The 275,884-nt window shown below is 43.5% G+C and overlaps 7 protein-coding genes, 1 long non-coding RNA gene and 2 other non-coding genes across 10 annotated transcripts; 4 read left to right on the forward strand and 6 right to left on the reverse strand.

Annotated features, from left to right (window-relative positions):
- Positions 1 to 1,748: 1,748 nt before the first annotated feature.
- On the forward strand, positions 1,749 to 3,877 carry LOC115140522 (claudin-20-like). The gene has a single exon (XM_029678854.2). It carries the CDS (start codon positions 1,895 to 1,897, stop codon positions 2,834 to 2,836), a length of 942 nt encoding a protein of 313 aa, XP_029534714.1. The 5' UTR covers positions 1,749 to 1,894; the 3' UTR covers positions 2,837 to 3,877.
- Positions 3,878 to 27,666: 23,789 nt separating this feature from the next.
- LOC115139633 (AT-rich interactive domain-containing protein 1B-like) lies at positions 27,667 to 144,513 on the forward strand. Its single transcript, XM_065026458.1, is given in 24 exon segments — positions 27,667 to 29,299; positions 50,840 to 51,043; positions 61,181 to 61,295; positions 61,298 to 61,338; positions 82,406 to 82,516; positions 111,483 to 111,726; positions 112,656 to 112,745; positions 116,331 to 116,507; positions 121,524 to 121,893; positions 125,746 to 125,912; positions 126,155 to 126,276; positions 127,749 to 127,785; positions 127,788 to 127,906; positions 128,485 to 128,694; positions 128,912 to 129,125; positions 134,058 to 134,196; positions 134,360 to 134,535; positions 134,986 to 135,142; positions 135,406 to 135,522; positions 135,628 to 135,721; positions 138,891 to 139,016; positions 139,018 to 139,699; positions 140,200 to 140,330; positions 140,816 to 144,513. Coding segments are annotated over 24 exon segments (6,885 nt in total). The 5' UTR covers positions 27,667 to 28,021; the 3' UTR covers positions 142,580 to 144,513.
- A 197-nt stretch (positions 144,514 to 144,710) lies between these two features.
- tmem242 (transmembrane protein 242) lies at positions 144,711 to 156,869 on the reverse strand. The gene is made up of 4 exons (XM_029677244.2): positions 156,736 to 156,869; positions 156,436 to 156,536; positions 145,828 to 145,965; positions 144,711 to 145,683 (listed from the first exon to the last, which is right to left on the reverse strand). Exons 1-4 carry the CDS (start codon positions 156,845 to 156,847, stop codon positions 145,558 to 145,560), a joined length of 477 nt encoding a protein of 158 aa, XP_029533104.1. The 5' UTR covers positions 156,848 to 156,869; the 3' UTR covers positions 144,711 to 145,557.
- A 10,428-nt stretch (positions 156,870 to 167,297) lies between these two features.
- Positions 167,298 to 216,422, forward strand: LOC115139635 (palmitoyltransferase ZDHHC14-like). Its single transcript, XM_029677245.2, has 9 exons — positions 167,298 to 168,360; positions 192,586 to 192,746; positions 201,447 to 201,605; positions 201,872 to 202,009; positions 206,288 to 206,336; positions 207,783 to 207,885; positions 209,800 to 209,909; positions 213,272 to 213,374; positions 214,942 to 216,422. Exons 1-9 carry the CDS (start codon positions 168,116 to 168,118, stop codon positions 215,362 to 215,364), a joined length of 1,491 nt encoding a protein of 496 aa, XP_029533105.1. The 5' UTR covers positions 167,298 to 168,115; the 3' UTR covers positions 215,365 to 216,422.
- Positions 216,423 to 223,080: 6,658 nt separating this feature from the next.
- Positions 223,081 to 234,002, reverse strand: lgals8a (galectin 8a). Its single transcript, XM_029677247.2, has 9 exons — positions 233,867 to 234,002; positions 233,184 to 233,272; positions 232,819 to 233,029; positions 228,063 to 228,182; positions 227,774 to 227,827; positions 227,526 to 227,552; positions 226,931 to 227,019; positions 225,265 to 225,430; positions 223,081 to 224,752 (listed from the first exon to the last, which is right to left on the reverse strand). The coding sequence occupies exons 1-9, from the start codon at positions 233,903 to 233,905 to the stop codon at positions 224,603 to 224,605; spliced, it is 945 nt and encodes a 314-aa protein (XP_029533107.1). The 5' UTR covers positions 233,906 to 234,002; the 3' UTR covers positions 223,081 to 224,602.
- Positions 234,003 to 235,619: 1,617 nt separating this feature from the next.
- On the reverse strand, positions 235,620 to 241,673 carry LOC115139636 (ribonucleoside-diphosphate reductase subunit M2). The gene is made up of 10 exons (XM_029677246.2): positions 241,400 to 241,673; positions 241,078 to 241,146; positions 240,263 to 240,406; positions 240,054 to 240,170; positions 239,821 to 239,954; positions 239,143 to 239,237; positions 238,934 to 239,067; positions 238,638 to 238,742; positions 237,965 to 238,078; positions 235,620 to 236,118 (listed from the first exon to the last, which is right to left on the reverse strand). The coding sequence occupies exons 1-10, from the start codon at positions 241,490 to 241,492 to the stop codon at positions 235,966 to 235,968; spliced, it is 1,158 nt and encodes a 385-aa protein (XP_029533106.1). The 5' UTR covers positions 241,493 to 241,673; the 3' UTR covers positions 235,620 to 235,965.
- LOC115140727 (small nucleolar RNA SNORD94) lies at positions 236,277 to 236,411 on the reverse strand. Its single transcript, XR_003865275.1, has one exon. It is a non-coding gene; the product is annotated as a small nucleolar RNA SNORD94 (small nucleolar RNA).
- Positions 239,627 to 239,767, reverse strand: LOC115140728 (small nucleolar RNA SNORD94). The gene has a single exon (XR_003865276.1). It is a non-coding gene; the product is annotated as a small nucleolar RNA SNORD94 (small nucleolar RNA).
- A 6,999-nt stretch (positions 241,674 to 248,672) lies between the features above and the next one.
- klf11a (Kruppel like factor 11a) lies at positions 248,673 to 259,714 on the reverse strand. The gene is made up of 4 exons (XM_029677248.2): positions 259,539 to 259,714; positions 257,360 to 257,611; positions 249,770 to 250,739; positions 248,673 to 249,629 (listed from the first exon to the last, which is right to left on the reverse strand). Exons 2-4 carry the CDS (start codon positions 257,600 to 257,602, stop codon positions 249,343 to 249,345), a joined length of 1,500 nt encoding a protein of 499 aa, XP_029533108.2. The 5' UTR covers positions 257,603 to 257,611; positions 259,539 to 259,714; the 3' UTR covers positions 248,673 to 249,342.
- Positions 254,523 to 255,852, forward strand: LOC115139639 (uncharacterized). The gene is made up of 2 exons (XR_003865135.2): positions 254,523 to 254,614; positions 255,164 to 255,852. It is a non-coding gene; the product is annotated as an uncharacterized LOC115139639 (long non-coding RNA).
- Positions 259,715 to 275,884: the final 16,170 nt, after the last annotated feature.

The following is a 275,884-nucleotide window of genomic DNA, read 5'->3' on the forward strand; positions in this document are numbered from 1 at the left end:
ATAAATAGAGCTAGGGTCTCCCAATGAGGACTACAGCTGTGGTAATGATCACAGTGGCATTTACTCTCCACACTCCCTCCCTGCTACGGTACCTGCCATCACCTGTCTGGAACAGATAATGTAATGGGCTAATGGGAATACATGGACTGGCTAAGGTCAAATGATCTCTTCTCGTCCAGTGATATTTTCCTATTTTTCAAATTAATGTAGTCTTTCTCTCCACACAGGACAGATAAGTGAAGTGTGTGTGGGGGGGTGGGGGTCTGATAGGGGCCTGGGGAGAAGGTAGGAACATTTATATTTCTCTGCTTCCCAAATGGCATCCTATTCCCTATGTAGTGCACTTCATTTGGTCAGCTGCTGCTACGATAGGGTACTTTCTTTTTGGTGTCACAGTGTGTGAATATATAGACATAGGATTACTATGAGGAAAGGTTGTGTAACTGTTGTTGGGATACTGCTGTGTGTGTTCGATCGCCACAAAAGGGGGGGGCTGTTCACAGTCTTATCTGTGCATTGCAGTCGGCCATAGTTCATGCGGTCACTTGAAGGGCGACACCTTCGTATCGGCTGCAGGGCAAAAGGATGGGGATGCAGGTCTTTGTCACCAGTCGGTTTCTATTGTGCTCTGAGTGACGATTGACGAAACACACAAAGCCACCGCCAAGCGAGCACCAATGTCAAATCAAACCTCAAAACTCTCGGCTGTCTAAATGATATATTGAACCAATTAAAAGGAACACCAACCAATCTTGAACTGCTCATTTCAGTCAGACATTCAAATATGCCGTGATGAAAAATATTAGCTTATTACGGTCTTTAATCACATTCCCAGGCTGCCCATTTGCTGAGAGGACATTAGCTTGATCTGAATCAATGACCTTCAGGTTAGTCTAGTCTAGTCTAGTTCTTTAACCACTCTCACACCACATTTCTCTCAGTCCACCACTCAGTTCTCCTTAGTGGTGCTGTAGCTCAAAGGCAACAAGGATGTGTGGCTGGCACGTCTTTTATTGGGACACTGAAAAGGATGGAATTGTATGTTCTGTTGCTAAGGAGATGGAAGGAGGAAGTGCGAATCGCTAAGCTGCTCACCCTATTTTATTGTTATGTTTTTTTCTCTCTTTTGTGCCCAGACAACATTGAGAAGAGACTGACGCACCATGGCACGCTGTCCAAGACACACAAAAGGTAAGGATGTTTTTTTTGTTTTTTTCCTCAAACACTGCATTACAGACAAACTATGCACTTATTCACTTTAACAACGCATTTACATTAGCATCAATGTCAGAACGTCACTAACATAAAGAAGACAGAGTAAAGAATTTAAGAAATTACACATTATTTTACAAGAAATAGCTTATGCATGTTTCAATTAGAAATATTGTATATTCCATTTTTGTATAGAACCAGCATTTACCTGACAGCTGAAGTGACGTAAACTAGCTACTTGCTGTAAAAAAGAAAGTAACCTACTTTCAGAGGAAGGACACTGCAGCTTTAAATGCACATAATTGAGCCTTTAAATGAACACTACAAAACTTAATCACACAAAGCCAGGGATGCAGAGTCAAAATGCAGGCAAACAGAAAGCACCCTCACACAGGCTTCTCCCCTCAAAAGAAGGAGAAAAAAAGAGCAAAGCGCAGTCTCCTCTCCCCACATTACCAGCCCTTGTGCCTCATCCGTCTGATCGTCACGCTTGCTCGCTCAGTTCAATTCTCATTTAGCTTTTTATCACAGCCCACTGGAGCCTGCACTGAGGAATTATCTGCTGTCAGGACCCGTGCCTGCACCAGGGCGATAGGGAGAGACGGAGCCAAGGAGCCAGGCTCAGGCCACCGCAAGGTGAGGGTGCCGCTGTGCCGGAGAGGAGGAGACTCGCAACTCGCCGATGGCGTCCTCCGCCATGCAGATCCTCGCCTTTGCCCTGGCGCTGCTGGGCGTCCTGGGCGCCACTGTGGCCACGCTGCTACCCAACTGGAAGGTGAGTGCCGACGTGGGCTCCAACATCATGACTGCCATCTCCCAGATGCAGGGGCTGTGGATGGACTGCACCTGGTACAGCACCGGCGTGTTCAGCTGCACCTTGAAGTACTCCGTGCTGTCGCTGCCCGCCTACCTGCAGACCGCCCGGACGACAATGGTTCTGTCGTGCATGATGGCTTGCCTTGGCCTCTGTCTCGCTGCCCTGGGGCTCAAATGTACCCGCTGGGGGGGCAGTCACCGGGCAAAGGGACACGCGGCCATCGGGGCGGGGGGTTGCTTCATATTGGCTGGCATCCTTTGCTTGGTGCCCGCTTCCTGGTTCACCAATGAGGTAATCACTACCTTCCTGGACTCCAACGTACCCGAGAGCAGTAAATACGAACCTGGGGGGGCCGTGTACGTGACCTTTGTCTCTGCCGGCCTACTGCTGGCCGGTGGGGTCATCTTTTGTTTGTCGTGTCCCGGGAAAAGAGAGGGGCAGTTGGATTATACGTCGACATCCACCTCTACCACATTTCCTGACAAACTACTGCAGCAGCAGATAAACCAGGAGCAAATACAGCGCGACCAGCTCCAGCGTGACCTGATACTGCGGGAGCAACTGCAACGGGGGCAGAAGGACTTTGAACAGCAGACGTCTCCTAATGAGCAGTCAAGCCGCGAGCAGCTTCAATGGGGTGACAAAGGGCCCCAGGATGAGGCCCACGAAGCTGACAAAATCCAGCAGGAGGAGCCTCTACAGGAGAAGCCTCTACATGAAGACAAGGGAACGCAACAGTTCTACTCTCCATCCAGAGTCCCTCCAAAAGACGCCCGGGCTGGCTACAGCCTGCAGGACTATGTTTAATATGTTTTATCCCTAAACCCTGCTATTGTTAGTGGGGTGGAGGGAGAATCCTGTGGCCAATCTACTGGCTGCCTTTGTGAGAGGGAGAGAGTGGAAGAGAGAAAAAAAGGGTGAGGAAGGAGGAAGGTAATGACTTTGACAGCCTTATCGCCTCCTCTCATCTCCTCTCTCTTGCTACTGCAAGCGCAAGCAGTAAAGGTATTCCCAAAGTCTTGGAGAAAGGCAGCTTGTGGATCCAGAATCCTGGGGTAAATGCCTCCTTGACTGCTGCTGTGGTGGGCGGAAAGACACAAGGGTAGGGTAAGGGTAGGGTAGAGGAGAGGTGTCATAAAAATGCACAAGCGCAGCACAAGTATTGTATATCCTGTGACAAGTTCCTTTAGAAACGGACGCGGAGGCTTTTCCATACCAAAGGGTTTCAATGGGAAAACATTGCTGATGATAATTAGCTGCTAATAATATGACATCATTACTTTTGCATAGTAAGTTACCCACTGGGCACACACTGGTTGAATAAACATTGTTTCCATGTCATTTCAATGAAATTACGTTGAACCAACTTGGAATAGACGTTTAATTGAGTAGCGTCGATGTGTCTGAAAAGCGAAGGTGTTCTTTGCAAGCTTGCATCTCTTAGACCCCATTTGCCTTGTGAGATTAAAATAATCATACTCAATCCTATTTTCAAAAGACAAACAGACTGATTGATATTCAGCCTTCTTAGCATGCTTGTTAAATAATGCAGCTCGTTAAATGATCTGTAGCTTGTTAAATAATGCAGTGGAATGGAGAGTAGTTACCAAAACGAAGCTACCAAAGCATGTGCCTAAAATGTGTTTGTAGAACTTCAACTGTTTGTAAAGGAGAATTACAGAAGACTAAATAAATGAAAAGGGAGTTCAGATTCCCACCAATACCACACACACACATCCAGTCCATCTTGGAGGAGCATAAGGTACATGGCACCAGGGCAGACTTAGTGATTTGGAGGCCCCAGGCAGAGGCCAGTCTGAGCCCCTCTCCAGTAATTTTAACTGTAAAAATGTATGACCTTTTAATGTGCGATGAACACAACCAGTCATGATGTTTCCATCTGATTGTCAAACAAATCGCTTAGTAGTGTCCATTCGCACGATCATCCAAAATAATTCCAGCATCCGAAAAGTGCACAGTGCGCACACCAACTTTCCTTTAAATTAGCAAGTGGCTAAAACGATCTCACCAGAGAAAGCGTCCGAGCGAGCAAAACAGCGCCCCTCTGTCTTACTATATGTAACCCATGTATCTGATGCTGTCTGGACAAAAAGAGTATGACATGACAATCTTTTTATCCAGGCAAAATCAGATAGTGTCTATAGAAAGATGACAACCCCTAGGATTTCTGCACATTTGATTGTGTTACAAAGTCGGATTATAATGGATGTAATTGTTGACAAAAAAATCAACACAAAATGCTCTGTAATGTTTTATTTTTTATTACATAAGATGTGAACACTAATATTCCTTGATTTTTCCTGTGCTTAGCTCCATCCCGTTTCTTTTCCTCCTGAAAAACTCCCCAGATGTCAAGCATACCCATACCATGATGCAGTCACCACCATGCTTGAAAATAAGGAGACAGTTACTCAGTGATGTGTTGTGTTGGATTTGCCCCAAACATAAGGTTTTGCATTTAGGCCAAAACTTTCCTTCCTTTGCCTCGTTTTTTGGCAGTATTACTGTAGTACTTTGTTGCATACATATGCATGTTTTGCAATATTTTTATTCTGTTTATTTGTATTCTTTTCACTGTCATTTAGGTCATTATTGTGGAGTCACTACAATGTTGTTGATCCATCCTAAGTTTTCTCCCATCACAGCCATCTACCACTCACTGCCTTTTTTAAATGAGGCTTTCGAATAGCTCCCTGGTCTTTGTAGTTTAATCTGTGCTTGAAATTCAATACTTGACTGAGGGACCTTAGAGATGTTGTATGTATGGGGGACATAGGACAGGGTAGTCATTCAAAAATCATGCCAACCCCTATTATTTCACACAGAGTGAGTGAAATAAGTTATGTGATTTATGTGATTTGTTAAGCCAAATTCTACTAATTAAGGTTTTTCCTAAACAAAGGGGGTGAATACTAATGCAACGACTATATTTGAGTTATTTAAGTTAGATTATTTTGTACAAAATGTGTAGAATTGTCTTTTCACTTTGACATTATGGAGTATTTTGTGTAGATCAATTGATATATATATTTTTTTTACAATTCCATGTATTTCAATCTCACTTTGTGATGCAACAAAATGTGAAAAAACTTCAGGGAGGTGTAGACTTTCTATAGGCACTGTACATGGGCTACACATACATGTCCTCTGCCTTGACGACGAGAGCAGTATTATCAGCAGCATCTGTCTTTTTTACTAAAGAAATGTGTATTTGTATCCCCCCAGAGGGGGCCCAGGCTTGGTTTCTACTAAGCTAACATACGGAATTGTTTTAAGATGGTTGACAGGATAATTTATCTATTTGATTGGGAATTTTAAAGACCTCTTGTAGGGTCTTTATATATATATTTTTTTTTTTAAATAGCCTTACTGCTACTAGCCAACAGAAACACATTGAATAACAGATTCATACAGTGGGTTAACTGCCTGTTCAGGGGCAGAACAACAAATTTGTACCTTGTCAGCTCGGGGGTTTGAACTTGCAACCTTCCGATTACTAGTCCACCGCTCTAACCACTAGGCTACCCTGCCCCCCCATAGAAAAACAGATCGTAAAAAAAGTATCAAAACGATTCCCAGCTCCTAATATTGAGTTGCACAATCCAGGTCTCAATTGTCTCAAGGCTTAAAAATCCTTCTTTAACCTGTTTCCTCCCCTTCATCTACACGGATTGAAGTGGATTTAACTTTCATAGCTTTCACCTGGATTCACCTGGTCAAAATATGTAATGGAAAGAGCAGGTGTCCTTAAAAAAAATGTTTTTCTCTCACTCAGTGTATGTTTTGAAGTGTCTGTCCTATGTCTGTGAGATATAAGAAACATCAGAGAGAAAAAAAGATTTACTGTGGAATTACCCGTAAACTTTTTCCATTACTTTTTTGGCCAGGTACCGGGTTACCTTCAGACGAGTCCCGTGACACTTACGGGGTAGAGCAAAATGGAAAACACCATAGTGTTCGTGAGTTTCATCATTCCATAGAGGCCATATTAGTGTGTAGCCCAAACTGCTCGGACACTACAGATGTTTTTGTGCGAAGATGATTTTCATGATGTCTCCTGGTTTGACAAACACCGCTGTAGGTCGGCCACCTTCCACCACAGTTGCGGAAGGCTGTCGGATCATAGACATTAAAACCAGTGGCGGATGTGGTGGATTGAGACGCAGCCCATGCAAAAAAAAACATCTCTTGCTTAAACAGATGGATTTTGATTGGTATGGTTTTTGGGGGGGTTATGCCTCGAGCGGAGCATGGGGGGGGAGTATGTTTAAAATATATATATATATATATATATTTTTTTTAATGCCCAGCGATGATGTGAGGCCTGAGGCAATTTCCTCTTCTGCCTAATGGTAAGTCCGCCAGTGCATGGCAGCGCAGGCTGTCGGAGATAATGATCCTCTTTGCTTTCCCATTATCGCCTCGCTACGGCTAGATGCACACTACTCATTTACTGCACACCCCCCTGAACACACACACACACACAGAGTTACACACACATGCACTCTCGTCCTTCCTCTATCTGCCTCGCCCCCTAGGTCCCTCCCTCCCTCTCTAGCTGCGAGGCTAAAAGGGTCTTGTACCCAATAATCTTTACAGCATGTGTCCTTCACAGAGGGTTCTAATCTACCTGGAACCAAAAAAGGTTATCCTTTGGGGACAGACAAAAAAAACTTTTGGAACTCTTTTTTTCTAAGATTGTAGGTCTAGATTGCAGTGTTGCTCTTGTTTTGAAAAAGAGACATCATGGCAATAAAAATCCAGAATTTTCGTTGTACGTTTTTTGTGTCATTGTGTGTTTACCTCACTTGACAGGACATATGCTCTGTTTTTTCCCTACCTGTATGTGAGAGAACAAAAATAAGTACAATGGCTCCACTGGGAAAAGGTTTCCTGATTTGAGAGGGTTTGTTTCACAAAGCTGACTCCCCCCCCCAAAAAAAAAAATCATAAATGTAATTCTGCCTCTGATCAGAGAGGAAAGTCTAAGTACATTTGATGCCTCGGAGAACCAATACAATCGATACTCATGTTAGCAACATGGAATACAAATATCTAGGCTAGATTCTAGAATAATGCTTAAAAACAATGCTTGATAATGCATGTGCTTTCACTTTTTAAACAGGGAATATGAACTATTTGATGATTAAATATGGTTTACATGTATTTTTCCTCTTTGAGAATGGTCTGCTTTATTATGATTAAGGGCATAACTTTGATGAGTGTGAATTTACTGTGTATATCAGGTTCTTATTAAAATAATGATTCCATGTGATTGTCAATCCACAAGTCATTTCAACTAGGAACAGTGGGTTAAGAATGTTTTGGATTGTTAATTGCTAAAAAATTGCACAAAAAAAAAAAAAGTTAAGCTGTCAACTTGTTCCGTAAAGGATGTCAGAGATACCAATGCTTCCTACAATGAAGATGAATGGGATGTACATAACTCTAACAAAACATAATGACTGCAACATCCTAGTCTGCCTCCCTCGCTCAACACAATGGATGTGCATGGGCATAAGGATCAGTGCAACTAAGCAAAAGGCCGTGTGTTTCATTAAAGCAAAAAGCCTGTTACTGGGCAAAACAAATCAAGTTGCTGCTTTTTCTCTGTACAAGAACGGAAATAAATCTATACGTGAAGGGAGCAAATACTTAATTTTTTGACAACCAGATAAAAGGATGTGATTTCAATTGAAAATCTTATGTTCCTCTGATTTCCAAGCAGTTTCAGTAGCTTGAAGCCCCCAGTTTCCCCCATAAGAAAACATGCACATCATCAGATTCTGTCAAACTTCTTCCCTTCCTTTAATATTGCTCTTTGTTGTCTGTCCGTGCTCTGACTTCCAACACCTACAGATAATAGGAGCATGTGATGTGAGGCCAGTCAGGCGGTGGGCTCTGCTGGGAGTCAAGGCTTTTGTCCAAACGAAAATATACATACTCTTACAGTGGGTTCCCTCAGGCATCAAATCAGCTCAATGCACAAACAGCTGAGCACCATGAGCCACACACACACACACACACACACACACACACACACACACACACACACACACACACACACACACACACAGTTTATGGTTCTTCATCTCGCTTAGTGCTATGCCCATCTAATTAACCAATTAGATTGACTTTGTGCCATAAGGTTTATTTAAATTTTTCCCCTAGATATGTTTCTTCTGTGTTGTTTTCTAATTATCTACCAGCCCTAACACCTACAAACAATACTTAGGTGAAACCAAAGAGGTATTATTGTCATTTTCTTTGATAATAATTAAAGCAGTTATTTAGGCATTTTAACCCCCCCCCCTTCATTTTTTTTTATTATAATAATAATAATAATATATCTCAATCCATATGACTCACACCGAGCACATCCAAAAAGTAGACAAACGTATGATTACACCTATGAGAAGACATCACCAGTTCATTCATCAATAACATCCCTTGGGATTTCACCATACATCTTAGTGTTCACAAGTCTACTAAACTAATACAATCACACAGATTTTAACACCAGCAGTACATTTTGTGGAAGCTCTGCATAACAGCAAAGGCGTGAAACCAAATAACAGTTAGCCATTATCAACTGTTTTAGTGCATTGAAGTGAAAGCCCCAATGGAAAAGATCCTCACAGTGAACAGGATTGAGGTAATGGACTGCAAGTTGCAACCACCACAACTCTACAGTGTCAAGATAATTCTCTGTTGAGGTCTGATGTTCCCACAGAAATAGAATTCTAGTTCTGTGGACGTTCCACTATGACAGACAACAGCAATAACTGTGCAGTGCCCATGCATGCAATGTATCAAAGAAGCCGTTAATAAACACATCTTAAATTTAAAAAACGTAGATGTTCTTGCTGCCTACACTATGTCTGTATTTCATTCTCAAGGCAGTGCATATAACATATATTTTTTAAACTTACTGTAGCACTGTGGTATATTGAGATTCTGCTCACCCTTGGGGCATTTCATGACGATGCCAACGTAGTGAATCCTTGCTCCTAAGCATTTGGTATCTTGAATGACCCCAACTAAAACTGGAGGAATTAAGAGAAGCAAAAACATGTGAGTCAGCAAATTCTATATGATTCAAATCAAAATGCATCTATTCAGTATAAGAGAACTTGATACCCTATATACTTTATACCACCACTACACAAATATGTTTGTATGTGTCTTTTGTTTCTGTTCTTTATGAAGACATTTAATTGAGCAACTTCCATTTAATGGGGATACTGGAGGACATATTGGATTCTTGCTCACCAAGAACTCTTACAATTCACCGATAACATTTCCCAATGCATTCTTGAACATATGGCTTTAATCCCCAAATTAAACCCTAGGAAACAACAAGCATGTATAGCCTAATAAATACTACTCCAGTTAATCCAACCTGGCTACACGAAAACACAGAGGCTCAAAACCTTCAGATGGAATTACCGGTGTTCTGCAGATTCCCGTTGCATCACTCGTGGGTTGAAGCCATGTTTACTGCCGATTTCTCATTGCTCTCTGTCATTCTCTGAGCAGTCCTCTAAAACAAAATTGAGGCATGACTTACTTGATTGCATGCACTTTTTTGCACACCCAATAACACACCCAAGGTGTGGGGCGGCAGCGTAGCCTAGTGGTTAGAGTGTTGGACTAGTAACCGGAAGGTTCAAATCCCTGAGCTGACAAGGTACAAATCTGTTGTTCTGCCCCTGAACAGGCAGTTAACCCACTGTTCCTAGGCCATCATTGAAAATAAGAATTTGTTCTTAACTGACTTGCCTAGTTAAATAAAGGTAAAAAAAAAAAAAAGGATCTATTATACTGGCTTCGCCTCATCCTCTCTGGCATCAATCAGACAAATCTCCTGATTACATGACTTGGTCAGAAAATCCTGAAAATAATGACACGGTGGCCACTGTGTTTGATATTAGATCAGTTTGGTCAAATTTTGAAAGCCAAAGTAAAGTAAGTGACCATTGAACTATAGGAACAAGGTTATATACAAGGTAAGCAAGGTTAGCAACCTTGTCATACTTAACCAGCACACCATGGTGGCGGAAGATACCTACTTAAATGACATTTCGGGCAGTGATCCGTTCTTATTATACCTCAGTGCAGTGACCACAAGTGTAATGGATTTTGGCTAGAAAAGCTATATCTTATGTCAGAATTGACTTTTCGTAGCAGGTTAGGAGAACTTACACAGTAGGTTTGGAGAATTAATGTAGCAGGCTAGCAGAACTATGTTAAGGTTAGGAAAAGGGTTGGGGTTAGCTAAAAATGTAAAACAAATATCAACATTTGAAGTCAATTTGACATAAACTGTATCCCGTATAGCCACGGCCCATGAGATTTGCGAAAAAGAGAAATCATTCAGAAAATGCATGCAATAAGGGTGCCATGAAAGGAGTGATTACTGGGGAAGCGGTACATGTGAAAGTAGACCAACTGAAGGGGAAGATTCCAGGTGTTTGTGATGCTCGTCGTTTGGTGCGACGCAGACAGGGTAGCGTGAGTGGTGAAATAGTATAGTCATTGTCTGATCTTTTGAGTTTTGATGTTGAGTCTTTGCCTGACAAAGTGATGTTAGGTTATTTAAGGTGTCCCTTATAAGCTTTTGTACCAAATCCATTATGTTGTTACAGGTGTCAAGCTTATGGGCATGTGGCAGCAGTGTGAAGGAGGGAGGTTCCTAGGTGTGAGAAGTCTGCAGAAGTGCATGAAACAAAGGTATGTGTAGCATTGGGGAAAGAAGTGGTATGTGTTAATTGTAGGGGTGCCCAGGGGGCTGATTTGTGTGAGCAGTAGATCTGTGCCAGTATAGAGGGAAAGGCCAACGACTGATATATGCTTCAGTAAGACGGGCTTGTTAGCCTTCATAGCAATGGTTACCTCCTCACATAAAACGTTTTGTTGAATTGTTTAACTTTTAAAGAGGATTTTGGTCATATTTAACTAGGCTAATCAGGTAGCAAGTTATCGGTTTTGAATAGAAGAAACGTTTTGAGTCTTAGCAGTGGATACACATTGTCAGCGCGTTTCAAAGACTAGCAGAATGAACACTAACAACCCTGGTCCATGTGGTATCTTGAAACATAGAGCAACGTCAGATGTTTAGAGCTCAACCACAGCTGATCAACCACCAGCCTGGGCAGCTGCAGTGGGCGCTATGGATCTCCACTATCGTCTGGGCTTAATGTGCCCAGCCGGTAGTACACTTGTGTCCTCTCGGCGACCGGTTCATATTTAAAACATTATCCATTCAGGCTGTTAAGGCTTCGATTGCCTCCTTAACTCGATTTAATGGCGAGAAGACGGAAAACAAATGGAAAAGACAAACCATCAAACAGGCATAGCGTCAATACAGGATTAAGATTGAATCCTACTACACCGGCTCCGACGCTCGTCGGATGTGGCAGGGCTTGAAAACTATTACGGACTACAAAGGGAAAACCAGCCGCGAGCTGCCCAGTGACACGAGCCTACCAGATGAGCTAAATGCCTTTTAAGCTCCCTTCGAGTCAAGCAACACTGAATGCATGAGAGCACCAGCTGTTCCGGGCGACTGTGTGATAACACTCTCGGTAGCCAATGTGAGCAAGACCTTTAAACAGGTCAACATTGAAAGCCACGGGGCCAGACTAATTATAACCAGGATGTGTACTCAAACCATCCGAGGACCAACTGGCAAGTGTCTTCACGGACATTTTCAACCTCTCCCTGACCGAGTTTGTAATACTTACATGCTTCAAGCAGACCACCATAGTCCCTGTGCCCAAGGAAGTGAAGGTAACCTGCCTAAATGATTACTGCCCAGTAGCACTCACGTCGGTAGCCATGAAGTGCTTTGAAATGCTGGCCATGGCTCATATCTACAGCGTCATCCTGGATACCCTAGACCCACTCCAATTCACATACCGCCCCAACAGATCCACAAATGACACAATCGCACTCCACACTGCCCTTTCTCACCTGTACAAAAGGAACACCAATGTGAGAATGCTGTTCATTGACTACAGCTCAGTGTTCACCATAGTGCCCACAAAGCTCGTCAGTAAGCTAAGAATCCTGGGACTAAACACCTCCCTCCGCAACTGGATCCTGGACTTCCTGACAGGCCACCCCCAGGTGGTAAGGGTAGGCAACAACACATCTGCCATGCTGATCTGCAACACTGGGGCCCCTCAGGGGTGAGTGCTTAGTCCCCTCCTGTACGACTGCGTGGCCCACGACTGCGTGGCCAAACACGACTCAAACACCATCATTAAGTTTGCTGATGACACAACAGTGGTAGGTCTGATTACCGACAACAATGAGACAGCCTATAGGGAGGAGGTCAGAGACCTGGAAGTGTGGTGCCAGGACAACAACCTCTCCCTCAGTGTGAGCAAGACAACGAAGCTGATCGTGGACTACAGGAAAAGGTGGGCCAAACAGGCCACAATTACCATTGACAAGGCTATTGTGGAGCAGGTCGAGAGTTTAAGTTCTTTGGTGTCCACATCCCCAACGAACTATCATGTTCCAAACACACCAAGACAGTCGTGAAGAGGGCACGACAACACCTTTTCCTCCCCAAGAGACTGAAAATATTTGTCATGGTTCCCAAGATCCCTACCTACACGTACAAATTACCTTGACTAATCTGTACTCCCGCACATTAACTCGGTACCGGTAGCCCCTGTATATAGCCTCGTTACTCTTATTTATTGTGTTACTTATAATTTTTTACTTTAGTTTATTTGGTAAATATTTTCTTAACTCTTTCTTGAACTGCATTGTTGGTTAAGGGCTTGTAAGTATGAATTTCGTGGTAAGGTCTACATCTGTTGTATTTGGCACATGTGACAAATAAAGTTAGATTTGATTTGAAATATGCCTGCTTTCTTTATGAAGCGACATTTCCACCAACTTGCTAAATGCTATTCCCGCATGTTGCATATAGCCTTCAGCAAGTCAGGTTACAGCAGTCTGTTTTTTTCACCCCTACATAACAGGCGTAATATAAATGCAACCCCTGGTCTGATAGTTTCAAAATAAAAGTTGTGTTTACTGAACATCGTTTTAAACATATGTATTGGATTTGTTGGCATGAACTCGTTTACAGAACATGATTAACAGTTTTAATAAGAAAGATTCAACATTCATGAAGTGAAATTATAACGTTAAAACGAGATTTGGAGTAGAATACATGTATTTTTCATCATTGACCTCGCCCTGAATATCCATGCTTTTCTGTTGTTGTCTTCTTCTTTCTGTTGTTGTAGACACATTTTGTTGCGGTACATTATGAGAGATAGACATTTGACCTGAGAAAAGTCAGGAACCACGCTTGGTTAATTCCAGACCTTCTGGCTGTGGGTGATCAGTGCAGTATGTACCGGATTTCCCACTCCTTCTTTCAGGTTTGGATTTTGTAATGTTTGTCAAATTAAACTCTCTATGGGTGCCCTCTCCATTATGCTAATAATCAACTATTATTTTGGAAAATATTTTTGTTGTTGTTTTTGGATCGGCTCTGAAATGCTGCGTACTTTTCGAAATACAATGTATCTGCTTCTGTTGAGATAGGTTAAACATAGTGCCAGTGCCTCCCACTGGCTGAAGGGTGTGTGCACAGCCAGGGCTTGTTGAGAGTGTCCTTTTCAGGCTGCAGGTGTCATTGATGTGCCCTCCACAGAACTGAAGTTCGATCAAAATTGTGTCTGATCAGAATTACCGGGGTGTTCAGCCTGTTGCGCCTGCTCAGATTCTCTCGGCTACTACGATATGTTCGCAACTGTATGGAGGTGAGAGCAATTTGTTTCCTTAAAATCAAGGTTTGGTCATTATTCTGTGGTTAGTGTAATAGAGGCACCACAGTTTCAAGCTCTGTGTCACATGATGACACCTAACTATGGGAGTGTAGTAATACATCTTCAGACACTGAGGTAGCTTTATCTCATGGTCAGCTACTCTAATTTGATTTGTAACACTAAGGGCCAGTTTCCCAGACATGGATTAAGCCTAGTCCTGGTTCTACAATGTAGAAAATAGTGAAAATAAAGAAACATCCTTGAATGAGTAAGTGTCCAGACTTTTGAATGGTATTATATATATATATATATATATATATATATATATGTATGTGTATATGTATAGTAGTGTCACTTATACTTCTTCAGGTCTCTGTGCTAGATGGAACAGTAAATGTTTGAAAGTGTAAGATTTAATATCCAAAATTAATTTGACTGAATCTTGAATCTATACTGCCCTCTGCTGGGGATTGTATGTATACAACTTCCATAATTATTTTACACTGACTGGACCGATACAATAAATGCAAATAATCCTGGATGTATATATAGAAAAAAATATATATATATATGCAGGATTATTTGCATTTGTTGGATTATTTGCATTTGTTGTATAATATACAGTGGGGAGAAAAAGTATTTGATACACTGCCGATTTTGCAAGTTTCCTACTTACAAAGCATGTAGAGGTCTGTAATTTTTTGGGACAAAAATCCAGAAAATCACATTGTATGATTTTTAAGTAATTCATTTGCATTTTATTTCATGACATAAGTATTTGATCACCTACCAACCAGTAAGAATTCCGGCTCTCACAGACCTTAGTTTTTCTTTAAGAATCCCTTCTGTTCTCCACTCATTACCTGTATTAACTGCACCTGTTTGAACTTGTTACCTGTATAAAACACTCCTGTCCACACACTCAATCAAACAGACTCCAACCTCTCCACAATGGCCAAGACCAGAGAGCTGTGTAAGGACATCGTGGTTAAAATTGTAGACCTACACAAGGCTGGGATGGGCTACAGGACAATAGGCAAGCAGCGTGGTGAGAAGGCAACAACTGTTGGCGCAATTATTAGAAAATGGAAGAAGTTCAAGATGACGGTCAATCACCCTCGGCCTGGGGCTCCATGCAAGATCTCACCTCGTGGGGCATCAATGATCATGAGGAAGGTGAGGGATCAACCCAGAACTACACGGCAGGACCTGGTCAATGATCTGAAGAGAGCTGGGACCACAGTCTCAAAGAAAACCATTAGTAACACACTACGCCATCATGGATTAAAATCCTGCAGCGTACGCAAGGTCCCCCTGCTCAAGCCAGCCCAAGTCCAGGCCCGTCTGAAGTTTGCCAATGACCATCTGGATGATCCAGAGGAGGAATGGGAGAAGGTCATGTGGTCTGATGAGACAAAAATAGAGCTTTTTAGTCTAAACTCGCCGTGTTTGGAGGAAGAAGAAGGATGAGTACAACCCCAAGATCACCATGCCAACCGTGAAGCATGGAGGTGGAAACATCATTCTTTGGGGATGCTTTTCTGCAAAGGGGACATGACGACTGCACTGTATTGAGGGGAGGATTGATGGGGCCATGTATCGCAAGATCTTGGCCAACAACCTCCTTCCCTCAGTAAGAGCTTTGAAGATGGGTCGTGGCTGGGTCTTCCAGCATGACAACTACCCGAAACAGACAGCCATGGCAACTAAGGAGTGGCTCCGTAAGAAGCATCTCAAGGTCCTGGAGTGGCCTAGCCAGTCTCCAGACCTGAACCCAATAGAAAATCTTTGGAGGGAGCTGAAAGTCCGTATTGCCCAGCGACAGCCCTGAAACCTGAAGGATCTGGAGAAGGTCTGTATGGAGGAGTGGGCCAAAATCCCTGCTGCAGTGTGTGCAAACCTGGTCAAGAACTACAGGAAACGTATGATCTCTGTAATTGCAAACAAAGGTTTCTGTACCAAATATTAAGTTCTGCTTTTCTGATGTATCAAATACTTATGTCATGCAATAAAATGCTAATTAATTACTTAAAAATTATACAATGTGATTTTCTGGCTTTTTGTTTTGGATTCCGTCTCTCACAATTGAGTGTACCTATGATAAAAAATTACAGACCTCTACGTGCTTTGTAAGTAGGAAAACCTGCAAAATCGGCAGTGTATCAAATACTTGTTCTCCCCACTGTGTATATATATGGATGTCATAAGGTGAATGCACCAATTTGTAAGTCGCTCTGGATAAGAGCGTCTGCTAAATGACTTAAATGTAAATGTAAATGTATATATATGCAGGATTATTTGCATTTGTTGCATTGGTCCAGTCAGTGTAAAATAATTATGGAAGTTGTATACATACAATCCCCACCAGAGGGCAGTATAGATGCACGATTCAGTTTAATACAATTTGGATCTTAAATCTTACACTTTCAAACATTTACTGTTCCATCTAGCACAGTGACCTGAAGAAGTATAAGTGACACTACCGTCTCCCTGGCAGCTTCTGCCAGCACATCTTTGACCACCTGGAGAATTGTTACCATGGAAAGAAGTTTGATGAAAAGGCCATTCTCATTGAGCTCTCAGAACCCCCCAGACAGGTAGGATGTCATAGCTCATTCCCTGGAAGCAACTGCTCCAAAACCGCCATAAAATAGCCAGACTACGGTTTGCAACTGCACATGGGGACAAAGATCATACTTTTTGGAGGAATATTCTCTGGTCTGATGAAACAAAAATATAACTGTAATGACCATCCTTATGTTTGGAGGAAAAAGGGGGAGGCTTGCAAGCCGAAGAACACCATCCCAACCGTGAAGCACGGGGGTGGCAGCATCATGTTGTGGGGGTGCTTTGCTGCAGGAGGGACTGCTGCACTTCACAAAATAGATGGCATCATGAGGTAGGAAAATTATGTGGATATATTGAAGCAATATCTAAAGACATAAGTCAGGAAGTTAAAGCTTGGTCGCAAATGGGTCTTCCAATTGGACAATGACCCCAAGCATACTTCCAAAGCTGTGGCAAAATGGCTTAAGGACAACAAAGTCAAGGTATTGGAGTTGCCATCACCAAGCCCTGACCACAATCCTATAGAAAATTTGTGGGCAGAACTGAAAAAGCGTGTGAGCAAGGAGACCTACAAACCTGATTCAGTTACACCAGCTCTGTCACGAGGAATGGGACAAAATTCATCCAACTCATTGTGGGAAGCTTGTGGAAGGCTACCCGAAACGTTTGACCCAAGTTAAACAATTTAAAGGCAATGCTACCAAATACTAATTGAGTATATGTAAACTTCTGACCCACTGGGAATGTGATGAAAGAAATAAAAGCTGAAATAAATAATTCTCTCTACTATTATTCTGACATTTCACATTCTTAAAATAAAGTGGTGATCCTATCTGACCTAAGACAGGGAATGTTTACCAGGATTAAATGTCAGGAATAGTGAAAAACTGAGTTTAAATGTAATTGGCTAAGGTGTATGTAAACTTCCGACTTCAACTGTAGGTCATAATGGCACTGGCTTTAGGACGGTCTTCCTTCCTGTCCTTCCTACTACTGCAGAGTCCCCCTGACAGTGACTGATCACTGCTCAAAGTGTTGAGCTTATAAATGAAAGGCACTGAGGGATGCCTCAGCAGGGGTGAACATGATGATCATAACTGATGAGATGTGCCAGATATTCAATCAGGAAGTTGGCTATAATATGTGTTTATACTCATGCTATAATAGGTGTCTAATTTGTTGTTTGTTCTAATTAGATAAATGGGATCATTGCTGATGGCATAAGTAGTTGCATGGTCAAAAGCCATTTGTTTCCGTCTTTATTCTACAACATTTGTTTTGGGTTGGTAATCAAGGAATCTGAGGTGAATGTAGCATAAACAGATGCTACATTCAGGATTGTCATGCAAATTGTTAAAGGGATTTGGAGAATGACATCATAGTAATATGATTGTTCTTTGATGTTTATGTGAACAACACAATGTACATGCATGGTATGGTAATTACATTTAATTATAAAAAAACATGAAAATGGCCTCCCAAGTAGCCGTGACTGGGAAACCCATGAGGCGGCGCACAATTGGTCCAGCATCGTCTGGATTAGGGGAGGGTTTGCCCGGATGGGATTTCCTTGTGCCATCGAGCTCTAGCGACTCCTTGTGGCGGGCCCGGATGCCTGCAAGCTGACTTCGGTCTGCAGTTTTACTGTGTTTCCTCCGACAAATTAGTGCGGCTGACTTCTGGGTTAAGCGACCAGTGTGTCAAGAAGCAGTGTGGCTTGGCAGGGTCGTGTTTCGGAGGGTGCGTGGCTCTCGACCTTCGCCTCTCCCGAGTCCGTACGGGAGTTGCAGCGATGGCACAAGACTGTAACTACCAATTGGATACCATGAAATTGGGGAGAAAAAATCAACAACAAAAAACATGACAGCCAATCTAACGAAGTCTTGTCTTTAACAACCATATTTATGTAATTTCAGCCATTTAGCAGATGCTTTTATCCAAAGCGACTTATAGTCATGCGTGTATACATTTTACGTATGGGGAATCGAACCCATAACCCTGGTGGTGCATGCACCATGCTCTCCCAACTGAGCCACATTTAGTGTATGAAAATATTGAAGATCAAAGTAGCTCACACCACCCTTAATGAACGCTTCCATTTAGGTTGTTCCATAGAAATTTTATTACGTTGCTGTGTAATTAAGACTGACTTAGTTTCAGCCCTTGTTAGTGGCTGCTGCTCAAGGTTGATATTTCTGCTAAATTCTTACTTGTTTTGTATTTGACTGATGGAAACCCATTAGGTACCATTGTCTTTTCTTTTGTGGAATACATGACCTTACCCAGATGAGGACCCCATTCCATTCTTAGCAACGCTAGCACATCTCAACTACTGACCTGTTTTTTTGTTTGTCTCTGGTTTGGTCCGACTGCGCTCTGAGCTGTGCCTGGTGACGGATGCTAAGCACTCGGCCAACATGACGGCGCTGACTCTCTGCCGCCTCTACAGCCTGTCCATCCAGGCCTACTGGACCGCGCTGCAGAGGTTCCCTAAGCTGGAGGCCCTCATCAGCCACGTGGCCCTCCAGCACCCCACATCCTGCTCCAACCTTCTCTGTGACAGTCACTAAGTCCTCCGTCTGTCCACACTGCAGCATCTGGTCTTAGTATACACAGCTGACGCAATGGAAAACTCTTCTGTTTCGTACATTTCAAGGTGTATTTTGTTCTGCACATTTCCTCATAAATTGGTGTCTTGATCTGTTCACACTGCAGCACACAGCACACACACACTTTTTTTCATAGCAGGTGATGATTTTGGTTCAATACTGAACAACTGTCACTGTCCAGGCTTCCTTTTAATCAGTCCAAAATCGAAGTTGGTGTAAGGTTGGCAAAAAAACATGGTCTTTTGCTCCTGTGTATCTTTTTGGTGTATATACGCATAGGTTGCACTTGGATTACTGATACAGTGTTATGTGGGTTGCTAACTGGATTCGTCCTGTGATTTTTTTTTTTTTTTGCTTTTGATTATTACTTGTGTACTTGTTTGATATTTTTGCTGCATTGTTAGGAGCTAGTAAGACGAGCATTTCGCTGTACCCACGATAACAACCGTGTACGCAACCAATACACTTTGATTTGTTCTGTTCTTGTTGCGTTGTATCTCTCTTAGTTGGTGACACAGAGCCTGCTGTTTCTACCTCCACTGACACTGAACCATCTGCGGAATTCAAAGGTCCATCCTCAGGCCCTTTAAGGATGCATCACCCATCACTATCCTGTAACTATACTGCACTAACTGCCTACTACACTACTGCACTAGAGGCATCACAGACATCCTGTGGCCAGGCCACAAACACCCAGAGAGACTATCCTCTAAGCCTTTTTCTCTTTGAAAATGTGGTTTGATCATTTAGTTCCGTTAACATGGCCTGCATTCCAGGGCAATTGTGCTAATAAAGGACAAAGTGGCACAGCAAATAGGAGTCCAGGGAAAACAGAGTGGAACAATTCTAATTAAAAATGTCTAAATGACTGGCAGGGCGGGGAAATGCAAGCATAAATGTCAGATGTTAAATGTGAGTTGTACATAGCTAACAACATTCAAAGTTTGTTTAATGGAAATGTTCCTTTGAGTTGTTGAGTAGTTTTATACAGCTTTCAGACGAGAAACACTAATACGCTTGCGTCCAAGAGTAGACTGACTCAAGTGATACAGGCAATTTCCATTGTTTATTATGAAAATATGTATTTTTTTGTTACACATAATAAATAGTTTTTTTTATAAATACATTCTTGCTTATAAACTAATAGTCCACCGATCTGTTAGTGGAAGTGCACCATTATATACAATGTTTTACCTTATTGTATTTATACTAATTTAATACCACAAATTATAAATGTGTTTTTTTTTTTTTTTACACATTTACCTACTGAGATGGCTCATTGATTTTGAACCTCCTTCCCCCTCTGTAAACACATGCTGCTATTTTACAGCCGTACAGTCGATATCCGTGACCCTGCGGAAATCGAATTAGCATAATAAAAAAATACATCGAAAAATGTGTCTGTTAAAAACTAGTGTACAGACAGAATCTATAGATCATATCCCAGACTTCGTGAGAAAAGTGTATATAAGTCTGCGTCAATACATCCCCAAATGGCACCCTATATCCTTTATAGTGCACTATGTTTCACAAGGGCCCAAAGGGCAATGGTCGAAAGTAGTGCACTACAGGTGTTGGATCTTCATTTGGCCAGTTTCTCAAGAAGGAAAATAATCTTACAGCAACCGGAAATGTGAATTATTGTGTGGATTATAATTAATGGACATATTTGTAGGGGTTGATACATTGTTTGTTAGGGCAAATCAAGTCTGACATTTTTAAGTGGAAATTACAAACTTTAGAAGCCTTTTTAAAACTTTGAATACACTACACATTTGCATTTCCCGCAGCAACAGTGTGGTCAAATTAAGATCCTACATCTGTATATGGTGAACAGAGTGCCATTTGAGACTCAGCCTAAGGAGCGATGAGCAGAGGGGGGGATGTCTCATCGAGGGGTTGTTTTCCTTGCCAAGCATCCACAATCAACCACGACACGTGTATACATCTGTGGAACAGCTACATAGTACGCTACTTTTGACCAGAGTTTTATAGGCCCTGGTCAAAAGTAGTGCACTATAAAGAGAATAGGGTGCCATTTGTAATGCACAGCCCCATTTCACTGTGTGCCAGGACAAATTAACCCAGGTCTTGACTCGCCAATCTGCTGGCTAAATGATTAGTGGTGATCCCTAATGGATTGAAAGACCTGAATTGTCAGGACATAGACTCTGTGTCTAGTGGCTCTGTGTCTAGTGTGAGAATGCTGTCCCTGACACCAAGGGTTTAGTCCCAAATGGTACCCTATTCCCTATAATGCACTGCTTCTGAAGAAAGCCCTATGGGACGTATCTTAAATGACTCTAGAATAGGGATTCCCAACCTAGGGGTTTACAAATTCGCAATTGTATAAACCGATCTATAACTCTGCGTTGCGTTAAGCTAGAAACAAGCTATAAAATGACAGAGGAAGACACAACTCCGAAGCACATGGAGATATCTGAGGCTGACCTAATGTAGAGGAGTAAAAAAAACAAGACTTTGTTTGGGAAGTAATCTTATACAATGAGTGACTCTGTCGCTATCATTTGATCTATTCACTTTCTGTAAAAGAGAATATGTAGAATTAAATTAAGGGTTCATATGGATTATAATAAAACAATTTGGGAGCTAAATAGCATTTGGGGAAATCAGGTCTAGAGTTTACTTTCCTTCTCCATTATTATTATTGTTATGATCATTATTAAATAGCCTACCTAAAAGATGTCATGAGAATTGTAGGAAATGATCTTAAAAACAAACAAAAAATCCTAGGTCCCTCAAATTAAACAAAATCAAGCTTTTGGTGGTGTATTTAACATAGGGTATCTCAATTAACAATTCTAAAAAGGGAGGGGGTGACGTTTTTCAAATGTGAAAAAGGAGGCCCTGTGAAAAACAAGGTTGGGAGCCCCTGCTGTAGATTACTAATACTATTACACACAATTGTTCTATTTCCAACCTACAAAGGGAGATTATTATTATATTAAACCTGCTGGCGTCAGTATTGTAGCCATGATGTGCTCTACTTCAGGCTGCTTTGTTCTTTGTTCTTCACTGTCTACTACAGCATGGTTGGCGTGTTTCAGAGGAAATTAAGTCACGCCTATTGTGCCCACCCTGTGGTAAAATTGAATCTCAGCAATGATTTTGCAGACCACAGCATTTTACATTTTCACCCTACTAATCTGACTTGGATACATTTCACCCACCCCCCTCCCCCTTATTTTGAAGGTCACATTTATGAAAATAATGCTACATGGTCAGCTTGGTCATTTGAATTAAAGAGATTGGATTGATTCAGCCATGAATGATGTCACCCAGTGTGTAATGGTGATTGCTAGGCAACCCCTTAGTTCAGTAAGACAGCTGCCAGTAAGAAAGAACACCTTATTACTAAAGTAATTAATTACTAACGATGCAAGTAATTCCCTGATTATCTTTTTTTCTTGGTTATGGGCTGCATTTCAAGTAATGTCAACTCAAATGGTTCTCTCTCGCTATGGTTGAATATTCTTAAATTAGAGTGTTGTTGTAAGGTATACTTGTTTAGAAGAGTTGCCCACAAAATATGTGCTCTGTGGTTGCTTATCTGTACTGTATGTATAACTATGCCCCAATCATGCAATCCCTTTGGCTTGCAAACCACTGTCCCTGAGTTTCTCTGACATTGTCAGCGTGTATTTTCTTTTTGGCGTGGCCTGAGCTACGTCTAAATGCAAATGGAGGTCCAATGGAGTATAATTGCGGCCGTGTGATGATTACAACGGGGAACTAATGATTTACCTCTGCCAAGGTCAGGTGAGGTTTAATGTGGGGAAACGCAATCAGTGTCACTCGTCTCATTGTGACTGCATCCCAAATGGCACCCAATTCCATTTCTAGTGCACTACTGTATGTAGAGAATTGGGTGCCATTTCAGACCCAGACCCAGAGACCAATTCCTGCTTGGGTCCCTGCCAGCTCCAACCTAAGGCACATCAGGGAAATTGTTCATTAAAAGCCAGCTGTCACATGGATGCTTTAAGTGGGGTGATAAAAGGGGTCTGGGTGGGCGAGAAGTAGCTGTGGGGTAGAGGGTCAATGTGAAAGAGTCAAGTGATGATGCTCACAGACAGTAGACCATAGAATTAGGAATTAGAATACTAGAACCTTCTTATGATGGTCCAAAGGTCAGCCATGTTGGTCAAGGAGTTGGTAAACCATGATTTGACAGTGCTGTGATAATATATTGTGTTAAACAATGAATGTGAAGAGTTTATCTGCAGTGTATGTGTGTTAGCTAGCTGGCCAAACAGTTTTAGAGGAATGATTCCAATTATTTTTTATTTTTTATTAACTGCCAATATGCCAACATTCCATTCAATCAATCCAAAGCCATACACTGGCTGAAATCAGTTGATGATAGGACTTCGGCAACTTGTAAATGCAACTAGTACTGATCTTGTATCATATAATAGCACTCATAGCATACACAATTTCTGATACATCATGTCATACTTTTATTTTCTTGCAAAAGTAAAAGCTGGAAACGCCTCTACTGCCATTAATTCCAATTAGACTGGTTTTGGATTCTCCCTGACCAAAATGGGAGCCATTTTGGCCCCCTTATGGAACTTAGAGGGTTTATGACATAGTCCCCCTTTAACACTATAATAGGCTCTCTATGCAGTAGACTGGACTGTAATGGACAATGGGTGAAAATTATAATTTGTCATGGGTTGAGTCTATTCTCTATGTAGGGCACTACTTTTGACCAGGGCTCATAAAGTATGGCACTATATAGGGAATAGGGCGCTGTTTGGGATGCAGATGGTGTAATTCCTTTGTTACATGGTTAGTGCTGAGTAGGCTACATCCCTGTTTCTGTTCTATGTACTTCAACCTTACATCATAATATATTTATGGACTAATTGCATGCATAGACCCTGCCTTATTATGCATTAATGGAAATGATTATGCTTTCCACTATGAAAAGTCACTGTTCAGCTGTTGCTCATTAGATTTGTTCCATAGGTTTCACTGATTTGTTGATGTTTGAAGCAATCATATTATAAGCTGTTTTTGCTAATGTGCAAAGCATTGAACACAAGGTTGACAGAACATTTTGTTGAATCATAGTGTTATAGTGTTGGTGGAATTATGCAGTGAGAGACCTATAATGTAACATTCTATATTATGTAATTATATTCTGTACTCGCATAATTTCAGCAATGCATTGCGATTTGAGATCAATAAGTGTGATTTACTCTTATCTCTACCTTCATCCACAAAGTATTTGCTGTCAGAGGTTTGAGAAGATGCCCTTGGTTGCTTACATTTATCCAGTGAAATAGGCATGAACTTGGATGGAAAATACACAGCCTGGTCTCATAGACTAGACGTAACATAGTACATGTAAATCCAGGACACTGAAATTAGTATATGTTACATTTGGTATGGTTACATAAGACAGATGGTTACTTAAGGCAGGCGTATAACGCAAACGTCTAACAACCCAAAGACTGCGTATTCAAATCTCATCACGTACAACTTTATAATTTTAGTTAATAAGCAACTGCATACTAATTGTTAGCTAATTTGAAATATCTTAGTGTGTTAGCTAACCATAACCCTTTTAGCTAACCCTTGCCCTAACCCTAAACTTAACTCCTAGCATAAATAACGTTTGCAAAAACGATTAGAATTTTGTAACATGTTATTCGTTTTACAAATTCGTAACATATTGTAGCGACCCGCACAGACAGCTGTGTGTTATGTGCTAGGCTAGGAGGTGGTTGTGTTGTACTGACCAGTACCCGGTGTTCGCGGGGTCCGACATGTCAATCAACCTGCTATCTGCCAATCACGGGAATGCCTGGAATGTTCTGATGCCGGGCATCCTGGTGGTTGGCGGAGTGGCGTGGAGGGGGGTTGGGCAGGGGGGTGGAGCATTGGAAGTTAAGACCAGGTTCAGCTTTTGTTCTCTCTCTTACGTCTGGGCTTCACAAGAGAAGGTCACAATTGGCTTGTGGGTTATCTGTCATCTTTTTGGCGTGTGCTACGGCCCAAACAGTAGCCTGTGTAAAGTTGGTTTAATAAACCGTCAATTCGCAAACTCAAGCCTCTGTCTGGACAATTGTTCATTTATGATCTAGTCAGGTCATTACAATATTGTACACTTTGCAAATTCGTAACGTATTGTACGAATTTCAATTCGTAACATATCAAACTGATCCATTTTGTATAACTTGAGGGGGTCAGTCTTCAAGACACATTTGAGAACACAGTCACTATTTTATACACTGCATGTTGAGAAACCTGAAGCCATCCTAGTAAACAAATCAATTGTAAACTGTTATTTACTCCACCCTGAAATTTAACACATTGACCAGGCCAGTGTCTGTATAGCAAGGTGTGTTTAAATTTGGCTCTTTTCATTGTGTGCGTCCCCAATGGCACCCTATTATGTATATAGGGCACTACTTTTCAAGGGAATATTCTTGTATTTGACTCACAATTACTGTGTTAGAGCAGAATTTTTCCTTTCTTGTACAAAAAAATACAAGGCGCGTGGTGTCAGTGTGTTACTGAGAGCTGTGCTGTACTGCTTTCTGGGGGTTTTCTGTCTGACCCACTTTCCCTGCTTGACTTGACTGGGCTGCTGCTGCCGTTGCTGGGGGAGGGCCCAGTCGATTCCCCTTGAACAGGCCACTGAGTCCCTCAAGTGAGTCAATCCCTCATCTGCACACAGACTAACAATTCGCTCATGTATATTCGCTCTCATTTAGTCCTACGTAGAAACACACAGACGTTCTCATATGGCCTGTTTCCTTTCCTGTTGATCCTTTTCTTTCCATTCTTGTACTTTATTAATAACATAATAGCATATAGAAGAATGAGTACCGTTACAGTCAACAATTGTCCCACATATGAAATGAATTCAATCAGACAAACTGTAAAGAAAGCAGGAAAAACAATGGCTCAATTCATCACAAAAATAGGTCTGTGCCTCTCATACTCGAACACAGGCATATTTCTAATTAATTGAATACATTTACTGATGATTAAAGGGGTAATATGGGATTCAACGCGTTTACCCCGCCACTTTTTTGGTAAACATATAAATTCCACCTGGTATGATAGTGTGAAATACATTAGGATCCATTCCTTGTTTTCCAATTCAGGCATTCAAATTGTGCATTTCAGTTTCACAAAAACGACACTTAAGAACGGGAAGCAAGGAAGTACCTTACATAGAACAGATCTACCGCTTCTTAGACTTGCTTTCAATAAATGGCAGAGCTATAACATATGTTTCTATGTGAATTTGGTTGGGTCACCAAAAAGTTACATATTGTAGCTTTAACTTGTATGTATTACCTTTGGTTGTGTTTATGCCACAATAAGTCATGATGTTCAGATCATTAGATTCTCAAACAATCACTTGCCTTTTGGTAGGCTGTCATTGTAAATAAGAATTTGTTCTTAACTGACTCGCCTAGTTAAATAATAGTTTAATAAAATAAATAAAATGGGCTCCTTTACTAGACTACACGCGCACATTCATCCACTCACAAAATATCTCCAGCCTCTAAACAGTGGTGAATGGAAAGAGACATCTTGTACACCAAACACCAAAAAGTGTAATGACATTTGGCGATTGGCACATTGCATTTTGGCTCGTAGGTTGGTATACCACCCGTTTAAGTCCATTTTTCATGTCTCTGACATGTGGTAATTCTAAATAATGGTGTAATAGCTTACAGTTTTCTTGACATTTTGTTTTAATTATTGTGAAAGGCTCATGTCGAGAGCATCCTGACTGGTTGCATCACCACCTGGTATGGCAACTGCTTGGCATCTGACCGTAAGGCGCTACAGAGGGTAGTGTGTACAGCCCAGTACATCACTGGGGCCAAGCTTCCTGCCATCCAGGACCTATATAATAGGCGGTGTTAGAGGAAAGACCATAAAATTGTCAAAGACTCCAGTCACCCAAGTCATAGACTGTTTTCTCTGCTACCGCACAGCAAGCGGTACCGGAGTGCCAGGTCTATGACCAAAAGGCTCCTTAACAGCTTCTACCCCAAAGCCAGAAGACTGCTGAGCAATTAATCAAATGGCCACCGGAGGATTTACATTGACCCCCCTTCCGTTTGTTTTGTACACTGCTGCTACTCGCTAATTAATATCATTGCATAGTCACTTCACCCCTACCTACATGGACAAATGAACTCAACTAACCTGTACCCCCGCACACTGACTCAGTACCGGTACCCCCTGTACATAGCCCCCTTATTTTATTGTGTTACTTTTTACTTTCATTTATTTGGTAAATATTTTCTTAACTCTTCTTGAACTGCACTGTTGATTAAGGGCTTGTAAGTAAGCATTTCACAGTAAGGTCTACACTTGTTGTATTCAGAGCATGTGACAAAGTTGGATTTGATTTGATGTTTTACCAGTATGGCTTACCCTGATATGTATTTTGCCTTACTTTCACCCCTGTCATTACAAGACATCTCCACCCACCCGTGACACCTGGCCATGCAAACCGAACTCCACCATTGGTCTCACGTGGGAAAGCATGCTCTCGCGAGAGAAGGAACACCCACTTACACAGACAGGAACCTTGACCATTTTTTCAAACGGTAAACTGCTTGAGTAGACATCTTCATTTTATCCACCATCGTTGGCTAGAGCCCTTGATTCTCAACGCTCGCTGTTTTCGCTGATGCCATGCTGGGCTAGGGGCTTCGGATAGAAAAGGCATTTGCCTGTATCCGGGTTAGACATTGAAGGAAAAAAGTTTCATGTCTGTCTGAAAACGTATAACATGAGCTTGCTCTAACAGACGGTATTTATGCGGATATTCGATACTCTTGCGCTTTTTCATTTTACGCTAACGTCGTTTTCTTGTTAGCTAACGTTAGCTGTCTGGCTTCTTTTGTGTTCTGCTTTTCTTCCTCTTTTTTTCATTAGCCAGTTAGCTTGCTAGCTCGACTGGACTTTATGCCTGAGATGTGGACTTGATCATGGCCGCACAAGTGGCAACAGCCCCAACATCAAATGGTAAGAAAAGGTCGAATTTAGCTAGTAGCTTGAGTCAAGATTTGAAATCTGGCAAGTCTGGAGTAGTTGGTGGAGCTGTGCTTGGGGTAGGAAATGGGACTATCGTTCATGCTATGAATAATGTAGAACGCCATGAACTGAACCCGACCAGTAGAGCTCGAGCTTCTCCTGCAAACAACGATTCGAATCCACGTGAGAAGGAAAGTAGAGATTCTAGATCGGCGTCTTTTTCGACTTCAAATTCTAGCATGGAGGCGGGAATGTTTGTTAGTCATAAAGTGAAAAATGTTGGTGGTGAAGATACTCCATCTCTCCACCACACACCTCCTCAGCAACAGCCATTCAACCAATTCCTTCAGCACCAACAACGCCAAATTCAGAACAACAACCAGCAGTCGCTACATGGAGAAAGTGGAAACCGCCAACATGGGGAAAGTGGAAACCGCCAACATGGAGGAAAAGGGAATGTTGTTTTAGGGAATACAGTCGAACGCCATCAGCAACAGGAAATGCTGAATAAAAATGAGGACGACCAACCGAGCAAAACGGAAGACCGGTTGGACAGCAGGTACGAGCATGCCAGTTCGGGACCAACAAATAACAACATCAACCCGTCCCAAAGTGGTACCAGCTCGGTTTCGGAGTTTAATAGTTATTATGGAAATGGTAAAGGAGGGCCTTGCTTTGATCAACATGGCGGACAACAAAGCCCTGGGTCTGGGATAATGCATTCGGTACAACAGAATATGGATCAAGTTCAACAAAACTCCCACGAAGGGTACCACAACAACCCGTACAACCACTACCCGACTTACCGACCTGGCTACGGTAATAGTGGATATGGGATGATGAGTCCCTCTCGGCAGGGGAACAACATGATGGGCCTAGGCAGCAACACGTCTGCTGCTAATCATAGCAAAGCTGCCATGGCCGCTGCCTCTTCTGGTGGTGCTAATGTTGGAGGGTTTCAGAGATTTCCAGGGCAAACTCAACAACATCCTTCGGGGGCTACCCCAACTCTAAACCAGCTACTGACATCCCCGAGCCCTATGATGCGGGGCTATGGCGGTGGCTATCAAGATTACACTAATCCCTCTGCTCAACAACAACAATCAAGCATGGGGCTGACCAAAGACATAAACCCCCAATACGGTTCAGTTACACATGTTTGGGGAGGACAACAAAGAAATCACCCTGCCATGAGCCCTGGAAACAACGGACAAGGAAGTGGCAGATCACAGGTAAATTATACATTCGTATGTCACTTTTTTTTGACTAATTTGCCAAACTAACTAAGCTTTCCAGGCGGTTTTGTAGTTCACTAACGTTACCCTAGCTAAATTAATGTAGCTATGGTCAGAGAGACAAGTTAGCGAACGTTATGCCAATATGTCAGCCTATAGGACTTCTAGACTTCTCTGAGTCTGGCTGTATATTTGTGTAGCTACATTGCAGTACCTAACATTCTACTGTATAATATATACACATGCAGGCGGAGATAACATCCACGTTGTCATTTTATGAATTCAGCAGCCATATGGGCAGTTAGCAAACTTATGTTTATGGCTACTTGAAGTTGGCATTAAATGTGGCTTCCGGTTGGGGACAACAAAGTGATCCGTTTAAGTTAGTTTGCGTCCTAGTTTCTATAGTCTATGCTCCAACATTTTAAAACCACTTTAGCTATACATAGTTCCAAGTAAACTTATACATTCGCGTGCTGATTTAATTAAAAAACATTATTTGCAATTTAACTTGTGGTCTTACAAAAAATATCGTCGACCCTTCCATCTAATGTTCCGCTTGCTTAAAAACCAAGGACCATTCTAACTAGCATTGACTTGCTAGCTAGCAAGGCTGGCTCTATCTATCTAGCTAGTAGTCAGGTCAGAATGTGTGCAACTGCTGAGCTATTGAAGTATCCATTTCAAATCTCAAAAAGCACATCAACGTATGTTGAACAAGCACAATTCTTACTAGCTAACGCTAGCATTCGTTTGTTGATATCCAGCGAACTATTTATTATACACTAAATTGTTATATGCTAGCTATAGCATAGCCTGATAACATTTAGCTTTGTAACACTAGTTTGAGGGCCTCGCGTTGGCTAGCTAGATATGCTCCTTGGCCCATATTGTGCATAAAGAGTTGCCAACGCCTTTAAAGAATATGTTATGCTAGTAGCTAGCTATGTTGCAATCAATTGGTTAGAGAGATTTCAATAGCTGGTGTCCAGCTAGCTCTTGATCATGACTTTCAGTTCCATTACGTAAGTCATTGGAGGAAGGCGTCTTCTGTATTAAGAGCTGTGACGCGTGGTCTGGACATTGACACGCATCGCCTGTGGGTACGGTTTTGGTAGCATAAGGACCTTTCATATATTGACAAAGAATAATACATTAAATTGATACACACATTTTTAGGGTTAAGGTTCACACATGGCCATATTTCCATGTTATAGCGATTGTTTACAGGAAACGTAATGTGCTAATTGGCTGTCTCTGAGTCCCCGAACACCTGTGTGTAAATGGCATACATACACCAGTGGACAATACTGTGTTGAAAGTGGAAAATACTGTCGGCTGCAACTCTGTTAAAACGGTGTATAGTATGTGTATTTTGCATTTATGAAATTATTGTGAAAGTAGAGGGATTTATGTTTCTAGAACAATACCGCAATTAAGACTCGATTCACATTTGAACTTAAGAGTATTTCGCTGTTTTGGCTTCCAGCGCCAATTCTCACTTTAAACAGAACATGTAAGGTCCTTGGACTAAGGAGTAACGTTAGGCTCCTGTAGTCCAATATTTGGCTAGTATACAGCTTGCACTTCTGAGGGCACTTTGGAAGTTTTGAGAAGTGGAGTGACATTTGACAGCTACTGCCTAGTTTACATAATATTGCATCTGGTTCTCATCTATCAAATGTGTGTATTTCCACTGCAGATGTAAATAGAGATGTCTACTGTGTTCTTGCCTAATTTCTTAATCCCTTCAGTAATGGTGTGGGGTAGGATTCAGGATTGTGTTCTGTTTACATTGTGTAATGAAATCTCTAACACTGGCTGCTTGCTTCATTTATCTAGTGATGTGATCCTGCTTTTTGGCAGGGAGCCCATTATGTGGTCTCACCTCTCATAGTGGTTGAGCCCTGACCTTCACACATGCAGATTAGCCATGTGCCTGATCCCACCATCAGCCAGCTATTTACCTCAGCAGGAGCATGTGCGCACCCGTGCGTGCACTGGTCAGGCCTGCCCTGTGACAACCTGCTCTAAAATCTGTTTCAAAGCATCGTTGTCTTATTGTAATGTGGGCATGCTTTCTTTCTGGAAAAAATTCGAATACAATTTCTACCTCACACCAGTGTGAAAAAAATAGGTTTCAGATAGACGCTTCTTTGTGTATTTACCAGCTCATACCCGCTGTCTCCATCAGATTGAGTTTCTGTCACTACAGTAAATGTCTAATTTGGAAGTTAATGATCTTCAGAGGTATTGTAATTGAATCTTAAATTAGGCTTATTAAAGAGGACGTGCCCTGTTTTTCTAGCAGCTCGCTCTCATTCAGGCTTTGAGCACACACACTTTGGAGCTTCAGAAGAAATATGGAGGAGAGACACCAAAATAGCTTTGATGCTCACTTTGGTCTTTGACCATGCTATCAAACGATCTAGTTATGGTATATTTTGACAAATCAATTGGGTATATTTACAACAAAGATGCCGTTTGTGGATATAGGCCTATAGCAAGATGCTCTGCTAAATGCAGATATTTAATGCCTATAATGTGCAGGATGGTTCTATTCATGACAAGCCTGGACGTCAGTGTGTTGGCCACTTCATTGTGGGTTAGAGAGGGTTCGTCCCATGCCTTTTGGAGTCAGACAAACCTGACATTGGGTGTTCAAAACACTTTTTACACTGCTGGCATATTTATCATAGTTTTGTCAGAATTGCACTGGTTATCGGAGTTTTGTTTTGAAAAGGCTTTGTCTAAAATTTAAGGCTGTCCCGGACCAAAGAATGATCTTATTCAACCGAAAGTCATCTGTTCTTTCGACCAATCGGTTGGTCAAAATTCTCAAATGTGTATTTCTCCATGAAGACACACCCTATGTATTTTAATAAAATTAACTATACATGCATTGAGCTTGTCTGATGCTTTACGCGCATTGCTTAAAATAAGACATACATTACTTGAGGGAGCCAGAGATCAAGATAAACCTGACCATCCTCCTACTGGCATTTGCAGATTCTGCGGTTACTCTCCTGAAGTTATCGGTAATAGGCTACACGAGGAGTCAGCGACCTTTATCACGTGGCATGTCAATTTATCTTACCATTTCTACCGATCTGCGTGCCAGTTATGGTTTTCATATGCACATTTTCGTGGAAAGGTTTAATTTATGATAACATCTTTTGTATCTCAATCATTGTCATGTGGCTATTAACTTGGATCTGGCCTGAAGCTCATGCTAGCGAACTTGCAACGCTATAAAATATTCTGTGCCCTCAGTTTCCCACACCAGTAAGCTCAGGACAGACACAGCTGTAGACTATTTGCGCAACGGATACGAAGTAATTGGGTAGGTCTATTTTATGACGTTTCCACTGGATCAGAGCATGACATTTGTCCTTTTTCACACAGTTGTTTTTCAAATACACTGTGGAGCTATTGTCATTCTCAATGGATGTAAAAACAGACTTTGCTTGCTTGCGGTTTGAGGTGAAGAAAACATTACTCTGGAGGTGTGTTTGTCCTGTTGAAAAACAAATGATTAAGCGCAAACCAGATGGGATGGCCTATCACTGCAGAATGTTGTGGTAGCCATGCTGGTTAAGTGTGCCTTGAATTCTAAATAAGTCACTGACAGTGTCATCGGTAAAGCACCATCACACCACCTCCATGCCTCACGGTGGGAACCACACATACGGGGGTCATCTGTTCATCTACTCCGTGTCTCACAAAGACACGACAGTTGCAACCAAAAATCTGGACCCATCAGACCAAAGGACAGATTTCCACTGGTCTAATGTCCATTGCTTGTGTTTCTTGGCTCAAGCAAGTCTCTTCTTATTGGTGTCCTTTAGTCGTGGTTTCTTTGCAGCAATTTGACCATGAAGGCCTGGCACACAGTACTACATGGAACTCGATTCCACATCAAGTAACTGACACAAGCGGTAAAATTTGATTTTAAAAAAAGAAACTGATTTAAAAACACCTTATGGAACAGCGGGGACTGTGCAGCAACCCAAACATAGGCACAGACATATGCATGTACACACACACACACATACGATAACATATGCACTATACATACACATGGATTTAGTAATGTAGATATGTGGTGGAGTAGAGGCCCGAGGGCACACAGTGTGTTGTGAAATCTGTCAATGTATTGTAATGTTTTAAAATTGTATAAACTACCTTAATTTTGCTGGACCCCAGGAAGAGTAGCTGCTGCTTTGGCAGCAGCTAATGGGGATCCATAGTAAATACAAATTCACGTCGTCTCCTCTGAACAGTTGATGTTCATGTGACTTTTGAACTCTGAAGCATCTGCACCATCGAGGGCATTCTGACTGGTTGCATCACCGCCTGGTATGGCAACTGCTCGGCCTCCGACCGCAAGACACTGCAGAGGGTAGTGCGTACGGCCCAGTACATCGCTGGGGCCAAGCTTTCTGCCATCCAGGAACTCTATACCAGGTGGTGTCAGCGGAAGGTCCAAAAAATTGCCAAGGACTCCAGCCACCCTAGTCATAGACTGTTCTCTCTGCTACCACATGGCAGGCGGTAAAAAATAAACTGCTTAACTGCCTCGTTCAGGGGCAGAACGACATATTTTCACCTTGTCAGCTCGGAGGAACCAATCTTGAAGCCTTACAGTTAACTATTACAACGTAATAACGACCTGCCTCTCTCTCGTTGCACTCCACAAGGAGGCTGCCTGTTACGTGAATGCAGTAAGCCAAGGTAAGTTACTAGCTAGCATTAAACTTCTTATAAAAAACAATCATAATCACTAGTTAACTACACATGGTTGATGATATTACTAGATATTATCTAGCGTGTCCTGCGTTGCATATAATCTGATTAAGCATACAAGTATCTAAGTATCTGACTGAGCGGTGGTAGGCAGAAGCAGGCGCGTAAACATTCATTCAAACAGCACCTTCGTGTGTTTTGCCAGCAGCTCTTCGTTGTGCGTCAAGCATTGCGCTGTTTATGACTTCAAGCCTATCAACTCCCGAGATTAGGCTGGTGTAACCGAAGTGAAATGGCCAGCTAGTTAGCGCGCGCTAATAGCGTTTCAATCGTCACTCGCTCTGAGCCTTGCAGTGGTTGTTTCCCTTGCTCTGCATGGGTAACGCTGCTTCACGGGTGGCTGTTGTCGTTGTGTTCCTGGTTCAAGCCCAGGGAGGAGCGAGGAGAGGGACGGAAGCTATACTTTTACACTGGCAATACTAAAGTGCCTATAAGAACATTCAATAGTCAAAGGTTAATGAAATACAAATGGTATAGAGGGAAATAGTCCTATAATAACTACAACCTAAAACTTCTTACCTGGGAATATTGAAGACTCATGTTAAAAGGAACCACCAGCTTTCATATGCTCTCATGTTCTGAGCAAGGAATTGAAACGTTAGCTTTCTTACATAGCACATATTGCACTTTTACTTTAATCTCCAACACTTTGTTTTTGCATTATTTAAACCAAATTGAACATGTTTCATTATTTACTTGTCATTATTACATTTTTTCTTTCTGATTAATCGGTATCACCTTTTTTGATCCTCCAATAATCGGTATCGGCTTTGAAAAATCATATTCGGTCGACCTCTAGTTCCCACCCCAGCCCCCATTTTTATGCTGCTGCTACTGTTTATTATCCATGCATAGTCACTTTACCTCTACATACGATTGCATATTACCTTGACTAACCGGTGACCCCGCACATTGACACTGTACCGGAACCTCCTGTACATAGCCTCGCTATTGTTTATTTTATTGTTGCGCCTTAATTATTTGTTCAATTTTTTTTCCTTAAAACTGCATTGATTGTTAAGGGCTTGTATTTGGCCATGTGACAAATAAAAAATGATTTGATTTATTTGGGCTGCAATCAAAGGCTGTTAACTCTAATGAACTTATCCTCTGCAGCAGAGGTAACTCTGGGTCTTTCTTTCCTGTGACGGTCCTCATGAGAGCCAGTTTCATCATAGCGCTTGATGGTTTTTGCGACTGCACTTGAAGAAACTTTCAAAGAAACGTTTCTTACAGTAATGGACTGTTTCTCTTTGCTTGTTTGAGCTATTCCTGCCATAATAGGGACTTGGTCTTTTACCAAATAGGGCTATCTTTTGTATACCACCCATACCTTGTCACAAAACAACTGATTGGCTCAAACGAATTAAGAAGTAAAGAAATTCCACAAATGTACTTTTATCAAGGCACCCCTGTTAATTGAAGTGCATTCCATGTGACTACCTCACGAAGCTGGTTGAGAGAAAGCCAAGAGTGTGCAAAGCTCTCAAGGCAAAGGGTGGCTACTTTGAAGAATCTCATTAAAATATATTTTGATTTATTTAACACTTTTTTTGGTTACTACATGGTTCCATATGTTATTTCAGAGTTGATGTCTTCACTATTATTCTACAATGTAAAATAAAGGAAAAACATTGAATGAGTTGGTGTGTCAATTTGAATGGTACTGTGCTTACGTACATAACAACCATACATAACATATACAGATGTCAGGGTATATCTGGTGTGCTTTCTGGATTATGAGCAAGCATATGCCATGGTAGATAAAATTAGCTTCTTTCTCTATTTCTTCGAGGTCACAATACGAGGTCTTTTCCATTTCGCCACAATACCGACCTGTTTCAATATGCAGAGGCAATATCCCTGATCTTACCTGTGCACATAGCTATGTCTTGCTTTTAGGTAGGTTATACATAATATATCTCACACACACATTAATTCACCCTTAATCAAACAAAACGTTCTCAATTTGGGTATATTGCATCAAGTTGTTTTCTGATACTATCAATGTCTTCCTTAATTTGTTTTTCGTACAGATGTTCAGTCACGGTTGAAAAAGGTCAGACATTTCAGTTACCCAGGCTCCCCCTATGGATAGATCCCATTGATAACTGACCTGCCTAGTTAAATAAAGTTTAAGACATTCTTATTTACAATGACAGCCTGGGAACAGTGGGTTAACTGCCTTGTTCAGGGGCAGAACAGATTTTTTTTTTACCATGTCAGCTCGGGGATTCGATCTTGCAACCTTGCAGTTACTGGCCCAACACTAATCAATGAATCTGAAATGATAACTTAACACAAAATATAAATATCCATTAATAAACTTCTTATAGCTTATTAGATACATTTCCACTTCCTGAACACATACTAAAATTAAAACATACAGCCATTTCTTAGTAAAAAAATAGTCTTTCCACCATATAGTCAGACACATTCTACCTACCTACTAGCTATTCTGGCAGTTGGCATATCCAACAGTCTATTCCAAAGTCTCACCTCACGGGGTTATTTTGACAAATAATTTATAAACATAGCGAACAAAGTCAGTGATAAGGCGTCTCCTTGTTTTACACATGAGGGTGTGGGAAATCAATCTGTACGATATTCATTAACACGCACACAAGCAATTGGTACTTCGTAAAGAGACCGGATTGCATGATACAATTTCCCATCAACCCCTGTCTTTAACAAACTATAGGCTAAAAGATTACTGAAACTTGCAAAAGTAGGCTTTGTGTAATCTGTCTGATTATTGTACAGACGGAGAAGATATGATCTATAGAGGCTCTGGATTTACCAAAACCATTTTGTTCTTCCACTAGAATGTTTTGATTCTCAAAAGGTAATTAGCCTATTGTTGAGGATGGATGAATATCATTTTATAGACTATACTTCATACATTTAACATTTAAGTCATTTAGCAGACGCTCTTATCCAGAGCGACTTACAAATTGGTGCATTCACCTTATGACATCCAGTGGAACAGTAGTGCATCTAAATCTTTTAAGGGGGGGGGTGAGAGGGATTACTTTATCCTATCCTAGGTATTCCTTAAAGAGGTGGGGTTTCAGGTGTCTCCGGAAGGTGGTGATTGACTCCGCTGTCCTGGCGTCGTGAGGGAGTTTGTTCCACCATTGGGGGGCCAGAGCAGCGAACAGTTTTGACTGGGCTGAGCGGGAACTGTACTTCCTCAGTGGTAGGGAGGCGAGCAGGCCAGAGGTGGATGAACGCAGTGCCCTTGTTTGGGTGTAGGGCCTGATCAGAGCCTGGAGGTACTGAGGTGCCGTTCCCCTCACAGCTCCGTAGGCAAGCACCATGGTCTTGTAGCGGATGCGAGCTTCAACTGGAAGCCAGTGGAGAGAGCGGAGGAGCGGGGTGACGTGAGAGAACTTGGGAAGGTTGAACACCAGACGGGCTGCGGCGTTCTGGATGAGTTGTAGGGGTTTAATGGCACAGGCAGGGAGCCCAGCCAACAGCGAGTTGCAGTAATCCAGACGGGAGATGACAAGTGCCTGGATTAGGACCTGCGCTGCTTCCTGTGTGAGGCAGGGTCGTACTCTGCGGATGTTGTAGAGCATGAACCTACAGGAACGGGCCACCGCCTTGATGTTATTTGAGAACGACAGGGTGTTGTCCAGGATCACGCCAAGGTTCTTAGCGCTCTGGGAGGAGGACACAATGGAGTTGTCAACCGTGATGGCGAGATCATGGAACGGGCAGTCCTTCCCCGGGAGGAAGAGCAGCTCCGTCTTGCCGAGGTTCAGCTTGAGGTGGTGATCCGTCATCCACACTGATATGTCTGCCAGACATGCAGAGATGCGATTCGCCACCTGGTCATCAGAAGGGGGAAAGGAGAAGATTGTGTGTCGTCTGCATAGCAATGATAGGAGAGACCATGTGAGGTTATGACCGAGCCAAGTGACTTGGTGTATAGCGAGAATAGGAGAGGGCCTAGAACAGAGCCCTGGGGGACACCAGTGGTGAGAGCACGTGGTGTGGAGACGGATTCTCGCCACGCCACCTGGTAGGAGCGACCTGTCAGGTAGGATGCAATCCAAGCGTGGGCCGCGCCGGAGATGCCCAACTCGGAGAGGGTGGAGAGGAGGATCTGATGGTTCACAGTATCGAAGGCAGCCGATAGGTCTAGAAGGATGAGAGCAGAGGAGAGAGAGTTAGCTTTAGCAGTGCGGAGCGCCTCCGTGATACAGAGAAGAGCAGTCTCAGTTGAATGACTAGTCTTGAAACCTGACTGATTTGGATCAAGAAGGTCATTCTGAGAGAGATAGCGGGAGAGCTGGCCAAGGACGGCACGTTCAAGAGTTTTGGAGAGAAAAGAAAGAAGGGATACTGGTCTGTAGTTGTTGACATCGGAGGGATCGAGTGTAGGTTTTTTCAGAAGGGGTGCAACTCTCGCTCTCTTGAAGACGGAAGGGACGTAGCCAGCGGTCAGGGATGAGTTGATGAGCGAGGTGAGGTAAGGGAGAAGGTCTCCGGAAATGGTCTGGAGAAGAGAGGAGGGGATAGGGCGGCCGGCCGTCACAAGACGCGAGATTTCATCTGGAGACAGAGGGGTGAAAGAGGTCAGAGCACAGGGTAGGGCAGTGTGAGCAGAACCAGCGGTGTCGTTTGACTTAGCAAACGAGGATCGGATGTCGTCGACCTTCTTTTCAAAATGGTTGACGAAGTCATCTGCAGAGAGGGGGGAGGGGGAGGAGGATTCAGGAGGGAGGAGAAGGTGGCAAAGAGCTTCCTAGGGTTAGAGGCAGATGCTTGGAATTTAGAGTGGTAGAAAGTGGCTTTAGCAGCAGAGAGAGAAGAGGAAAATGTAGAGAGGAGGGAGTGAAAGGGTGCCAGGTCCGCAGGGAGGCGAGTTTTCCTCCATTTCCGCTCGGCTGCCCGGAGCCCTGTTCTGTGAGCTCGCAATGAGTCGTCGAGCCACGGAGCGGGAGGGGAGGACCGAGCCGGCCTGGAGGATAGGGGACATAGAGTCAAAGGATGCAGAAAGGGAGGAGAGGAGGGTTGAGGAGGCAGAATCAGGAGATGGGTTGGAGAAGGTTTGAGCAGAGGGAAGAGATGATAGGATGGAAGAGGAGAGAGTAGCGGGGGAGAGAGAGCGAAGGTTGGGACGACGCGATACCATCCGAGTAGGGGCAGTGTGGGAAGTGTTGGATGAGAGCGAGAGGGAAAAGGATACAAGGTAGTGGTCGGAGACTTGGAGGGGAGTTGCAATGAGGTTAGTGGAAGAACAGCATCTAGTAAAGATGAGGTCGAGCGTATTTCCTGCCTTGTGAGTAGGGGGGAAGGTGAGAGGGTGAGGTCAAAAGAGGAGAGGAGTGGAAAGGAGGAGGCAGAGAGGAATGAGTCAAAGGTAGACGTGGGGAGGTTAAAGTCGCCCAGAACTGTGAGAGGTGAGCCGTCCACAGGAAAGGAGCTTATCAAGGCATCAAGCTCATTGATGAACTCTCCGAGGGAACCTGGAGGGCGATAAATGATAAGGATGTTAAGCTTGAAAGGGCTGGTAACTGTGACAGCATGGAATTCAAAGGAGGCGATAGACAGATGGGTAAGGGGAGAAAGAGAGAATGACCACTTGGGAGAGATGAGGATCCCGGTGCCACCACCCCACTGACCAGAAGCTCTCGGGGTGTGCGAGAACACGTGGGCGGACGAAGAGAGAGCAGTAGGAGTAGCAGTGTTGTCTGTGGTGATCCATGTTTCCGTCAGTGCCAAGAAGTCGAGGGACTGGAGGGAGGCATAGGCTGAGATGAACTCTGCCTTGTTGGCCGCAGATCGGCAGTTCCAGAGGCTACCGGAGACCTGGAACTCCACGTGGGTCGTGCGCGCTGGGACCACCAGATTAGGGTGGCCGCGGCCACGCGGTGTGGAGCGTTTGTATGGTCTGTGCAGAGAGGAGAGTACAGGGATAGACAGACACATAGTTGACAGGCTACACAAGAGGCTACGCTAATGCAAAGGAGATTGGAATGACAAGTGGACTACACGTCTCGAGTGTTCAGAAAGTTAAGCTTACGTAAGCAAGAATCTTATTGACTAAAATGATTAAAATGATACAGTACTGCTGAAGTAGGCTAGCTGGCAGAGGCTGCGTTGTTGACTATGTAGGCTAGCTGGCAGTGGCTGCGTTGTTGACACTACACTAATCAAGTCGTTCCGTTGAGTGTAATAGTTTCTACTGTGCTGCTATTCGGGGCTAGCTGGCTAGCTAGCAGTGTTGATTACGTTACGTTGCGTTAAAAGAACGACAATAGCTGGCTAGCTAACCTAGGAAATCGCTCTAGACTACACAATTATCTTTGATACAAAGACGGCTATGTAGCTAGCTATGTAGCTAGCTACGATCAAACAAATCAAGCCGTTGTACTGTAATGAAATGAAATGAAAAATGTGATACTACCTGTGGAGCGAAGCGAAATGCGACCGGATTGTTGAGTGCGGAAGTTCTGTACGGTAGACGTTGGCTAGCTGTTGGCTAGCTAGCAGTGTCTCCTACGTTAAGGACGACAAATAGCTGGCTAGCTAACCTCGGTAAATTAAGATAATCACTCTAAAACTACACACTCTAAACTACACAATTATCTTGGATACGAAGACAGCAAAGACAACTATGTAGCTAGCTAACACTACACTAATCAAGTCGTTCAGTTGAGTGTAATAGTTGTGCTGCTAATCGGTAGATGGTGGACGTTAGCTAGCTGGCTAGCTGCAGGGCAGATAGCAGTGTAGACTGCGTTAGGACGACGAAACATTTACATTACATTTAAGTCATTTAGCAGACGCTCTTATCCAGAGCGACTTACAAATTGGTGCTTTCACCTTATGACATCCAGTGGAACAGCCACTTTACAATAGTGCATCTAGGTCTTTTAAGGGGGGAGGGGAGAAGGATTACTTTATCCTATCCTAGGTATTCCTTAAAGAGGTGGGGTTTCAGGTGTCTCCGGAAGGTGGTGATTGACTCCGCTGTCCTGGCGTCGTGAGGGAGTTTGTTCCACCATTGAGGGGCCAGAGCAGCGAACAGTTTTGACTGGGCTGAGCGGGAACTGTACTTCCTCAGTGGTAGGGAGGCGAGCAGGCCAGAGGTGGATGAACGCAGTGCCCTTGTTTGGGTGTAGGGCCTGATCAGAGCCTGGAGGTAGTGAGGTGCTGTTCCCCTCACAGCTCCGTAGGCAAGCACCATGGTCTTGTAGCGGATGCGAGCTTCAACTGGAAGCCAGTGGAGAGAGCGGAGGAGCGGGGTGACGTGAGAGAACTTGGGAAGGTTGAACACCAGACGGGACGAAATACGATAATTACGCAATTATCTATGATACAAAGACGGCTATGTAGCTAGCTAAGAAGAAATTGCTAAGATTAGACAAATCAAACCGTTGTACTATAATGTAATGAAATGTAATACTACCTGCGGACCGAGTGCAGATGCGACTGCTCGCTCCAACCCGGAAGTTATGCCTCTCAGTCACATTGTTTTGAATTTAATTTAAGATTTAAGAATGGAATTAACTATTGACTTATGGATGGCAGTGTACTGTACTCAAAACAAATTTGGATTTTAAAACTTAATTAGGCAGTTCATCAATGTCAAACACCTTAACTTCTGCCACAGAAAGCTCCTTTAAGTATGGGTTACACCCAGTGCCGTCAAAGTTTTCAGACAACATTACAACAAAACATTCAAATATATATATTTTTTTGAAACTTTACAAATATATAAAAAAACGGAAATATCACATTTACCTAAGTACTCAGTACTTCACAGCATTGAGACTTCATGGGTATGATGCTACAAGCTTGGCACACCTGTATTTGGGGAGTTTCTTCCATTCTTCTCTGCAGATCCTCTCAAGCGCTGTCGGGTTGGATGGAGAGCTTTGCTGCACAGCTACTTTCAGGTCTCTCCAGAGATGTTCGATCAGGTTCAAGTCCGGGCTCTGGCTGGGCCACCCGAGGACATTCAGAGAGTTGTCCCGAAGCCACTCCTGCATTGTCTTGGCTCTGTGCTTAGGGTCGTTGTCCCGGTGGAAGGTAAACCTGAGAGCTCTGGAGCAGGTTTTCATCAAGGATATCTCTGTTCTTTGCTCCGTTCATCTTTTGCCTCGATCTTGACTAGCCTCCCAGTCTCTGCTGCTGAAAAACTTCCCCACAGCATGATGCTGCCACCACCACGCTTCCCTGTAGGGATGGTGCCAGGTTTCCTCCAGATGTGATGCTTGGCGTTCAGGCAATAGAGTTCAATCTTGGCTTCATCAGACCAGAGAATCTTGTTTCTTATGGTATGAGATTCTTTAGATGATTTTTGGCAAGCTTCAAACGGGCTGTCATGGGCCTTTTCTGGGGAGTGGCTTCCATCTGGCCAGGAGTGCTGCAGAGATGGTTGTCCTTCTGGAAGTTTCTCCACAGAGGAACTCTAGAGCTCTGTCACAGTGACCATCATGTTCTTGGTCACCTCCATGACTCAGTTTGGCTGGGCGTTCAGCTCTAGGAAGAGTCTTAGTGGTTCCAAACTTCTTCCATTGATTGATCGAGGCCACTGTGGTCTTGGGGACCTTCAATGCTGCAGAATGTTTTTTGCACCCTTTCCCAGATCTGTGCCTCGGCACAATCCTGTCTCCGAACGCTTAACGGACATTTCCTTTGAGCTCATGGCTTGGGTTGTCATGCACTGTCAACTGTGGCACCTTACATAGACAGGTGTGTGCCTTTCCAAATCATGTCCAATCAATGCTAATTTACCACAGATGGACTCCAAGATGTAGAAACTTCTCAAGGATGATCAATGAAAACAGGATACACCTGTGCTCAGTTTTGAGTGTCACGGCAAAGGGTCTGAACTTTTGTAAAGGCATTTCTATTAATACATTTGCGAAAGTTTTTGCTTTGTCATTATAGTGTGTTGTGTGTAGATTGCTGAGGATTATGATTTTATTTTAAAATCCATTTTAGAATAAGGCTGTAACGTAACAATGTGGAAAAAGTCAAGGGGTCTGAATACTTTCCGAATCCACTGTGTGTTCAGTGGTGTGAAGTACTACTTAAGTCATTTTTGTGGGTTTTTGTACTTTTACTTTACTAGTACTTCACTACGTTCCTAAAGAAAATGTACTTTTTACTCCATACATGACAATCAAAAGTTCTGATTACAATTTGAATGCTTAGCAGTACATGGAAAAAGGTCCAGTTCACACACTTATCAAGAGAACGTCCCTGGTCATCTCTACTGCCTCTGATCTGGTGGACTCACTCAACATAAACGCTTCCTTTGTAAATTGTGTTGGAGTGTGCCCTTGGCTGTCAAAAGTAATAAAAAAAGGACATTGTGCTGTCTGGTTTGTTAAATGTAATTAATTTAAGGAATTCTACTTTACTTTTACTTAAGTATGAAAATGTAGTATTTTTTTCCCCTCCACCACTTAAGTGCATTTCAAATCTGATACCTTTTAGACTTTTACTTGAGTTATTTTATATTAAGAAATCTTTATTTTTACTCAAGTATGACAATTGTGTATTTTTTTCCACCTCTGTGTTGATCAGAGGGTTTTAACATTGCATTTTAGTTCTCAGGGAACATATGTCTTAATACAATTCTTCCTCAAAATATGCCACATTTTTGTTACCTAAGAACAAACTATCAAACCACTTCTCCCAGTCCTTAAGTACCTGTGTAATATCAGCTCTTCCCTGACTTTCATTGGAATTTTCTCATGTCGTTTTGGTCCTAACTTATTTGTCTCAAACTGTTGAGGATTCCTGTAACTGTGGCGGCAGGTAAGAGCGTTGGACTAGTAACTGAAAGGTTGCAAGATCGAATCCCCAAGCCGACAAGGTAAAACAAAATCTGTCTTTCTGCCCCTGAACAAGGCAGTTAACCCACTGTTCCTAGGCCGTCATTGAAAATAAGAATTTGTTCTTAACTGAATAAAGGTAGAAAATAAATCTCTTCAAGGTGTAATAACTGCCCTCTCTGATATCTCAGTTTGAATAGGCACAGTCTTTAATCAAACATGCTGGTTTTTCTTAAATTCCTTCCTAAAATGTTCTCTTGTATTTCTATCTTTACACTGTAAAAATACGTATTCAGCTTTGTGTATGACATGCTGACCAGACCGCTCGCGCGCCTATGCCCGCATGTTGATTTTTGTCCACCCACCCCAGACGCAATCAGGACACGCAGGTTGAAATATCAAAACAAACTCTGAACCAACTATATTAATTTGGTGACAGGTTGAAAAGCATTAAACATTGATGGCAATTTAGCTAGCTAGCATGCTGTTGCTAGCTAATTTGTCCTGGGATTTAAACATTTGGTTATTATTTTACCTGAAATGCACAAGGTCATCTACTTTGACAATTTAATCCACAGTTAAAAGGGTTAGTTAGTTTCTAGTAATCTCTCCTCCTTCAGGCTTCTTCTTTGGCCTTCATATGGCGGTTGGCAACCAACTTTAAGGTGCATTACCACCTCCGACTGGAGTGTGGACCTCAGTTTATCTTTCAATCACCCACATGGGTATATGCTCCTCAAAAACCAATGAGGAGATGGGAGAGACTGGACTTGCAGGCCGTCAAACGTCACAAATAGAACCAAGTTCTATTTTAGCGCCAGGCTATGCAAGAGGCGAGCGGTGTGAGTGCAATGATTGAATAGCATGTATGTGTACTTTTATTTTGCAACGCTCACGCGTGTGATGCAAGCGGTGTGGTCAGCATTTTACTGACCATAGATCCCTTAACTAGTCATTCCAATAAGGCTTGTAATCTTTCCTGGACTTGGGTCTGTTCTTTATTTTCATTTTTTTCCTGCATTTCAGAGTATATTAATATCACAAATTTTCATACCACACATCAAAATCAAATGTTGTTTCTTGGAATCTTTGCAGGGTTTCGATGAGTTTCACCAGAGCTCTACATGCCATTTCAGAACATAGAAAGTAGAGGTCGACCGATTTAAAAATAAAAATAAAATAAAAATAAAAAAATAAAAAAAACCTGATACCGAATAATCGGCCGATTTTAAATAAAAAATGTATTTGTAATAATGACAATTACAACAATACTGAATGAACACTTTTAACTTAATAATACATCAATAAAATCTATTTAGTCTCAAATAAATAATGAAACGTGTTCAATTTGGTTTAAATAATGCAAAAACAAAGTGTTGGAGAAGAAAGTAAAAGTGCAATATGTGCCATGTAAGAAAGCTAACGTTTAAGTTCCTTGCTCAGAACATGAGAACATATGAACGCTGGTGGTTACTTTTAACATGAGTCTTCAATATTCCCAGTAAAGAAGTTTTAGGTTGTTATTATAGGAATTATAGGACTATTTCTCTCTATACCATTTGTATTTCATATAACTTTGACTATTGGATGTTCTTATAGGCACTTTAGTATTGCCAGTGTAACAGTATAGATTCTGTACCTCTCCTCGCTCCTACCTGGGCTCGAACCAGGAACACAACGACAACAGCCACCCTCGAAGCAGCGTTACCCATGCAGAGCATGGGGAACAACTACTCCAAGTCTCAGAGCGAGTGATGTTTGAAACGCTATTAGCGCACACCCCGCTAACTCGCTAGCCATTTCACATCACATCATTACACGAGCCTAATCTCGGGATGGACTAGTTAACCGTAAGGTTGCAAGATTGAATCCCTGCGCTGACTAGGTAAAAATCTGTCGTTCTACCCCTGAACGAGGCAGTTAACCCACCGTTCCTAGGCCGTCATTGAAAATAAGAATGTGTTCTTAACTGACTTGCCTAGTTAAATAAAGATTAAATAAAGGTGTTAAAAATAGGCAAAACCGATTTCCGATTGTTATGAAAACTTGAAATCGGCCCTAATTAATCGGCCACTCGGATTAATCGGTCGACCTCTAATAGAAAGTCATTTGGCACTTTTCTTCAATTACATTTAAGCCTGTCTCGTTTGCTCCGAATGATGCACAGTAATACCTGGCTGAGAAAGTTTGTGGCCAACCAGAAAGAGTAATCAGGAAGTCTACTTTTTCTCTCAGTTTAAGTCAAAACATCTGCATCCTTTAACCATCTGTGTAGGAGAACACCTTAAATGCCAAACAAGTTTCTAGACAGTCGTGGACGGCAACTATGAAGTCCATCACAGCTTTTCCTTTGACATACTGTATGGATGTAAAGTTATCGCTTACATGTTAGTCCCGATGGAATTCTAATAGGGTTTCCCCATGATGATTAACAAAGTAATCCAAAGCAACAGGCCATGTAACATCATCAATATAATTTATATAGTCATCTAACCTCCCAATTTGTTAAGATCCCCACAAACAGTGGGGAGAACAAGTATTTGATACACTGCCGGTTTTGCAGGTTTTCCTACTTACAAAGCATGTAGAGGTCTGTCATTTTTATCATAGGTACACTTCAACTGTGAGAGACGGAATCTAAAAAAAAATTCCAGAAAATCACATTGTATGATTTTTAAGTAATTCATTTGCATTTTATTGCATGACATAAGTATTTGATCACCTACCAACCAGTAAGAATTACGGCTCACAGACCTGTTATTATTCCTTTAAGAAGCCCTCCTGTTCTCCACTCATTACCTGTATCTGTTTTAACTCGTTACCTGTATAAAAGACACCTGTCCACACACTCAAACAGACTCCAACCTCTCCACAATGGCCAAGACCAGAGAGCTGTGTAAGGACATCAGGGATAAAATTGTAGACCTGCACAAGGCTGGGATGGGCTACAGGACAATAGGCAAGCAGCTTGGTGAGAGGGCAACAACTGTTGGCGCAATTATTAGAAAATGAAAGAAGTTCAAGATGACGGTCCATCACCCTTGGTCTGGTGCTCCATGCAAGATCTCATCTCGTGGGGCATCAATGATCATAAGGAAGGTGAGGGATCAGCCCAGAACTACACGGCAGGACCTGGTCAATGACCTGAAGAGAGCTGGGACCACAGTCTCAAAGAAAACCATTAGTAAAACACTATGCCGTTATGGATTAAAATCCTGCAGCGCACGCAAGGTCCCCCTGCTCAAGCCAGCGCATGTCCAGGCCCGTCTGAAGTTTGTCAATGACCATCTGGATGATCCAGAGGAGGAATGGGAGAAGGTCATGTGGTCTGATGAGACAAAAATAGAGCTTTTTTGTCTAAACTCCACTCACTGTGTTTGGAGGAAGAAGAAGGATAAGTACAACCCAAAGAACGCCATCCCAACCGTGAAGCATGGAAGTGGAAACATCATTCTTTGGGGATGCTTTTCTGCAAAGGGGACAGGACGACTGCACCGTATTGAGGGGAGGATGGATGGGGCCATGTATCGCGGATCTTGGCCAACAACGTCCTTCCCTCAGTAAGAGCATTGAAGATGGGTCGTGGCTGGATCTTCCAGCATGACAACGACCCGAAACACACTGCCAGGGCAACTAAGCAGTGGCTCCGTAAGAAGCATCTCAAGGTCCTAGAGTGGCCTAGCCAGTCTTCAGACCTGAACCCAATAGAAAATCTTTGGTGGGAGCTGAAAGTCTGTATTGCCCAGCGACAGCCCTGAAAACTGAAGGATCTGGAGAAGGTCTGTATGGAGGAGTGGGCCAAAATCCCTGCTGCAGTCTGTGCAAACCTGGTCAAGAACTACAGGAAACATATGATCTCTGTAATTTCAAACAAAGGGTTCCTCTACCAAATATTAAGTTCTGCTTTTCTGATGTATCAAATACTTATGTCATGCATTAAAATGCTAATTAATTACTTAAAAATCATACAATGTGATTTTCTGGATTTTATGTTTTAGATTCCGTCTCTCACAGTTGAAGTGTACCTATGATAAAAAATTACAGACCTCCTATATGCTTTGTAAGTAGGAAAACCTGCAAAATCGGCAGTGTATCGAATACTTGTTCTCCCCACTGTATGTAAATAGCATCTGCTTCTGAATATAGGTATACTTGACTTAACAAATGACTATAGGATGATGTGGACTGTTCAGGTGGAAAATAGCATGAAAACACACAACTTTACACACATTCCCACTCCCACAGAGCCCCAAGGGGCTCTCACATTAGTTTTTCTGTTGTGTCCATACCATACATGTCTCTCTGGTTGATCTCGTTTCACGACCTGTCCGCTTCCCGTGACGAAATAGTCCTTTCCTCCTGTTATTTCCCCCAGGAGCATCTTGAAGAGCAGTTCTATAAGGCGATCGGTGTGGGACTTGGCCGATCGAAGGAAGACTTTGTCATGATCAGAATGGCCTCGCAAGCTTCTGTTTTTCCCACAAGAGCTACTTTCTCCTCCACGGACAGACACTCCACCTTCGCAACCCCGGAAACCTTTACCCCTCTCCCTCATCCTCTCAACTGCAATCACCTGTTTTGCAGCCTAGGTCAACCGATATCAACTGGTTCACTTTGGAGGTTAGGTCCTTTTTTTCATCAGCTGGCAGTCCTGCCACTATGATAGACACGGGACTCCAGACGTCCAACTTCAAGAGCTATGCGGTCTTGTAGCTGCTTGTTATTATTCTCCAGTTGAGTCAGCAGCATAGCTGTATGATTATGCTGAATGGCTTTCTCCAAAGATGCACGTAAGCTGTCTACTTTACTATTCAGTCTTTTTTCAATACTCACCTTAATTTTGTCAATCTTTTTTCCATCTTTGTAGCTAGGCTCCTTATCTCCATGAGATTAGCCATGCTATTGGCACGTTCTTTCTTTGATAAATTTGGCTCCATGCTTTTCTCACCACTGCGTAGATTTCTACCGGAGTCTGTATGTTAAGTGTTTCTGTTATTGCCATTCAAGGTACATAACCAGCTAATTTTATAGCTAGGCTAGCCAAACATTCCCCAACAAGTCTGTCAATTGACTCTTTCACCCTCACAGGATTCAGCCTTCAGCTGCCTCCATTTACAGGCTAATCTTTGTTCTACACTTTGAAAACGTTTAAATAAATAAATAAATAAAAAAACGTTTCGGAAGAGTTTGGTCCCGAAAAGAAGCAGCAGTGTTTTTCACCGTATACACCGGAAGCACCCTTGGAAGTGGGTTACATGTTTCTTTTGCTTTCAACCTAATTAGAAGTGTTGCGTACGTATTTGGTCTAAAAAGTGTAGGGTTTTGGGTCTTTGGGATTATGTTTAGATCATGTTTAGTAGATGTTTTTCTTTTTCAACTGTTAGCCATTTGTGTTTACCATGCTGGATTCTGGGAAATGGAAATTTGATTGGTGGTTGCTTTGGTCTTTTTGTTTCTTAGTCCCAACAATAATTGATTTAATTTGGATGCTGCCAGATGTACAGTAATTTTACAAAAGACAATGTTAGTGCAACATCCTCCACATGCTTTTATTGACGAGAATCCCTTCTGAGTTTTTTTAGTGTTTTTTTTTTTCAGAAAAGGCTGTCTACCTTACCCGTGTGTGTTAACTCAGGGTGCCCAGGCATGACTGCTGACACTTAGACTGCTCGTTTAAAGTGGCCTCTCAGGCTTTCTCGATTTGCTCACAGTTTCTGTAAGTGGTGCTTCAATTGGCCTGAACTTGGCAGTGACATAAAAAGATTTGCTTGAATTGCGCTCTTTTTTTTTCTCCTTTTTTTTTTGGCACAGCCTGCCGAGTCTCTCGAGAATAACCTGACTCTCAAAGCACTTGACGGCACATTAGCCTGGATATCTTTACCAACCACTAGACCCATGTCTGCCATCCTCATGCCAGTTGATAGGGCTCTGCTGAAGTGATGGAGAGCGCTGATTTCATTGAGATATATAAAAAAATATATATACTTTTGTAGTTTGCAGGACATGGGGAATAGGTCTACTTCAATACTGGGCAGCTTTCATACTGGAATTTGAGTATTGATAGCCAGGATTGGACCATGTTGCTATCATTTTTCTTTGGCAAGTCCTAACAGACTTCCCCCCCCCAAAAAAATAGTGTTTTTGTGTATTTTTGTGTCTTTGTATGTGTGTGTTTGTACGTGGTAAAGAGAAACAACAACACGCACCTTGTGGACCAAGGTGATGGAAGACCGATTGGTAGCACTGTGGAGAGAACATGGCTGCCTTTTCAATGGGCGAGTTTATTTTACATTGCCCGGTGCCCCGGATGGGTGGCGTTTGCTCATTTTAGACCATTCCATAAACAAAATCTCCACCCACACGGGGCACATTCCTTATTCTGCACCTCGGGGCAGCAGGTAGTCTAGTGGTTAGAGGGTTGGACTAGTAACCGAAAGGTTGCAAGATCAAATCCACAAGGTAAAAATCTGTTGTTCTGCCCCTGAACAAGGCAGTTAACCCACTGTTCCTAGGCCGTCATTGAAAATAAGAATTTGTTCTTAACTGACTTGCCTAGTTAAATAACGGTAAAATCAATAAACCCCCCCGTCTCCTTTTGTGATATTTTAGTACATAATAATCTGCACAATAATAAAGCAGATCACTGTTTGTGTCTGCATTTATTTCCTACGAAAACTGAGAAACCAGGGCAGGATTAACTAGGGAATGTGAGCACCCCCGTCCTGGAGTTGAGGATGGATGGAATGAAAGATTTGGGACAAGGAAATCGGGAAATGTGAGCACATCGAAGTTAAGATTTTAGAAGTTGTGTAGTGTATGCCCAGTTTAAGAGAGACATTATACATTTGCAAGCTATATCTTCAACTGTTAATTGTTTATAACACAAGCCCTACCATGTTCCAACTCATCCTCTCTCTCTCTCTGTTAGGTGCCACCCATGGACGCCATGGCCATGAAGCGCTCTCAGCTCTACGGCATAGGCAACAACCCTTACTCCCAGCAACAACAGGGCGGGGGCGGTTCTTACCCTGGCCAGCCATACGGATCGCCTTCTCCTCACCGCTATCCAATGGGAATGCACGGGAGGGGTCAGGTGGGCATGAGTGGAATGCAGTATCCTCAACAGCAGCAGGTATGTTTCATTTAGTCATTTTACCCCTACCTAAATATCTGCCCAAAGTAGGCTACTCTTCTACAGACTGGGCTACTGCCAGCATGCAGTAGTTATCACATTACGCGTTAACTAGAAACATCGGTCACTGAAAGGCAGAGGGCTCGTCAATCCCCAGCCTGCTGTCCCATCACAACCGGCACAAGGCATGGGTCTGTAAAATAAGACAGTTGGAAAAACATTCCAGGTGAAGCCGGTTGAGAGAATGTCAAGCGTGTGCAAGGCTGTCTAGCAAAAGGTGGCTACTTTGAAGAATCTCCAATATAAAATATTTTGATACAGTTTTTGCTTACTACATGATTCCAAATGTGTTATTTCATAATTTTGACGTCTTCACTATTATTACAATGTAGAAAATGGTAAAACATTTAAAAACCCTTGAATAGTTGTGTCAAGTTTTGACTGGTATTGTATATCTTTCATAATATTTCCCCTAATGTTATTAGCCTGCCTACCTCTTTCTCTCGCTCTTCTTACTTTATTCCTTCCTCGCTTTCAACTGTTACCCTAAATGAAATAAGTTTCAATGTCCTTATTCTAATGACATGCATGGGACTCTTAAGAGCTAAGAAGGCTTTTTTTTAAGGAGCAATGCAAGTGGAGCACAGGTGTGTGTGAATATTGCGCAAGAGACGGAGGCTATGAGTTCGAAGCTTATTATGCATAATATGCATCCATCATGAATTAGCTAAATATAAGGCTAATACTGGATAGCATTTGTTACCTTAGAGGTAGGCTAGGACATAGATGTATATATCTCTCTATTTATATATGAATATATCTGTGTGTGTATAGGGCTATATATTAATCTAGAACAGGATGATCTATTTTGCATGGAATTGATGGAGAGAGAAAGACTGAGTGCTCACACGCACACTGATTTTAAAGCTGCTATATTCGAGTGATGGGCTGTTTTAAAACTCTACAGCTGCAATAAAAAAATAAATGCATCTTTACAACAAAATAATTAAGTTGGCCCCCGAAAAGCTAGATGGAGATGGGTCAATTAGATGCGCATTCGGTTTTTAGATTACCGTAGCATAGACTATGCTGCCGCAAATGTAGGCCTACCTGTCACAAGAAATAAAGTTACCATGACGAGAGAGGTCTACATGCATTGTGAACTGTGCTCAGTACTGAGATGGGCTGTCTGTCCCCACCCTGAGCGTTGATGAGTCATCATGCAGAGGCCGTAGAGGAGCCAGGTTTAGACGTCGCATATTTTCAGTTACATTTTCACGCTATTCTCTTCATATTAATAATTTCTTATTATCATCCTGGGAAAAGGGAGTGGTTTTAGGCAGTAAATCTCGGTAAACGGGTTCCCGCCATTCAACCCTAATCTGTAAGTGTGTCCCAAATGGGACCATATTTCCTATGGCCCTAGTCAATAGTCGTGCACTATATAGGGAATAGGGTGCTATTTGGGACACAGCCCCTGTGCAGATGGACAGGGCTGTGAGTGAATGTGAGGGAGCTGTTGACATGCAGCATGGCTGTCAGAGCGTGGGCCAGGACAGGCTGGGTTGGGTCAGTCTATTCTGGGTGCGGAGTCAGACGACCCTGCTGCTATATTTAGCCCCAGACTGCTGGGTTTGGCTCTAATGCTCCTCCAGAGATGGCCTGGCAGTGGCACTCCCATGGGACTAGGCTGCCGACGTAGCATGTGTAATGGCCGTTAATAAGGACTTGGTCTCAGCAGTAATATTTATGTGTAGTACACACAATGCGCACACACTCCCATGCGAGCTCTCACACTCTACTCTCTCTTACACACACACACACACACACACACACTGTTTATGCTATATCATCCTTTATTTGTTAGTGTTTTGCCGATTGAAGTAAAATGCCTGGACTTAGCTGCTGTTCTGTTTCACAATGGCCCCCATTTCATTCCTTCCGTTATCGATCCAACGCCAAGTGATGGGAAAAAATTGTAATGAAAACCCATTTTGATTTGAATGGATAATAGCTTACTATGCCCTCCACTTTGGCTGAAGGCAAGGATTTTGCGTGACGAGGGCATGCACACAGACATGCCCTCCCCGAGTCCGTGTGATGGTGGTGATACAGCATGACATCACGAACGGTCTTACGGTGTCCATTACTGTCATCAGTCCTCACCACCATGCTAGCATCTCTGTCACTGAAGTTGTCAGAAACCACGATGACAGCAAATACAATAATTTTCCCTCTCTTACAGGGAAATAAACCTTCTGACTTGTTGTTGGACTGTCTGTCAAAATGTTCACCTCTCTCACTCAGCAAGACTAACCTTGCTCTCCCGAACACCAGCCTCTCTACGTCCCTGACTTGAAAGTCTGGAAAGGTTGCTTTGATGTGTCACCACGAAGCGATGATAATGAAGGGGTTGTGCCCTCAGACTTCGGCAACACCCTACAATGGTTGGATATCCCCATTTCTAATTGTATGAATCATGATCTATTGTTTTACATAGGATCGCCCTTCCGCTTCCAGCCAGCCCTGCCGGCATAAGCAAGCACACACAGTAGCTAGCTAGCTAGCTAGAACAAACTTTTGGAGTTCGGATTTTTAATATCATGGATAGGGCGCAAAAATCTTCACACACATTTTCTAAACGTTATAACAACTCTTTTACACTAGGCAACTGCAACCTGTTAAACATTATGCTCTTGTGGCTATCAAGTAGCAACAAACATTAGCTAGTACAGCTAACATTAGCTAGCTTTGTTCAGCCCAAAGACAGCCAGCCAGTTAATAAACTTTAGCTTGCTTGCTATCAACTTGAAATTGGATAGCTAGTCAAATGTATGTTTTTTTGTTAGCTAATTATAGGCTGGATATTTCTTACCCCACTGAAGTTATTCCTTTTCTTTATTGGCTGTCTTCTGTATACATAGTAGGGCAACGATATGAATCACCCATGCATTCCAGCTAGCTACTACTGTACTACCCATGTTCACTTCTGTCAAGTTTCCTTCCTGTCCCCTAATTTTGCAATGCATGAGCATGAAGTACCCTAAAAAAATAATACTTCATAGTCTGGCCCAAAAAGATCAGAGTACAGCGAGTATGACCAACCAAACCAAAAGAGAATGTCTATCTAATGCAACATGTACAAATGTAAAGATAAAGCAAAGTGTGCAAAATTAACTATTTTGCAGGATAATATAATGCATGAAGCGAACATGGAATGACTTTATGAAGTGTGAAAATGTAGAGTGAAGGTGTCTTTCATGCATCTCGTCATGATGTCTGTGCTGAAGGGCAGGTGATCAAGCATCTCCACAGACACTAGCATGGGCTTCTGTTTAGTTAAACCACCTCTACCACTACTTCTTGCAGTCCTCGAGGAACACATTGTTCCCATAAAACATTGCATAGACATTCCCTTCCTAAACTAGACTATATAGTCACGCTCGCTCGCTCTTTCTTTCTCACTTTGTGTATGTACAGTGCATTCGGAAACTATTCAGACCCCTTCCCCTTTTCCACATTTTATGCTTCAGCCTTATTCTAAAATCGATTTAAATAAAAAAATCCTCATCAATCTAGACACACTACCCCATAATGACAAAGTGAAAATCTTAGCAAATTTATTTTAAAAGACAAATACCTTACTGACATAAGTATTCAGACCCTTTGCTAGGAGACAATACATTTAGCTCCGGTGCATCTGGTTTCCATTGCTCATCCTTGATGTTTCTACAACTTGATTGGAGTTCACCTGTGGTAAATTCAATTGATTGGACATGATTTGGAAAGGCGCACACCTGTATATGTAAGGTCCCACAGTTGACAGTGCATATCAGAGACGAAACCAAGCCATGAGGTCGAATGAATTGTCCGTAGAGCTCCGAGACAGGATTGTGTCGAGGCACAGATCTGAGGAAAGATGCAAAAAAATGTCTGCAGCATTGAAGGTCCCCAGGAACGCAGTGGCCTCCATTCTTAAATGGAAGAAGTTTGTAAGCACCAAGATTCTTCCTAGAGCTGGCCGCCCAGCCAAACTGAGCACTCCACCAATCAGGCCTTTATTGTAGTGGCCAGACGGAAGCCACTCCTCAGTAAAAGGCACATGGCAGATTGCTTTGAGTTGGTCAAAAGGCACCTAAAGGACTCTGACCCTGAGAAACAAGATTCTCTGTTCTGCTGATCCTTGATGAAAACCTGCTCCAGAGCATTCGGGACCTCAGACTGGGGCAAAGGGTCACCTTCCAACAGGACAATGGCCCTAAGTAAACAGCCAAGACAACGCAGGGATGGCCTACTTATGGCTTACATTTACTTATGTAAATGTGGTATTTCAGTTTTTTTATAATACATTTGCAAAAATGTCAAGACATGTTTTTGTTTTGTCATTATGGGGTATTGTGTGTAGATTGTGGAGGGGGGGGGGGGATTTAAACTATTTTAGAATACAGCTGTAACGTAACAAAACAGTTTCATCAGCTGTCCGGGTGACTGGTCTCAGACAATCCTGCAAGTGAAGAGGCCGTATGTAGAGGTCCTGGGCTGGCGCAGGTACACGTGGTCTGTGATTTTTGAGACCGTTTGGACTTTGGGGGCAGCTTATGGTAGCGCAATGAAATCCTCTGGCAACCGTTCTGGTGGACATTCTTGCATGCCAATTGCACATTTGCTCAACTTGAGATCTGTTTCATTGTGTTGTTACAAAACTGCACATTTTAGCGGCCTTTTATTTCCCCCAGCACTAAGTGCACCTGTGTAATGATCATGCTGTTTAGTCAGCTTCTTTATGCCACACCTGTCAAGCGGCTGGATTATCTTGGCAACGGAGAAATGCTCACTAACAGGGATGTAAACCGTTTTGTTTTTCACAAAATATGAGTTTTGTTGTGCTTATGGAACATTTCTGGTATCTTTTACTTCAGCTCGTGAAACATGGGACCAACACTTTAGATGTTGCGTTGATGTTATTGTTCAGTGTACTTTCTGTAGTGCCTCATTCAGCCCTTATGCTGCCTGTCGTTGATGATACAGTTTTATCACTTTATGTGTTTTTAGACCTGTCATGCAAACAACCATTGATTTACCCATTATGTTTGTGCAAATACAAAACATGTCAATCATTCATGTGTGACATCTATAATTTCCATTTGGACGTGACATGTATCCCCCGCAGTGCCGTTCTATACCGTCGAAGTACAGTTCTAGGTCATTGTACGTACCATTTTTTTCGGTCGTATGGACATTTTCGGTCGTATGGACTTCATCCATTTTTTTTGCGCTGTATAGGACTGAGGCCAACACAGCTCTTGCGGTCTTCCCCAACCAGTGGCCTCATATACCCTCCCATATAGCATTCTTGTCTTCTTCCACAATCGCCACTCTGAGACCCAGGACTGTTGCCTCTCGGATTTGGTCATCTGTCCGCCACAGCTTTTAGCGCAGACATGATTGTCAGAAGTGGAGGCTGTTTTCCTATCTCCTTGAAGATTAGAACTAGGTAGCAAGCTGGTAAATGAGGCTTTCCCTCAAAGACCGCCAATACATCCTGCCTTCGCACAAATTGATTGTTACTATCTCCTTTTTTAGAAAACTCTGTCAGTTCTTCTCTCCACTGTTTTAGCTAGCTAGCCTTTGGCTTGGCTTGTTTACCTCCAGAGAGGGCGTAGCAAATTGACGAGGGAGTGTGGGGGGCGTTGCGCATGCAATTGGCGTGCATATGAGAACCGATCAAAAAGTCACTCAATTTGAGCTAACCTCCCCTTTTACAAGCCGGAGTTAACAGACCAGTGAATCATTTTACAAGGATAAGTTCGCTGTCAGCTGGCTACTGTAAGGAAGATGAGAGAATACAACCATTTTCTCTATCATATACCATATTCATACGCTTATCCAGTGCGACTAAGTCTGTATCTTCTAAATTACCCAAAAGTAAATATTCAAAACACCAGCTTTGAAAATTACAACAATTACGTTGCCCATAGAACCGCCATCACAACGATAGTAGAAAATGACCCATTACATCGTTAGAAATCGGCAGAATTTTCCTGTTTGCACTGAAGACTCTGTCAGTGTTGTCAGCTCTGCTTGCTTTTCCATCTCCAAGAGGGATGGAGCATGTAATGACTTTTATCTGCACCGGGCCCCAGATGGCCCTGAGACACCTTCTTTATTACCTCACGGATCCCGCCTGAAATTGGATGTTTCAACTGGTCAGATACCACCGGTATCCTGCTGTGCTGTTTCATAACGATTATGTTCCCCCGCTCCCGTAGAACAAGTGGCCAAACGGGGGGGGGGGATGGCCGCCACTGAGAGAAGAGATGCAACAGAGCAGACAAGACCATATTAGAGATGCCATTCGGAGATCAACCTTAATATTTCAAGATAATTAGGAATTGATTTTCCTCTGTCGATTATGCAGGCTGGCTTTCCTATTCAATGTGTGTCTTCCCTCACATCCTGCAGTCTTTGGTCTGTCCTAAATGGTACCCTATTTCCTTATAGTGAACTACTGTTTTGACCAGTACCCTATAGGGCCTGGGGAAAAAAATAGGTGCCATATGGGACTGAGACCTGGTGTCGTCAGACCTTGCTCTTTGTGGGGGGTCTGAAGGCGTTTCAGACCGTTAAAAACCTGAGGATTAAGCATGCTGCATCTGCCAAAACTCTTGATGGCCATGCTGATTTGATTATAGATCATACACACTTTAGCTAAGATGTCTTTGAGACTTACATTACCCTGTGTATGGTTTGGTATTGTAATGTCTTAGTGACCAACACTTAATTTAAGCAAAGGTCTTCCTAGTGCCTATCCTGTTTTTTTTGTTGGTAGCTGTCAGTCTGTTCTTAGTAAATGAGCCGCATTGAGAGACTGCGGCACTGGCAGCAGCACCTGATTTCTTTTTAGGTCTAAGCCTACTGAAGTGATAGCAGGATTAAGCCATGCCTCCTCCATGTTTATACATATTGGCTAATCAGCTGCAGTCTTTTAGTATTTAAACCATGAGTCGATGTCCGCGCCCTAGCGGAAATCACATGGGCTTATTAAAAAAAAATCCCAGTTAAAAAATCTGTTTAGGCTAGATCAGTTTTTAATTAAAAAAATAATAATTAAAACCTTGGATGCATCTAAATCGTCCGCCGATGTCGCACTTCCACGTCTACGGTGACAAGAGCTAGAGCGGTGTTTGTCAGACCATGAGACATCCCTAAAATCTGTCTTTTCACAACATTGTCTCTAGCCTCTGAACGGTTGGGCCTACAAACTATTATGACCCCTCTCTGGAAAGAGAAGACTCTCACAAACACGATGGTGTTCTCCGTTTTGCTTTAGGACACCCACAAGGTCTCAGGACTCGTCTGATCTGCCAACCTCTGTCTGTAGCGTCCGAACAGTTTGGGCTACACACTATTATGACCCCTCTATGGAAAGAGAAGACTCTCACAAACACGATGGTGTTCTCCGTTTTGCTTTAGGACACCCACAAGCGTCTCAGGACTCGTCTGATCTGCCAACCTCTGTCTGTAGCGTCCGAACAGTTTGGGCTACACACTAATATGACATCTCTATATTAAGGTGAGACTCTCACGAACACGTACTGTACATGTCGGTTGTTTTGCTCTAGGACGCCCACAGGCCGTGACTCGTCTGAATGTCCCCCGGTCCCGGTTAAAAAAAAATGTATGGAAGTTCAGAACATATGGAGATGGTTTAATACCAAAAATAAGGGGTTAAAAAATAAATGTTTCCTGATCTTTCTCTTCGATATAGGACAGAATAACCTCCTTAGGTTTTTTGGGGGGGACTATCTGTTATTCAATGTGTTTGTATGGGCTAATAGCAGTAAGGCCAAATACCATTTTTCATCTATTTTTTTTGGGGGGGGGGGTCTTAAAAATCAAATAGTAAAATGATCCTTGGTATGACCTTTAAACAATTCCATATAGCTTAGTAGAAATCCCCCCCGGGCTTTTATGGTGCTAGATGCTAGAACAGTCCATATGAACTTTTCATCTGCAAACAAAATGAGTAATGAATAAAAAAAAATCTGACAACCCCATAATAGAATAGATAATCTATTTACCTTGTGTGTTCTATGCAAGATAAATATTACTCTCGAGGCACATTTACATCACGAGTGGCACAGGGAGGGAAATACGCATTCTAACATGCAGTCAATGCACAACCATTTTTGCAATCGTGGGGAAAACAGATTGTGATGCCCTCTGTTAAAAAGAAAGGGTTCCCAGCTCGGAGAGGAGAGCGAGGCATGGAGAGCGGCAGCGAGCTAGGGGAGGTTGAGTTAGGCTCCCAGATATCAGTGTCTCGGTTCCAGAGTGATGAGCTCATGTGTGGAAAAACAGCCTCGCCGCCCTCAGAGCTTAAGGAGCTCCTGGCTGGTTGGGCAATGAGCATTGCATACAGCTATTGGATTGTAAGACCGCTCATTGCTGCACTACAATACATTTATTTTATATGGGCCTCCTCGTCGGTGTCCTCCCTGTCGATGCAGTCGAATAACCATGTTTCTGGGGCTGTGTCCCAAATGGCACCCTATTCCTTATATAGGGTACTTATTTTTACCATGGGCCCTGCTGAATAGTGAAACATCTCACTGTCAATGTCCACACCTCTGCGAGTCGTTTTCGAGCTATATATCTGGGAGTATGAGGCCTCTTATCGATCTGATCTAGTGAAATGCTGTTTTTTTTAACAGAAGAAAATTATATCTACATGGTGTGGAACTTAAAGTGCAATTCCATCACTTTATAACCTCATTCATTATCTCCAGCACAATACCAGTGTCTACATATGTGACGGTGACACATTTCTATATTTTGTAGTAAACAAAGTCATACCCGATGACATTTAAAAACAATGATTTTCAAATACTGAGATTGATGGTGACGTAGGGAGCAAGAAAATTCCCTCCCTCTGGCTAAAAACTTGTCACAGAGTAGGATTTAAGACCCTTTTCAACCACTGTTGTGCGCCGTTGTCACATATGTAGACACTGCTATGATGCTGGAGATGATGAATGAGGAATTGCCTTTTAAGGTCAGGAAATGGAAATAACCCAGCTATATTTCATTGATTGCTCTTATGTGTGCCCCAAATGGCACCTTATCCCTTTTATAGGGTGCTACTTTTGACCAGAACCCATACGACTCTGGTCAAAAGTAGTGCACAATAAGGTGTAGGGTGCAATTTAGGACATAGACACACATTCCTCTCAGGTTTCCTAGATCTGTGATATTTCATATATTGACAAGGCTAGTGTTGTGCTCGGCTTTTGCATTGAATCATTTTATCACCTACACAGAAATTAAAATAAACGTCTTTCAAGCTGAATTCCGCCTCTAGCAGAAATGTTATGATTTATTTTTTAAAACTTATTTTCGAGATGGTATACTCTAGAATAGATATCTCTCTTGCTGTTCTGTACATTAATCAAAAACCGTGTTCTCATTTTCACCGCTGATGGTTTAGGCTTATTTTTTTTAAATAATAAAGACTTTGACACATTGCTGCCTAATGTAAGTGACTCCAGATGAGGCAGAGAGAGGGATGAGCCAATAACAGCTGTTCCCCAAAACGTCTTACATAAGACGCAGTGAAAGGAAGGAGGGAGAGCCTGTGGGTGCGTCCCAAATGACACCCTATTCCCTTTTATAATGCACTACTTTTGGGCCCTGGTTTAAAAGTAGTGCACTATAGGGAATACAGTGCCATTTGGGATGCAGCTGCTCTGTGTATTATCGACATCAACACAACAGTAATGTCCCAAGGCTGGAAAAAAAGAAAAACCTGAGTTCCTGCTCGTCACTTCTCACAGTGCTATTAGTCAACCCCAGACTCAAGGTGAAGAACATAGTTAGCGTACTTGGGACTGAGTGCAGATCTTTTAGGCTATAGGCCTACTTCACCAAGGTGATTGTGAGTGTAGTTAATCAAATTCAGTTCTGATATGAATTGGGATTGGTGTTCTTTATTGACCGCTGATAAGATGGCTTAGTGATAGTGAACTAAAGGCCATTGGTCGAGAACGACTCGCAGAGTTGTGGACATTGACAGTGAGATGTTTTAAGGAGTATTTCTATGATACCTGACTTGAGGTCTCCCTTTACTGTGTCTCTCAGCAGATGGTAGCCCAGTATGGACAGCAGCATCAGGGGCAGCAGGGTGGGTACTGCCAGCCGCAGGGCCAATCCCCGTACTTCAGCCCTCCCCAGCAACAGCCCACCGCCCCCACACAGCCCCCTACATGCAGCCACGCCCACCACCACCACCACAACAGGTAAGATTACAACAACCACAATACCCTGCTCGTGAGGAAGTTGAGCAGCAGTTTGTGAGGACTTGGGTTTGACAGACTTTTCGGCAGTGCTTATTGGTTAGTTCATGTCCGTGTCCTTGATACCGGTGTGGGAGAGTGTAACCAAAGTAGTGTTAACTCTATAAGCATGCATAATACACAAGTGGAGAGACTTTTTGGAACGTTGGGGCTCATTGTTTAGGGTTTCAAGTTCATTAGGATTGTCTGTTTTCATTTGTTAGCTAATGGACCTGGGTGGCCCCTGTTTATTCTAGCTAAATTAAAAAATGAAAAGAGCAATACATTATACTAATTCTGCGCTGTAGTGTTCTCCAGAGATTAGAGTGGGCCGGTATCTGTTCCATCTGCACTTCCTCTGTTCCATCCTCTCTGTACCTGCGTCCCAAATGGCATCCTATTTCCAATTGTAGTGCACGACTAGAAACCGGAGTGCGCTATATATTGAACAGGGTTCCATTTGAGAGGCAGACCTTGGATCTCATACGGGGGCCAGTGGCTTTAATGAAGTCCACCCTCTCTGGTTGTTATATTGAGTCAGCGATTTGGCTGCTCATGTTTTTGAGGTGGAGGCAGCAGGTCAGCCGCAGTGCTTTGCATTCAGCGGAGCAGAGAGTTACCGTTCAGGGAGTCCTTGGATGAAGGGAAAACCCTGACCCGTTTACCTGATTCACATAGGATTTTCGGTATGTTGCCTGAAAAAAGTATTGGGCAATGTTTGTATGGTCCTCTTTCAAACAGCCAAATTTGTAACACATTCTTCTTGGAATTCGCTTTTTATAGCCATTGCTTAGCCACAACTGAGCAAGACATTCAACTTTGACCCTGTTGCAATTGTTGTCATGGTAACCTGCCCTGACAGCAAGCTCTAAATTCCTCAGACAGAAATGCACTCGTTTCAATTCTTCACATTCACAACAGTAAGTTTGCAGATAGCCATAATTGTTAATAAGTATCTTGTAATGTGTTAAATTGTCCTGTTATGGTGAAAACAACATTAGCCTACAGTTTAACTCAATGTTGTCAGATATGTTCTGTTAACTATATGAGCTGGCTAGATGGCTAACAAGCTAGCAACAAACCGAGACATTGTCTAGAAAGTTGTTTTTAGTTGCCTGGCTTGCTAGATTGACATATCCTAAATAAATGTTTAAAATGCTGTGGGTTTTTTGGTGCAAAAAAAATAGAGCAGGTAATGTTGCTATTTGGACCAGGCTGCTGCGATGTCATGCACACTACCGTTATTGTGTTTGTACTTTTTCATAATGACAAGGACAAGTTTGATGTCGTACAACAACAATGGAACGTTCATGATTTAATGCCGAAGACGGTAAGATGAAAGGCGACGTTTCAGGAGCCCCTTTTAGGTGTTGGTGGAAATAAAAGTACAGGCTTTGTCACTGGCAATACCTTTCAGATATGAAGAAAAGTTGTCGGAATGCCAACGTCGATGGGGTTTTGTCTCATGTTTGAAAGGGATATTGATGTAATACCTGGGGCTCATTTGATGAGAGAGCGCCTCTGAGAAGAAATACAAAGCGAGCAAGGGAAGAGGGAGGGGAGGGAGTGTATAGTGGTGCTGGCTGGATGGAGTAATGAGAGATTGACCTTGAGTAAAATTCTCTGGGGTTTCCAGTGTGATATCTGAGGAGAGCGGTACACGCACTGCAGCGAGCTGCTCCGTCATATTGCTAAGCTTCTTTTTATTCCCACACCCCTAACTGTATCATTTTCATTTTCTCTTAGATGACGGCAAGATTGATAGAGAGAAACATTTTCCATTTCTGTCCACTCCCACTGTTTTTGACAGGGAGGATGGGGGAAATATGCAGGTGAAATGAGACTGTTGCCCTCGATTGCCACGGTTCCTGCTAAAACCACAGTCCCAAGATGGCCGCCAGCGTGCTTGTTAGACCAGTGTTTATGGTGAAACTTGGGGTTGTAATGATGAAGCTCGGCTGCTAACAACAGTGTGTGTGAACTCTGTCAGGGGCCACCAAACAAGACGAGGGGGCGCTTCTAAGTTATCTCCTTATAGGATCCCTACACATTGTTCCAGCAGCCACAAATCCCAATCAGATTCTAGACCCTGTGCGAGTGATGAAGAGCTTATCAGTGGCAGTCTGTACTGAGCTCTGCGTGTTTCCCCCGTGACTCAGTCTCTCTCCTCCGACAGCCTTAATTAGCTTTGTGTGTGTGTGTTGCCTTCGTGAGACAATGAGTCAGCGGACACCCCGGGAAACGGGTGTGTGTTTGATACAATGAAGCCGGGAGAAAGGAAAAGAAAGAGGGGGGGGGGGGCTCCCCTCTCGGACATGGGTTTTCATTGATGAGGAGTGAGTGTGAACGCGTCCCTAATGTTACCCTATTCCCTATAAAGTGTAGGGCTCTGGTCAGAAGTAGTGCACTCTATAGGGAATATGTTGTCATTTGGAACGCACCCTTTGTTTGGTAACTGGAGCCTGGCTGTTGTGTCTTATCTCTGTGAAAAACGGTCTCGAGTGAGGGGAGTAGGAAAAATCCTCCAAGCTAGCTGCCAGGGTCCAATCCTTCCCCGGTATTTCACTGAGAATATTAATGCTTCTCTCAGACAAGCCAAGGAGCCTTTTATCAGCTGTGATGGAGCTGGACTGGAGGTTACATTACACTCTGCAGGAAAGATGATTTTGGCCTTAGTCGGCTTGAAAGTAGAGGAGCTTTTCTCCCTGAGCTCCATTTGACTAGATATACAGTGCATTTGGAAAGTATTCAGACCCCTTGACCTTTTCTACATTTTGTTACGTTACAGCCTTACTCTCAAATGGATTAAATAAAAACAAGTCCCTCATCCATACAATACCCCATAATGACAAAGCGAAAACAGATTTAGATTTGAATCAAATATATAAAAAAATTAAAAAACGACCTTGTATACTGAAGTATTCAGACCCTTAGCTATGATTCTCGGAATTGAGCTCAGGTGCATCCTGTTTCATTGATCATCCTTGAGATGTTTCTACAACTTGATTGGAGTGCACCTGTGGTAAATTCAATTGATTGGACATGATTTAAGGCACACACCTGTCTATATACCCACAGTTGACAGTGCATGTCATAGCAAAAACCAAGCCATGAGGTCGAAGGAATTGTCCTTAGAGCTCCGGACAGAATTGTCTCGAGGCACAGATCTGAGGTATTGTGTGTAGAATGAGGGGGAGATGTAATTCATTTTAGAATAAGGCTGTAACAAAAGGTAGAAAAAGTCAAGGGGTCTGAATACTTTCTGAATGTGCTGTAGGCCTGTAGTTCACCAGAAGTCTTGAACCTGTTCAGGCAGCCCTTCTACTCTCATTGTCTGGGTCTCTATGGTAACAGCACAGCCTTGCAGACCGCTGCAACTTGACAAGTGTTTTCTTCTCAAACGATTCACTAGAATTAATTGGTGATTAAGTGTCGGCTCCTATTTTTTAACAAATAAAAGAAAACGCTCAAGCCTGCTAGTATATCAATTACCGGGGATGTAAAATGACCAGCATTCACCAGGCAGGGCAGGCACACACTGGTCAGATGCAAATCCCTTTTAAAATAGGCAAACTTTTTTTTAGAGCAATTTATTTTTATTTTTTGGGGGGCTACTGCTTAAGAGACCGACTGCCTGGGTTTGGTAGTGCTCCAATCCTCCCTGTCATAATAGGCAACATAGGACATGGGAATTTTCAATAACCTAATCTATATTCTGTGAGGTCTGAGGGTATTGTCAGCAATAATCATATGCCCATAGAGTTTAATTCCACTGTTTGCACTGATACTGTGTGCCCTAGGAAGAAGCCCACTGTGGGTAGCCCACTCAGTACCATTGGGCTCAAATGCAAATATCACTGACATGTATGTCTTGGATCAGCCAATCAGAAAAGCACTAATAAATAAACAAGCAACCCAGAAAAAGGACAACAAAAATTCCATATTAGCATATACAGTTGAAGTCGGAAGTTTACATACACCTTAGCCAAATACATTTAAACTCAGTTGTTCACAATTCCTGACATTTAATCCTAGTAAAGATTCCTTGTCCTAGGTCATTTAGGATCACTACTTTTATTTTAAGAATGTGAAATGTCAGAATAATAGTAGGGAGAATTATTTCAGCTTTTATTTCTTTCATCACATTCCCAGTGGGTCAGAAGTTTACATACACTCAATTAGTATTTGGTAGCATTGCCTTTAAATGGTTTAATTTGGGTCAAACGTTTTGGGTAGCCTTCCACACGCTTCCCACAATAAGTTGGATGAATTTTGTCCCATTCCTTGTGACAGAGCTGGTGTAACTGAGTCAGGTTTGTTGGCCTCCTTGCTCACACACGCTTTTTCAGTTCTGCCCACAAATGTTCTATATGATTGTTGTCAGGGCTTTGTGATGGCCACTCTAATATCTTGACTTTGTTGTCCTTAAGCCATTTTGCCACAACTTTGGAAGTATGCTTGGGGTCATTGCCCATTTGGAAGACCCATTGCGACCAAGCTTTAACTTCCTGACTGATGTCTTGAGATGTTGCTTCAATATATCCACATACTTTTCCTACCTCATGATGCCATCTTTTTTGTGAAGTGCAGCAGTCCTTCCTGCAGCAAAGCACCCCCACAACATGATGCTGCCACCCCCGTGCTTCACGGATGGGATGGTGTTCTTCGGCTTGCAAGCCTCCCTCTCTTTCTCCAAACATAACTATGGTCATTATGGCCAAACAGTTCTGTTGTTGTTTCATCAGACCAGAGGACATTTCTCCAAAAAGTATGATCTTTGTCCCAATGTGCAGTTGCAAACCGTGATCTGGCTTTTTTAAGGCAGTTTTGGAGTAGTGGCTTCTTCCTTGCTGAGTGGCCTTTCAGGTTATGTCGATATAGGACTCGTTTTACTGTGTATAAATATACTTGTGTACCTGTTTACTTTTTACCTAGAGCCTATTCTTGTAGGGTGTTGCTATAGACCACAGAGTGCTAAAAGTCAGTATTTTTTATCATATTTGTGAAATGCTTGATAATGTATGTGATATCAACAGAGGTATATTTTCTGTGAGACCTAAATATTGACTGTTTATCATCAAGCTGTCCACTCAAAAATAATCTTCAAGCTGTGACCGATGCCTGCAATCTGGTTCAGGTTCAAGTCAACCTACTAGGATATTTACAAACGGAACAGGAACTAAATTATCTTGACCACATATAATAGCAGTATCCACACCCATCAGATGTAGTGATCCTAATATAGTAATCACATCTAGAAAAACAAAGTTCCAAAGACTGGACCTAAAATTGTGTATAAGCGATCATGCAAGAGGTTTTGCAATGATTCCTATGTCGAAGATATGAGAGAGAAACAACCTGATGTTGCACTTGAAGCATTCATTAAATAGCTTCTTCCGATTACTGAAAGGCATATGCCCATCAACAAATCCCCATGGGTAGATGATGACTTGAAAAATTGTATGGCTGAGAGGGATGAGGCAAAGGGAATAGCAAATAAGTCACAACACAGCAGATTGGCAAACATACAGTAAATTGAGAAGTCGCGGAACTAAACAAAAAGAAGGAACTTTACTTTGGAACAAAGATAAATAATATAAAGAATGATAGTAAAAGGCTCTGGAGTACTTTAAATGAAATTCTAGGCAAAAAAGCATTGAGGCAGATGGGTTGTTCATAACAAAACACTCTTTTTTTTTCGTTGACAAGATGATTAGCAAATTTAGGCATGACCTACAAACACAAGTACGGAGCCTTCGTATTCATGTATAACGGACCAAATAATGAAAGACGAGCGCTGTAGTTTTGAATCCTGCAAAGCTAGCATGGAAGAGGTTAAAGCATCTACAAATAAGGACAAACCACCTGGTACCGACAACCTGGATGTTAAATTACTGAGGTTGGTAGTGAAATACATTGCGACTCCTGTAAGCATTTCATTGTAAGGTGCCACCTGTTGTAGCGGCGCGTGTGACAAATAAAATTTGAATTGATTCCTATTTGCCACATCTTCAATTTAAGCCTTGAAGACGGTGTGTGCTCCCTCAGGCCTGGAGGGAGGCAAAGGTCGTACCGCTGCCAAAGAATAGCAAAGCACTCTTTAATTGTTTAAACAGCCAACCAATCAGCATCATACCGGTGCTTATCAAGCTTTTGGGAAAAAATGTTTAACCAAATAGTGTTATTTTACTGAAACCAAATGAAGACTTTCCGCATTCTGCGGGTGTACGCGGGTCCTTACATTCATTTATCTAAATTAAAGGCCTTAAATGTCTTATTGTCCTAAACAATGCGACCGGAGATGACTACGGTGTTTCAGCAATGTTGTGCAGCTGTTAAATTGTTGCCACCGCGGCTCAAATTATAGCCTACTCCTTTTCAAGATGCTACAGCGCTTCTCATGTAGCCTACAACTCTGTGTACAAAATGGATAGCCAAGTCTAAACATTGCTTGTAGCTCGGCTAGTTAGCTCACACGTTAGCTAGGTAGTTAACCATTTAGCTATTGAATGATTTGGTCAAATAGCAAAGTGCATTATCTTCATAATTCCTCAAATGAAAGTGACTGCCCTGCCCATGTACCTGTTTCACTGGGGCCTGCTGCAGTGATAATGAGCGAGCCACTTTTTACTGCCTTTCCCGCTGCGCGCCTGTAGAAAGTAGGCACCTCGGGGGGTTTGTGATATATGGCTAATATTCCACGGATACGGGCTGTGTCTAGGCAGTCCGCACTGCGTTGTGCGTAAGAACAGCCCTAAGCCGTGTTATATTGACAATATACCACATATGCCACCTGCCAAGCGCGGGTAGATTTGGGCATTTGTGCGTAAGAAGGACTAATGTACCATCCTCGATAGCGCGTGGTAACACTCTGGCTCTACAATGTGAGCAATTAGGAAAAATAGTCAAGTATGGCCAAAAGTGAGAGTTGTGATTTATAGCAAAATAAATGCTGCAGTAGCTGTTTTCAAATTATTTCTGTCGTTTTTGTTTCATATTTGGTCATGCACAAAGAAATCTGAATCCTAAAGATTTGTTTTTAGAAGCAATGGGCACAGGCATAAAAGTTGGTCTAATTTTACTCAAGTCTACTAAAGAGACTTGTCCTCGTGTTTCTTGGCTATTTACAGTGGGGCAAAAATGTATTTAGTCAGCTACCAATTGTGCAAGTTCTCCCACTTAAAAAGATGAGAGGCCTGTAATTTTCATCATAGGTACACTTCAACTATGACAGACAAAATGATTTTAGGAGGATAGGATTTTAATGAATTTATTTGCAAATTATGGTGGAAAATAAGTATTTGGTCACCTACAAACAAGCAAGATTTCTGGCTCTCACAGACCTGTAACTTCTTTAAGAGGCTCCTCTGTCCTCCACTCATTACCTGTATTAATGGCACCTGTTTGAACTTGTTGAACTTGTTATCAGTATAAAAGACATACAAACTTGTATGTATACCAGCCACTGTGGCAGGTTGACAAAAAAAAAAAAAAAATATATATATATATATATATATACATTCGTGTCTTGCAGGAAATCACGCACAGAACAAACAGTATGGCTGGTGGCATTGTCATGCTGGAGGGTCATATATATATCTATATATATATATATATATATTTTTAAATCTACCTGCCACAGTGGCTGGTATATACATACAAGTTTGTTTTAGGCCCTGGTAATAAACTCAGCAAAAAACGAAATGTCCTCTCACTGTCAACTAAGTTTATTTTTTGCAAACTTAATGTGTAAATATTTGTATGAACACAACAAGATTCAACAACTGAGACATAAACTGAACAAGTTCCACAGACTAACAGAAATTTAATAATGTGTCCCTGAACAAAGGGGGGGTCAAAATCAAAAGTAACAGTCAGTATCTGGTGTGGCCACCAGCTGCATTAAGTACTGCAGTGCATCTCCTCCTCATGGACTGAACCAGATTTTCCAGTTCTTGCTGTGAGATGTTACCCCACTCTTCCACCAATGCACCTGCAAGTTTCCGGACATTTCTGGGGGGAATGGCCCTAGACCTCACCCTCCAATCCAACAGGTCCCAGACGTGCTCATTGGCATTGAGATCCGGGCTCTTCGCTTGCCATGGCAGAACACTGACATTCGTGTCTTGCAGGAAATCACGCACAGAGCGAGCAGTATGGCTGGTGGCATTGTCATGCTGGAGGGTCATGTCAGGATGAGCCTGCAGGAAGGGTACCACATGAGGGAGGAGGATGTCTTCCCTGTAACGCACAGCTTTGAGATTGCCTGCAAATGACAACAAGCTCAGTCCGATGATGCTGTGACATACCACCCCAGACCATGACGGACCCCCTCACCTCTAAATCGATCCTGCTCCAGAGTACAGGCCTCGGTGTAATGCTCATAACTTCGACGATTAACGCGAATCCGACCATCACCCCTGGTGAGACAAAACCGTGACTCGTCAGTGAAGAAGAGCACATTTTTTTGACAGTCCTGTCTTGTCCAGCGACGGTGGGTTTGTGCCCATAGGCGACGTTGTTGCCGGTGATGTCTGGTGAGAACCTGCCTTACAACAGGCCTGCAATCCCTTAGTCCAGCCACTCAGCCTTTTGCGGACAGTCTGAACACTAATAGAGGGCTTGTGCGTTCCTGATGTAACTCGGGCAGTTGTTGCCGTGCTGTACCTGTCCTGCAGGTGTGATGTTCGGATGTACCGATCCTGTGCAGGTGTTGTTACACGTGGTCTGCCACTGTAAGAACGATCATCAGTCTGTCCTGTCTCCCTGTAGCACTGTCTTAGGCGTCTCACGTACGGACATTGTAATTTATTGGCCTGGCCACATCTGCAGTCCTTATGCCTCCTTGCAGCATGCCAAAGGCACGTTTCGCGATGATGAGCAGGTGTTTGGTGTTTTTCAGAGTAAGTAGAAAGGCCTCTTTAGTGTCTTATGTTTTCATAACTGTGACCTTAATTGCCTACCGTCTGTAAGCTGTTAGTATCATAACGACCGTTCCACAGGTGCATGTTCATTCATTGTTTATGGTTATTTGAACGAGCATGGGAAACGGTGTTTATACCCTTTACAATGAAGATCTGTGATGTTATTTGGATTTTGATGAATTGTCTTTGAAAGACACGGTCCTGAAAAGGGGAAAAACATTTTTTTTACTGAGTTTACTTGTCACAGGTGAAGAGAGGATGTTCTCAGCTTTGTGCAGGTATATTTTACAACCAAGAAATTGATGGATTTGAGATATGGAGTGCGCGAAATGAGCATTTGCCATTGTGAGCGCATTGGTCTCTACGAGCACATCGGTCTCATTGACTCTCAGACTATCCCGCAGGTGAAGAAGCAGGATGTGGAGGTCTTGGTCTGCGGTTGTGAGGCCAGCTGGATGTACTGCCAAATTTTCTAAAATGCTGTTGGGAGGCAGACATTCCTGCAGTCAGCATGCCAACTGCACGCTCCCTCAACTTGAGACTGTGTATTGTGTGACAAAACTGCACATTTTAGTGGCCTTTTATTGTCCTCAGCACCTGTGTAATGATCATGCTTGTTTAGTCAGCTTCTTGATATGCCACACCTGTCAGGTGGATGGATTATCTTGGCAAAGAAGAAATGCTCACTAACAGGGATGTAAACAAATTTGTGCACACAATTTGAGAGAAATAGGCTTTTAGTGTGTATGGAACATTTCTGGTATTTATTTTTTGGGGGAACACTTTACATGTTGCGTTTTTATATTTTTGTTCAGTGTATATTTAGAGGTAGTGATCTAGCTAATGCTATCTATAAATATGGGAATATTAGCAGGTTTGTGGCGCACACAGACCTCAATTGGTATTGAATTGCATTTCAAATGGTATTAAAGGTCTTACATCTTAAATTCTAAACCAAAATGATTTCATTTCAGTTGACTAAGACGAGACAATTATCTCTGTAAATAAATCTGACAAAGTGGACTGGACAAGAGTTTTTGGAGAGATTGAGAGCTTTTCAGTGATAAGCACAATTATTATTTGCAGCACAGATGCACAGTTCTGTTCAGCAGTGGGAAGGAAACTCCACACCTGGCACACACACCGACATCAGCTAGTGAACTGCGGGGGAGCAAGCGATGAGTGTGGGCAGACAGTTTCCCCTTCCGATTAGACCCATTGCGCAGGCGACCCTTTCTTCTCCGTAGCGAACCAGTCACCACCAGCCTTCTAATTAGCTGCCCTTTACATGGTTAAGAAACACACGCTGCTATACTAAATTCAAAATAATAGCTGCATTGAGTTTAATAGTAAAACAACTGTCTCGCTATGTTTCTCTCCCCTGAGTATAGAAAAGTAGGCGGTCTTTGAATTTGTAGTCTCGCTCAACCCTCCCACTTTCTGCACTGCATTTCATAGCCAGGTTCTGAAGCCAACGTAGCAAGGTCTCCCTTGTTTCCTCTGTGAAGATGGCTTGATTCTAGCCCTTACCATTCAAAAATTCTCTTCATGGGTGTTCGAAAACGTTTTGCAACGGAACGTGGCCCTGATAACATTACCAGTATTCTATATGCAAACATTTGGTGGCACAGAAAGAAAGGAAAAGGGATGGCAAGCAATTTATTGACTAAATCCTTCTTGCCACTACACTATCTGACTGGGTAAATCACTTTATGTTGAGTTAATGTGGACCCAGTGACTCAGATTTGAGCACTTCGACCAGGACTTGAGCACCGGGGCATGGACTTCAGCCATAGGTAGTTACTCGTGTCTCTGACTCGGACTTGAGCACAGGGGGCTCGAGGTTGTGACTCAACTACATCACTGGGTGAAACAGTCATTACCCAGTGGGCACACACTGGTTGAATAAATTTCATTTCAATGAAATGACGTTGAACCAACGTGGAATAGGCATTGAATTGACGTCTGCCCAGTGGGTAGCTCTCGTTCAGTCATTAGACACCAATGTGGCTGCGGTGCCTGTGGAACGTTGATAACAATGGCAATGACCGAGTGACGGAGGGGCAACCCACACTACTTTGCTAATACTTTGCTGCACCGTCTGGTGATTGTGCTACCTCTCTCTTTCGTTCACTCGTTCTGTGTGTGTATCTGTGTCTGTGCAAGATCTACAGTATTTAGGCTGGTTTAGGTATTTACATGACCAGATAATTAATATATTCTTGTATGTGTCATATTTCTGCTGTTGGAAGAGAATAGGATGTTATACAGAAAAATATGTTGCTAGGACAAGGCTATGTATATTTGTGCACATGGAAGTCGGTGAACATTCAGATAGAAATATGCTATGTAGAACAAACATGTGTCTCTCTATGTTAATTAAGGAATTACGTCCCTATTCAAAGATGGCGCCGAGGAACATGGCTGACGTTTTTCATTCTCCCAACCAATTGTGCTATTTTGTTTTTTTTGTAACTTGTTCTTTTAACGTATTGTGTAGATAATGTTGCTGCTCTTATGTTGAAAATTACTTCTGGACATCAGAACAGTGATTACTTGACGTGGACTGGAAGAAACTTTTTCCTTTAACGGGTCCAACGAGAAGGATATCCTGCTTTCACTGGAACAGGCCCAGATCCACACCTTTTGTGTGAAGAAAAAACGCACGAAAAGGGGCCGCAGATCGGGCAGCCTTCTGAGAATCCGTAGGCGAGCGAGTGAACTCCCACTGCCATCTGTTCTTCTTGCTAACGTGCAATCATTGGAAAATAAAATTGATGGATGACCTACGATTTAAGAATATCCTACCAATGGGACATCAAAAACTGTTACATCTTATGTTTCACCGAGGCATGGCTGAAAGACGATACGGACAATATAGAGCTAGCGGAATTGTCCATGCATCGGCAGAACAGACGCTACCTCTGGTAGATGAGGGGTGGGGGTGTGTGTCTATTTGTCAACTGCTGGTGCGCAATGTCTAATATTAAAGAAGTCTCGAGGTATTACTTGCCTGAGCTAGAATGCCGTATGATAAGCTGTAGACCACACTATCTACCAAGAGAGTTGTCATCTATATTATTCGTAGCCGTCTATTTACCACCACAGAACGAAACTGGCACTAAGACCGCTCTCAACCAACTCTATAAGGCCATAAGCAAAGAAGAAAATGCTCACCCAGAAGTGGCGCTCCTAGTGGCTGGGGACCTTAATGCAGGCAAACTTAAATCAGTTTTACCAAATTTTTATCAGCATGTCACATGCAAACCAGAGGGGGAAAAAATCATAGACCATCTTTACTCTACACACAGAGATGCATACAAAGCTCTCCCCCGCCCTCCATTTGGCAAATCTGACCATAATTATATCCTCCTGATTCCTGCTTAGAAGCAAAAACTAAAGCAGGAAGTACCCATGACTCGCTCAATATGGAAGTGGTCAGATGATGCAGGTGCTACACTACAAGACTGTTTTGCTAGCACAGACTGGAATATGTTCTGGGATTCATCCAATGGCATTGAGGAATACACCACCCCAGTCATCGGCTTCATCAATAAGTGCATCGGTGACTGTACATATATCTCAACCAGAAGCCATGGATTACAGGCAACATCCGCATCGAGCTAAAGGCTAGAGCTGCCACTTTCAAGGAGTGGGAGATTAATCCGGACGCTTATTAGAAATCCCGCTATGCCCTCAGACGAACCATCAAACAAGCAAAGCGTCAATACAGGATTAATATTGAATCCTACTACACCAGCTTAATGTGGCAGGGCTTGAAAACTTTTACCGATTACAAAGGGAAACCCAGACGCGAGCTGCCCAGTGACGAAAGTCTACCAGACGAGCTAAATGCCTTTTTATGTTAGCTTCGAGGCAAGCAACACTGAAGCATGCACAAGAGCACCTGCTGTTCTGGATGACTGTGTGATAATGCTCTCTGTAGCCGATGTGAACAAAACCTTTAAACAGGTCAACAGGTCAACATTCACAAAGCCGCTGGGCCAGACGGATTACCAGGGCGTGTACTCCGAGCATGCACGGACCAACTGGCAAGTGTCTTCACTGACATTTTCAACCTCTCCCTGATGAGTCTGTAATACCTTTGTTTCAAGCAGACCACCATAGTCCCTGTGCCCAAGGAAGCGACGGTAACCTGCCTAAATGATTACCGCCCCGTGGCACTCATGTCGGTAGCCATGAAGTGCTTTGAAAGGCTGGTCATGGCTCACATCAACAGCATCGTCCCGGACACCCTAAACCCACACCAATTCGCACACCGCCCCAACAGATCCACATATGACGCAATCTCAATCGCACTCCACACTGCCCATTTCTCACCTTGACAAAAGGAACACCTATGTGAGAATGCTGTTCATTGACTACAGCTCAGCGTTCAACACCATAGTGCCCACAAAGCTCATCACTAAGCTAATGACTCTGGGACTAAACGCCTTCCTCTTCAATTGGATCCTGGACTTCCTGACGGGCCGCCCCCGGGATGGTAAGAGTAGGCAACATTTACATTACATTTAAGTCATTTAGCAGACGCTCTTATCCAGAGCGACTTACAAATTGGTGCGTTCACCTTAAGACATCCAGTGGAACAGCCACTTTACAATAGTGCATCTAAATCTTTTAAGGGGGGGGGGTGAGAAGGATTACTTTATCCTATCCTAGGTATTCCTGAAAGAGGTGGGGTTTCAGGTGTCTCCGGAAGGTGGTGATTGACTCCGCTGTCCTGGCGTCGTGAGGGAGTTTGTTCCACCATTGGGGGGCCAGAGCAGCGAACAGTTTTGACTGGGCTGCGCGGGAACTGTACTTCCTCAGTGGTAGGGAGGCGAGCAGGCCAGAGGTGGATGAACGCAGTGCCCTTGTTTGGGTGTAGGGCCTGATCAGAGCCTGGAGGTACTGAGGTGCAACAACACGCTGATACTTAACACTGGGGCCCCTCAGGGGTGTGTACTTACTCCCCTCCTGTATTCCATATTCACCCACGACTGCGTGGACAAACATGACTCCAGCACCATCCTTAAGTATGCTGATGACAACAATGGTAGGCCTGATCACCGAAAACGATGAGACGGCCTATAGGGAGAACTGGCCAGGTGCCAGGACAACAACCTCTCCCTCAGTGTGAGCAAGACAAAGGAGCTGATCGTGGACTACAAGAAATGGTGGGCCAAACAGGCCCCCATTAACATTGACAGGGCTATAGCGGAGCGGGTCGAGAGTTTCAAGTTCCTTGGTGTCCACATCACTAACAAACTAACATGGTCCAAACATACCAAGACAGTTGTGAAGAAGGCACGACATAACCTCTTCCCCCTCAGGAGAAAAGATTTGGTATGGGTCATCAGATCCAAATGACAAAAATGTAACTAAGACGTAACGATATTTTAGTCAAAATGACTAAGACTAGGCTAAATCTAAAAAAGTGTGGTGTACTGGCTTGAGCCATTGTTTTCTGTTTTTACTACTGACTTCCCACTGACCTTGGATAAAGCTTGTGTCTATGTACACTGTCGGCTCAATAGTATACACGTCAGCTAGGACAGTAAAATAAATAACTGACACCTTTAACATAGAGCTCCAGTCAGTTTTAGAATGGGTAACTGGCAATAAGCTGGTGCTAAATATCGCAGAAACGAAAAGCATTGTTTTTGGGACAAATCACTCGCTCAACTCTAAACCTCATCTAGGTTTATATTATTCAATAATGTTGACGATTGAGAAAGTTGAGGCTAAACTGCTGGGTGTAATCGTAGATAGCAAGCGGTCATGGTCAAAACATATAGACTCCATGTCTGCTAAAATGGGTCTGCCCATGATACGGTGTTGCTTAAGGCGACCAGTCCTACGGGCCCTAATTTTGTCGTACCTGGACTACTGCCCAGTTGTGTGGTCAGATGCTGCAAAGAAGGACATGGGAAAATGTGCAGTTGGTCTAGAACAGAGCAGCGCGTATTACATTTCGATGTACACGAGGAACGAATGTCAGTAATATGCATGTCAATCTCTCCTGGCTCTAAAGTTAAGGAGAGATTGACTGCGTCACTATTGGTCTTTTGTGTGAGCTGTTAAAGGTACCGAACTGTCTGTTCAAGCTTTTGGCACTCATTGGTACCACACAGGACATGCAACCAGAGGTCTCTTCACAGTCCCCAGGTCCAGAACAGAGGCTGGGAAACACACATTATTAAATAAAGCCATGACTAAATAGATCCCTTTGCCACCCCAAGTAACTCAAGCTAGCAATAAAACCAGATAAACGAACACAATACGGCACGACGACGACGGGGACTGTGAAGACACACAAACGTTTATGTATTTTGCATTGCATTGTGTGGTTGTCTCGCCCGGCTATCTTGAGATGAATGCAGTAGCTGTGCGTAGCCCTGCTGAATGGCTGAATTGTAATGTAAATGTACTGCTACGTATTTTATTTGTCGTGTTTCCTATTTGGACCCCAGGAAGAGTAGCTGCTGCCTCTGCAGTAGCTAATTGGAGAGCCTAATAACCACTAAATACTTCCGAAATGATCACGATTAAATGATGAACAGGGCGCTTGCTTATGACGTATTCTTGAGCACCCAGAGGACAGCTGCTTTGGGGAATAATAGCATGTGTATTTTACACTTCTTATTGCCCATACATTTCTAATGTATGTCCCCCTTACCTCAAACGCATAAAGTGCCCGTCAGCCAGAGTTACTGCCACGTTTGGCCATGGCTCGGCATTGCCGCTTTGATGAGCTTGCATCCCAACTGGCACCCTATTCCCTACATGGTAGACTACTTTTGGCCAGAGCGTTATGGGTCCTGGTCATAAGTAGTGCCTGCCCTATGTCGGGAATAGGGTGCCATTTGGGATGCCGCCATAGTCTGTGATGCTGTTGCCACAGGATGAATTCTGTTTAATTCCCTTACATCATGCATCCCTCGCCGTACTTCAAACAAATTCCCTCTGAACATATTTCATTACTGTTGCAGCCAAGCCTTTCAAAAGCAAAGGAATTATCTTTCATGTGTAAGCTATGAGTAATATCGCTCTCTGCCAGTCTGCCTGGTAAAGCTAAGAGCTTGTAGAGTACTTCTATGCATTTACACAGTACGAACATCTCAAATGACCGGGAAACATTAAAATAATGGAAACAACTGACACGGCTAAATTTCATCTCTAATTTTTTCTATTACGCGTGTAAACCCCAAATCCAGCTTATGATGCATCTACAGCTGAAACCCATATTCATCCCCATATATGCAGAACTCCAGTAGACATTGGGGGTAGAGTTGGCCTCTTGCTGGCTGCATACTTTCACTATGATGCGTTTCCCACGCGTGCCCGTCCCAGACACTCACCGACTCACCCACTCACTCAGACACAATACACTGCCTGCTCCTCTCCTCTGGTCCTTCCTGCCTGTTAGTGTTCTTTATCATGCCAGAGCAGCTGTTCCATACGATCGGCGTGTCAGCGAGCACACCAGAGCACTGATATCGTCAGTGTTAACACTGACCTGGCCGTGACCCAGCGATCACGGCACTCCACTTGAGTAAACCTCGCCAGCCAGCCCTCGTCTGTCTGCAAACATTTCACCAGGCTAACAGCCGCATGGCACTAGTTTGTACTGCACTTTTTCTCCACACCCCATTTCAAACAGACTCGGATTCTCGATGAACTGGCTGTGGGTTATTGGTTAGGTGCAGTTTGTATACACACGCACATTTTCAGATGTATGCTAAGCATAGAAAGCCCTCAGTCATACTTTTTAGTACTTTTTTCCCCCTCCTGAGTATTTGCTTACCTCAGGAAATGGTGGGCTCTCGTTTGAGGAAATCCTACAAAGTAAATTAACCGCAGAAGATTTAATATCCTCTAAGTCACTGGGTGGCAGGCCAGCTCATATTAATCTGTATGATTTACATAAACAAAAAAGTACAAATCATCCCTTCTCTGTTCCACTTTGGGATTGAAGGCAGTTTGTTTTGGTGGGTTGTAGTCACCTTCCTGGCTGAGACTACAGTGCTTAACATTTTAACACAGCATTTACCATTTGAATCCAGTATTTACTATTGATGGGGGGGATCTCTACTTCCATATCGTGATCCTGTGTGGCTTAGTTGGTAGAGCATGGCGCTTGCAACGCCACGGTTGTAGGTTCGATTTCCACAGGGGCCCGCTATGAAACAAGTAAGAATGTATACACTCACTACAGTAATTCGCTCTGGATAAAATACTAAAAAGTGTCTGCTAAAAGACTAAAATGTAATTTTTAGTATTTTTTTTAAATACCGTAATTTCCGGACTATAAACCGCTACTTTTTTCCCACGCTTTGAACCTCGCGGTTTATACAATGACGCGGCTAATTTATGGATTTTTCCCGCTTTCACAAGATTCATGCCGCCAAAAAACTGAGCACAGTCACATAATGTGACGTAAATCGAGCGCGCTCAAACTTCCCATCATTCTGAATACGGTAGTCATTTTGTCACCCTCGTCATGGCAAAGACACGGAGAAATGCATATGATGCAGCTTTCAAGTTGAAGGCGATCGATCTGGCTGTTGGAAAAGGAAATAGAGCTGCTGACAGCGTGGAGCATTGTCAAAAAATCCACTATCATCAACGGGTTTCGAAAGGCTGGACTGCTGCGTGTTGAAGAGAGCAGCGATCCAACATCGGATGAAGCAATTCTGAGGCTATTCAACTCCGACACCAAAGGAGATGACTTCAGTGGTTTCAGTGCATAGGAGGAGGAAGAATAGTGATCAATGACTTTCTTGGTACACTACTGTTTACTGCTATTTTTTAATATTTTTGTTACAAGCCGTGTTTTGTTAAAGCCTATTTATTTTTGTTACAAGCCGTGTTTCGTTTAAAGGCTCTGTAAAGTTCATTTGTTTCAATGTACCGGTAGGCACCTGCGGCTTATAGACATGTGCGGCTTATTTATGTACAAAATACATACTTTTTTAAAATTCAGTGGGTGCGGTTTATATTCAGGTGCGCTTAATAGTCCAGAAATGAAGGTATGTTGCCATGGCTGATCCAAACTGGTTTTCTCATGGCTGTTTCCTGTCCCTCTGCAGCAGACATATGGGTGAGCTATATGTTTCCCAAATAAAATCCCAGTATCAAATGGCAATACAGTGCCTACAGAAAGTATTCACACCCCTTAACTTTTCCCACATTTTGTTGTGTTCCAGCCTGAATTTAAAATGGATTGCATTTAAGATGTATCACTGACCTACACACAATACCCCATAATGTCAAAGTGTAATGTTTTATAGATTATTTTCTCAAAATAATACAAAATTTGTAAGTCGCTCTGGATAAGAGCGTCTGCTAAATGACTTAAATGTAAATGTAAAATGAAATGCTGAAATCTCTTGAGTCATTAAGTATTCAACCCCTTTGTTATGGTAAGCCTAAATACTGTTCAGGAGCAAACATTTGCTGAACAAGTCACATAAGTTGCATGGACTCTGTGTACAATAATGGTGTTTTAAACATTTATTTTTTAATGACTACCTCATCTGTTCCCTACACATACAATTACACTATCTGTAAGGTCCCTCAGTTGAGCAGTGAATTTCAAACACAGGTTTTCCAAAGCCTCGCAAACAAGGGCACTTATTGGTGGCTGGGTAAAAAAAAGGAAACATTGACTATCCCATGGTGAAGTTATTAATCACACTTTGGATGGTGTATCAATGCACCCAGTCACTACAAAGATACAGGCATCCTTCCTTCCTACCTCCGTTGCCAGAGAGGGAAAGCTGACAGCTGACATGTCTTCCACATTTAACCCCAACCCTTCTGAATCAGAGGAAGGAAACCCCCTCAGGGATTTCATCATGAGGCCAATGGTGACTTTAAAACCGAGTTTCATGCCTGTGATAGAACTGAGGATGGATCAACAACATTGTAGTTTCTCCACAATATTAACCTAGTTGACAGTGAAAAGGACGACGCCTGTAAAGATATTCCGAAAACATGCATCCAGTTTGCAACAAGGCACTATAGTAATAATGCAAAAAAGTGGCAAAACAATTAACTTTGTGCTGAATACAATGTTATGTTTGGGGCAAATCCAATACAACAGAGTACCACTCCATTGTTTTTCAAACATAGTGGCTGCTGCATCATGTTATGGGTATGCTTTGTAATTGTTAAGGACTGAGGAGTTTTTCAGGATAAAAAAATTAACTGCATGGTGCTAAGCACAGGCAAAATCTTAGAGGAAAACCTGGTTGTCTGCTTTCCACCAGACACTGGGAGATGAATTCACCTTCCAGCAGGACAATAACCTAAAACACAAGGCCAAATCTACACTGGAGTGGTTACCAATAAGACAGTGACTGTTCCTGAGTGGCCGAGTTAGTTTTGATTTAAATCTAAGACTAGAAAATGGTTGTCTGGCAATGATCAACAACCTGTTTGACACACTTTTTTGAAAAGAATGAGTAAATATTTCTCAATCCAGGTGTGCTTAGACTTACCCAGTAAAGTCTCACAGCTGTAATCACTGCCGAAGGTGCATCTACAAAGTATTTACTCGGTGTGAAAAATTGGACATTTTTGTTTTTCATTTTCAGTAAATTTGCAAACATTTCTAAAAACATGTTTCACTTTGTCATTATGGAGTATATTGTGTGTAGATGGTTGAGAGGGGAAAATATATATTTAATCCATTTTGAATTCAGGCTGTAAAACAACTAAATGTGGAATAAGTTAATGGGAATGAATACTTTCTGAAGGCACTGTACATATACACCGAACAAAAATATAAATGCAACATGAAAAGTGTTGGTCCCATGTTTCATGAGCTGAAATTAAAGATCCCAGAAATGTTCCATACACCGTATTTCTCTCTAGTTTGGTGCACACATTTGTTTACATCCTTGTATGTGAGCATTTATCCTTTGCCAAGATAATCCATCCACCTGACAGGTGTGGCATGTCAAGAAGCTGATTAAGCCACATGATTGTTACACAGGAGCACCTTGTGCTGGGGACAATTAAAGGCCACTCTAAAATGTGCAGTTTTGTCACAACACAATGCCACAGATGTCTCAAGTTTTGAGGGAGCGTGCAATTTGAATGTTGACTGCAGAAATGTCCACTAGAGCTGTTGCCAGAGAATTGAATGTTAATTTCTTTACCATAAGCTGCCTCCAACGTCTTTTTTGAGAATTTGGCAGTACGTCCAACCGGCTTCACAACCGCAGACCACATGTAACCATGTTAGCCCAGGACCCCCAAATCCGGCTCGTATGAGACCAGCCACCCTGACAGCTGATGAAACTGAGGAATATTTTTGTCTGTAATAAAGCCCTTTATGTGGAGAAAAACTCATTGTTACAGGCCCAGCCAGTCTCCCCAGTGGGTGGACCTGGCTCACAAGTGGGTGGGCCTATGCACTCCCAGGCCCACCAATAACTGCACCTCTGCCCAGTCATGTGAAATCCATACATTAGGGGCTAATTAATTTATTTCATTTGACTGATTTCCTTATATGAACTGTAACTCTTTAAAATGGTTGCATTTAGCATTTAGTTTTGTTCAGTATTGAATCGTGAGAAACTCAATACATGTCGTATCGGCACCTAAGTATCGTGATAATATATCGTAAGGTCCCTGGCAATTCCCAGCCCTAGTATTTACCATGTTAAAACAGTATCATGATACTTGCGGCGTTAAATCCAGTGATTTTTCCTTAGACATGTCCAGACCCAGTTACAGGCTTTGCACTGATTGTGCTGGAGACTATGGGATAGTGTTACCACCACTCTCTGCCTGTTCTTTGAGAGTGGCATGCATAACCCAGTGTGTGTCCTGCTTACCGAACCAGAGGAAGAATCGTGATACATGCCTTCATAGGGAAGAGTGGGGTGGGGCATTTCAAATGTCAGCAGAAATGGATTAGGCCAAAGTTTAATTTCTGTTTCACTTCTCCCTCTCCCTGCAAACCCTCAACTCTCGTTCTCTCTTTACCTTTTCTATCTTACCCCCCTCCTCTTCTCTTTCTCACGCTCCGTCTCACTCGCTCTCTCGCCGCCTCCCTATCTCCGATCTCGCCCCCCCCTTCTCTGTCTGTATAGGATGTGTCACAGGAGGGCTATGGCAACAGGGGCCAGTCTGCTATGACCCCTGGGAAGCCCAACCATGAGGAGATGGGCCTCAGCCAGCAGGACAGACCTTCCAGTCTACCTGTAAGTCCACTTCACAGTATCTGGAAAAACACCAGAAAAACTCAGTCATACACACTGCAAAATCTGCTGTAATTCTGCTTCACAGCCACTGGAAAGGCATCTTGCGAAGCACAGTACCACAAAAGGTGCTCAATACTGAGGGAAAAGCTACGCGCACACACACACATACACGCACAATCTGTGTGTCAGCCCACCCATTGCATATTTATTGCAGGGCAGGAGCCATGTCCTTGACACTTGTCTGGGCTGACATGACCTTTTGGGTCCTTGCCACTGCTTTAACAAGACCACAAGGCTTCAACTGGGCCCAACATCAGGCTCAGTCTGTAAAACAACACTCTTCACGCTGTCACTTATTACTGAGGCACGAGCCAGATTCCCCCACAGTGACTGGAAACCTGGACTAGGTCTTAAATGACACCCTATTTCCATATAAAGTGCACTACTTTTGAAAAGGGTCCCTCTGGTCAAAAGTGGTGCATGATGTAGGGAATTAGGGTGTCATTTGGGAAACAACCCTAGTTGTTCAATGCCAGTCTCCCACTGAGGGCTGGTTCTCCATGGCTTTTAAGCTGACTTTGCTAACACAGGCCTCATTTCAGGCCTTATTTGCTTTCTCATGGATGAGCTCAGCTCTCAGCCTTTTTCCTCTAACGTTACTCCTCTTTCTCTGCTGCAGTCTCTCCTCTGTGGCTCTTCAGTGCTCCACTGAGCTGTCGGCACGCCATTGGAGCACAGGAATGTCTGTTAGGGTGGGCCCACGGCTCTCTGAGCCAATCGGCGCTCTTCCTCGTTGCTCCCATGAAACCCCCCCCCTTCTGTGTCATAGAACAGGACTAGTAGATTTTACTGTTCATTTCATTGCTAATGATCATGCTTAGCTGTTAATGTTTGGACTTGTACCAGTAAGCATAGCTAGAATAGAACCCCCCCCACCACTTTTCCTCTTTTGCTCCTGAGAGGGAAAAATCATTATGGAGGTCAACTTAAGAGTAATTTTAGCAAAAACAATGTATGGCCAATCCGGGCAGCCGAGGTGTACACTGGGAATCTCATCGCTGGATACGATTTCAAAGAGTAATTTGGATTGATTACAGTGTGCTATCCTGTTTTGGTCTCATGATTCTCTTGGGCAACATTCAGGCAGGGTTTAAAGATGCCCTTCTTTCTCTGTGCTCTAAATAGAAAGCATGGGAGTCCAACTGTGTTGATGGCATATCGCCAGCCAGCTCTTTAAAGATCTCCAGCTGAGACACAGACTGGAGACACATTTTAGTATTTATTTATCATCTCACATTGGAGTCATGCACTTAGCGCCTGATAAACCTGTGTGTGTCTCAGTCAGTGTGTCTGTCTCTGTATGGATAGCTGATGGGTTAGCTGAGGACCGTAAGAGGCCTACCACTGAGTGTTGTAGACATGCTGCGTGACCTGCGGCTTTGGGCAGACTGATGACATGCAGAGTGTGTGCAGGCAGGATCCTTTTATTTATAAAGCACTCACTGTGTCATCACGGAACAATGGCATAGGGAACCCCGCCAAAGAATACTTTTTTTTTTTTTTTTTACATCGACTGTCCACTGTTGCTTGCACGCTTGTCCTTGACTCTCACAGGTATTATTTAGTAATGTTATATTACAGTAATATTCTTCAGAACAAAAAAAAATATTGTTCGTAACCCTGTCCACACTTTAATATTTGTCTATGTCAGGGGTTCCCAAACTGCAGGCGCACCCCCATATGGGGCGGCAACGTTTCCTGGGGGGAGCGGAATTTTCCTTGATTTGACGAGCAAAACATTTGTTTTTGTTTTTTACAACTCGCGATTATTTATACCTACAGTACCTGTCAAAAGTTTGGACACACCTACTCATTCCAGGGTTTTTCTTTATTTTTACTATTTTCTACATTGTAGAATAATAGTGAAAACATCAAAACTAGGAAATAACACATGGAATTGTGTAGTAACCCCCAAAAAAGTTATTTTAGCTTCTTCAAAGTAGCCACCCTTTGTCTTGATGACAGCTTTGAACACTCTTGGCGTTATCCCAACCAGCTTCATGAGATAGTCACCTGGAATGCATTTCAATTAACAGGTGTGCCTTGTTAAAAGTTCATTTGTGGAATTTCTTTCCTTAATGCGTTTGAGCCAATCGCTTGTGTTGTGACAAGGTAGGGGTGGTATACAGAAGATAGCCCTATTTGGTAAAATACCAAGTCCATATTATGGCAAGAACAGCTCAAATAAGCGTAGCGAAACAACAGTCCATTACTTTAAGACATGAAAGTCAGTCAATACGGAACATTTCAAGAACTTAAAAAGTTTATTCAAGTGCAGTCGCAAAAACCATCAAGCGCTATGATGAAACTGGCTCTCACTCTTGGCAAGACGTGACTCTCCACATGGGAATATCTTTGGTTTGTCTCTAAGACATTCAGAAGCTGAGCTACGACCTAAAGTCGAAGAGTCAAAGAAATTGGACTTTGCTTGGGAAGCGATCTTTTACAATCTGTGACTCTGTCGCCATCATTTGATCGAATCACTTTTTGTAAAAGAGAACATGTATAATCAAATTGAGGGTTTATAATAATTATAAAACATATTCGGTAGCTCAACATTGAGGGAAATCAGGTCGAGACCTTATCCATTATTATCATTTAAATAATTTATCTAAAAGATGTCATGAGTCTTGTTAAACTACGTATAATCGCAGGAAATGAGCTTCAAAACAACATTTTTGTGTGTCCCTCAAATAAAACAAAATTAACAAGGCGGTGTTGTCTTTAATCAGTGGTGGAAAAAGTACCCAATTGTCATACTTGAGTAAAAGTATAGATGCCTTAATAGAAAGTTACTCAAGTAAAAGTCAGCCAGTAAAATACTAGCGTAAAAGTATTGGGTTTTAAATATACTTAAGTATCAAAAATAAATATAATTGCTAAAATATACTTAAGGATCAATAATTTAAAATTCCTTATTACCATTTTCTTTTTACATTTTTTTATGTATGGATAGCCAGGGTCACACTCCAACTCTCAGACATTATTTAGAAAAGATGCATTTGTGTTTAGTGAGTCCACCAGGCCAGAGGCAGTAGGGATGACCACATGTTCTCTTGATAAGTTCTTGAATTTGACAATTTTCCTGTCCTGCTAAGCATTTAAATATTACGAGTACTTTTGGTTGTCAGGGAAAATGTATGGAGTGAAAAGTAATTTTTTTTTAGGAATGTAGTGAAGTTAAAGTAGTCAAAAATATAAAAAGTAAAGTACAGATGCCCCCCAAAAAATACTTAAGTAAAAATTATTTGAAGTACTAAAGTTCTTTATACCACTGTCTTTGATATACAAAAACATTTGTCATTTTTTAAATGTGATAAAGGATGCCTTGGGGAACCCCTGGTCTATGACTACCAAAGGTAATTTTGTTGAAACTTGTTTGGACCAGACCTGCATGCTGATACTTCCAATGCTTCTGCTGATTTCTCATTGGGTTGTCTATGTGAAGGCAAAGCACACTGTCCTCCTCAGATATAGCAGTGATCCCACCCCCAGGGTAAGTGTAGTGTCCATAGCTGTATCGTGGTAGCTCATCCTGTCATTGCCACAGCCAGCCTTATTCCTTATATAGTGAACTATATAAGGAATAGGGTGCCGTTTGGGAAGCACACCCTGTTACAGCTACCAGCAACCCAGCTGGGTCTTTAGTTAATCACCAGCTGCCAATCCAGGAACCACCGGCCTAGTGATGGGGGAAGAATCGATCAACCGCAGTATTCATTTCATACCGCAATATTATTTCTGACGATATTATATAGATACTTTGACTAAAAGTATTGATTTGTAAAAAATGATATGTATATTTTATTTATTTATGCTAGGTAGCGTTAGCTACAGTAGCACTAGTCGACTGTACCTGCACCAAAACTCATATTTTTCACCCTATAGCTTGTTCTCCGTATTATTTTTAAATAATGAGTCAACTTGTTTTCAGCACTTTTATTTCCATGACTGATAAACATGTTTTCTCACGCTCTCTCGTCTCTCTCTTGTCCTCCACATTTTGTTACATTAAAATAGATCGAATAGTTTTTCTTCCCTCATCAATCTACACACAAATACCCCATAATGATAAAGCAAAAACAGGTTTGTAGACATTTTTGCGAAATTGATTGAATTTATATTACATTTAAGTATTGATACCCTACACCCAGTACTTTGTTGAGGAACATTTGTCAGCGATTCCAGCCTTGATTCTTCTTCGGTATGACGCTACAAGCTTGGCACACCTGTATTCGGGGAGTTTCTCCCATTCTTCTCTGTAGATCCTCTCAAGCTCTGTTAGTTTGGATGAGGAGCATCGCTGCACAGCTATTTTCAGGTCTCTTCAGAGATGTTTGATCAGTTTCAAGTCCGGGCTCTGGCTGGGCCACTCAAGGACATTGAGACATGTCCCAAAGCCACTCCTGCGTTGTCTTGGCTATTTGCTTAGTATCGTTGTCCTGTTGGAAGGTGACCCTTTGCCCCAGTCTGAGGTCCTGAGCGCTCTGGAGCAGGTTTTTGCAATCAAGAATCTCTGTTCTTTGCGTCATTCATCTTTCCACCGATCCTAACTAGTCTCCCAGTCCCTGCCACTGAAAAACATCCCCACAGCATGATGCTGCCACCACCATGCTTCACCGTAGGGACGATGCCAGGTTTCCTTCAGACGTGACGCTTGGCATTCAGGCTGAAGAGTTCAATCTTGGTTTCATCAGACCAGGCTGGGTGGCCAGCTCTAGAAAGAGTCTTGGTGGTTCCAAACTTCTTCCATTTAAGAATGATGGTTACCACTGTGTTCTTGGGGACATTCAATGCTGCTGAATGTTTTTGGAACCCTTCCCCAGACCTGTGCCTCGACACAATCCAGTCTCGGAGCTCTACGGACAATTCCTTCAACCTCATTACTTGGTTTTTGCTCTGATAAGCACTGCCAACTGTGGGACCTTATATAGACAGGTGTGTGCCTTTCCAAATCATGTCCAATCAATTGAATTTACCACATTTGGACTCCAAGTTGGAAACAGGATGCATCTGAGCTCAATTTTGAGTCTCATTGCAAAGGGTCTGAAATACGTATGTAAATAACGTATTTCTGTTTTATTTTTAATAAATGTGCAAACATTTCTAAAAAAACAGTTTTTGCTTTGTCATTGTGAGGTGTGTGTGTGTGTGTGTGTGTATATATTGATGAGGAAATGTTTTTATGTAATGGATTTTAGAGTAACAAATTGTGGAAAAAGTCCAGGGGTCTGAATACCTTCCAAATGAACTGTAACATCAAATTGCAATGAAATCTAAGTTTAAAATATAAAATAGTGAGAATCTAAATGCATATCGTATCGGGATAATATCGTATTGTGATGTCCCTGTCAATTCCCAGCGCTTCGCATCCTATTCCATATAATGTGCACTACTTTTGAGCAGGGCCCTGCCGGCCCTGGTCGAAAGTAATGCACTGCATTTAGAATAGTGTGCCATTTGGGATTCAATACTGAAGCAACACTCCGCTGCCTGCCTGTACCTCAGCTCTCCCTCTTCCTCTCTACTCTGCCCGCTGTTACCACTCCTCCTCAGGCTGCCTTTGAAGTTAACCGCCACTGGTGTTGCCATGGCGACAGGGCTGAGAAAACAGCCCCCTCAAAAATATGCATATTAAAGCAACTGATTGATGTACTAATCACATTATTCTTCATATGGTATTTGTTATTATTGATGTTGTCCCCCCCACCCCGATTTGCTTGTTTATATTTTTGTGTATTGCGGCATTTGAGCCCAAATGTGGTATATTATATAGTTTGAAGAACATTTTGTACTGCCAGTGAATTATCTGGGCCAGTGTATTTTATCAGTAAAGCATTTCACCACCACCTAGTTTTCTTACTGTTGATCAGATTTTTATGTCGTCAATATTCCCAATGGAAGTCTCTGATTGGATGTTGCTGACTTTGGACACTATGCAGAATATGATTGGTATTGGAGTTCCACAATGTTGATTTAAATTACTATTTGAAACCATCATTAAATTTAAAATCAACAATTTCTCTGGAAAGGGTTGAGGCGTGTGTTCCACTTAGATATTTATTTACAATCTGGTTTTAACCAGTGTTGCCACGCTGCCCCTTGTTTTTCAAGTGTCACACATTTTAATTGAAGACAGTGATGTTAAACTCTCTCGGCAACTGGGGTTTCATCTACATTTTCTTTTCAAGGCCTAATGAAATCCACCTCGTCCTTTCTGGCGCCGGTGTAAACAGGCCATGCTGGATGCTCCTTCGGGAACTGGGAGGCTTTGAACGGCACCCTTAAATCTTTTCCATCCCCCCCAAGGCACAGGCACAGCATATCTGGCCTCTGCTCTGGGTGCATCCCAAAATGGCACCCCCTAATCTCTATATTGCACGTTACTTTTGACCAGGACCCATAGTGCTTTGGTCAAAAGTAGTGCACTACGGAGGGAATATGGGGCCATTTGGAGGGGGGCACTCTCTCAGCCTGGGTGATCATGGCTCCCCTTAAAACAGCACTAATAGAGAGAAAAAGACGACACACACACACAGCTCAGAAACATGGCTTTCTGTAAACAAACAATAAAAGACAGCTTTGAGGATTTGGCGTGGTTGCTTCAAGTCTTAGGATGGTTGAAAAAATAGGTTTTATGTTGTTTTTACTCAATTCGGCCTCCGCGTCACCTTTTTCAATACATCTCGAGGTGAGTTGTGAGCAAACAGTTGGTATGTGCAGTGCATTCGGAAAGTATTCAGACCCCTTCACTTTTTCCATATTTGTTTTACCTTCTAAAATGGATTAAAGACACATTTTCCCTCATCAATCTACACACTACCCCATTATGACAAAGCAAAAACAATTCTACAAAATGTATTATAAAAAAATACCTTATTTACATAATTATTTAGAACCTTTGCTATGAGACTCGAAATTGAGCTCAGGTGCATCGTGTTTCCTTTTTATCCTTGATGTTTCTAAAACTTGGAGTCCACCTGTGGTAAATTCAATTGATTGGACATGATTTGGAAAGGCACACACCGGTCAGAGCAGAAACCAAGCCATGAGGTTGAAGGAATTATTGAGGCACAGATCTGGGGAAGGGTACCCAAACATTTCTGCAGCATTGAAAGTCCCCAAGAAGACAGTGGCCTCCATCATTCTTACATGGAAGAAGATGGGAACCACCAAGGGTCTTCCTAGAGCTGGCCGTCCGGCCAAACTAAGCAATCGGGGGAGAAGGGCCTTGGTCAGGGACATGACCAAGAATCTGATGGTAACTGTTGACAGAGCTCCTCTGTGGAGATGGGAGAACCTTCCAGAAGGACAACCATCTTTGCAGCGCTCCACCAATTAGGCCTTCATGGTTGTTTGGCCAGACGGAAGTCACTCCTCAGTAAAAGGCACATGACAGCCCGCTTGGAGTTTTCCAAAAGGCAACTAAATGACTCTGACTATAAGATACAATATTGCCTTGGTCTGATAAAACCAAGATTGAACTCTTTAGCCTGAATACCAAGCGTCACATCTGGAGGAAACCTGGCACCATCCCTACGGTGAAGCATGGTGGTGGCAGCATCATGCTGTGGGGATGTTCTTCAGCATCAGAGACTGGTAGACTAGTTGGGATCGAGGGAAAGATGAACGGAGCAAAGTACACAGAGAAAATCTGCTCCAGAGTGCTCAGGACCTCAGGCTGGGGCAAAGGTTCGCCTTCCCACAGGACAACGATCCTAAGCACACAGCCAAGACAATGCCGGAGTGGCTTCGGGGCAAGTCTCTGAATGTCCTTGAGTGGCCCAGACTTGAACCTGATCTAACATCACTGGAGAGACCTGAGAATAGCTGTGCAGCGACGCTCCCCATCCAACTTGACAGAGCTTGAGAGGATCTGCAGAGGAATGGGAGAAACGCCCCAAGTACATGTGTGCCAAGCGTGTAGCGTCATACCCAAGAAGACTTGAGGCTGTAATTGCTGCCAAAGGCGCTTCAACAAGTACTGAGGAAAGGGTCTGAATAATTCTGTAAATGTAATTTTCTACACTAGCTTGTTTTATCACAAACTGAAATTAGGCAAACTTTTTGAATTTTAGCAACCAGAAAATGGCAGAGTGATTTTCTGCATAGTGCATCTTTAATGATAAGAATTGCCTAAAAGTTAATGAATGTTTTTAGGAGTGATCCCTGCTCAATCAAGCACAATCCTTAGATGCGACAAAAATGTTCAGCTACCCCTTTAAGGGATGGGCCGTTAGTGGTAACTTGGGCATTAGCTTGTCTATAATGGAAAAAATCTGACTGATTCCTTCCAAGTAGCAGGGAGTTGCAACAAACTCAAATTAACATTGAAAAACAAGTGTGTGAATAAAATGGGATAACTGGACAAGAAACACTAAGACAAATTCACACTTTATTAGTAGCCTTTCTTGTCAATTGGGCCTACAGATAAATGTTATAAAACTGTTCCCAAATGCTCTGTGTGAACACCTGCCAACGTGGCTGGTGAAATAGGCATTCTTACCTGCCAATACCTGCCCACTTTTGGCAGGTGTTAATTTCCACCCCTGGTTCCTATGTCATACTTCCTCGGTCGTGTCCCATAATCTCTTGACTAGGATTATATAATCAAGATTATATAATCAAATTTAAGAAAACAAGGCAATGTAAGATATATAAGATTGTATTTGTGTATAAATTTGCTCATACTCAATGCCTTTTATTAAACTATTTGAAGCTGAAGAAGTAAGACACTTCGCCGACAGTTAGTCTAATTTGAACTACATCTCCTGCATCCGTGTTAGTATGCTGGATCGTGCCTCTGCTCGAGTTGAGGACTCACACGAGGGTAAGAACCTGTTAATTACAGGCCGTTGGTTTTATATTATTTTATATATATATTATTTTTTACTAAACGTTGCCAACCAGTAAAAATAAATTAAAGACTGGCAGGCGGTCTCAAGTGAGACTTTATACAGCTAGTAGGAATTAGTAGTTGTAGTTCATGTGTGTTCCAACTTTTTGGCTTTGTGCTTCTTCTTGGCCATCAAATAATTATAAAACTGGCATATGGGAGGTAAATTCACTCGGAAACACATATACATTTTAATATCTTACATTTCTTTGATGCAAATGTGATATTTGTTTTTGGCTTACAAAACCAGGATCCAGGAAGTGTCACTTTGATACCGTATTAGAACAGCTCCTACGCAGCACTGCTCTGGGCTATCAGACACACGCGGTAGGCTTTCAGACTCCGAGCTCGGGAACCAAACTCGAGCGCTGGACCACCGTGTGTGTGTGTGTTGCGTGTGTTGCGTGTCATAGTAGTGTCTGAGTTTGCAAGTAGTACTGTGAGTTTGTTTCACAGCCTGAATGGTTTTCCTACCTCTCAGTGCTCTCTTTTGCATGTGATAACAATAGACAGGTCATGAAGCGTTTACATACAGAGCTGTAACAATTGATGTCGCTGTTCACCTTACAAGAGAGTTACCATCAATGACCATGATGGAATAGATATGCCACACCTTTTGGAGAGATAGTAGATTGGAACTAACAGAGCTGGATAGTGAATCTAGCCCACAACAGGAGTTACAACCAGTGACACAAGACATGATGGAAGAGTCACGTGGGTGAGCTGCCAGTATAAAATATGCAGCAGGCAGCAACTGTCATTTTGGCTAGATTGCGGTGTCTACATAGCCACTTTAAACATGGCTGCTTTAGTGATAAGCTGGCATTTTGCCCCCCACCAATAACCAGCCTTTTTTGTTCAAGAAAAAGCCCTGTCCCATTCCTAGTATGCCACAAAACACATGATGAAGGATTATGGATCGTTTTATTTACTAGTGGTGTCTAAGTATAAACCAATGGTAAAAAGAAATGTCTGGCAACAGCACCTGGTTCTCTATGGGAGGGAGCAGAGTGAGGCCAGATGGATCTAAGTGAATTACTCCTCTGTTTCCCTCTGGTTGTGTCCCAAATGGCACTACTTTTGATTAGGGAATATGGTGCCATTTGGGACGCCGACACGGTGTTTCTCTGTTTTATGAAGGCAGGCAGCAGTTGCCACTAATCTAGTGGGGAGAGGGTACAGAGTGGCTTGTCTCACTGAGTGACTGATAGTCTCTCAGCACTAAGTGCATTTGCATCCTGCTAGTCCCTTCAGCCAACCTGAATGTCATCAGGCCTGCTTTATGCCTACTCTGGCCTCTTCATAAAGACAGACTGGTGGAAGCATGGGATGTAGCCCAGTATGTTGTCCCAAATGGCACCCTATTCCCTATATAGGGCACTGCTTTTGACCAGAGCACTATTGCCCCTGATCAAAAGTAGTGGACTATATAAGGAACTGTGTGCCATTTTGGTACACTGTTTACCCACTGTGTGGTCTCATAAAATATTTGGGCCTCTATGCCATTTCATTTGAAGTGAGCTCGCATAGACGTAAGTCTGTTTTGTCAATATGGTGTGAAAGTTGGACACTGGTGGCTTCTATGTGTGTGGCTAGCAAGTCTCACTCATTCAAAATGCAGATCCTCGCAGATGAACCTCCGCTTCAGATAAACCTCTGGCTAGTTACACTCTGATCAATCAAATCTGTAGTTATTCAAGTGTCCTGAATAAAAAACTGCATAGGATACACATGGTTGTGTCCCAAACGGTGTCCTATTTCCTGTATAGTGTGGGAATTAGGTGCCATTTGGGACGAGCTTCAACAGAACCCATAGCGTTAGGTGCCCAGAATAAGAACAGCTTAGGCTACACTTTCTCCCATGTTTGGTGCATTGTTCACTGGGTGAGAGAAGTATTCTGAGTTCTTCAGCTGATCTCTCATCACGGGCCTTCAAAGGCCTCTTCTATCCCTTTCATCTCTTTCTCCGAAGTCAGCTTAAGATGGGAGATTGATTAGTCATCCTTAACTGTAAGCTCGCCTGGAGTGATCATCAGATCCATTAGGAGAAAGAAACATTATTTCTCATCTGCTTTATGAGAGGCATTGGGAGTTCGCGCTGTACTCCATCATTGTTCCAAATGGCCTCCTGTTCCCTATATAGTCCCTATGGGCCCTGGTCAAAAGTAGTGCAATATATAGGGAATAGGGTGCCATTTGGGATACATCTGGCCCAGATGGAGATCAGTGGCGATGAGGGGAAACTACTGACGAGGCCGAGTACGGAAGAGAACAGTGGTGGGGTGCTGGGATGGAAATGGTGACGCATTCAGCCCTCTAATGCTGTAATGCATTAGTGGATACTCAGACTGGTCTCAGGGGAGGCCTGTCGGTTTTGACTAGCAGAAGTGACTTTTCATAGCAGGTTAGGGGAACTTGCGCAGCAGGTTAGGAGAATCCACGTGGCAGGTTAGGAAAAGGGTTCAGGTTAGCTAAAATTGTCCCCAACACGACTCAAACATATCTAGCTACAACCAGGTCTGCCCTGAGAACATTCTTGGTTTCCACTAATGTGTTTCTGCTCCTCTTGTCTCATCAACCCTTGCTCTCTCTCGTTCTGTCTCTTGTTCTCTCTTTCATAAGCACACACTCATACATCCATACTAGGAGTTTCTGTTGATGTGTTGCCCTTATAACCTATATCCTCCAGGTTTCCATCTGTTTGTTTTTCTCCTCTCCCTCATGTGTTCTGTTCTACGGCTCCTACAGTAAACACTCTTAGCCTTGGCTTTTGTGAACCCTGTACACTAGTGATGCGCAGGTTGACTCATAAGCGTTAACATATGGTTAAAAAATGCAGTGTTCAGGGGAGATCTTGACAGCAAAGGAGTTACTTGTCAATCCAAGAATATTTTGTAACTTTGCCAGGATTACAGTGGCTTGTGAAAATATTCACACCCCCCCTGACATTTCCTATTTTGTTGGAATTAAAATAGATTTTGGAGGGGGTTGTATCATTTGATTTACACAACATGCCTACCACTTTGAAGATGCAAAATATTTTTTGTGAAACTAACAAGAAATAAGACAAAAAAACTGAACTTGAGCGTGCATAACTATTCACCCCCCAAAGGCAATACTTTGTAGAGCCACCTTTTGCAGCAATTACAGCTGCAAGTCTCTTGGGGTATGTCTTTTTAAGCTTGGCACATCTAGCCATTGGGATTATTGCCCATTCTTCAAGGCAAAACTGCTCCAGCTCCTTCAAGTTGGATGGGTTCCGCTGGTCTACAGCAATCTTTAAGTCATACCACAGATTCTCAATTGGACTGAGGTCTGGGCTTTGTCTAGGCCATTCCAAGACATTTAAATGTTTCCCCTTAAACCATTCAAGTGTTGCTTTAGCAGTATGCTTAGGGTCATTGTCCTGCTGGAAGGTGAACCTCTGTCCCAGTCTCAAATCTCTGGAAGACTGAAACCGGTTTCCCCTCAAGAATTTCCCTGTATTTAGTGCCATCCATCATTCCTTCAATTCTGACCAGTTTCCCAGACCCTGCCGATGAAAACTGTTTTCATGCTATTCTCGGGGTGATGAGAGGTGTTGGGTTTGCACCAGAAATAGTGTTTTTTTGATGGTCAAAAAGCTCATTTTTAGTCTCATCTAACCTGTACCTTCTTCCATATGTTTGGGGAGTCTCCCACATGCCTTTTGGCGAACACCAAACGTGTTTGCTTATTTTTTATTCTTTAAACAAATGGCTTTTTTATGGACGCTCTTCCGTAAAGCCCAGCTCTGTGTGGAGTGTATGGCTTAAAGTGGTTCTATGGACAGATATGGAGCTTTGCAGCTCCTTCAGTCTCTTTGTTGCCTCTCTGATTAATGCTCTCCTTTGCTGGTCTGTGAGTTTTGGCGGGTGGCCCTCTCTTGGCAGGTTTGTTGTGGTGCCATATTCTTTCCATTTTTTTATAATGGATTTAATGGTGCTCCGTGGGATGTTCAAAGTTTTGGATATTTTTTTATAACCCAACACTGATCTGTGCTTCTCCTCAATTTTGTCCCTGACCTGTTTGGAGAGCTCCTTAGTCTTCATGGTGTCGTTTGCTTAGTGGTGCCCCTTGCTTAGTGGTGTTGCAGACTCTGGGGCTTTTCAGAACAGGTGTGTGTGTATAGATCATTTGACACTTAGATTGCACAGGTGGACTTATTAATTATGTGACTTCTGAAGGTAATTGGTTGCACCAGATTTTGTTTAGGGGCTTCATAGCAAAGGGGGTGAATACATATGCACGCACCACTTTTTGAATTAAAATTTTAAAAATGTTTTTTGAAATGCTATTTTTCCCATTTCACTTCACCAATTTAAACAATTTTGTGTATGTCCATTACATTACATCCAAATAAAACATATATTTAAATTACAGGTTGTAATGCAACAAAATAGGAAAAACGCCAAGGGGGATGAATAATTTTGCAAGGCACGGTACATTGCCAGTATTGAATAGAGGGGAATCCTTGCCAATTATGAGAGTTTGAGAGACTGTTTAGTTCAATCAACTATGCACCCGTATCAACTGTGTGATGGGCATTTGCTGTTATACACGAGTGCCGGTGGAAAGTTATTTTAGGACATCAGACATGACAATGACATGAGTACATGCTAGTAGTTAACCAGCCAAACTACACTATGTTTTGAATTGGCTATCTAGTTACTTTATATCCTTATTTTACCTGCTGTGTTAATGTGTCTCTCTCTCGTTCTCTCTCCTTTGGCAACGGTCCACTGGTAACACACGCAGGTGATGCACACACCGTGACTTTTCCAGGATGAACTAACTGGGCAAATAACATGCTAACTGGTCATTAATACCAACAAATGTTTGCTGTAGCCTCGTTTTGATCTCAAAATGCTTCTTGCGGCTGCATGATTGAAAGATGCACTCTGCAGAGATTAGGATGACATTGTGACACATTGTATCCGGAGAACACTTTTGATCCAATTCTGGTCGGAGTAGTCTAGTTTGTTATTGTGATTTTTTTTTTTTTTTTTTTTTTTGCGTAATATTTTCTACTCGTCCATTCGGACAACTTAACCTGCTGGTCTGACATGTATTTTTACTTGGCCCAGGCGAGAAGAACAAGCGTTAATGCTGAGCCCTGTCCAGCTCGCATCGGCCCCGATTTCTCCTATACTGCTTCATTTCTCAAGAATCACCAACGCCGCCCGGTGGAACAGCTGATTTTTGTGTGCACTGCGTTGTTTATCTCCTCAGTCTCCTCCCATAGACTTTTACAGCCCTGCCCCTCCCAGAGCAGCGAGGGCTGTGAATGAGCCTTTATCACTGATACTGCTCACAACCACTCCAGTTCCATTCTAAAGCTGAGGTATATGAGTAGCCATGGGCGCCTATCCTAACACTGTCCTCTCTTCTCAGTCAGCTAGGTGTTCCCTATGGAGCCCAGACAAAATGGCCTCTTCGGTCCCCTTTATAGTGCACTACTGGGCCCTGGTAAAAAAAAAAAAAAAGTGATGCACTATAAAGGGAATTGGGAGCCATTTAGGACACGGGCTCTGTTTGACACGTGTCTGTTCAGCGGGGGGAAATCTGCCAGTTCTGTCTGAATTACCCCCCCCCCCCCCCCCGTAGGTGATCTCGCTGTCGTCTTGACACATCGCACCGCACACACACACAGGATGACAAGCGCCCCACTGGACACCCACAAGGGGGGATTACTGTCATACACTGTGTGTGTTAGAGGTACATGTGGGGTCCTGTCCACACTGCCCTTATTTGTCAGAAAGCAGCATGAGAGAGGCAGAGGAGAGGCAGCCCACCGACATGACAGGGCATGCATAGCTTTGCCCGCGTATCACATCCCCTAATGACTATTGCTCTCTCATTCTGCAGGAGAAGACATTCAAACTGTGTGGTGTGTCTGTCTGTGAGAGAGAAACGGAGCAAAAGCTCTCACTGTCACACCCTTGAGCCAAGTGGCCCACGCGTTATTCACTACATCACCCCACATCCGACCGTACCACATTTTAAACGGCTTAAGGAATTAAGGAACTATTACTGAACAAAAAATGTAAATGCAACAATTTCAATGATTTTACGGAGTTACAGTTGATATAAGGAAATTTGTCAATTGAAATAAATTCATTAGGCACCAATCTATGGATTTCACATGACTGGGCAGGGTCACAGCCATGGGTGGACTTGGGAGAGCATAGGCCCACCCACTGGGGAGCCAGGCCCAGCCAAACAATTCTCTGGCAACAGCTCTGGTGGACATTCCTGCGGTCAGAATGCCAAATGCACACTCCCTCAACTTGAGACATCTATTTCATTGTGTAGTGACAAAACTGCACATTTTAGAGTGGCCTTTTATTGTCCCCAGCACCTGTGTAATGATCATGCTGTTTAATCAGCTTCTTGATATGCCACACCTGTCAGGTGGATGGATTATCTTGGCAAAGGTGAAATACTTACTAATGGGGGATGTAAACAGAAATATTATTTTTGAGCGTTTTAAGACATTTCTGGGATCTTTTATTTCAGCTCATGAAACATGGGACCAACACTTTACATGTTGCGTTTATATTTTTGTTCAGTTATTATTATTGGTGATGATTTTCTCCTGTCAGAGATGCACCACTTGTCTGGTTAAATAGTGGCGACAAGAGGGACTTTGGCCAGTAAATGTAGATTTGTTTGTGCTGGTGGAGAAAGTATGTTTCTGTATTAAAGGGGTAGCTTTGTTCTTGCGACTCTGTGTTGTCCAGTTGGCCTTTGTCCTAGCTATTTTAAACATAGTGGGACAAAGTCTATACTGTCTAAGGGGAATCGTGTGTGTGTGTGTGTGTGTGTGTGCCCTGAAAGCGTAAGAGGGTCTAGGAAAATAAGAACATACATCATTAGCCATCTTTCTCTGACACATACACACACACACACACACGTTTGTTTTACTATCCTCGTGGGGACCAAACAATTGATTCCCATTCAAAATCCTTTTTTCCTAACCCCTGAACCTTAACCCCAACCCCCCTAACTCCTAAGCCTAAAATAGGAATTTTCCTTATGGTGACCAGCTACACACGCATCAATCAGTGTAAATAATGAGCAAAAACCTATGTGGCAGGTAGTTGGGAGTCTGCATGAGGTATTAGTGTGGATCTCAGCAGGAGAGAGGCTTAGTGAGCCAGGCTTTGGTTTCTAGCGCTAGCTCCATTAGCATGTGTCTGTAACCACGCAGAACAGACATCACAACCACACAGCAACAACAGGGTTCCTTTTGCTGTCTCCCCGCCCATAAACCTCTGAGGCCTGGACTGCAGCCCAAATGGCACCCTATTCCTTTTTAAAGTGCACTATATTTTAACTAGGCCCATAGGGCTCTCATCCGAAGTAATGCACTATATAGAGAATGGGGTGCCATTTGGGACTCATCCTTCGTTAAGGCATAAGAAAAGACCACAAAAAAAAGAGAAGCCCATTTACCTCCAGGAGGCTAACCATGTTTATTTTATTTGTATTATTTTATTTTAAAAGACTGGCTGATTTTAAATAAATACGAATGGGGGGGGGTATATTTCAAATTCCCTTTATTACGGGGATGATCAAACACGGCCGGCTATTAATTACACTACTTGCAAGTGTACACATTCCAATCAAACACACTCAAGGCACACATAAGGAATAATAAATAAGGAAATAATAAATAAGGAAATAAGGAATGACACCCTGAACACCAGCTTTGTCAGAATACCCATACTTTGCGTCCTAAAATAGGCCGTTTGAGCATGCGCACATTTGTTATTTTTTTATAGTATGCGACGTTTAGAAAATCCAGTGTTGTTCCAAATCCCCGATGTCATACTCTTTTCAGGCTTTGACAACAGCTGATCAATTTAGATATGGGGATGTGCTACCGAAATCAACGAATAACGGGAAACGACGCAATCACACATGATGTGTTCTCAGTGTGCGAAAATGGAGTGTGCATTTTCTAAACTTGAGTATGGTTAAAATGCCAGGGTGTTCTGCTCATTTCGGCTCTTCCTCTAGTAGAAATCGATGCACACTTTTCCACAATACAGATGAAGAGGTGGGCTGCGCGTTATAGGCCCTAGTTCTCTTCAAGTAGCCAAACAACGAAACCAGGCTACTTACTTGGTAATATGGTGAATAGCGAAGATTTTGCTGTGGTGTTTAATTGTAGGCCAAGTAGTTTGAAAAGTGTTGGTGTTTAATTGATATACACTACCGGTCAAAAGTTTGGACACCTACTCATTCAAGGGTTTTTCTTTATTTTTACAATTTTTTTTTTTTTTTTTACATTGTAGAATAATAATGAAGACATCAAAACTATATAATACCACATATGGAATCATGTAGTAACCAAAAAAGTGTTAAACAAACATATTTTATATTTGAGATTCTTCAAAGTAGCTACCCTTTGCCTTGATGACAGCTTTGCATATTTGCAACCAGCTTCACCTAGAATGCTTTTCCAACAATATTGAAGGAGTTCCCATATATGCTGAACACTTGTTGGCTGCTTTTCCTTCACTCTGCAGTCCAACTCATCCCTAACCATATCAATTGTGTTGAGGTTGGGTGATTGTGGAGGCCAGGTCATCTGATGCAGCACTCCATCACTCTCCTTCTTGGTCAAATAGCCTATACACAGCCTGGAGGTGTGTTGGGTCATTGTCCTGTTGATTAAGAAATGATAGTACCATTAAGCGCAAACCGTATCGTTGCAGAATGCTGTGGTATCCATGCTGGTTAAGTGTGCCTTGAATTCTAAATAAATCACTGACAGTGACACCAGCAAAGCACCATCTCTCCACCTCCATGCTTCACGGTGGGAACCACACATGCGGAAATCATCCATTCACCTACTCTGTCTAACAAAGACACAGCGGATGGAACCCACGGTCTCAAATTTGGACTCATCAGACCAAAGGACAGATTTCCACCGGTCTAATGTTCATTGCTTGTGTTTCTTGGCCCACACAAGTCTCTTCTTCTCATTGGTGTCCTATTAGTAGTGTTTTCTTTGCAGCAATTTTACCATGGCCTGATTCATGCAGCCTCCTCTGAACAGTTGATGTTGGGATGTCTGTTACTCGAACACAACTGATTAGCTCAAATACATTAACATGGAAAGAAATTCCACAAATGAACCTTTAACAAGGCACACCTGTTAATTGAAATGCATTCCAGGTGACTACCTCATGAAGTTGGTTGAGAGAATGCCAATCGTGTGCAAAGCTGTCATCAAGGGCTGGCTACTTTAAAGATTCTCAAATCTAAAATACATTTTGATTTAACCCTTTTTTGGTTACCACATGATTCCATATGTTATTTTATAGTTTTGATGTCTTCACTATTCTTCTACAATGTATAAAATAGTAAAAACCCTTGAATGAGTAGGTGTGTCCAAATGTTTGACAGGTACTGTATGTTTTAGCACTTTGGTTTCACAAAATAAACACTGTATATGGAACGAAATGATCTGTTTCTGTCTGCAGTCCTTCATCAATAGGATAGATGGGCTACGGTTTAGGTTGAATGTGATAGTCTGCCGATAACCAGCCTGAGTAAGCCTATAACTCCATTCCTCCCCTGTTCAGAGTTTGAGACATTCATTGAATTGGAAATGAGCTGTTATCAGGCTGGTTAATGCAACGCATGTCTGTTGAATTTGGAAAAATCCACCCTCACTCGCCCCCCCCTCACTTACTCAGCCAATCAGGAGCCGCTACTGTGTTGCGGCCCTGACATACTTTACACTAAACGGTACATGTTAAATAGTATGCTGTTTTAGGCATGTGGTACGCTAGTATGGGTAGTCGGACACGGCCACTGGGTTAACTGTGAAGTTCAAAGGAATCCCTTATCGGGAAGAGCATCTACAATAACACCAGATCAGTTGTGTTACTAGTACACTGAGAGACAAATTATGAAATCCACTGTGTGACATAGTGGTTGACACAATATTCACTAGCACCATCACCAGATTCTAGCAGCAGAGCCAATCAGGAGCTACAGAAGGCTTTAGGAGCACCTGTTTTGTGTAGGTTGGTGCTTTTTGTGGGGGGGGGGGGACTTAGCCCCACACTAGGGTGTTGTCAGTGTTTTATGTTCATGTAAGCTCTAGTGTAATCGTGTTTCCATCAGGAGTGTGACACTAAAGACTTTGGGTGAGCGGAATCAACGACCTCTGCATCATTAAAGACTGTTGCTTTGTGAAGTCATTATTTAAGTGCCAGCTGAAAAGTATCCAGGACTTTGCCTTGGCTCCATGTTCGAGCAGGACCTCTGGAGCCATGGCCCAGTGAGACACGGGTACCAGCCCACGTAGATGGAAATGCGACACACACACACACAGAGACAGGCAGTGCCTCTTGGTGTGTATTTATTTGCCCACGCTGTTCTCTTTCTCTATCCAGAGCCCATTTTGTGAAAATGATATGTTAAGGAAAGAGAAATATTTGTATTACAAAACAATAGAACTGACTAATGTTTACTTGTGGGAGAATAGGAGCAAGTGCAGCTCAAAGAGTGAGTTGGTGAGGAGCGAGAGAGAGAACCAACAGAGAATATGAGGCATAAGATGATTAAAAGGTCTAGTGGGGGCTTTGAGCCCAGAACTCGTTTCAGAGGCAGAAAAATGCACCGCAATAAATAAACCAGCGAGGCAAGGGGGAGGCTGCTGAGTTTGAAAGATTATAGCAGAGTAGAGCGGGAAGAGAACGCAAAAAGCCTGCATTCTGTGATTTCCTTCTTCTCTCTGCTCTGTCTTCGTCTGCTGTTCATTAGCTACATCCTGCTCTCTGAAACAACCAGCCTCCCCCTCCCTCTTTCCCGTTCCTCAATGATTTTTTGTTCTTTCTGCTGTTTCCATTCCCCTTACACATACATTCATTTTCTCCCTTTTTTTCCCTCTCTCTTTTCCATCTTCTGAATTTTTTTCCTCTCCTCTTTCAATGTCTGGGCTCCCGTCCTCTCCCCTGTGCCCGTGCTTTGATAGTGGGGCTATGGTATTTGAGGGAGTGAAGGGGAGTGTGGGAATGCAGGGTGTAAATTAGAATGCAGTGTGTGTGTTTCCCTACACGCACACATACACTGCATTCTAATTTACTTGCAGGCTGAAAGGAGAGTGTTTCTCTTGAGCCCTAGAATGTATCCTCTCGCTCTCATTTCTCCTCTCCTTTTTCTCCGTAGCTCCTTTGATTCTTCTCTCTGCGCTGCGGCTCACTCCCCATAATTAGAATGCGCACAAGGGGGACGGAAAAACGAGAGAGAGAGAGAGGGAGGAGGAAGGGAGACTAAAGCAGGCAGAGAGAGAGGTGGGGGTGTGTGCTGCCGAGGCAGGCAAAGCTGGGAGCTGGTTGGCTGAGCAGTTGGCAGGGGGTGGGGGATGGGCTGCCGTGCTGCCATTGGTTGGCCTGGGTCCCAGGGGCAGATGGGGGAGAGAGGATGGGAGCTCCAGTGCAGTGTTCCTCTCCTATATTCTGCTTTCCTCAGCTCTCCTTCTTTCCTCTCCTCTCTTTGCTCTGCTCTCCTCTCTTCTGTGAGCTTCTACAGGGAGCCAAGCTCTGTTCAGCAACAGCTCATCAAGCCCGCCACTGCGCTGAGGTGGAAAAGCATCACAGGGCCTGTCTGTTTTTACCCGCTGTGTGCGTACAAAAAGAATTAGAGGGAAAGACTCCCTCCCCACCATTTCTTGATCTTTATATCATTAGCACTCAATGTGCTGTTAGATCGTAGACTGCATTGCAAGATGAAATATAAGCTGAAACATTAGTTGTTGGAGGTAAGGTTGTGCACAGACTACTACAGGATGGAAGCAGTATTTATATCCATTATTAAGCCGTAGAGGCATGGCTTGGTTTAAGCTGTATAGACATATACTGAAATGATCAATGACACACCTTTTTAAATTTGGTATCAAATCAAAGTTTGTCGTGTGTGCCGAATACAACAGGTGTAGTAGACCTTACAGTGAAATACTTACTTACAGGCTCTAACCAATAGTGCAAAAACGGTATTAGGTGAACAATAGTTAAGTAAAGAAATAAAAACAGTAAAAAGACAGTGTAAAATAACAGTAAGTAGCGAGGCTACATACACCGGTTAGTCGGGCTGATTGAGGTAGTATGTACATGTAGATATGGTTAAAGTGTCTATGCATATATGATGAACAGAGAGTATCAGTAACGTAAAGAGGGGTTGGCAGGTGGTGGGTGGCGGGACACAATGCAGATCGCCCGGTTAGCCAACTTATATTTCTCAGTAAAAGTAACCCTCCTACACCAAGTCTCCTATATGGTTATTTATATCGGGGAGATGCGGGATAACTTAGTACCCTCGCTTATGTGAATTAGAGTTTAGAGCAGTCTGACGAGGGTGAACGTTGATCGCATTCGCGCCAGAATAAATTGCATGTGGGGGAAAATCTCCCTCCGGTTACACACCGCATCCCCAGAATTTTTAAGACAGTCCTCTTCCAGACTCTTGACAGACAGGTGAGTCTGCCAATGAGATGTTGCCATGGGGTGAGACTAGGGCCCATGCCATTCCACTGGAAAGTGAAGATTAACATGCGTTTTTTAATTATTATTTTTTTTAAACCAGAGATCAGATTAGCGGGTCACAGAAACACCCTATTTCCTGTATAGTGCATAGGTTTAATTTTTTTTATTTATTTATTTAACTAGGCAAGTCAGTTAAGAACAAATTCTTATTTACAATGACGGCCTACACAATGACGGTACTAGTGCACTATGTTGGGAATAGGGTGCCGTTTGGGATGCAGTCTGTGTTCCGCCGTCAGCTTTATCTGTCGTCTAGCACAGGTTCTCATTCTCACACGCTCTCTCTAAAACCTAGGACGAGAAGTGTGTTCTCAAACCAGCTACTCTGTCTGTTCTACCTGCAGTCTATCCAACCCCCCACCCTCTCTTTCTTTTCTCATCTTTCTGCCTGCCTCTCTCTCTCTGTCTCTCTCTGTCTCATCTTTCTACCAATCTCATCTCTCAAAGCATCTGCTGAGCCAGTAGTTTCCATTTCAAAGCAAAGCTTCTTTCATTCGGAGCAGAAGTGATGCTCTTGAGGTGGAGTGTGTCCTCAACCCCCTCCTCTCTCTCTCTCTAGCCCTCAACCCCCTCCTCTCTCTCTCTCTAGCCCTCAACCCCCCCCTCTCTCTCTCTCTCTCTCTCTCTCTCTCTCTCTCTCTCTCTCTCTCTCTCTCTAGCCCTCAACCCCCTCCTCTCTCTCTCTCTCTCTCTAGCCCTCAACCCCTCTCTCTCCTCTCCCTCTCTCTCTCTCTCTCTCTCTCTCTCTCTAGCCCTCAACCCCTCCCTCTCTCTCTCTCTCTCTCTCTAGCCCTCAACCCCTCCTCTCTCTCTCTCTCTCTCTCTCTAGCCCTCAACCCCCCCTCCTCTCTCTCTCTCTCTCTCTCTCTCTCTCTCTCTCTCTCTCTCTCTCTCTCTCTCTCTCTCTGACAGACAGACAGACTGTCTGTCTCTAGCCCTCAACCCCCTCTTTCTCTCTAGCCCTCAACCCCCTCCTCTCTCTCTCTCTCTCTGTCTCTGTGTCTTTCTGTCTCTGTGTCTTTCTCTCTCTCTCTCTCTCTCTCTCTCTCTCTCATTCTCTCTGTCTCTCTCATTCTCTGTCTCTCTCTGTCTCTCTCATTCTCTCTCTCATTCTCTCTCTCTCTCTCTCACTCTTTCTCCAGCCCTTTTTCCTCACCGTACTGCATCACCATGAGGATAAACCAAGAACAAAGGTGTCCAGGGAGATTACAGCTCTGGGTCAAATTTAAACATCCAGTCCATTTCACAGTGGAACACATGGGTTGTATTCAATAGTGTACACCATAGCAAAAATGTTTTGCAACAAGTTTCAAGTTCAGGTAGTCCCACGCAGTTTGTTGGTTTTCTTCCTTTCGGTGTCTAATGAATACAGCCATGGGCTGCAAACAGAAATGTGTTCATGGGCAAAATGATCAAACATGAAATAAACATATGTGCTTGGTTTGAAGGCTTGGGATGTCCTGGATGATCACTAGAATACAGTCAGACGGGCTTGTCTTCTCATCCTCCCAGAGTGGCTGTGTGTGGGGTGGCAGATTATAGGTTCTGTGTGTGGCATATTCCGTCTCCTCCGTTTATCAAAAGGTCTAATGGGCCATGATGGGGGCTAGGGATGCGTCCCAAATGGCGTCCTTTTCCCTATATAGTGCCCTAAATAGCCTAATCCCGATGTAGTGCCTTGGTCAAAAGTGGTGCACTAAATCGGGAATCGGGTGTGATTTGGGACTCAGACTAGAATATGGGCAGTCGTTGCGCCTGCCTGTCCTGCCTGTCACCAGATGGGCACTAACCGCTGCCACTGCCGGTTACCACGGTGGCAGACAAAGGCGCCAGCTGGCGCCGTGCCAACTGCAGTGGCAGAGCAGGAGGGGTGGTGGGATCAGGATCAGGCAGCCAGTGGTGACGTCTGCTGCTCCCTCAATCTCTCTCGCTCTCATCCTCTCTTGCTCTCGGTCTTGTCCCTCACTCCCTCATTGATTAGCAGGAGGAAGAGAGAGCGAAGGGAGAAGGCAATTATGCTGACTAAATTGCGCTTTTTTTTCCATCTACAACATCAAAGATAATGAAAGTCTTGGACAGGTTTCAAATTCGCCAGCGGGTTTTATTTTCGTGTTCCTCGCTTTCTTCCTTTGTTCCAGATCGTATTGGTAAATCTATTCTACACAAACTCCCATCTCCCTCAAACATGTCCCGCACCTCTATTCAAGCCAAATGAGGAATATATTGTTTTAATTGTACTGCTCAGCTATATTTGTTTTTTACACACGCGCCCAGCCTCAATCACACACAGGCACCCTTAGAGAAATCAGTCAGATTGCTGCTGTCCCCGTTCCCCACTATTTCTTAAACGCTATCATTAAGTCTCAATTATTTCCCAGCACAGCCCTGCATGTTTGTCGTCTGACTGCTACTCATGATTGCAAATGCTGATGCCTCTCTCCTCAACTCCTCCGAGAGAACTCCTTGGAGTGGGTTCGTTTCATTCTATTGCTAGTGACTATTCCTTCCCCCAAGCCTCTCTTCTCCTTATGACGCCATTCCTCATTGGTGGTTGGCTGATTCAGGCCCGGAGCCGATTGGCTCTAGCCTGCCCGCAATATCTCCACAGAGACCGGGGCATCCAGAGCCACGGTGATGGGCGCCGTCTGAAATGGTGACACCACAAAAAGCCTCTGTTGGCTGTCAATATTTAATTGGGTGTGAATGTGAGAGTTTTCCCCCGGGGGGCGTACGTGCGTTTGTTGTGTTGTGATGGCGGGAAGGAGAGTGACTCACTCATCACACTAACCCTTGGGCTAAATAGCAGACAGGATGAGAGGGGAGAAAGATAAGGAGTACCACAAGGTTATATTTCAGGCCCCTCTCAATTGATAATTTCTTTATTATGGTATTGCTAAGGCAGTGCTTATGGAGTGTGCTTTGGAAGGTGCAGTCACAGTGGGCATATGAACTGTTTTTTCAGCGTGCTGAAGACTGAGGAAGAACCTCATCCTCTCTCTTTCTCTCTGGCATCTGTGCACATCACATACATTAAAACACACAAAAGCTCACTCTTGTTCACATTACCATTCTGCACCAGTGCTTGAGTTTGCTGTTTCTTCTGAACTCCTCCTCAGAAGAATAGCCAGTCAGTCCTCTTTTGAACATGGCATGACTGTGCCTCTTCCTCATCCAGAGAGAGTGTGTGTGTGTCTGTGTGTGTGTGCCCTCCCCTCTAGAGGCTGTCTGTCTAATCCCCCATCCATCACTCCGCACAGAGGCACGTTCCCACCGTCTCCAGACACGCACACACACACAGCCTCCAGAGAGCGCTTATCAAACCTAATACGCCAGCGCTCCTTTCAGATTGTCAGATTTCACAGTAGGGGAGAGTCTGATTCCCCTCATCAGTCTTGTGAATGTCTCTGTGTGCGTACACACCACAGTTTTCTGCTCAGGGCTACCTCCACCACCGCTGCTGCCTCCTACTGCTTCTCAGGAGGCCCAATCAGGGACAATTTTGATAGGGGAGAGATCTAGGCGAGGCCCAGGCAGTCCCCCTGGCCTTCCTTGGCTTTCAGTATTTTCTCAATTGCATATTTTTCAAAGGCAAACTCTTTTCTTTCATCAAGCTATATGGACAGAATCAAAAGGCTGGGGGATGAAAAAGAAGAAAATGGTGGCTGCTCTGGTGAATGTGTTCATGGTCATAGCTAGTTTACATCCCTGGTTTCATCTAGTCTGTCCCAAATGGCACCCTAATGCCTTTTTTTTTATATAGTGCACTACTTTTGACCAGGGTCCATAGGGCTCTGGTCAAAAGTAGGGCACTATATAGGGAATAGGGTGCCATTTGGGAAGGCTTGTCTTTGATTATAAGTCCTTGGTCCTGGTGCGGCGTGTCCACATAGCCAGGGTATGAGTAGCGAGGACAGTAATGTTCTGGATGTACTTACTCCCCCACACTGCTGCCTGTGGTGAATCACAAGTACACGTACACACACACACACACACACACACACTCACTCAGGCTGAGCCATTCTGAGTGCTGGGAAATCAGCAAGATACTATAAGAAACAGATTTTCACCAGCTAAACAAAATGGCAACTTCCTCTGTACTGTGGTACAAGTGTACTTGGCTCCTTTAAAGTTGCGTTGTAAGCGTTTCTGTAGCAAATGTTATGGTTCTCTGTTGTTGGTGTTTTCTTTTACATGACTGCTGCCCAAACTCGAGGGTAACGCTGGAAAGAGTGAACTGAGAGGAGCTGACTGCATGTGGGCGCTACTGCTGTGCCCGTCTCTCTCACTCTCTCTGCCCCAATGAGAACCCACATTCATTTATTTATCCTTCCCCTATTTCACTGCAGAGTCTAGAATGGAAAGGGGGAAGGGAAGGAGGTAAAAGCCCGAAAGACCAATGAGGCTGAATAATTATATTCATCAATTTAGTAAGCCGAGGCCCATAACGAATGTGAATAATTATAACCATAAATCATGCAAGCGGCACAAGTCTTGAGGAATATGTAAACAGGTTTAAGTGGCCCTCCAATGCCTTTCAAACTTTGAAATAAAGGTTTTTTTTTTGCAAATGTGTTACACATACTGAAGAGAAAGGCCTTGGCTGAGTTCTTTTGACCAGGGCTCTGGGCTAATCCCCAACCCCCCCCCCCCCCCATGCCTCTAATGACGCAATCCGCTTCTGTGATGGTGAAGTAGAAAGACTTTTGGAACACATTTGGAGCTTTAGAGGAGTGCAAATGAGAGGAGAAGAATCCCACTGCACAGTAAGGTGCATTCAAGTATAATCGGCTGACGTAGGCTAAGATTGATAGCAGAAGATATGTTTTTTTTATGCAGAGATGGTCTTCACTGCTGTGTGTGTGTTAAGTTACTGATCATACATTCTAAGTGGTTATTATGGCCTCAGATTGTGTCATAATGAAAGGTCGTAGGTGAGAGCTGCCTGTCCGCCAACTCCAGCTCTGAGTGGGGGCTGTATTACCACCACACCGGCAGTCACACGTCATGACCGCAGTCAAATTCCACGTGACGGTTTAGTCACAGTAATTAGGCTTCTCCAAGCTGCTGATGCTTATTTGTAGCCTACCAAACTTGCTAACTGCCTGGTACTCAGTACTGTTGTTCCTATAATCACGCTTGACATCAATGCAAATGTGTCGAAAATTAAATCAAACACTTCATGAGAGCCCATGAGCTCATGTTTGCCCAACATTTCTAGGCCTACTATATTTATTTCTCAACTTTTCTAATATTAAGCACATTGCTTTGCTTTCCAACAGTATAGCCTACCTGGCATGAAAATGAACCAAGGGAAAAGCATCCTCCATTCGCTATTTAAGTGTATAGATGTGTATTTTTATTCCCATGCTCCTGTTCCGAGACAGGTGCATGATAATGGTCCGAAACAAATGTCATTTTAGGACTAAGGAGGGGGGAGATACTAATAATCTATTATTGAGAAGATAATTGTATTGGATTCAGCATTTGTGTACCATGTCTCCTAGAGGTGTGAATCAGGAGTTTGATATCAGACCATTTCTTACAAATCACTTTGATTTGTCTTGCCTTCCAGGTCACCTACTTGGTCATTTTGTAAATATACACTATCGTTCAAAAGTTTGGGGTCACTTAGAAATGTCCTTGTTTTTGAAAGAAAATCACTTTTTTGTCCATTAAAATAACATCACATTTATCAGAAATACAGTGTCGACATTGTTAATGTTGTAAATGACTATTGTAGCTGGAAACGGCTGATTTTTAATGGAATATCTACATAGGCGTACAGAGACCCATTATCAGCAACCATCACTCCTGTGTTCCAATGGCACATTGTTAGCTAATCCAAGTTTATAATTTTAAAAGTCTAATTGATCATTAGAAAAGCCTTTTGCAATTATGTTAGCACAGCTGAAAACTGCTGATTAAAGAAGCAATAATACTGGCCGCCTTTAGACTAGTTGAGTATCTGGAACATCAGCATTTGTGGGATCGATTACAGGCTCAAAATGGCCAGAAACAAATAACTTTCTTCTGAAACTCTTCAGTCTATTCTTGTTCTGAGAAAATGAAGGCTATTCTATGCGAGAAATTGCCAAGAAACTGAAGATCTCGTACAATGCTGTGTACTGCTCTGCAACTGTCTCTAACCAGAATAGTGGGAGGCCCCAGTGCACAACTGAGCAAGAGGACAAGTACATTAGTGTCTAGTTTGAGAAACAGATGCCTCACAAGTCCTCAACTGGCAGCTTCATTAAATAGTACCCGCAAAACACCAGTCTCAAAGTCAACAGCAATGAGGCGACTCCGGGATGCTGGACACATTAATCTGCTTTACAAGGGGTGTAGAGCCTAACTGGCATACAAAGGTGGCGTGTGAGTGTCGAGTTTGGGGAAGAATTTTCACCATAAAAAAGCACCTTTTTATAGTGAAGTATTTCATGCATGATCACATTTCTGGTCACTTTGGAGAATGGTGTTTTCCAGCTAATTTATTGCATTTTGGAACAGTCCCACTTATAGCCTACTGCCGTGTGTGCATTTCCTGCGTTTATAATGTGAAGAAATAGCATAATAGTTTATCAACATTTTAAGCTTATGTTCTGAGCTGTTGCATCAGCCTCATTGCTTTTAACAGTTTTTTTGTTTTTTTTTGATGCGAGTGGTTGTATTAATTTGGGATCTTAACGCATCCCACAGCCCTAGCATCGACTGCACAGTTTCCACAGGAATCGGTAGCGGAGTGGGAGGGGAGGCAAATGACTTGGTCCCATGCCACTTTGGAGGGCAACTCGTTGGCACTATTAGACATTGGCTCCACTCCTGATAAGACATTGACGCCATTGGCATGGCTCTCTCATGGGTGTAATTTGGCCAAATTTGTCTAAATACCTGAGTTGTTTCTGCCCAGTTAGTTTTTCATCAAGTAGGGAATAGGGCGCCATTTGGAACAGACTGACAGTCTAGCCTGACTGCAGTGCTGGGAGAATATTTTCCACCATGCGCCTGCCTGCCTGGTTTTACGGTAACTCAATTGGGTAAAGCCTTCCTGGACTTCAAGAGAAATTTCCAACACTCCAATGTCTCCGTCTATGTTTGACGTTATGTCAAGTCATCAAGTAACTGGTAAAGATTCGACTACCTACCGGTGGAGGTTCTTAATTTGTATTTCAAGGTGTTCTTGACCTTAGCAGACTGGCTCGAAGTCAGAATTTCTCCTGGGTCATGTTAATGTAGAGCACACAACGGAGCACGTTTTTAAAATGTTTTGCAACCGGAAACTAATTTGCGTTTGTTATTGGTCTCGTCCAGGTAGATGCTCACTCAGTTTTTTTTTCTTATTCCTTTTGGTGTGTGTGAACACCACCCTGGCTTTCCCCTTGGTTTGCCTCACACTAACCTTCCTCTCTTGTCTCCTCTGCTGTTCCAGGACCTGTCTGGCACCATAGATGACCTTCCTACGGGCACAGAGGTGGCCGTCAGCTCAGCGGTCAGTGCTTCGGGGTCCACCAGCAGCCAGGGCGAGCAGAGTAACCCGGCCCAGTCGCCATTCTCACCCCATGTATCCCCGCGCCTCCCCGGCCTGCGCAGCGGCCCCTCGCCCTCCCCCGTGGGATCACCTGTTGGCTCAAGCCAATCACGCTCTGGCCCAATCTCCCCCGCCAGCGTCCCAGGTATAGAACGAAACCCTGCACCTAGTTCTAGGAGTAACCTTCAAACACTATACGCCATCTCACACACACACATATCATACTCCAGACAGGGAACAAGGGCCATTTTGCCAGGCTTGATACACTAACTGAATTTGTAGTATTTCAGCCATTTCTAGTTCAGAGAGCAGTTCTGAGACCTCCACAGTGGAACAGCACAGCTCTGGTTGTCATGACTGGCACAACTGTGGATGAAAAAGAGCTCCTTTGTCTCATTACAGGCAGTTCTTTCAGAACTTCTTTTGCATTAGCGACTCTATAGTAGTTAGTCACAGTGGAAGAGAGAAGTCTGGTTCCGTACAGGCAGCTGGGGATTGGTTCCGTACCGGCAGCTGGGGAGGAGCTCTAGCCTCAGCTCCAAAACAAAGGCCTCAGTCATTAAAATAGTTTCTAAACTATGTTAGCAGTTCGGAGTCACTGTAATACAATTACTCTCCCACAGTGCAGCGCCTTGTTGCCCGTTTGACGCCAGGCTGGACTAGTTTAGGGAGATTTGTCCTTATTTGTGGCCAGAGTTACAGTTTATACCCCGACCCTTTCTCTCTCGCTACTCTGGGTGGTGATAACGAGGTCGACGGGAGACTATTTAGTCATCTACACACACACTCTCACCCCTACTGGGAGAGCCGTCAGCCATTAGCCCCCACACTGAGGTACCAACGGACTTGTGATCTCCTCTGCATCCCATCGCCACAGAAACTGCTGCACACGCACACATACACTGTAGGGCTCATTAAAGGGCACCAGGCACACAGCTCCCAGGGAGAGGGGTTCGTTTTGCTAGACACACTGCTGCTCTTCAGGCCAACACACTAACACGACGGATATGGATGTGTGTGTGTGTGTGTGTGTGTGTGTGTGTCCCACTGACGTTTGCTTCCCTCTTCTCCCAGGCACCCAGATGGCCCCCCAGACCCCTGGGAACATGTCTGATGTGGGCTCCCATTCCACCCTGAGCCAGTCCCCCATGTCTCAGGAGAGAGGTGAGATTTTCCTGAACATCACACCACCTTGGGAACCACGATCCTCCTCTCTCCTCCAGGATATTTACCATGCGTGTGAACGATGAAGTCCGCGGGAATCGGTATACGCTCGGATAAGTCAAGTACGGGGGGGGGGGGGGGGGGGGCTTTTTGCGCACGTCCCCTTCATTTCATCGATGGTTTGATAAATGAGGTTCCCCTCTTGTACACAATCTTGACCCTATGAGGGAAATATTTGAACGGATTATGGGCAACTCAAGCTTTTAGTCCCTCCCTAATGATGTATACTAGTGAACCTATGTCCCTCTAGGAGTCCATTTCCCCTGCTCGGTCGCAGGTGTTTTCCATAGGATCATTAGTACAACAGATTAGCCATAGATCATCTTCCCTTCAATGCCTCTAAACCACTGGGCTGCTGTCAGCACTGGGCCAGACCTCTGGCTGTGTCCCAAATGGCTCCCATTCCCTATATAGTGCTATGATTTTGGGCTCTGGTCAAAAGTAATGCACTATGTAGGGAATAGTGTACCATTTAAGATGCAGATGCTGCCTTCATAGAGGAACCGTAACTCTGTCTCTCAGCAGCGGCTGCCAATATGGTTGTCAGTGATGTCAGGCCATGTCAATGAGGCTGTCCAGCGCTGGGGGGGGGGGGGTGTAAAGGACCAAATCAAATCATATTTGTGAGTAGTAGTCCAAATAACACCTCGCCAGCCAGACAGAAGCTTTTTCTCACTGTCTGAAGGGGATCATTGTAACAGTGGTGGCATTAATACAAATTATCACTCACTCCAAGGCCCAAGTTTGGGGAGGGGAGTCAATTAAAATAGGTTTTGTGAGTGCTGTGAAAGCCCAGGGAAGGGGAAAGTCATGTTTTTTTTGTGTTTTTTTTTACCTCATAGAGACTATGACTAAATTGTTAAAGGGATAGTTCACCCAAATGAATTGCTGTCTTACCGTGTCCATAGACTGATTACAGGGCAGGGTTTTTGTTAGGAAAGGTCGGCACCGGACATTTGGCCAGGATCATTTTAATTCACAAACATTTAAGACATTTACCGGGTACATATGCATTGGTTGCGCAACCCGATTAGGGTGTCAACCCACAGAGCTCTGAATGCCAGGAATCACATTTACTCTGAAAAAAAATATAAACGCAACATGTAAAGTGTAAAAGATCCCAGAAATATTAAATACACACAAAAACCTTACTTCTCTCAAATTTGTTTACATCCCTGTTAGTGAGCATTTCTCCTTTACTAAACTAATCCATCCACCTGACAGGTGTGGCATATCAAGAAGCTGATTAAACAGCATGATTGTTACACAGGTGCAACTTGTACTGGGGACAATAAAATGGCCACTTTAAAATGTGCAGTTTTGTCACAACACAATGCCACAGATGTCTCAGGTTTTTGGGGGAGCGTGCAACTGGCATGCTGATTGCGGTAAATGCGCTGTTGCAAGGGAATTGAATTTATTTTACCATAAGCCACCTCCAATGTAATTTTAGAGAATTTGGCAGTACGTCCAACCGGCCTCACAACCGCAGACCACGTGTAGGGTGGCATGTGGGCGAGCGGTTTGCTGATGTCAACGTTGTGAACAGAGTGCCCCCATTATGTGTATATATTCACTGTCTTTATCATTGGGTCAGTGCCACTTTTGTTAGTCCCAGAGTAGTCTACCCTGTAAATTGTGTGAAAAAACATTCTGCTAATGTGTCCAGTCATTTAAAATGTAGTAGAATTGCATGCAATTTGTTTAAGAAAGGCCAACATTTTCCTGTGATATAGCCTGCTTACTGGACGCCACTACGTACTACATTGAACAGTCTTTTTTTGATTGAGTTATATTATTAGCCTAAATTATGACTATCTTACATAGGTCTACAAATGTGAGGTTGCATGGAATGCTTTTTTTATAAAGGTGCATTTTTTTAATGCTGAAAATTTGCTTCCCCAAACGTAAAACTCATAAGCACAGCAATGCGCACAAGGCAGTAGCTTACGCTAATTGCGTTATGTTTGTTCCATAATGCAATTAGTGGGAAAACACCATTTGTGAGGGGTTTCATGTGACAGAGATGAAAATATCAGTTGAAATTTAGAAAGGATATGTAAATATGCAACATGGAGCACGGGTTGCTAATATGACTAGGAGTGTGCCTTTGGTTACTGGACAATGGGAAAGAAAAAGTTGATTTGGAAACCAAAAGTCTATGAGCGAAAAAGGCTACTTGTTTCCATGGCATATGGAAGTGTTTCTAAAAGAATTGCCTGCACGTGTGGTTAGATTTGGGCTAGGCTACTATGAAGGCAAGGCAAGGCATGCCTCAAAATAGTTAGGAAAACGTTCAGGTTTTAAACAATTAAGTATGTGTTTTCAAAATGCATACTGCCTCCAGCTCATTGCAATGTGACAATCTGAAGCCTGCCTAGTTGCCAATGCACTTGAATGGCGAATGGGAAGCGTGCTTCAATTCACCAGTTGAGAAGAAAGAAAATTGTAGGCCTCTTTTTAATTGTGACAATGTTTTTTTTTTTTTTTTTTTTTTTTTTTTAACATGCAATTGCCTTTAGATTTTTTGCGCAATGTTTGGGCTTATAAAAGCACATGTTTCACTTCTGTTTGATGAGCTGTCGCAGCATCTCTCGTGCTACATCAACTGGTATTTCAATCAATTAATTGGCTAAAATACATTTGAACATCTTGGCCATGTTCTGTTATAATCTCCACCCGGCACAGGCAAGAGAGGGCTGGCCAACACCTCAGAGCCTGGTTCCTCTCTAGGTTTCTTCCTAGGTTCTGGCCTTTCTAGGGAGTTTTTCCTAGCCACCGTGCTTCTACACCTGCATTGCTTGCTGTTTGGGGTTTTAGGTCGGTTTCTGTATAGCACTTTATGCTTCTACACCTGCACTTTATGCTTCTACACCTGCACTTTGTGCTTCTACACCTGATGTAAGAAGGGCTTTATAAATACATTTGATTGATTATCTCGCAATGGGCATTTAAAAAAAAATCTTGGACAATTGACCGGCGGCAATTTTATTTATCGTCTTTTCATTTTTTTGAACGGAAAAGCCAGCTATTACCGGCTAAAGGAAACATTGATACAGGGTAAGGAAACAGTATCTAATTTGGGTAAACTATCCCTTGAAGTGGTAGTGAGGTACGGTATTCAAATGATTTTCTCACTACTATGCCCTTAGATGTGGTTTTGATCAAGCAAGATGAAAAGTTAAAATTGATAACAGATGAGACCTTTTCTGCAGTGGCCGGGCGGATGTATTAGCTCTTGTGGTATTTGTCGCCCTATTCAGATCAATTTAAATGTTTATTTGGTCGTTCGCTGTAGCATTTAGTAGTGCTTTTCAACAGACAAGGCTAAGTGTTACCATTCAATTGAAGTGAGTTCACTAAAATTGAACAGACTTGCAACATTGACAATTGGGTTCTCATATCATTGAGTACGTGAGAGATTATTAGAAATGTCTATTTTTTAAGTACCCCCATTCTAACCTTCCTTTAGTTCGGGTCTCAGTTTGAATGCATTTAAGATTATCTCCCTCTCCCTCCCTGCAGGGTTCCCACCTGCCATGCAACGGAACACCCCAGGCCCCCAGCAGTCGGGCCAGGGGCCCCCCGTGTCCCCTCACCCCTCCCTGGGGGGCTCCATGCACCCGGGCTCCTATCATCAGCAGCAGCAGGGGGGCCCTGGCCCCTCGTACGGATCCCAGACCAGCCAGTACGGCCCCCAAGGTAATATTCTGCTCCAGGGTGAAGTTTCCCCGAAGTACAAAACTAGGATCAGCTTCCCCACCCCCAATCCTAACCTTAACCATTTAGTAGGGGAAATGCAAAGCTGACTTAAGATCAGCATCTAGGGACACTTCCCCACGAGGTAATACATCCTCCGTGCTAGGGACTGATGAGTATGTCGGTGCCCAGTAAGACAGTCCAGCCCGTTTCTTCACCCTAGTCTGGCCTATAGAAAGACTGTCTTTACTTAACTCACTTTATTGTCCACTTGGGAAAAATGTGTTGCAGTGTGATGTACACATTTAAATGGTGTTTAAGAAAAAGGACAATGCATACAGTAGACAACGAATTCACAATAACAGTTATATACAGTATGAGAGAAGAGCAGCCTGCTGGGGTTAGTGGGTGGATAGGGGGGACACTCTCGCCCCTGAAGCAGAAGGCTATATTTGACATTTACATTTAGCTCTTATCTAGAGCGACTTACAGAAGCAATTAGGGTTAAGTGCCTTGCTCAGTGGCACATCGACAGATTTTTTTCATGTTGTTGTGTTGGGGATTTGAACCAGTGACCTTACGTTAACTGGCCCAATGATCTAACCACTAAGCTACCTGCCACCTAGTGGAATGGTGCCAGTGCTATGACTATCCTATGGCCCAACTCCAACACGTTTCTACAGGGTTGGAGAGAGCTGGGCTTTTTCCGCAGCTAAGTAAATCTCCAATCAACCTCCAAGTTTTCCATTCTCTACATATACTGTACTCTCCCTCCCCTCTGTGTGTGTGTGTGTGTGTGTGTGTGTGTGTGTGTGTGTGTGTGTGTGTGTGTGTCAGGGCTGGGGTAATGGAGGAGAGCTGTGTGGCTGGCTGTGCTATCCAGCAGACCTGGGTTCAAATACTATTTGAAATCATTTCAAATACTTTATCTGGGCTTGATTGAGCTTGCCTGGCTCAATGGAACCAAAATAATAGTCCCAAAACTCTAAACCCCTCCAACCTTGCACTCTACAGGGACTAAGGCAAATGCTCAAAGTATCTGAAAGATTTCAAATAGTATTTGAACCCAGGTCTAGTGTGTGGTGTTCAGAGCCTACTCCAGGCCTCGCAGGGCAACAGAGCAGAGCAGTGGCACACACACACAAGCAAGGACTATTAATCAGGCTTCTGGAGCGGGTGGGGGCGAGGACCAGAGCTATGAAAACACACACACATCGGCCACGCATTCATCATAAAGGCACAACGCATGAGATGGATTACCATAATGACCCAATGTGTGTGTGAGCCCCCGCTCCAGATGAGTACACACAACTCAGCGCACACACACACACATTGGTTCATGGGTTGGTTTTCTTCCTCAGCTGAAACAACAGAGTAGCTTGATGAATGCTGCACAGCAGGCTTTCATCCAGTCAACCAAAGGGTTCTCGACGCGCCGCATGTCTCCAGTAATTCAAATAACTACATTCCAACGTCTCAACCCTAAAGAAAGCCTAAAACAGAGGCCCCTTCACAACTATCTATAAGCATCTATGCAACAGCCCTGAGCAGTACAGATCCCTGTGGGCGCTGGTCAAAAGTAGTGTATCATATAGGGAATAGGGTTCTATTTGTGACTCCATAGACTGTTTCCTTGGACACTCAGGGAGGTGGAGGGGGGTTTACCTAGTCTCTGATCCGTGTCACACCCAAAGATGTATACAGTGAACAAAAATATAAACGCAATATAAACATGTAAAGTGTTGAAGTTAAAGATCCCAGAACTGTGCAAATACACACGAAAAAAAGCTTATTTCTCTCAAATTTGTTTACATCCCTGTTATAGTGAGCATTTCTCATTTGCCAAGATAATCCATCCACCTGACAGGTGTGGCATATCAAGAAGCTGATTAAACAGCTTGATAATTATACAGGCACAACTCGTGCTGGGGACAACAAAAGGCCACTCTAAAATGTGCAGTTTTGTCACACAACGCAATGCCACAGATGTCTCAAGTTTAGAGGGAGCGGGCAACTGGCATGCTGACGGCAGGAATGTCCACCAGAGGTGTTGCCAAAGAATGTCATGTTAATTTCTCTACCATAAGCCGCCTCTAATGTTGTTTTTGAGAATTTGTCAGTACTTCCAACCGGCCTCACAACCGCAGACCACTATGGCGTCGTATGGGCGAGCGGTTTGCTGACGTCATCATTATGAACAGAGTGCTCCAAGGTGGCGGTGGGGTTATGGTATGGGCAGGCATAAGCTACGGACAATGAACACAACATTTTATCGATGCCGATTTGAATGCACAGAGACACCTTGACGAGATCCTGAGGCCCATTGTGGTGCCATTCATCCGCCGCCATCATCTCATGTTTCCGCATGATAACGCACAGCCCCATGTCACAAAGATCTGTACACAATTCCTGGAAGCTGAAAATGTCCCAGTTCTTCCATGGCCTGCATACTCACTAGACATGTCACCCATTGAACATGTTTGGGATGCTCTGGATCGACGTGTACGACAGTGTGTTCCAGTTTCCTCCAATATCTAGCAACTTCGCACAGCCATTGAAGAGGAGTGGGACAACATTCCACAAGGCCACAATCAACAGCCTGATCAACTCTATGCAAAGGAGATGTGTCACGCTGCATGAGGCGAATGGGGGTCACACCAGATACTGACTGGTTTTCTGATCCATGCCCCTACTTTTTTTTTTTAAGGGTATCTGTGACCAACAGATGAATATCTGTTTTCCCAGTGGTGAAAAAACTGTAACTCAGTAAAATCTTTAAAACTATTGAATGTTGCATTTACGTTTTTGTTCAGTGTATAAATCAAATTAAATCGGTCACATACACATATTTAGCAGACGCTATTGCGGGTGTAGCGAAATGCTTGTGTTCCTAACTCCAACAGTGCGGTAGTATCTAATATACTATTGTCTAATATATATATATATATATATGTCTAATATTATAGATAGAATATACACACACACTAGAATACTGAAAAAAAGATTTGGGAAGATATAGAAATGCATTTATTACTGTCTACATTTAGTTTTTACAACATGTATTATATTACAGACACCTTAATGCATACTTCTAAATTATGTCTGAGCAATAAAAACATTTTTTAAGTCATGTTATTTTCCCCACTACAACAAAAACGACTTAAATACATGTAATTTTGTCCTTGAAATACTGTAGAATTCCTATGGCGGACTGCACCTTCTGGGGAGTGCCAATATGGCCGACCAGTGGTTTCACAGCCTCTCATTGACCAATACATACATACAAAATAGCCTCCAATACCCTACTCAACAAATTGGATGCAGTCTATCACAGTGCAATCCGTTTTATCACCAAAGCCCCATATACTACCCACCATTGCGACCTGTACGCTCTCGTTGGCTGGCCCTCGCTTCATACTCGTCCCCAAACCCACTGGCTCCATGTCATCTACAAGACCCTGCTAGGTAAAGCCCCCCCTTATCTCAGCTCGCTGGTCACCATAGCATCTCCCACCTGTAGCACGCTCCAGCAGGTATATCTCTCTAGTCACCCCCAAAACCAATTCTTTCTTTGGCCGCCTATCCTTCCAGTTCTCTTCTGCCAATGACTGGAACGAACTACAAAAATCTCTGAAACTGGAAACACTTATCTCCCTCACTAGCTTTAAGCACCAACTGTCAGAGCAGCTCACAGATTACTGCACCTGTACATAGCCCACCTATAATTTAGCCCAAACAACTACCTCTTTCCCTACTGTATTTAATGTATTTATTTATTTTGCTCCTTTGCACCCCATTATTTTTATTTCTACTTTGCACATTCTTCCATTGCAAATCTACCATTCCAGTGTTTTACTTGCTACATTGTATTTACTTTGCCACCATGGCCTTTTTTTGCCTTTACCTCCCTTATCTCACCTCATTTGCTCACATCGTATATAGACTTGTTTATACTGTATTATTGACTGTATGTTTGTTTTACTCCATGTGTAACTCTGTGTCGTTGTATGTGTCGAACTGCTTTGCTTTATCTTGGCCAGGTCGCAATTGTAAATGAGAACTTGTTCTCAACTTGCCTACCTGGTTAAATAAAATAAATACATAGCATCAGCAATCCAGGGTTAAAAACATCACTGGTCACACCCTCTGTTCCCCAGGGGGATTCTGGGTATAACATGACTCTACAGAGGAGATGTCGCTGCCAGATCATTTCCATATACACTGAGTGTACAAATCATAGACTGACCAGGTGAAAGCTATGATCCCTTATTGATGTCACGTGTTAAATCCACTTCAATCAGTGTAGATGAAGGGCAGGAGACAGGTTAAAGAAGGATTTTTAAGCCTTGAGACAATTGAGACATGGATTGTGTGTGTGCTCCATTCAGAGGGTGAAGACAAAGATTTAGGTACCAGGCGGTTTGAGTGTGTCAAGAACTGCGACACTGCAGGCCTCTTCATGCTCAACAGTTTGTCTGGCTGCCAGGACTTAGGCCTACACTTCCCCACTCCTATCCTCTCACCCCCCTCTTCTGTTCTTCTCTCTTCTATCCCTCTTTCCTCCTCACATCCCCTCCCTCTCTACGTCTCTTTCTCTCATCCTCCTCTGCCTTTGAACAGAGCTCGTTATAGGGGCATACCTAGAATAACTCCAGGAAGAGACAAAATGGCAGCTCTCCCTCCAACGCCACGGCCGAGAGTCTTTTTGGAAGTCTCACATGACAAAAGCATCTCTGTGTGTGTCCCCCCCACTCTTGTGAAATACACTATAACAGATTGTGCAAGTAACCGGTCTGGCTGGAGTGGAGAACATCCAGTGGCACAGAGGAACATGAGGCAATGATCTGTTCACATCACATTGCTTGCATCCCAAATAGCATCCTATTCCCTATGTAGTGCACTACTTTTGACCAGGGCCCCTGCTTTTGAAAGTCTTAACATAGATAGAAGAATGAAGTGTCTGTGAATCAAGCTGATGATTCTCAGTCCTGATGAGTTACTGTATTTCTCTGTCTCTAGGTAACTACCCCAGGCCCCCGAACTACGGCGGGGCTCCCAGTGCCAACTACAGCGGCCCCGGCCCTGGCATGAGCAACAGTTTGGGCATGAACGCCAGCAGCCCCATGCATGGCCAGGGCCCCGGACAGCCCTGTGGCTCCATGCCCGCCGGGCGAGGCTTGGGTCCAGGGGCCAGCGGGCGCCCCTACCCCTGTGCCACCACCAACACCATGGCCCCCACCTCTCCCAGCATGCCGCAGCCTGCCGGACAGGGTCAGGGCATGAGACCGCCCCTGCCCAACGTTAACCGCAAGCCGGGCCACGAGGCAGGCCCCGGCCCCAACGCCATGCAGGGTCCAAACGCTGGTTCCAACCCCTCTGCCCAGGGCCGGTGAGTCAGGACAGGGGCCAGGGAGGGCCACAGAAGGGTTATACATGCTAATAGGGCGCGTCCCAAATTACATACTATCCCCCCCTTTTTTTTCTTCTTCTTCTTTTTTACCAGGGCCCATATGGCTCTGGTAAAATGTAGTGCATTTTACCAGAGCCATAGGGGATATTGGGGATATTGTGCCATTTGGGATGCAACCAAGGGCTATACTGACACTTAAGTTCCTCATGTTCACATTCACTCCTCCACACCCCGCATCCACCCATCTTTCACACACTAAGGTTATGAGGTGTGTACTAAAGAACGCTACAGACTTTTTCCTCATGTCTCTGTGTGAGTTTGGAAACCAAAGACTTCTCCTTCCGTCCCTCACTCCAGGCCTCCCTACGCGCGCTCCCCTGCCTACCCCAGCCAGTCTTGGCCTGGGGTCCGTCCTCCCCTCTCTCCCTCCCCCCATCCCCACCCACAAACCTCCCCACACCCTCAACCTCATCCCCAATACAGCCCCCATCCTCACCCTCAACCCCATCCCCATTATCACCCCCAAACCTCCCCCATCCCCAACACAGCCCCCAACCTCATCCCCAACACAGCCACCATCCTCACCCTCAACCCCATCCCCATTATCAGCCCCAAACCTCCCCACACCCCTATCCTCACCCCCAAGACAGCCCTCATCCTCGACCCCACCCACATCCTCGACCCCACCCTCAACCCCATCACTCTCCCTCCACCCACCCCCATCATCAGCCCCAAACCTCCCCACACCCCCAAACCTCCCCACACCCCCATCCCCGACCCCATCACCCTCCCCACTCTCCTTCCTACCACCCCCAGGTCAGCAGTGCAAAGAGCCATATCCATCCCATGATGCAGCAGCAGCAGGCTGAGCAGTACGGGTAGGTGTCAGTGTCACGGCTGCAGTCTGTAATACAGACTCTGCATGCTGCTGTCCACTGGTCACATCACTAACCTAACCCTGGGCTGCACTGGAGACACTCCCCCCGCTCACTCAGACAGACTAACCCTGGGCTCCACTGAGGCTCTGCTGCACAGGAGTCCCACTCCTCAACTGTGGGTTGTGAGACTAACCTGGCCACTGTGGCCAGTAAACACGGGCATGTTTTCTCTCCTGCTACTGCATGGCTTCGTCAGAGACCAGCGGATGTGTACAGTACTTTATTTGCACCGTCGAAGAAATCCCTTGACAAATCAGAGAAAAAGGCCAAGCAATATTATGACCCTGCAAAGTCAAAAGGGAACAATGCTGATTAGAAATTCAGAACTTGATTGAAATAGAACATGGGCAACGCAAAAGGATTGGATATATTATTAGCGAGACTGCCAGTGCTCCCTCTAAGCTGCGCGCGTGTGTGGGGCGCGCAGCTCCCCCGGGACTGCCGCACAGAAGAAATACCAGCCCATGCAGAGAAGCATGAGATTGTTAACCCCTTAGTTAACTATCAACGTTTCCCTTTACTGTGGGAATTGCGATAGAATCAACGCAATATTAGCCACTTTCAATACAACCTTCTGAAACAAAAGGAACTATGCAAGACTTAATATGTAAAACTAAACTATGTAAGAGATTTTCTTGTAGGCAGAACGCATCGGAGTAGGATTCTATTGCATTGACAGGCACCACTCAGCCCGTACTCTACACACTAACCGGTGCGGCATAACCAATCAGAGCTACGGTAGGCTTGTATGTAAATAGACCATTGCCATATATGGATCTGTATAGAACAAGAAGGCCCCGCACACTGTTAAAGCTCCCAATTCACCAATTCAACGTTTCTATCCGAAACGGATCTTCATCAGGTCAAACACACTGAGGGTTCACATCCCAAAATATACACATTTCACCTCACATGACCATTGCGTACATGACGCATGTGAGTGCAAAAAACATATGTATATCTCTAATAATTAAATAACAACGAGATGGGTGCATGTAATGGTTCCAGAACATAATATATATTTGCAAAATTACAAAGTAGGTGACCTGGAAGGCAAGACAAATCAAAGTGGCATATTCATGAAAGAAATGGTCTGATATCAAACTCTTGGTTCAGACCTCTAGGAGACATGGTACACAAACGCTGAATCCAATCCAATTCTCTTCTCAATAATAGATGTTAGTTAGTGAGTTATTAGCCCAGTTATAGATCATTTGTAGTCAGAAATGGGGGAGTCATAGCTTTCTACGAGAACACAAAACGTGTACATTTCTAGACATCTTTGAAAAGCTTTATTTGTTTTTAAAGGGCAGTGTTGTATTTGAGACAGGCTTGAATAAGCTAAGTAGCCAATAGGCAGAGGGCAGGATCATTTTCTGATTCTCTGTAATAATTAATGGTCATGTGGTTTCTTGCACCAAACAACACAACAACATGTTCAGTCAACTCCTTGTCTGAAGGACAAGTGGATAAATGAGTTAATGTCAAGCTCTGCATGTTTTCTTTTCTGAGAGTCTCATGGAATGTTGGCCTACATTGAACACCACTCATTGGCTGGTACTGTAGGCTGAACAATAGAACAGCTATTTCCATGTTAACATATTATGGGATGCATTTTCTACATGGTAGGCCTACATTATTATGAAATAGCCACAATAGCCTACTTGACCACTGTCTGAAACTGTAACTTAAAGTGGGTACAGCCTCAGTGTTCACAGTAAACACGTGATGGAAGTTGCACAGACATGACATTTGCTCAGTGGCCCCCAAAATTTGAGGGAACATTTCTGTCAGACAGAGTGAGAGAGGGAAGGTAAATCCAATCCCCTGTAGCATTGGTTGGATTGTTAGCTCCATTAGTTTAGCATTGATTTAATTGGTAATGTAGATGGTCTCATTATTAGCATCAGTGGATTGGGAGAGGAATGAATGTTGGTACGGGGGTGGGAGAAGACAATGGTTGTATCCCAAATGGCACCCTTTGGGCCCTGGTCAAAAGTAGTGCTCCATGCAGGGGATATGGCGCCATTTGGTACTGGTTGGGTATGGACGTGTTACTCCAATAGAGGTCGGGGACGTTACTCATTTAATTTCCCCTCTAAGGGAAATGAAGAGGGAGGAATCGAGGCGTGTGCTGTGTTTGAGTACTTCCCATTAATCTTTCTTTTCTCCTGAAGTGTGCACTCATTCACTACTTCCCACAAATCTAAAAGCATTGGATTTGTGTAGGCATGAGCTAGAAGGAGTTTCCACTATATATTTCTTATACCGGTCATTTCCCTTTGAATCGGTGAAGGGAAGTGAACGAGTGCACACTTTGGGGGGAAGGAGACATTATTAGGATGCACCCTCTGTGTGGCGCACAGGGAGCCTGCCGGTGGGTGGGAGCAGTGAACACAGGGGGTTTCTTCTCACTGCTCCCCAGCCTTTAGATGTGCATATTATCCCCCCCCCCAGGATTTAGTGTTGTAAATGTTCGCTCTCCTTCTTCTGTTTTAACAGCGCGTTTTCTTTGTGGCGTTGAGAAAAGCTGCTGCCAGACTGCTTTTCATTACCGACATGCACTATTCATATTGTCTCTTGCTCACAACTAAAATCCCTCAATCTACCAATACTCCATCTGTCCGTCAGTTCAACTTGAATGTACTGTATAACAGCGGAGACTGGTGGCACTTTAAACCGGAGGACCGACTCCTAGTAATGGCTGAACCCGAATTAATATGGTTTCGAACGGTTCCGTTCATTCCATTCCAGCCAAAACTGTGAGCTGTCCTCCGCTCACTAGCCTCCACTGATAGTTGAGTGTACTGTATGAATATAATGCCTTTGGTAATGATGTTATGTATTAAGGTGATGGTAAATGACTAATCCAAACTCTTGCTCTGGTTTTCAGGCAGGGAATGACCCCCATGCCGCACCACCCTGGCATGAACCCCATGGGCCCCGGAGGTGTGGGCCCCAGCCCTGGAGGCCTCTACAGCCAGCAGCCAGGAGCTAACACCTCTGGAAGGATGACCCCACAGGGGCCCCACCCGCTCTACAACGCACCCCCACCCTCAGGTATGCCATGCATTCTGACAAGGCAGCTAACTAATAGCCTGTTCCCAGATCTGTTTGTGTTGTATAGCCAACTCATATGATCATTCATGGCCATAGGAGTTGGCTGTAAAACACAAACAAACAGATCTGGGTCGAAACTCGCTAACTAGCCCAATGTCCAACGTCTTTTTACATGTATACCAGACAGACGAGCCCCAGTATAACAGTGAACAAGAGCCTAACCCCCTTTCCCGTCGCCACAGGGCCCATGCAGATGGGAGGAGAGGGGATGGTGGGTCCCCCTGACCCCAAACGGAGGCCTCCAGAGCAGCACAGGGAGGGCAACACTCCTGCCCCTGCCGTCGAACCACCACCTAAACCCAAGGTACCAGCTATCGCTCTAACAGAAGCATCCGCTTTTCCTCTCCGTTCCTTTTACATGTAGTTGTTTCCTGCCAGTACCTCTGAAAGCATGTCCTAATAATGCATGTGTTTGGATGAGGAAACTGAATGTGGCAAAGCGCAGCAAACACCGCATCTAACGAGGCAGCAGACAAAAAGGAACACAGAGAATTGAGAAAAACATTCTTGAGTCGTTGTGAGGATTTTCTAAAGGAAGAAGCACTGACATCGGTTCGCTTTCTCCATCTCTATCATAGTCTTCTTCTGTGCCTACTGGGAGAGTGGATGCCAAAATAAATACTGCTTTATAGCGGTGCCATTTTGTATTAAAAAAGGCTTTTCATGCTCTCTTTTCAGCATATTGTTCATCATTATTACCCCACTCATGACTGTGTGAGTGAGTGTCTTTTTTGACTGATTTTGGATGTCTGACAGACAGGCATACCAAAATAACCTGTCTCCAGTCAACTGCAAAGAACTTGTTACTGTTCACAATGTTCTCTCTCACGGGCTCCCATTTCTCTTGTCAGAGCTTCTTTTGGGGTTTTCCTGTTTTTTTTCTCTCTCTCTCTCTCTCTCGTTTCACCCCCCTCCCTTGTTTCAAATTCCCCTCTTGCTGGTTTAGTTTGGTATTTGTACTCCTCCTCTTAGTTCCAGACATAGTTGTGTGAATGTGAACAACTTTTTTTTCTTCTCCTTCCCGCGTTCATTTGAGTCTGTTCACCTCATTACCGGCTGGTGAGAAAGGCCTCTTGATCACAAACAACTGAAAGAGGTCTGTCAGCCCAACTCGTCTGTGAGGAACTTCTGTTATTTCTGTTCTGTCTCAGGTCTAGTTAATGATCACTCCTCCTATATTTGCCTGGCTTTGTGCGTTTCTGCTGTCAGGGCAAAGACCGCAGCAGTAGCTAGCATGGCTTCATGTTTCAACTCGTGAGAACATAAGAGTACTAGTAATAACGGCTGTGGCCTTTGGTGCTAAAGCTCCTCGCCTGCTCCTGTTTGGCTGCCTGCCCTAGAATGCTGTTGCTCAAGCCAGTCTGTATGGCTCCTCTCACCGCGTAGTTTCCACCGTGTCATTTTCCAATTGTGTTGGGATATATTGAAGCCAGTTAAACCTGCCTGAAAGACTCCAGGTGTGACTGAGAGAAGGGCCATCGGGGAGAGAAAAGGGGGGGGGGGGGGGGCGCAGAGAAAGAGCGAGCGAGGCAGGCGAAAGGTTGCATACTGGCTCGGGTTTCTCTGTGGGGTTTCTCCGTAGGGTAGTTACACACGCGTTGGCTGCAGACCGCTGAGTGCTCACTCACAGGATGCCTTTGAGGAAAGGTTTTGCATGATTGTTTGACTATGTTTTTGTGAGAAAGTGTATGAAAGTCCGACTGAAATCTCTCTCATCACGTGTGCGTGCGGCGTGCGTGTGTTTATATTTTTGTTTCCGTCTATTCCCCGTCGCAGGACCGCTACAGCTCCTCTCAGTGTATGTCCCAGCCCCCACCCCATGTCCCCTGTCCCCCAGCCCTGCTAGTCTGTCCTCTTGTCATGGGGCGCAGGACAGCAGAGATATCATTAGCAGCCACCCTGCTGGGGCCTGGCCAAAGACCCCCACCAGCCCTGTAAGTGCCTCAAGCACTTTTACTCAGCTTTTACTCTAAATTTAATTTTGTGTGTCTTTGTTTTTTGACGCCTGAAATGTGATTGTGTTGTCGTTATTTGTGACCGAGACTTTCTTATTAAGACATGCGTGCAATTGGAGCTGGACAAAGGATTCCCTTCTAACACTCTCTTTCCTCCTACCTCTTTCCCATACGGTGCTGGTTACCTGGCAGTCCTGCTGCCCCACAATATCTCAAATGCTTCTCTTGTCACATGAAACTCTCTAGTTTGTATTGCGTATTATTGTTCGGATGATTGATTGTGTTAATGAGAAAGTTCTCCAATCCTGTGAGTGGACCTGTGTCACATGGGGTAGATGTGACACATGCTCCGTTACTGTTTGACAGCCGTGGGACTTACCTGGCTGTATAGCTGCCATTCAACTGGGTTTGAATGGAATATACAACAACAACAAAGTCTTAATCATGTAAACCTGGATGTTGATCACATCAGTCTGTATGAAAGCGTCCATAACCAATGACAACAGTGGTAGCCCTGACTGACCTCCCCACCTCTACTATATGCCCCGCCCCTTTAGAAGCCCAGCCCGGCCACCATGACCAATGAGAAGATCCGCATCCTGTATGAGATGGGCGGGGAGCCCGAGAGGAGGATGTGGGTGGACCGCTACCTGGCCTTCATGGAGGAGAGGGGCACGCCCGTACCCATGCTGCCTGCCGTGGGCAAGAAGCCCCTGGACCTATGCCGCCTCTATCTGTCTGTCCGAGAGATAGGAGGCCTGGCTATGGTGAGTCTAAGTGGCTTCCCCTAGGTACAGATCTAGGATCAGCTTCCCCTCCCCCAATCTGAACCGTTAGTGGGGATGGTTGATCACAGGAACGATAGGCTGGAGACTTTAAGCAGTAGGTGTCGCCCATCCATCCTAGTGCTACCAGATCATATACGCTTTCATACCCAACTCTGGTTGCTCAGTCTCCTGTTGACCATGCCCCTTCCCTCTATAGGTGAACAAGAGTAAGAAGTGGAGGGAGCTGTCTACCCACCTCAACGTGGGCACGTCCAGCAGCTCTGCCAGCTCTCTGAAGAAGCAGTACATCCATTACCTGTTTGCCTTCGAGTGTAAAGTGGAGCGGGGAGAGGAGCCGCCGCTGGAGATCCCGGGAGAAACCAAGAAACAGGCCCAGGCGCACCAGGCTAGGATCCAGCCGCCCTCACCAGGTGAGTAGAGCGATGGAGATATGTATATCGTGTGTTGTAATTCTGTTTGAATCAGTAAAGCGGTGGGCGTTGTCCAGGAGGTAGGCTCATGCCCTCTGGGTCGTGCCGGGCTCGGACAAGGCTTACTTTATGAGGAACTGTAGCCACGTCACTGAGCTGTGACCTGTTGCTTGTGACACAGACGGGTTGGCTGACAACGTCACAAACACGATGGGCGCGGAAGGCCGTGCTGGTGTTATGCTTCTGAACGGCCAGATGGCTAGCAGCAGTGACAAGAAGCTGCCATTTGGCGAATCGTAGGTGGCTCGTTTCAGCCAGTCGTATCTTGTTCTTGACACCACGTCTTGTTTTGAGGTGTTTTGACTGATGTTAATGCTAATAAGTGTTTAGCTAGCTAACCGACAACTGTAACGATGTATTTGAGAGCCAACAAATGCTCATGGTGCAAATGTATTTATATTTTCAATTAACATTTGGAGACGAAATATAGTTTAAAACAGCCAACCCCATCTGTTTGCCCCATAGTTGCGCGCGTATCCCGTTTTTGTTGTTGCTAAACAACCAACCCGTCCACGCAGTACAATACAGACCTGTAATAACGCATTTAAAAAAAAATGTTTTACCTTTATTTAACCAGGCAAGTCAGTTAAGAACAAATTCTTATTTTCAATGACGGCCTAGGAACAGTGGGTTAACTGCCTGTTCAGGGGCAGAACGACAGATTTGTACCTTGTCATCTCGGGGATTCAAACTTGCAACCTTTCGGTTACTAGTCAAACGCTCTAACCACTAGGCTACCCTGCCGCATTCATCTATGCTATGTCCCACATGCGGTGAGTTACATTACAACAAGTCATTGTGTGTAACACCTGCTGTACGTCCAAGGTGTGAATGCTGTGTGTGTAGGTGAGAGTGATAAGCTACCTGCTGCTGTGGTTGACAAATATGTACACCCGTCCATAGTCATCATACACAGGCATGAACAGGGGAATATGCATACATCCACAGGCAGCCCCGTACGGTGTGTCTAAACTAAGCACATCCTCTGCTCAGTCATCCGGCCCTCCATTTAATCCATCTCCATTCTCCCTGGGCTGGCTACTCCCTCCCTCCCTGCGCCCTCCCAGCACGTGGGTCTATTTCTGTCTGACAGGTGATTGTGTCAAACTGCGAGAGGGAGGGAGGGGGGAGAGCTGTCAGATAGCCAGCTGTAGGATTTCCCCCCAGGCGAGATGGTTGATGTCAGAGGGAGAGCGAATGGGGGGGGGACACAGCTAAGACCGTGTGAGGAAGTGGGGGGTAGAGCTGTCAGACAGCCAGCTGTAGGATTCCCCCCTCAGGCGAGATGGTTGATGTCAGAGGGAGAGCGAAGGGGGGGGAACACAGCTAAGACCGTGTGAGGGGGGGTAGAGCTGTCAAGCAGCGGGGGAATATCCCTTCCCCCTAGAGAAGATGAATAGGGGAGGGAGGAGTGTGGTGTGGCTGTCTGGGATATAAACAACAGTGACCTCCGTCTGACCTAGTTTCCCACAGACAGATGGACCAGTGAGGCAGCATTTTTTTTTCTCTCTCTCTTTGTCTCGCTCTCCCTTGTTCTCGCTCTCTCCCCGCCTGATTATGGTGGGGTCATGTGGGTTCACACGCTCAGAGAGAGAGGGGGAGAGCGATGGCGTATGGCTGAACCACTTCATTGTTTACTTTTGAAACACCTCTCATTTACAAACACATTGACCTGACCAGCCAATTCTCTCTGCCTCTCTCTCTCTGCCTCTCTTTCTCTGCCTCATATTATTACAGACAGGGTTTTTAATAATTTATTGAATTGTTAAAAAAAAAAAAATGTGTCAGGTTTCTTTTATTCTGGTCTTGTATCGTTAATGAGAACAGTCATTTTGATATAAGGAGATGCCAGAATGTAAAATTCTGAATTAATTGTATGCATCCCAAATGGCACCCTATTCCCTATATGGTGCACTACTTTTTGGGAAGCCGACGTTATTGCTAGACTAAGCAGTCGTCATACATAGCAGAGCCGGCTTGAGGATCCATCTAGCCTGAATCAGAGAGGTAACATTGTTGTACCAGTGCTGTATTGTACATGTATCATATATATTTTAACATTTTAAGTACTCATATTTATCTCGTACAATGTTGTTCTTCTCAGATATTGAGTTCGAAGCATCTTTCTTTCCCAAATTCCATATATACAACACAGATTTAGATGCATATCTCTACCTCTAGACTTGTGTTTTGTCCAGGGGGTGTCCTTGTACAAGCTGCCTCATGCTACACAAACAGAAGATGGGCTCCTTCCCTCTGGGGCGTTCTGGTTCTGACGAGCCTTACTTATACTGTACATACAGTGGGTATAGAAAGTCACCCCCTTTGAAAATGTTCACCATTTGTTGAAAACACATCAAATCCGACCACTTAATTGTATTTACACACAGTAACCCACAATGTTCAAGATACCTTTTTTATTTTATTTTATTTTACTCTGAAAATATATTAAAAATAAAAACAGTAAAATAGGCTATTTGGATAAGTGAACACCCCCCTGAGTTAATACTTGGTAGAACCACCTTTTGCTTCAATTACAGCCATGAGTCTCTGAATACGTCTCTACTAACTTTGCACACCTAGACTGTGCTTTATTTGCCCATTCTTCCTTGCAAAATTGTTCAAGCTCAGTCAAATTGCATGGTGACCGCTCATGGACTGCACTCTTCAAGTCATTCCACAGATCATCGATGGGATTTAGGTCAGGGCTCTGACTACGCCACTCAAGGACATTCACCTTCTTGTCCTTCAGCCACCGTACGGTTGCTTTGGCGGTGTACTTTGCGTCATTGTCATGTGGAAACGTGAGCCATCGCCCCATTTTCAACTTCCTGGCAGAGGGCTGCAGGTTCTCCTCAAGAATCTGTCTGTATTTTGCACTGTCCATTTACCCTTCTATCCTGACAAGCGCTCCAGTCCCTACTGAAAAGAAACACCCCCACAACAGGATGCTGCCACTGCCGTGCTTTACTGTAGGCGTGGTGTTCTTTACTGTAGGCGTGGTGTTCTTTACTGTAGGCGTGGTGTTCTTTACTGTAGGCGTGGTGTTCTTTACTGTAGGCGTGGTGTTCTTTACTGTAGGCGTGGTGTTCTTTACTGTAGGCGTGGTGTTCTTTACTGTAGGCGTGGTGTTCTTTACTGTAGGCGTGGTGTTCTTTACTGTAGGCGTGGTGGTGTTTACTGTAGGCGTGGTGGTGTTTACTGTAGGCGTGGTGTTCTTTACTGTAGGCGTGGTGTTCTTTACTGTAGGCGTGGTGTTCTTTACTGAAGGCGTGGTGTTCTTTACTGTAGGCGTGGTGTTCTTTACTGTAGGCGTGGTGTTCTTTACTGTAGGCGTGGTGTTCTTTACTGTAGGCGTGGTGTTCTTTACTGTAGGCGTGGTGTTCTTTACTGTAGGCGTGGTGTTCTTTACTGTAGGCGTGGTGTTCTTTACTGAAGGCGTGGTGTTCTTTGGGTGGAAAGATGGGTTTTCGCCAAACATATAGTTTTGCGTTCAGGCCAAGAAGTAAAATTGGTCTCATCTGGCCACAGAAACTTTTGTCACTTGGTCTCGGAATCTACAATGTGCTTTTCGGCAAAGTTCAAACGAGACGTGGCTTTTTTTGGGGAAGTGGTTAGAGGCCATATTTGTGGAGCACTTGTGATATCGTGGTCACAAGCTCCTTCAAAGTTGCCATTGGTTTCTTAGCCACTCTGATCAGTCTCCTCCTCCTCCCGGTCATCCAGTTTGGAGGGAGGGCCTGATCTATGCAGGTTCTGGGTGGTGCCATACCCCTTCCACTTCTTAATAATGGTCTTACCTGTGCTCAGAGGGATAGGCTAAATATTTTTATATCCATCCCCTGACTTGTGCCTTTCCGCAACTTTATCTCGTAGATAATTTGAAAGTACCTTTTATATGTATATTTTTCCACTTGGATATTGTGGGTTACTGTGTGTAAAATAAAGGAGAAAAGGCAACAAAAAGTGAACATTTTGAAAGGGGGTGGTGACTTTCTATACCCACTGTACATGTCTCTATATGGGGCAGCAGGTAGCCTAGTGGTTAGAGCGTTGAGCCAGTAACCGAAAGGTTGTTAGATCGAATCCCCTGAGCTGACAAGGTAAAAAAAAAAAGATCTGTCGTTCTGCCCCTAAACAAGGCAGTTAACCCACTGTTCCTAGGCCGTCATTGTAAATAAGTATTTGTTCTTAAAATCAAATCAAATCAAATTTTATTTGTCACATACACATGGTTAGCAGATGTTAACAGTGTAGCGAAATGCTTGTGCTTCTAGTTCCGACAATGCAGTGATAACCAACAAGTAATCTAACTAACAATTCCAAAACTACTGTCTTATACACAGTGTAAGGGGATAAAGAATATGTACATAAGGATATATGAATGAGTGATGGTACAGAGCAGCATACAGTAGATGGTATCGAGTACAGTATATACATATGAGATGAGTATGTAGACAAAGTAAACAAGTGGCATAGTTAAAGTGGCTAGTGATACATGTATTACATAAGGATGCAGTCGATGATGTAGAGTACAGTATATACGTATGCATATGAGATGAATAATGTAGGGTAAGTAACATTATATAAGGTAGCATTGTTTAAAGTGGCTAGTGATATATTTACATCATTTCATTAAAAGACTTGCCTGGTTAAATAAAAATAAAATGCAAATAAATATCCTGTATGGCTGTGTCTATTCCCTCGGGCTCCCTGTAGGGCCCCCATGTTTGTTGTATAATTCTGTCAATATTTCTTAAATACAAAAAGTGTTCAGTATCTTACTCCATTAGCCGGCTGTTACATTTACCAGAACTCTATTTATTTATTTATTTTTTCAATTTTGACTGCCGTTGCTCATTTTCCCCCCAGCCAACTCCGGCTCCCTACAGGGCCCCCATACCCCCCAGTCTACAGGCAGCAGCTCCATGAGTGAGATGCCAGAGGGTATGAAGCGCCCCACCCCAGCCACCACACCCCATGGACACATGACCCCACAGCCAGGAAACAGGTAGAGGCCAGGGCCCGGGGGGCCACTCAGTGTGTTGTAGGGATGTCCGTGTTTCTGTGTATGTTTGTGTGTGTGTGACTTAGTCTTACTGTATACACACATGGATACCCTTTGTATCATCCTTTCTTGTCCTCCTCACCCCTCCTGTATGTGTCTGCCTCAGGAACAGTGGTGGTATCCGTGTCCAGGATCCCTTCTCAGAGATCAGTGACCCTGCCTTCCACAAGCGAGGGCCTATGCCCTCTGGCGCCCCCTATCAGCAGAGTGGCGGTAGTTCAGACCCCTCCATGAGGATGCAGTACGACGCCAACAAGGACCTCTATGGAGGGCCCCAGAAAGGTGAGTGGACCAGGCGATCTTAAAACACGTAGCATAACACAGTGCAGTCATACACTGGTATTATCCCCATTGCTTGTGTGCACTGTGAATTAGATGAAAATCTACATAATACACATATTGTCTGAATAGGATATGGTCTGGTACTTTTTAAATGTCTTTTTCGTCCTTGTTTTTGGTTAGGCCATCAGATCAGATGTAAAAAAAAAAAAACGCTCTGTAGGGATGACTGTTTCCTTAGACTATGTTGCCACCCAGTGGTCAACTGATGTACTACACACCCTTGCCTTGGATAACGCTTGACATGATTGCTGATGGCATCTGAATCGCCTGTATTTGCAAAGTGCATTTACACGTACCAAAGAATTTGACCTGGTGAAAGGGTGCTGACTTAGTGTTGACACGTACTCTACATACAGTATATACAATACCATGTCTATTCTCCCTCCACAGGGCCAGGGGGCAGTGAGTCCTATGGACCAGGTCAGATGCCCAGCGGTGCCGTGCAGGATATGTACCCCCGTGGTCCTCCCTCAGGAGCCATGCCAGGGATGGGCATGGGCCCCGGCCCGCGGCCACAGTACCCCTACGGGCCTGGCTACGACAGAAGGTGTGTATTCTGCTAACCATAGTAGATGCATCGCTGGGTGTTATACCTGTAGGAAAAGGGGTGTTTCGTGCTCAAACAACTGGAGTAGAGGTGCCACCTTCAAATCGAATGCTGGATCAAAAGTTGAGGCACGGCACTCTATTATAAAAATATATTATTAATTGTAAATCACAAGTCGTAAACATTGCACAACGTTTCAGTCAGAGACATTGATCAGAGAGTTCTATAAATGCCCAAAATAATTGTTTCCTCCTACCTTCCAGACCAGACCATGTGATGGGTCCAGAGGGGGGTATGGCTCCCCCTGGGGGTCAGAACAATATGGGACCTTCCAGCGGTGACCCCAGCATGTACTCTGCCAACAGATACCCTCAGCAGAGGTAAGACGTCCGTCTAGGCTAATGATGATCATCAGTTTAGCAGAAACACGCCCCTTTGTCCCCATCTATCTGTGTTCTAACTGGTGTCATCCTCCTCCACCACAGACCACATGGACATGAGAGTTACGGGCAGCAGCAATACCCTCACGGCCCCATGCCCTACGGCTCTCACCAGCCTGGAATGTATCCACAGCAACAGGTCAGTCCCAGCCTCCCGTTCCTAGAGGGCATTGTGCTTAAGCTACTGAATCTATTGGAAGTGACCTGGGAAAATAGACTAACTTAGCCATTTCAATGCAAAGTGAAGTTTAAACTCAACTCGATTAGCAGTCTGCTAAGAAATGGTCAGCACATCATGCAGGGGGAAAAGTAAGGTCCGTACCAGTAAAACATGAGCCCTATCAGAATAATTACAACTAAATGTCAAGAAAAGTGTCTGGTACAGCATGATTTAAAAACAAACAAAAGACGGGACTCTGATGCTTGCGGAGATACAGTATATTGATGAGTCTCTGACATTCTGAAGCCTTCAATTATTGTAGGAGACCAAAGAAATTGCGCTTTTCACTTTCTGAAAACAGATGTTTAAACCCAGGCAGGTTTCAAGAAAGCACTTCAGTTGTTGGGTCCAGCAACAGATGAATAGCCAGGAAGCTTACTTAAAAAAAAAAAATTGAATAGAGACATTGCTGATTTTATCAGTGTAATCAGATTGAATATATTAGGATATGTTATTGACATTGAACTGATTTCTATAACCTACTAACCAGATGCATTTGCCTATGAATAGGGAATAGAGTTATGTTCTGCCAACTATTAGCTGAGAAAAAAATTGCCACAAGGCCAAACCTATTGCCAACCCCTGCTGCACACCATTCTAGTTTAACGGGGATAGGAGTTTTTTTTGTCTCGCCGAGGGCGGCAGAACGTCCAGGGCCAGGCCTGTTAAATATGCCCATAAATGTTTTTGGGGAACGCACGTGCACACAAAGATGTCCCATACCGGGAAGAAATTAAATCTTTCACCCCTGACATGTCTTGTTGCTAGTGATCTTAGGCTTGTGTGTGCATGCAGCTGCTCGGCCATCAAAATCCATTTCATGAAGCTCTCGAGGTAAAAGTTATTGCGTTGACATTGCTTCCAGAGGCAGTTTGGAACTCTGTAGTGAGTGTTACAACCGAAGACAGATGTGCTTCAGCACTCTCCGGTCCCGTTATGTGAGCTTGTGTGGCCCACAACTTCCCGACTGAGCCGTGGTTACTCTAAATGTTTCGACTTCACAATAGCAGCCCTATCAGGGCAGAAATTTGACGAACTGACTTGTTGGAAAGATGGCATCCTATGACAGTGCCACATTGAAAGTCACTGAGCTCTTTAGTAAGTCTATTCTACTGCCAATGTTTGTCTATGGAGATTGCATGGCTGTGTACTCAATTTTATACACCTGTCAGCAATGGCTGAGGCTGAAATAGCCAAATCCACTAAATTGAAGGGGTGTATCTGTGTGTGTGAATACAGTGTATTCGGAAAGTATTCAGACCCCTTCCCCTTTTCCACATTTTGTTATGTTACAGCCTCTGTTTGTTTACATGCGATATCCCCTCCTATGAGTGAAAAGTGTAAGTGTTCTATAGCTATAAAGTGTAGGGAGGAAGATGAGCCATGGTTGGCTTCCATGTAGTGTTGCGCAATGGCATAGTCCATGTTTTTATTACAAATAGCAGCCTTATGTTCTACGACGCAAAGTTGCTATGCTTGTTTAGTTTGACCAATATAAGCAGCCCCGCTGACGCATTTCAGCATGTATATGATATTTGTGGTGCTACAATTAAAAAAAAGATAGTATTGCTCGTGCTGTCACATTGTACACAGTGGCCACACTTGTAATTGCCATTGGGCGAGCCCGGGAGCCAAGTGTCACGCTTCTTGGGTAGCTGCATGCTGTGCGTAACGGAGTCTGCTAGATTGCGCGCACGGCAGGGGAAAACATGTGAGCGGGTAATGTTGTGACTTCTCCTCGATATTGATCACTTTTGAGGATGTTGCATTGTTTCAATATAATGGATTTGGGCTGTACTCTGTGGAGGAAAAACACAAGCGTTTTGTCCTGGTTTCTGTTAGTGCCAGTGAGTAGGCCGTTGACGTTCAGTCTCTCTAGCACGGGTTATAGGCCTGTTCAATGACACTCTTAACATACCCGCTTGTCAGGAACCTGGTGGGCATAATCGTTAGCTTTGCCGGTATGTTCCGCGTATACCGGGTGGTTACTGTCTGGGGGTAAAAGTGTATTTCTACTCTGTGGCTTGTGGAAGATGGTATACTCCAACCTGTTGTCTTTATTTTTGTGAATTGTAAGATCCAAGAAGTCTATTTTCTCCCGATTTCTCTCTGCTGTGAATTTATATATACACTACCGTTCAAAAGTTTGGGGTCACTTAGAAATGTCCTTGTTTTTGAAAGAAAAGCTATTTTTCTGTCCATTAAAATAACCTCAAATTGATCAGAAATACAGTGTAGACATTGTTAATGTTGTAAATGACTATTGGAGCTGGAAATGGAATATCTACATAGACGTACAGAGGCCCATTACCAGCAACAATCACTCCTGTGTTCCAATGGCACGTTGCGTTAGCTAATCCAAGTTTATCATTTTAAAAGTCGAATTGATCATTAGAAAACCTTTTGTAATTATGTTAGCACAGCTGAAAACTGCTGATTAAAGAAGCAATAAAACTGAACTTTTTTAGACTAGTTGAGCATCAGCATTTATGGGTTCGATTACAGGCTCAAAATGGCCAGAAACAAATAACTTTCTTCTGAAACTATTCTTGTTTTGAGAAATGAATGCTATTCCATGTGAGAAATTGCCAAGAAACTGAAGATCTCGTACACCGCTGTGTACTACTCCCTTCACAGAACAGTGCAAACTGGCCCTAACCAGAATAGAAAAAGGAGTGGGAGGCCCCGGGGCACAACTGAGGGTACATTAGAGTATCTAACTGGCAGCTTAATTAAATAGTACCCGCAAAACACCAGTCTCAATGTCAACAGCGAAGAGGCGACTCTGGAATGCTGGCCAGTTTCCATGCTACAATATTAATTTACAACATTAACAATGTCTACACTGTATTTCTGATCAATTTGATGTTATTTTAATGGATAGCATATATATATATATATATATATATATATATATATTTTTTTTTTGTTTGTTTTTTCAAAAACAAGGACATTTCTAAGTGACCCCAAATTTTTGAACGGTAATGTCTGTGTGTGTGAGTGAGGTACGCCTACAAATGAGAAGCTATCATTTTTGCAATGCACTGACTACAGTATCTAACGTGTAATGTTCTGTGTTCCCTCTCAGGGCTATAAGAGGCCAGTAGGACCAGAGGTTATGTACGGTCCCCCTGCTAAGCGCCATGAGGGTGAGGCCTACGGCATGCAGCAGTACGGAGGACAGCAGCCAGGCATGTACAGCCAGTACGGGAGGGAATTACATGGGGCCAGAGCGCAGGCCCATGCAGGGCCAGTACCCTTACCCCTACAGCCGAGACCGCATGGGGGCCACGCAGGGGCCACAGCAACACGCCATGATGAGTGGTGGGCCCCCTGCTTCTTCCGGAGCCTCTGCAGAGGGCCCACAGCTTAACATGTGGCACCCCAGGACAGACATGGGCTACCCCGGGCCTTACCGTGGCCAACTGGGCCAGGGGCCCCCTTACCCTGGTTTGGGACGGGGCCCGGGGGATGACCCAGAGGGAAGGAACTCCCCAGATGGGCTGTGGCCCCCCGGACCTCCAGGCCAGCACCAGCCCCCGTATCCACCCCACTCCTCCTCTGCCTCCTCCATGCCCCCAATGGCATCCAGACAGCCCACCTCCTCCTACCAATCCAACCCCGCCATGGCCAACCACATCTCTAGAGCCCCCAGCCCCTCGCCCTTCCCCCGGCCCATGGGGGGATCCGGACCCCTGTCCCCCAACAATGGGGGCCCCTACATGGCATCTCTGAAGAAGGCAGGGATGCCCGGATCCATGCCAGGCTCACTCGGCGGAGGGATGTCAGGGCAGGGCATTCTACCTCTCCACAGAGATATCAGCTTCCCCGTGGGGTCAGTGGAGGCCACCCTGCCCAAACTCAAGGCCCGACGCAGACTTACCTCCAAGGAGACCGGTAGGAGAATGAAGCATACTAACTAAATTCATAATGGCTGCTTACCAAATAGCACCTTATTCCCTTTATGATGCTCTACTTTTCACCACAGCTTTATGGGCCCTGGTCAAAAGTATTGCACTATGTAGGGCAAAGCTGGGCGATATGGACAAAAATCCATATTGTGATAAATTGCCTAAATTGATTCAATAACGATTAATAAAACTATATATTTATAACAATCTGCACCATGTTTTTTTTTCATCCTTTAAACTACTATGACTGGTTTGACTGTTGTAAGCCGTCAATTGTCTCATTAACTATCACCCATATTAGCAAACTTAATTCATTTATACTTGACATTTCTCTAGTATAGGCTACTTATCATAATGAACGATATTAGCAAAATGCCTGTGATAAGTGATCGGTATGGTCGGTGTTGATTTATGTTTCCTTTATAGTCCCAGCTCTAATATAGGTCGCTCCCCTCCAACCTCTGTACTTTGACCTCTTACCCACAGGAACTCCGGAGGCGTGGCGCGTGATGATGTCCCTTAAGTCAGGTCTGCTGGCGGAGAGCACGTGGGCCCTGGACACCATCAACATCCTGCTGTATGACGACAACACTGTGTCCTCCTTCACCCTCGCACAGGTGAGACACAAACCATATCCAATGATATCCATTATCCACGAGACGGGACTAAACCAATGATATTCCCTCCGATATCTATACTATACCATGTCGAATACAGGCCCACACCATGGCTTCATTCTAAGTGGTGTGGATATTTGACAACCTGCACCCCCGCACATTGACTCGGTACCAGGTACCCCCTCCCCTGTATAACGCCTCGTTATTGCTATTTTGTGTTAATTTTTATTTGATTTTTTACTTCAGTTTATTTTGCAAATATTTTCTTAACTCCATTTCTTGAACTGCACTGTTGGTTAAGGGCTTGGAAGTAAGCATTTCACGGTAAGGTCTACACTTATAGTTATATTCGGCATATGTGACAAATATAATTTGATTTGACCATGACTGGATGAAGGACAAATGATTAAGCTATTGTCTATGGTCTTTCACACAATAATTTCAGAATGCACCCAACTAATATGTTGTTCCCTGTGTTATCCCAGTTGCCTGGCTTCCTGGAGCTGATCGTGGAGTACTTCCGCCGGTGCCTGATCTCCATCTTTGGGATCCTGGATGAGTATGAGGTGGGCACAGAGGGACAGAGAACGCTGCTAGGACCAATCGCAGACCAGGAGGAAGAGCCTACCGTTCCAGAGCTCGGCAGCCAATTACGCGAAGAGCAGAGGGATAACAGGCTAGAAGAGGCGGAGATAGAGAAGCCCACAGCCAATGGCAGCACAGAGGAGGCGGTCCCAGACGAAAAGACGGAGGAGCCTGTCGAGGTGACTGTGAAAGAGGAGAAGGTAGAAGGGGAAGAATCTGAGGTGGGGGCAACCACAGAGCAGTCTGAGCCTCCCCAGCCCGAGGGGCCCCCAGAGCCGAGGCCCAAACAGGCCAGTAAGTACGACAAGCTGCCTATCAAGGTGGAGGAGAAGAGTGCGGAGGAGGACCAGGTGGAGGAGCGCCAGGGACTCAGCCTGCCCAGGGGCTTCAACTCCGGCCTGCTGCACTGGAAGGCTGGAGGGGGGGACTCCACGGCTCACATCCAAACACACTTCGAGAAACGCAGAGAAGAGACGGACAGCAAGCATACAGAGGAGAGGAAGGTGGAAGAAGGGGCCGTTGTAGAGAAGACCATGACTGAGACAGCCACCGTGGACGATATGCTGAGTGCCCGACCAGGCTCTCAGTCTCTGTCAGAGAGGAACGATCTTACTGGGACGTTCTCCTTTGTAGGAGGGGCGCAGACCCAAAGCCCTATCTTAACCCTGCTGGAGGACGAGCCTCGCTGCTGGGACGAGGCGCCCCTCTCCACGGCCGAACCCTGGCAGGACGCCCTGGCCCGCCGCTGTGTCTGCGTCTCCAACATCGTCCGCGGCCTCTCCTTCATCCCAGGGAACGACAACGACATGTCCCGCCACCCAGGCCTGGTGCTGATCCTGGGGCGGCTGGTCCTTCTGCATCACCTGCACCCCCAGAGGAGGAGGACGCCCCCCAGCTACCAGAGAGAGGAGGAGCAGGGCCGGGCCTGCAGCAAGGACGAGTGGTGGTGGGACTGTTTGTCAGCCCTCAGGGAGAACACTCTGGTCACCCTGGCTAACATCTCAGGTCAACTAGACCTGTCCCTCTACCCAGAGAGCATCTGTCTGCCCGTCCTGGACGGGCTGCTCCACTGGATGGTGTGTCCCTCTGCCGAGGCCCAGGACCCCTTCACCACGGCGGGCTGCTCCTCCTCCCTCACCCCCCAGAGATTGGTGCTGGAGTGCCTGTGCAAGCTGAGCATCCAGGACAACAACGTGGACCTCTTGCTGGCCACGCCGCCGTTCAGCCGCCAGGAGAAGCTCTACGCCACCCTGGTGCGCCACGTGGGTGAGCGGAAGTCCCAGGTATGCCGGGAGATGGCGGTGGCTGTGCTCTCTAACCTGGCACAGGGGGACCCGACGGCGGCGCGTGCCATCGCTCTGCAGAAGGGCAGCGTGGGAACACTCATCGGCTTCCTGGAGGACTGCGTGGCCATGGCCCAGCACCAGCAGGGACCCCACAGCCTGTTACACCCAGCACCAGTCCCTCACCCCGAACCCCCCAGCGTTAACATGATGTGCAGGGCCGCCAAGGCTCTGCTGGCCATGGCCAAGGTGAAGGAGAACCGGCCAGAGTTTGTTCTCTACGAGAGCAGGCTACTGGATAGCTCTCTGTCCTCTGTGCTGAGCTCTGCCGTGGCGGCCATCATGTGTGAAGTACTGTTTAAGATTGGACGCTCCTCGTGACAGCCACAGGCAAAGACACAGAGGGAGGGGGGGTGCTTGGTCTGACAGCCAAGCTACAGTGAACACGAACATGGGTGTGCGTGGTATAATATTTTTATTTAAATAAAACAAAAATGTTTTTACATACAAATAAATATATAGAATATATATAGCTCCTATGCCCCATTCGCAACCTTCATTTGGGATTTTTAAATCATTTTAATACAAATATTTAATACTTTGTATTTTACATTTTTATCTATTATTTTTATTTGTCGGTTCTTTTTGTTTTAACCAAAGTTGGCACCCGATGATAGAGAACGTACTTTAGTTTTGGGGTCTCTTGCTCTTTAAAAAAATGTTTGGTAATTATCCGTGGCTGTTTGTCTGTGTGGGATCTTTCTGATTGTGGTTTTCTGCAGGAAGAAGCAGACTTATTTAAATTGTGAATCATGTTGTAGATAGACATCTTATGTATTAATGTAAAGGAAAAAAACACTGACTTAACTCTGAATATACAGATCATCATGTATCCTGTTCTGGGGGGTAGAAAGTATATTGTGCAAAAGGATTAAGGGCCTGACTCAATCAGAACCACTTTAGCTGATATTTTGATGGTGGAACTGCGTTAGAGCTGTCAAATCAGCAGGATTCCACCCTGCATCCCACTGCTGGCTTCCCAGTAGGAGGCACCCTTTCCTCTGGTCTAAAAAACAATTTCCCAATGCCAGTGATTGGAAAGGGATAGGGATACCTAGTCAGTTGTACAACTGAAATGTGTCTTCCGCATTTAACCCAACCTCTGAATCAGAGAGGTGCGTGGGGCTGGCCCTGTGTAGGGTGTGATGTTAAAGGGGTTCTGTGGTCACTAAAGATCCCATGGCACTTATCGTAAGAGTAGGGGTGTTAACGCTAAATTCCCAATCTGGCCCTCAAATCATCCCCAGCTTCCAATTGGCTCATCCCCCCTCTCACCTGTAACTTTTCCCCAGCTCGTTGCTGTAAATGAGAATTTGTTCTCAGTCTACTTACCTGGTAAAATAAAAATCTACAAGCGGCTCCTGGCATTATACCTAAAGTGAACATTGCCATTGGATGCAATGGAGTCGCATTAAGAAAATCCCACGCAGCCTTGTTTACAAGTTTGAACACTGGAATGTGAGAGAATTCCTCATTATTTCATTTGAATGATTTTCAATTCGATGGGTGTGGCTTCGTGACAATAACCACAAGAGCAGCTGCTCACCAATTTGACAGCACCGACACAGTTCCACCTCCGTCACCGCTAAAACATGAGCTATACGGGTGTCGGCTATCGCTTGATCAGATTGTAATTAGGCCTTAGTTGGCTTGTTTGGGGGAGATTATTAAATAAGCATTGCATAATAATATTACAATAACAGTATATGAGGGAGACATGAGTCACCCTGTTCAACTGACTTACTTCCTGGTAACCATAGCAACAGACAGGTAAACTCTCAAACCCACGTGCAGTACTTCCCTCAGTCTTATTTTTTCTTTTTATATATATAAAAGCCCATTTGTATATAGAAGTTGTATATTCAGACAGCCCTATTTGGTATAGAGAAGTGATGGTAGTTGATCATTATAATGGATGTTATGATTACTTTGTATTTGAATAATGGATATTTGGTGACTCTTCAACTGGAGGTCAGTCATTTTATGTATTTAAAAGAATTATGTTGACTGACTGACACAGGTCTATATAGGGATGATTTCAGTCTGACTAGCTTTGACACACTTATTTAGATTGTACAGTCAGCTAACAAATAGATCACAATGGGCAGAACTGTATTCCGGAATTGAATTGTTTTAAAAAATCATGTCCGATTGACAGTTAACATTTGATGAACATTGTTTTCAGTAAAATGTTTATACTATATGTTCCACATGTTAAGAATAAATGTACATGAAATCTGGTTGAGCACTGTGAATGGTGTTTGACTCTTTTGTCCAGAGATTGTAAACTGGAGAATCGTGGCAGAATGAATATGGCCAAACGTTTTTATTCACTTCCATTGTCCAAGAATCTCCTCTACAAAGTATCACAACCAACCATGTAAAAAAAAAATGCGCCCATTCATGACTAAGTCGCTTTGGATAAAAACGTCTGCTAAATAACTGCAACCAATCAGACTGTAGATAACTACAGAGGTTTATTTAGCACAGCGGGCAAGGAATGATCACATACACAGAGAAGTGTCGGTTCAGCTGTAACCAACACCGTGCTCCACGTCACAGCTGTGGCATGACGCGCTCTTTCAACTTTGTGTGTGAAAACATCAGGGGCGGCAGTCACAAGCACATTTAGGACACGTATTTCTACGGCTGGCCAGGACAGTTTCAAATAGTTCAGGTCTGTTCTCGCTTTGATACTTGTCTTTCATGGGAATAGCTGACGGCAAACACTTAAATAGGTGTTACATTGGATGATGGTCTGTTTTAAGTGAAACCAGACAGGTGCCTCACATTCAGCTGGCCAGTCTTCAGAACTGCAAACACATTTAGCTTTTTTGGTTTCATAGAACAAAAATAGAAGTGTCAATTATATCATGATGGCCTATGAATAAATCCAAATATTAGAAAGCAGTTGCTGCCTAGGAATACTGTGCTAGTCTGTTTGTGTTATCATGTTAAGTTGTCACTCATTGGCATGACAAAAATATTTTGCTTGACAACGAGCAATGGAGTTGGCAAGAGCACACAGACTGGCACTAAGCCTAACTCCTATACTAGTACAAGACAGTCCTGTGATCAGAAATTAAGATTAACCATGATGCCTCAATCCAAAAGTTTAGTTTAGTTCATGATTTCTCTTCCACACAAGGAGTACTCTGCATGGACTTCAGATGAGCATCAGTGAATGAGCCCAGTAACCTGCCAGTGGATGCCAAGTTCCTTTCCTTCTCAGCCCATGCCACAGTAATTGTTTAAATCAGTGGTTTATTAAGGCTGCCCTGAACCAGACAGGGAGAATGTCAGCTAGATCCGTTGTTCTCTTTAGACTTGAAGATGGAGTCCCATTCCTCCGAGTTGGCCGGTCCTTCCTCATTTTTGGGAATAGCTGGGAAAACAGACTGCATCTTCTGCCTGAACTCTGTTAGCTGTGAAGATGAAGTGGAGATTTCTTGAGCAGTACATGCTTTATTTGTTTACATTTACTGAGTGTTAGTTAAAAAGTGTTGTTAGTCTTTCATGCTTTTCCGATGGAATGATAAGGGCAAGACCATGAGATGGTTAATACGTACACTATGGACCCCCATGGCTTTCCAGACTGCGACACTGAGCAGGCCCACTCCACACCAGGCGTAGAGAGAGCCCCACCCCAGGGCACGGAGAGCCAGGGACGCCCCAGTCTCCGGTACTGCAGCAGTGGCCATTGTTCCCTTGAGAGAACACATACATACACACAAGAGTTGCTCTACACATGGTTCCAAACTTAAGGTTACTTTCGTAACCCCGGTTCTCTGATGAGTGAGCTTTATCACCAACTCGAAGGACCTATCAAAAGCGTCTGTTGGAGACAGATGGGTAGAATGGCACTTCCTTATAAGGAGCCTCTCTCCCACTTTTCTTTCTCACGCTTTTGCAACCAGGGGAAGGCGGTGCTACATCTCACTCATCAGAGAATCGGAGTTACTTGTTTCAATGTATCACTATGGGGATATGGCTGCAAAACATGCTCTTCGAAGCCTGGGTAGTCCCAACCCTCAGAGACGCCGAAACAGGGAGAATGCACCAAGAAGGGGGGGGGGGGGGGGGGGGGGTGATTACAAAGTGAAGGGAAGCCCAATTCAGCTCACATAATCTCAGTTTAATGAGATGTACCTAATAGGTTAACTCCTATAGGAGAGGGCTCTTTCAGTCCCACTACAAGGGCGGTCACTCGTCATTATAAAACAAAGAGAAAAGGACCAACCCTCTTGAGTGTAGTTGCCCAATGAACGAAGAGCACAACGCCCTTGCCTGAGATCTCGTTCAATCCAAGTACTGGACAACAGTGGGGCCGTCCTTCTGGGGAAGGCGACAGGCGAAAGCCACAGACTATGGTGCGACAATGAGAATGTCGACGGGGCAGGTACATTAACCTGGGCAGACTGCGGACGCAAACAGTTGCTGGTAGAGTACATTCTGCTTAGGGTTACGCCACTGGCAGTAAAGCGAAAGACTGAGGAATATTGCTTTTCAGCGGCTAGAGCCAGCACAATAGACAGGTCCCAGGACTAGCTAAAGACTTATAGACTGGGCGTAAGCGACAGTGGATAAACTGTACAACTGTCAGGGCCTTGGCAGGCCGAGAAAGCGGCTAGAGGACATTAACAATGACGACACCTTCACTCCATCCCAAAAAAAGTCCTGCAAGGCGCATTGGACCATGGAAAACAGAGTGTAAGGAGGAACAATCTGTTTAGTCATACCACTTCTCCAAGAAAAACTGTAAAAACAGAGCATGCATAAGGGTGCTGGCACTCTATTCCCAGAGGCGCCGCCCTATCATCCTTTTTCCTGTCTATGCCCCAAGGGCGAAAGCATTCCGGTGAGGGTAGAGAATTGCTTGGTTGCTTGTAGTTACTCCACATAATTAACCTAAATACCAGAGTGAAAAGAATACGGAATACAAATATTCCAAAACATGTATCCTGTATGGAACAAGGCACTAAAGTAAAAAAAAATGTAAAGCAAAGGAATAAACTTTTTGGCTTAAATGCAAAGCTTTGTGCTTGGGGCAAACATCCCATCCCTGAGTAACTGCCTCCTTATTTTCAAGCATGGTGGTGGCTGCGTCATGGTATGCTTGACATCGTCAAAGACTGGGGAGTTTTTCCAGGATAAAAATAAACAGGATGGAGCTTAAGAAGAGGCTAAATCCAAGAGGGAAACCATCTTCAGACTGCTTTACAGCAGACACAGGGAGAGGACTTCACCTTTCAGTAGGACAATAACCTACACTGGTTGCTTACCAAGAAGACAGTGAATGTTCCTGAGATTTTAAATCCACTTTAAAAATCTATGGGAAGACTTAAATTGCGGTCTAGCCATGATACCCAACACTATGACAGAGCTTGAAGATTTTTTTTTTTTAATTGTTCAAAGCTCTTATAAGACTCACAGCCCTAATCGCTGCCAAAAGGTGTTTCTAACATGGGGTGAATTCTTAGCTTATCAAGGTATATTAGTATTTTATTTTCATTAATTTAAAAAACGATATCCACGTTTTTATTCTACTTCAACAGAGTATTTTGTGTAGACCCAAAAATATAACAAAAAAAATGTTTTATCCAACTTTGTAACATAACAAAATGTGGAAAAAAAATCAAGGGGGTGAATACTTATGATACCCACTGTACATGAGTTGATCTACACATGGGCCCAAAGTGAGCAGAAAACAACATTTTAAAGGAGGTGAAAACTGTTAGCCACCCTGCAAACGGAATTTATCTAACTGAAAGAGAAACTCTAAACCTACCCTGGAAGAGGAGCTGTATTTCAAGGTTACGTCGCAAATGTCACCCTATTCCTTATATAGTGCACTACTTTTAACCAGGCCTCTGGTCAAAAGCAATGCACTCTGCAGGGAAAAGTGTACCATTTGGGATGCATCCAAGACTGAAGAAGCAGTTTAGAAACCAGATGCAGGTCACTAATATTATTACCTCTCAATGTAATTATTGTCCATGTGGCCTGCTCATTAGATTAGCTATTATTAGAGTTTGGCCAGACTCAGTGTAGCTCTTCCTAGATGGTTAAAAGGCTGCCTGAAGAGATTTGATTTGGTGTAGGCTAGTCAGTGTCCATCAACATCAGCTGCCTATCCCTAGTGTTGCATATAATGTTACCAACTGTCTTATTTTACGTCTGATTCTTTACGAGTTGTTTTGCTCTGATGGGTATGAGCGGTCCTGTGAGTGTGCTACAAACATGTCTTATGGAGTTTGGTCACTAATTTGCAGAGTTTACTAACTCTCTCCTCAAAACCAGCCATAAGTCATAACAGCATGAAATCTACACATGCGAGTTGCCAGATTCATGTATGAGATGCCATCACAGCAGCAAGATTTGTGACCTGTTGCCACGAGAAAAGGGCAACCAGTGAAGAACAAACACCATTGTAAATACAACCCATATTTATGCTTATTTATTTTATCTTGTGTCCTTTAACTATTTGTACATTGTATATATATATATAATATGACATTTGTAATGTCTTTACTGTTTTGAAACTTCTGTATGTGTAATGTTTACTGTTCATTTTTGTTGTTTTTCACCTTATATATTCACTTTGTATGTTGTCTACCTCACTTGCTTTGGCAATGTTAACACGTTTCCCATGCCAATAAAGCCCTTGAATTGAATTGAATTGATACCAGAGACAACCCTGGTTCCATGACAAACAAGCCTTGGTATCTGCTCTTTACAGTGCCCCCATTAACATAACAGTGACATGTTAACTGTAGAAATCTCGTCAGGTTCTGGACAATCTCTACAGTCCATCTCTGTTCTCTGTGAAAGAAGCACTCCAGCCAGCCAGTGTGACCTCACAACCGCATACCTCTCACAAAGCACTAAATCTAATTTGACCACTTTACAAGGCATATTCGGCTGAGATTGATGTTTACAAAGATGGCCCTATGGGCTTAAAAATAGACTTAAAAATCCAACAAAGGCACCACTATGCTGCTGGGCCAAGTATATCTTATCAGCTCAGAACTTGTGACCCTCCCAAATGGCACCCTATTCCCTAAATAGTGCACTACTTTGTCCAGAGCCCTGGGCCTGTATTCACAAAGCATCTCAGAAAAGTTCCTAGTAATCCTGTTAAAGCCCGTTTAAAGACAAAAAGAAATCTCTCAGCTCAAAGTAACATTTCTCAGCTGGTAATCAGACCGTTTGAGGTACCACAAAGGAAAGATGGCAATGCCTCGTCGTGATTGTTGCAAATTATGGGGAATAACCAATCACGATGAGGCATCGCCAGCTGTGAACTCTATCGACCCCTTTCCAGTACACAACACACTGACGCGCTCGACTCTTGCTGGCAGTAAGAAAGCCATCTCCATCTGCACCCATTCAACATAGATTTACAACTCTTTACTTCAACAAAATATATTTTTGGAGTTCTCATACACTTACAATGATGTTTAGATTTCTGTTTAAATAGTCGCTAAGATTATATTTGTTTGATCTTTGCAAAATAACTATTTTGGGTGTAGCAATTGTTAGCTCGAATGCTAATGCTCATTGATATAGGCTGTATCAAAAGCTAGCCAAAGAGATTTTACTGGTTGAAGTGTTTAAGTATAATGCAGTTGATTTGCGGTGATGACACAAACATTATATTAAGCAGGACTAGGGCGGTCACAAAACTTTGTCAGCCAATGATTGTCAGACAAATAACGGTTGGTCTGACGGTAATTGACCGTTAATTAACAAACACATTTAGCATCTCCTGGCTTCGACACAAGCCACTGATGCAGACCTTTGGAACATCTACATTTTTAAAAGTCTAACAAATCCATGTAATATAACCTTCACAATAAATCCATGATTTATTTTAGACACGTTTAAAGAGGCATGATAGGAAGAAAATGTAGTCTATTTCAGAAGAATAGCATACTCTTGAGTTGTTCTTATGTTAGGTCCTGGTGTGGCTATGCCAAATGGCTGTGGGCTACACAAGTTAATTTAGCAGACAAAATTGTCTTAGAATTCTGTGGCATTATTTTAAAGTATAAAGAATAAAATTTAACAAAGCTGAATAAAATAGATAAATAGGTACTTCTTTATGCTTAATTTAGAGTTATTAATGTAACTTTAGTTGTTCTTCAAACGTTGGGCTATATGTTTGGATTTTTAATACATTGTAAGGCTGCATGATGAGACTAATGATGATTTGAAAAAAACTTGCTTGAAAGGCAATGAGCTCTGCTTTGTTTTTTTGGAGAAGGCTGTACATATTTCAATAGTCTCTCATTCACAACTTGACAAGCATGTGATAATGCCTGGAATTTTACGGTGGCATCCCCTTTGTGGCTGTAATGACCATCATCATGCACCAGTCTCGAAACAGGGGCAGTGGGAAATAAAATACATGTCATGTATGCTTTTAAATAGCGAATGGAGGACGCTTTTCCTGTGGGTTATTTTCATGCCAGCCAGGTTGGCTATACTCCTGCTGTAAAGATAAACAATGTGCTTAATATTAGGAATTTGATAAATAAATATAGTAGGCCTAGTCTATAGAAAGCTAATGGGACAACCCTCTTTTTAGTAGAGGCCATCACTGTTTTCTCGCCCAATTGCATAGCCTATAGAAATGTTGCAACGTGAGCTCATGAAGTTTGATTAGATTTTCGATTACATTTGCATTGATGTCAGGTGATTAGGGGAACAATAGAGTGCTGAGTACCAGGCAGTTAGCAAGTTTGGTAGGCTACTAATGATCAGCAGCAGCATCAGCTTGGAGAAGCCTAATTACCGTGACTAAACGGCCACGTGGAATTTGACTGCGTTCATGACTCGTGACCGCCGGTGTGGCGATAATTTGGTCACAGCAACAGCCCTAAGCAGGACATTCATACGAGCCTTGAAATCCAATTGCATTCGCACTTCGGCCCGCAGGTAGTATAACTTTTCATTACATTTCATTACATTTCACTATAGCACAACGGTTTGATTTGTCTAATCTTAGCAATTTCTTCTTAGCTAGCTACATAGCCGTCTTTGTATCAAAGATAATTGCGTAATTATCGTATTTCGTCGTCCTAACGTAGTCTACACTGCTATCTGCCCAGCAGCTAGCCAGCTAGCTAACGTCCACCGTCTACCGAATAGCAGCACTGTAAAAACTATTACACTCAACTGAACGACTTGATTAGTGTAGTGTTAGCTAGCTACATAGTTGTCTTTGCTGTCTTCGTATCCAAGATAATTGTGTAGTTTAGAGTGTGTAGTCTTAGAGTGATTATCTTAATTTACCGAGGTTAGCTAGCCAGCTATTGGTCGTCCTTAACGTAGGAGACACTGCTAGCTAGCCAACAGCTAGCCAACGTCTACCGAATAGAACTTCCTCACTCAACAACCCGGTCGCATTCCGCTTCGCTCCACAGGTAGTATGACATTTTCATTTCATTTCATTACAGTACAACGGTTTGATTTGTTTGATCGTAGCTAGCTACATAGCTAGCTACATAGCCGTCTTTGTATCAAAGATAATTGTGTAGTCTAGAGCGATTTCCTAGGTTAGCTAGCCAGCTATTGTCGTTCTTTTAACGCAACGTAACGTAATCAACACTGCTAGCTAGCCAGCTAGCCCCCGAATAGCAGCACTGTAGAAACTATCACACTCAACGGAACGACTTGATTAGTGTAGTGTCAACAACGCAGCCACTGCCAGCTAGCCTACTTCAGCAGTACTGTATCATTTTAATCATTTTAGTCAATAAGATTCTTGCTACGTAAGCTTAACTTTCTGAACATTCGAGACGTGTAGTCCACTTGTCATTCCAATCTCCTTTGCATTAGCGTAGCCTCTTCTGTAGCCTGTCAACTATGTGTCTGTCTATCCCTGTTCTCTCCTCTCTGCACAGACCATACAAACGCTCCACACCGCGTGGCCGCGGCCACCCTAATCTGGTGGTCCCAGCGCGCACGACCCACGTGGAGTTCCAGGTCTCCGGTAGCCTCTGGAACTGCCGATCTGCGGCCAACAAGGCAGAGTTCATCTCAGCCTATGCCACCCTCCAGTCCCTCGACTTCTTGGCACTGACGGAAACATGGATCACCACAGATAACACTGCTACTCCTACTGCTCTCTCTTCGTCCGCCCACGTGTTCTCGCACACCCCGAGAGCTTCTGGTCAGCGGGGTGGTGGCACCGGGATCCTCATCCCTCCCAAGTGGTCATTCTCTCTTTCTCCCCTTACCCATCTGTCTATCGCCTCCTTTGAATTCCATGCTGTCACAGTTACCAGCCCTTTCAAGCTTAACATCCTTATCATTTATCGCCCTCCAGGTTCCCTCGGAGAGTTCATCAATGAGCTTGATGCCTTGATAAGCTCCTTTCCTGAGGACGGCTCACCTCTCACAGTTCTGGGCGACTTTAACCTCCCCACGTCTACCTTTGACTCATTCCTCTCTGCCTCCTTTCCACTCCTCTCCTTTTGACCTCACCCTCTCACCTTCCCCCCCTACTCACAAGGCAGGCAATACGCTCAACCTCATCTTTACTAGATGCTGTTCTTCCACTAACCTCATTGCAACTCCCCTCCAAGTCTCCGACCACTACCTTGTATCCTTTTCCCTCTCGCTCTCATCCAACACTTCCCACACTGCCCCTACTCGGATGGTATCGCGCGTCCCAACCTTCGCTCTCTCTCCCCCGCTACTCTCTCCTCTTCCATCCTATCATCTCTTCCCTCTGCTCAAACCTTCTCCAACCTATCTCCTGATTCTGCCTCCTCAACCCTCCTCTCCTCCCTTTCTGCATCCTTTGACTCTCTATGTCCCCTATCCTCCAGGCCGGCTCGGTCCTCCCCTCCCGCTCCGTGGCTCGACGACTCATTGCGAGCTCACAGAACAAGGCTCCGGGCAGCCGAGCGGAAATGGAGGAAAACTCGCCTCCCTGCGGACCTGGCATCCTTTCACTCCCTCCTCTCTACATTTTCCTCTTCTGTCTCTGCTGCTAAAGCCACTTTCTTCCACTCTAAATACCAAGCATCTGCCTCTAACCCTAGGAAGCTCTTTGCCACCTTCTCCTCCCTCCTGAATCCTCCTCCCCCTCCCCCCTCCTCCCTCTCTGCAGATGACTTCGTCAACCATTTTGAAAAGAAGGTCGACGACATCCGATCCTCGTTTGCTAAGTCAAACGACACCGCTGGTTCTGCTCACACTGCCCTACCCTGTGCTCTGACCTCTTTCTCCCCTCTCTCTCCAGATGAAATCTCGCGTCTTGTGACGGCCGGCCGCCCAACAACCTGCCCGCTTGACCCTATCCCCTCCTCTCTTCTCCAGACCATTTCCGGAGACCTTCTCCCTTACCTCACCTCGCTCATCAACTCATCCCTGACCGCTGGCTACGTCCCTTCCGTCTTCAAGAGAGCGAGAGTTGCACCCCTTCTGAAAAAACCTACACTCGATCCCTCCGATGTCAACAACTACAGACCAGTATCCCTTCTTTCTTTTCTCTCCAAAACTCTTGAACGTGCCGTCCTTGGCCAGCTCTCCCGCTATCTCTCTCAGAATGACCTTCTTGATCCAAATCAGTCAGGTTTCAAGACTAGTCATTCAACTGAGACTGCTCTTCTCTGTATCACGGAGGCGCTCAGCACTGCTAAAGCTAACTCTCTCTCTCTGCTCTCATCCTTCTAGACCTATCGGCTGCCTTCGATACTGTGAACCATCAGATCCTCCTCTCCACCCTCTCCGAGTTGGGCATCTCCGGCGCGGCCCGCGCTTGGATTGCGTCCTACCTGACAGGTCGCTCCTACCAGGTGGCGTGGCGAGAATCTGTCTCCTCACCACGCGCTCTCACCACTGGCGTCCCCAGGGCTCTGTTCTAGGCCCTCTCCTATTCTCGCTATACACCAAGTCACTTGGCTCTGTCATAACCTCACATGGTCTCTCCTATCATTGCTATGCAGACGACACATAATTAATCTTCTCCTTTCCCCCTTCTGATGACCAGGTGGCGAATCGCATCTCTGCATGTCTGGCAGACATATCAGTGTGGATGACGGATCACCACCTCAAGCTGAACCTCGGCAAGACGGAGCTGCTCTTCCTCCCGGGAAGGACTGCCCGTTCCATGATCTCGCCATCACGGTTGACAACTCCATTGTGTCCTCCTCCCAGAGCGCTAAGAACATTGGCGTGATCCTGGACAACACCCTGTCGTTCTCAACTAACATCAAGGCGGTGGCCCGTTCCTGTAGGTTCATGCTCTACAACATCCGCAGAGTACGACCCTGCCTCACACAGGAAGCGGCGCAGGTCCTAATCCAGGCACTTGTCATCTCCCGTCTGGATTACTGCAACTCGCTGTTGGCTGGGCTCCCTGCCTGTGCCATTAAACCCCTACAACTCATCCAGAACGCCGCAGCCCGTCTGGTGTTCAACCTTCCCAAGTTCTCTCACGTCACCCCGCTCCTCCGCTCCCTCCACTGGCTTCCAGTTGAAGCTTGCATCCGCTACAAGACCATGGTGCTTGCCTACGGAGCTGTGAGGGGAACGGCACCTCAGTACCTCCAGGCTCTGATCAGGCCCTACACCCAAACAAGGGCACTGCGTTCATCCACCTCTGGCCTGCTCGCCTCCCTACCACTGAGGAAGTACAGTTCCGCTCAGCCCAGTCAAAACTGTTCGCTGCTCTGGCCCCCAATGGTGGAACAAACTCCCTCACGACGCCAGGACAGCGGAGTCAATCACCACCTTCCGGAGACACCTGAAACCCCACCTCTTTAAGGAATACCTAGGATAGGATAAAGTAATCCTTCTCCCCCCTTAAAAGATTTAGATGCACTATTGTAAAGTGGCTGTTCCACTGGATGTCATAAGGTGAACGCACCAATTTGTAAGTCGCTCTGGATAAGAGCGTCTGCTAAATGACTTAAATGTAATGTAAATGTATGTAATCCAAAAGTAGTGTGAAATGCACTCATTAGCAACATGTAAATAGAGCCTTTTTTTTTGCTGCTGTTCTGTAGGAACTCCCTCCCCCTTGTTCTGCCACCAACTTGCGTGCATCGTCCTAGTGTGGAAATCTTTGCAAACACAGAAAGGGGTCTATACAGCATGCTTCAGACCACGACAGTGAATGTGAGCATATATCAAATGTTGTAATGGTAAAACTTTTTATAAAACATTTGCCTGACAGGATCTTAATTATTGCCATGCATAGCCTTTTTTTAATCACATGTTTATGGTTAAAAGTGTAATTTGCACAATATTACCGTTATCAACACACTCATCGTCACTCCCGTTTAACAACTAAATTGCTTTGGCACGGTAGGCATCAAGTCACTTGCCGATAATGTTGCATACAACGTTGACAGGCCATCATTTTCATCAAACACTATCAAAGTTAACATAAGCACTATAGATGCCTTCAATTGCATAATTTATAGGCATGCCCAATTGAGGGATATTTTTAACAACGTGATGTGGCGTTCCAAATGGATAACTTGAAATAACATGAACTAAGTAATTAAATAATCCAAAGAAAATCATGTATTTATTAGCCTAGTGGTATTTAGGCATGTCAGGTAAAATATGTCTTGTGAAATTGTCAAGAGATACTACTGTTACATGTAAATCTAGATTATCTATGGATTGATATAATATCAAAACATTATTAACTCAAAAGCAATTGCATGTGACAGAAACCACTGGCTCACTGCAATTTTCTATTATCAAGACATCTGCTGGTAACTTAACTGGTTAGGACAGCTTATTGGGTGTCCTAAATACTGTAACTGTTTGAATCCCCAAGCAGACTAGGTGAAAAATCTGTTGGTGTGCCCTTGAGCAAGGCATTTAACGCTGATTGCTCCTGTAAGTCACTCTGGATAAGAGTGTCTACTAAATTACCAAAATGTAAACATTATCCCACCAATGTAGCAATTTTGTAGAACAGCAGTTACAGGGTGAGCACACTTGCTACCAATTGTGCTGTGCCATAAAGATACAGTTGTGCTTGCCTTGCATACATGGAGGTCATGGAATGCAATTAATGACTTACATTTCAGACATTGTCATTATGTAGCCCAGCCCTACATAATATCACTTCGTCATGGGTCAAGACTAACATGAATGTAACTTAACCTGTATGTAATGCTGTAGCTATATCAAATCATAGCTACCTTGCTAAACCAGCCTGGACTCTTTTTCTTGGCCAAGGCTAACGTGGAGCCGAATCCTGCTATCATCCCAGCAGATGCGACAGTCGTCAGGAAAGCTGCACCTGAAAAAGGTCGATGGGACGTTGGTTATGGGTCTCAAAAAAATGATAATTTGAGTAATCAACTATACTAGCTAGCCAATAATTCAATTATTTGCAGTGAGTATGTCAGGGTCAAGCTAATGTGGCTAACAGCAGCAATACAAAAACCGAATTAACTGTGCAAACAGTGAAACAATTGTTAAATAAGCAGTCTGCTTGCCTTTCATTAGCTGTAGTTTGTCGTCGTTATCTGTCACAATTGCAGTAGTGACATTCAAACTCGTGTTTTCTTTCTCAGCTGTCATTTTGTAAAAAAGCAAGCCTCTGTCCATCACTTAAAGAATTCCGGTGGAAACATGCTAGGAACATTTAATTCGTTTTTAACGTTCTGTCACGAAAATCTAAGCCATTTTAGGGCTACCGAATCAATACATCGTAGTATAATGATTCAGTACTGTGCATTTGAACATGGGAATGTATATTTTCATCTGAGAGTTAAATACATATACGGGTACAACGATTCCCATGACACTACGTCAGTGGTGTAAAGTACTTAAGTAGTACTTTAAGTATTTTTGGGGGGTATGTACACTTTGCTTTACTATTTATATTACAAAAGTACTCATTACATTTCGAATGCTTAGCAGAACAGGAAAATTGTCAAATTCACGGACTTAATCACGAGAACATCCCTGGTCATCCCTAACAGTTACTGCCTAACTTGTGCTCGCTCACATGTGTTTGTGGGAGCTGCATTACATTATAGGCAGCGGCATCGTGAGACTGGGCGGGCTGTCCTTTTAGTCATACAAATTTCCCAGCTTTCAAACAATGAACACAAAAATGCGCTCCACAACGAGACTATGATATTGTACTATAATAATTGGGATGATGTGAGATGTATCAAAGCATCCTGCTGGACACCACTAGCCCACTACCTGTAGCGTCTATTCATGAAAATACAGTATCTTCTGGTCGGGGGAGTTTTCTGAAGAGCCAGTGACGACCCTTCATTCAAGCAGGTGGGGCAGAGCCTGTTTTGCATGTTATTTTGGCATTAATACGTGCCACATATCAGTTTGCAAACAATGTAAAATAATATATATCATTGAGTTAATACAGCTGCATACAAACATGGTCTCTTTTGTGTTTTCTTGAGTAAGGCAACTCCAAAATGCAGGTGTTTCAGCCTAGCTTGGTGCTTTCTGTGGTGTTGGGGCAAGTGAGCAGAAAATACAAAGCGTTGTGCCGTAATTAGCTCAGTGTTCTGTCACTCATGGGGACTTTATGTCACTGCCAAGTGTAAGAGGAGACATTGAACATTCTAGCCCTTAGGCAGCTGTCATAGAAGTGCCAATCCAAGAAGGCTCAAAGTCATTGGTCACAGATAAAATGATAGCTTTGATTGTGAAAGTATGATGGTGACATGATCAGTCCAATCTTAGCTAGCAGTCATCATCATGAATCAAGTCGACAATCTACTGGAAAATGCCATAGTTTGCACATCTCAATTGGCATTAGAAACCACATTGGTTTATTAAGCAAGTCAGCCATGTTTTTTTAAAGGCAGTAAATGAGGCTGAATGAACTGTTTCGCTGCCAGACAAGGCTGAGCTGATAGCCAGGTGTAGCAGTGGTAAGATGTTGGGACTGCTGTTGGGATGGCTTTATGTTGGCCCTAACAGTTTGTGGGCCGTTTGTCGCCATTATAGTGCAATTAATGTATGGTTTAGTGTTGTGTAGTGACTTTGCTGGCATGCATCCCACTGGTTTTGGAAACATAAGGAATGTATATTTCATATCAGCAATAAGTATTTTTCAAAAACAAAAGGTTAACTTAAAGATGCAGTCTGGGATATTAAGCAATTAGCGAAAGTATAGTTCGTAGGCTGGAGGCACACATAGCCTTATGGATCTGTGCAAACCTGCTACAGTAAGTGTATCTTTTTAGTTTGAAAGATTGTTTCTGATAAGTTCCATGTTTTGTAAACCCTATTCCAAGTGATTTTCTGCCAGGTCTCATAGATTACACGTAACATAGTAAATGTAAATCCGGGGAATGTAAATCCGTTTGGTATGGTAACATAAGACAGGTTACTTAAGGCAAAAATGAAAGGAGGGTGGTTGGTCGGGGTGGATGAGTAGGAATATAACTCAAACGTCTATCAATGCGATGGTTGCATGTTTAAGTCTCATCAAGGACAACTTTAGCATTTTAGCTAATTAGCAACTACTTGCTACTTTTTTTAGCTACTTTGCAACTACTTAGCATGTTAGCTGACCCTTCCCCTAACCTTAACCCCTTGCCTTCTAGCGACCTTAACACAAGACCTCATCTTGGTGTAACGGTTAAGGTGTTGGATTGACAGTCGCTGGACCTGGGTTTCAAATAAAAATGTATAATCAAATCAAATGTTATTTGTCACATGCGCCGAATACAACAGTGAAATGCTTACTTACAAGCCCTTAACCAACCAGTTTAAGAAAATACCTATAAAAAAAAAGTAAGTGATAAGAAAACAAATAATTAAAGAGCAGCAGTAAATAACAATAGCGGGGCTATATTTTTATTAATTTTTTATTTTAACTTTATTCAACTAGGCAAGTCAGTTAAGAACAATTTCTTATTTTCAATGACGGCCTAGGAACAGTGAGTTTACTGCCTTGTTCAGGGGCAGAACGACAGATTTGTACCTTGTCGGCTCAGGGATTCAATCTTGCAACCTTTCGGTTACTAGTCCAACGCTCTAACCACTAGGCTACCTGCAGGGGGCACCGGTTCAGAGTCAATGTGCTGGGCACCAGTGTTGAGGGAATTATGTACATGCAGGTAGGGTTATTAAAGTGGCTATTCATAGATAATAACAGAGAGTAGCAACAGTGTGGGGGTGCAAATAGCCTGGGTAGCCATTTGATTAGCTGTTCAGGAGTCTTATGACTTGTGGGTAGAAGCTGTTTTAGAAGCCTCTTGGACCGGCGCTCTGGTACCGTTTGCCGTGCGATAGCAGAGAGGACAGTCTATGACTAGGGTGGCTGGAGTCATTGACAGTTTTTAGGGCCTTCCTCTGACACCGGCTGGTATAGAGGTCCTGGATGGCAGGAAGCTTGGCCCCGGTGATGTACTGGACCGTACGCACAACCCTCAGTAGTGTCTTGTGGTCAGGGGCCGAGTAGTTGCAATACCAGGCAGAGATGAAACCCGTCAGGATGCTCTCGATGGTGCAGCTGTAAAACCTTTTGAGGATCTGAACCAAATCTTTTCAGTCTCCTGAGGGGGAATAGGTTTTGTCGTGCACTCTTCACAACTGTCTTGATGTGCTTGATTCCATGTTAGTCTGTTGCTGATGTGTCAATCAATTTTTCCACCTCCCAAAAATCTAAATATTAATCCACTATAATCAGAAAAGGAACGTTCTTTACTGTGAACAAATCCATTCCCACTTTAGACCAAGCACGTGCTGGTACGTCATGTGGGTGCAGCGTTTCCTTTTGATGCTTAGGTAGATTAGCATTACATATGCTGCACACAGCCACAACATTTTTAATTTCTTGGGTCATGTTGGGCCGGAATACTGAGTCTCTGGCTTTGCTGATACTTGCTTCGACCCCTGAGTGCTCTGCATGGGTATGAGAGAGAATCCTTGGGTGTAGAGTGTCTGGCACTACCACCCTGTCACCTTTGTAGACAACCTCTTCCTGCATTGTGAATTAGTCTCTGTATGTCCAGTAGTCCTTCGCCAGGATGGGTGTACTCTTTCTTGTATCTGGCCAGCCCATTAGGATAAAAGACTGAAGCATTTGAGAAGTCTTGTCCTCTGCTGAATGAGCTTTGATAGCATCCTTTGTCTGTGGGGAGATGTTTTGATCAGTAGCATAGTTCACATCTTCAACCTCAGCCTGTAGAGCATATACTGTCTCATTTGTCCGATATTGCGGGTAACTAGCTGTTGGTAGTGCTGCTCTAGACAAGAAATCTGCAATGTGAAGCTCTACTCCTTTCTCGTATACTACCTGTAGTTTGTAGTTGTATTTATTATGGATCCCAATTAGCACTCTTCGAGGGTTCCAGAAAAATTAAGGCAGTTTATACCATTTTTAAAAACATTACAATACATTCACAGATTTTACAACACACCCTCAGGCCCACTTTGAGCCGGGAGAGCCAGGAGAGATTGACATGCATATTATTAATATTAGCGCTCTGTGTACATCCAAGGGCCAGCCATGCTGCCATGTTCTGAGCCAATTGCAAAGTCCTTTTTTTATGTCACCTGACCACACGACTGAACAGTTGTCAAGGTGCGACAAAACTAGGGCCTGTAGGACCTTCCTTGTTGATAGTGTTGTTAAGAAGGCAGAGTAGCACTTTATTATGGACAGATTTCTCCCAATCTTAGCTACTGTTGTATCAATATGCTTTGACCATGAAAGTTTACAATCCAGGGTTACTCCAAGCAGTTTAGTCATCTCAAATTGCTCAATGTCCACGTTATTTATTACAAGATTTAGTTGAGGTTTAGTGAATGATTTGTTCCAAATACAATGCTTTTAGTTTGGGAAATATTTTGGGCTAACGTATTACTTGAAACTAATTGCAACTCTTTGTTAAGTGTTGCAGTCATTTCAGTCACTGTGTTAGCTGTATAGTGTTGAGTCATCCGCATACATAGACACTCTGGCTTTACTCATAGTCAGTGGCATGTCGTTAGTAAAGATTGAAAAAAGAAAGGGGCCTAAACAACTACCCTGGGGAATTCCTGATTCTACCTGGATTATGTTTCAGAGGCTTCCATTGAAGAACACCCTCTGTGTTCTGTTAGACAAGTAACTCTTTATCCACATTATAGCAAGGGGTGTAAAGCCATAACACATATGTTTTTCCAGCAGCAGACTATGATCGATAATGTCAAAAGCTGCACTGAAGAAAGCTGCACTGAAGTCTAACAAGACAGCCCCCACAATAATTGTATCAATTTCTCTCAGCCAGCCATCAGTCATTTGTGTAGTACTGTGCTTGTTGAGTGTCCTTCCCTATAAGCGTGCTGAAAGTCTGTTGTCAATTTGTTTACTGTGAAATAGTATTGTATCTGGTCAAACACATTTTTTTCCAGAAGTTTATTAAGGGTTGGTAAGAGGCTGATTGGTTGACTATTTGAGCCAGTAAAGGGGGCTTTACTATTCTTGTGTAGCGGAATTACTTTAGCTTTCGTCCAGGCCTGAGGGCACACACTTTCTAGTAGGCTTAAATTGAAGATGTGGCAAAAAGGAGTGGTAATATCATCTGCTATTATCCTCAGTAATTGTCCATCCAGATTGTCAGACCCCGGTGGCTTGTCATTGTTGATAGACAACAATACTTTTTTCACCTCGTCCACACTGACTTTAATTCAAAATAATTCAAAAGTACAATTACCGTCTTTCATAATTTGGTCCGATATACTTGGATGTGTAGTGTCAGCGTTTGTTGCTGGCATGTCATCCCTAAGTTTGCTTATCTTGCCAATGAAAAAGTCATTAAAGTAGTTGGCAATATCAGTTGGCTTTGATGAATGAGCCATCTGATTCAATGAATGTAATTTAAGGTGCCCCAAAACCTTTTACTATAATTCTTTATATAATTTATCTTTATTTCATATTATAGTTTATTTAGTTTAGTAACATGATTTCTTAATTTGCAGAACGTTTGCCAATCAGTAGGGCTGCCAGACTTATTTGCCATACCTTTTGCCTCATCCCTCTCAACCACACAATTTTTCAATTCCTCATCAATCCAGGGGGATTTAACAGTTTTTACAGTAATTTTCTTAATGGGTGCGTGCTTATTAGTAACTGGAATAAGCAATTTCATAAATGTGTCAAGTGCAGCGTCTGGTTTCTCCTCATTATACACCACAGTCCAGCAAATATTCTTTACATCAACAACATATGATTCACTACAAAACTTATTGTATGACCTCTTATACACTATATTAGGCCCAGCCTTTGGAACCTTGGTTTTTCTAGATATTGTATTGTATTATATTATGATCACTACATCCTATGGATTTGGATAAAGCTTTAAAGGACATTTCTGCAGCATTAGTAAAGATGTGATCAATACATGTTAAGGATTTAATTCATGTGCTCTTTGTAACTATCCTGGTAGGTTGACTGACAACCTGAACCAGGTTGCCATCACTGGTTACAGTTTGAAGTTTTTTTCCTGAGTGGGCAGCTAGATGAAAGCCAATCAATATTTAAAATCACCTAGAAAATATACTTATCTGTTTATATCACATACATTATCAAGCATTTCACACATTATCCAGATACTCTATAGCAGCTTCCCACAAGAACGGGCTTTAGGTGAGGCAGATGAACCTGTAGCCATATTACTTCAACAGTATTTAATATTAGATCTTCTCAAAGCTTTACAGGAATGTGGTTCTGAATATAGACCGCAACACCGCCCCCGTTGGCATTTCTGTCTTTTCGATAGTCGTTATAACCATGTATTGCTACCACTGTATCAAAGGTATTATCTAAGTGAGTTTCAGAGATAGTCAGAATATGAATGTCATCTGTTACAAGCAAGTTATTGACTTCGTGGACCTTGTTTCTCAGGGTGCATATGTTAATATGAGCTATTTTAAGCACTTTTATGGTTTGCTTGATTGTTTTTAATGCTTTACTCGGAAGCTCATCAGAAGTAGACTTGCTCATATTATTTATATTGGAGCTGATTGTGCAGCTCACCCTGCACTAAGTGGTCTTCCTACTAGGGCACACCACCTCAGTGCTAACAGTGTAACTGGTTCATAGGTTCATGATTACTGCATACAATAGCTGTAGGATAAACAGAGGTATTCGGTGCAATTAGGGTCACATAAATTAAGTTACCTACATTGTGTTTGCCAATGCCTCTAGGATCATGTACATTAGATGCAGCATTATGACAACTCATTGTCACAATTGTAGGGATTAACTGAGTTGGTCTAGGATCATTGAAAAGTCATTGTTTCAAAGCAGCCTTGAAATTCGTGGACAGAGTCCAGGAGCCATGATGATTTGGATGGACTCCGTCATTCCTGCAGAGTATCTTCTGTTTCCAGAAGGTGTCAAAGTTATCAATAAAAGTGACTCCAGCAGAGCTACAGTAATATTTTAGCCAGATGTGTAATGCCAGCAGTCTGCTGAATCTTTCACACATGCGGCCCAACGGTGGTAATGGACCTGAACTGATTGCCCATTTTTTGGAGTCTTAATGCTAACATCAGTTCTTTAAAATCAATGTTCAAATGTTCCGAACTAGCCCTCCTGATGTCGTTTGACCCCACATGGACTACGACAGTGTCCATGTGGACGCCTGGCATCTGTCGTAGAACAGTAGGAAGCAGCCTTGTGATGTCCTGATAACGCTGAAGCTTTAGCATCAACCTTTGAAGTCGCTTCGGGACAGACGGAAGAGGATTTTTTTTCATGTTTTTTTTACCCCGTTTTTTTCTCCCCAATTTCGTGGTGTCCAATTGTTTAGTAGCTACTATCTTGTCTCATCGCTACAACTCCCGTAGGGGCTTGGGAGAGATGAAGGTTGAAAGTCATGCGTCCTCCGATACACAACCCAACCAAGCCGCACTGCTTCCAACCCGGAAGCCAGCCGCACCAATGTGATGGAGGAAACACTGTGTACCTGGCAACCTTGGTTAGCACGCACTGCGCCCGGCCCGCCACAGGAGTCGCTGGTGCGCGATGAGACAAGGATATCCCTACCGGCTAACCCCTCCCTAACCCGGACGACGCTAGGCCAATTGCGCGTCGCCCCACAGACCTCCCGGTCGCGTCCGGTTACGACAGAGCCTGGGCGCGAACCCAGAGTCTCTGGTAGCACAGCTGGCGCGGCAGTACAGCGCCCTTAACCACTGCGCCACCCGGGAGGCCAGAAGAGGATTTTTGAAGATAATGTCAAGCGGCTTGTGATCAGTGTGCACCGTGATAAAGTCCCCGCCATGAAGGTATTGATCAAAACAGTCACAGGCAAACACTATGGCTAGGTACTCCTTTTCAATTTGGGAATATCCTTGCTCTGTGGATCTCAATGTCCTTGAAGCAAATGCAATGGGCTGCCCCTTCTGCAGGAGCGCTGCCCCTAGGCCTTTGTCGCTTGCATCACATTGTAGGGTCACTTCTTCAGAGAGGTCATAGTACCTCAGTCTTGGTTGGTTGCTTACCAATTTCTTGATTTGCTCCAATGCATCACGTTGAGGAAGCCATGCCCACAGCACATACTTTATTGGTCAGCCAACCCAATGGCTCACATACGTCAGACATAGGAGGTAAGAATTTGGCTAAGTAATTTACAAAACCAAGCAGTCGCTGCAATGCTTTTGCGTCTGTAGGTGGCGGCATTTGCTGTACTGCCTCCACCTTCTTGGGGTCTGGCTTCAGGCCTTAATCTGTCAAAATATGTCCCATATATGTAATACTCACCATACCTTCTCTGCTATGCAATCTGGTTTCAGACCTGGTCATGGGTGCACTTCAGCCACGCTCAAGGTCCTAAACGATATCTTAACCGCCATCGATAAGAAACATTACTGTGCAGCCGTATTCATTGATCTGGCCAAGGCTTTTGACTCTGTCAATCACCACATCCTCATCGGCAGACTCGACAGCCTTGGTTTCTCAAATGATTGCCTCGCCCGGTTCACCAACTACTTCTCTGATAGAGTTCAGTGTGTCAAATCGGAGGGTCTGCTGTCCGGACCTCTGGCAGTCTCTATGGGGGTGCCACAGGGTTCAATTCTTGGACCGACTCTCTTCTCTGTATACATCAATGAGGTCGCTCTTGCTGCTGGTGAGTCTCTGATCCACCTCTACGCAGACGACACCATTCTGTATACTTCCGGCCCTTCTTTGGACACTGTGTTAACAACCCTCCAGGCAAGCTTCAATGCCATACAACTCTCCTTCCGTGGCCTCCAATTGCTCTTAAATACAAGTAAAACTAAATGCATGCTCTTCAACCGATCGCTACCTGCACCTACCCGCCTGTCCAACATCACTACTCTGGACGGCTCTGACTTAGAATACGTGGACAACTACAAATACTTAGGTGTCTGGTTAGACTGTAAACTCTCCTTCCAGACCCATATCAAACATCTCCAATCCAAAGTTAAATCTAGAATTGGCTTCCTATTTCGCAACAAAGCATCCTTCACTCATGCTGCCAAACATACCCTTGTAAAACTGACCATCCTACCAATCCTCGACTTTGGCGATGTCATTTACAAAATAGCCACCAATACCCTACTCAACAAATTGGATGCAGTCTATCACAGTGCAATCCGTTTTGTCACCAAAGCCCCATATACTACCCACCATTGCGACCTGTACGCTCTCGTTGGCTGGCCCTCGCTTCATACTCGTCGCCAAACCCACTGGCTCCATGTCATCTACAAGACCCTGCTAGGTAAAGTCCCCCCTTATCTCAGCTCGCTGGTCACCATAGCATCTCCCACCTGTAGCACACGCTCCAGCAGGTATATCTCTCTAGTCACCCCCAAAACCAATTCTTTCTTTGGCCGCCTCTCCTTCCAGTTCTCTGCTGCCAATGACTGGAACGAACTACAAAAATCTCTGAAACAGAGATTGAGAACTTGTTCTCAACTTGCCTACCTGGTTAAATAAGGGTAAAATAAAATAAATAAATAAAATAAATACTTGTAAACCTGAGTTTAACTTTGCCTTTATCTGCACACTTTAGGATTTTTAAAAAATGTTCCACAGAATTTGCATACAACCCCATGTGCTGGGCATTTGGCTCTTGCGTGTGTTGATCCACAGTACATGCACCATCTTTAGTATTTTTCCATCTTGCATCACTGTCCGATGAATGTTTCCATTTATCAACATGGTCTCTGTATTTGTTCTGAGTGGCATAATTTACAGATTCTGCCTGTTCAGGGACAGTGTTGATCTTTTTTAATTGGATCTGCATCTGTTCGCTTGCTTTGCATATATCTATGGCTTTAGACAGCGTAAGTTGTGGTTCGCACAGCATACTTGCTCTTACTCTGTTATCTTTACACCCAATCACAAGTCTGTCTCTGATCATTGTGTCTCATTGATTCTAAATAACATGAATCAGACAATTGACGCAGCCTCACAACATATTTTACCAGACGTCTCTGCTTGAGTTTGTTCACGTGTTAAAAATAAATCTTTCATAAATCACATTACGACTGGGTTCAAAATGTCTTTGTAAAACGTCAAGGATATTCTTTGAAGCATATGGCACTCTCTTAAGCAGTGTTGCCACTCGCACATGCAGGTCTTTTTTAATCAGGTCTTTTTAAAATGTTATCTAAGCCCGTAGTGATTTCATAATTTTCCCACTGATCACAGAAAAACAATTTGACTGAGAGACATTGCAGGCTCTTTGTCCTCGCTCAGCTGTGCCACTTGCGTTTATTCGACAGTGATTACATTGTCCACATACCGTATCCTATTTTCCATATTCATACCACTTCTAACACCATGTTATTATGTATATGGGAATAACTCATGTCAGAGTGTGGTAAAAATGCTAGCATAATCCTTTAATCAGGTATTATAAATTACAGGTCACACATCCTAATCAGATACTCATAATGCACCTGTTTATATATCCTAGATAGGTGCCCCACTAGCGCCATCTCTGGGTTGGCATTATGCCCATTATTTTAACAACTATGTTACCTCTACCAGCGACAACTATTAACGTGTACTATGTTACCTCTACCAGCTGAGTCCAGGTTGGATTATTGATGTTTCTAAATGTTGAAACAGAGCTTCGGGATTGTAGTTTACATGGTCCCATCAGTAAAGGGTGTTTATAGCTGAGAACCTTTGTGATTTGCATAATGCCTTGTTTAATGCCTTGGGTTCTCGAGAGCAAGGGCACGACGTTATTGCGCTGGCGGCTTGCAAGAAAAGCCGTGCCACCACTTCTAGGAAATCTAATCGGCGCTATTCTGCAGTAAAATCCTCGTATTTTATTTGTCGAATATTCTCGTTGGAGAATTGCATTTTCTACACTTTGAGTGGCTAAAAGCATGTGAAAAGCATTCTTCTATTTTTAAGGACACTCAAAGGACGTATTTATGACTGGGTTTCTTCTCGCTTCCTCTCCAGATTTTTGATTTTCATTGTGTTTACATAAATCTGGCCACTTGACAGTAACATCGGTCGCCTAGGTTGGCTACTGGCAGTTAGTTTTTTTTTTAACGCAATGGAAGTATTATTCAAACAATTGAGGCAATGATGTTTCTTTTCTCAGACAAAGTGGCATATCTGATCAAATTCAGGAGGATGCAAGGCCGAAGAGGAAACGTAATTTAAAAAGTAGGCTATGTTTTTATTATTTGAATAAACGATCATCAGGATGTTTATTCTTCTTATCCCACTAACCTGAGTAGTGGAAATGTATTGTTCAGTAACGGAACTTTTCTTGCTCTGACAGCATTGCATCACCTCTGTGGCAAAGGAGTATCTCTGGAACAAGCACGGAGCACATCTTTACCCCCCATTTATCAGCTGCCCCTTGATTCTTTGTATTGTTGTAAAAGGTGCACTGTTTACAGATGTATCTCGGACTTGATGAGCCCGTGCGGGAATGCCAGTATAATCAGATTTGCACGCGCAACTCGTTACCTATGGAGACTTTAGGGCACAAAAAGAAGAAGATTCCCCGAAGGAAGTGGCAGGTCTTTCCCGGTCGAAATAGATTCTACTGTAATGGAAGGGTCATGATGGCGAGGCAGACCGGGGTCTTCTACCTAACCCTAGTCCTGATCATGGTCACCAGCGGGCTTTTCTTCGCGTTCGAGTAAGTTTAAATTACACACTACAGTTGCTCATGCAAGACCTTAACGTAATTCACTGGTGATGCACTGAGCACATTTGTGAGCAAGGGGTGGGCTATGTAACCGCAGTCAATTTGTTTTTAAGATATTATATTATATTCGGAGTTCATTCGTCAATAGCTCTCAGACGCAAGGTCCTAGGATGATGATAATTATATAACTAGAATCGGATGATGGTAGAGAGCAAGGTACACCATTTATTTTTACGGATGGTCGAACTCTTACATTAACAGAGCCGAAAATGAGGCGATATGCAATTTCTGGCGCTCAGGTGCTTTAGGGGCCATCGTAAAAGTGCAATATCGGTTGCATTCCCATTCAAGAGGGTTAGCCCTATATCAACATCAACACATTGCGTAGTACCTCGAGTCGGCCCAAAATGTTTATTAGTTACCTCTAACTACCAAGGGTGCTATATTCTATCTATCTATCTAGATACCAGGTGAAATGCAGATGTAAAGTCACATAATGTGAGGTCACTGACCCCCCCCCATCCATGCTACATTCATTATAATTCCAGTTCACCACCCTGATTTTCAACTGAACGATTCCTGATATTTTCAATAGCTCACTGTAGTAATATGAGTTACAGATATACAGACAAGTATGTTGGGTTCCTTGATGTCTTATCAAAGGTACACCTCACAATTTATTTTCCAAAAATGTTTGCCTAGTACAACTGTGGTTATTAATTATTTATTATTATTATTTATTTTAACCTTTAACTAGGCAAGTCGTTTAAGAACAAATTCTTATTTTCAATGACGGCCTAGTGGGTTAACTGCCTGTTCAGGGGCAGAACGACAGATTTGTACCTTGTCAGCTCGGGGATTTGAACTTGCAACCTTCCGGTTACTAGTCCAACGCTCTAACCACTAGGCTACCCTGCCGCCCCATACAGATCTAATTTTCAATAGCTTCCAGTCCAAATGACATACAGTGCCTTCGGAAAGTATTCAGACCCATTGACCTTTTCCACATTTTCTTATGTTACAGCCTTATTCTAAAATGGATCAAATAAAATAAAAATCTGCAGCAATCTACAAACTATACTCCATAATGACAAAACAAAAACAGGTTTTTAGATTTTTTTCAAATGTATTAAAGGTAAAAACAGAAATACCTTATTTACATACAGTACCAGTGAAAAGTTTGGACCCACCTACTAATTTTCTTTATTTTTACTATTTTCTACATTGTAGAATAATAGTGAAAACATCAAAACTATGAAATAACACATGGAATCATGTAGTAACCAAAAAAGTGTTAAACAAATCAAAATATATTTAAGATTTTAGATTCTTCAAAGTAGCCGCCCTTTGCCTTGATGACAGCTTTGCACACTTGGCATTCTCTCAACCAGATTCACCTGGAATGCTTTTCCAACAGTCTTGAGGGAGTTCCCACATATGTTGAGCACTTGTTGGCTGCTTTTCCTTCACCCTGCAGTCCAACTCATCCCAAACCATCTCAATTGGATTGAGGTCGGGTGATTGTGGAGGTCATGTCATCTGATGCAGCACTCCATCACTCTCCTTCTTGGTAAAATAGCCCTTACACAGCCTGGAGGTGTGTTGGGTCATTGTCCTGTTGAAAAACAAATGATAGTACCACTAAGCGCAAACCAGATTGGATGGCGTATTGCTGCAGAATGCTGTGGTAGACATGCTGGTTCAGTGTGCCTTGAGTTATAAATTAATCACAGACAGTGTCACCAGCAAAGCACCCCCACACCATCACACCTCCTCCATGCTTCACGGTGGGAACCACACATGCGGAGAACATCCGTTTACCTACTCTGTGTCTCACAAAGACACGGAGGTTGGAACGAACAATCTCAAATTTGGATTCATCAGACCAAAGGACAAATTTCCACCGGTCATAATGTATATTGCTCGTGTTTCTTGGCCCAAGCAAGTCTCTTCTTCTCATTGGTGTCCTTTAGTAGTGTTGTTTTTTTGCAGCAGCAATTCGACCATGGAGACCTTTTTCACGCTGTCTCCTCTGAACAGTTGATGTTGAGATGTGTCTGTTACTTGAACTCTGAAGCATTTTTTGGGCTGCAGTTTCTGAAGCTGGTAACTCTAGTGAACTTATCCTCTAAAGCAGAGGTAACTCTTGGTCTTCCTTTCCTGTGGCGGTCTTCATGAGAGCCAGTTTCATCATAGCGCTTGATGTTTTTTTGCGACTGAACTTGAAGAAACTTTCAAAGTTCTTGAAATTTTCCTGGATTGACTGACCTTCATGTCTTAAAGTAATGATGGTCTGTAATTTATTTTTGCTTACTTGAGCTGTTCTTCCCATAATATGGACTTGGTATTTTACCAAATAGGGCTATGTTCTGTATACCACCCCTACATTGTCACAACACAACTGATTGGCTCAAATGCATTAAGAAAGAAAGAAATTACACAAATTAACTTTTAACAAGGCACAACTGTTAATTGAAATGTATTCCTGGTGACCACCACATGAAACTGGTTGAGAGAAGAAAATAAGAAGAAAGCTGTCATCAAGGCAAAGGGTGGTTACTTTGAAGAATCTGATATATAAAATATGTTTTGATTTGTTTAACACCTTTTTGGTTACTACATGATTCCGTATGTGTTATTCCATCATTTTGATGTATTCCCTATTATTCTACAATTTATAAAATTGTAAAAATAATGAAAAGCCCTGGAATGAGTTGGTGTGTCCAAACTTTTGACTGGTACTGTACATATTCAGACCCGTTGCTATGAGACTCAAAATTGAGCACAGGTGCATCCTGTTTCCATTGATCATCCTTGAGATGTTTCTACAACTTGATTGGAGTCCACCAGTGGTAAATTCAATTGATTGGACAAAATTAGGAAAGGCACACACCTGTCTATATAAGTTCCCACAGTTGGCAGTGTATGTCAGAGCAAAAACCAAGCCAGGATTGTGTCGAGGCACAGATCTGGGGAGGGTACCAAAACATTACTGCAGCATTGAAGGTCCCCAAGAACACAGGGGCCTCCATCATTCTTAAATGGAAAAAGTTTGTAACCACCAAGACTCTCTCTAGAGCCGGCCGGCCGGCCAACCAAACTGAGCAATCGGGGGAGGAGGGCCTGGGTCACAGAGGTGACCAAGAACCCGGTGGTCACTCTGACAGAGCTCCAGAGTTCCTCTTTGGAGATGGGAGAACCTTCCAGAAGGACAACCATCTCTGCAGCACTCCACCAATCAGGCCTTTATTGTAGAGTGGCCAGATGGAAGCCACTCCTCAGTAAAAGGCACATGATAGCCCGCTTGGAGTTTGCCAAAAGGCACCTAAAGACTCTCAGATCATAAGAAACAAGATTTTCTTGTGTGATGAAACTAAGATTGAACTCTTTGGACTGAATGCCAAGCGTCACGTCTGGAGGAAATCTGGCACCATCCCTACGGTGAAGCATGGTAGAGGCAGTATCATGCTGTGGGTATGTTTTTCAGCGACAGGGACTGGGAGACTAGTCAGGATCGAGGCAAAGATGAACGGAGCAAAGTACAGAGAGATCCTTGATGAACACCTGCTCCAGAGTGCTCAGAGTGGGACATTGGAAATGGAACTGGGAATATGGCTCATTGGAAATATGACTGGGAATATGGCTGAATACAGACAGTGTAGTTATTCCCTCCGCAAGGCAATCAAACAAGAATGTCGGTATAGGGACAAAGTGGAATGGCAATTCAACAGCTCAGATACGAGACATATGTGGTGACCGACGTCTTTCTTCCAGACAAACTAAACACCTTCTTTGCCCGCTTTGGGGATAATACAGTGCCACCGCACAGCCTGCTACCAAGGACTGCGGACCCCCCCTCTCCTTCTCTGTGGCCGACGTGAGAAAAACATTTAAACGTGTTAACCCTCGCAAGGCTGGGCCGGCATCCCATGCCACGTCCTCAGAGCGTGCGCAGACCAGCTGGCTGGTGTGTTTACGGACATATTCAATCTTTCCCTATCCCAGTCTTCTGTCCCCACATGCTTCATGATGGCCACCATTGTTCCCGTACCCAAGAAGGCAAAAGTAACGAAACTAAATTACTATTGCCTCATAGCACTCACTTCTGTCATCAGGAAGTGCTTTGAGAGACTAGTCAATGATCATATCACCTCCACCTTACCTGCCACCCTAGACCCACTTCAATTTGCATACCACCCCAATAGGTCCACAGACGATGCAATCGCCATCACACTGCACACTGCCCTATCCCATCTGGACAAGAGGAATACCTATGTAAGAATGCTGTTTATTGACTACAGCTGAGCATTCAACACCATAGTACCCTCCAAGCTCATCATCAAGCTGGAGGCCCTGGGTCTCAACCCCAGCCTGTGTATTGGGTCCTGGACTTCCTGACAGGCTGCCCCCAGGTGGTGAAGGTAGGAAACAACATCTCCACTTTGCTGATCCTCAACACTGGGGCCCCACAAGGGTGTGTGCTCACCCCCCTCCTGTACTCCCTATTCACCCATGACTGCGTGGCCATGCATGCCTCCAATTCAGTCATCAAGTTTGCAGACGACACAACAGTAGTGGGCTTGAATACCAACAACAAATAGACAGCCTACAGGGAGGAGGTTTGAGCACTCGGAGTGTGGTGTCAGGAAAACAACCTCTCACTCAACGTCAACAAAACAAAGGAGATGATCGTGGACTTCAGGAAACAGCTGAGGGAGCACCCCCCTATCCACATCAACAGCAGTGGAAAAGGAGGAATATTTTAAGTTCCTCGACGTACACATCACGGACAAACTGAAATGGTCCACCCACACAGACAGCGTGGTGAAGAAGGCACAACAGAGCCTCTTCAACCACAGAAGGCTGAAGAAAAACCCTCACAAACTTTTAGAGCTGCACAATTGAGAGCATCCTGTCGGTCTGTATCACCACCTGGTACGGAAACTGCATGACCCACAACCGCAAGGCTCTCCAGAGGGTGGTGTAGTCTGCACAACGCATCTCCGGGGGGAAACTACCTGCCCTCCAGGACACCTACACCACCCGATGTCACAGGAAGGCCAAAAAGATCATCAAGGACAACAACCACCCGAGCCACTGCCTGTTCACCCCGCTACCATCCAGAAGGCGAGGTCAGTACAGGCGCATCAAAGCTGGGACTGAGAGACTGAAAAACAGCTTCTATCTCAAGGCCATCAGACTGTTAAACAGCCATCACTAACACAGAGAGGCTGCTTGCCTACATACAGACTTGAAATCATTAGTCACTTTAATAAATGGATCACTAGTCACTTTAATAATGCCGCTTTAATAATGTTTACATATCTTGCATTTCTCATCTCATATGTAAACTGTATTTTATACCATCTATTGCATCATTCCTATGCCGCTCGCTCATCGTTCATCCATATATTAATATGTACAGTTGAAATCGGAAGTTTACATACACTTAGGTTGGAATCATTAAAACTAGTTTTTCAACCACTCCACACATTTTTTGTTAACAAACTATAGTTTTGGCAAGTCGATTAGGACATCTACTTCGTGCATGACACAAGTAATCTTTCTAACAATTGTTTACAGACTAATAATTTCACTTATAATTCACTGTATCACAATTCCAGTGGGTCAGAAGTTTACATACAATAAGTTGACTGTACCTTTAAACAGCTTGGAACACTCCAGAAAATGATGTCATGGCTTTAAAAGATTTAGAAGATGTGTACCTGTGGATGTATTTCAAGGCCTACCTTCAAACTCAGTGCCTCTTTGCTTGACATCATGGGAAAATCAAAAGAAATCAGCCAAGGCCTCAGAAACCAATTGTAGACATCCAGATGTCTGGTTCATCCTTGGGAGCAATTTCCAAACACCTGAAGGTACCACGTTCATCTGTACAAACAATAGTATGCAAGTATAAACACCATGGGACCATGCAGCCGTCATAACACTCAGGAAGGAGACGCGTTCTGTCTCCTGGAGATGAATGTACTTTGGTGCCGAAAAGTGCAAATCAATCCCAGAACAAGAGCAAAGGACCTTGTGAAGATGCTGGAGGAAACGGGTACAAAAGTATCTATATCCACAGTAAAACGAGTCCTATATCGACATAACCTGAAACGCCGCTCAGCAAGGAAGAAGGCACTGCTCCAAAACCACCACTAAAAAGCCAGACTACGGTTTGCAACTGTATGTGGGGACAAAGATCGTACTTTCCTGAGAAATGTCCTCTGGTCTGATGAAACACAAATAGGACTGTTTGGCCATAATGACCATCGTTATGTTTGGAGGAAAAAGGGGGGGGCTTGCAAGCTGAAGAACACCATCCCAACCGCGTAGCACGGGAGTGGCAGCATCATGCTGTGGGGGTGCTTTGCTGCAGGAAGGACTGGTGCACTTCACAAAATATATGGCATATTGAGGGAGGAAAATTATGTGAATATATTGAGGCAACATCTCAAGGCATCCGTCAGGAAGTTGAAGCTTGGTTGCAAATGGGTCTTCCAAATGGACAATGACCCCAAGCATACTTCCAAAGGTGTGGCAAAATGGCTTAAGGACCACAAAGTCAAGGTATTGGAGTGTCCATCACAAAGCCCTGACCTCAATGCTATAGATAATTTGTGGGCAGAACTGAAAAAGCATGTGCGAACAAGGAGGCCTACAAACCTGACTCAGTTACACCAGCTCTATCAGGAGGAATGGGCCAAAATTCAGTGCCCGCTTGGAGTACATGTCCTGGTAATCCGTCTGGCCCTGCAGCCTTGTGAATGTTGACCTGTTTAAAGGTCTTACTCACATCGGCTACAGAGAGCGTGATCACACAGTCGTCCGGAACAGTTGATGCCCTCATGCATGCTTCAGTGTAACTTGCCTCGAAGCAAGCATAGAAGTTATTTAGCTCGTTTGGTAGGCTCGTGTCACTGGGCAGCTCTCGCTTGTGCTTCCTTTTGTAGTCTGTAATAGTTTGCGAGCCCTGCCACATCCGACGAGCGTCGGAGCCGGTGTATTACGATTCAATCTTAATGCTGTATTGACGCTTTGCCTGTTTGATTGTTCGGAGGGCATAGTGGGATTTCTTATACGTGTTTGGGGTTAGAGTCCCGCTCCGTGAAAGCGGCAGCTCTACCCTTTAGCTCAGTGCGGATGTTGCCTATAATCCATTGCTTCTGTTTGTGGTATGTGCGTACGGTCACTGTGAGGACAATGTCATCGATGCACTTATTGATGAAGCCAGTGACTGACGTGGTGTACTCCTCAATGCCATCGGAAGAATCCCGGGAACATATTCCAGTCTGTGCTAACAAAACAGTCCTGTAGCTTAGCATCTTTGTCATCTGACTACATCTTTTATTGACCGGGTCACAGGTGCTTCCTGCTTTGGTTTTTGCTTTTAAAGCAGGAATCAGGAGGATAGTATTATGGTCAGATTTGCCAAATGGAGGGCAAGGGAGAGCTTTGTACGTGTCTCTGTGTGTGGAGTAAAGGTGAGTTTTTGTTTTTTTCTCTGGTTGCACATTTAACATGGTGGTAGAAAATAGGTAAAACGGATTTACGTTTCCCTGCATTAAAGTTCCCAGCCTTGAAAGTTCCCAGATTGATTCCATACATCGTTTGACATGTTTCTAAAGGACTGTAACATAACTTTTCAAGTTTTTGTCTGGAGGAAGTGCCTGCGCCTCATGAAGATGGATTACTGGGCTGAACATGCTAACAACAAGTGGCTATTTGGACATAAATGATGGAACTTTATGGAACAAATCAGTCATTTATTGTCGAACTGGGATTCCTGGGAGTGCATTCTGATGAAGGTAATCAAAGGTAAGTGAATATTTATGGTGTTGTTTCTAACTTTGTTGATTCCAAAATGGCAGATATTCCTCTGGCTGTTTTGGGTTCTGAGCGCCGTTCTCAGATTATGCTTTTTCCTCAAAGTTGTTTTGAAATCTGACACAGCGGTGCATTAAGGAGAAGTCTATCTTTAATTCTGTGAATAACACTAGTATCTTTTATCAATGTTTATTATGAGCATTTCTGCAAAATCACTGGATGTTTTGGAATCAAAACATTACTGCATGTAAGTCGCCAATGTAAACTGAGATTTTTGGATATAAATATGCACATTATCAAACAAAACATACATGTATTGTGTAACATGATGTCCTATGAGTGTCATCTGATGAAGATCATCAAAGCTTAGTCATTCATTTTATCTATATTTCTGCTTTTTGTGACTCCTATCTTTGGCTGGAAAAATGGCTGTGTTTTTTCGACTTGGCGGTGATCTAACATAATCATATGTTGTGCTTTAGCTGTAAAGCATTTTTTAAATCGGACACGATGGGTAGATTAACCTCTCTAGGGTATGTGGGACGCTAGCGTCCCATCTGGCCAACGTCCAGTGAGGTTGCAGAGCTCCAAATGACAGAAATGCTCATTATAAAAATTCAGAAAACAAAACATATTTTACATAGGTTTAAAGATGAACTTCTTGTTAAACCAACCACAGTGTCATATTTATAAAATGCTTTTCGGCGAAAGCATACCTAGCCCAGAACATACCTAGCCCAGAACATAGCCCAGTTGACAAATTATTACAAACAGTAACCAGCCAAGCAGAAGCGTTACAAAATTCAGAAATAGAGATAAAAATGAATCCCTTACCTTTGATTATCTTCATATGGTGGCAATCAGAAGACATTCATTTACTCAATAAATGTTCCTTTTGTTCGATGAAGTCTCTTTATATCCAAAAACCTCAGTTTTGTTAGCCTGTTTTCTTCAGTAATCCACAGGCTCAAACTCAGTCAAAACAATCAGACAAAAAATCCAAATTGTATCCGTAAAGTTCATAGAAACATGTCAAACGATGTTTATATTCAATCCTCAGGTTGTTTTTTAGCCTAAATTATCTATAATATTTCAACCGGACAATAACGTTGTCAATAAAAATGTAAACAAGAAATGCACATGCGCCTGAAAAAACTCTGCGACACGTTAGGGTCCACTCGTTCAGACTGGTCTTACTCCCTCATTTATAAGAATACAAGCCTGAAACGATTTCTAAGGACTGTTGACATCTAGTGGAAAGCATAGGAACTGCAAATGGAGGCCTAAGTCAATGGATACTGTAATGGCATTGAATAGAAAACTACAAAACCAACAAACAGAAAATACTTCCTGAATGGATTTTTCTCAGGTTTTCGCCTGCTAAATCAGTTCTGTTATACTTACAGACACTATTTTAACAGTTTTGGCAACTTTGGAGTGTTTTCTATCCAAATCCACCAGGTATATGCATATCATATCTTCTGGGCCCGAGTAGCAGGCCGTAATTTGGGCATGCTTTTCATCCAAAATTCTGAATGCTGCCCCCTACCCTAAAGAGCTTTATCTTTCATTTGCTGTATTGGACTTGTTAATGTGTGAAAGTTACATATTTCTAAAAAATATTTTTGAATTTCGCGTGCTGCCTTTTCAGCGGAATGTTGTCGAGGGGTTCCGCTAGCGGTTAATGTCCCGTTGGTAGGATATTTGTGATCGTAGCTCATCTATAGTTAATTTACGTCCCCTATATCTCTTTCTCATGCGAATGATTGGGATTTGTGACTTGTCAGGTGTCTGAAGTAAATCCTTCGCGTCCGACTCGTTAAAGAAAAAAAACTTTGTCCACTACGAGGTGAGTAATCGCTGTCCTGATATCCAGAAACATTATGTACAAAATAAGTTACAAACAGCCATCTAATCCGGCGCCAACCTTGTAGCGTCATACCCAAGAAAACTCGAGGCTGTAATCGTTGCTAAAGGTGCTTCAAGAAAGTACTGAGTAAAGCGTCTGAATACTAATGTTAATGTGATATTTCAGTTGTTTGTTTTTTTATTAGCAAAAATGTCTAAAAAAATGTTTTTACTTTGCCATTATGGGGTATTTTGTGTAGATTGATGAGGGGGGAAACAATTTAGTTTTAGAATAAGGCTGTAACGTAACAAAATGTGGAAAAGGTGTGGGGTCTGAATACTTTCCGAATGCACCGTATGCAGTACATTTAAAACCACCTGATGTTAGGTCAATGACATCCCTTCTTCATAGTACACTCATTAGAATTGCCATTTTTCATTTAACTGAAAATACATGAATATTTCATGTCCATATGAGCTACAGATCTACAGACAAGTGTGGTGGGTTCCTTGACCTCTTATCAAAGGTACACCTTTATTTTCTTAAAATTCAAAGTTTGATGTTCTGAAAAAGACAATATACTCTACACTAAGCATTTTTATACAATTATTTGAGACTGGAGAACACAATGGGAGGGATCTTAGACCTTTCCTCCATACAGAATCTTTCTAGATCCTTGATATCCTTTGTATGTGAATATGGACTGCCCTCTTCAATTCAAACCACTGGTTTTTAATGGGTTTCAAGTCAGGAGACTGAGATGGCCATTTCAAAATGTTGATTTTTTTCTGTGATATGTTTGTAGATTTTTATGTGTGCTTGGGGTTATTGTCTTGCTGGAAGATCTACTTGGTAAAGTTCATGCCGTTGACCAGTGTAAGTGAAATAGCCCCATAACATCAAAGATCCGCCACCATATTTTACAGTTTCTCGACGCCAAAGAGCTCTATTTTTATATCATCGGACCATAGCACCCATTCCAAGCGCCAATGTTGTTTATCAAACTCCAGGCGGTGCTATGGTCAGATTTTTTGACATTGTTTTACTTTTAATTATTTCAATCAATAGTGAGCTCACCCGTGATGTGATGAATTGTAAATAGTAATTGCTATTAGGTAATTCATGTTATGGTTTCTGTCAGCCGAGAGTTATCTAAATAGGACCGCTTGTGTTACGTCAATCTGTCCTCAGTTGGCGCTAAGACTAATGTTGCCTATATTTTCCGGTTTGGATGATTGTGTTATGCAGTCGCTACTTCTGCGAATGTCTAAACAGGGATCACTGTAGATTGTTCACATCTGTGTGTTGGTACTTGTCAAAGGGTTAAACCAACTTTGTTTTCCCCACAACAATTTACTTTTAAAATATGAACTTGTTTATTTTTTATGGATTTTATGTGAAAAAATACATGCTCAAAAAACATAAGTAGGCCTATGATCTTTCACACTTTACTATAGCCTACTTGTATGACCCAGAGAGCTAAAATCATTGGGAGCAAAGTCACTCATGTCCCTAATTCATGATACACCAAAAATAATTCCCAATTTAAAGTGTCTAAATAAATACTTAATGTCATAATTATAAATGTTAATGTAACACATACGCAGGGAGTCAGGGAGCAGGTTCAAAAGGTGATTTTAATAATAAGAAACATCAAAATTGTAGCGTGCTGAACGTAAACAAAACCACTACTGTCTGAAGACTGAGGCTAATGAGGGCTAAATAAAGGGATAACAATCAGGTTGATGATGAAGTCCAGGTGTGTGCAACAATGGGGAGCAGGTGTGCACAATGATGGTTGCCAGGTGTGCGTAATGTGGGTTGCCAGGACCGGTGGTTAGTAGACCGGCGATGTCGAGCGCCGGAGCAGGAGAGCATGAGTAGACATGACAGTACCCCTCCTGACGTACGGCTACAGCCGCAGGATAACGCTGGCCAGGGGGACGGCCCCGATGGCGAGGAGTGGGCTGGTCCGGACCGCGGAGGTGGAAATCACAGGCAATGTTGGGATCCAGGATGTCTTCCACCGGGACCCAACAGCGCTCCTCTGGACCGTACCCCTCCCAGTCCACCAGGTACTGGATCCGACCCCCACGACGTCAGGAGTCCAGGAGGGACCTGACAGCATAGGTGGGGCTCCCATCAATATCCAGGGGAGGTGGAAGGACGTCACTGAGGACAGCACCAGCCAGTGGACCAAACCTCCTCGGCGCACCTGAACCACTAGTCCACCGCAGGAGTTTCGGTCTGGCTCGAGGTCCATGGAGCCAGGGCTGGCTGATATCCCAGGACACACTGGAAGGGGGTCAGCCCGGTGGAGGAGTGACGCTGTCAATTCTGGCCGTACTCTGCCCAGGGAAGGAACCTGGCCCATTCCCCCTGGCAGTGACTCCTAAGGAACCTCCCCAGCTCCTGGTTCATCCTCTCTACTTGCCCGTTGGACTGAGGCCGGTACCCGGGTGTGAGGCTTATCGTGACCCCCAGCTTCTCCATGAAGGCTTTCCATACCCGTGACGTGAATCGCCTGGGGACTCAGTCAAGACAGACCGGTCTGCATTACAACGGATAGGGGTGCGAACATGGTGAAGGCCGCTCAAATCAACAAATGGACGCGACTGCAATGTTTTGGACATCGTCTGCACTTGGCCATTGGTAAGTAACCTTGTCAATTGTGTATATTGAAGTGATTGGTTAGATGAAAATAAATGTGCATTTTTTTAATCGACTGATTAAGTTAAATATTACATTTGTATATAACTAAAGGGATTATTGTGATTTTAAAATTGTATTAAAATCTCTGACAACTTACCCCAGCACAAGTTGGTGACAGAGTCGCCTACCAGGTGGGGATCATGTCAAAAGATGGTGCAAAGAGTCCTGGAGCAGGAGAAAGACGTTTCACAGGTCTTGTCCAGTGACCAGAAGACCCGGCACTTAGCTCCCCCCTATACTGATATAGATGTTCTTGATTCCATCAACCAGATATTGACCCCACTCCTAGAATTCACAGATGCTCTGTCTGGTGAGTCCTATGTCAGTGTGGCTTATCTGAAGCCAGTACTACACCTGTTCAATACAGAGGTCATGAAACCTGATGGTGAAACAGAGCTCACCCAAACCATCAAAACGATAGTCATGAACTATCTGAATGAGAAATATGATGACCTAGCCACAGATGACCTCCTGGACATAGCCTCGTTGGTTGACCTTCGGTTTAAAACGCATTACATCAAAGAGGAGAAGGTGGGCCACAGAAAAGCAAGAGCTGTCTCATAGATGGCCATGAGGGACATGAAAGCCCAGCACAGGGAGACGTTGCTGCTGCTTCACCACAACTACCAGCTAAAAAGAGAAATTAATTGGTCCGTTTTTTCAAAAATCCATGCTCCATCACCACAGGTCTTACTGAAATCCAGCTGGTAGAGAAGGAACTCAGCTGCTACCTTCAATCTCCTGATGCTGACAGTGAAACCAATCCACTGAACTGGTGGAAGATCCACCAAAAAAACTTTCCCAAAGTCAGCCACCTAGCAAAGCACTACCTGTGCATTCCTGTGACCAGCTCCCCCTCAGAGTGCGTTTTTAGCACAGGTGGCAACATAGTGACCTGCCGTAGGGCAAAAAGCCAGAGATCTTAGACAGACTTGTCTTTCTTGCTTGTAACTTGTAAGACAGCAACTACCCCAACGTCAATTGTGATGTGCCATTAGGCTAACAGTTATAATGCATATTGCCTTGCACTATTTGTTTAAAAAATATATATATTTGCTGTTCACAACTTGTAAGGGTTTATAGCTTTTTTAAAGTGGAGTTAATGCACCTTTTAAACATTATTTGATCAATATTGTGATAATTATCGTTATCGAATGAAAAATATATATATATCGTGATAATTTATTTGCCATATCGCTCAGCCCTACACCCAGGGCAACATCCGATCCCTTATCCCTGTGGGAACACGGGTTCCCTCTCCAGACCCTGGCGAATGTCCACATCTACGTCCCAAAGCACAAGGGCAACGACTTGGAAGGGCAGAATGATGGGTGCACTCAGGACAGAAAAACATCTCCCAAATCGTAGAGATGGGACAGGGCATCGGCTTTGATGTTCTTTGAACCTGGGCAATATGACAAGGTGAAGTCAAATCTAGTGAAGAAAAGGGCCCACCTTGCTTGGCGCTGGTTCAGCCGCCTCGCTGTCCGTATGTACTCCAGGTTCCGATGGTAGGTGAGGATGAGAAATGGGTCCTTGGCGCCCTCCAGCCAGTGTCTCCACACCTCTAATGCCAACTTCACCGTCAAGAGATCCCGGTCGCCGAAGTCATAGTTTCTCTCTGCAGGAGAGAATTTCTGTGGGTTACCTTGACGTTGGGACAGAACAGCCCCCACGCCCACTTCTGAAGTGTCTACCTCCACCTCGAAGGGCAGTGTAGGATCTGGGTGTTTCAGCAAAGGGGCAGAGGTGAAGTATACGGAAGGCCTCATTGACTGCAGGACTTCACACCAACTTACGGGTACCACCCTTGAGGTGGGAGGATAGGAGGAGAGGCGATGGAGCTGAAGTTCCTAATGAAGCGGCTGTAGAAGTTGGCAAACCCCAAAAACCGTTGGAGCCCCTTTATGGTGGTTGAGACTGGCCATGACCTGACTGCATCGACCTTCCTCTCCATCATAACTCCCTATGGACTGATCCTAAGAAGGAGACAGCGACCTGATGCAACTGGCACTTCTCCGCTTTGACATACAGGTGATTCTCCAGGAGTTGTTCCAGGACTACTCTGAGGTTGGCGATGTAATCCTCCAAGGTGACCGAGTAGACCAGGATGTTGTTGATATACACGACCACCACTTGTGTCCAACATGTCCCGGAACACCTCGTTAACGAATGCCTGGAACACTGATGGAGCATTGGCTAATCCATAAGGCATCACCTAGTACTCATAGTGACCAGACATCGTGCTGAATGCCGTTTTCCATTCATTCCCCTCCCGGATGCGGATCAGATTGTAGGCACTCCGGAGGTCCAATTTGGTATTAAAAGAAACGGGCCCCACTGAGCTGTTCGATCGTGGCCAGCAGAAACGGGAGAGGGTAGCGGTACTTGGTGGTGATGGAATTGAGTCCTCTGTAAATGATGCACGGGTGTAGATCTCCGTCCTTCTTGGCAACGAAGAAGAAGCCCGCCAACTCAGGGGAGGTGGACGTTCGGATGAAACCCCGTTGGAGAGCCTCCTGGATGTACTCCTCCATGGCCTTGGTTTCAGCCACTGACAGAGGGTAGATGCGGCTGCGCGGAGGCGTAGAGCCTGCAAGCAGGTCGATGCCAAAGTCCCAGGGGCGATGAGGACAGTAACAGACAGGTGGCGCAGGTCTTGGAGAAAAATCTCCTGGAGATCCTGGTTATATTGAGTAAAGGGTCTGATAACTTGTGTAAATATTATATTTCCGTTTTTATTTTTAATACATTTGCAAACATTTCTACAAACCTGTTTTTGCTTTGTCGTTATGGGGTATTGTGTGTAGAATGATGAGGGGAAAACGATTTCATGAATTTTATAATAAGGATGTGATGTAACAATATGGAAAAAGGGAAGGCGTCTGAATATTTTCTGAATTTTTATTTTGAAATGTTTTTTTATTTCACGTTTATTTAACCAGGTAGGCTAGTTGAGAACAAGTTCTCATTTCCAACTGTGACCTGGCCAAGATAAAGCAAAGCAGTGCAACACAAACAACAACACAATACAATAGAAAAGTCTATATACACAGTGTGTGCAAATGAGGTAGGATAAGGAAGGTAAGGCAATAAATAGGCCATAGTGGCGAAATAATGACAGTATAGCAATTAAACACTGGAGTGATAGATGTGCAGAAGATGAATGTGCAAGTAGAGATACGGGGGTGCAAAGGAGCAAAATAAATCAAATAACAGTATGGGGATGAGGTAGATGGATGGGCTATTTACAGATGGGCTGTGTACATGTGCAGTGATCTGTGAGCTGCTCTGACAGCTGGTGCTTAAAGTTAGTGAGGGAGATATGAGTCTCCAGCTTCAGTGATTTTTGCAGTTCGTTCCAGTCATTGGCAGCAGAGAGCTGGAAGGAAAGGCTGAATGCAGTGTACATAAATGTTAACTAAGTCAGCAAGACTCATAGTCATCCTCTGTGATCCTTTCTCACACGTTGAAGGTCTGTGAAACGTTTTCATAGATCGCTAAGCTTCCTTTTTATTCAAATTGTTTTAATATAAATATTTAAAACATACACATACAAATGACAACAGACGCATACAAACATCCACAACATCACCCCTGCCCAGACCCACCTGCTTACACCTCCATCCATCTCCAGCACCCGTGTCACTCTCCACCACATGGCCTCAAACTGCAGCATTTTGCTTCTCTCAGTCGCCCATGCACTTTCAACATTTAGATAATAAAGTATTTGACTTTTCAATTTTTTTAACGATGGAGCATTGGTTGAACTTCCAGTTTTGAAGTATACTTTTTTTCAAGATGATTGAGGAGAAAAGGATCCAACCCATCGATCTCTAAGCTTCTGCAGGTTTCCAAAGGGTCATTTTTAAAGATTTATATCATTGCAATCAAAACGGGTTCCAATTAAGAACCTTTTTGGATTTGCTTAGTGTATCAGCCTGAAAAGCCTGCAATTCAATGGCCTACTCATTGAGTGCTAAAATGTCACCAATATAAGGCAATTAAGTCACATACACAGATGTCTTCAATTAGAATTGTTCATGACAGCTTGTAAAGGCCCAATGTTATCACATACAAATTCATTCATTTGACATCAATGGTAATATGCAGAGAGTCGAGGGATGACTGACAGAGATTTTCCTGTCTCTTTCCCCATCCCCCACCTTTCCCTCTGTGGTCTTTCATTCCTCCCACATTCCATACCAAAACATGGCACCGTAGTGTTCTCGTTTCCGTAGTAACAGTTTCCTCTTGAGCTCTTTGTGTCCTGTCGAACCAACAGCTTGCAAGGCAACTGGAGGAGAGTCACCGATTAGTCCCAGTTTGATTTAGGTTGTATCCTGTTCCCTATATAGTGCACTACTTTTGACCAACGCCCTTGGTGTTTTCCCTATTTTGTTGAATTACAACCTGTAATTTTAATGGATTTTTATTTGGATTTCATGTAATGGACATACACAAAATAGTGCAAATTGGTGAAGTGAAATGAAAATAATTACTTGTTTAAAACAATTGTGTGTGCATTTGTATTCACCCCCTTTGCTATGAAGCCCCTAAATAAGATCTGGTGCAACCAATTACCTTCAGAAGTCACATAATTAGTTAGATTGCACACAGGTGGACTTTATTTAAGTGTCAAATGATCTGTCACATGATCTCAGTATATATACACCAGTTATGAAAGGCCCCAGAGTTTGCAACACCACTTAGCAAGGGGCACCAGCAAGCACACGGCACCATGAAGACCAAGGAGCTCTCCAAACAGATCAGGGACAAAGTTGTGGAGAAGTAAAGATCAGGATTTGGTTATAAAAAAAATATCAGAAACTTTGAACATCCCACAGAGCACCATTAAATCCATTATAAAACAATGCAAAGAATATGGCACCACAACAAACCTGCCAAGAGATGGCCGCCCACCAAAACTCACGGACCAGGCAAGGAGGGCATTAATCAATCAGAGAGGCAACAAAGAGACCAAAGATAACCCGGAAGAAGCTGCAAAGCTCCACAGCGGAGATTGGAGTATCTGTCCATGGGACCACTTTAAGTCGTCCACAGAGCTGGGCTTTACAGAACAGTGGCCAGAAAAACCATTGCTTAAAGAAAAAAATAAGCAAACACATTGTGTTTGCCAAAAGGCACGTGGGAGACTCCCCAAATGTATGGAAGAAGGGAGTCTGGTCAGAGGAGACAAAAATGTAGCTTTTTGGCCGTCAAGGAAAACTCTATCACCGCGAAAACACCATCCATGCACCATCCATCCACCATCCATGTGGGGATGTTTTTCATCGGCAGGGACTGGGAAACTGGTCAGAGTTGAAGGAATGATGGATGGTGCTAAATACAGGGAAATTCTTGAGGGAAACCTGTCTGCCTTCCAGAGATTTGAGACTGGGCCAGAGGTTCACCTTCCAGCAGGACAATGGCCCTAAGCATACTGCTAAAGCAACACTCGAGTGGTTTAAGGGAAAACATTTAAATGTCTTGGAATGGCCTAGTCAAAGCCCAGACCTCAATCCAATTGAGAATATGTGGTATGACTTAAAGATTGCTGTAGACCAGCTGTAGACCAACTTGAAGGAGCTGGAGCAGTTTTGCCTTGAAGAATGGGCAAAAATCCCAGTGGCTAGATGTGCCAAGCTTATAGAGACATACCCCAAGAGACTTGCAGCTGTAATTGTTGCAAAAGGTGGCTCTACAAAGTATTGACTTTGGGGGGGGTGAATAGTTATGCAAGTTTTCTATTTTTTTGTCTTATTTCTTCTTTGTTTCACAATAAAAAAATATGTTGCATCTTCAAAGTGGGAGGCATGTTGTGTAAATCAAATGATACAAACCCCCCCCAAAAAATATATTTTAATTCCAGGTTGTAAGGCAACAAAACAGGAAAAATGCCAAGGGGGGTGAATACTTTCACAAGCCACTGTACATAGGGAATAGGGTGACATTTGGGATGCAGTCAGCCTTGGTTTCTGTTGGTTGTGTTTGACTCAAGGATAAGACTAAAGTAATTACAATCCTCTAGCCTGAGTGAAGAGCCAAAACATTAATCCGTTTATAGTCCAACATGCTCTGGGATTTGCCTGGGAAACATAGCACAAATGGTCAAATTAATGTGTCGTGATTCAACCATGGAATGGATCAACTGCTGGTTAACGTTTGCATGTTGTTTAGTGATTTTTGCATAGAGCATCAGAAAATGAAATGACGGAAAGATGATGTCTGAATGTTTTCACTTCTCCTCTTCTCAAGGCTGAGAAACATTCATTTGATTCATGGGGATACATTTATAATAATAGGGCCCAGAACACCATTGCCTGAAATTTGGGGTCCAGAGGATACTGTCCTTGTGTATTTTTAAGCTTTCATTCAGACTATTTTTCCAGTACAGTATCTAAGACTGTCCATATTCCATAGTCTGTATACCAAGGGCACAGTCCTTTTACAAAGGCAGTGGGATAGAGAAATGCAGCTATATACTGTAGATTGAAAGACTCGCTACAATGTCCCTACCCAACCTTTCCCTCCACTGTGTGCCAGATTCACCAGATTCAATCCCTCTGACAATTATCCCTGTTTTGGTTAAAATGCCAACAACAACATTGGGAAAGGGGTATACCTAGTCAGTTGTATAACACTGAATGCCTTCAACTGAAATGTGTCTTCCGCATTTAACCCAACCCCTCTGAATCAGAGAGGTGCGGGGGGCTGCCATAATCGACATCCACGTCTTCTTGGTTGATAACCTCCTCCTTAGAAGGAAAAAAAAAGGAAGGACTAAGCTACTACTTGGAAACTTTCTGCAGCTATTTCCAATCCCAATTATGACAGACTGATAAGGTCTCTGGGTTTCAGTCTAATTCAATTCCAGTGTAGCCGCCTCACAGTGCTAAAGTGGCAGCTATACTGCTCTCATATCAGTCAACACTGACTATGCAGCAGTAAGTGGATAAAAGCATGGTATTTCACTTCATGACTACTACCATTTAAGATTTAATATAGTTTTAGAGGTGCTCCTCTACCCTCACTGCCTAGGCTATAACCTGAAACCAATGAATCAAACCTGAAATGATGGAGATCTCAATGTCTGATATTGGAACAACACATAGAGCACTTTAGGGAACCTACATGGGGTTATTTCATGAAAGATTTGGATATTGTACCCACTAAAATATGAATGGACATCCAATCCTTGTTCTAATCAAATTGTTGTAAAATAGATAATACTCAATCTAATTTAGGAAGGAACATTCCAAATCTTTCCCAAACGGTTATATTATGGTCTGCGTCCCAAATGGCACCCTACTTACTACACAGTGCAGTAGTTTTGACCAAGATGCCATTTGGGACATAGCCATGATCTGAGAATGACTGAAGTCTTGTGAGAGGAGCCATAGTGGAGTATTTGATGAATCTCCCCACCAAGCCCAGAGTAACAGGATCTGGGGCTGTTCTTACTAACCCCTAGGACCAGTCGCTCTGTCCTCTCACTCAGTCTTGCAGACAGAGGTTAAGTTCTTAATGGTAAGGTTGCCTAAGAATATGGATCATCAGTACTAATGGATGTTTTAAAGATATCGACCAGAGTGCTGAAGGTAAGATATTAGTGATATGGGAAAAATTGATACAGCAGTATCATTTTTTTACGATATCAATTTATATGACAAAGTGTTGATTCAAAAAAATAAAATGAAAAAAAAAACGTTTCTTTATTTCGCTAAGATCTTACCGTTAAAGGGGCAATCTGCAGTTGCTACGTCCATTTTTTAGACCTTTAAATGGATGATATATACCAGTTGATTCTTGAAGAATATAACTTAGATGCCTATGAGCTTAGTTCAACTGTCCTACCCCATCAGAACCCAAAATATAAGCTTGTTTTTGTCTTTGTTTGTAAACTAGGTAAATATAAACAAACACTGTATAATTTTGATATCGTGGATGGTCGGTCCTTGTTTCCATAACTCTGTCCATGAGTTTGAGAATGGTTACATTTCTCTAGCCCCATCCCTCAGTGTTCTACCAAAATAGTGGCTTGGAAACTGCTTTGTTATTGTTTGAACTGCAGATTTCCACTTTAAATGGTGAGCTAATATGTTTTGAGTACTTATGTCCATGACTGATCAAACTCATTTTCTCATGACTACAGGAGAAATATAGTGACCAATGTTTGGAACAGTGAATTGCATTGAAATTGCCATATCGAATTGTAATACATATAGAATTGTCATACATATAGAATCTAGGGCTGTCCCAGACCAAAATGTTGTCTGTTCTTTCGACCAATCAATTGGTCGAAATTGCACCATTTAAAAAAAATATATATATAGACACACCCTATGTGTTTTAATAAAATCAACTATATGCACTGAGCTTGATGCTTTAAGTGCATTGTTTGAATAAATAATTAAGACACACAAATGACTCGAGGGAGCCAGAGATCAAGATAACCCCAAGGGAAAAAAACTGTTCCTGACCCTCCTGCTCCTGCTGGCCTTCACAGATTTTGCCATTATGCTCCTGAAGTTGCTGGTAATAGGCTACACCAGGGGTCGGAAAGCTTTATCATGGGGAGTGCTAACTTGACAATTTATCGGGGGTTTTTTCCACATACACAATTTATCTTACAATTTCTAACCGATCTGCATGCCAGTTATGATTTTCATATACACATTTCCGTGGAACACTTCAATTATAATAATGTATTTTTGTACTATTATGGGTATTCAAAAAAAGCCTCCATAAAGCCAACAAATAAAAACATTGTAGGTAGAAAATATCATGATTTAAAAATAAATATCCTATAGCCCTAAATCACATTGGCTACACGTGGTTTGTTCATGTTCTTTCAATCACATTCATCTCTCTACTCTGCCTGTCTGCATCGAACTTGAAACATATCATCTATTAAACTGCAAGTTCATATCAACTATCAACTGGGTCCGGCCCTCAGGTCGCTCTAGCAAACTTGAAACATTGTATCAACTATTCTGGGCCCTCAGTTTACCCCTGCAGTGAGCTCCAGACAGACACCGTTGTATTTGCAGAACTTCGCAAGGGATAAGAAAGTAGCGTAATCAGGTATTTTATGACGTTTTCACTGTATGATATTTTCCCCTTTCACACCGAGGCTTGGTGGTTATAAGGGAGAGAGCTGGTAAGAATTGTCAAATACATTGAGGAGCTATTGTATATCATTCTCAATGGATGTAAAAAAACAGACTTGGTTTACTTGCTGTTTGAGGCGAAGAAGAAAAATACTTTGAGAAGCTCCACAGCTCATTAGCAGTGGTGAGTTAAGACAATCAGGAAAACTATCAGACATCCCCAAATGTGTACATTTGCGCGCAGGCCAGGTAGTCTAAGCTTGCGTAATCAGGTGCGCGTCTTTACTCAACATTGACAGGAGCGCAAAAAAAAGACAATTCATAAATTGACAACTCGTAAATGGAATGAAATAAACCAAAACTTGTTTGTCACAAGTGTAGCATGGGTTGTGAGCTCTGCAAACAACATGTCCACTCCGACTATGAGAACGGTAAACGACTGTATGCATTAACAGAAATGACTGTAACCAAACAAACATTGTAGATGAGAAAATATGGGAATTAACGGTAAATGTATTACTGGTGATATATGTAATGAGAAATTGATAGTCACTAACAATAAAAGGGCTAATAATTCACACAATTAAGTTATGAAACAATGGATGTGCACAAACCGGCCGGAGAGAGACGCGCCTTGTGCAGAGAGATGGACGGAGCCATCCCCGCGGCCTCCGCAATGAATTAGTCCACTCTTAATGTCCACCAGATGCACCATAGTCTTGCTTTCCGGCGGATGTCATTCATTTTCAATGGAGCAGTCCGCAACATTACGTTCGAGGTGCCTCACTAGGCTGCGTTCTGTGTACTACATTCATTCAATATTTTCAACTTGTGTGTTGCTTTACCGTGCGGTGGTACAAACGGGAGTACACACAGATTCCAACTACCTAGCTTTTAGAGAGTTGAAAAGCGAAGTACATGTACCTCAGGTACATAAAAGGCGGGTTAGACATTCGATAAAACAAAACACATGCATCTGGTGGACATCGGGCATGACATATTTTTGATAAATTTGCGACCGCAAACGAAATGAAATCTCGGGTCAGCCCTAATAGAATCGCAATACAAATCGTACCTGCATCGTGATAATATCGTATCCGGGGCTTCCTGGAGTGTACTATTTGCATTAGAGCTGAATCCACAGCAGACAGCCAGTGACTGTTGTTGTGGGAGGCCATTCCATTTGAATGGGAAAATGCATATAAGGCCATAACATAGTTATGGAAAGCGCCCAGTCCAGGGGGTGTACTTGTAGCGTACACAATGCTACCTCACGCTATAAACAGGAGATTGGCCTACAGGGCAGGAGCTTTTCTGGCTCAGACAATACTTACTTTTACTTTATATATATTTTTTAAATTGCACAGAAGGGCATGCCCTTTGTATGGTAAAATTCACGTAGCGCCATACCATTGCCATATGTATAGAATGTGCTACTAGATACCCAGACAACAGCAGGCTTTGAGAAGAGAAGAAGGGAGCCTCTGTTCATATCTATAAATAATGTGAAAATAAACACAAGGGCATACCTTTCATTTCATGGCTTTGTCACGGATGCCAGTCGAGTAAGATGCTTGGAAATGGTTTTTCTTCTCAGCCCTAGGCCAGTAGATTTCAGTCAGTGGGTGCATTCCAAATGCCCCCATATTCCCTAGACCCGAAAGAAAAAATACGTTTGGGATACACTTATTTATTTTTTTACATAAGAAGTGTTTGGGAAAACAACATTTTACGAATAAAAAAAGTTAGAAAATATTGTTATTTATCTTTTATTGTATGTGCAAAAATGTCCTCTATCGTGGTCATTAGGATGTAAACATGAAAACATTTACATTAAAGCACAGAGTTTCTAAACCCAGAGGCGCAACATAGCTAGACTTCCGGGAACGCTTGCAAAACAGGCGAAACAGACCAGGCCGGGGTTTGAGAAGTCAATGAGAGAAGTGAACAATTCTTCTTAAGTTGTTCATTTTCTTAAACTAAAGAAAGGCACAACCTAGATTTGAACCAATGTATTAAGTAGTTGAACATGTTATTACTCCAACCTCATGAAAGTGACACTCTGACACGTTTTAATTTTCATCAAAAACAACTTTATATCGAAGGAGTGTGTGTAATTAATTAATCAAACTTATTTTCAAATTTCTATAATATATGCTAATTTTGATGGCAGACATTTTTTTAAGAACCAAGAAGATAAAGTTGTCAAGGCCACACACATCTCACTGAATACTGTGGCTTATATGGCCTCAGAGATACAGACCAAGAACTGACGTTCACTAGAGAAGACAAAAATGAAATGCTGGGTCTCAGGAGGATAAAATTGTGCACTACTTTTCACCAGAGCCCTATGGGGTGTGTTGAATTGTGCCACTGAAAAGCAGGCTATTCATTTTCACTTTCCAGGAAGGCCATTACTCATTGGCCCTGGCCCTCTTGTCTTGTCACCTAATGAAGTCAGATACAAAGGACATGACAGTAGTGCTTTAATGTGATTGCACTGACCATGCACATGAAGAAAACACTGGGATTGGGATAAGTGAGTTAGCTAATCAAATAATTACTGTCTGTGCATGTCTGTTTGTCCTAACAATTCTATTAGTTGTAAACATTCCACCCACTCAAATACAGAGACCACACTAAGAACAACTACCAATTAGGTCTACATACTTTTCCATTCTTAAACCTTTCTTTTTATCTTCTCTCGTGCAGCTGTCCGTTCCTGGCGTCCAACCTAACCCCAGCCATCCCAGTGATCGGAGGGGTGTTGTTTTTCTTTGTGCTGGGGATGCTCTTCAGGGCCAGCTTCAGTGACCCGGGGGTCCTGCCCCGCGCCACGCCCGACGAGGCTGCCGACCTGGAGAGACAAATAGGTAACTAGATAGGTAAATAGGTAATAGACCGTCGTTTCCTGACGGTCCAGGGGATGGTTTCCCAAATGGCACCCTATTCCCTATATAGTGTATGTGAGTAGTATACTACTTTTGACCAGAGGTGGGTTTTGGTCAAAAGTAGTCCAAGGTCCTGGTCAAAAGTAGTGCACTATATAGGGAATAGGGTGCATTTTGGGACTTGGACCAGGCAGGACTCTGCACTCAGAGTCTCTGATGCTGTTTATTCTCCTTGTTTGTGTTCAGCTAATGAGGCACATAGATTTGAGGTCAACGTGAACTTCCCCTGACCACTGTCAAACGGTTTGAATCGAGCCAATCACATGCGGCCTCTAACCGCCTTTGGTGTCTGTGTTCACGTGTGAGATTATAAGGTAGTCAGTGTTGTTTATGTTTGGAGATGACATCAGCTTTGAGAGGTGCTTTACCCTGAGCACCAATGGCATGTTGTTCAAACAGTCTGACTAAAGGCCTCGTTTTAGAGTTCAATCTAGAAAAGATCTCATCAGAGTCCCAAATGGTACCATATTCCCTGCATAGTGCACTACTTTTGACCAGGGCTCATAGGGCTCTGGTCAAAAGTAGTGCAATATGTAGGGAATAGGGTGCCATTTGTGATGCAACCCTCTATCACAGGAGCAAGCCACTAGTTCCGTTTTGTTATGAGATGTCCAATCCAATGCGTACCAAGAAGAATCAGTCAGTGATTTTCAATGAGCAAAATCTGTGCTATACAGACAGAACAATCTGGATGTATTTTTGGAACTCTGTTTTTTTTCTGTGAATACAGCATTCCAGAATAGACTTGTCAATCACAAAATATCCAGTACTAAGAGAATGACCAAATTTGGGCATTGTTTGCTCTGTTTATCTAACTCCAGCTTTCTTAGAGCAGGAGAGAAAGCGTCTCTCGTGGTTCCGTCACAAATGGCCCCCTATTCCCCGCGTAGTGCACTACCATAGGGCTCCAGTCAAAAGTAGTGCACTATATAGGGATTAGGGTGCCATTTGGGACATACTCCTATGTCTCACCACATCAACAGTGTTTTAAACAGCCATTGAGGAAGGGTAGAAGTAATTCACTGTTATATTTACTCAATTCGGTTGTTAACAGTCTGTGGCCGGTCACAATGTGATGCACTAGAAACAACATCCACACATCCTCTAGTAGAGGATCTGGAGGTTCAGTACTGTGTGGTCAACTCTACAAACAGCGAAATTGGTACTAATTGCCATCAAAATCATACCTGTAAACAAGAATTACATTTAGTTTATTACACGTTGATGAAAAGTGATATTACAGGCCTGCACTGAAAAAAGCGGTGAACTTTTGGAGAAGTAGTCTAGTCCTATTGTCTGTTTCACAACCTTCACTAGCTCTTGCAACCTCTAAACTCCTTCAAACGACTTTCTTTCCCTCTCTTTTGTCTTTGTCGCTCCCTCTCTCCAGTCTCGCTCACAACAAATGCTTGCTTTCCTGCAGCTCAATATGTTTTCAATTCTAAGCTGCTTTATTTGCTGCTTCCCACAACTCACTTGCAGTCAAACAAATCCTTCTGTCTGATATCTGCTTGATCTCTCTCTTGCACTGTGTGTGTGTGTGTGTGTGTATATATTTGTGTGTGTGTTTGTTTTTCTCCTCTCCTTTATATACACATCTCATCATTCCTGCACCGTCTTCCAGCAGGAGTCTTGTTGTTAAATGCGTTCGCAATCCTCTGTGTATAAGAACGGCATCTGAAGTGACAGCAAGTGATCTCCTTCCCTTTCCCCAATATGCATAATGTATGCTCTGTCCCAACGCAACTGCCGTCACCACCACTGTCAATGTCTTGTTTTTCATGTACACAAAGTGGTGGTTAAATATTTCGGCTAAATCTCAGTCCCACAGATGTTCACCACAATGACGTCGCCTGAAGCTTTGATCCAAAGTTACTTTACAGCCTCTTTAAAATCTTCATCGTTAACTTTATACACTCAGTTTATATTAAACAATAAACCAGTGGCACAGTGTATGAAGGCAGTGATGCTGAGTGATGGCAATGAAACCCTGTTTAAAGTATCCTCCTTTTTAAATGAAGGCATACAGAGTTGGCTACATATTTTCAATTTCCTCCTCCAGAAAAAAAGCAGAACAGATGTGCAAGGGATAATATGCATAGTAATAATGAACTGTACTTCAAAATCAAAGTTTATTTGTCACCTGCGCCAAATACAACAGGTGTAGTAGACCTTACAGTGAAATGCTTACTTACAGGCTCTAACCAATAGTGCAAAAAAGGTATTAGGTGAACAATAGTTAAGTAAAGAAATAAAAACAACAGTAAAAAGACAGTGTAAAATAACAGTAGCGAGGCTACATACAGACACCGGTTAGTCGGGCTGATTGAGGTAGTATGTACATGTAGATATGGTTAAAGTGTCTATGCTTATATGATGAACAGAGAGTAGCAGTAGCGTAAAGAGGGGTTGGCGGAACACAATGCCGATAGCCCGGTTAGCAAATGTGCGGGAGCACTGGTTGGTCGGGCCAATTGAGGTAGTATGTACATATGTACATGAAAGTATAGTTAAAGTAACTGTGCATATATGATAAACAGAGAGTAGCAGCAGCGTAAAAGAGGGGTTGGGAGTGGCACACAATGCAAATAGTCTGGGTAGCCAGTTGATTAGCTGTTCAGGAGTCTTATGGCTTGGGGGTAAAACTGTTGAGAAGACTTTTTGTCCTAGACTTAGCACTCCGGTATCGCTTGCCATGCGGTAGTAGAGAGAACAGTCTATGACTGGGGTGGCTGGGGTCTTTGACAATTTTTAGGGCCTTCCTCTGACACCGCCTGGTGTTAGAGGTCCTGGATGGCAGGCAGCTTTGCCCCAGTGATATACTGGGCCGTACGCACTACCCTCTGTAGTGCATTGCGGTCAGAGGCCGAGCAATTGCCATACCAGGCAGTGATGCAACCAGTCAGGATGCTCTCGATGTTGCAGCTGGAGAACCTTTTGAGGATCTCAGGACCCATGCCAAATCTTTTTAGTTTCCTGAGGGGGAATAGGCTTTGTCATGCCCTCTTCACGACTGTCTTGGTGTGATTGGACCATTCTAGTTTGTTAGTGATGTGGACACCAAGGAACTTGAAGCTCTCAACCTCCTCCACTACAGCCCCGTCGATGAGAATGGGGGCGTACTCGATCCTCCTTTTCCTGTAGCCCACAATCATCTCCTTAGCCTTGGTTACGTTGAGGGATAGGTTGTTATTCTGGCACCACCCAGTCAGGTCTCTGATCTCCTCCCTATAGGCTGTCTCGTCGTTGTCAGTGATCAGGCCTACCACTGTTGTGTTGTCTGCAAACTTAATGATGGTGTTGGAGTCGTGCCTGGCCATGCAGTCGTGGGTGAACAGGGAGTACAGGAGGAGACTGAGCACGCACCCCTGGGGGGCTCCAGTGTTGAGGATCAGCATGGCAGATGTATTGCTGCCTACCCTCACCACCTGGGGGCGGCCTGTCAGGAATTCCAGGATCCAGTTGCAGAGAGAGTTGTTTAGTTCCAGGATCCATAGCTTAGTGATGAGCTTTGAGGGTACTATGGTGTTGAACGCTGAGTTGTATGTAGTCAATGAATAGCATTCTCACATAGGTGTTCCTTTTGTCCAGGTGGGAAAGGGCAGTGTGGAGTGCAAGAGATTGCATCATCTGTGGATCTGTTTGGGCGGTATGCAAATTGGAGTGGGTCTAGGGTTTCAAAGCTTTTCATGGCTCAGTGCTTTCAAAGCACTTCATGGCTACGGACGTGAGTGCTACGGGTCTGTAGTCATTTAGGCAGGTTGCCTTTGTGTTCTTGGGCACAGGGACTATGGTGGTATGCTTGAAACCTGTTGGTATTAGAAACTCAATCAGGGACATGTTGAAAATATCAGTGAAGACACCTGCCAGTTGGTCAGCACATGCCCGGAGCACACGTCCTGGTAATCCGTCTGGCCCTGCAGCCTTGTGTATGTTGACCTGTTTAAAGGTCTTACACACGTCGGCTATGGAGAGCATGATCTGTCACTGTGGGGACGACATCCTCGATGCACTTATTGATAAAAGCCAGTGACTGATGTGGTGTACTGCTCAATGCCATCGGAAGAATCGCGGAACATGTTCCAGTCTGTGATAGCAAAACAGTCCTGTAATTTAGCATCTGCTTCATCTGACCACTTTTTATAGACTGAGTCACTGGTGCTTCTTGCTTCAATTCTAGCTTGTAAGCAGGAATCAGGAGGATATAGTTGTGGTCGGATTTACAAAATGGAGGGCGAGGGAGATTTTGTCTGTCATAGTTGAAGTGTCCCTATGATGAAAATTACAGACCTCTCTCATCTTTTTAAGTGGGAGAACTTGCACAATTGGTGACTGACTAAATACTTTTTTGCCCCACTGTATATATATATACACACACACAGTTGAAGTCGGAAGTTTACATACACCTTAGCCAAATACATTTAAACTCAGTTTTTCACAATTCCTGACATTTAATCCTAGTCAAAATTCCATGTCTTACGTCAGTTAGGATCATCACTTTATTTTAAGAATGTCAAATGTCAGAATAATAGTAGAGAGAATTATTTATTTAAACTTTTATTTCTTTCATCACATTCCCAGTGGGTCAGAAGTTTATATACAATCAATTAGTATTTGGTAGCATTGCCTTTAAATTGATTAACCTGGGCCAAGCGTTTCGGGTAGCCTTCCACAAGCTTCCCACAAGTTAGGTGAATTTTGGCCCATTCCTCCTGACAGAGCTGGTGTAACTGAGCAAGGTCTCCTTGTTCGCACACGCTTTTTCAGTTCTGCCCACAAATATTCTATAGGATTGTTGTCAGGGCTTCGTGATGGCCACTCAAATACCTTGACTTTCTTGTCCTTATGCCATTTTGCTGCAACTTTGGAAGTGTGCTTGGGGTCATTGTCCATTTGGAAGACCCATTTGCGACCAAGCTTTAACTTCCGGACTGATGTCTTGAGATGTTGCTTCAATATATCCACATAATGTTCTTCCCTCATGATGCCATCTATTTTGTGAAGTGCACCATTCCCTCCTGCAGCAAAGCACCCACACAACATGGTGCTGCCACCCCCGTGCTTCACGGTTGGGATGGTGTTGTTCGGCTTGCAAGCCTCCCCGTTTTTCCTCCAAACATAACGGTGGTCATTATGGCCAAACAGTCCTATTTTTGTTTGATCATACCAGAGGACATTTCAACAAAAAGTACAATCTTTGTCCCCATGTGCAGTTACAAAACGTAGTCTGGCTTTTTTATGGCGGTTTTGGAGCAGTGGCTTCTTCCGGGCTGAGCGGCCTTTCACGTTATGTCAATGTAGGACTCGTTTTACTGTGGATATAGACACTTTTGTACCTGTTTCCTCCAGCATCTTCACAAGGTCCTTTGCTGTTGTTCTGGGATTGATTTGCACTTTTCTCATCAAAGTACGTTCATTTCTAGTAGACAGAACGCGTCTCCTTCCTGAGTGGTATGACGGCTGTGTGGTACCATGGTGTTTATACTTACGTACTATTATTTGTACAGATGAACGTGGTACCTTCAGGCGTTTGGAAATTGCTCACAAGGATGAAGCAGACTTGTGGAGGTCTACAATATTTTTCTGAGGCCTTGGCTGATTTCTTTTGATTTTCCCATGAAGTCAAGCAAAGATGAACTGAGTTTGAAGGTAGGCCTCCAATTGACTCAAATGATGTCAATTAGCCTATCAGAAGCTTCTAAAGCCATGATATCCTTTTCTGGAATTTTCCAAGCTGTTTAATTTTGAAGGCACAGTCAACTTAATGTATGTAAACTTCTGATCCACCGGAATTGTTATACAATTAATTATAAGTGAAATAATCTGTCTGTAAGCAATTGTTGGAAAAATGACTTTTGTCATGCACAAAGCAGATGTCCTAACCGACTTGCCAAAACTATAGTTTGTTAACAAGAAATTTGTGCAGTGGTTGGAAATGGGTTTTAATGACTTCAACCTAAGTGTATGTAAACTTCCGACTTTAACATTTACATTTACATTTAAGTCATTTAGCAGACGCTCTTATCCAGAGCGACTTACAAATTGGTGCGTTCACCTTAAGACATCCAGTGGAACAGCCACTTTACAATAGTGCATCTAAATCTTTTAAGGGGGGTGAGAAGGATTACTTTATCCTATCCTAGGTATTCCTGAAAGAGGTGGGGTTTCAGGTGTCTCCGGAAGGTGGTGATTGACTCCGCTGTCCTGGCGTCGTGAGGGAGTTTGTTCCACCATTGGGGGGCCAGAGCAGCGAACAGTTTTGACTGGGCTGCGCGGGAACTGTACTTCCTCAGTGGTAGGGAGGCGAGCAGGCCAGAGGTGGATGAACGCAGTGCCCTTGTATGGGTGTAGGGCCTGATCAGAGCCTGGAGGTACTGAGGTGCCGTTCCCCTCACAGCTCCGTAGGCAAGCACCATGGTCTTGTAGCGGATGCGAGCTTCAACTGGAAGCCAGTGGAGAGAGCTGTATATTTAACTTAATTTAATTTATTTAACTGTATATATATATATATGATTTGATTTTCAACAAACTTAACATGTGTAAGTATTTGTATGAACATAACAAGATTCAACAACTGAGACATAAACTGAAGAAATTCCACAGACATGTGACTAACAGAAATGGAATAATGTGTCCCTGAAAAAAGGGTGGGTGAAAATTAAAAGGAACAGTCAGAGTCTGGTGTGGCCACCAGCTGCATTAAGTACTGCAGTGCTTCTCCTTATCATGGACTGAACCAGATTTGCCAGTTATTGCTGTGAGATGGTACCCCACTCTTCCACCAAGGCACCTGCAAGTTCCCGGACATTTCAGGGGGGAATGGCCCTAGCCCTCACCCTCCAATCAAACAGGTCCCAGACGTGCTCAATGAGATTGAGATCCGGGCTCTTCTCTGGCTGTGGCAGAACACTGACATTCCTGTCTTGCAGGTAATCACGCACAGAACGAGCAGTATGGCTGGTGGCATTGTCATGCTGGAGGGTCATGTCAGGATGAGCCTGCAGGAAGGGTACCACATGAGGGAGGAGGATGTCTTCCCTGTAACGCACAGTGTGTGTGTGTGTGTGTGTGTGTGTGTGTGTGTGTGTGTGTGTGTGTGTGTGTGTGTGTGTGTGTGTGTGTGTGTGTGTGTGTGCGTGCGCATGTGAGTGTTTGCTTGTGAGTCTGTGTGTGTATGTGCATCTTATCTCTGAGTGGAGTGCTAGGTCCTGCTGAGCAGATGAATAATGTAATGCCAAGTAAACATCGTTCCCCAGCGGCCCGCCACTGTAAAATACATCAGCGAGGAAGCCAGTAAAATGTGCTGACTGATATATCAAGCTCCGAAAGCCTATGTAATCAAATTGAATCAAATCAAATTTTATTTGCCACATGCGCCGAATACAACAGGTGAAATACTTACTTTACAAGCCCTTAACCAGCAATGCAGTTTTAAGAAAAATACCTAAAAAAATAAGGAATGAAAGTAACGAATAATTAAAGTTAGCAGTAAAATAACAGTAGCGAAGCTATATACTGTACAGGGGGTACCGGTTGTGGTGGTTCATTTCTTTACTATCAAATGAGGAGAGACAAACCTATCGTACAAGTCAGAGTTATACTTAAACTAAATCTTGAATCGCTTATTAATAAGGGAGCAGGTCAATACAATGCACACATATAAAGTGAATCGATTGAGTGCTCTACAATAATGTTGGCTGGCCAACGATTCATGCTCAAATGATTCGTTGAGAGCCCCGAGACAAAGTACAAAGGTATTTTATAGCCAAGATACACCCCTTTCAACCTACATGACGAACAACAGATGTATAGAATGGGTCACAAGGTTAAGATTTGTATGAAAGACACCTGTAATTCATAACAGACAGTATCTGCTGTGTCAACAATTGTCATTGTATAGAGACCAGTGTCTGGCCCTCTAACTCCATACTGGAGCCATGTCTCCCTGGTACCATATAGAACAGAAACATTAACTCATGCTCTGGATTGCTCTTTAGGTTTTATCACCCAAAAGACATGGTAAATCTCCTGTCAGTCCCAGAGGCCCATCCTCAGTAGAACACACACACACAATAGTTATAAGAATCCTCTATTCTGTTGCATAAAACAACCATTTGATGCAATAAAAGTATTATAACATGATCTTGAAATTTTCCACCATACGGTACAGAGTCAATGTGCAGGGACACCGGTTAGTTGAGGTACTTGAGGAAATATGTACATGTAGGTAGAGTTGTTAAAGTGACTATGCATAGATAATAACAGAGAGTAGCATCAGGGTAAAAAGAGGGGGAGGGGGGGGCAATGCAAATAGTCTGAGTAGCCATTTGATTAGATGTTCAGGAGTCTTATGGCTTGGTGGTAGAAGTTGTTTAGAAGCCCCTGAAATGTGATGGCGTGACTTGCTTTGTTTATCACAGGGAAATAAAAACAGAGCCTGAAAATTGCCCAAACTCAAACCCCCTTGGATACAGGAACTCGTGTCTGGCCCCTAACGGACAGGCTGTGCTTTAGGAATAAGATACAGCTCTGAGGCTGTACTGAATATCCACCATAGGAGAACAAAGGAATATGCTTCCCTTGTGAACCAAATCTGACTTGCTCTTGTTTGGTCCTCCTCAGGCGCGGCTAACGGCCCCAGTGGTCCAGGGTACAGGCCGCCCCCGAGGACCAGAGAGGTGGTCATCAACGGGCAGACGGTGAAGCTCAAGTACTGCTTCACCTGCAAGATCTTCAGGCCCCCGCGGGCCTCGCACTGCAGCCTGTGCGACAACTGTGTGGGTGAGTACTGTAGTCCTGAAAATAATAGGAGAAGCTAACTAACTCGATGGCTGCTCTATATGCATGACTTTTAAACCACCTACTCTCCCCATCTCTCCCTTTCTCTTTCCACTATTTTATTTCCCTTTTCTATCTGCTTCTCTCTTCTTCTTTATGTCTCTATTCCACTCTTTCCCTTCCCTCTATCCGACCACTTTTCTACTTACATTTGTCTAAACGTACTCTCTCTCTCTCTCTCTCTCTCTCTCTCTCTCTCTCCTCTGCAGAGCGTTTTGACCACCACTGTCCCTGGGTGGGGAACTGTGTGGGAAAGAGGAACTACCGTTTCTTCTACCTCTTCATCCTCTCCCTCTCCTTCCTCACTGTATTCATATTCGCCTTCGTCATCACACACGTCATCCTGAGTGAGTATAATACCGACCAGAGACTGAAACACACACAAAGCGATGATGCCCTGAAATACACACAACACAGTTTTTCCCCAAACAATGTCCCCCAGGTGCCCAGAACATACTGTTTGTTATCCAGATAATATCATCAATGACAAGATGAGTGAATGCATAACACTGGTATTTCTCTCACACGTTATCAAGTTTTTTTCCCCCCCTAGCCTTCTCTAATTGTAACTCTAATTATCCTTACCCCATACACAGCGGTTGAGCAGACGGTTACCCACAACCAGGTTTTCAGGTGTATTTCACCATCAGCAGTATCCACCCATTGTCACATTCTGACCATAGTTCTGTTATTTTATTCTTTGTTTTAGTATGGTCAGGGTGTGAGTTGGGGTGGGCAGTCTATGTTTGTTTTTCTATGTTGGTTTTTGTGTTCGGCCTAGTATGGTTCTCAATCAGAGGCAGGTGTCGTTAGTTGTCTCTGATTGAGAATCATACTTAGGTAGCATGGGTTTCACTTTTGGTTTGTGGGTGTTTGTTTCCGTGTGAGTGTTTGGGCCACACGGTACTGTTTGGGTTGTGGGTGTTTGTTTCCGTGTGAGTGTTTTGGCCACACGGTACTGTTTCGGTTTTGTAAATTCACGTTGTTATTTTCTGTTTAGTGTTCTGAGTTTGAATTAAAAATCCTCATGAACACTTACCACGCTGCGCTTTGGTCCGATCCTTACTCCTCCTCAGACGAAGAGGAGGAAATCCGTTACACCCATAAAAACAAAAGGCCGCTAGCCCTGAGCAGCACTACCTCCTAGGGCACTTAATCTTGATCAGCACCACCTCCCACTTCCCCTCCGCCCCTCTACCTCTACCCCTCTTCAGAATACTACCCTCCCTCTCTCCCTGCTTCCCAGCGCCAGTGGAGGCTGGCTGTCAGGAAAGCTGCTGACACGGCTGGTCTCTCTCTCTATGAGGGAGAGAGGGAGTGGTGTTTGTGGTGCTTTACTGTACACACAGATCAATCAGGCAGAGCAGAAGCAGGCCAGGGGTCGTATGTATCAAGCCTCTCAGAGTAACAGCGCTGAACTAGGATCAGGTCCCCCCCCCCCCATGTAATCTCATCTAAAAGGATAAACTGATCCTAAATCAGCACTCCACCTCTGAGATAAACTGAGTTTTATACATACGGCCCCAGAGGTTTGCACAGTGTAACCCCAGTCTGGGGACCACCACTCACTGTGCAGAGAGAGAGAGGCAACGAACACATGTCCCGGCTTGACTTACCTGTTTCTTTCTTAGCCATTTCCACAAATCCCACGATGGCTTTTGTGGGTGATTATGGCTTTTCTACCGGCGATAACGAGTGGATTCAGGTTTAATCTGTATCAGTCATCAGCATTCGGCCCATTGATTACTGTGGCTAACAGCGTCAGTTTTACGGGTTGTGGGTATTGATGTTGGTTAGTTCTTATTTTTAGTGTTCCTGTGCGTAGGCTAGAGATGGGGTTTGGGGAACTCCTTCTGAACCATTAGCTGTCAGTCAAATGTCTGCGTTCCAAATGGGCCCTGGTTAAAGTAGTGCACTACAGGATAGGGTGCCACTTGAGATGCACACATTCCCTGCTGAACCACAGTAGAGGTGTTTTGATGAAGACTAGAGTTCCTGGTAGAAAATCCTTGACCGATTTTAGCCTATTGAGCCTACACATTTAGGCCTGGCTTAACCTATTTTCGTACGGTCAGTGTGACTAGCATCAGTTACAGTTGAAGTTGGAAGTTTACATGCACTTAGGTTGGAGTCGTTAAAACTTGTTTTTTAACCACTCCAAAAATGTATTGTTAACAAACTATAGTTTTGGCAAGTCGGTTAGGACGTCTACTTTGTGCATTACACAAGTAATTTTCCAACAATTGTTTACAGATTATTTCACTTATTGGCCACCTGCACTGCCTGTCAACATGGAAACAACCATCCACTGTAACCTCACAATGCACACTTCAAAACAAATGAGAGCGAGAGGGAATGAAGGAAGGATAGAGGTAGGAAAGGAGTATGGTATGGACTTGTACACATCAATATCATAGGGATGTTACTAGATGACATCACATGCATAGATGAATATTAACAATTTACCTTACTGAAATTTGTACACATCAATATCATAGGGATGTTACTAGATGACATCACATGCATAGATGAATATTAACAATATTAACAACTAATACCATAGTTTAGCCCAATGTGCATGACAAAGCCCAATGAGCATTACAAAGCCCAATGAGCATGACAAAAGCCCAATGAGCATGACAAAGCCCAATGAGTTTGTGGGCCAAATGCTGTGGAGGGGCCATAAACTATAGGAAGCAGAGAGCAATCTCCAATTCCAGTGGATCAGAAGTTTACATACACTAAGTTGACTGTACCTTTAAACAGCTTGGAAAATTCCAGAAAATGATGTCATGGCTTTAAAAGCTTCTGATAGGCTAATTGACATAATTTGAGTCAATTGGAGGTGTACCTGTGGATGTATTTCAAGGCCTACCTTTAAACTCTGCGCCTCTTTGCTTGACATCATGAGAAAATCAAAAGAAATCAGCCAAGACCTCAGATAAAAAATGGTAGACCTCCACAAGTCTGGTTCATCCTTGGTCGCAATTTCCAAATGCCTGAAGGTACCATGTTCATCTGTACAAATAATAGTACGCAAGTATAAACATACCGCTCAGCAAGGAGACGCATTCTGTCTCCTAGAGATGAATGTACTTTGATGCGAAAAGTGCAAATCAAGCCTAGCACAACAGTAAAGGACCTTGTGAAGATGCTGGAGGAAACGGGTACAAAAGTATCTATATCCACAGTAAAACAAGTCCTATATCGACATAACCTGAAAGGCCGCTCAGCAAGGAAGAAGCCACTGCTCCAAAACCACCATAAAAAAGCCATGGGGACAAAGATCATACTTTTTGGAGAAATGTCCTATGGTCTGATGAAACACAAATAGAGCTGTTTGGTCATATGACCATCGTTATGTATGGAGGAAAAAGGGGGAGGCTTGCAAGCCGAAGAACACCATCCCAACCGTGAAGCACGGGGGTGGCAGCATCATGTTGTGGGGGTGCTTTGCTGCAGGAGGGAATGGTGCACTTCACAAAATAGATGGCATCATGAGGAATGGAAAATTATGTGGATATATTGAAGCAACATCTCAAGACATCAGTCAGGTTAAAGCTTGGTCGCAAATGGGTCTTCCAAATGGACAATGACCCCAAGCATACTTCCAGTTGTGGCAAATGGCTTAAGGACAACAAAGTCAAGGTATTGGAGTTGCCATCACAAAGCCCTGACCTCAATCCTATAGAAAATTTGTGGGCAGAACTGAAAAAGTGTGTGCGAGCAAGTGTAACAGTATAACTTTAGACCGTCCCCTCGCCCATACCCGGGCGCGAACCAGGGACCCTCTGCACACATCAACAACAGTCACCCACGAAGCATCGTTATCCATCGCTCCACAAAAGCCGCGGCCCTTGCAGAGCAAGGGGAACTACTACTTCAAGGTCTCAGAGCAAGTGACGTCACTGATTGAAACACTATTTAGCGTGCACCACCGCTAACTAAGCTAACGTTTCACATCCATTACACAAGGAGGCCTACCAACCTGACTCAGTTACACCAGCTCTGTCAGGAGGAATGGCCAAAATTCACCCAACTTATTGTGGGAAGCTTGTGGAAGGCTACATGAAACGTTTGACCCAAGTTAAACAATTTAAAGGCAATGCTACCAAATACTAATTGTGTGTATGTAAACTTCTGACCCACTGGGAATGTGATGAAATAAATAAAAGCTGAAATAAATCATTCTCTCTACTATTATTATGACATTTCACGTGGTGACCCTAAAGTGGTGACCCTAACTGACCGAAGACAGAGAATTTTTACTAGGATTAAATGTCAGGAATTGTGAAAAAAACAAAGTTTAAATGTATTTGTCTGAGGTGTATGTAAACTTCCGACTTCAACTGTACGTAGACATGTTTTCCCAGACATGAGAAATACAGACATTGACAGGCGTTTGAGTCGGAGGCAGAATAATCTCCTTCGGAGCATACAGCTTCTTGTCCTACTGTGGCTGCTGTGATATTCCGTCACCAGGACTGAGAAGCTCTAATTCTGTGGGAAGTAATGCTGTGTATGTACTGACTAGCTCATCATCATGGTGCTCCGTGGACCTTTGGATGTTCCCCTCCTTATGTAACAAACCCCCGTCGTTTCTCTGCTCTCTCTGCTCTCCGCAGGATCCAACCGGACAGGCTTCCTCAGCGCACTCAAAGACAGCCCTGCCAGATATCTTTTTACTGGGGGGAGAGTGTGTATGTGTGCGTGCGCACATTTAGATGTTGGACTTCTTTATTTCTGTTTATATACTCGCCCTTTAATTGGAAGGAGATAGCAGAGAACATCATTAGCATGATCTCTGAATGGCAGATAACACTGCCCTTATCTCCCTCTTTCCAACTGTGGGAGTCATCTAAAGGTTATCACTCACCATCACTCACTTTCACACACACACACTAACACACACTCAGAAGCGATAAACACCATTTTTCAGGGGGTAAATTCTGCACTGTAAATTGTAGTGCAGGATTTGGTTTGATTTGAAGGGAGTGCTAGATGCCGGCATTTCATTTCCATTAGGGAGCAGCCGCAGCCAGATGCACTGCCTCCGTTTCCATTAGTCCCCATCCAGCCACCCCGCTGCTTTTCTGAGAATCATGCACCTGTCACGCATCATTTGGGCCTTGATCACACACACACACACACACACACACACACACACACACACACACACACACACACACACACACACACACACACACACACACACACACACACACACACACGCAGGCAGGCCCCCAGTCAGCCTGCAGAAAGGCAACATATCTGACACGCACACAATCAGATGGCTGAAATACACTAAATAAATGAGAGGGAGAGTCATTGATTTGCCTTGTGTGTGGCACGTGCGTTGCTTTAGATGTGTTTGTATGCATTGACTGTGTATGTTAGTCGATTGGCTGGTATGTATCCACTTTGCCTGGAGTCATTCAGAACATCATAGAGGACATAGCAGTTATTTCATGTAGCCGTACCATATGTTTAGAGCATTGCCGAGGAAATCAATGGCCCCAACACAATGTTCTGGTAGTCCGTGCAACTATGCCCAACTCTGTGCATTAGCAAGGTCAAGTGCAAGAGCTCTCTCCAACTCTCACCCACATTTAGATGCCGTTCATCTCAACTTGGTCTAATTGATTGATGCATGCATTTAACATTTACATTTTATTAATTTAGCTCTTACCTAAAGCGACTTACAGTTAGTGCATTCAGCTTACGATAGCTAGGTGGGACAACCACATATCACAGTCATAGTAATTACATTTTTTCTCAAAGTAACTATCAGAAAAGTCAGAGCTAGTAAGGGGGAAAAAGTGTGAGTGTTAGTTCACAAAATTATTTTATTTATTTATTTTGGGGAGAGGTGTGAGGAGGGGGTCTGGGGGGGGCACTGTGGGATTATTTAAAATACTCTTTGAAGAGGTAGTGTTTCAGATGTTTTTATAAGATGGACAGGGACTCTGCTGTCCTAGTTTCAGGTGGAAGCTTGCTCAACCATTAAGGTGCTAGGACAGGGAAGAGCTTTGACTGGGCATGCATGCGTTTTGTGTTGCCATGACAACACATAGGTTGTTATGGTGATGGTGGTCTCTCTTCCTTGACTGTTTGTCTCACTGTGCTGGAGGTGCTGGTGTGTTTCTTCTCGGTGTGGTCCATTGTGGGTCTGTCGGGCTTCCACACCTACCTGATCAGCTCCAATCAGACCACCAATGAGGATGTGAGTACGAACACAAACAAGCACACAGATGTACGTACACACAAACAAAAACACACACACACCACATCTCTTCCCCCTCTTTCTCTATCAGACTTTCACTGCTGATAACAATTCTGTCTCACATTAAGGGTCATTTCATGCTTGGGCTTCCATGTAAGGAGTCGCTGGCATGATAACCTACACTCGATCCCTCCGATGTCAACAACTACAGACCAGTATCCCTTCTTTCTTTTCTCTCCAAAACTCTTGAACGTGCCGTCCTTGGCCAGCTCTCCCGCTATCTCTCTCAGAATGACCTTCTTGATCCAAATCAGTCAGGTTTCAAGACTAGTCATTCAACTGAGACTGCTCTTCTCTGTATCACGGAGGCCCTCCGCACTGCTAAAGCTAACTCTCTCTCCTCTGCTCTCATCCTTCTAGACCTATCGGCTGCCTTCGATACTGTGAACCATCAGATCCTCCTCTCCACCCTCTCCGAGTTGGGCATCTCCGGCGCGGCCCACGCTTGGATTGCGTCCTACCTGACAGGTCGCTCCTACCAGGTGGCGTGGCGAGAATCTGTCTCTTCACCACGCGCTCTCACCACTGGCGTCCCCCAGGGCTCTGTTCTAGGCCCTCTCCTATTCTCGCTATACACCAAGTCACTTGGCTCTGTCATAACCTCACATGGTCTCTCCTATCATTGCTATGCAGACGACACACAATTAATCTTCTCCTTTCCCCCTTCTGATGACCAGGTGGCGAATCGCATCTCTGCATGTCTGGCAGACATATCAGTGTGGATGACGGATCACCACCTCAAGGTGAACCTCGGCAAGACGGAGCTGCTCTTCCTCCCGGGGAAGGACTGCCCGTTCCATGATCTCGCCATCACGGTTGACAACTCCATTGTGTCCTCCTCCCAGAGCGCTAAGAACCTTGGCGTGATCCTGGACAACACCCTGTCGTTCTCAACTAACATCAAGGCGGTGGCCCGTTCTTGTAGGTTCATGCTCTACAACATCCGCAGAGTACGACCCTGCCTCACACAGGAAGCAGCGCAGGTCCTAATCCAGGCACTTGTCATCTCCCGTCTGGATTACTGCAACTCGCTGTTGGCTGGGCTCCCTGCCTGTGCCATTAAACCCCTACAACTCATCCAGAACGCCGCAGCCCGTCTGGTGTTCAACCTTCCCAAGTTCTCTCACGTCACCCCGCTCTCTCCACTGGCTTCCAGTTGAAGCTCGCATCCGCTACAAGACCATGGTGCTTGCCTACGGAGCTGTGAGGGGAACGGCACCTCAGTACCTCCAGGCTCTGATCAGGCCCTACACCCAAACAAGGGCACTGCGTTCATCCACCTCTGGCCTGCTCGCCTCCCTACCACTGAGGAAGTACAGTTCCCGCGCAGCCCAGTCAAAACTGTTCGCTGCTCTGGCCCCCCAATGGTGGAACAAACTCCCTCACGACGCCAGGACAGCGGAGTCAATCACCACCTTCCGGAGACACCTGAAACCCCACCTCTTTCAGGAATACCTAGGATAGGATAAAGTAATCCTTCTCACCCCCCCCTTAAAAGATTTAGATGCACTATTGTAAAGTGGCTGTTCCACTGGATGTCTTAAGGTGAACGCACCAATTTGTAAGTCGCTCTGGATAAGAGCGTCTGCTAAATGACTTAAATATAAAATATTAAATATATGATTTTTTTCACTTACGCTGCTGAGGTTTTGGTAGATTGAACACTCCAGAATCCTCCCTAATCCTTCTTAACTGTCTCCTCTGGTCTGATTGGTCAAGTTCCACTGTCCTCCCAAGAGTTTCAAGATTTCTCTTCACTTTAGTTTTCTCCTCAATTCATTAACCTTGGTTGGAGAGCGAGGTAGCTGCAGTGTTCTCCTTCCTTTGCACTGATTGGTCATGTTCCCTCTCCAGATTAAAGGCTCGTGGTCGAACAAACGGGCGAAGGACAACTACAATCCCTACAGCTACGGGAACATCCTGACCAACTGTTGTGCTGCCCTCTGTGGTCCTCTTCCACCCAGGTGAGTTACTCTCTGCCAGGGCTAAGCTAACAGCAAGGCTGGGTTTGCGTTCAGTTGGGAAAAAATGTTTTGAAACAGGAGGGTACTTGCTGAAACGTATCAAATGAGAACTCAGCCTTTTATTTTCCATTGCAAAATGTTTTTGCCATGGTGTGCACAAGAGTTGTGGACTCGAGTCACAAAATTGATGACTTGAAACTCGACTTTCTAGAGAATAAAATGACTTGACACTTGACTTGGACTTGAAACCTCAAGACTCTACTTTGATTTGAGACTGATGACTTTACATTATCTAGCCAGGTTTTGTAATGTTTTGTCACTCATTTTTTGGCACAGAGTCTACGTGGATTACTTTACATGCAGTCAGAGACAGTAGCCGCAGCATCGCCCTCTGGCATCGCACTCTGCCCTCTGATTCGACCAGCAAACTGTGAGCTAGCAAACGGATTGCCTATTTACTGTACAGCTATAGGATCGGGTGCAGCGCAAACATCAAATTGTAGGGAGAGAGGATTGCCATAATAAATAAATATGCAACTCCAAAAATTGTTTGGTAATTATTAACCGTTTACTGTGCAAGCTCACCAGCAATGGGGCAACCATTCCTAGCATAGGCTTACTGGTATTTTGTCATGTAAAAATAGCTTGAAAGTTATGTCGGAAGTTCCGTGTGTCTGTGTCCTATGTCTCTGTCATTTGTGTTGTGCGTAATAGGAGCGCACGTGCTTCAGTGCACATAGAAATGGGCTACGTGGCCTGCAATCCATAAGAGAAAATGATTGTTCCATGTATGCATGGTGTTTAAATGTCAGTAATAATCATTAAGTCTGATTAAGACAAATGTAACAATGGATGTGGAAAGGGTCTTTTACATTGTAGAGCCAGCTGATTGGTTGGAATTTCCAATCATTGTAGAGCCAACTGATTGGTTGGAATTTCCAATCATTGTAGAGCCAGCTGATTGGTTGGAATTTCCAATTGGGTAATTGTATGGTCCTGGGGCCAAGTGGAACAGTAGTGCATCTAAATCTTTTAAGGGGGGGGGGGGGGTGAGAGGGATTACTTTAACCTAGGATAGGATAAAGTAATCCCTCTCACCCCCCCCGTCCCTTAAAAGATTTAGATGCACTACTGTTCCACTGGATGTCATAAGGTGAATGCACCAATTTGTAAGTCGCTCTGGATAGGAGCGTCTGCTAAATGACTTAAATGTAAATGTAAATGTAAGTGCTTATATTACCTGTTTGAGCTCCTGTTAGACAGACTCGATTTGGTTTCTCAATTCGATTTGGAAAATGCATCATACGGGGATGATTTGTGTATTTTGAATGTTACATATCTTGAAAATGTGATTGCTGACATGCAAAACATTTTGGGACTGTGTCAACAATCGACTAATGAAACAAATACCAAAATATCATTTTTGGGTGGAGTTTTCCTTTAAGCCTGATACAGAGGCTATTTCTTTTTGGCTGTTGTCCGTGTATATTTGGTAAATCTACTTGTATATTTTGTATGATTAGGACTCTTTCACGATTGGATAACCAAAGTCCCTATTTTACAATTACATAGGCTAATCAAAATGTGTTGTAGACAAAATAATGAAAAGAATGGTAGCCTCAATAAACAGACAAAGATTTGTAGTTGAACAAGTCGTTTTATGTATAGATTTTTTTTTTACTTGACTTGAAGAACTTGACTCGACTTGCTCTTGGAATGCACAACTTGGACTTGATTCAAGTCTTGACCCGTTCTACTTGGGACTCGACTTGTGACATGAGACTTGCTTGTGACTCTAATAATAGCAACTTGGTCCCACCACCTGCACTAATGAGCACACACCCTGCACTAATGAGCACACACCCTGCCCTAAGGATCCTCACCAGTCACGGCTGTAGCTATAAGGGATCTTAGATTCAGCTCTCAATCTCCTTCTCCCCCCCCCCTCCTCTCCCGTTCTGCATTAGTCAGCACCGACAGAAGGAGCTCCACTTATGAGAATCACACAGCCTCCCACTGTTTTTTAATAAGCAGCACTCTCAATCACGATATCCATCAGCGCACGCAGGAATAATTACTGTACACTCTGTTTCTGACGTCTTTCGAGGGAACTTGAACTAGCTTTGTCTTACACGCTATTGGGGATGAGCTCAGCACATTGTCTCGCCGCCCCTAATAGCAACCTATTCCCTATGTAGTGCGCTATATAGGAAACAGGGTGCCATTTGGGACACCTCCGTTGTTAGCGCCCTCACAGCATATCGTTGGTTATGATGTTTAGCGTAAATGGTCTGGCTAGAGGAGATAATGTCGTTCGGCCAGTAAATTTATGGAGTAATATTAGTGTAAATTTAGTGTCAATGTTATTTTTGGCACTAATTTGACTCCATACATATTATGATACCCTCAGATACAAAATCAGGTTAGTTTGTCAAACATCTGGTGGAGCAACATTTATCATTGATTCGTTAGTAAGTTCTATTACATGAATGGGTTTACAACTGACTTGAGAAGAGTTGCGCAATGGGATGTTTAATAGTAGTTGAGTTATTTGTAAGGTTTGTTCGGTAGGTAGGTATAGGTAACTGCCAAAACAATGGAAGCGCTTGAGTAAATGAGGGATACAAAGTTTACTGAATGCAGGTGCTTTCACACAGGTGTGATTCCTGAGTGAATTAATCAATTAACATCCCATCATGCTTAGGGTCAAGCCTTAATGCTAGGCAAGCCATTGTTTTGGCTACCATGGCTATGCCCCTATAGCATGACAATGCCCTCATCCACAGGGCACGAGTGCCACTGAATGGTTTGACTAGGATGAAAACGACGTAAACCAAATGTCATGGCCATCTGTCACCAGATCTCAACTAAATTAAACACTTGTGGGAGATTCTGGGGTGGCGTCTGAGACAGTGTTTTCCACCACCATCAACAAAACACCAAATGATTACATTTCTCATGGAAGAATGGTGTCGCATCCCTTCAATAGAGTACCAGACACTTGTAGAATCTGTGCCAAGGTGCATTGAATCTGTTCTGGCTCGTGGTGGCCCAATGCCCTATTAAGATACTTCATGCTGGTGTTTCTTTTATTTTGTCATTTACCTGTACATTGGGTTGGATCCACTGGGAATTTCACACATCATTAACACGTTTGCCGTTACCTCAAGGGAATGAGTTGGGGATTGTTCTCCATCTGGAAACAGGTGGCTGCAGTCTGCTCTGTGTGTGAGTATGCATGGAGGGATGGGGCCTGGAGGCTTCCCACACACGCACCCAAACAAAGTCACACATGCTCTTGCCGACACACACACACACACACTTCAAGACCTCTGCTCATGTCCCCTGTCTTCTCTTCCTAGTCTTATTGACAGAAGAGGCTTCATCCAGTCAGACACACCCCAGCCTGTGTCACACTCCAACGGAAGCAGCATGTACGCCTCCACCCAGCTTCACACTCACATGGTAGGTTGTGTGTGTGGTTCTTTATGCATTCTGTAAATAGATGTTTAGTGTTTGACAGGACTGAGTTGGCACTTCACTATTTAAATCTGCTGAGAAATGCTTTCAAATACATATTTCGCTGGATGTGATTGGACCCTTTTTTTTCAATTTTCGCCTAAAATGCCAAACCCAAATCTAACTGCCTGAGGTTCTGGACCTGAAGCAAGGATATGCATATTATTGATACCATTTGAAAGGAAACACGTTGAAGTTTGTGGAAATGTTAAATTCATTTAGAAGAATATACCACATTAGATCTGGTAAAAGATAACGATGTGTTTTTTTGTAAAAAAAATTGTACCATCTTTGAAATGCAAAAGAAAGGCCATAATGTATTATTCTAGTCAGGCGCAATTTCGATTTCGGCCACTAGCAGTGTATGTGCAAGTTTTCGACTGATCCAATTAACCATTTTATTTCTGTTCCAAATTTTGTATCAAGACTGCCCAAACGTCCCTAATTGGTTTATTAATACATTTTCAAGTTCATCACTGTGCACTCTCCTCAAACAATAGCATGGTAGTCTTTCACTGGAATAACCACTGTAAATTGCACAGTGCAGTTAGATTAACAAGAATTGAAGCTTTCTGCCAATATCAGATATGTCTATGTCCTGGGAAATGTTGTTGTTACTTACAATCTCATGCTAATCACATTAGCCTACGCTACCTCAGCCGTTTCGCGGGGGACCCACCGATCCTGTAGAGGTTTTAATACTGTACGTCAGTAACTCACTCAAGGGCTCTCGCTTACAAATGACAAATTGAACCAGGCGTTAATGTTATTACATGCCAACAGAGAACAGTAATCTGTCTATATCCATGTCATTATTGGGCTCTGAACTTCTCTCTCTCGGTGGCTGCCGTTGGCTTTACCCTCTGATCCAGAGAGCAGTATTTAATAGTAAATGAACACAGCTCATGTGTTTGTATTCATTAATTCAACGGGGTGTAGCTTCTCACTTCTCACTCTGCTTTTAAGTGTGACGGATGAGGAACTCCTATCACCCTCACTCTGAATATATCCATGTTTTAAATCACCGGTACTCTGCTGAATAATGATAAATATAATTCCCTCAACGTCGATGGATCCTCTCCCTGCATTGCTTTTCAAATAGGTGTTTTATATCTCAAGCAGAATAATCATAGTCTTCTGGATGGTTCCTCATTTGCATACAGCCTTGTTTGAAGCTGGCAGCTGTGAGAACAAGTAACTTTGGCCATACGCCCGTGGAGAGATGTTGAAAATATTCCGTTTTTTTTTTACTAAAATAAGCAATTTTGGGCAATCTCAAAATGTGTTGAGTTGTTTGAGTTGAAGTAGTGAGTTAACTTCATGTTATTTTTCTTCTTTCCTCCTCTTTCTGTTTTGTCTGTTAACCTTTTTATTTGTGTGTATTTCCACTCCCCCTATAATTTCCTTCCTTCATTTCCTGTCTCTCATCGAAAACATATAATTCTCCTACCGCTTTTTTCCCCCTTCTCTTATCTTCATCTATCTCTCCATTTCACTTTCCCTGTCTCCTCAGTGTGACCAAGAGCACTGCATTCAGAGCACCAAATTCGTTTTGCAGGCTGCCGCCACCCCCCTGCTCCACAGCAACTCAGTCATGATTGGTGGAGGGGGACCCCCTTTCCCTGGGAAGAGTTCCTTGGTGGTCCCCTGTGCCTCCCTGGCCCCCAGCCAGCCCTCCCTGCCCTCCATGCCCGGGCTGAGCTGTGCAGGGGACATGTTGACTCTGAGGGACCCAGACACCCACTGCCACCACCACCACTTTGCCAGCCCTGAGGAGACTCCCTCGCCCTCTGGCCCTATGCCTCTGACTTTGCCCTGCGCTGCCCACATGACCCACGGTGGACACATCCACCCGGCCCAGCTCTACGACCCAGCCAGCCAGGACTCTCTGCATGAGGACTCTGTCAGGGGCCTGGTTAAACTCAGCTCTGTCTGAGACTGGGCCCCACTGCCATTTCCCCCTGGCTCTTTGGAACCACTACCCAGACATCACACTATTCCCTATGTAATGCACTACTTTTGATCAGAGCCCATGAACTCTGGTAAAAAGTAGTGCACTATATAGGGAATAGGTTGCCATTTGGGACGTAGCCTCTCCCCTCTATCTCTCCTTCCCTCCACACTCAGGACCAAAGCCATATTTCCCCGAACATTCCACCTGAGCCCTCCCTCCATCCCACCCAGATTTGCGTCCACCTGTTGAGTTAAGCTATTGTAGTGCCAAACAGACAGACAGACCCTCAGTCTCCACTGCACCTGACCAGGACCAAAGTCACACTTCTGACTCCCACTTCCTCTTCACAGTAGTATAGCTGGTGCTTTACCAGGTGTCTACCAGGCCTGGATACAGGTTCAGCCTTCTGCCAAATGTTCATGACTTGTGCATTATTCTCCAATGAAATGTAGAGGAAATCACCTGAATCTCTCTTCTCTCTCAGCTAAAACCTACCAAGGCAGTTGCCATTTTGTTTTGCTGACATCCGAGGCCACACACAGCGTGATACTTCCCTGGTTCTTCAGGACTGTTGATTAGCTGGAAAGACATGAATCAGGACTAAATACAGGACTTGTTTATAGGTTTCCATGTGTGTTGTGTGTCCTGAGTGGTGACACTATTTTATACAGTAGTAATGGCCACAGATGATGTCACTTCCGGTTTGAGATTGTGTCAACACTGTACGTGGTAATCGGTGGTGTTCATTAGTCAGTCCTGGTGTCTGTGTGACGCCAGTCGCATTTAATTTTTGTTTTGTTCAAATGTGATGCCAAAACATCATGTCTGCATCCCAAATGTCACACTCTATTTAGTGCACTACTTTTGACCAGGGCCTATAGGGCTCTGGCAAAAGTAGCGCACTATATAGGGAATAGGTTGCCATTTGGGATGTAGATAATATGTAATATGATTACTGTGCCAAGAAATTGTCATTGACTTCCAGCTTTATACATTAATGCCTGTGGATAATTAATAAATTCACATTTTTTTATGTACAAGGGTGGATTTTATTTATTCAACCAGCCGGTGCGCAGTCATTTGACAGAAGGGCAACCCAATACCCTTTCAGTGAATACCCTTTGCAGACGGAAATTAGCTGCTAGCTAAATCTGGTACAACTGTTGACAAAATTCCCAGGTTTTCCAGACGTCACAGTCGGATGATTCCCAGAATCAGGAGGAATATGCAGGACATCCGGATACCTCCAACCAGGATTTCAGGAAAACCTGGGCATTTAGGGAAAGTTTCTGGCATTTTGCAACTGTAATCTGTTGACCAAAACTGATTTGGAGTAGACAATGCCATTCCAACAGCTTCTTCTGTACCATGCTACCAAGTGTATGACTATGTATCATGCTCTCTCACAAGTCTATGACTGAATGCTTGCAGGCCAGTTCAGGGCCGGCCCTAGCCTTTTTGGGGACCTAAGCGAGATTTGGTTGGGAGACCACCAGAGTTTTTAGTTTTAAAGTACATTTCCTGCAATTCTACACATTTTGCCATGTTCTTTTGGAGTTTCATTTATTTGATCATTTTAAAAACAAGGTACACATACAAAATGATGCACTTGATTAAGAATCATCGAGAATAAACAAAAAAAGTATCAAACATTTCCATTGGGGAGTAGAGAAAATGGTGCAGTTTTAAAGTAAGTGTTCTGCAGTTCTACACATTTTGCCATAGGGTGGAGAGAAAATATTTGCTGTTTTACAGCTCATTTCCTGCAATTCTACTCATGTTGCCATGGTGTGGAGAAATATTTTTGCAGTTTTAAAGTCATTTCCTGCGATTCCCCTAGCAGCCGGGGGCCCCAAGCGACCGCTTATATCACTAATGTCTGGAGCCGGCCCTGAGTCAGCTGACGGCAGTGACTGATATCTTATTTACATTGTGTAGGTACTGGTAGGTCTACATGGTGTGAGGGATCAGCTGCTGGCTGGATGGTTCATGAGATAATGATGCGAATGCTATTTTTAGGGCTGATAGAGGCTGTATACTGCTCTCTAGTGGATACACTGAGGACTGAGATTCACTTGCCCTCAGACTTATCATCTGTACTGAAAGTACTGTAGCTTGGTCCCAAATCTGTTGGTGCTCTTGCCATTGCTCGTTGTCAAGACAAACAGTGCTAAGGAGTTGGCATGACAGCACAAACAGACTGGCACTCAGTCTGTCGTCAAAGAGAATACACAACGCACAATCAATGAAGGATATATTAAGTTTCCATGTATTCTTGCTCACAGATAAAAATGCAGAATTGACATTACTAAGAATTGCAAAACACTCATTTAAAATACATAACAAGTGACATGAATAGAATACGGGACACTTGAAACATTAAAGGACATTTTTCATGATGGAAATTGAAATGTTAAAGTGTGATTGTTAAAAGGAGAATTTTAAGGAAAGGCCATTTAAGAGCTAGAGTTATTATACAGTCTGATAGCAGTGGGTAGAGTGGTGTTTCACAGTATGATAGCAGTGGGTAGAGTGGTGTTTCACAGTCTGATAGCAGTGGGTAGAGTGGTGTTTCACAGTCTGATAGCAGTGGGTAGAGTGGTGTTTCACAGTCTGATAGCAGTGGGTAGAGTGGTGTTTCACAGTCTGATAGCAGTGGGTAGAGTGGTGTTTCACAGTCTGATAGCAGTGGGTAGAGTGGTGTTTCACAGTCTGATAGCAATGGGTAGAGTGGTGTTTCACAGTCTGATAGCAGTGGGTAGAGTGGTGTTTCACAGTCTGATAGCAGTGGGTAGAGTGGTGTTTCACAGTCTGATAGCAGTGGGTAGAGAGGTGTTTCACAGTCTGATAGCAGTGGGTAGAGTGGTGTTTCACAGTCTGATAGCAGTGGGTAGAGTGGTGTTTCACAGTCTGATAGCAATGGGTAGAGTGGTGTTTCACAGTCTGATAGCAATGGGTAGAGTGGTGTTTCACAGTCTGATAGCAGTGGGTAGAGTGGTGTTTCACAGTCTGATCAGACAGCAGTTATACAGGACAGTTATACAGGACAGTTCGTGGCTGTTTCTCAGGAGCCTGGTGGTACATTTACCACTTTTTGGAGGGAACAGGTCATTCAGTGGGTGGTCAAGAGTGTGCATGTCCTTCACCAGGTGCGCAGTCACTTGGCAGAAATGCAACACAATACCCAATACCCTTTTCAGTGAATACCCTTTGCAGACGGAAATTAGCTGCTAGCTAAATCTGGTACAACTGTTGACAAAATTCCCAGGTTTTCCAGACGTCACAATTGGAAGATTCCCAGAATCAGGAGGAATATGCAGGACATCCGGATACCTCCAACCAGGATTTCAGGAAAACCTGGGCATTTAGGGAAAGTTACTGGCATTTTGCAACTGTAATCTGTTGACCAAAACTGATTTGGAGTAGACAATGCCATTCCAACAGCTTCTTCTGTACCATGCTACCAAGTGTATGACTATGTATCATGCTCTCTCACAAGTGTACGACTGAATGCTTGCAGGCCAGTTCAGGACCAGCCCTGGACTTTTTGGGGACGTAAGCGAGACTTGGTTGGGAGACCACCAGAGTTTTTAGTTTTAAAGTACATTTCCTGCATTTCTACACATGTTATTTTGGAGTTTAATTTATTTGATCATTTAAAACAAGGTACACATACAAAATGATGCACTTGATTAAGAATCATCGAGGATAAACAAAAATAAGTATACAACATTTCCATTGGGGAGTAGAGAAAATGGTGCAGTTTTAAAGTAAGCGTGCACTGCAGCCTGTTGTCGCCTGCTCTGCAGTGACGGGAGCTGTAGTTGCACTGCTCAACCTCTGGAGATGAACCTCAAGGCCCTCTGCACCCTGTCTATTTGGGCCGGCTGCTTTTTACTGCATCCAACTAACAGCACTCCACTGTATTCCAGAGAAGGCCTGACCAGTGTAGTGTATACTGTGACCAGATATTCATTGGGTCGGCCATTTCTGACAAGGACAGTCAAAAAGTGCAGGCGTTTTGAGGCCTTAACTGCGCCACATGTGTCACCACTGAGGTTAGAGTCTAGATAAAAAACAAGATACTTGGTCATTGTTACCTCTGGTACTTCCTGTCCTCCTAGGATTAGAGGTGCAGGTTGTGGAGGGTCTGTTGAAAAACATAGCAGAATTTCCACAGACTTTTTAACCGTTCAGGAGCATGTAGTTGGATGGGGCCCACTCTTCCAGCTGCTTTGCCTCCAAGCCCATGGAAGTGTCCTCTTGGATGCTGGTTAATGGTATGCCTCGGGACAACCCTACATTGTCCGCATACCCAGTATCCAGAGTGTCACTGAAGACAACTTTTCAGGTGGACATGTGAAGGAAAAACAGATGTGGTGAAACCACACACCCTTGTGGCACACCAGAGGTGACCTCTGACAAGGCCTAAATGTGCCATTTGCCGTCACTCTCTTCCTTCTTTCTGGTGGTGTAGCTACTGAGCCAGGCTAGTAAACCTTGGACACAGTTCAATGTCAGACAGATGTTGCGAGAGCTTTGGCTGATCTACTCGAACAATGGATTTGGACACATCATCAAGTAACACCCTCACCTTTACTGGTTTTCTGGAGTCTGTAGCTGTCAGACAGGAGTGTATAGCTTTCACAAGGTGGGTAGTAGTGCTGGATTAAAGACCCACTGCAAAAGAATATCCCACCTATAAATATAGGAATGTACACACACAAGGGTAATAAAATAAAAAAAGTTTTGTGAGCAAAATAGTGTTTTTTTTATACACTTCACTGAGTAAGTCATTCAATGAGTAGGTCTCAAGGTGCCCTCTAATATCATCAACCTCGCTCCTAGCTTGCAGGAACAGTACAGCCCAACAGTGGAGATTTCATAATACCCATATAGCCTAGCGGTCAAACAGGGAAATATTTATATATATTTATATTTAAGTCATTTAGCAGACGCTCTTATCCAGAGTGACTTACAAATTGGTGCGTTCACCTTAAGACATCCAGTGGAACAGCCACTTTAAAATAGTGCATCTAAATCTTTTAAGGGGGTGAGAAGGATTACTTTATCCTATCCTAGGTATTCCTGAAAGAGGTGGGGTTTCAGGTGTCTCCGGAAGGTGGTGATTGACTCCGCTGTCCTGGCGTCGTGAGGAGTTTGTTCCACCATTGGGGGCCAGAGCAGCGAACAGTTTTGACTGGGCTGCGCGGGAACTGTACTTCCTCAGTGGTAGGGAGGCGAGCAGGCCAGAGGTGGATGAACGCAGTGCCCTTGTTTGGGTGTAGGGCCTGATCAGAGCCTGGAGGTACTGAGGTGCCGTTCCCCTCACAGCTCCGTAGGCAAGCACCATGGTCTTGTAGCGGATGCGAGCTTCAACTGGAAGCCAGTGGAGAGAGCGGAGGAGCGGGGTGACGTGAGAGAACTTGGGAAGGTTGAACACCAGACGGGCTGCGGCGTTCTGGATGAGTTGTAGGGGTTTAATGGCACAGGCAGGGAGCCCAGCCAACAGCGAGTTGCAGTAATCCAGACGGGAGATGACAAGTGCCTGGATTAGGACCTGCGCTGCTTCCTGTGTGAGGCAGGGTCGTACTCTGCGGATGTTGTAGAGCATGAACCTACAAGAACGGGCCACCGCCTTGATGTTAGTTGAGAACGACAGGGTGTTGTCCAGGATCACGCCAAGGTTCTTAGCGCTCTGGGAGGAGGACACAATGGAGTTGTCAACCGTGATGGCGAGATCATGGAACGGGCAGTCCTTCCCCGGGAGGAAGAGCAGCTCCGTCTTGCCGAGGTTCACCTTGAGGTGGTGATCCGTAATCCACACTGATATGTCTGCCAGACATGCAGAGATGCGATTCGCCACCTGGTCATCAGAAGGGGGAAAGGAGAAGATTAATTGTGTGTCGTCTGCATAGCAATGATAGGAGAGACCATGTGAGGTTATGACAGAGCCAAGTGACTTGGTGTATAGCGAGAATAGGAGAGGGCCTAGAACAGAGCCCTGGGGGACGCCAGTGGTGAGAGCGCGTGGTGAGGAGACAGATTCTCGCCACGCCACCTGGTAGGAGCGACCTGTCAGGTAGGACGCAATCCAAGCGTGGGCCGCGCCGGGAGATGCCCAACTCGGAGAGGGTGGAGAGGAGGATCTGATGGTTCACAGTATCGAAGGCAGCCGATAGGTCTAGAAGGATGAGAGCAGAGGAGAGAGAGTTAGCTTTAGCAGTGCGGAGGGCCTCCGTGATACAGAGAAGAGCAGTCTCAGTTGAATGACTAGTCTTGAAACCTGACTGATTTGGATCAAGAAGGTCATTCTGAGAGAGATAGCGGGAGAGCTGGCCAAGGACGGCACGTTCAAGAGTTTTGGAGAGAAAAGAAAGAAGGGATACTGGTCTGTAGTTGTTGACATCGGAGGGATCGAGTGTAGGTTTTTTCAGAAGGGGTGCAACTCTCGCTCTCTTGAAGACAGAAGGGACGTAGCCAGCGGTCAGGGATGAGTTGATGAGCGAGGTGAGGTAAGGGAGAAGGTCTCCGGAAATGGTCTGGAGAAGAGAGGAGGGAATAGGGTCAAGCGGGCAGGTTGTTGGGCGGCCGGCCGTCACAAGACGCGAGATTTCATCTGGAGAGAGAGGGGAGAAAGAGTTCAGAGCACAGGGTAGGGCAGTGTGAGCAGAACCAGCGGTGTCGTTTGACTTAATGGAAATGGTTCCAATCAATTTTCCACCATTAATTCTTCCCATCGGGAATTTTAGAAACACTTTAAATAAGGTCTGTGTTTCGTGCAGGCTTACCCTGACGTAATGTTTTGATAACCATGTACATTTCAGTGGTGGAAAAAATACCCAACTGTCATACTTGAGTAAAGTTATGACTCAAGTAAAAGTGAAAGTCACACAGTAAAATACTACTTGAGTAAAAGTCTAAAAGTATTTGGTTTTAAATGTACTTACATATCAAAAGTAAATGTAATTGCTAAAATATACTTAAGTATCAAAAGTAAAAGTATAAATCATTTACAAACCCTTATATTAAGGAAACCAGACGGCACCATTTTCTATGTTTTATTTATTTATTTATTGATTGCTAGCGGCACGTTATTTTTCCAAAAATGAAAATAGTGCCCCCTAGCTTTAGGAGGTTAAGGAAACCAGACGGCACCATTTTCTTTTTTTCTTTTTTTTGATAGCTAGCGGCACACTCCAACACTCAGACATCATTTACAAACAAAGCATGTGTGTTTAGTGAGTTTGCCAGATCAGAGGCAGTAGGGATGACCAGGGATGTTCTCTTGATAAGTGCGTGAATTGCACCATTTTCCTTTCCTGCTTCAAATTCAAAATGTAACGAATACTTTTGGGTGTCAGGGAAAATGTATGGAGTAAAAGGTACATTATTATCTTTAGGAATGTAGTGAAGTAAATTTTGTCAAAAATATAAATAAGTACAAATACCACAAAAAACTACTTAAGTAGTACTTTAAATATTTTTTACTTAAGTACTTTATACCTCTGGTAAATAATAAGTCTACACAAAACAGTCTTCATTTGAAGTGTTTCTTAAAATCCCCTATGGAATAAATTATTGTAACCATTTCTCTGTTTATGACTCATTCTGTGGTACCACACACACACACCCCTACACCTAGACCTTTTGAGATGTCCCCATTGTTAAGTAAACTAAGTAAAAAGGAGACTGGAGTGCGACTTTAATTTGTTAGTTTATTATGGTCACACAACTTTATACATACTTCAGTAATTTCCTATGGTAAAGCTTGTAGACTTTTGCTTACAGTTGTTCTTGGTTGATATTCAAATATAAAACTTCAGTTTTGGGGACAGAAAATACTCAACACACAGGTAGCATATGCACAAAATCCACCTTTAAAATGATAGCTCACGAATATCTGTGTGGAAACTTGCATAGGAAAGTTGATGACTACCCAACTTTTTGTTAAAGAGGCTCCCTGATAAATTGTATATTTGCACAGATATTGCTTATATAAGATACATAGTGGTTAAGTTGCTATATACGCCATTGTCAGTTTAGCCACAGTATATCGTAAACATAAAATACACCTTTTTGCTCAGTTATCAAGGGTATTTTTATTTTATTTAACTAGGCAAAAGGGTAAACAAGAATGTCATTCAAAAGCATACAAGCTCACTCTTGTACTACATGGTATATTGTATAACATATCACATTATGCCATTTTTGGATTGGAGAAGTGGTAGCAGTGCAACAGCTTAGAGCTATATTAAATTAGATAAGCTTTCATCCATATTTTATGCCCGTGGCGTAAAATATTTAGCCGTAGTCTAGTAAATTAGATAACCTGCTAATAGGAACGCTTTCACATGCCAGGGATGAAAAAGTTAAAACGGCTAAAGCACATGCTTAAATAACAAGCGTTAATAAATGAAAGTATTGCTATTCTGATGCGTTAGGCCGAAAATGATTATTACAAAACGGATCATAGTGATACTATCACAATAGCCACCTGATCACCCTGCCCACGTTGCCTCAAATGAATGAAAAGGTGTTTCTGTTTACCTACCCGTTTGTCACGTTACCCATACCTGCTTCCACAGATCATTTGCCAATTACATTCAACCTGCCCCAAAATGAATTGATATGTTGTCAGATACTTGATTTGTAGTCCATTAATGTACTGAGAATCCCAAATTAAAACCAGACCATGCACATAGGAGGAATATCAAGGATAAAATGGGTAGAGGACATGCAGTGGAAGATGCTTTTCAGCGAAGCTATATTGAGTCCCTGGCTGAGGTGGCTATGGCCCATTCTCCATGCTTCTCCCAAAATGCACACTTGCACACTTTCTTGCATGGCTTTTACAATGGTGGATACTTCCTCCAGCCAATGCTTGCACCAATCCTTTTAAATCCATGACGGGGAGTGGGAAAGGTCTGCTACTGCTACTACATTTCTGGAAAAGGGTTTCTGGAATTGTGACGTAGCCAGAGTTGGAGGTCCTTCTAAGGGTGACTGGGGTCAGATCTTGGAGGTTAGCAGTGTGTCCCAATAATATATCCTTAAAAGCATTGGATTGATGAAGGCATAGGCTAGCTAGAGGAAGTTAACCACCATATTTCTCATGCCGGTCATTTCCTTTCAAATCAGCGAAGGAATGTGAACAAAAGCACACTTTGGGAGGAAGGAGAGACAATTGGGACATAAAACAGATCTTGGAGGTCAGGGGTCACCACAGCTTGATATCCAGCAGCTGCAGGTCTCCCAGGATCTCCAGCTCAGTAATGCGGCTCAGGTCCTGGACACGGTGCTTATAGTCCAGTTGGTGGACCCCGTTCACCGCTACCTTGAACTGGTGGGCCTCACACAGGATGATCATCTAGAACGAGCAACAAACGGGCGGAGGGTATGAGGGGTAGAATCAGATGTAGTATTCAGACATGGTCTTGCATCAGGCAGCATCACTACTACATAATGGAATGAAAGTCATGCTATCTGACAAAAAAACAATGGGATTCAGAATGATTCAGTATAATGCTGTATCTTTCCATTGTTGGGCCTTGCTGTGAATTCATGCAGATACGGTCATTCAAAAATGATTCCAGGCAGACAATAAAACTGTTTCAGACCAAAATTCTCTGTCTTAAGACTATTGATATGAAAGATGACAATTTCAAGGCCAAGAAACCCTAAAGTGGCGTTTCCCCAGACATTCTAAGTATATCCAGGGTCGTTTTCACTAGACACCAAACAGAAGAAAACGGAAAGAAACAGAGAGGGACTACCTGAACTTCACCAATAAGAAACCCGCAAAATGTTTTCTGATGCCTAACATTTTGATAATGAATACACTCCAGTGGAGTACAGAGGGAGAGGGTGGGGAAGGGTTACCTCAAAGTACTCCCCAGGGGAGAAGGGGAAGCTGGGCAGGGTGTTCTCCTCGGGGCCCCAGCACTCGGACAGGTAGGAGTTACGGATGAACACGGCGGCCTTCATACGGGGGTTCAGGTGGAGCGCTATGTCCTCCGTGTTACCGACTCTCAGGTTCACCAAGAAGCTACAAGTTAAATACAAAAGTAAATTTAGCAGCGAATGACAAAACGCTGCATTTCATCAATGTTAATTGAACGGTTGCTAAATTTCAGAGAATTTGTGGATAAAGAATCTCTTCTCTGTATACATCAATGAGGTCGCTCTTGCTGCTGGTGAGTCTCTGATCCACCTCTACACAGACGACACCATTCTGTATACTTCTGGCCCTTCTTTGGACACTGTGTTAACAACCCTCCAGGCAAGCTTCAATGCCATACAACTCTCCTTCCGTGGCCTCCAATTGCTCTTAAATACAAGTAAAACTAAATGCATGCTCTTCAACCGATCGCTACCTGCACCTGCCCGCCTGTCCAACATCACTACTCTGGACGGCTCTGACTACGTGGACAACTACAAATACTTAGGTGTCTGGTTAGACTGTAAACTCTCCTTCCAGACCCATATCAAACATCTCCAATCCAAAGTTAAATCTAGAATTGGCTTCCTATTTCGCAACAAAGCATCCTTCACTCATGCTGCCAAACATACCCTTGTAAAACTGACCATCCTACCAAACCTCGACTTTGGCGATGTCATTTACAAAATAGCCTCCAATACCCTACTCAACAAATTGGATGCAGTCTATCACAGTGCAATCCTTTTTGTAACCAAAGCCCCATATACTACCCACCATTGCGACCTGTACGCTCTCGTTGGCTGGCCCTCGCTTCATACTCGTCGCCAAACCCACTGGCTCCATGTCATCTACAAGACCCTGCTAGGTAAAGTCCCCCCTTATCTCAGCTCGCTGGTCACCATAGCATCTCCCACCTGTAGCACACGCTCCAACAGGTATATCTCTCTAGTCACCCCCAAAACCAATTATTTCTTTGGCCGCCTCTCCTTCCAGTTCTCTGCTGCCAATGACTGGAACGAACTACAAAAATCTCTGAAACTGGAAACACTTATCTCTCTCACTAGCTTTAAGCACCTACTGTCAGAGCAGCTCACAGATTACTGCACCTGTACATAGCCCACCTATAATTTAGCCCAAACAACTACCTCTTTCCCTACTGTATTTAATTTATTTATTTATTTTGCTCCTTTGCACCCCATTATTTTTATTTCTACTTTGCACATTCTTCCATTGCAAATCTACCATTCCAGTGTTTTACTTGCTATATTGTATTTACTTTGCCACCATGGCCTTTTTTTTTTGCCTTTACCTCCCTTATCTCACCCTCATTTGCTCACATCGTATATAGACTTGTTTATACTGTATTATTGACTGTATGTTTGTTTTACTCCATGTGTAACTCTGTGTCGTTGTATGTGTCGAACTGCTTTGCTTTGGCCAGGTCGCAATTGTAAATGAGAACTTGTTCTCAACTTGCCTACCTGGTTAAATAAAGGCGAAATAAATAAATAAATCATAATAAATGGTGTGGAATTTGAACAGAGTAATGTGAATTATATTTTATATTTGGACAATCCTTTCATGTCGCCTAGCCTGCTACAGACATACCTGTGTGGGTACAGGCTGGTCTGTCCTTTGATTGTGATGGTGTGTCCTACACTCAACCCCTTGGTCAGTTTGCCCCTGAAGGGCAGACTCTGCAACAACAACAACAAAAATCACTAATTACTTCTGTCAGCAGGTCACACAAATAAATAGCACCGTTCATGTCAGACGAGTAAAGTATTCAAAATGGTGCATCACAAAACAGACATGGTACAGAGTAACATGTGATGAACCTTAGGTAGTAGCAGAGCGTTGTATTGCAAATATAAGGCTCTAGGTAGTACAGTACATGGCACCCAATCTTCCAGACTCGGATGACCGTGACGCTGTGGAAAATGACATGTACATCACAGTCCCTCAGAGCCTGCTGTAATGCTATTGGGATATTTGTCCATGTCTGGAATAGGTGATTCAATAAGACAACTTCCAAATGCCCAGTTGTTGTGGCACCAGTGGGCTGAATTTGACTTCAAATGTAAAAAATGTTTAAAAAAACGAGTTGACAAATGTTGTTCTAATCAAATGTGTGATGTATTACATCGGCAGCACAGCTGCTTCATATTACAATCATATAATATATTATGTAATAACAACTTACCAAGTCATCTGACATTGAAAGCACTTCCTGTCAGAAAGAAAGTAAATGTTTTGCTCTCATTAGAGGCAAAGCATACTTGACATGAATTTAATGTTATACATGTTGGCATAAAGAGTCCATGCAGTGTGTTAAACAATCCCATCGCTTGGAGTCAAAAAGGCTCCCCTCCAAAAGCACCACAACCGCGTTAGCAGTCTTAGCAACAATAGATTTCATTTTATTTCATGTTGATAAAGCAACTTCCTTACATTGGCTTGTGGGTCTCTGTTGTTCACAACACCAGGTGGAGGTGGACCGGAGTTCTACAATTTGAAGTGACAAAAACTTTTTACACCCATGGGTCACAACAGGTCAAACTGTTGTTCAGAACTTAAATCTCCGGCAAGGACATATAAGTCTTGTGTAGAATTCAACTTGAGGTGCATAACATATGGCTGGAGGCCTTGAAATCATAAATCCAGTTAGGCTATAGCTAGATAATATGAAATGTTTCATAACATCTGACATATAATAATGAAGTTAGGATGAATTACTTACAGAGCCGGGGAAGAAGCCGATGGCCTGAACCTTGACCTTTCCAGAAATGGCCAGTGTGTCCACCTTATCCAGGTCCAGTCTGTGGTTATACTGCAGTACATGAGCACCGTTCACTGCCACCTAGAGAGGTAGATAACAGTGAGACAAACAGTGGGAGAATCCTCTAAAGCAGAGGTGTCAAACTCATTCCATGGAGGGTCTAGTGTCTGTGGGTTTTTGTTTTTTTCCTTTCAATTAAGACCTAGACAACCAGGTGATGAGTTCTTTACTATACTAAACAAAAATATAAAACATTGAAAGTGTTGGCCCCATGTTTCATGAGCTGAAATAAAAGATCCCAGACATTTTCCAAACTCACAAAAAGCGTATCTCTCTCAAATCGTGTGCACAAATGTGTTTATATCCATGTGAGTGAGCAGTTCTCCTTTGCCAAGATAATCCATCCACCTGACAGGTGTGGCATATCAAGAAACTGATTAACCAGCATGATTAATACACAAGTGCATCTTGTGCTGCGGACAATAAAAGGCAGGTCTAAAACATGCAGTTCTGTCACACAACGTCTCAAGTTGAGGGACCATGCAATTGGCATGCTGACTGCACAAAGTGTCCAACAGAGCTGCTGCCAGAGAATTTAATGTTCATTTCTCTACCATATGCCGCCTCCAATGTCATTTGGCAGTACGTCTAACTGGCCTCACAACCACGAGTAACCACGTCAGCCCAGGACTTCCACATCTAGCTTCTGCACCTGTGGGATCGTCTTATGGACGAGGGGTTTCTGAGGAGTATTTCTGTCTGTAATAAAGCCATTTTGTGGGGAAAAACTCAATTTGATTGGCTGGGCCTGGCTCCCTAGTGGGTGGGCCTATGCTCTCCCAGCCCCATCCATGGCTGCGCTCCTGCCCAGTCATGTGAAATCCATCCAAAATCTTAGAAATTGTTGCATGTTGCGTTTATATTTTTGTTCAGTATAATTAGTGATCATAACTCATCAATCAAGTACAAGGGAGGTGCGAAAACCCGCAGACAGTCGGCCCTCCGTGTAATGAGTTTGACACAAGCTCTAAAGGCTTCCATAGTCTCTCTGCTCTAACATAAGCAACATGTAAAATCATGGTTACCAAGTAACAAACTTATTCCTAATAGGAGCAGCAGGATGGCTAGTTAGCTTGCCAGGGTCATATTCACTAGGCAAATGGAAGAAAGCTGACTGAAAAAGGGACGGACAAGGACTACAAGACCTTGTCCAATGAGAAACACTTGTTTTAGTTTTCCATTGCAAAACGTCTATCCAGAGATGTTTGATCGGGTTCAAGTCCGGGCTCTGGCTGGGCACCGCAAGGACATTCAGAGACTTGTCCCAAAGCCACTCCTGCGTTGACCCTAAGCACACAGCCAGACATTGTCCCGGTGGAAGGAAAACCTTCGCCCCAGTCTGAGGTCCTGAGCGCTCTGGAGCAGGTTTTCATCAAGGATCCCTCTGTACTTTGCTTTGTTCGTCTTTCACTCGATCCCGACTAGTCTCCCAGTCCCTGCCGCTGAAAAACATCCCCACAGCATGATGCTGCCACCACTATGCTTCACCGTAGGGATGGTGCCAGGTTTCCTCCAGATATTCAGGCCAAAGAGTTCAATCTTGGTTTCATCAGACCAGAGAATCATGGTCTGAGTCCTTTAGGTGCCTTTAAGGTAAACTCCAAGCAGGCTGTCATGTATGTGCCTTTTACTGAGGAGTGGCTTCCGTCTGGCCAAAGGAAGGCCTGATTGATGGAGTGCTGCAGAGATGGTTGACCTTCTGGAAGGTTTTCCCATCTCCACAGAGGAGCTCTGGAGCGCTGTCAAAGTGACCATCGGGTACTTGGTCACCTTCCTGACCAAGGCCCTTCTCCCCCAATTGCTCAGTTTGGCCGGGCTGCCAGCTCTTGGAAGAGTCTTGGTGGTTCAAACTTCTTCCATTTAAGAATAATGGAGGCCACCGTCTTCTTGGGGACCTTCAATGCTGCATGTATTTTTTGGTACCCTTCCCCAGAACTGTGCATCGAAACAATCCTGTCTCGGAGCTCTAAGGACAATTCCATCAACTTCATGGCTTGGTTTTTGCTCTGACATGCACTGTCAACTGTGGGACCTTATATAGACAGGTGTGTGCCTTTCCAAAACATGTCCAAAAATGTAATTTATCACAGGTGGACTCCAATCAAGTTGTAGAAGCATCTCAAGGATGATCAATGGAAACAGGATGCACCTGAGCTCAATTTCGAGTCTCATAGCAAAGGGTCTGAATACTTATGTACAGTGGGGAGAACTGTAGTATTTGATAACCTGCTAAATCTGCAGTGTTTCCTACTTACAAAGCATGTAGAGGTCTGTGATTTTTATCATAGGTACACTTCAACTGTGAGAGACGGAATCTCAAACAAAAATCCAGAAAATCACATTGTATGATTTTTAAGTAATTAATTTGCATTTTATTGCATGACATAAGTATTTGATCACCTACCAACCAGTAAGAATTCCGGCTCTCACAGACCTGTTAGTTTTTCTTTAAGAATCCCTCCTGTTCGCCACTCATTACCTGTATTAACTGCACCTGTTTGAACTTGTTACCTGTATAAAAGACACCTGTCCACACACTCAATCAAACAGACTCCAACCTCTCCACAATGGCCAAGACCAGAGAGCTGTGTAAGGACATCAGGGATAAAATTGTAGACCTGCACAAGGCTGGGATGGGCTACAGGATAATAGGCAAGCAGCTTGGTGAGAAGGCAACAACTGTTGGCGCAATTATTAGAAAATGGAAGAAGTTCAAGATGACGGTCAATCACCCTCGGCCTGGGGCTCCATGCAAGATCTCACCTCGTGGGGCAGCAATAATCATGAGGAAGGTGAGGGAACTGCCCAGAACTACATGACAGGACCTGGTCAATGACCTGAAGAGAGCTGGGACCACAGTCTCAAAGAAAACCATTAGTAACACACTACACCGTCATGGATTAAAATCCTGCAGCGCACGCAAGGTCATGTGGTCTGATGAGACAAAAAATACAGCTTTTTGGTCTAAAATCCACTCGTAGTGTTTGGAGGAAGAAGAAGGATGAGTACAACCCCAAGAACACCACCCAACCGTGAAGCATGGAGTAGGAAACATCATTCTTTGGGGATGCTTTTCTGCAAAGGGGACAGGACGACTGCACCGTATTGAGGGGAGGATGGATGGGGCTATCGCGAGATCTTGGCCAACAACCTCCTTCCCTCAGTAAAAGCATTGAAGATGGGTCGTGGCTGGGTCTTCCAGCATGACAACGACCCGAAACACACAGCCAGTGCAACTGAGTGGCTCCGTAAGAAGCATCTCAAGGTCCTGGAGTGGCCTAGCCAGTCTCCAGACCTGAACCCAATAGAAAATCTTTGGAGGGAGCTGAAAGTCCGTATTGCCCAGCGACAGCCCTGAAACCTGAAGGATCTGGAGAAGGTCTGTATGGAGGAGTGGGCCAAAATCCCTGCTGCAGTGTGTGCAAACCTGGTCAAGAACTACAGGAAACATATGATCTCTGTAATTTCAAACAAAGGTTTCTGTACCAAATATTAAGTTCTTCTTTTCTGATGTATCAAATACCTATGTCATGCAATAAAATGCAAATTAATTACTTAAAAATCATACAATGTGATTTTCTGTATTTTTGTTTTAGATTCCGTCTCTCACAGTTGAAGTGTACCTATGATAAAAATTACAGACCTCTACAAGCTTTGTAAGTTGGAAAATCTGCAAAATCAGCAGTGTATCAAATACTTGTTCTCCCCACTGTAAATAAGGCTCTGTTTTTGTTTTTTTTATTTATATTTGCAAACATTTCTAAACACCTGTTTTGCTTTGTCATTATGGGGTATTGTGTGTAGATTGATGAAGACATGTATTTAATACATTTTTAGAATAAGGCTATAATATAACAAGATGTGGAAAAAGGGTAGGGTTCTGAATACTTTCCGAATGCACTGTATTTGGCTTTTACCTTAGCCATAAGAACATAAGAAACCTTCTGAAGCCAACCTCAACCACTAAGGGAAGTGAAAATATATTATACTGAATTATTAACACGTCTTGCAAGCAAAACTGATTTAGCACCTTCCCCCATTCTTAATATACAACCACCGGACTGAACAGTGACACAAACAAGGAAATGAAAGTGAATCTTTGAGTCACAGGCCATGTCCCAAATGTCACCCTGTTCCCTATGTAGTGAACTAGTTTTGATCAGGGCCCTATGAGCTCTTGTCAAAAGTAGTGCACTAAATAGGGAATAGGGTGCCATTTGGGACGTGTCCACAGGCTTATGCCTGATACAGGGAAAGGAAGTGATCATGAGGAAAACGTTTATTTCAAGAGCATCCCTTTCTCTACATGAAAAGTATGTTGCATGTTGAAAACTCTCAAAAAGGCTAAAAAGCACCTACACCTATCCCCACAGAACCATGAGCCAGTCTTTTCAATTAACAATATTGTTATGAATAATTATGGACCTGAACATTGATCCAGGGCAAAGGCTATTATAGATCAGGGGAATCTGGGGCTGTATGTATCAAGCATCTCAGAGTAGGAGTGCTGATCTAGGAACAGATCCCCATAGTCCATTTAACCTAATTAACTGTGATTAGTAATACGCAAAACAGATCCTAGATCAGCACCGCTACTATGAGACGATTTACGAGTATGGGCTTAAAGGCATCTAATCTGATCACTAGTTATCCTGACCTTAAACTCGTCTTTCTGCACCAGGACGATCATCTCAAACGTTGACCCCAATGTGAAAGCGTTCTTATACAGGATCTCCTCCTTTCCCCAGGTCTCTCTCTCCAGTGTGTTGCACACGATGCAGGGAGATCTCTTAAAGCGAGGGTTGAAATGGAAGGCTATGTCCGCTCTGGGCTTTGTGCTGTTCCCACAGGTGAAGTCCACCTGAAACCTGGACACGCGCACACAGCTGTAATTTGCTATAAGCAACTTCATCAACTTCCATAAAATGTTCTTTCATATGACTGCATGTCTAGAGACACGTGACGGTAATGTGATGTCATTCTTGAGATGTGTGTGTAGTGTATCCATAATCAACCCCATACCTCTCACAATCACTGGGAACAGTGCCTTGAATGAGCACCATCTCCCCCGGCTGTAAACCTCCCAGGATTGTCCCAGCAAAGGGAATGGTCTGTGAGCAGAGTAGAATGTGTTTATTGATAGCGAAACTATAGCAAGACTAGGTTGTTGTTTGAATGCATGAAATGAGAATTTATGTTAAACTGAAACACTCATAATAGACATATTCTACAAAACTAAAGTGAAAGTATGACCTGATGCGGCATTCAAGACATGGAAACTCTTGAACCTCCGAGTTAAAATGTGCTTGCAAGTTTTGCATAGAGCTTCCTACTGGTTGAAACGGACACTTTCCAAGTGGGAAACACTGAGCTTATTTCCCAGTTGTCATGAACGCGGCATGAGATCATGAACTATTTCCTGCGGTCAAAAACATTGCACGCACGCGCCTGACCTACATAGACACTTCAGAAAGGTTCAGTACTTGTGGGACTGTTCGTGTACCAAACGTCATCAAACCATGTTTTCCAGCTTCATATCAACCTGATAAATGATGAAAGAGACATCGCTTGTATAACTAACGTTAGCTGATAACTAGCTAACTGACCGAGCTGAATTCAATATTATCTCGCTTTAGTTGATGTATGAGCAAGTGCAAGTATGAATCACAATTTTTAAAAATATATATATTTTCAAAGCATCTCACCGGATTCAGAACAGTTTGTTTCGGGTTCGTGATCGACATAGTTGAGTGGTTCAGCAGAAAGCGTCCAAATGGGCCCAAGATTGCCAACGTCCCGAGCTTTTCATTAACCGTCCGGTTACTTCCTCATACGATGTAAAAAAAAGAAAACGGCTTTCAGCCAATGACATTCAAAGCCCCGCCTTCGCTGTGACAGCTGGGGTCGAGGCACGGTTTTCAGATTGAGCTTTATTACATTTTCTTTCTTGCAACTTTTTTTTTTGGGGGGGGCTTGGTCGATATGTTTGGTTGTTTAGCAACAAAAACGACGCGCGCAAAAGCATGGGGCAAAACATGAGGTTGGCTAAGATTGACATGTAAAACTATATCTTCCAATGTTGAAAACAAATACGTTTGAACAATGACCACGTCTCAAATACATCGTTAGCTAGTGAATTTGAGACATATTAGCATTGACATTAAAGCAATCAAAACAAGACCTTATTAATAAGAATAACTAAACTGAAATTGGCCATTTACTATTACGCACCTGGAAGTGTGCCATTCTTGCTAGCAATCTGGCCATCCAAAATCAAAACAGGCCGACTTCTGACAAATGGAAGCGCTCAGCTTTCTTGGGAGTTTTCAGCCAACCCATCCAGTGTACGATTTGTTTAAAATAAATGAACTGTTTAGTAGCCTGCTTATACTGCTCAACTTCTGGCTCAAATTTGGTGATATGCCAGTGTTCCTTGCCACTCATTTAGTCACTTTATGAAACGCCAGCGGTGGATAAAGTACTCGTCATACTTGAGTAAAAGTAGACCTTAATAGAAAATTACTCCGTTAAGTGTCAGCCAGAAAAATACTAAGCGATGGATAAAGTACTCAAATGCCAGAGTAATAGTAACAAAAGGAAACGCTATACCTAAAATGTCAAACCAGATGGCACAATTGTTTTGGAAAAGCAGTGGAGTACTTTAAGGTATTTTACTAAAGTACTACAAGTTAAGCTTTGGGGTATCTGTAATTTACCTTTTTACATTCCTAAGGAACACTTTACTCCATACGTTTTCCCTGACACCCAGAAGTTACATTTTGAATGCACAGCAGGATAGAATGGTCCACTCACACACAACACCCCTGATCATCCTCTGATCTGACACGCAAACACATGCTCTGTAAAGTCTTATGGAGTGTGCACCTGGCATCTATATTTTTTTTTTGCTAACTGGTTTGCTTAAGGAATTTGAAATGTATTTTTGCAATTATATTTAATCTACTGAAGTATCAATCTATGATTTCTCTAGTATTTTACTGGGTGACTTTAACTAGTCATTTTCTATAGGAAGGTATCTTTACTTTTACTCAAGTATGACAATTGAGTCCATTCCCCCCACAACTATCCAGGATTACTCAAATATCATTTAAAAATGCAGTTGTTTTTAGTGAGTAAGCCAGATCAGAGGCAATAACGATTACAAAACATTCTATTGAAGGTGTGGAATGGGACCATATTGCTGTCCTGCCTGAGCATTCGAAATCTTATTTGGAGTCAGGGAAAATTATTAAGTAGTATTGTCTTTAGTAATTCAGTGGAGTAAGTTATTCAAGTACAGATACACCACTGAAACGATATTAGCGACTCCAAATGAACACATGTAATTACAGGGGTCAGCTGAATTTAACTTTAATTCCAAGAGGTGACTCTTCAGTATTACCAACTGTAAACTTAAAAGAAAACACTAGGCTAAAATTATTATAAAAATAGCCGCTGCATGTTGAATTTGTACATTTATTACAAAATAGAAACCTAGATAAAAACAATTTAAAAAGCTACTATACAAATACATCATAAAACCAGACACTGGAGGAGATGTGGGATGTGAATGGTAATGTGCATGGTGATGTCTGTGGACCCAGCAATTAAGACTTGGTCTGCCTCCCAAAATCAGGACCCATGGGAGCTCTGGTCAAAAGCTATGCAATATATAGTGAGCCATTTGAGAACCATTCTTAGGAATGGATGAAGAGCTACAATGAGGTGGTCCAGTAACATGTAGCTAGGCCCATGTCCTCTTCAAGTGTTGAAAGTATCAATGTCTCAAGAGCTTAGCAGAGCTTTAGAAGTCAGCATCCAGCCGGAAGGCGTTGTCTGTGGTGCCAGACATCACACCCATCCTCTGGTACTCCCCTACCCGCTTCTCAAAGAAGTTAGTCTTGCCCTCCAGTGAAATGTTCTCCATGAAGTCAAATGGATTCTCCACTCTGTAGATCTAAAATGGAAGAGTTAGTGGAAAGTCTGTTAAATGCTTGTTTGAGGCAAATCCAAATTAAATACTGTACATCTGCCATAGCAAAGTTTTTCCAGGCTTACAGTAAGTAGTGAGCTTCTACATTTGACATGTCCATGCTTTTACTATAGCTTTACAGGCAAGACTCAGTCAGGCGTCTGTATCGTGTTGACACCCCAAGTCAGCAGACCACATGCCCACTGAGCTGAGAACACCAACACTCAGCTCCCATTATCAGCCGAGGTACGTACCCCTGCGCTTTTCATCATTGCTAGCCCATTTCAGAATGAATTTCTAAACAAAGTGCATGGGACCATGGAAATAGTTAGAACTATTGGGGTTGTATTGGATTGAAACTCATCATGTCCAAAGGACACATTTGTCTCAAGGGACAAGATTATCAATTGTTAGGGAAACAAATGGGCTTGTATGAAATAAGACTCCTTCTCCACTCATGCATCAGGCAAATTACATTTACAGGGGTGGAATCTTTAAGTGTGAAGTGAAAAACAAATTTAGCTAGTTGTGCAAGACCTTTTATAGATAAAATTAGGGTAGTTTTCAAATGTGTATGCTTTTCAGCAGACTCAAAGGGAGTGAGGCAGATCTCAAACCTCTATGACTCCAATAGAATACTCATTTCCTCAGCAGGAGGAGAGGACACTCCTCCATTCGCATACTGTCTTGTCTAATAACATTTTTATTTATTTTACCTTTATTTAACTAGGCAAGTCAGTTACGAACACATTCTTATTTTCAATGACAGCCTAGGAACAGTGGGTTAACTGCCTTGTTCAGGGGCAGAACGACAGATTCTTTACCTTCAGTTCGGGGTTTTGATCTATCAATCTTTCGGTTACTAGCCCAACGCTCTAACCACTAGTCTACCCTGCCGCCCCATACATACCCTTGTAAAACTGACCATCCTACCAATCCTCGACTTCGGCGATGTCATTTACAAAATAGCCACCAATACCCTACTCAACAAATTGGATGCAGTCTATCACAGTGCAATCCGTTTTGTCACCAAAGCCCCATATACTACCCACCATTGCGACCTGTACGCTCTCGTTGGCTGGCCCTCGCTTCATACTCGTCGCCAAACCCACTGGCTCCACGTCATCTACAAGACCCTGCTAGGTAAAGTCCCCCCTTATCTCAGCTCGCTGGTCACCATAGCATCTCCCACCTGTAGCACAAGCTCCAGCAGTATCTCTAGTCACCCCCAAAACCAATTATTTCTTTGGCCGCCTCTCCTTCCAGTTCTCTGCTGCCAATGACTAGAACGAACTACAAAAATCTCTGAATCTGGAAACACTTCTCCCTCACTAGCTTTAAGCACCAACTGTCAGAGCAGCTCACAGATTACTGCACCTGTACATAGCCCACCTATAATTTAGCCCACCTATAATTTTTTTTATTTGCTCCTTTGCACCCCATTATTTTTATTTCTACTTTACACATTCTTCCATTGCAAATCTACCATTCCAGAGTTTTACTTGCTATATTGTATTTACTTTGCCACCATGGCCTTTTTTTTTTGCCTTTACCTCCCTTATCTCAACTCATTTGCTCACATCGTATATAGACTTGTTTATACTGTATTATTGACTGTTTGTTTTACTCCATGTGTAACTCTCCACTCTCTTACTCCATGTGTCGTTGTATGTGTCGAACTGCTTTGCTTTATATTGGCCAGGTCGCAATTGTAAATGAGAACTTGTTCTCAACTTGCCTACCTGGTTAAATAAAAGGTGAAATAAAATTTTCAAAAATACATAGGGATTAAGGTACCATGAGGGGACAAAGCCATGAACAATAATCTCACCTTGTCAAAGCCCAGTTCCAGCATCAGCCTGTCAGCGACAAACTCAATGTACTGAGTCATCAAGTCACAGTTCATACCAATCAGCTTTACAGGTAGGGCTTTTGTCAGGAACTCCTGAAATTAACAATCAGACCATAAAATAATTATAAGCAGGGTACAAAAATCTAATGTCCCAAATGGCACTTTAGTGCACAACTTTACAAGGGCCCATAGATCTGGTAAAGGTAGTGCAGTTTAGGTCAAAATGTGCCATTTGGGCCTCAGCCCAGGAGTAGGTTTAAAGGCCAAGTGCAGTCAAACGAGATTTTCCTGTGTTTAACATACACAGAGTTTGGAACTGAAAACGATGCCCTTTTAGTGTAGTCATTTTAAAAGACTGAAATGTTAGCCTGTTTTGGTGGAATGGAGTTTTGGCCAGCCCAGTGATGTCACCAGGCAGTAAATTAATTAGAACAATAAGACTACCAAACCTCTGCCAACAGCTAGTTGTCCCCCCCAGACCACTCCAGCAAATGTTCTGCTTTAAATATAGCTGTTTGCTAAGAAGCCATGCATTTCTGAGAATTTTTATTGAAAATCACAGTAAGATAATTAATTCTTACCCAGAAATGATAGAAAAACTGCATCGGACTTTCAATCAGGGAAACATGTCCTTCACTTTTAATCAACATACCTGCTCAATCTCCACTGCATTCCTGATCAGATTAGTGACAGCCTCCTTTGAGGGCTTATTCACCAGGTGCTTGAACATGAGGCAGGCGAAGTCACAGTGCAAGCCCTGGATTCATATGGAACTAGTTAGTAAGATCATGTCAACTAGTCATGAAGAGCGTTGCTTTTTCAGTGAAACAAGCACGTGAAAGGTATCCAACACCATGCAGTTTAGTCACCAAATATTTGTAATGATTTAATTTAAATTAGTTTGGCATGCTGGGATCATAGGTAAATCAACGCAATAGAAACACCCACCTCATCTCTGCTGATGAGCTCGTTGGAGAAGGTTAGGCCAGGCATGAGCCCCCTCTTCTTTAGCCAGAAAATGGCAGCAAAGGAGCCAGAAAAAAAGATCCCCTCAACAGCTGCAAAGGCAACCACACGCTCACCTGGAATACAAACATAGCTCATTACCAACAGACCACCCAATCATGTGCAGGTTAGGAAAAAAGCTATGTACATACCAAATGTAGCACTTTTGTTGCCGATCCAGTTCAGGGCCCAATCCGCCTTCCTCTTCACACAAGGGAGGGTTTCAATGGCATTGAAGAGGTAGTCCCTGTAAGACAAAGAAAAGTATATTAGGCAACATTGTCACAAGTAGAAGGCTGAACTATAAAATGCTTAAGACTTAAACTGCCATTTTCTGGTTGCTAAGAACACTAAGTTAAACTAATTTCAGTTTATGTGACAAAACATGCAACGTATAGTATTGTACTTTCAAACTATTCAGTTTGAAGCTGTGTACAAAACTGAAAATAAGATAAAAATTGTAACAGAAGCATAGAAAGTGCAAATATAACAGGGCAACTGCTTAGACTCACTTTAAATTACAATTTCCTGATCTGTAACTCATTCCAATGCAAATTTGGTCAGGTAACTCTAAAAGCTACATATTGCAGTAGGGTCTTGAATTAAGGGCATTGGTGGTGTATATTTTATCATCATGAGGCACAGTCAGGCATCTATATCATGACGGGAGCCCACCCAGTCAGCAGACCACATGCCCACTGAGCTAAGAACAAGCAGCTGCACTCAGCTCCCATTAAAAGCTGAGGTACATAAACCAGCGCTTCTTACCACTGCCAGAAAATACAGAACTTCCCTGCACTACCAACTAAGAGCTTGACTGACAGTCTGACCTCTGTTTGGGGTCTTTGATGTAGGTGTCAATGAGCAGGCTGTACATCTCAGAGTGGATGTTCTCCATGGCGATCTGGAAACCATAGAAGCATCTTGCTTCTGTCACCTGGACTTCCTGTGTAAAGCGCTCCACCTAGTAGAGAAACAGGAGACTCCCATTAGATCAGTGATTTATTGAGTGTAGATAGCTAAATATTGACTGTTGTATTGTGTACACACACAAGCAATTTACCAGGTTCTCGTTGACAATGCCATCACTAGCAGCGAAGAAAGCCAGTATGTGAGAGATGAAGTATCTCTCCTCTTCCTTCAGAGACTCCCAGTGTTGTGTATCTTGGGACAGATCAACCTGGAAAACAAAATTAACTAAAATCTCATGAACAAGCTCACATATCATTTACTTATGCCAATACCACTAATGATGCAGCAACTTGGACATACCTCCTCTGCAGTCCAGAAAGAAGCTTCTGCCTTCTTATACATCTGCCAGATGTCATGATACTTGATAGGGAAAATGACAAACCGGCGTGGATTTTCCTTCAGGAGTGGCTCTTCTTCAGCATTGAATTTCTCGACATCTTTAGGCTAACAAAGTATAAAAAAATATATATTTTAAAAATAGTTTAATCTCATTACTGGTCAAATTTGTAAGTCGCTCTGGATAAGAGCGTCTGCTAAATGACTTAAATGTAAAATGTAAATGTCAAATGTTGCAGAGGTAAAAACAAACTTTCCTCAATGGTTAGAAAAACAGAATGTGCTTATAATTTAAGTGGAAATACATGCATGTAGTAAGACAAAAAATGCATACCAGTTTATGTAGAATGTTAAGATTGTCCACAACCCAACGTTAGACGGTTGAGTTATGCTATGTAACAGTTAGCTTGTTAGCAGTAACTAGCTAGTGACCTACTCAAGACAAAGGCTTTCATGACATGGCTGGAATGGAAGGTTACTGGCTAACAACTGACGTTAGCCTTATGAAACACTTGAGTAGACAGCTTGTGTAACTACTAACCATTCAAACATATGTTTGACTTGAGTTCCTCGATTGCTAGCTTACATTTGACATAGGCGACATCATGATTTGATGACTCGGCAGGTAGCTAGAATAGGCGACATTTGCGGCAAATGAACACCTCGGACACATTCTAGCTAATTACCATGTTAACGTTAATTACGCATGTCGATGAGCTACAAAAATGAGCACTGCATAAACTGACAACTTCAAACAAAAGTAGCCATTGTTCACGCACCTCAGAATCTGCAAAGATTTTGCGCGCGGTTTTCGAGGCCAGAATCCGGGTCATGTTCAGGCTGGGAGGCTGCATTGGGAGGAATGACACGTTACATTTGACAAATTAGATAACTGGCTTCCTTAATTTACATTCAATTGATTAATGTGCTGGACAGAAAGTAAGACGTGATAGGTTAACGTTGCCTAGTTAGGTTACGGCTAGTAACGTCATTTAGCTAACCAGCTGAGGCGAGTTTGCCTAACCACCTTTTAAATAAAACCAACGACATCAAAAAATAGCTAGGTAAAATAAATAGAATTCACGTCGACTTCAAACTTACCGTGTTTTCCTTGTCAACGAGTGAAATGTTGTCCATTTGAGTGGTGATAGCGTTTTCATCTTTCTTGACGAGTGGTGAACGAGTTGCAAACATTTTTAAAGACACGAGTTACACAACAGAAACAATTTGAGGATAAGTTAAACGCCAGTAAAATTGCACAAAAATATATATATATATATATATTCACAACTATCAACAGCACAATTCCATTGCCTAGATCAACGCCACAATCAAACACAAACGACTCGAGTTCCCCGTATTTATTGAATTTCTGGCGGTCGATTCCAAGCAGTCAATAGAGTCAAAGCTTTTGTTGGTATTTAAATTTCTAAGAGGGTGCAGCCAATCAGATTGCACTTTTCTCCCGCGTCATTTTAAAGATTGCGGGAAAACTGCTGATACTGTTACAAAACCAAGAAAGGAAAAAGTTAAAATGTCAGGAAAGGCGCGCTAAAGTGAAACAATAGAGTTATGCCATTATTTATCCCCCAAAACTTTGACTGTACTATGTTTTTAAAACGTTGAATTACAAAGCATAATGTCATATATAAAGTTAGAAATGTGTAGAAAAATATGACAGAACAGCAAGTAAAAAAAGGTTACTAACAAGCTGGATGGCTGGCTATAGTGGCTTCAGCAAACTTAACATGTGTAAATATTTGTATGAACAAAACAAGATTCAACAACTGAGACATAAACTGAACAAGTTCCACAGACATGTTACCAACAGAAATGGAATAATATGTCCCTGAACAAAAGGGGAGTCAACATCAAAAGTAACAGTCAGTATCTGGTGTGGCTACCAGCTGCTTTAAGTACTGCAGTGCATCTCCTCCTCATGGACTGAACCAGATTTGCCAGTTCTTGCTGTGAGATGTTACCCCACTCTTCCACCAGGGCACCTGCAAGTTCCCGGACATTACTGGGGGGAATGGCCCCGTGAAGAGCACTTTTTGCCAGTCCTGTCTGGTCCAACGACGGTGGGTTTGTGCCCATAGGCGACGTTGTTGCCAGTGATGTTTGGTGAAGACCTGCCTTTACAACAGGCCTACAAGCCCTCAGTCCAGCCTCTCTCAGCCTATTGCGGACAGTCTGAGCACTGATAGAGGGATTGTGCGTTCCTGTTGTAACTCAGGCAGTTGTTATTGCCGTCCTGTACCTGTCCCGCAGGTGTGATGTTCGGATGTACCGATCCTGTGTAGGTAGTTGTTACATGTGGTCTGCCACTGTGAGGATGATCAGCTGTCCATCCTGTCTCCCTATAGCGCTGTCTTAGGTGTCTCACAGTACAGACATTGCAATGTATTGCCCTGGCCACATCTGCAGTCCTCATGCCTCCTTGCAGCATGCCTAAGGTACGTTCACGCAGATCAGCAGGGACCCTGGGAATCTTTCTTTTTGTGTTTTTCAGAGTCAGTAGAAAGGCCTCTTTAGTGTTCTAAGTTTTCATAACTGTGACCTTAATTGCCTACCCCCTGGAAGCTGTTAGTGTCTTAACTACCATTCCACAGGTGCATGTTCATTAATTGTTTACAGTTCATTGAACAAGCATGGGAAACAGTGTTTAAACCCTTTACAAAGAAGATCTGTGAAGATATTTTGATTTTTACAAATGATCTTTGAAAGACAGGGTCCTGAAAAAGGGACATTGCTTTTTTTTGAGTTCATGTTATAGCTATTTCGTAACACTAGTTATCTTACTTGCTTGCAACTTTGATTAAGTGGTCATTATAAAATAGGCTAAACCTGCACACAAGTTGTGTTTATCTTCCTGCCTACTGATGTAATCAATTCTGTTGACGTAGCCAGCTGGCGTGTTTAGCAAACCTACATTTTAATTAGTCGACAAATAAATGGCTGTAGTTAGCTAGTTTTGTTACCTATGAAAATTGGTAGCTTTTAACAGGGAGATGTTTTTTACAGTACATGGCAGACAAAAGACAACGTTCCCAAGTTGCTGATACTTTGTAACAAATTTGCTGATATTTTAAGCACAAAGCACCCCCCCCAAAAAAAAAGCAAATCAAAATGCACGATTTGCATGCCTTTACCAATCGTGCCTTTACCAATCTTTTACGTAGTCCTCAAACATGATGACAGTTGGAAATAAATAATTAGACCTGGATGAAACCAAATAAATATGAAAACGTTCCATTGAAACAGTTGTTCACATTTATTTTGGTTTCATTGAAGTCATATTCATGTACCTATTTTGACACTGCTCGTTTGTTTTGTCAGCTGCTGCTGGACGCAAAAGAGTAAAAAGTAGATAACATATTGTCAAGATAGTGAAGTTGGCCAAAGTCCTGTTGGAATTAAACTCATCTCCATCTATTGATTGGGAGGTAAAGTTGCTCTGAAAACTAAGATAAAGACGTATTATTTGTCTTACCACTGTTTACTTTATTGAAATACATATATGCAGTTCGACTTTGATCGTGATAACATTTATTTTTAACAAAATGATGCTGTTGAACAGTTTTTTTTCCCGGGTGTGTATGTGTTTACCTCATAGAAAAAACAAAGACTGAAATGATTATGCAAACGCATTCTCAACCGCTATATAACCTCGGTTATCCCCCTTTGTGAATGAAAGGACAAACTAACTTCAATCTTCTCCGTGTAACAGATAGGATAATGGGACAGTTCAGAGTACAACGCATTTCTCATCCCTGGATTGAGGTACGTTTTCCGAGACATACAGTGAGCTCCAGAAGTATAGGGATAGTGAAATGTTTTGTTGTTTTGGCTCTGTACTCAAGGCCTTTGGATTTGAAAGGATACAATGACTATGAGGTTAAAGTGGAGACTATAAACGTTCATTTGAGGGTATTTCAATCCACATCAATATCGGCTGAACCGTTTAGAAATTATAGCCCATTTTGTACAGGACCGAGTTTGGGAAACCCTGTTTTAGGGGACCAAAAGTGTTGGGACAAATTCACTATTGTACAGTATTTTGTCACAAATTCCTAGCAGACTCTACAAACTGGATGCATTTGCTGTTTTTCAGATTATTTTGTGCACAATGGAAATGAATGGTAAATAATGTATTGTGCCATTTTGGAGTCAGGTTTATTGTAAATAAGAATAGAATATTTCTAAACAGTATTACATTAATGTGGATGCTACCATGATTACGGATAGTGCTGAATGAATCGTCGCTGGCCTATTAGCTGCCACTGAGTGTCTTTCCTCCCCCTCCTTGTATGTTTATTGTTTGCACCTGTTAGTGAGTCATTAGTTGGGTTTTATTAGACAGGCCCGCCTGTTTCTTTGTGCGGGATTAATTATTGTGACCTTCGGTTATCGGTTATGTAGTGGAGGAACGTGTTTGTTCCTGGTCGTGTATTCTGCTGTACTATTTTCGTCCCCCGTGTTTGGGGCATTTGGTTTTGAGCACCCAGTGTTGCGTTAGTGCATTAAAGAGCACAGTATTGCACTCTCTGTTTCCTGCGTCTGACTCCACACCCACGACACCCGGAGCGTTACAGTGATTAACAGGGGAGGTTAGCGGGTTTTGATACGATATTTATCTATAACTTTTTCACTGATCATTATTCACGATTCATTCAGGACTATCTGTAATGATTGTGGCGTTCACATTAATGTAGAACAAGTTGAGTAGAAGAATTTAGAAACATTTTATTCTTATTTACGGGGGGGGGGGGTAGGGTAAATGTCTGTTGGGGACAAGATCTAATCAAATTGTATTGGTCACATACATGTGAATAGCAGATGTTATTGCGGGTGTAGCAACATTCTTGTACTTCTAGCTCTGACAGTGCATTAATATTTAACAAGTAATATCTAACAAATTACACAACATAAACCCAATACACGCAAATCTAAGTAGGAATGAATTACGACTATATAAACTCAGCAAAAAAAGAAACGTCCATTTTTCAGGACCCTGTCTTTCAAAGATCATTCCTAAAAACCAGATAATTTCACAGATCTTCATTGTAAAGGCTTTAAACACGGTTTCCCATGCTTGTTCAATGGACCATAAACAAACAATTAATGAACATGCACCTGTGGAACTGTTAAGACACTAACAGCTTCCAGGGGGTAGGCAATTAAGGTCACAGTTGTGAAAACTCAGGACACTAAAGAGGCCTTTCTACTGACTCTGAAAAACACCAAAAGAAAGATGCCCAGGGTCCGTGCTCATCTGTGTGAACATGCCTTAGGCATGCGGACTGCAGATGTGGCCAGGGCAATACATTGCAATGTCCGTACTGTGAGACGCCGGAGACAGGACACAGTGGCAGACCACGTGTAACAACACCTGCACAGGATCGGTATATCCAAACATCACACCTGCAGGACAGGTACAGGATGGCAACAACTGCCCGAGTTACACCAGGATCACACAATCCTTCTATCAGTGCTCAGTCTGTCCGCAATAGGCTGAGAGAGGCTGGACTGAGGGCTTGTAGGCCTGTTGTAAGGCAGGTCCTCACCAGACATCACCGACAACAACGTCGCCTATGGGCACAAACCCACCATCTCTGGACCAGACAGGACTGGCAAAAAGTGCTCTTCACCGACAAGTCGTGGTTTTGTATCACCAGGGGTGGTGGTCGGATTCGCGTTTATCTTCGAAGGAATGAGCGTTACACTGAGGCCTGTACTCTGGAGCGGGATCGATTTGGAGGTGGAGGGTCCGTCATGGTCTGGGCGAGTGTCACAGTATCATCGGACTGAGATTGTTGTCATTGCAGGCAATCTCAACGCAGTGCGTTACAGGGAAGATATCCTCCCTCATGTGGTACCCTTCCTGCAGGCTCATCCTGACATGACCCTCCAGCATGACAATGCCACCAGCTATACTGCCCGTTCTGTGCGTGATTTCCTGCAAGACAGGAATGTCAGTGTTCTGCCATGGCCAGCAAAGAGCCCGGATCTCAAGCACGCCTGGGACCTGTTTGATCGGAGGGTGAGGGCTAGGGCCATTCCCCCCCAGAAATGTCCGGGAAGTTGCAGGTGCCTTGGTGGAAGAGTGAGTAACATCTCACAGCAAGAACTGGCAAATCTGGTTCAGTCCATGAGGAGATGCATTGCAGTACTTAATGCAGCTGGTGTCCACACCAGATACTGACTGGTACTTTTGATTTTGACCCCCCCTTTGTTCAGGGACACATTATTCAATTTCTGTTCGTCACATGTCTGTGGAACTTGTTCAGTTTATGTCTCAGTTGTTGAATCTTGTTATGATCATACAAATATTTACACATGTTAAGTTTGCTAAAAATAAACGCAGTTGACAGTGAGAGGACGTTTCGTTTTTTGCTGAGTTTACATATGGAGGAGCGATGTCAGAGCGGAACGGACTAAGATACAGTAGAATACTATAGAAAAACAGTATATACGCATGAGATGAGTAATGCTAGATATGTCAACATTAAGTGACTAAGAGACTGTAGAATAGTATAGAATACAGTATATACATATGAGATGAGTAATGCCAGATATGTAAAGATTATTAAAGTAACTAGTGTTCCATTCCTTAAAGTGGCCAGTGATTCCTAGTCTATGCCTATAGGCAGCAGCCTCTAATGTGCTGGTGATGGCTGTTTAACACTCTGATGGCCGTGAGATAAAAGCTGTTTTTCATTCTCTCGGTCCCAGCTTTGATGCACCTGTTACTGACCCTCGCCTTCTGGATGATAGCCGGGTGAACAGGCAGTGGCTAGGGTGGTTGTCCTTGATGATTTTTTGGGCCTTACTGTGACATCGGGTGCTGTAGTTGTCCTGGAGGGTGAATAGTTTGCCCCCAGTAATACGTTGGGCAGACCGCACCACCCTCTGGAGAGCGTTGCGGTTGCGGAAGGTTGCAGTTGCCGTACCAGTCGGTTAGACAGCCTGACAGGATGCTTTCAATTGTGCATCTGTAAAAAAATGGTGAGGGTTTTAGGTGACAAGTTAAACTTCTTTAACCTCCTGAGGTTGAAGAGACTCTGTTGCGCCTTCTTCACCATACTGTGTATGGGTGGTCCATTTCAGATTGTCAGTGATGTGTACACCAAGGACCTTGAAGCTTTCCATCTTCTCCCCTGTGGTCCCGTCAGTGTAGATAAGGGGGGTGCACCCTCTGCTGTTTCTTGAAGTCGACGATCATCTCCTTTGTTTTGTTGACGTTGAGTGAGAGGTTATTTTCCAGGCACCACACTCCCAGAGCCCTCACCTCCTCCCTGTAGGCTGTCTCGTCATCATTGGTAATCAAGCCTACTACTATTGTCGTCTGCAAACTTGATGATTGAGTTGGAGACGTGCTTGGCCCCGCCGTTATGGGTGAACAGGGAGTACAGGACACCAGGTGTGGCAAGATAGCTGACTAGTGGTGGCTTTTCAGCAGCCTGATGGTCTGGGAGTAGAAGATATTGGCCAGTCTGTTTTTGCCATGAGGCCATGACTGCCCGTGTCTGAGTGATGGAAGCGGGGAGGCTGCCTTCCTGCGACACCTGATGTTGTAGGTGTCCTGGAGGGCAGGCAGTGCGCACCCAATTGTGTGTTTGGCTGAGTGTACCACCCTCTGTAGCGCCTTGCAGTCAGTGGCGGAGGAGTTGCCGTATCAGGCTGTGATGCTGCCCGACAGTATGCTCTAGATGGTGCTCCTGTAGAACACTGAGTGTCCTCCGGGACAAGCCGAATTTCTTCACCCTCATGAGTTTGAAGAGTTGCTTTGGTGCCTTTTTCACCATGGTGTCCGTGTGGTTTGAACATTACAACTCCTCGGAGATGTGTACGCCAAGGGAACTTGACGTTTTTGAGCATCTCCACCGTGGCCCGGTTGATGAGGATGCCCAACCTGGTGTGTCGTGTGTCCATAAAGTTAAGAACTGGAAACCTGACAAGGCTTTACTTTATTCACACACGTTGTGAAGTATTTATTTCCACTGAGTGGTGCTGTTGGCCTATATTTTAGTGGGAGCGCTTACAGGGATATTTTGCTTATGTGAATGTCGGTCAGTAAGGCAAATGGGCGGGTACTGTGTTAGCCAGTTAAAATCCTCTGATCATATTCCAGCTGAATGGACATTTTCCAATTGGTCACACCCCCTTAGCACTCTAAAATACTGCAATGTGATTTGAGGAATGTTGTTACTGGGTGGTGGGATGAGACTGGTATTCGAAATCAAAGGGGATCGAGTGCAATTGTGTAACAGAATACGTAATATTGTCGCCAACACTGCTGAGAATGAGAAATGGCAAGATTGGGTGTTTCATCATCATGTTATTGAGGAAATATAGAGACCAAGTTTACTAGTGTATTTTATTTTGTATTTTATTATGGGAAAAAACAATGGGACTCATAATAATTACAATTGGCTACATTGAAAGCTAGTAAAACTACACATTGGGACATAGCATATCTATAGAATTCATTCATAAATGGATTACTCATATTATTAGTATGGTGAGGCTTTATAAAGTATTTATTAAGTAATAATATACTGTATCTGTAATTCAAAAAAACAATCAAGCTATCAAAAACAGCACTTTTTAAGACAAATGTTTATTAAATAATATGCAAAGCAAGAAAGTAGGTAGTATCACAGTGAGGTATAATATCCACTGACACATTTTAAAATATCAATAACATATATTCAATAAATGCAGATTGGAATACACGTAACATTCATATACAGATATTAATATATACATATTTATAATCACAGAGACAAATAGTAACAGAAAAGCACAATGCAAAGGCTTTGGCAAAAAGAGTGCATACATTTTGCTAAACATTACATACTGTATACATATTACAGATCGAAAGTACAAAACAAGCATAATAAAAAAATCCAGTGCAAGGTCAGTTTGTCTCCGTCCATGAATGAGTAGCAGCCTATAGTTTTTGTTTAATTTAAACCCCTGGTCTTGTGTGGTTGGTGGTGGTATATTGTCCTGAGATGACCGTACGGCCTGAGACCCAGCTAATTAGGGGAAGGGACCAGCACACTGAGAGAAAGGCTGGAGTTACTCGACGGACCCTTAGATGCCGCCATGTTGTTGACTTCAGTTGGCCACGTGGCGGTCCTCTTGGTGGTCATGTGTCGGCGAGCATGCTTGGTCAAGTGGTCGCTGCGCATGAAGCGCCGATCGCACATGTTACACACAAACTTCTTCTCGCCGGTGTGTGTTCGCCGGTGGCGGGAGAGCTCGTCGGAGCGGGCAAACTTCTTGTCGCAGCCCTCCCAGTGGCAGCTGAATGGTTTCTCACCTGGACGGCATGGGACAAATGGAAACCATATCAGTAGAAGATAACCCCACTACCTATTCAACATGACCATCAATCAAATTGCCATTGGTTAGAATATCCAGTAAATTGTCTAACAAGTGTGGTGGGGAGGTAGTACCTACCAGTGTGAGTTCTGAGATGGGCCTTGAGGTGGGAACTTTTGAAGTAGGTCTTCTTACAGCCCAGGAAGTTACAGACGTAGTTCCGTCTGCGGGAGAAGTCAGCTTGTGTGGCATTACTACTCTGCCCTGAGGGCATGTAAACTGGAGCTGGGGCCAGGGGCAGGAGCTTGGTGTTCCCGAGGGTCATGACAGTCTGTTGGCATGACGAGGCCTGGGAAACAGGGGACTGGGGAACCACAAACATCACCGTCCCGCGAGTCACTGAGGAGCCCACCAGCTGCAGCGGCTGGGGGAAGGAGGATGGTGACTGGGCTAGTATTGGCTTGGGCCCCCCCTGTGTCTGCATCTGCACCGGACCCCGATGGACAAACGCAGAGATCATCCCTGTCCGCCCATTGATTGGAAACACCTGGCAGAGGACCTGGGAGCTTTGGATGGGGAGTGAGGACCGGGAGGTGGCTGTGGCTGTGGCTTGGGATGGGGAACTTTCAGTGGGAGGAGTGGAGGGGCCTGTGCTGCTGTCAGGTGAGGATGGACTAACGTCCTTCTCTACCTTAACACACGGACCAGTGCTGCAGCTTTGTGGTTCAGTCTGCATGGGAATGGTCTCGGCCAAAGAGGCTGCTCTAGGGTTTCTGTTGGAGGAGGTGTGTTGTATCCCTATGAGGGACTGAGGTGGAATGTTGATACTGTGCTGTGAGAGGGCCCTGTCAGCAGTGTGACGGATAACGCTGGTCACCATGGCTCTGCTGGCTAGCTCTTGAGCTCCAGAGCTCTCTAAGAGGGGGGCCGTGCCAAGTTGTTGGCCCAGGAGAGGGGCATTCCTGTGGAGCAGACCTGCACAGAGTCTTGGCCGGGTTAAGACTGGTCTGGGGCCTGAGCTGGAGCTGGCCAATGAGGTGGTGGTGGTGAGGACAGCTGTGGAGGTGGAGGTCTCGGCAAAGATGGGGCTCTGAGGGGGGGTCATGCACTGGAAAAAAGAAAGAGAAAGATGAATTAAAGCAGGAATCGCAGGTCGTCCGTGACCCTATGCTGCCCCACTTCTGGTGTAGTGTTTTCACTTTGAACGAAAACAAGGGGGTTGAGCCCTGGGCTGGCCTTCTAGGCTAGGTGTGTCTTTGCGCCAATACCGCCTACTCGAATGTCCCTGCTGCCCCGGAGCCAGTGTTTCCAACTTAGTGACTTTGTCTTTACATTTCGCAACTTTTACTTGGAAATGTTTCTCGCGAAAATTTCAGCTACTTTTCAGGCTGCCTTTGGAGTGTTTTGACACAGAGGGTTTCTATGGTTTTGATAGCATTTAGCGACTTTCCCCACTCAATTCTGCTGAAAACATGAGTGGGAGAAACTGTCTGTGCAACAGAAGTCACATCAATGGTGCATACACAGACAGAGAAGCACAAGGGGAGGGGGTGTGCGGCTGGAGAGGGGGTGAAACGCTACGTCAGGGACTGCAGCTGTGCCGCATCAAGGCAAATTGGTGCTGGGATGTCATCGCAGCAACGTGATCTAGCGACTTCTAGCTTAATCAAGGAGCCAATAGTGGATCTCACTGAAAAATAGTTGGTATTTTTTGTTATGCTTTGTGATTCAATAGTTATTTTGTTGGTAATCGACCAAAATAGTTAGCTATGTTTGCCTATTGAGCACACTGCCTGCCTATATACAGCATTGATTCCTACCTAGTGTGAACTACCCACCAGAAAGACTGAATACCCAGCGTGGTCAGACAAGTTAACAATGGCTCATCTGCATGACACATTGGTAGACTATGGGCCATAAAGTCATAGGATGGTCACATTAGCATTACACATGTTAAACTGGTTACAGCGCAACATCACATCCTTCGGAAAGTATTCAGATCCCTTGACATTTTGTTAGGTTACAGCCTAAATATTTTTTTCCCCTCATTAATCTACACACAATACACCATAATGACAAAGCAAAAACAGGTTTAGAAAGTTTTGCTAATTTATTAAAATATATATATATATATATTACATTTATATAAGTATTCAGACTCTTTACTCAGTACTTTGTCAGCGATTACAGCCTCGCGTATTCTTGGATATGCTGCTACAAGCTTTGCACACTTGTATTGGAGAGTTTCTCCCATTCTTCTCTGCAGATCCTCTCAAGCTCTGTCAGGTTGCTGCACAGCTATTTTCAGTTCTCTCCAGGGATGTTCGATCGGGTTCAAGTCCAGGCTCTGGCTGGGCCACTCAAGGACATTCAGAGACTTGTCCCGAAGCCACTCCTGCATTGTCTTGGCTGTGTGCTTAGGGTTGTTGTCCTGTTGGAAAATGAACCTTTGCCCCAGTCTGAGGTCCTGTGCGCTCTGGAGCAGGTTTTCATCAAGGATCTCTCTGTACTTTGTTCCGTTCATCTTTCCCTCGATCGTGACTAGTTTCACAGTCCCTGCCGCTGAAAAACATCCCCACAGCATGATGCTGACACCACCATGCTTAACCGTAGGGAGGTGCCAGGTTTCCTCCAGACGTGACACTTGGCATTTAGGCCAAAAAGTTCCATCTTGGTTTCATCAGACCAGATAATCATGGTCTGAGTCCTTTAGGTGCCTTTTGGCAAACTCCAAGTGGGTTGTCATGTGCCTTTTATTGAGGAGTGGCTTCCATCTGGACACTCTACCATAAAGGCCTGATTGGTGGAGTGCTGCAGAGATGGCTGTCCTTCTGGAAGGTTCTCCCATCTCCACAGAGGAGCTCTATCAGAGTGACTATCGGGTTCTTGGGTCACCTCCCTGACCAAGCAAGGCCCTTCTCCCCTGATTGCTCAGTTTGGCCAGGCGTTCAGCTCTAGGAAGAGTCTTGGTGGTTCCAAACTTCTTCCATTTAAGAATGTGTTCTTGGGTTCCTTCAAGGCTGCAGACATGTTTTGGTACTCTTCCCCAGATCTGTGCCTCGACACAATTGTGTCTCGGAGCTCTACGGACAATTCCTTCGACCTCATGGCTTGGTTTTTGTTCTGACATGCACTGTCAACTGTGAAACCTTAAAGACAGGTGTGTGCCTTTCCAAATTATGTCCAATCAATTGAATTTACCACAGGTGGACTCTAATGAAGTTGTAGAAACATCTCAAGGATGATCAATGGAAACAACAGGATGCAACTGAGCTCAATTTCGAGTCTCAGATCAAAGGGTCTGAATACTTATGTTAAGGTATTTCTGTTTTTTTGCTAAAATAAATCAACTGTTTTTGATTTGTCATTATGGGATATTTGTGTATAGAATTGTTTTTATTTAATTTTAGAATAAGGCTGTAATGTAACAAAATGTGGAAAAAGTCAAAAGGGTCTGAATACTTCCTGAATGCACTGCATGTAAAATATACTGTTGTGACTGGCTTATTTGGTGGTAATACCCTCCCCTCCCCATTTAGCTGTAGTAAACAAAGTAGATGTCAATGGCCAATTAATTAGGGCCGATTTTGAGTTTTCATAACAATCGGTAATCTGTATTTTTGGACACCGATCGTGGACAAATTTTTTTTTTTACACCTTTATTTAACTAGGCAAGTCAGTTAAGAACACATTCTTATTTTCAATGACGGCCGAGGAACGGTGGGTTAACTGCCTTGTTCAGGGGCAGAACGACTGATTTTTACCTTGTCAGCTCGGGAATTCGTTTTTGCAACCTTCTGGTTAGTAGTCCAACGCTCTAACCACCTGCCTTACATTGCACTCCTCGAGGAGCCTGTGTGGCAGGCTGACTACCTGTTACGCGAGGGCAGCAAGAAGCCAAGGTAAGTTGCTAGCTAGCATCCGTATTTTATCTAACGGATGGCATCCCTAAGTCTAAATATTGCTGTTACATTGCACAACCTTCAATGTTATGTCATAATTACGTAAAATGCTGGCAAATTAGTTCGCAATGAGCCAGGCGGCCCAAACTGTTGCATATACCCTGACTCTGCGTGCAATGAACGCAAGAGAAGTGACACAATTTCACCTGGTTAATATTGCCTGCTTAACCTTTCTTTTAGCTAAATATGCAGGTTTAAAAAAATATATACTTCTGTGTATTGATTTTAAGAAAGGCATTGATGTTTATGGTTAGGTACACGTTGGAGCAACGACAGTCCTTTTTCGCGAATGCGCACCGTATCGATTATGTGCAACGCAGGACACACTAGATAATCTAGTAATATCATCAAAGATGTGTAGTTAACTAGTGATTATGATTAATTGATTGATGGTTTTTATAAGATAAGTTTAATGCTAGCTAGCAACTTACCTTGGCTTCTTACTGCATTCGTGTAACAGGCAGGCTCCTCGTGAGGCAGGTGGTTAGAGCGTTGGACTAGTTAACCGTAAATTTGCAAGATTGAATCCCTGAGCTGACAAGGTACAAATCTGTCATTCTGCCCCTGAACAAGGTAGTTTTAACCCATCGTTCCTAGGCCGTCATTGAAAATAAGAATGTGTTCTTAACTAACTTGCCTCGTTAAATAAAGTTGTAAAAAATTATGTGTTAAAAATTTCAACAAATCTAAACAAAAATCGGCATCCAAAAATACCGATTTCCGATCGTTATGAAAACTTGAAATCGGCCCAAATTAATCGGCCATTCCGATTAATCGGTCGACCTCTAGTATGTTCTCACTAATGTACTCATATTTGATCAATATTATGTTATTGTTCTGGACCTGTTAGTTGTTTAGCACCCCCTAGTGGCAGTTTATGTGCAGCAGGGTGGAATTGAACTGTTTGTGTCATGTGACAGGAAGCCGTTTCTGAAGCAGTTTCTGAAGTGAAGCAATGTTTGACAGAGTAGTTATAATCCTTCAACATCCTTCTATATAAGCTTTGTAATACACCATGTCTGTAAGTACATCTGTTTATTAACACAAGATAAATGTTTATCACATATCATTTTCATGCTTCTGTAATAGATTGAAAATTAAGTTAACGGTTAGCTACTTTGCATTAGCTTCAGTGCTATTTCTCCCCAGGGACATCTAGCTGAGTAATATCAAGCATACAGTTGCATTCTAGTAACTTTATTTTATATTTGACTCTAGATTGAGTACTCTTATTCCTTATATTTAGTGCAGTTATTGTGGAATACATTCTGTGCTCTATAATACTGTAACTGAAAACATACTTTACTGTTTGTTGCAGTTTCACACTGTGATTCAAGTAAACTTCCAAAACGGCACCCTGTTTCTCACTGAGTTATTTAAATGAGTGTTTAGCTAACTGGATTGCTGTGTAAGGGGTATTTAGCGAGTCCAGTATAGTTATCAAATGAAAATCCCTTTTTATTTTGGCATATGCAGGATGTTCAGCATATGGGGATATGACGTATTGTACCATGTACTATGAAATAACCATTTGTTTCATGTTTTCCCACAATGTCAACCTATGCACAAGGATATATTGGACTTGTTGGATGGAGGAAACATAGTCAGCCATAGATGTGAATATCCTAACCCTTCAGCTACACTACATGCGTCGCCATCAGCAGTGTCCATGTGACGTTCTACCTGCTACACCAGAACCCAACCAAATAAACATTTCAATTCAAGATAGAAATAAGGTTTTGTGTCAGCCATTGAGAATTGACCCTCTGTAGCAGAGCAGTAAGGATGCATTGTGGTTATACCGGCTCTAATGACCTTCTAGTAGGAGATGAAAGGTGGGAACCAGGAACAGCACATAACAGTTTGTGGCCTGGAGGTGAGGGACCTGGTAACAGAGTTGTTATTCCAAGCTGCTGTGTGTGGAAAGTACTGGCCTCCCGTGATCCACTTCAGCAAATTTGAGGCTTTATTCCTGAGAGCTAGTAGCTAGCTGTACATGTCCTGCCTTGTGTGTGTGTTTCATTTAAGTTCTACAAGTGTTCAGTTGTCATTGTAATTGTCCCATTTCTTTTTAGAAATCAGTCACATTTTTGTTTTTAATTGTGAATTCAAATGTAAATGTGGATTTTTACATAACAGATTTGTGGTCATTTTATCATGCAGTATGTAGTCCAAGTTATCCATGGTTCTGTTACACTGACAGTGTTGATGGTGATTGGAAAGAAAAAGTAATATCACTCAAATAAATTGAAATCCTTATTTGCGTAAGTGTCAATGGCCTTTCCAAACCAAAAATGTCAGAATACAGAAAATGTTAGCTAGCTAGCTAAGTATGTGTTAGCTAGCTTGAACACTGAACACACTACGTTTAGCAGCTAATGTAGCTAGCAGGCTAAAAATGCAACTAACACTTACAGTGCATTCGGAAAGTATTCAGACCCCTTGACTTTTTCCACATTTTGTTAAAGCATTTGTTACAAACAAGATTCTCTGGTCTGATGAAACCAAGATTGAACTCTTTGGCCTGCATGCCAAGTGTCACGTCTGGAGGAAACCTGGCACCATCCCTACGGTGAAGCATGGTGGTGGCAGCGTCATACTGTGGGGGTGTTTTTCAGCGGCAAGGACTGGGAGACTAGTCAGGATCGAGGGATGAACGGAGCAAAGTTGAGAGAGATCCTTGATGAAAACCTGCTCCAGAGCACTCAGGACCTCAGACTGGGGCGAAGGTTCACCTTCAGACAGGACAACGACCCTAAGCACACAGCCAAGACAACGCATGAGTGGCTTCGGGACAAGTCTCTGAATGTTCTTGAGTGGCCCAGCCAGAGCCCGGACTTGGACCCGATCGAACATCCCTGGAGACCTGAAAATAGCGCATGGAAGAATGGGAGAAACTGCCCAAATAAAGGTGTGCCAAGCTTATAGCGTCGTACCCAAGAAGACTCCTGCTTCAACAACGTACTGTGTGAAAGGTCTGAATACTTATGTAAATGTGATATTTCATTTATTTATTTTTTGCTTTATCTTTATGTGGTATTATGTGTAGATTAATGAGGAAGAAAACAATTTAATACATTTTTAGAATAAGGCTGTAATGTAACAAATGTGGAAAAAGTCAAGGGGTCTGAATACCTTCCGAATGCACTGTAGCTAACGTTACCAGTCCATGAGAGCGGTGGCCATGTTGGCGTCACTCTTTCACCTTTCAAAATGAACTCCAATGTTAATCCGGTTTCTGGGTTGGTCATGAACAGTCGTTTTCTCGCTTCTTTTTCTCTATTGGGGTCGTTGATTCAGATCCAAGAACAGAGAATGATACCTGTTGACTACGTCTGCTCTGTTTGTGTCTGGCAGCTGTAATGTTAGATTGCAAGTGAATCTCACATCCTCTCCAGCTCCGGGGCAGCGGGATTAGCCAGACACACCTAGCCCAGAAGGCCAGCCCAAAACGGCTCAGGGCTCAATCCCCTTGTTTTCGTTCCATTTGAACCCACTACACAAGAAGTGGGGCGGCATAAGGTTGCCCACCACCTGCGGATCCCTGCTTTAAACATTTTAACTCTCAATTGTGACATAAACCCATTAAATTCTCTATTGCAAAAAAGCTGATTGTAGTTTTGAATAAAATGGCAGCCTCTGGTTAGTCCCAACCAATCATTTTTCTATACTCAGGCTACTAGACTAACTACGTTAGCATAGAAAAGTGATCTTTTACAGTAGAAATTCAAAACCACTGAGGCCTACATAATGGGATTCAACTCACCAGTGATGAGAGTGCGATCAGATCCTTGGGGGACTCCATGCTCTCAGGGTGCAGGAGGAGAGAGTCGCAGGAGTCAGAGGTAGGTGTCAGGGGGCGTGGCTTGTGGTTTGGTGACCTTTGACCCCAGGAGCTCATGCTGACGAGCGCCTCAGCGGCCTCCAGGTCAGGGTACTCAAAGGTGCTGCAGCAGGACTGCTCACTGTCGTACCTGTTCCTCTCCATCATCATCACCCTGATGTCCATTAGATCAGCCTGATGGGAGGCCACAGGGAAAATGCACCGCCAATCACCATCTGTGTCCCAAAATGGAACCCTTTTCCCTATTTAGTGCACTATCTTTGACCAGAGCCCTATGGGCCATTAGATCAGATGGAGAGTGGGAGAGAATGAGTCCATAACGAGGATGCACCAGAAATCAGTTTAGGCAATACTAACATGCACTCTAGTATATTTATTCCCCCACCCCCCAAATAAAGAAAATTCTGTGCAAAAAAATGAATTGAGACTGGCCCAGTGGGCTGAAGATGGACCAGCCCATCTGGTATTTGCCCATTAGCCAGTCCACTTCTTACTGCTGCTCTTATCAATTTTTTACTTAACTCTTATTTTTCCAAACGGCATTGTTGGTTAAGGGCTTGTAAGTACGCATTTCACTGTTGTATTCGGTGCATGTGACAAATACAATTTGATTTGATCACAATTACAGCTCAATAGCTTCTGATGGCTGCAGACTCTTTTCAACACTGACATCTATCTCACTAAATATATCTAGAGTCCTACTACTGCAATGGTTCCCTCAGATGGTTTTAGCTCAAGTTATGAACCATATATGCCTCAAAATGGTGGAAAACACATAGACAATAGTCAATGAACAAGGGTTGGGTATTCTTCTAGATGTGCATGTAGCTATGTAGTGCAGTTTGTTGTCATCCGCTGAATGCTCAGCTGCACGTAGTGAGGCTGCTAGCTGCTTTAGAGGAATGGCGAGAGAGAGAGAGGGGCCCCACTGCAACGCTAAACTAACAGCAGCCATTTGAGCGGGTGGCTGGCAGGTGGGTGCATCCAATCCTCCCAGTTCCCAGTAGCTCACATAACATTGGAATCACCAAAAATAGTCATGTGAGTAATGTGCTACATCAACAACAAAAACCCAGAATAGTCGATTTGATTAACATGCAAGAACTGTGGAGGGGGTGTGGGCCGCATCAGGAAGTATTGGGTTGAATTGAGAACCCCCGCCTCTTATTGAACTGCTTGAGGATACTCTCCAGCAATAACAACCAGCCACTTGTTTTATTGACACACATGGAAGCAGCTCATGATCCAATTAAATTCCAATCTTCATGCTTTTATCAATTAGCTAATCTATGAATCAATCGTCAATTTATGTCCAAAATGTTCAACCAAGCAGACTGATAAATGGCACATAGTAATACATCAAGCACAGTAGTCTAGTTGAGCCCTGCTAAAATGCTAAATGAGATGTACAGTTCCATTTGGCTTTTAGGGGCCACAATTAAAATGTAACACGATATCAAATAACATTTTATTCGTCACATACACAGTTTACAGCAGGTATAATATCATGTGCAACGAAATGCTTATGCGCTAGCTCCCGCAACAATGCAGTACATTAATCAATAATAACAATAAGTAAAAAACAAAACAAGTAATGGAGTAGGTAGTATGCATATTAATAATGGACTGTATTTACAAATATAAAATGGGCAGTGACTTGGTCACGCAGTAGAATAAATAGTATATAATAGAACAGCCGCTTCGTGTGTGTGTGTGTGAGAGAGAGTTCTGAGCGCATGTGTGTGTGTGTGTAACAATTTAAAATAACAACGTATAATCATATTGAAAAAAAGTATTATTACAATGTAACAATGCAGTGATATAAGGCGGATATAATGTAGCAATGTGTGATCACACAGTTGATACACTGGCCGTTGCGCGGGGATACACTAGTTTCATTCTGACTTCAAATAAACCAGACTGCCTGGGTTAAAAGAACATCACGTTCAACTTGGGCGGCTTGCTTCAATGCATTCAATTCAAGTTATATAATGCTGTAATGTGTGTGTGTGTGTATGTGTGTTTGTGTGTGTGTGTAACTTATCGATGGTCTTGAAATACCTGAAGATTTAACATTTAAAGTAAAAATCAATCAACTTACCAGACAAGATTGCTATGAATTCGGGGGTGATGTGAAAGTCACCATATGGAAAGTATGAGTAAAACAATAATAGTAGAGACAGTAGCAATTTAACCACTCAACGAGCCCTGAGCACACAAGTATTCCCGCTGCCAGTTGTTGAGACTGGCCTTAGCTGAGTGAATCAAAAGGGGAGACGAAAAAAACAGAAACAAAATTCAGAGCAGACTGGCGGGTGGTAACATGTTACCAATCAAAAACAAAGGTGTAGCGGGCGTCGTCCAATCAGATCGCAAACAGCGCGTGATCAGGACGTGTCTGCGTCGCGATTGGAGCAAAGAGGGTGCGTGGCTGTTGGAAGGCGTGACGAAGGAGTCAGTGGTGTCAGAGTAAACCCAGTGAACTCAATGCTCGAGAACTAGGGGAAAGGTTGAAACGGCGAATCGTGAGATACTTGCACGCGTCTGGCTTGCTTTGGAACGAGAGCGCGCGCTAAGCGGGCATGCGCAAAATGGGCACAAAGAAATTAATAGGGAAACTGCAGAATGCAATACGTTGGCTTCGAAATAAAGAATTAGCTGTGTTTTTTATTTTATAAATCCGATAATATCTTATAGCGTCTAAATTGTTTTATTATCGATTAGTGTAATTGCATTGTACAAATATGGTGTATTAAATGGATGTTACTCTAAGTGTAAACAAATGTTGTGAATCAATCGGGTCATAAAATTCATATTACAGATTTGACATTTATTTTATATATACAGTAATAAGATTATACAATTAGGCTATTATGATAGTTTTCATTTTCTGCTCTATGGGAATATATGTTGAAATATAAATGGAGCTTCATCGTTATGACATTCTGAACAATTACGTCAATACCCATAGTAAACAAAAACAATCCCACAATTCTTTAAGTAAATAATTAAATTATGCAACATGATCAAATAGGATCACAGAGTAGTGTGTGGAAGAATAGAAAATATCAACAAATGGCCCACTGAAACACTTCTAAAATGCACAAATTACAGAACGTATAATATACTGAAATATAATTTATATTTATTTCAATGTATATTTAAATGTTAAATGTACACTCAGTGGCCAGTTTATAAGGTAAACCCATATAGTACCGTGTCGGACCCCTTTGCCTCCAGAACAGCCTGAATTCTTTGGGGCATGGAAACGTTGCTCAGTTGGTATCAAGGGACCTAACGTGTGCCAGGAAAAGATTCCCAACACAATTACACCACCACCAGCAGCCTGTATTGTTGACACCAGACAGGAAAGGGCCATGCTGCTACACCACCACCGCCAGCCTGTATTGTTGACACCAGACAGGAAAGGGCCATGCTGCTACACCACCACCACCAGCCTGTATTGTTGACACCAGACAGGAAAGGGCCATGCTGCTTATGCCAAATCTTGATTCTACCATCAGCATGACACAACAGGAACCGGGATTCGTCAAACCAGGCGTTGTTTTTCCACTCATCAATTGCCCAGTGTTGGTGATTGCGTGCCCACTGGAGCCGCTTCTTTTTGTTTTTAGCAAATAGGAGGGGAACCCGGTATGGTCGTCTGCTGCAATAGCCCATCCGTAACAAGGACCAACGAGTTGTGTGTTCCGAGATGCCATTCTGCACACCACTGTTGTACTGCGGCGTTATTTACTGGTTTGTGGGCCGCTGTTAGCTTGCACGATTCTTGCCATTCTCTTTCGATATCTCATCAACAAGCTGTTTTCACCCACAGGACTGCCACTGACTGGATGTTTTTTGTTTTTCTCACTATTCTCAGTAAACCCTAAACACTGTCGTGCGTGAAAAGCCCAGGAGGCTGGTTATGAGATACTACAACAGGCGTGCCTTGCACCGACAATCATACCATGTTCAAAGTCACTTCTAATGTTCAATCGAACAGTAACTGAGTGCCTCAATGCCTGTCTGCCTGCTTTTTATAGCAAGCCACGGGCACATGACTCATTGTCTATAGGAGCGAACCATTTTCGTAAAACGGGGTGAGTGTATATTTCAGTTTAGGTATATACATTCTATGCAGTTGAGGCTGCTGATGGGAGGACGGCTCATAATAATGGCTCGAATGGAGTCAATGGAATGGTATCAACCAAATGGAAAACACTTATTTGATGTTTTTCATACCATTCCATAGACTCCATTCCAGCCATTATTATGAGCCGTCCTCCCCTCAGCAGCCTACACTGTTTCTGTGTCTCTTATTGTCTTCCTGTGCGCTGTGCCGTATTCCTCCTCTCCAGTCTCTTATGACTGAATCTCGAATCTGCACCCCACTCTCCTGCCCCCTTTCCCTCCCTCCCGCCCCCTTTTCCCTCCTTTCTCCCCTCCAGCTGGTGAACCCAAGGACTCCTATGCATTGAGGTTGGTAACAGGCTTCCTATAAATAATTTCAGGGTGGGGCCTGGAAGGGAGCTCGCTTCACCCCTTTTGTTGTGGTTGTACATTACATTAACCCTTAAAAGGACCTTTTTATTTCACTTGGTGCTGCCCAGGCTTGAGCACATCCAGGTACAATGGACTTTGCTCCATTTGACAGTGAACTGAACCACAGAAAATGAGCACCACTTGTGTAAATAAGAAATGCAGCAGAAGTCTTCCATGTTGTGCGATCTTGGAGGGTTAAGAGAGAATACATCAGTCATTCAGTCTGAGATAGAGGCAGCAGACAAAGAGCTTTTTCTCATTCCCCACCGGCTCCCTGGAGGTTGTATTAAGCTCACAGAAATAACCCTCATTTCGATCTACAGTGGGATCCCAATTCATTGACACCCTTGATAAAGATGAGCAAAAATGTCTTTATAGAAAAAATACAAATACTGAGCTATATTGTATGCACCAAAACATTTGGAAATTATATTATTTTATACTAATACAATTGCTCAGAAGCAAGAGATTTTGTTTAACATGTAATATATATATTTTTTCAAAAAAGTAGGGGTCAGAAATATTGACACCTCTGTTTTCAATAGCTTTCAATACCTCCCCTTTTGAGGGTAACATCAGCAAAACCAAGGAGTTGATCGCGGTCTTCAGGAAACAGGGAGGAGTACAGCCCTATTGTCATCGACAGGGCTGCAGTGGAGAGGGTATAATCAAATGTTCCTCGGTGTGCACATCACAGAGAACCTCACATAGTCCAACCACACCACCACATGGTAAAAAAGTTGCAGCCGCGCCACTTCAACCTCAAATTTGGCATGGGGCCCTCAAATCCTAAAGAAGCTCTACAGCCGCACTATCGAGAGCATCTTGACCGGCTGCATCACCGCCTGTACGGCAACTGCGCCACCCTCAACCAGGAGGCCCTACAGAGGGTGGTGCAGACGGCCCAACACATCACTGGGGTAAGCTACCTGCCCTCCAGGACATCTACAGCAGGCGGTGCCTGAGGAAGGTCCGAAAGATCGTCAAGGAGCCATGGACTGTTGTTTCTGTTACCATCTGGCAAGCAGTATTGGAGTATCGGGTCTTGAACCAACAGTCAACAAGACAGCTTCTACCACCAGACAATCAGACTTCTGAAAAGCTAAACCCAGCTGTTTCTCGTCACAGACCTGCACCTTAGACTATTTGCACCAGAGAGACTATATACACCATAGAAATGATTTGCACTGACTACCCACACATCCAATCCTTCCACACAAACTTACACAAACTGTAAATACATCCATTATTACTATGCATACTACTCCTTCTATTACTTCTACTACTTGTTATTTTGACTAATTTCATTGTTGTTATTCATGAATGTACTGCATTGTTGAGAGAGCTACCACACAAGCATTTCACTGCACCTTTTATACCTGTTGTAAACTGTATGTGACGAATACATTTTGATTTGAGCCTTTTTCTAAAAAAATAATTGAGTTGGAGAGCACATTGGAAAGGATCTTAGACCATTCCTCCATACAGAATCCTTGATATCCTTTGTATGCACTTAATGACTGTTCTGTTCAATTAAAACCACAGGTTTGTCATTGTTCCCCTCGAATCAGGGACTGATTTAGACCTGGAACACAAGGTGGGTGCAATTAATGATCAGGTAGAACAGAATACCAGCAGGCTCCGGACATTGTAGGGTCAGAGTTGAGTACCCCTGATCTACACGTTTAAAACACAGAAAAGCTGTCAAACACCTGAATGCATGTCAAATAAATGGCAATTTCCACAATTATTGACATTCTTGACAAAAATTACTCACCGTGCTATCTTCGATTGCGCAAGGGGAGACCTGAAAAGTTACATTGTCTGGCGCACAGGAGACCTGGGTTAGAACCCCGTCAGTCAAACTAACACGTCTTCAGGTCTCAAGCGATAAGGTTGTTCATCACAATGCATGGATCAGAAAATCACCTCTTTTGCACTCTCATTGGGGCGCACAGATCCTTCTACTTCTGTTTGACACAGAAGGTGTTCTTGTGCAGTAGGCCTGAGTTCTAACCCAGTCAGTTATATTGGTGCTGTGATCTCTGAGTATGAGGTCAAAGGGGGGTGAAATGTAACCGAGGTCCACGCTCTTTTGCAATATTAAATATAGAGTGGAAAAGCTACCATTAGAAGGGCTATTCAACTGTCAGTAAGCAAGTCAGTTAAGAACAAATTCTTAGTTTACAATGATAGCCTACTGGGGAATAGTGGGTTAAGTGCCTTGTTCAGAACAGATTTTTACCTTGTCAGCTTGGAGATTTGATCCAGCAACCTTTTGATTACTGGCCCAACTCTCTGACCACTAGGCTACCTGCCACCCCAGGTATATATAGTGTACCTGCGGTTCATGCGAGGATGGATATGCAGGGGTTACTGTAGAGCTAAAACAAACACACACACATATATTTCTCTCATTGTGCAACTTTCTTCTCACTAAGTTCCAGATCAATCCAGTCTCACCTTGTTCACACAGTGAGTTTGTTCTATAGATTGTGTTGTTTTAAGGCAACGCATAGCACCTGTTGAGGCTGTGGGTGTAGAAGGCATTGTAATGTTGTGTGTAGGGCAGGGAGCAGGGAAGCTGTTTGGCAGGGAGTTGCAGAGTGACGCCACACTGCAAGCCAAGGGGCCGCTATGCAGGCAGCTGATAGCCAAGAGACCTAGAGAGAAAGAGAGAGAGAGAGAGGGTTGGTGGGAGGGGAGGTAAACTGAATGAACTTTCATTTCACGCACACACGCTCATGCACACACCCTCATGCACACACACACACAATGCCTCCAGACTCCAGTAGAGGGGCGGTAGTGTAGTGTAGTGCACATATATAACCTCTTTAGCTGACAGCCCCTCCATGCTAAAATACACTGAGGGATAACAGATCTGGCTCCTCCACTAACCTCCTGACCCAGCATATATACACTTCTGGTATTTTCTAACCACAGAATGTTTAAAGCATTGCCTTGCTTTTAAACAAATTCATTTGGACCTCAATAGGATCACATATGAAATGTAGTGTTTTCCAAGACATCCTTTGGGGGCCAGGAGTCGAAAGTCGTGCAATTTCTTACGAACAAAGAAGTCATTGTTCAACACAGCCAAATGTCAACCCCAGTTTCTGAGTGTGAGCAACCTACATTTAAATTGTTTTACCTTGTATAGTCATGCTTTTACTATATAGGAGCATGTCATGTTAAGCTAAGTGGATGGTCTTTTCTGTGAATCAAGTGAGAATTCTAGAACATGGAGAGATATATGAACCAAAATCCCACAATGACATCAACACATGACATCACCCCAAGCTACAGGAAATTCTAATTGGGTGGCTGTTGTCTTGGAAACGCTGGAATATGGAGTAAACTAACACATTGCTTGCTAGACTCCACCTAGACTTAATGGGGAGACTTGATTGGTATTTTGGCATGTGATGGGATAGTAACTTATTACGGTGAGAAAAAACAGAAAGGAAGGAGGCAAGGGATGGGATCATAAACTGCTGTCCACATCAAGGTTTGTTTATTATCTATAATAGATCATTTGCATTAGTTATTGAGCTGACCTGTTGGGTTGTGTGCAAATTAGGACTTTAGTGCGTGGAATGCTCGAGGGGTGCTTAAGGTCACGTTCTGTTGTCCTAGCAGTTGTGCACATTACCCAGAGGTCAGAGGTCGCGCTTTCAAGCCTACTCCCAACCCCACATTTGTGCCCTTTAGAACTTCTAAAGCCCAGGAACTCAGACAATCAATATCCTTCAACTTTGGTAGTGTAATGCTACAGAATACACACTATATTTTCACAGGTGTGGATCCTCATCCTACTCATCACAAAGGCTTGCATCCCAAATGGCACCCTATTCCCTATATAGTGTGCTACTTTTGACCAGAGCCCTGCTGATCCCCAAATGATTAAGAGACTTCAGAAAATAAACTTTTAAGGTTGTCACTAATTTGGTCAGCAGTGAGCCCAGAGGCAATGCAGAGTGGGTGGGTGTGAGAAGAGAGAGGCTGCTGAGAGCTCTGGGCAACAGATGTGACGTCCCCCCAGGGACACTGAACAGTGGTGGGCTCACCAACCAAGGGGGAACTCACACACACACCACACACACAAACATGCACACAGGAAAATGAACATCACTTCAGCGAGCCTAACTAACAGAGAGTGGAGTGTGTTGTGGTGGGTGGGGTTCTGGAATGTTGGTCACCCCACTCCCAAAAAAGGGAGGGCTTGACTCAAGCACTGAGATGTAACATGCTTGCTGTATTGCATACTGTCCACATTTACATTTACATTTAAGTCATTTAGCAGACGCTCTTATCCAGAGCGACTTACAAATTGGTGCATTCACCTTATGACATCCAGTGGAACAGCCACTTTACAATAGTGCATCTAAATCTTTTAAGGGGGTGAGAAGGATTACTTTATCCTATCCTAGGTATTCCTTAAAGAGGTGGGGTTTCAGGTGTCTCCGGAAGGTGGTGATTGACTCCGCTGTCCTGGCGTCGTGAGGGAGTTTGTTCCACCATTGGGGGCCAGAGCAGCGAACAGTTTTGACTGGGCTGAGCGGGAACTGTACTTCCTCAGTGGTAGGGAGGCGAGCAGGCCAGAGGTGGATGAACGCAGTGCCCTTGTTTGGGTGTAGGGCCTGATCAGAGCCTGGAGGTACTGAGGTGCCGTTCCCCTCACAGCTCCGTAGGCAAGCACCATGGTCTTGTAGCGGATGCGAGCTTCAACTGGAAGCCAGTGGAGAGAGCGGAGGAGCGGGGTGACGTGAGAGAACTTGGGAAGGTTGAACACCAGACGGGCTGCGGCGTTCTGGATGAGTTGTAGGGGTTTAATGGCACAGGCAGGGAGCCCAGCCAACAGCGAGTTGCAGTAATCCAGACGGGAGATGACAAGTGCCTGGATTAGGACCTGCGCCGCTTCCTGTGTGAGGCAGGGTCGTACTCTGCGGATGTTGTAGAGCATGAACCTACAGGAACGGGCCACCGCCTTGATGTTAGTTGAGAACGACAGGGTGTTGTCCAGGATCACGCCAAGGTTCTTAGCGCTCTGGGAGGAGGACACGATGGAGTTGTCAACCGTGATGGCGAGATCATGGAACGGGCAGTCCTTCCCGGGAGGAAGAGCAGCTCCGTCTTGCCGAGGTTCAGCTTGAGGTGGTGATCCGTCATCCACACTGATATGTCTGCCAGACATGCAGAGATGCAATTCGCCACCTGGTCATCAGAAGGGGGAAAGGAGAAGATTAATTGTGTGTCGTCTGCATAGCAATGATAGGAGAGACCATGTGAGGTTATGACAGAGCCAAGTGACTTGGTGTATAGCGAGAATAGGAGAGGGCCTAGAACAGAGCCCTGGGGGACACCAGTGGTGAGAGCGCGTGGTGAGGAGACAGATTCTTGCCACGCCACCTGGTAGGAGCGACCTGTCAGGTAGGACGCAATCCAAGCGTGGGCCGCGCCGGAGATGCCCAACTCGGAGAGGGTGGAGAGGAGGATCTGATGGTTCACAGTATCGAAGGCAGCCGATAGGTCTAGAAGGATGAGAGCAGAGGAGAGAGAGTTAGCTTTAGCAGTGCGGAGCGCCTCCGTGATACAGAGAAGAGCAGTCTCAGTTGAATGACTAGTCTTGAAACCTGACTCTCACCCCAAACTCCCTTAGTGGAAGTGTATGTGGGAGAAGAGAATGCTTCTCTGTTGACCCATGAGGTGAAATATCTCTTTGGTTCAGATTTTAACCACACCAAACAATTACACAGCACTCCAAGCATCCCACTGGGCATTTCAACATCAAGTTATGATTTGCATTTGGTTGAGTTGTCAACTAATGCAAATTCAACGGGTAATCTGCAAAAAAAATCACCATGTCAGTGGATTTAGGTTCAAATTTGGGTGAAAAAAATAGTACATTTACTTAGGTTGATTACTTTTTTCAAATCCATTCAGTTTCCACATTGATTCAGCGTCATCACATAGATTTTTTAAACATTTTTATGGCCAGGTAACAATGTTGATTCAAGCAGTTTTAGCCCAGTGGGATGTCTCTCACACCCTCACATGCGCTTTCGGTTAGCTGAGGCATGCAGGCAGGCAGCACTGTGACTGCCAGTTAGACCATGCAGCTAACAATTCACACAGTCAGGAGAGTTGGGCCCGAGCAGAGACCTACAAGGCCTTGCTAAAACACACTGGGATGAATGTAGCCCACGGCCCTGGGGTGGGGTGAAGTGAGGCCAGAGACTGGCTCTGATTACACAAGGAGAAGGGATGTGTCCCAATTGGCACATTATTCCCTGTGGGCCCTGGTCAAAAGTGGTGAACTAAACTAAATAGGGACCATTTGAGACTGCACACAGACAAGGCTACCTTGCTCACCTGTAGTTTGCCACCCTCAGCACATAGCCTAGGCCTACAGTCAGCATCCCTAGGCTTACAGTCAGCATCCCTAGGCCTACAGTCAGCATCCCTCGGCCTACAGTCAGCATCCCTAGGGCTACAGTCATCATCCATAGGCCTACAGTCAGCATCCCTAGGCATACAGTCAGCATCCCTAGGCCTACAATCAGGAGTCCTAAAGTCAGCATCCCTAGGCCTACAGTCAGCATCCCGAGGCCTACAGTCAGGAGTCCTACAGTCAGCATCCCTAGGTCTACAGTCAGGAGTCCTACAGTCAGCATCCCTAGGCCTACATTCAGGAGACATACAGTCAGCATCCCTAATCTACAGTCAGGAGTCCTACAGTCAGCATTCCTAGACCTACAGTCAGCATCCCTAGGCCTACAGTCAGCATCCCTAGGCCTACAGTCAGGAGTCTTACAGTCAGCATCCCTAAGCCTACAGTCAGCATCCCTAGACCTACAGTCAGGAGTCCTACAGTCAGCATCCCGGAGTTAACTCTTCACTGTTGACGTTGAGACTGGTGTTTTGCGGGTACTATTTAATTAAGCTGCCAGTTGAGGACTTGTGAGGCATCTGTTTCTCAAACTAGACATTCAGCATCCCTAGGGCTACAGTCAGCATCCCTAGGCCTACAGTCAGCATCCATAGGCCTACAGTCAGCATCCCTAGGCCTACAGTCAGCATCCCTAGGCCTACAGTCAGGAGTCCTACAGTCAGCATCCCTAGGCCTACAGTCAGCATCCCGAGGCCTACAGACAGGAGTCCTACAGTCAGCATCCCTAGGCCTACAGTCAGGAGTCATACAGTCAGCATCCCTAGGCCTACAGTCAGCATCCCTAGGCCTACAGTCAGCATCCCGAGGCCTACAGACAGGAGTCCTACAGTCAGCATCCCTAGGCCTACAGTCAGGAGTCATACAGTCAGCATCCCTAGGCCTACAGTCAGCATCCCTAGGCCTATAGTCAGGAGTCCTACAGTCAGCATCCCTAAGCCTACAGTCAGCATCCCTAGGCCTACATTTAGCATCCCTAGGCCTACAGTCAGGAGTCCTACAGTCAGCATCCCGGAGTTGCCTCTTCACTGTTGACGTTGAGACTGGTGTTTTGTGGGTACTATTTAATGAAGCTGCCAGTTGAGGACTTGTGAGGCGTCTGTTTCTCAAACTAGACATTCTAATGTACTTGTCCTCTGTCTCAGTTGTGCACCAGGGTCTCCCACTCCTCTTTCTATTCTGGTTAGAGACAGTTTGCACTGCCTAACAACAGACCTACAAACCCTCAGTCCAGCCTCTCTCAGCCTATTGCGGACAGTCTGAGTCTGATGGAGGGATTGTGCGTTCCTGGTGTAACTCGGGCAGTTGTTGTTGCCATCCTGTACCTGTCCCGCAGGTGTGATGTTCGGATGTACCGATCCTGTGCAGGTGTTGTTACACGTGGTCTGCCACTGCGAGGACGATCAGCTGTCCATCCTGTCTCCCTGTAGCGCTGTCTTAGGCATCTCACAGTACGGATATTGCAATTTATTGCCCTGGTCACATCTGCAGTCCTCATTCCTCCTTGCAGCATGCCTAAGGCACATTCACACAGATGAGCAGGGACCCTGGGCATCTTTCTTTTGGTGTTTTTCAGAGTCAGTAGAATGGCCTCTTTAGTGTCTTAAGTTTTCATAACTGTGACCTTAATTGCATACTGTCTGTATGCTGTTAGTGTCTTAACGAGCGTTCCACAGGTGCATGTTCATTAATTGTTTATGGTTCATTGAACAAGCATGGGAAACAGTGTTTAAACCCTTTACAATGAAGATCTGTGAAGTTATTTGGATTTTGACAAATGATCTTTGAAAGACAGGGTCCAGAAAAAAGGACTTTTCTTTTTTTGCTGAGTTTATATACAATACCAGTCAGTAGTTTGGATACACCTACTCATTCAATAGTTTTTATTTTTATTTTTTATTTTTTACTATTTTCTACATTGTAGAATGAAAATGAAGACATCAAAACGGTCAAATAAGACATATGGTATCATGTAGTAACCAAACAAGTGTTAAACAAATCTAAATATATTTGACATTTTATATTCTTCAAAGTAGCTACCCTTTGCCTTGATGACAGCTTTGCACACTCTTGGCATTCTTTCAACCAGCTTCACCTGGAATGCTTTTCCAACAATCTTGAAGGGCGCTTGTTGGCTGCTTTTCCATCACTCTGTGCTCCAACTCATCCCATCTGGTCCCAACTAGTTAATTCGGCTTTTCTCGATCTGGGATGCCATATCGTTGCAGAATGCTGTGGTAGCCATGCTGGTTAAGTGTGCCTTGAATTCTAAATAAATCACTGACAGTGTCCCCAGCAAAGCACCATCACACCTCCTCCTCCATTCTTCATGGTGGGAACTACACATGCAGAGATCATCCGTTCACCTACTCTGCGTCTCACAAAGACACAGAGGTTGGAACAAAAATCTCAAATTTCAACCAAAGGACAAATTTCCGCAAGTCTCTTCTTATTATTGGTGTCTTTTAGTAGGTGTTTCTTCGACCATGAAGGCCTGATTCACGCAGTCTCTTGTGAACAGTTGATGTTAAGATGTGTCTCTTACTTGAACTCTGTGAAACATTTATTTGGGTTGCAATCTGAGGTGCAGTTAACTCTAATGAACTTATCAAGAAACACGAGCAATGGACATTAGACTGGTGAACATCTGTCCTTTGGTCTGATTGCGCTTAGTGGAACATTCCAGGTGAAGCTGGTTGAGATAATGCCAAGAGTGTGCAAAGCTGTCATCAAGGCAAAGGGTGGCCACTTTGAAGAATCTGAATTATAAAATATATTTTGATTTGTTTAACACTTTTTTGGTTACTACATGATTCCATATGTGTTATTTCATAGTTTTGATGTCTTCACTATTATTCTACAATGTACAAGATAGTAAAAATAAAGAAAAACCCTTAAATGAGTGGGTGTGTCCATAGTTTTGGCTGGTACTGTATATATATATCCATTGATTATTGAAGAATATAACTTATAAATGCCTCATGAGTTTAGTTTAACTGTCACACTCCATGAGAACCCAAAATATAAGTTTGTTTTACTCCAATGTTTGTAAACATTGGAAATGTAAACATACTGTATAGCCTCATTACATGGTTAAAACAATAATTGTTATATAATGGATGGTCAGTCCTTGCATCCATAGCTCTGTCTATTAATCTGAGAGTGGTTCCATTTCTCCAGGCCCATCCCTCAGCTTATTTTTTTACCAAAACAGGCGGGGCAACCGTTTGGTTATCTGTGGATTTGCCCTTTTTAAACAGCTGCACATTATCAAGATATCAAAGTGTCACCAACAAAAAGGTCAACAATAGGCCTAATGCAAATGTAGCATATGGCATTCATTTTTCACATGTAAATAGCACTTTTCAGTAGAGCTCAAAGCATGCCAACTCGAATCAATGAGCCCAATCAGTCCTCCATGACAACTGTCATGGAAATTCATGTCTACAGAGAGAGACTTTGTAATTTCTTCAAATATTTATCTTGATTTAATATTGATTAATTATTGCAATAATGAAGCTGGTCGATCACACACTCGGGCAAGTGTGTTGCCGAGAGCTTAACTTTTACAGACAATGCAGAGTTCTTATATAGTAGATAAAGAAATGCTTAGTCATGGCTGGTTCCCTCCCTCCTATGCATATCGGGGGACACCACAAGCCATCCTGGGTTCATCCTGTGGTCATCTGCTCCTGGTCTTGTTTTAATCCCACCCGGCTTAGTTTCCCAGATACCAGGATGATTAGAGGCAATAAGCGATTGTTCTACTCTTCCAGGCTATCTCTATCTCGGGTCACACACACCACATCTTATATATGGAATCACAGCTGTAGTTTTTTTTAATCACCAAGTCATTAATCAATTGTCAGCTCAAGCTCCAGAGGCCCAACTCAGTCCCATAGACACAGATGAGGAAGTACTCATCAAAGCTATTCGATGCATAAACAGTATTATAACAATCTCCCACACAACAAAATGTGGGAACAACAGAGTAGGGTTGGCTAAAAAGTCCTTAGTTTTGGGGTCATGCTCAGGTTAAACAATTTGGCTAATCTCTACTTCCATAGTTTCAAGTCCTATTCTTGAAGATCAAGTGGTATAACATTTATTGGAATGACTGGAATTCTGATAGACTTTGGTTTTTAATGTAAAGATATAATTTAATCGTATTATTATATGTCGTAGAAAGCGATGGGTTAGAAGAAGCCTACAAAACCAACCCATAAAGTAAAATTTAACATCCATATATGGCCAGCTATGTAAACTTTAACATTGATTTATCCTGCAATAGATGTCGTTCAATTGGTAACATACACTTTTGTCTTCTTCTAATGCCTCTTAAGGGGAAAGTAATCTAAAAGTAACGGAATGTAACTAGATGACATAACTGAGTTTGGGTAATCCAAAAGTTACGTTACTGATAAAAATTTTGGACAGGTTACTAGTAACTAACATTTAGAAAGTAACCTACCCAACCCTGCCTACAGTACATCCTGGTACTCAGGCTCATCATATGGCTAGCTGTACAATGTACTTCACACAATGGCTGTGACTTATACAACTGATATTTTTGTGATACAATAAACCAGGTGTACTCAGGTGTACTACTACTTGAGAAGGTCCGGGTAGATATTCTTATTTATTGGCGTAGTAACAAACCACCACCTTGCAACGCAGGTAAGCCCAAACTGTTAACACCCCTCTTGTTGGTGGAGAGAAAGTTTTACAGTTTTAATAAGTCTTTCCTGCAATTCTACATATTTTGGCATGGGGTGGAGAGAAAATGTTGCTGTTTTATTAAAGCTATTTTCCTACAATTCTACACATTTTGCCATTGTCAACCTTCTCAGTAACAGTTACAGAAACATTTTACTTGCTATAACTGTGATATGTTGTTGTTTATCTACCTTAGTTGAATGCACTGACTGTAAGTCACTCTGGATAAGAGTGTCTGCTAAATGACAAAAATGTAAATGAAAATGAACATATCAAAATGAACTGCAAAGCACACTGGGTATTATTATTGGCATTATGTTGGGCGGAGCTCATTAGAATAATACTCAGCATTTGTATTTGTATTTATTATGGTTCCCAATTTGCTGCTGCCAAAGCAAAAGCTATTCTTCCTGGGGTCCAATAAAATTAAGGCAGTTTATACAATTTTAAAAACTACAATACATTCACAGATTTCACAACACACTGTGTGTCCTCAGGCCCCTACTCTAACACTACCATATATCTACAGTACTAAATCCATGTGTGTGTGTGTGTGTGTGTGTGTGTCTGTGCCAATGTTTGTGTTGCTTCACAATCCCAGCTGTTCCATAAGGTGTTTTTTAAAATCGGTTTTCTAAATCTAGTTTTACTGCTGGCATGAGTTACTTGATGTGGAATAGAGTTCCATGTAGTCATGGCTCTATGTAGTACTGTGTGCCTCCCATAGTCTGTTCTGGACTGTGAAGAGACCTCTTGTGGCATGTCTTGTGGGGTATGCATGGGTGTGCCAGTAGTTTAGACAGACAGCTCGGTGCATTCAACATGTCAATACCTCTCATACATAAAAGTAACGATGAAGTCATTCTCTCCTCCACTTTCAGCCAGGAGAGATTGACATGCATATTATTAATATTAGCTCTCTGTGTACATCCAAGGGCCAGCCGTGCTGCCTTGGTCTGAGCCAATTGCAATTTTCCTAAATCCTTTATTTTGGCATCTGACCACACGACTGAACAGTAGTCAAGGTGCGACAAAACTAGGGTCTGTAGGACCTGCCTTGTTGATAGACAGACTTCTCCCCATCTTAGCTACTACTGCATCTCTATGTTTTGACCATGACAGTTTACAATCTAGGGTTACTCCAAGCAGTTTAGTCATCTCAACTTGCTCAATTTCCACATGATTTATTATAAGATTTAGTTCAGGTTTAGGGTTTAGTGAGCAGCTGACATGTAGTGTTGAGTCATCCGCATACATAGACATTCTGGCTTTACTCAAAGTCAGTGGCATGTCGTTAGTAAAAATTGAAAAAAGCAAGGGGCTTAAACAGCTACCCTGGGAATTCTTGATTCTAACTGGATTATATTTGATAGGCTTCCATTAAAGAACACCCTCTGTGTTCCGTTAGAGAAGTAACTCTTTATCCACATTATAGTAAGGGGTGTAAAGCCATAACACATACGCTTTTCCAGCAGCAGACTGATCGATAATGTCAAAAGCTGCACTGAAGTCTAACAAGACATCCCCCACAATCATTGTATGATCAATGTCTCTCAGCCAATCATCAGTCATTTGTGTAAGTGTTGCACTTGTTGAGGTGTCCTTCCCTATAAGCATGCTGAAATTCTGTTTTCATTTTGTGACATAGCATTGTATCTGGTCAAACACAATTTTTTCCAGAAGTTTACTAAGGGTTGGTAACAGGCTGATTGGTCGGCTATTTGAGCCAGTAAAGGGGGCTTTACTATTCTTGGGTAGTGGAATGACTTTAGCTTCCCTCCAGGCCTGAGGGCACACTCTTTCTAGTAGGCTTAAATTAAAGATGTGGCAAATAGGAGAGGAAATATCGTCTGCTATTATCCTCAGTAATCCAGATTGTCAGATTGTCAGACCCCGGTAGCTTGTCATTGTTGATAGACAACAATAATTGTTTCACCTCTTCCACACGGACTTTACGGTATTCAAAAGTACAATTCTTGTCTTTCATAATTTGGTCCGATATACTTGAATGTGTAGTGTAATCGTTTGTTGCTAGCATGTCATCCCTAAGTTTTCTTATCTGCCAATGAAAAAGTAATTAAAGTAGTTTGCAATATCATTGGGCTTTGTGATGAATGAGCCATCTGATTCACTGAATTAAGGAGCCGAGTTGGCTTTTTTTCCCCAAAATGTAATTTAAGGTGCCCCATTGAATTGCAATTGTTCATTGTTACATGTAAAATTATATTTCATTATTTTACAAGATGCTCTAATCACACCATAGTGCCATCAGGCTTCTGATACCAATGCAGGGTGAGAGGGGTCCACAAAATTGACCCGCTATAAAAAAAAAATGGTATTGAAAATACAAATTACAACTCTCAGAAGTATCTTGTTACAAAATACATTGGACTGTAGTTCAACCCAGTGTAATACAAATGACAGAATACTCAGAAGTAATTGAAATACTGCCCATCTCTGTTGACAAGTTCGTAAAAGCTCTCTAAGGTCAGACAGTCAGTGAATGACATAAGAGGAAAACTGCCCATACACTACCAATTTTCAAGGCACCGTGTGCCTTCTACTATTGCAACATCAGTAAGTTAAAAAGCAAGACTGATTTCCCAAAAATAAATAATACAACAAAAATAAAGTCAGGACCCGTGGTCCATATTGACACTGTTCCCGGGTCGAGATCCGCCTGTTAAATATGGTTGCAATAAACTTAGTCTGTGCAAAGATTATTACACAACCATTCC

This window comes from Oncorhynchus nerka, linkage group LG13 (genome assembly GCF_034236695.1).
Source record: "Oncorhynchus nerka isolate Pitt River linkage group LG13, Oner_Uvic_2.0, whole genome shotgun sequence".
Lineage (NCBI taxonomy): Eukaryota > Metazoa > Chordata > Actinopteri > Salmoniformes > Salmonidae > Oncorhynchus > Oncorhynchus nerka.

Bases quoted from the DNA above. Each gene is read 5' to 3' on its own strand.
- LOC115140522 (XM_029678854.2), top strand. From the start codon at position 1,895: ATGGCGTCCTCCGCCATGCAGATCCTCGCCTTTGCCCTGGCGCTGCTG.
- tmem242 (XM_029677244.2), bottom strand. From the start codon at position 156,847: ATGGACAGAGGCTTGCTTTTTTACAAAATGACAGCTGAGAAAGAAAAC. The intron at 156,537-156,735 runs GCAAGCAGACTG...GACCTTTTTCAG, and splicing joins CAAACTACAGCTAATGAAAG to GTGCAGCTTTCCTGACGACT. The intron at 145,684-145,827 runs GTACGTATTAAC...TCATCTTCACAG, and splicing joins AAGCCATGGGGGTCCATAGT to CTAACAGAGTTCAGGCAGAA.
- LOC115139635 (XM_029677245.2), top strand. From the start codon at position 168,116: ATGTATCTCGGACTTGATGAGCCCGTGCGGGAATGCCAGTATAATCAG. The intron at 201,606-201,871 runs GTGAGTACTGTA...TCTCCTCTGCAG, and splicing joins CCTGTGCGACAACTGTGTGG to AGCGTTTTGACCACCACTGT. The intron at 209,910-213,271 runs GTGAGTTACTCT...TTCTCTTCCTAG, and splicing joins TGTGGTCCTCTTCCACCCAG to TCTTATTGACAGAAGAGGCT.
- lgals8a (XM_029677247.2), bottom strand. From the start codon at position 233,905: ATGTCGATCACGAACCCGAAACAAACTGTTCTGAATCCG. The intron at 233,273-233,866 runs GTGAGATGCTTT...CTCTGCTCACAG, and splicing joins AACAAACTGTTCTGAATCCG to ACCATTCCCTTTGCTGGGAC. The intron at 225,431-226,930 runs GTATGTCTGTAG...TTTAACTTGTAG, and splicing joins ACCAGCCTGTACCCACACAG to CTTCTTGGTGAACCTGAGAG.
- LOC115139636 (XM_029677246.2), bottom strand. From the start codon at position 241,492: ATGTTTGCAACTCGTTCACCACTCGTCAAGAAAGATGAAAACGCTATC. The intron at 240,171-240,262 runs GTATGTCCAAGT...TTTGTTTTCCAG, and splicing joins CTTTCTGGACTGCAGAGGAG to GTTGATCTGTCCCAAGATAC. The intron at 239,238-239,820 runs GTCAGACTGTCA...TTTGTCTTACAG, and splicing joins ATCAAAGACCCCAAACAGAG to GGACTACCTCTTCAATGCCA.
- klf11a (XM_029677248.2), bottom strand. From the start codon at position 257,602: ATGGACATCAGGGTGATGATGATGGAGAGGAACAGGTACGACAGTGAG. The intron at 250,740-257,359 runs GTGAGTTGAATC...TCTTTTTTCCAG, and splicing joins TGATCGCACTCTCATCACTG to TGCATGACCCCCCCTCAGAG. The intron at 249,630-249,769 runs GTAGGTACTACC...CATGCCGTCCAG, and splicing joins CCATCTCAGAACTCACACTG to GTGAGAAACCATTCAGCTGC.